Source organism: Xiphophorus couchianus, chromosome 10 (assembly GCF_001444195.1).
Source record: "Xiphophorus couchianus chromosome 10, X_couchianus-1.0, whole genome shotgun sequence".
Classification (NCBI taxonomy): domain Eukaryota; kingdom Metazoa; phylum Chordata; class Actinopteri; order Cyprinodontiformes; family Poeciliidae; genus Xiphophorus; species Xiphophorus couchianus.
This window is the reverse complement of record NC_040237.1, coordinates 15,186,419-15,427,429: the sequence shown is the minus strand read 5'-3', so window position 1 is coordinate 15,427,429 and position 241,011 is coordinate 15,186,419. Positions and strand designations below refer to the sequence as shown.

Genomic DNA, 241,011 nt, shown 5'->3' with positions numbered 1-241,011 from the left:
AACTTTAAAACAAAACCATATCAGCTGATACGAACACCTCTGTCCTAAAAGCAGTGCATCTCTTTTGATTAGGTTGCTAAGGAAACAGAAATGTGCTAAGCTAACTCAGTGGTTTTGAAATTCAAGTAATCTCTTTATTTTTCATATTTCTCCACCTTTAAGTAAGTCAATCATTCAAAGACAATCGGCATATTTGTTGCAGAGCTGAAAATTAGTTTCACAAACAAAAACGTCACCCGGCAGCAATATGATTTATGAAGGTACGAGTCAGGGCAAGGCATCATGTGGCATCCAAGGTAAGGTGTGACATCCTCACACGTCGTCATGCAGCAAAAGCAAATTTTTACGAGCTTTATTGCATCTAAACTTAGCATTATCGCTCCATTGGTTTTACAAAGGCTCTTAGAGCCAATCAGGACATTTAAACGTCAGAGAAAAATGCAAAACCAGTCACTTTACATAAACAGTAGAGTTAACCGCAACAAAATTCATGATTCAAATTTGTAAGCATTAAATTGCTTTCTAAAATGCTGTGTTAGTTTTATGCCAGCTGTAACAAGAGGCGAACATCTTTCAGGACGCTTCACCGATCAGTTGCGTTTACCTGGAGCTGCTCTATTATTCTCTCTGGCAGACATCACAGCGGAAACGAGGGCATACCAAAAGTTTCCACTGCAGGTTTCTACAGCGGAAACAGCTTGGTCATTCAGATGTACTTGGATTTAGTCAAAAGGAAAGCAAAAGCAAAGAGAAAGAAAAAAAACCCCAAAGCATGGCAGAATGAGGAAAAGAAACAGGCGAAACAACAATAATTATCATCAGCTGGCAATGAACAAATGAATACAAGCAGGTGGCAATTTGTAAACGAGGCCAGGCATGACAAGCCTGCATGAAGTCATCAAGGAAGACAAGTTTCACCAAAGCCTCTGCATTCTGAAGCAGGATGTGAAGCAGATAGAATAATCTGGAATGACAGATGATCATTTATGGTGACGCAACTCAGATACTACCAGTTAAACGTACACAAAGATGAAACAAACCAGAACATGACACCACAGATGTTGGCACGCGCTAACAGGCCGCTATGGTATAACAAGCTAATCTTTCAATATATAGTGAGATTTGATGCCAAAAGAAGACACATATAATTCATTATCTACAGGAAGGAAGTGCCATTCCCTTTTCAGAGCTAGAAGACACGTAGCCAACCCGAGAGCTGTTCTACTGGAGCTCTGTTCAGGTCAAAGGTCATCTTCACTTTAGGCCCAAAAGTGCTGAGGGAATCACCTGGAAATGAACATTCTGTGCAATCTTCTGTTGTTATAGACAGTTTACTTATTAACAGCACAGTAAAACATAATTAGCGTCATTTATTTTTACTCTAAGATGTATTGATATTTTCTGGTCTGATGTATGGGGTTTACAACAAAATATGACTCAATGCAGTCTTTCTTGGCTCTGATTGGTTTATCAGTCCCTGATGATGATTCCTCTTCCTGAACTACTGAGGGCTGTGATTGGTTCCGAGGAATTCAGGGAGAAATATCAAATATGATTTAAAAGACATTTGACTTGGTAATTGAACACCCTGAAGTTGGAAATTGGGCCTCCGTTATTTGTGACATTACAAGCGGAAGGCTTTTGTGACAGGTTTTTCAGACACCAATAAACATTGAACTTATTGCCAAAATCAAGCTGGGTGTTTTTTTTAAGTGCTTGGGATGTTTTTGAAGCACTACAAACCAAAATGGGATACGAAAACATGCAAAATCTCAATTCTGCATAATAGGTCCCCTTTAAATAGTTTTGGATGTTAAATTCTAGACTCATAAACATTCCCATTTTAACCTGTAGTACCAGTTGTAGAGTGTAATGTCATTTAAATTTGACTAAACAAAGCTTAGTTGGATTACTCGAAAATTCAGCGTTTGATTATGTTAAAGACCAGCACAAGTTGTTGGGATGTAACGACACAAAACTACCACTGCACCTGACCCACAAGAGGGCAACCACATCCCCAATGTGCATCATGTGTTAGAGATGCACAAACCTAACCCACACAAACATGATGCGCATGGCCCACAAAAACAGCAAATCTTGGAGGAGAATGGTGGAAATTCCCAGGATCAGGTGATGTGTCTGAGACTTCCAGAGGAGAAGGAGGTGAAGCAACAAAGCTTCCTTCGTGTCTATTCTGTTTGGCAAATGCTTCGACTAGATTTAACTGTTTAAACCTCCTGCAATCTTGCGGCAGGTGTCACAGTCGTTCAACGGAGAAGCAATGTGATGCGGGTGTCGGCTCTTTAGTTCCCGAAACCATGAAAAAAAACATTAGAAACTCATAAAAGCGCACACGGGGGCAGAGCAACCTGGCTAAGACTGCAGATGGGCTAAAAAGCTCCAGCGGGGTCGACTCGACCTCAGGTAGGGCTAAAAGTGCGCTTATTCGTTTTCAGCTAGCCTCACTGACAGCGACATTTAGCTTGCAGAGGGAGTGACAAGTAAACAAAAGCAAACTGATCAATAATATTTAGGTTTAGGACATACATGTGCCCAGCCTCACAGATGCACACAGATGTGGGCTACATAGTTCTGACACAATAGACCTTTTTTTCTCCACAATTTTGTTAATAATTCAGGGGGAAAATGACTGAAAATCCAATAGCTTTAAGAATTTTTTTTTTTTTTACTCAAAAGAAAATTCTAAATTTGGTTTTGGGGTCCTCTGTTTCAGCTAATAATGTTAATTACTGCAATCAACAGTCAGACGACAAGACCACAGCACACCGGCTATGAACTCATTGCATCTCCGACAAGGCTGTTTATGTTATAGCCTATATGTACAGAACCGACCAAAAGTTTGGACACACCTTTCTAGTTCAATGGGTTTTCTTTATTTTCATGACTATTTATAAGGCAATAAATCCCACTTATTAACCTGACAGGGCAGGTTGACCTATGAAGTGAAAACCATTTCAGGTGACGACCTCTTGAAGCTCATCAAGAAAATGCAGAGTGTGTGCAAAGCAGTAATCACAGCAAAAGGTTGCTACTTTGAAGAAACTAGAATATAAGGGCTATTTTCAGTTGTTTTACACTTTTTTGTTTAGTGCATATTTCCACATGTGTTATTAATAGTTTTGATGCCTTCAGTGTGAATCTACAATGTCAATAGTCATGAAAATAAAGGAAACTCATTGAATTAAAAGGTGTGCCCAAACTTTTGGTCTGTACTGTATGTATCATCTAGCGGTACTAAAAGTAACACAGTAAAATAGCATGCAATGTATTATCAGCAAAAATATCACCTGGTTTATTATCTTTGGTTCCAAAGAACTGCTTACAGCAATGTTCAAAAACGATGCTTAGTGATAGAACATCAACATATAAAATAACAAGGATTAATGAAAATAAAATTGCGCAAAAACAGAAAAAATTAAAACAATAAAATATCAAGAAAATACCTGATGTAAAACAAACAATTGCAGTTACTGTAACTCTTTCAGCAGTGCCCCCATGTTGACCTAATCCCATTGTCAACTGGTTGCAAATTTTGATTTGCTCATTTTGAGAGTTAGCGTGAAAATAATTGGTAGAAAAAGCAATGAACTGCATCTATAATTCTTGAATAAGTCAGTGAGCTCCACTTGACTTTTGCCCTGCAGACAAAAGCGATACATGGTGTCTGGTGATAGCGAAAACTTCAACAGTCATGTCTTTCGGAGAAGGAAAAGTTTTCCTTAAGAGGCAGTGGTCCTCTGATTTTCTTTTAACTTACCAGTTAGATAAGTATGAGTTGCAGATGCAGAGGAAACAGCGGGGACAGAGGATGGGAGTGCCAGACGTAGCTCTGTGGAGGATGGAGATGGACATAAGATGGAATACATACACACATATTCATGACATACTTAGATTAAATTAATATCTCTTAAGTGCAATTCTTATAGCTAAAAATTAAATATATAATAGGTGAGTGTTTCTCTCATATGATGCATTAGTTGAGCCTAAGAATGTTCTGACTCCAAACGACTTTGTCAGTGCTCCTAGAGAAGTTTCACATAACTTATAAGTTGATGTAAAAAAAATAATGTTTGTAAATTATCATGTTCACAGCAAACAATATAGCTGTAACCATTGCATAGCTAGTAGCTCATCGATATGTCAAGATAGTTAGCCTGATGGAAAATAAAAACAACATTTAGCTAACAAATGCCATATATTGAGAAGTTTTAATTAGCAAAAACGCCTCCTTGAAGACAAAAAAGAAAAAAAATGTGTGAGGCCAACCACGAGAAGCAACTTATTTAAAATTAAACTCCGTTTCACGGAAATGCAAAGAGGCTAGCATAAATTGTTGGCTGGTTAAATGGACCGTACACTATCGCTATCAAGCTAGTTTTCCATTAGCACCTCTTTTTTGATAAACATTACATTACCAAGAGACTTATACCTTTATTTTGTTTTCTCCTCTTTTTCTTTTCTCTGCCTCTGAAGGATAAGTCTTTTTTTTGTTACATTTATTTTGCTGACTTGTCTTCCAATGATGCTTTGGAGGTTTGGACGGGTGAAGCCTGACCTACCACCAGGGGGCCCCCAAGAGCAATGTCTTCTTTCTTTTTGCACGTCTGAAGATGTATAGAGATTTTAGATGCAAGCTGTTATAATCTGACACTGGAACATTGGACCAATTTCCGATATCAACCCTAACAAACTGTTTTGCTTTGTATAATATTACTGCTTCAATTAGTGTAGCTCTTTACCATTCTATCATTTATGTTGGAACATTGCACAATCTTACAAATAATGCAAAAATCTCCTAGTCATTCTTCAAATCTGGATAATTTAATGGGAGAGAAACAATCCATCATTCAAACTGACTTGTTGGATTATGAGACTAATTTATTTGCAGATACTTACATTTCTTTTAACTCTACTCCCGTCTTAAAAGACGGGGTCTATATTTTTTTATTTACGCTAGCGGAACAAGTCAGTGTTGGGCCGGGGCCGGGCTATTGACCGGGCCCTTGTATGCATTATTTTCACCAGGTTCTTTTTAGAAGGGATACGGGAAATGGGAAGATTATGTTATGAATTACTGAATGGAAAAAAAATCTGATTATACAAGTTAAACTTCATCATACTCCTGTTCAGACTCACAGTCAACGAACAAGTGGTGTATTTACATGTATTTGAGCATGTATATTTGGTAACAAGGTATTGTATTTACACTAATAAAATATGAAAGTCTTTATTATTATGTTCTGTTGGCAAAATGCCTGCATGAAATAAATGATGATCATCATCATCATCATCACTACAATCAGTCGGTCTTGTAAAGTTTTTAGCAACTATAACTGGGTAACCTATATAACCCTACATTCCTACCGTGCTCTTCAGGAGAGGGTCTACTTTCTCCAGTTCTCGTCAGACGTGATAGAGGCTTGGGAACCTGAAATCCTATTCTGTCTCCCATCCGGGCCGGGGGCCCACCGCCCTCCCAGCCTCCATAAGATGCGCCATATTATGTAGTTTCGGAAACTGACGGTCTAACAGGACAGCCCTTCCCCTCCCCGCTGTCTGATATTTGAAATTTGTTCTTTGTTTAATTATTTCCAGTGTATGTCTGTAGTGCTCTTAGTGTTTCTTGACCTCTAAAGAACTTTGTTGTGTAACAGGCATTGATGCTATTGCCTTCAGCCGATTCACACGGCAAATTACAGTGAGTCAACTCCAACTCCAACTTTTTGTGTGTGTGTGTGTGTGTGTGTGTGTGTGTGTGTGTGTGTGTGTGTGCGTTTGTTTGTGGGGACCATTTTCCTGACATACTATATTGTTGGGACCCACTGCTCCTTGCGACGAAGCCTGGTCCCCACGAGGGGAAACCCTGTTTTTGGGTCAGGAATCAGATTTAGACTAAGGTGTGAATTGAGCTTTGGTTAGGTTAGGGTTAGGTATGTAATGGGTAGGGTTAGAATAAGGGTAAGGTTTAGGCTGCAGAAATGAATGGAAGTCAATGGAAAATCCCCACAACAATAGCCACGCAAACATGTGTGTGTGTATTTCTGCTGTGTTGTTTTTGTGCCAACATGCCATTAGGACCGTAAATCTCTGACTTCGCTCTGCCATCTTGCTATGTTAACCTCGGGGGAATTGGAAGCGGGCTCCGTCGAGGGTTTCAAAACATAATTATTCATCAGCTGTGAGGGATATTTTTAAAAATGTGTATAAAGGGAAATTATTATTATTTTTGGTTGTTGTTCTCAATACGGTTCCTTTTCCGGCCTCTTAAAGTTTCAGAAGCTTCTGACATTTTTTTAAAGCTCGGTCCCGTCAACATTCGTTTCCGAGAGCAGTGACTTTTTCTTTCAGGACATTTTAATATCTGCCCCAAATGATGAGTGATGGAACATGAAATAACAAAGCCGACAACAACAGCCCTAGGGCCCTTTGATCGACTGCAGCGCAGCACAAACACTCCCACACACCCCCAGTTTGCACCCAGAGTCATGAGTTTCCTTCGCCAGCCACAAAGGAGGCGTTCCTGTGACAGTCGTCCCCTTCAGCCTGAGAGGTTCCTCGCAGCGTCTCAGACGTCCTGTGCGTGTGGCGGCTTGCCTGCAGCCCCTGTTGCGGGATGAAAGCCAAGTGGTGGAGCTGCCTGTTGGCGCTGCTCTGCATGCCTGCCGTGGTGACGCTCAACACCTGGACAGGTGAGTTTGTTTACGCTGGAGTGAAAGTGGGAAGGTTTTGGTTGGGTTGGGAATCTGAAGAAAGTTAACGGCTCGGATTTATCTTTCGGTGTGGTGTTGCAGCTGCTGCACGCTTCACGGCTCGATGCTGAAACAGTTTTTTTTTTTTTTATCAACGTGCACCTGCAGGTTAAGCTGCTACTTTCTGTATTATGTTGCATTTGTACATTGTCTTGGAGTTTGCTGCAATATTTGATCTTATCTCAAACCATAATGTGTTTTAATTGAGATTCTCTGAACAACCCAAATTTATGCACGATTGTGAAGTGGAAGAAAATGATGCATGTTTGTTTTCAACAGGCATAAAATGGTAATATGCATTTGTATTCAGTTCGCCTTACTTTGATACCCATAAAAAAAAAATTAGAGCAATCACTTTGTCTTGAAAAGTTCCAAAACAATAAAGCACAATTTGAACATCTAACATCATCAGGGAAACAGTGAAAGTAACTCTGGAGGACCTGCACAGATCCACAACTCACTTAATAGAATCTGATGAGATGAAAACCGTTTTGTGGCTCACGCAACAAAGGTGGGCTTTATAAAAAAATATATATCTTTAAGATGTTTAATCTTTGCAACAAGTCTTTCAGGGGACATCAAAAACATTTGGAAATAGGTGTTCTGGGTCATAAAAGACCGGATTTGAACTTTTTCTCTTTTGTGGCAAAAAGAATCTGCGCATCACTTCTCAAGACGCGACACTGGCAGCAGAACCACAACCATTAAGGAACAACCGGAGCTACAAGACCAAGTTATATTCATGTGTTAAAAAATGTAGCCACGGCTCTCTGTTTAGCCACAACATAGGCTAGATGTCATTGCAAGACATGAATATTGAGGTTCATAGATGCTGTTTTTGCAAGAATGGTCAACAATTGCAGTTTCTATTCATGCAAAGCACTAGAGAGTCCAACCCCAAAAGGCTAAAATTAAAGTTGTTCTACAAGTACTGACCCAGAGGGACTGTATGCAAACGCACACCAGATTTTTCTTTGTCATTTTTTTAAAGATCATTTCTAAAATATTTTGCGAGGCAGTGTATTTGGTCCTCCCTTTTATTTTATTTTTTTTTTACAGATCCAAAGAGTTCAGATGTAAAGCAGAAGGTCTGTAATGGCTAAAATTGCACATGTGCATGAAATGTTATAAAATATCATTACATTGAGTGGGCCTGTCACAATAATCAATTAATCACATGATAAATGAAAACAAGCTCAATAATTTCAATTGGCATGATTTATCATTTTCCTCTTTTCTTCTCTTTCGACCAAAAACAGGATGATAAAAGCTTTCAGTTTGGTGTTTTGGTTTCATCTAGCCCCTTTTTGCGAAGGACAATTTTGTTGTTTTGTTTACTTATCTTTGGTATTTAAAATGTCTCCCAGTCCCAGTGTTAAATATTCATCACAATTTTAAGTGAATTGCTTTTTTTGGGAGTGTTTTCTTGCATTCTTTTGCCATTACCATTATGTTAGTTGACAATGTTCTCAAAGCAACAATATTATTGTTTCTCGCAATAACCTCTGGGACGATCTATCGTCCAACTAAATTTGTTATCGTGACAGGCCTACCGTTGAGCTGAGACTTTCGTATTTTTCTATAAGTATACAGAAAAAAACTCTTTAATACATCACTGTACACTTTAAAAAATAATTATTTAACCCTTTAACTGTCACTGCCAAAACGTCTCTAGATGTCAGTCAGTGGGTCCATGAGGTGTCCCCATGACACCCTTAATCCATTGATACCATCATGTTGACTTAGTCTCTAACAGTCCATCTCTTTCTCTCTGGCAGCTTCCCAAAGCCCCTTGTCCATTTCCAATGTGTGGATCAATTCGTCGCTTGAGATCAAATGCTCCACATCCCTAGAGAACCTTTCGGGCCTCTCTCTAAAAAGGCGCTTCCTTGGAGACGAGCAAATTCTGTACCTCAACTTTGACAAAGGAGTTGTTACCAAGAACACTACAGTTGATAAATTTCAAAACAGAATTAGCATAACCAAGGAGCAGCTGGACCCAGGAGCCAGGTATAAGTTTAAGCTACAGCTGTCCCTTCTGGGGCTGGAAGACACAGACTTGTATTACTGCAGCTGGGCCTACATTGACGAACAATACAATAACGTTAACTTGGAGAGCAATGGGACCGTCATCATTGTCAGAGGTGAGAGGGAATGTGCTGCTTACTCACATCAGACAAATTGCAAAGTTACACGTTTATTCTTTAAGCACTTTGAGCTGCCTTGTCGTTGAAATGCACAATGTAAAGAACCTTGACCTAAAATGTCCGACTTATTTCCTCACAGAGGGCGGACCCATGGAAGAATGCAGCAGCCGCACCGTGGATCTGACCCTGATCTACCTGAGCATCGTGGCGTTTACCGGCGTATTTCTGATGTCCATCGGCCTGATGATTGTGAAGTGCAGGAGGGTACGTGCGACCTGGACCGGATGAGAGTTTGAAACTGTGTTCAGATTAGTCAGACCATTTTCGTCCTCCCAACAGTTCAAGAAGAACTTCACGCCTTTCAGAGGTTACGCCCCTCCCTTGCCTCCGAGACCCTCGCGACCCCCCAAACCCAACCAGCCTCGGAACATCTACACGCAGCAGCAGCAGACCGTCGATCACTGCCCCTACATGATGACGTCCACACAAAACTACGGCATCTTTGGCAATCTGTGATGCTAAGCGCCGATGCAAACTGATGATAAAATCTAATATTTGCAGCAAGGGCATCTTAAAAGCACTCTGGCTGGAAATAGTTAGCGGAACTGGTTGGCTTTGTGCAGTGCCTTTCACTTCCTTGACATCTAATTTACCGTTTTTGTCTGCAGAAATGTGTCTCAGCTACCACATCCTGGATGAAGCGAGAGTGTACAGGTGTGTGTGAAAGAGCGAGGTTTGTTTGTGATGGAAAATTGCAAAGTTAGCTGTTTCCATTTGTGCTTGTTGTGCAGCTTTCCTTGACCCATTAAGGTTTCGAATGTACTTCAGAGTCTCACGCAAATATGTTTGTCCCTTGTATATAATGTGTACTTTTGCCTGTTTTAATAAGTTTAATAAATGAAAAATGTTCAAAATCATGCATTTGTCTCGAAGACGCCTGGAGTCCATGCTTTTTAAGTTTCACCACACATCTGGGCTCTGACCAGGTTTATTGTAAAAAAAATAATTCAACAATCTGCTTTGGGGAAACATTTTATTGATGCTGAAACTGATTTAGAGAGAAGCAAGCATCTACTGGAGGAGACTATGATCAAGAATGGAAATCATGCTTCACTTTAATAACAGAAATCTGAAAAGACATGGAGTTCCACCTTCGATGACGGAGAGCGTTAATAAGAGCAAAAAGGAAACTCATGTTCATATGTTAGGATGGCCCAGTCAAAGTCCAGGTCGAAATCCAATTGAGAATCTGTGGCAAGCTCTGAAAAATGAAACAAAGGGACAAACTTTCACTTTCTAGATGTAAAAAGATGGCAAGGGGAGTTTTTACAGTTAGCACAATTTTATGAAAAAAAAAATTACATTAAAACCATGAAATACATTTTAATTTAAATTATGACAGATACACTTAGGCATACCTGGAAGAAAACACACGGTTGTGATTACAGTGAAATGATAAAAGTATTGATGCCAAGGGGCCCATATGGCACATTTTAATAAACATGCATCGTTTTCCTCCCACTTCACAGTTCTGTACTCGTAGTCTGTCACATAAAATCTGAAATAAACACATTGAGGTTTGTGGTTGGGTTGTGACAAAAAAAAAGTGAGAAAAAGCTTAGAGATTTTAAAACTTTGGCACCACAGCGATGAATTAATCTTCCCTAAATCTGCTGAGCTTCACATCAAAACAGTCTGTGGCAGATAAAATCCTGTCTTTCTGAAACAAAAAGTGATCAAATTAGTAGGACTTCCATCTTTATTAGTGCATTCCATTCCTACAGGTGGGTTGGAATTTGACTCAGTAAAATCAACTAAAAGGTTTGCTGGAACTTATATTTAAATGGATATTTAGAAATGTTACTTTTAGTTTGAAAGTCGCAACCCACAACCTTAAAATCAAATATGGCTGCCATGCAGAGTTAGTGAAAGTACTGGTGAAAATACTGAGTGATTTGTACCCCATTAAATCACTGTACCACATGGAGTTGTGTTTACATGCAGAGTAATACACTGTCATTATCTCGTGTTGTGTAACAGTAATGAGCCAGGTCTCATTACTTTAAATGGGATACCAGGGAGGCTTCCTATGCTAATAATCTGAGCTAATACTTGTTTGCAGTTTTAACATTTGCCACCAGAAATTCAGCCAGCAAGGAGGTCAAGCAAATAAATTCTCTCCTTAAAAGGACAAGTTTTAATTAGTGTAATAATCGATTTGGACAGCTTAATTAGACATCCTGCGTCCTCACCGCAGGTCGCTCACTCAGGCGCTATTAGCTAAAAAACGTAGCTAATAAAAGCACGAGCTTCTTGTGCGGAACTTTAGCGGTAAAATGGTTTCCGAGAACATGCAAACTCCATACAGAAAGACTCCAGGCAAGGAATTGAAACCAACACCTTCTTGCTGCAAGGCAACAATGCCACCAACTGTGTCACTGGGCAGCAGATTTCTATTTATCTTTTAGAAGTTATTTGAACACAGTAAGTCTTCTATTACTATGAACCACAGTTTTGTTCGTTGATATTAACCAAAGGAAAATGGTTACTATCATTTCAACAACCAGTGAAAAGAAATATACTATAAATGTGTACTATAAATAATAAATTTTCTTTTGCAAGGCTAAATTTTGCAATTAATAAAATGTACGTTTGTAGATCAGCCTTTACAAAAGGGAGGTAGGTTTTGTAAAGAGGAAAATCCTTTGGCTTCCTTAGATAAAATATATGACATCATAGCTAGAATTAATCATGCACAGAATTCTGGATATAGGAGGAAATTTTGCCATTTTAACTATAAGACTATAGCAAAATTGATCTTCAAACTATTTGGAATGTAGATCAAAAGCACTTACAGCTTTTTGCAAATTCCTCAACAGGGCAAATGTAAAGCGTAATTCTTTGGTAAGGCTTTCCAATTGCCTCCTTGTACTTTTGCACTGTGAAAGGAATGTCTGTTCCTGGGATGTTCTTAACCTCCCTTGCATCAGGATACAACAAGACATGGGCACAATCTCTCAGGTCTATATTGACCTATATCCTTTTGCTTCTTTACAGCAGCAGCAAGCACTTGTTCCGATGCCCACGCAGGGTGAATCTCAACTGGAAGTAACTTCCCTCTCACTGTCTTAAGGGAATCTCCCTGCATCCTCATAAGCCCAACATTAATCTGCGGAGAGACAAAATTTAATCAATCAAATTAAATTATTTGATGAAGTATGTAATTTCCAGTTTGTGTTTGCACTAAATTAAAGGCATACCTTCAGTTTATTTCCCTTCTGTGTTTTGTTCTGATGCTTCTTGGTAAAAAATGTCTTTCTTTCCCTCTCTTTTATAGCTCTAAAGTTCATGAAACACTCTACACCTGAAATTCGTAATAAAAAAATACACGATTGGCACTTTAGTTATAATTTAAATGCATTAATTATTAATTGCAGGTACGATCAATACTGCAATGATCGTACCTGCATCTACAGATGGTTTAAAATGCTAACACTTAAGCATGCTGAAATAAATAACCCATGCTTCGGTTTACCTGCGCTGGTGCTTGGTTGAACATCGGGAGTTGCAGTGGTAGTGTTCCTCTCATCTTGGGCTTTGTTTGCATGATCTTGGACAAATTTTATGTTTCTGCCACATTGACAACAAAAGTCTGCAGAATTTATGGCGGCAGTTCCACAAAATGGACAGTACATCTGAAAGAAAATTTGTTTTTTAACTCTCCAAAATACGTCAGGAAATAAATACATTAAAAGTGGAGACATTGCCTACTAAAACGCTGAAATGAGTCATTCTCAAAAAAGATATTTAATTATACGAGTGTGTAATTTATCTATTTTTTCTTGCGGTATGATTAGCATAATTGCTTTGCTAATTCGGGCAAGCATCTACGAGACCGAGCCCGGAACGGTATGACTGACACAAAGTCTATCACGCTACCCATAAATTATTCTGTTATTCTATAATATTATAAAAGACGGCGTATCTGAAAAGAAATATAGTAATACGTACCATTACTTTCTTTCAAATTTCTTTCTCTGAATCTTGCATCTGGTCCCATAGAAATGAATACTATTTTCTTTGACTCCCCCTAGTGGTCTGGAGCACTTCCGTTTTCAACACTTTTTGTTTGCTGCATTTCATTCGGGGGTGTTTTCTTTTTTGTTTGCGTCTCTCTTTTTGTTTGCTGCATTTTATTCGCTTTTTGCTTGCCGCATTTAATTTGTGCGCGTGTTTTTTGTTTGTTTGCATGTTTTCTCTTTTGCTGCGCGTTTGCACCTGTCGGCCACCGTAGGAGGGGTAGGTTATTCCTGTAACACAACGTGGAGCCCCAGAAACAAACCGTATTTACAAATTGCTTTAAAGTTTAAAAGTGTGGAGGAAAATAAGAGCGAATGTGAAGCTGAGCACAAAGTCGGGTTAGCTGTCCGCTTTAGCTAAACCATCGAAGGACATGCAGCCTGTCACGGTGAAGACAGACGGTCTCCACCTTGGCTTTTGGTTCCCTGTGCCGCTGTCCAAAGCTCAGGAAGAACAGCCAGAGGCAGCTATGAGGGGCTGGTGAGCAGAAGCCGCAAAACACTCAGGATAAAACCCACTTTCAGGCTGGTCCGCACAGAGGAGCTAAACATGAGGAGCTGCAGGCGACTGCTGTCTGAGCTAAAGCTGTGGACTTCAGGAAGAAGGAAATGGACAAGGGGACTTAATGAAGGTGAGACACTGGTAACACCGCCTGCACACCGTCCAGTCTTGTTCAAATTGACAGCCGAAGTTGTGTGTTAAATTTTTTTTTTGTGCAACTCAATTCACTCATTATGACTCGTGGACACCGCATTATCAGTCATGAAACAGCTTCATAGTAAGCGGTGCAATGAGACTGAATTGTGGCTTCATTATTGAGATCCAACTGCGCCAGAATAAGAAAAAAAAAAATGTACCTAATTAATTTTCACATATATAGCTAATTTAGTAAATATGAAAGGAATAAATACTTATCTGTTTGCTAGCTATTTATTAAATGAACAATTACATAATTCAATGTTTAAATAATTAAATTTAAATTCCATTTATGCTAAAACCATACTTTTTATGTAGTCATCGAATATTTCATGTGCTACATACAGTCCATGTAAGCTTATTTGAACTGCAGTCAAAGTTATGAGAGAGACACTGACATTTGATTGGTTAACATGCACGGCAACTCGATTACAGACCAATCACATTCAGTATTGCAGTTAGTCCCACCCACTGACTTTAAAAGATAAAGTAATAAAAAAACAGAGTGCCATGTGTTAAAAAATACTGAAGAACTATAAAAATACATTTAGCATGTAATGAACTAATTTAATTTAGAATTATGTCGTTAAATATAATATTTAATATTCGTGCAAAAATATTTAAAGAAATATTGATAGTTACTTATTTTTATTTTAATTTATGAAAACTATTAATAATAAAATTGGAATTCAAAAACACATCATTAATCCCAAAGGCAAATTAAATACTTTTTTAAACTGAATTTAATTGTGTAATTTATCTAATGACTTTATTATGTATTGAATTGTGACACATTTGACCTTCAACACGTCCTTCGTTGATCCAGTCTTCTCATTTTTGCAGGCCTCGGTGGGAGTGGAAAGGCTTTTTTGTCTACTTCCCGCTGTCCAAAGGTGTGTATCATTGGGAGCGGTCCGGCAGGTTTCTACACGGCGCAGCATCTTATCAAGGTGTGTACTTCCTGTTCCGACAGCACACGGATAAACTTCTCTGATGCTTGTTCAAAGCGAGCAGAACGTGCCTGGCTTTCAATCTTCTGTCATGTCAAGTCATGGACACACTTGGCTATTTACACTACATTTAGCCAACATGTTCCTTTAGGGTTTGAGTTAATAAAAATGGAGAGAAATACCCTGTTGTCGGCTTGGACTAATGAACTGATGACTGAGCAGAAAATTTAAATCGGGGGAAAAAGTTACAAGTGTCCACAATTTGACGTTCACAAAAAAGGCAAGAGACAAAAAAAAAACAAAAACAAACAAATAGTGTTGGCAAATTATTGCAAACAGCATTTAAGCTCAAACAGGCTGTTAATGAACTATTTGAGGCTCTAGAAATGTCAAAGAGCAAGTGACCTTTTTCTTTTTTTACCCCAATCTTTTAACTGGAGGTGGTGTCACACCATTAATAGTATGATGGGGGGGGGAAAAAAGGGTTCTACATTCGAACTAGATCGCCAAGTTGACAAAAACCCAGTGTAGCGAAGCCAGGTGATTGCACCGTTTCTTTTCTGTCAGAAGACGCACAGAAGGCACTCTGGTGTTAACACTTGACTATGGATTAACACAACTCCAAAGAAGTGCAGTAATCCAAATGAGATGTGACTAAGAGATGGATTAGTGTCTTAGACTCCTGTAATTGAAAGAAGGCCTTTGATTTACTAAGTGCCCCAGGCTGGACAATTGCTCACCTTTACAGCTGAGCTGATCACATCAAATTTAAAAGCAAGAATTTTTCCCAAATAAGTGGTGACGGGAATGTGAGGGGCCAACAGCATTTCAGTGTCAATTAAGAAGATTAACTGATATCTCTTTTTTTTTTGTTGCTTAGTCCCATTTATGTTTTAGATGTTGTGTAAAACGCAGCCTTGTTGTGGACTGGAACAAGCAGGTAAATCTGGATATCGTCAGCAAACGGTGTGATCCGGCGGTACACTTCTTGAAACCGAATGTATGTTACTGGAAATACCGCATGATCTGGTTGATCGTAGAAGATTTGTGGCTGTCTAAACAATCATTTATCCTCCAACTGCCTGCCTAGCTTCCTCATGAACGCAAGTCTTAGGTAAACGACTCATGACAGGAAGCCGTGACTAAAGTAAGCCGTTTCAAACCGATCATAGATAACAGTGACCGGACTGGTAGTTTGTTTAAAAATATATATATATAATGAAATCACTTTGAGTCTGTGTTATGTTTGCAAACAGTAAGCGCAGCAGATATGTCACGCTGGAAACAACTGAATTTCTCTGCTTATCTTTTGAACAAATTCCTGGACTAGATAAAAATCTGTCAAACTAGAACAGGAAAGAGCCCGTCTGTTTTGTGCCGTTGTGTTTTTAGTCACAGGTGCAGGCTAACATTTCTAGAAGCTGTAATATACATGGGGGGAGAAAAAAATAAACTACTGTAAAACTACCGTAGTTCCTGTTGTTAAAACACAGCATTAATTTGGACAAATCAACTTTAAGAATCATTTAAAACAGCCATCGTATTTTCTTTAAGGTGATTTTCCTCCATTCTGACTTGTAAAACAGATCACACCGGTAGAAATGTACCCCAGGAAACAGCCCTGGCTGTCATCTGAGTTTCATCTGTGTTACAGTTCATGTTTGCTGTTGATGTTGCACTGAACAACAGAGACATTCAAACATTCATTCTGTTCTAATGTATTAGAGGAAAAACTCTCAAAGTCACTTTTCAACGTTTCATGAGACGCTATTATGAAAGCTGTATTTTGAACGTTGTGTTTGGCCGGTACATAAGGAAACCTTTGAGCATTGTGAAACTTCATTTATGAAGAGACAATATAGTGAGCGATTTCTCCTGTTTGCCTTTTCTTTTCTTTTCCGTCTCAGGCCTGTCAGGATGTCGAGGTGGACATTTACGAGCGACTGCCCGTCCCCTTTGGCCTGGTCAGGTTTGGAGTGGCCCCTGATCACCCTGAAGTCAAGGTGTCTGCTTCCACCGACATTTTTACCACACAGCAAAGTGTCTCTTCAAGTGTTTTGAAAATATCTTAATCAAAGAAGCAGCCCAGGGGATCATGGGAACTCTGGGGGGGTTGCAGGAATCCACCGCTCAGGCGGGCGAATTGCTGGAGATGAGTGGAGTGGCAAAAAGAAAACTGTTAAGATGCAAAAACATGAAGGGTATCTTAGACAAACGTGCTGACTTTTTTTTTTTTTTATTGGAAATGAATTTTGTTTACGGGTTAAGATTAGATTTAATTGTCCAAAAGCTCAGGAAAGATTTCTGAGCTAGACAACGTGCAGAGTGACGCTCCATACGAAACGCGCAATGGTGGAAAAATTGCTTGAGATCCACATCAAAGCCCTTCCAATTACTTTGTCTAAAAATGTCAAAGAAAGATTGCTGTACAATATTTGACTTAAAAAACCTTTTACATTTGGTAAGTTGCATCATTTATGGGGCTAGGATTATTTCATTGTAGGTTATGATAAGTGTTGAGTCAATTAGAAACATCAGAGATGCGTAGATCTGGGATGGAAGAACGTTTTGATGGTCAGTCCATTAAAAACTGCCACCTGACAAGACAAGTGAGCAAGTTAAATATATATATATATATACTGTATATATATGTATATATAAAAATGTTTTACTCACTTCTGCTTGGCTGAAACACAACAGTTGAACAAAAATAACAACAAAAAAAGGAGTTCAATATAATATCAAATAATAAATGCAAAGATTGTATGAGGAATTAATATCCAGAGTCAACATCTTTAGTCTTTGGCACAGTCTAGTTCCTGGAATTTGAACCTGATTGTTTTCCGCAACCTTCAAAGCTAATTTCAGATTTATTTTTATTTTCTTTTATCAGATCTTCTGTTACAATGTGCCAAACAGGAGCTGCAGATGGTTGCTTTACTGGAAGTTTGAGAGCATGTCGCCCCAGATAAAAGTTTTGACCGTGGCGCTAATGTTGTGTTTTTGCAGACAGCGTGGTTTGCAGAGTGATGTCTTAATTGCAAAGAGCTTTATTATCTTGTGGAAAACTTCCTTTATCACTATGATGTAATACAACTTTGCTTTATCACAGCATTGTGTGGTGTATTTTTGCCCTGACACAGCATAGGGTCATTTAAAATCACTCGTCATTAACTCATTATAAAACCAACTGGTTACAAATTTGCACTTATATAAATTATTGTTCCTGTACTTTAGGAAGTATCAATTGTTATTCTGTTTAATATATGTATCTTTCTTTTTCTTTTTTTTTTGTCCTCCAGAATGTCATCAATACTTTTACTCAAACAGCCAAACATTCCCGCTGTAGTTTCTATGGCAACGTCAACGTCGGGAAGGATGTGACCGTCGGCGAACTGCAGGGGGCGTACCACGCGGTCGTACTGGTGAGAACACGACGGCCGCGACAAAATCCTACAACGAGAATTCGTGCTTTGACCTTCTTTTTTTTTTTTTGTACGTATTTTCTGTCAGAGTTACGGGGCGGAGGGCAACAGGAGGATGGGGGTGCCGGGCGAAGACCTGCCCGGCGTCTACTCAGCCAAAGACTTTGTGGGCTGGTACAACGGCCTGCCCAGCTGCCGAGAGGTCCGTAGAGGGGAGGGGAAAAAAATCTCATCTGTTCTCCTGTAAATCAAAGCAAAATGGGTTGATTTCATGTTTTTTATCAATTGCTCCTCCAGCTCAAACCGGACCTGAGTTGCGAAACAGCCGTCATTCTGGGACAAGGCAACGTGGCCTTGGATGTAGCTAGGATACTGCTGTCTCCTTCAGACATTTTAAAGGTGAGAAGGATTTCTCTCTTGATGAGAAAAGTTTTAACTTTGCAGATAAAATATCTAGAGCACCTTGCAAAATCTTTGCAAACAAAAGAAAACACTATCGAGGACTTTGATGGGTATTGTAGTGGAGTTTTCTTCTGATGAAAAGAATACCTTTGCTTACCTCAAAACTGATTGTTGGTCTTTTTTCTTCCCCTAATAAGCTAGGCAACAATTGCCCCTTTGGGGGTATTATAGATGCATTATATTAGTACTTAAGGAATGCAGTACTATCTGATACCGAAGCTTCACCTCATGATTTATTGTCGTCCAGAAAACGGACATAGCCCAGCCGGCCCTGGAAGCCCTCGCCGAGAGTCGGGTTCGGAAGGTGCTGATCGTCGGCAGGAGGGGACCCATGCAGGTCGCGTGCACAATCAAGGTTCGTGTCACGGAACAGAGGAAAACAAGCTGAGCCTTTTATCAAGGAGACGCATCTGTCACATGGGAAAACCACACTAACCCAAGTGTTTGACCTACTCTGCAGACGCCTGCTTCAGTCTGTTGTAGACTTCCTGCTGTGTGGCATCACCGTCTTGTGGACGAGCCGGTTTCTGCCTACTTTTAGCTGGCGTGACTCCAGAGTACCTGGATGTAATGTTTGGCTGCTGACACTGCTAGCTGCCCAGGTTCTATTGGAGGACAGTGATTATGTGGTGACATGTTGGGTTTTTGTTTTGACCAAACGCCGCTGTTCATTATGACCAAAAGCTTCCGTCCTTTTCGTAACTCGTCTAAACGTTGTCGCCTGGTTTGTCGAGAAAAGTTTGGGTGGTTTGGACAAAACCCTGCAAATCGACGACATGCTGTAATAATTGTTTTGAAAAGAACAGGCTTTCAACTGCTAATCTTTCTGAAGTCATATCTTTCAATTCCTTTCTAATTCTACTTGATGAATTATAACATTTAACACACTAACTTAGGCCTACAGGATGTCTTGGCTTTTTTTTGTATTTTCTTACAGTCTGAGACAGTCTTTCTCTGAGATCTGTGGCAATCTGCTTAGTCATCCACATCTTCAAAGTTTGCAGTCAGTTTCCGCTTACAAATAAGATTTCCTATTGTAAAATGATGGACTTTTCCAAGTCCATCACTAGAGTTTATGGACTTGTAGCCGTCCACGAATAGTTGAAATCTGGGATTACTCAAGTAGCAAACACATCTAGCTGCCTATTTTAACTCCACCACCAATTACACCTTATTATGCATTAATACACACAGTGGAACCGGTCTTAACGCTACACTGAAAGCTAACGTATACGCTCTTTGTTGTTTCCGCTATTTGAGTTGCCACCAATCAACGTCAAGGAAATTGAATGGCGCTTCTTGCTTGGCCGCTTTACAGACAGACAGCCAATAGCGTGTCAAGTAGCATAGCGCCTAGCTAGTTCAACTTGACAAGCTGAAATACCAAGCTGTTTGTCATATGCTGTAAGGAAAAATCCAAAATGAGGTGGATTTTCTATGAATAGTATGGAGTTATGTTACACAGAAAACTCCAAATACTAAACCGTAAATAAACGGGGATCCGCTGCAATCCCTTCCAGATTGATGGGAAGGAGACATTTTGGTCATCTTCCCTACTTGGCATTGTGTTAACTTCCGTTTTTACACGCACAGGTGCCGATTAAGACTTTCTTTAAAGACTCCTTCCTGTTTGCATCATCTGGTTACTCCATTATGTGGAAGCTCTAAGTTTAAGAGTAGTTTCTATGCATTGTTTTTCCATTTCTGCTCAGTTTGAATTGAGTAAATGACATTGTGTGATATGTTGTGTTTTCATGTAGATTTTTACTCCACTGAGCCGTAGAAGTAAGGATGTGGCGCTGAAATTTTAGCACGTCAACTTTTCTTCATCTTAGCCAGGGATTCCAAATGTCATCAATTAGGTTTGAGTCACTTTTTTCCCAGCAGGTTATAAAAGAAGCTTATTTTAAAAAACGGAAACCTGAATCAGAAGAACCAGAAAAACCCAGAAAAAAGAAAACACAACCCCATCGTGGGAGACGTCTGGGTTTTGTTTGAAATCGTGTTGTTTTTGTTTGAAGCTGCCGGTGGAGCTTTGAAAACCCGAGTGTTGCGGCTATCAGATTTCTTCATGTCGTCTGCAGGAGCTCAGAGAAATGGTGAACCTGCCGGGAACCAGGCCCGAGATGGTGACAGCTGATTTCGAAGGCGTCTCAGAAGCCCTCAAAGGTCAGAGGCGAATCAAAGCCTTGCATGACGAGTTTCTTTTGTTTCTTGTTTTTCTTTGTCTTTTTAAAAATCATTTTCCGGTACCCACGACAGGTTGGTTTTTTTGTGTGTGTGTGTGTGTGTTTTTTTTTTTTTGTAGAAGTCTGACTCAAGATTTACGGATTTTGCTCTTAGTTCTCATCTCCGACTTGACGGAAAGCATGCGAGTTCACGAGAAAGCGAGGTGTGACTAATGCAGAACACTCGAGCTGTCACATGGCAGGAGGAAATGTATGTTGTGGTTAACAGCTGAGGCAGACCCATGGCTCGTACACGGAGCTGAACGGAAACTGTTCACAGGTTAAGGTCGCTTCTGACGTACGAGAGCTGGCGGCGCGCTGCAGGCGAGGAGAGCCGGCCTGCCGCTCTGCTGCTCGCATCATTCTGCTGACCTTCTGGCCAGCAGGCCGCGGCCTTGATGGAGACGTGGCATTGATTCGAAACCGATGCTCTTTTTCGCCTTGACCTTGTGAATATTTTAGGCGATAAGCAGCGAGGGACAAACGCAACATTTAATACAGCACTTCTGTGACAAATGAGAGTGTTACCACCTGCATGCACCTTCATGTGTGTTTTTTTACGCAATTCCGGTGCCTCGTCGGGTTTAATAAATCCTGCGTTTGATATCTGCAAGCCTTCAAAAAACACAGCTGCAACTTGTACCTGAGCCGGCGTCTCTACACTGACTTCCTGTTCTCTGTGGGAAGAGTAGTCGTCTTGTGATCGGAAGGTTGTAGGTTCGAATCCAGCTTCCTCCTGCCACATGGCACTTAACCCCTACAAATCTGGATATCGGTGTATGAATGGGTGAATGTAACTCTAGCGTAAAGTGGTCAAAATGATTTTAAAAGCATTAGACAAGTTCAGCCCACTTACCATTTTGCCATTCATTTTAGGACTGCAACGAAGCCTGACCCAGTAAACAATGAATAAATTAATTGCATGATAAGTTAAAATGAGTCGGATCATTTCCATGTGGACGAAAAGCCGGCATTTTGAGAAACGCTGCAAACATTTAGCACCCAGTACCAAGGATTTACTTTGCTCTACCTGCCACTTTTGCCTGTTCTCACTGTCTAAATTGAACTATTATTATTTGTTTAATGCAATTTTGGTTACAGAGGCTTCATAATCCATTTGAATTATTATCGTTTCAGTTATTGGGATTACTTATTTTGGATGTTTTAAGAGGTTTTCCAGTTCCGGTGTTAAAAATATTCTTTCCAAATTAAAGTTATTTGATCTGCGAGAGAGTGGACTTGCATTAAAACACAAATATTAATATTATTAGATTAGTGGAAAATGGTTTCAAATTGACAATGTTATCGTTTAATGCAATGATTTCTGGGACAGTTTATCGTCCAGCAAAATTTGCTGCCATGACCCGGCGAGTAGCTGCAACTAATGAGTTGCAGCTAACCCTAACCCAACTAACCCTAACCTTTACCCTAACCCTAACTTATTTTAGTAATCAATTGTTCTAACGATTAATCGATTAAATGGGTTTAAAAAACTACCACAAAAACTTTTCTTTCATGGTGAAAATGGACTTGCAAGCTTTGTTTCTTAATAACTTTGGTTGGCTTTTAGTAGTTGGCTAAAAATAATGGTGTGAAAATCAAACAGATGACATGCAGTTATCTGTTTGTTCACATCAGTCTATTGTCAGACCTGAGGTCTCATTGTGCTGATGAGAAACTGATCATGAACAAAAATAACTGATAACAGCGGCATGTACATCTAAACATGATGGGCTAGCCTTACAAACCTGGGGGACATCAGCAAACCCATGGTGTGAAACCGATTCAGGTGGAATAAAGTATTCAATTATTAACTTGTCAAACACACATTTGTTCCTCCATACGTTTGGTGAATAAGTCAAATTTAAAGCGCCGGTGTCTCTGCCGTCCCAGACGTCCCGCGGCCCAGGAAGCGTCTCACCGATCTGCTGCTGAAGACGGCCCTGGACGCACCTGGAGACAAGGAGCTGGAGAGGCGGAGAAACGCCGCCAAGGTCTGGGGGTTCCTCTTCTACCGGAGCCCCACGGAGATCTTAGCCGACCCCGGCTGCAGCCGAACCGCCGGCATCCGACTGGCGGTCAACAGGCTGGAGGTTGGAGCATCGTTTTGGATTTCAAAACCCAAAATGCGCCCGCTTCAGATTCTTATAGTCTGTGTTTATCCGGGGTCAGGGGTCAGGAGACGCGGCTCGGGCCGTTCTGACCGGAGAGGTGGAAGACGTTTCCTGCGGTCTGGTCATCAGCAGCATCGGCTACAAGAGCCTCCCCATTGATCCCGCCGTGCCGTTCGACTCCCGCAGAGCCGTCGTGCCAAACTCGGTGGGCCGGGTTCACCAAGCCGCAGGTTTCAAAACATTCTCCTGTAACAAGAACCCTTTAACTAGACCATTTTCCCTAAACTCGGCCTTTCTCTCTAGGCTTGTATTGCAGCGGTTGGCTGAAAACGGGCCCCACAGGTGTGATAGCCACCACTATGAACAACAGCTTCGACACGGCCCGGTCCCTGCTGGAGGACATGGACTCTGGAGCGTTGGACGTGTCGGCTGCCAAACCCGGATCGCAAGCAGTCAGCAGTCTGCTGGAGGAGCGAGGTACAGCGACGCCTCAGCGCTTATTGCAACATTTGTTGTCAACAGTCTTTATTTATCTTCAACCAGAAATGAACTGCAGCACAGAAACATCACAGCTATCTATTTTTTAAAAACTGTATCCAGGGTGTCCACCTATTCTTAAAACTAATTGAATTCATGTATATAAAATGAAGGCCTTAAAATGTCTTAAATTTGTGAAAAATGGAGACTATTTAGTCTCACATATTCTTTTTTTATTAACATTAGTTACGTGAGGCTGAGCTGCTGCTCCAGTCACTGAGGGCTCGTTTTGCGCCATTTGTAGGAGTGAAACCAGTCACCTTCTCAGACTGGGAGAAGATCGACAGCTTGGAGACGAGGAGGGGGGAAGCTCGCGGCAAACCCAGAGAGAAACTACTAAGCGTGGAAGAAATGCTGAAGGCAGCCCGGACGTAACGGACGAGCAGCAGGCGGAGTCCAGGAGACCGACGACACAATGACGGCGCTGGTTGCTGTATCCATGGGGACCAGATCCATACAGTACAAGCGTACTGTACGGCATCAACTTATTAAGTTGATGCTTGCAGCACAAAGATAAATATTCAAAGTGAATTTCAGCTGAAATATAATATGGAGCAGTGTGGCTCAGGGGGCCATTTCTGGCTCTTGAAATGATTTTTGTTTGGCCCTTGACCACAAGTAAAAAGTTGTAAAAAAAAAAAAAAAAAACAAATACAAATTTGGTCAACAAAATAAAAAGCAATAAATTAACCAAACAATTTAGAAATTAAATGTTTTTTCTTTTAATTAAACAACAGTCCAAAGCAGTTTTTATGTTTCAGATCTTTACCAATATCCAGATTTTATACATACAAATTGTGTATGTTCACATTTTATCTTTAGGTTTCTACTTGTAGAAACTCCACCAGTGGTGTGTTTACTAATTAGGGGACTTCTGGTAGCAATTTGATTGCAGGGATTTAAAAAAAATTTTTTTTGAGTGGCTGGGTGGAAGTTACCAAATCAAAGGATGAATAAAAATGCACAGCACACTTTTCACACACATTTAGGACAACATATTGATAGATTGTAAAGTAAGCTGTGTACTGCAGGTCAAACTTAGCAGTATTTCTTTTTCTTTTGAGTTATAAAATAAAGATTTTCCACCCCCTTTTACAATTATGTATTACTTTGTGTTTGGTCAGTCACAAAGTCCCGGCACCTTGTGACTACAATGTACAAACAGGTCAAAAAGGCAAGGCACTGTGTGTATAAAAAGTCAGTTGTTTCCTGGGTGTGGATAGAAAACTACACTTGGAAGTGGAACAACGGAAACCATCAGTTCTGGTCCCCAGCGATGTCGTCCTGCTGCACTCCAAGCTCAGCAGTCATTGACTCCAATACTAAAAAGACTTTTGTTCCATGCTAGCTAATATTTTTACATTTTGTAATCACAAATAATGAATTTAAATAAAATGATAAATCCTCTGGGTGGTGCTTTTGTAACTTGGAGGGGGGAAAAAAAGTGGAAACTAAATCATACGTGCACAAAATGAAATGGTTGCGCCGCCAACGAAACCACAGGTTACTATGTGAACATTACCGCAATATAATAATTACAATAATATGTAATGTTCACATATTAATCTGTGGTTTGTTAGCTTGGACCAGAATCAGCCAGTGTATTCTTCCAACGCAGGTGACTAATCACTGGAGTGACACTGCCCCCTGCTGGATGAGTCTAGATTACAGTCAATTCAAGTGAATGGGAGCAACTTAAGCGCTCAGTTTACCATATTGAGGTTAACTGTTTATTAGATACAGAAAAAATTGTAAAGAGGTTTTTGTCTTTGCATCCACATAATTTACTTTACTTGTGGTCAGACTCATTTTTATTGGTCAGCTTTTTTTTTTTTTTACCAGATTCGTTTGAATTCATTGTGTCCATTAAGCAATTAATTAAACTGAAAATAAGGCCGAATAGAACAAGTTTGAAAAGAAAACCGGAATAAGGTGCATTTTAAACTAAGTTAAAGATAGAAACCTGAGTTACACTGACCCATCTGCAGAAAATAAGGTAAATGCATCAAATTTGTACAAAATTTCAATAAAACATTTATTTTTACAATAGAATTGTTTTGGATTTTTTTTATATATATAAAAAGAGAGATGTAACTTTTGTGGCCCACGACTATTTTTTACTGTACAATTGTGGTTTACCAGTCGCACTGGTGGCACTGATTCTGTTCCTATTCCTCAGTAAGAGTTAAAAATCGACACTTTTAATAAACATTTTAAAAATATGCATCTGATTGAGGACAATGAGCTGTTGTCACAAGACTAAAGACCAGTCTCTGAAACGGTTAATAAATGGTTTATTTAGACGATTCCACACTTTTCCAGACTGGATTTCCGGTCGGACGCGTTTCTCCTGATCAGTAAATGCCGTAGGTGTGCTCCTTCCCATCTCTGTACCTGTCCAGGTAGCGTAGCGGCTGCCTGTGTGGATACTTGACTTGTGGAGGGTGGTACACTGGAGGCCTGATGAACTCGAACACCGGCTCCTTCATGTCTAGAGCGAGAAAGTGGCTTTAGTTTTTAAACAGACTTCAAAACAAACGTGGCAACATAAAGAAACTCGACTCACTGAGTGTGTTGTGGAAGGTGTTGGTAACCGATTGGTCCCACTGGCTCTGGAAGAAGGCCAGGCCTGCTGGCGTCATGTCGTCCTGGTGCTTTCTGTAGAAATCAACGGTCTTAAAGGTGCGGTCAACCAGCGAGTGGCTGAGGAGGGAAGACGGCATGGATTATTACACACACCAACACAAGTGGTAATGCTCCTCTCACATCCTGTTATGGTAAGAAAGTACATCTGGTTTAAAGTGCTTGAACTTCCTGATTCTCACATTCAGGTAAGATGCCAGGGCCGTTACTCACCATGGCGATGGGCGGAGATCTTCCCGGAAGCTGATGGGTTTTTCCTGCTTGAAGAGGACGTAGATGTAGCGGTGGAAGCCGGTTCCCCTGGCAGGGAAGGGCGGCAGGTAGTGACACAGCTCCTCTCCGGCCCGCACCGCCCCACCTGGAATGTTCCCGCTTTCCAGGGACACAAGACATTCCACATTTTTAATATTCACATGTTTTGGGGCTAACCAGACGAAGAAATGCACACTTTGGATTGGATCGAAAGTACTTACACAAGCCAATGGAGGTACTCTGCCTCGTTATCCAGAAGGTGCTCGTCTGCAAAGAAATGAAATAAAAATAAAGGTATGTTTTCTGAATTTAAATGTGAAAACTAGGGATGCAGGCCATCAGCTTGTGATTAAGTGTAAATTAATGGTTAATTAGATTAAAATTAATTCCAACCGATTAATAAGGTCCGCTAAGACCTCCTTTTATTGTTGTAGTTTGGCTGCTATCCAGCAGAGAGCGCCGCTGGTCATCCTCAAGCGGAGCCTAGTGATACAACATGGCGGCCATACCACAACGGGGAAGAGAAACGGTTCGAACACAGTCAGTTATGGGAGGTAAAATGCATTTTATGCGGTTCCGTTATGAAACACAAACAAGTTCTCGACAAGTTCTTCAAGTTTCACCTCGATAGTGCTCATTCAGCCGAGATGTTGCATAACAGAGCGGCGTCAAGTTCTCCACCAAAAATAACGAAGGCGAGGACGTGATGACGCAGAAAAATTGTAACATGATGCGGGGGGGGGGGGGGGGGAGTGTTTGCATTGTGCCAATACATTAGGTGTATTAAGTGAGTTAATACACCTAATGGACCGACGTTTTCAGTTTTTATTCAGCAACCCAACACGTTCCTGGTTTGCTCCGCTTTATATGTAAGTTTAAGAATGTGAGAAACACACAATTTTCTGTTTATTCAGTCGATATTTAGTGCAGCTGACTTTTTTTTTCAAATTCAGTATATTATATAAAACATTTATCCCTTTTTGTTAATAGAGTGACGGTCAGCCCTCTTGAAAAAACAGAAAATGTAAGTTTTTAAGAAAATGGCCGCTTATCAATTAACCGTTAGTCGATGGATGAGATCAATCAACCTTACATTAGCTCGATTGATAACTTGCATCCCCACTGAAAACAGACTGATTAATCTCACAGGCTAAAGGCGACGCTGACCTGGAGAGGTAAGCAGGAGGGTCCATAGGGAATTCTCCTCTGCGTCAAAGGCGATCCGGGGGGCCGACACTGCCTAGAGAGACAAGACGGAGTCGAAGATCAGCCAAGAGAAGAAACATAATATGGAAAAATTCATCCTCTGTTATTTTAAATATACTTCTGTAGGCGTCAGCTGATTCCCATAATGCACTTGTCCATCGGTGTCCTGACTGTAGCTGATGCGGAGGGTGACCTGTGGTAGAAAATACGCCATTGGAAAGAGGTCCCTGAAGACCCCGTAGTGGTCGGCCAGCTTCTTTATGTCGAACGGTCCGCCGGTCTTCTCCCAGGTTTCCTGCACTTGGTCCAAGGGGATCTTCACTGAGGGGGTGACAATTTTTTTAACTTCAACAGTTAAAAAAAAAAGTCACATTTTGACAAACGTTAAGGGGAAAAAAGCGTACAAGTACGAAGTCGGGAGGCCCTCTCCAGCTCGACGTTCCTCTTGTTTTCACTCATTGCCTGCCTCCTCTCTTTCACCACTTTGGTTCTGCTGGGACGACAGTACGGCAGTCCGATGTCCACGCGCTCTGCACCTTGACACACAACGATACTCAGTGACGCATTGGAACCCCATCAGCAGCAGATTCCAGAGTTTACTCCTCACCGTGCTCGGGATCTGCTTTTTCCACGTAGCTCCTGTAGGTCTTCCACCACACGCGCTTGTTCTTGGCCTCCTCGGCCTGTCGGAAGTAGCGGTTGTAGCTGCGGTAGGTCTCCAGAGACTCCAGGTTCGATGTGTCGATGTCATCATTGGGCATGGGACCCAGCGGACGCACCCGTTTGCTGAGGACCGCTGGGTCCAATGGTTGGAAATAACATCGTCAAAATGTTATGGGTTTAAATTATTATCTTGCATAACTGCGTTTTTAAATCAAATTTGAATTAAAACTAGAGCTAAAATGTTTCAGTCAGGCATGTTCACAGACAGACCTCTTTTAGTGACAAATTATTATTATTTACCCTGTTATGACTATTTCTGAGACCTCTAATAGAGCTGCTAGTTTCTACTTCCTGTTGTTTTCTGCCCTCTGTTGGAGGATCTATGTATTGCAGAAGGCAAAATCTCGTTTGATAATAAAAGGCCGAATACAACTTAATTAGAAACAAAGTTAAAATGGGATAGAAAGCTCTGTTTATTTTTCATTGTTGGTTACAAGACAAAAAAAAGACAGAATGTGTTTTAACACAATTATACAAAACATAACCTATCAAGCATTGTTTTACAGCAATAACGTAGTAAAAAATTATTAATTTAGACACAAATTCAAAGTATATACGAGCCACTTTTTCAAGAAAATAAAAAAAATAGCAAACATCATAGGGGAGTGAATGCTCGTTGCCAAGAACATTTGTCAAATTCTAATTCTGGTCAATCACATTTAAATCAGTGACTGTTTAGGCAAACGCTTTCATTGCAGTAACATTTAATTTAATTAGTTTTAGTTTGTGAAAATCTAGTTAATGTAAAAGAGGGCAAATTTGATTTATTTTCTAAAAAGGGAGTATAGTTACATGCCCAAATAAGTCTAATGTAACACTTCTGATACAAAGAAAACCAGGCAATGCTTCAAATAAGTATTGGTTTTGTCAAAGTGAGCCGTAAATATTTTTTACATTTCAATTTTAATACTTGAAATTGAATTATTTTTCTTACAGTTATTTCTTGTTAGCCTGTAAAGGGTCCATTGCTTTTTGATACATGATTCAATTGTAAAAGTTAAACTTGCGGATTCTCCTTCCGTTCTTAAACTAACCCAGTCGTGTTATCAATGAAATTAAGACTGTAAACAAAATGTTTGATTTTTCTGACTGCTGCTTAGTTTGTCAAGTCTGACTGCACAGTCAAGGCCAGCATGTTTGTGTTGTTCCCTTCAAACACCCTTTTACAAAGCAACACTCGAGCATTAAAGTTCGGGCAATAACTACCAAATAGAAAATATCTCAGAAAAACATAACAATACCTGTTGTAACAATAGTCCTCGCGTTATTGACCCCTAAATCTGTCCCAGTTCGCAGCGCAGCAGCACAAACTGTGCGCAGCGCCATCTTGGATAGTCTTCCCCTTAACTACGGTGGCCGTGTGGTCACCCAAATGATACAGGAGTACGATGTTGCGTTCAATGTATCAAACAACTCAGAAATCTACTTCAATCGCTTTTCCCCGTTGATAAGTAATATTCGCCAACAGGTGTTCTCGTAATATAACCCAAACAAGGATTAATACCTTAAAAAATGAAATAAAAATACAAAAAGATATTACAGGGAAAAATGTATGTAATAAAATGTAAAAATATTATCTTTTCTGTTTTAATGACTAGCTACTGTAGCATTCTGGGTTGTGCATTAAAACACTCTTTCTTTCAAATAGGATAATATAAGTTTTCGAGTTCAAAATGACCAAAAGATAGTCGAATTGATTTTACACTTAAGGAATTTCTCAATCTATTGTCTTAACGGTTAAGCTTCTTACTATATTTATTACCTGAAAACGCATAAATGCTAGTGTTAATTTCAATAAGCGGTCTAAATATAACTCCTAATTTAGTAAGAGGTAGGAATCTCTCAACACAGTCCGCATCACCCACCTTCATTTGTCCCGTTTAGAGTTGTGTTTATTATTTCCCAGTAGCCAGTGAAGGTATCGTTTTGCGTGTTTGCGTCATCAGCGAAGCTTCTCCCGTACCCTGCATGAAAAAAAGCTATTGTAGTGGTAAGACATGTCATGTTGTTGCATTTGTGTTACAACTCAGTAGTCAGAGAATGCGTGCTGTTTAATTTGGAATTAAATAGCTTATTTCTCTTAATATTTTTGACTGAGTGTTTGTCACGTAGAGTCGTGGCGAAAATAAAAGGAGCCAAACGTAATGCTAACGGGAGCTAGCGCTAGCTGTGCTCTCTACTGAGTTCAGGTCAGGCTGTTGACTCTGGGCTCCACCTGGATATAGCGTAGTATAACGCTGTGACTTTTATTTCTTTGCTGTTGCTTTGTGTCACAGTTCAATGCAGAAAAAAAAAGAATTTTATTCAGAATTAGCCGGGGGTTTTTTAAAGTCTTGTAACACATCACCGTGACAACCTTTCTCTGTGTTTTCTTTCTTCTAGATGTTTGTTGTTTCCCTGCAAATATGGACTCTCAGAATTCATATCTCAACTGCGCCATATGCCTGGAGCGTTTCAGCTACCCCGTGACCATCCCCTGCGGCCACACCTTCTGCAAAGACTGCATCAGCACACACTGGGACACCAGCAGCAAGTCTAACAAAAGCCCCCATTGCCCCTTCTGCAATCAGGAGTTCGCGTCCAGACCGGTTCTGAAGCGAAACGTGTCGCTGTCGGTGCTGGCCGAGTCTGCCAACAGCACCGGCCCATCCTGCAGGGAGCCTCTGCTGAGGTCAGGGGATGGGGCGAGGACTTTGCTGCTCTGCGATCGCCACAAGAAGCCCCTGGTTTATTACTGCAGGCAGGACAAAATGCCCGTGTGCTGCGAATGTGGCATCACTGAATGTGCCAATCACGACAAAGTCATGCTGGAGGCAGAGAAGGAAAGTCAAGAGGTATGAAACAAGTCGGGATACTTTTGACTTTAGTCCAGACTAAACTTTTAATAGTAAGGTAAAAACCTTTTCCCCTAATTGTGTTTTTCCTTGCAGCTGTTGCTTGAAAGAAAGAGTAAGGAAGTGGAGAAACGGCTTGAGGACACAGAAAAGAGTATAAATGATTTGGTGGAGAACATCAGTCATGCTAAGGTGATTCCACAGTTATATATATATATATATATATATATATATATATATATATATATATATAAACACAGAGACTAGATGGTTAAAAAGAGGAAAATGTATCTTGAAAAAGTACTCCCACTCTGTATGCTTTTCTACTTACTTTATTGGGGTTAGATAAACACAAAATATTCAAAATTCTGATGTGAATGTCACTGGTGTTACTGGTGTATTAAAAAAAACAACCCCTATTTAAAATAAACAAACGATGCTTAGCCTGGTGATGGGGCAAATAAAGCCTGGTGGCCCGCCAGGCTTATAGTACACTGGGGGAAACCCTAAGCTAAATAGTGGGCAATGTTGAAAGAAAACCTTTCATAGTCCATGAACTGTGATAGGTTTTAACTGTGAACGACTGAAATGGAAGTTCAAAATGGTTTGTTTTCTCTTCAATCTGAACGAGTTCTCGATATGTAGCAAAGAAAAACGGGTGGATACATACGCAGAGTTGATAGGTGACTTCCTCACAAGGTGGCAGCCACTCATTCATTCGTTGTCTTAACACTGTCTGAACACAAACGCATTACATGTTTCAGGTTTTTATTGGTGAAATAATGTTGACAACGATGTTGGTCGGTACGTCGCATAAAATCCGGTGGAGTTTGTGGTTGTAGCGCGACAAAGAAAAGAACAAAGAGGGGTATAAATACTTTTTCAAGGCACTATAGGAGATTATTCTAACCTAACCTATCAGATGTAGTTTGAAATTGGAATCCAATCTGTTCATATTTGCTTGTGTATGGTGAAAGATTGTCTGAAATTTCACCAAGCAGACCTGCAACTGAGGTTCTTCCATCAACAGGTGACTCTAGAGCAGACTTCGTCTTGGATGAGGGCCAAGTTCTCGTCTCTGATCAAGATTCTGACCGAGAAGCAGGAGGCCACGGAGCTGTTCATCGAGCAGCAGAAGCAGGAGGCCATCACGGAGGCGCAGACGCGGCTGGCCTGCCTCCAGCAGCGCTTGCAGATCCTCCAAGTGAGCCAAGCCCAAATAGCAGCTCTGCACGATCTCTCAGACGCCGACCTCATTAGGGTTTGTACTCCATATCATCAGCGGACCGCGGTGATCTCGTATTTCGTTGGATCGGGCTGGAGCAGATGTGTTTTCCTCTCAGGAGTCGACGCGGGTGGAAGTGCCACGTTTCAGCGACGTTCCCACAGAGGTGTCGCCAAGCCTTCTGGATCGGCTGAACGGCGTCACAGACGTTCTGACCCGAGTCTCCAAGCTGGTTTCTGAGGACCTGGAGAGAGCCGTGTGCACCACGGTGCTTCAGGACAACGACGGTAACCTTGATTTTAAGAGCGTCTTTCTGCTGGACCGGCCAGAACTTTTATCCTAACCCGTGTTCTCATCGGCTCATGGCTCTCCAGGGTCTCCTCAGGATAAGAGGCCAGTACTTGCTGTGGTTCCCAGTCCGGCCACTCCGTGCCTCCCTGGTGGGAAGGAAGGCCTCGGTGCCTGTGAGTCCTGCTTTTTATACACTGCATGATTGAAACCTTAGCTTGACAGATCTTAACTCTTGTCTCAATCCTTGTCTTCGTAGATCGGTGCTCTCTGACGTTTGACCCTCGAACGGCCAACGAACACCTGTCTCTGTCTCATGAGAATCAGAGGGCGGAGCACCTGACGTCCGGACCGCGCCCGGTCCCAACTCACGAGGCTCGCTTCGACCATACCTGGCAGGTGCTCTGCTTCCAGGGCTTTAAAAAGGGACAGCACTACTGGGAGCTGGAAGTGTCCAAGCCTTGGGCCTACCTCGGGGTAAAGGCACTTCTGATTCTGTTGTCGTACATCACAGCAGTCTGTTGGTCATTAGAGATTTCATCTGTTAGAGTAGTTCCAGAATCTTTCCAACTCTCCTTTCAGCTCAGCCCCAGGCTTTAGGGGTTTTTTTGTATACAAGGTTCAGGTCAGAAGACTCAGACAGCAATGAATGGAGGATGAGTGTGTGTCACGTAAATTATTTTTGCGTTTGAGTTGGTTGCTTTATTATTTTGCCCAAAGACCCAAACATGAGTCACTTTCTGTTTGCATTTTTAATGCTTTTATATCAAACATCATAACATTATTCACAAGAACACGGGTCTTTGCAACAAAGATATGTCTGTGGCATCATGGATTCAGTACCATACATACAGTGGGCATAAGGCTCTTTTCCACACATTCATCCCTGGTTGCCATGGAAACTTTGTGATCACCCCAAGATGGCTCTTTTTTTTTCTGCTTTTATTTTCTTTTTTCAGATTTTTGTTAACTCCTACCCACTGTGTGGTGACAAAATAAAAAACTATCTAGTGGCTTAATGGCCAGTGGCAAACAGGAAATGACCTCTGATATGCCCAGGCAAAACAGGATATCAAGGATTAGTAATTACAATTTCCTAAAAATAAAAAGTTACATTTATGTTAGAAGGACAACTGCTACTGGTCATGGTGTTAAAACGGTTATTTCTTAATGTGGGCTCTTCTGCCACTGAATTAATGTGGTCAAATTAAAGGGCGCTAGCTAAATTATTAGCATCCATGTTTGAACTGTCGTATATATATTTATGGTCACCCAAAAAAAAAGAAAAAAGGATATGTTTCTTCACTTGTTTTATTCTAAAAAAATTTTTGTTTGACATTAGAGGCATTTATTTGACAGTAATCCCACAGAAAGTAGAGCCGGGTAAAGCATGTGGCTAAGGAACCGGGGCCGGGGGTCGAACTCGGTACAGCAGCCTCGAGGCCAATCGACGTCAGTAGTCAGAGTGGTGCATCACGTGGGTCTAATTACTGCGCCATGCGATGCACGGAACGCCCGTTTTTTGTTTTTAATGCATGTCCATTTTTTTTTACCTCTCCCTTTTCCAGGTAACTTATGAAACCATCCCCAGGAAGGAGAAGGGGAAGCGGTGCATGGTGGGTATGAATGAACTGTCGTGGAGCCTCCAGCTGGACGAGCACCAGCTCTCCGCCTGGCACAACGGCCGGCGGGAGACGCTGGTCGGCCCCTCCCACCACAGCCGCATCGGCATGCTGCTGGACTACGAGGCGGGGACGCTCACCTACTACGGCGACGGGCAAACGAGGCTCCACGCCTTCCACTGTGCCTTCACCCAGGAGCTGTTCCCCGCCTGCTGGATAGGGGAGGGAGTCAGCATCACTCTCTGCTCCCCGTGAGCCTCCGGCTGATTCGGCACAGAGAAACTCGTTTTACCTATTTAAAAAACCTTTTCTCCCCTTGTATTACTCTCCTCTCACCACATGGTGGCGACAAACTCTGAGTCCTTACAGCTTTCACTCCATTTCATCTAAACGGTTTTATGTTTCAAAGAAATCAACTTCGAGGTGTCTCCAGATCAACTCATATGATGCTTTCACTGCACCCAGTTGATCCCCGTCTTCAGCAACACGATGAGCTTTTAACGCAGGCAGAGAAGACTGAAGAAAATGATTCCAATGTCTCCAAACAAGGGGGTTGCCAACACTTTACACAATTCTTATTTGAACTTTCTTAAAAATATGTTTACCGAGATGAAGAGGAGTGCAGTGACAATTATCACTGTTGGTGTTTTGCATTGACGGGACAATTGTGATGTTATTCAAGATACAGCTGTAGTGTATGTACAGAACAGACCGGCTGCTAATTTGTGTTACAGAGAGTTTCAGTGAGTCTGTTTTGAATTAATCAGCTTGAAAGGAACACTATTTGCCTTTCTGCTCTGAAGTTGAATACAATCATCCTGGGCACGAATGTGATGCTTACCAACCTACCTTTATCCAAACGTCTCAGTTTTCGTCTCTGGCCATAAAACGTTTGTGCAGGAGACATTTAGGTTGTCCATGTGCACAGCTGGAGATTTTGTTTGATTGGTTTGGGTTATTTATTTGTCAGAATTATTTCAGTTGGTGCTGATGTTAGGTTTGTAGTCCAGAAGCTTCGATGTTCAGCCAAGCAGGAGGACAATGATCCTAAACATGTCAAAACTGGAGCTCTGGAGTTTGAAATACTAGAACGTTTCCCCAAAGCAGGATCCCGGTCCTAATGAAAATTTGTTGACTGGAGAAAGTCGATCCTGTGGACTCGGTTGTTTTTAAAAATCACTGAAGTTGAATAATTCTACTGTGGAAAAAGATTGGTCAAGCCACACAACTCCATTCAGTGCCACTTGTTGAAGAATAACTTTTTCACCTGCTGCAAATAAAATCCATTTTTGTTAACAGATTTTTAAAAAGTACTACTGAGAAAAAAGCTCTTGGACTTTCAGCATGACAGCAGGAATCAGTTTCTGCTGTGATGTTGGAATCTACGGCACTTTCTAGATGTTTTCAGCACGTTTATGACAACCAGCCATGTTTTGGGTTTTTTTGTTAATTAAGCACTTTTACTGAGCTATGCTGTCAACCTTTGGCATGTTGAGGTACTTGAGGCTCAGGATTTTTGGGGAAACTGCTGTGGATATGCACAAAACGCTCCAAAAGAGCACTTTTCCTGACGTAGAAGCATCAATCTAGAATGAGTTCGTCTCTTTTGTGTTTAAAGTAGAAATTTAAAATGTGACAACAATCCCGACTGGAAATAAAAAAAAACAAAAACACTCCCTGTTTCATGAGTTAAGAGCCATTTATTAAACTTCAATCTAATGCGCACATGCTTCTGTTGAAATCATGCCGTTTGGTTTTTTTTCCCCCATAATTGAACCATTCTACAGTAACTGTTCAATAAATTAAGTTTGAAGTACATAAAGAGCTGAACGTTGTTGTACACCCAGCCATGACGAGAGCGAACCGTAGCCTGATGCATAGCATTCTGAAAGTGCAAAGAATCAGCCGCTGATGCGCCACAGATAAAATGACCACAGAGGAAGGAACAACCGAGGCGCTCGAGATCAGACCGAGCGAACGGAGTTTAACACAAACTGAGCCCGTCCTCCAGGCGATCGTGTTACTATCTGGGGAAAAAGACAACTACAAAAAAAACCAGGAAGACAGAGGAGTGAAAGGTGAAACCTGGGGTAAACAGGACGTGACATCATTAGGTGACCGGTCTGCTCCCGTGTTACATTGGAGGGAGAATCCACCCCTCTGCTCTAATCCCAGATTGTGGACTCTCTATTCCGCCTGGTCCCACCAAAGCATGTCAAAACACACAAAATCTGCTCGCTTTTACAAAAAAAGAAAGAAAAGGCTACTTTGTACTTCTGACGCTGAGTGTTCTCGAGAAAATACCTTCTTCTTGAAAATCTTGGTACACACAAAAATAATAGAAAAATAAGACTGCATTCGGTTTGCCTCCGGCCGTCTTTAGCGAAGCAAATGACTTCATTGTTAGAGTTTGGTTAGATAGAAAATTCTACGTGAGCTTCACATCATTCAACATCAGATCGCAGGAGGTTAAAGGGAACGGGGGGGGAGGATTAACGGGACACTTGGAAAGCAACAAACACTATACAACAGATGGCGACCATTCTGGTTGCCAGCGCTTGTTCTCTGCGACTTCCTGGGAAGTAAAGGTGCGTCTGATGAAGGGAGACGGGAAAACAACGAGGAGGAGGGTTGGGGGGAAAAAAGGAATGTTAGAAAGTGACAAGGAAGACCGAAAGGAGAAAATGTCCAGTCAATGAAATGAGAGAAGACAGGAACGAGGGCAGGGTTCACACAGGCTCTACTGGTTCTTCTTGTCCTCTGGAGGGGAGTAAGGTGGGGGCTTGTCCTGAGAAAAATGAGAGAGAGAGAGAAAGTGTCCATGTCATATCAATTATTGATCAGAAGTCGTTTTTCGGAGCTAGGATACGGGTTCTTACCTGCGGCAGGTAAACGTGCGTAGGAGGCAGAGTGGCACAGCTGGCGCTCGCCGCCGCTTCCGCTGCCTTGGCCTCCGCTGGGAACGGTAGGCAGATAACAGGAGAGGATATTCATTATTAAATATGCCTTTGGACGTGCCGTGGTGGCGTAGGGGTTAGCGCGTTTGGAGGCCTTGAGTCCTCGACGCAGCCGTCGTGGGTTCGATTCCCGGACCCGGCGACGTTTGCCGCATGTCTTCCCCCCCTCTCCTTCCCCGTTTCCTGTTAGCCTACCCTCATGTAAGTGACACTAGGGCCCACAAAAGACCCTCTGGAGGGGAGAAAAAAAATGCCTTTGACTATTAAAAGAAACAAAACTGGGCAAACATGAGAAGGGTAAGGGAGGGAGCTCATTTCAGTGATGGGAACGAAAGGAAAACGTTTGCCAAATTTTACATTAGTTAGCAGAGAGTGGTTTGAATGAAGGAGATTGCATTAAAAAGGCAAAATGTCCTGACTATTGTGAAAATGTTCACATTTCTTGAACATTTTTTTTTTGTTAATGTTGCTATTGACAAATTTGAGCAGTTCAGGAAGAGTTTATGTGATAAAACAAGAAATGAGTAAAAAGTTGTGACAGAAGCAAAATTATGTATTTTTCTTTGTAAATTCAAGATCAAAAATACTTTATTGATCCCAAAGGGCAATTAAATGTCGATTTAACTCATATCAACTCAAATTCGTCAGAGAGTTATTGCAGATGGTGACGGACAGATTTCCTGTAGATCAAGCTTTGAATTAAATTGAATGGAAAACACAACCATTTGTTTTCGAGGCATGTGAATTATTGTTATCGGTTGTAGAACTGGGCTTTTACTAGGCCATCCTAAGACATGAATCTGCTTTCCTCTGCCTGGTGCTTTCTCAGTCCATCTTCTCTAGCTCTGCCGAGGAAAAGTGTCATGACACAGCAGCATGGCGCTGCCACCACCGTGCTTTACTGTGGCGATGGAGTGCGAAGGCCTTGACTTTGCTCTCAAGACATTTGTTGATTTCTCACTAGAATATAAATGCGTTTTTTTTTTTTTTTTAAGTTTTTGATGTTCCTGAGACAAATATATATATATATATATATATATATGTATCTATGTGAGAAAAACAACAGAAAATCTAAGGTTTTTTTCATCTTCTGGTTGTTTTTCTTTGTCTGCTATGAGTTTGGCTCCAGCCTTTTACGTTGCTGTTGGTGCGGTCATAAAAATCTAAGAAGGCCAAAAATAAATAAATAAAATAACGATTCTTCTACTCAAAACTGCCTCTGTGCCTAAAGAGCAATAAGAACCATCAGGTTTATTTGTATGCGTTTATTTTGATTTTAGCTACCACTTGGAGACTCTCCGCCTGAGAGACTCACCTGCTGCTGAGGAGGGCAGGTCTGGGTCACGTGGTGGCTGCTGACCCAGGGGGGCAGAGTAAGGAGGGGGCGGTACGTAGCTGGCAGACGCATCGAAAGCTGGAGGACTTGGGTAGAATGTCCCTGGATCACAGAAGAAGAAGAAGAAGAGAGAAAAAAATGAAACTTTTTTTGAATCGCACTCTTATAACACAGCTGTCGGTATGATTTTATGGTACCTGGAGGTGGGGGGTTGGGGTAGGAGTAGCCAGGTGGCGGTCCCTGAGGGTACATTCCATTAGCGGGGGGAGGAGGGAAAGCATAGCCTCCGTTAGCCATGAAAGGGCAGCCACCGAAGCTAGGAGTTAATGGCTGGCCCTTAGACGCTGCAGCAACAAGAACAGCCACAAAAAATAATTGAGTAAAAAGTTGGGTTTTTTTTAAAACCACTGTTCAGACGTAGCGATTCATTATCTTACCCTGAGCTGCAGCCTGCAGCATGAACTGGCCAAACTCTATGGCTCCACCCGCGGCGAAGACTAGCTTGAACGTGGCGCTTCCTTCCCATCCACCTGGAAGACATTCATTTCATCCAAATTTGTAGAGAACCCGACTCAGTCGAACGACGGGGCCAAACGCGGCGTGCTTACCTACGGGCTCGGCGCTCACGGTGCCCTTGATGTAATTGGCGCCCAGAACCGGCTGTTTGATCTCGCAGCCCTTCATCAGGTAGAACGGCATCATGAAGGACTGCAGAGCGTCGCGTCCTTTAGCCAGGAAGATCACCTGGAAGGAGGAAGCAGCAGGTTTCGACTTTCAAGCTAGACTTAAGTTTTGCTGTTTTTTTGGTGTACTAAATATTGTTAGAAATATGTCTGTGAAAGTCATTTGCAAAAACAGCTTCATCATTTTTCCAATCATCCCTGCCCCTTTCTCAATTTAACAACAATTTAGCCATTTCTTGCACTAGTTTTGTCTTGTCTTTTGCAGCATTGTGCGTTTTTATTTTTTTCACTTGTGCATAGACAGGTTAAAAATGACCAAAATAAATAAATACGTACACGTGTCGTTTCTGGAATGTTAGAAAAAGTTAATCTTGCAGGATGTTCTGATCCTAACTCCGTCTTAAAGCAGAAGTAGGTTTTATCAGTGATAATAACCTCCATTGTCTGTCCTCATGCTTCCTGCAGAATTTAAATGTCTTCCTGTTGTTTTCTTGGACATAAAGAGCTTCTTTGTTGCTGTTTTTTTTTTGTTTGTCACAAAGACGTTGTCCAACTCTACTATATTCTGATGTACACACTTCCACCTGCTAACCAACCTATGCACTGGTGGCAGCAAGGTTTTGAAGCACACTTCCCAGTAGGTGACCACCTCCGAGCCCGTTTCCAGTTATCCCGGAAATAATGACTGCAATCTGTTATTTAATATGAAAACGACATATAAAGATACACCAGGCAGGTATTTGCTTGATTTCCAAGTCTAAAAAAAATGTAGAGTTGTACAATCTGGATTGGATTGTTCTACAATACATTAAAAAAAATTTAAGGCATGGTTTTGCTGAAGCTTTGGTTGCCTAAAAAAAATCCAAAAGTAGGAATTTCAATGCTCCGTTTGGTATCCAAAACAAAATCCTAAATTTGTTGGGTTTTTTTGTCGTCTTGATAAAAATCATATATATATACATATACACACATCAAAACTGAGGAGTATTGTTATTGTAATTTTTTTTCAAAGAAAGAAGCAATAACTAGTATTATCACAAAATATCGTGATAAAAATCGAAGTCCACATTGGACTTATCCCTAATGAGGAATACTGTTTATTGCAGAAAAGGAAACTTGTTCTTCAGTAAAACAACTGCCAGTAAAAAAAAAACAACTAGTTAGTCTGAAGCAAAATACACATTTTTAAAGAGCGAATATTCACTTTTGTTATTCATGCGCATTTCACTGCAATCTAAAATGTCTAATTAGAAGACAATTCTGACAGTATTTGCTTTTTGGTCGCAAGAGGCAGTGATTGCAAAAAGTCACTCACCCTGTACGGTGTCAAGTAGACGCTGCCCTTTTTGCTCTTTCTGAACGGCTCAGGCAGACGGTCCGCATCGCAGAAGACGAGCTCCACGTTATCATGGGACATCAACACGCTAGTGACGTAAACATACATTTACAATAATAATAAAAATTAAAAAAAACACTGTACATAATGCATGTCAAAAATGTTTATGGCTCGTTTACAAGCCTCCAAATTAAAGATGGCTCAAGCTTCAGTTTGATAACCCTGCACTTGGAATTTTAAAGTTGAGACAGCTGGGTTTTTCTGTAGCTGTCCAGTTACTAAACATGGCCCTGAAATAATAGGATTAGGCCCTGATGCCATCTAGTGACAGACTGTACGGCAGTTTCTCCTGATGGGTTAATTACTACATTCCTGTATGTTCCAGAAGCTCCTATAAATAAGGCAGAATTTACACCAACCCTGCTTTCTCTGCAAATGTTACGGCAGAAATTTCGTGTTATGGCCTAACAGCACAGCAGGCAGGTCAATCTTTTTCAAAAGCACTTTTAATAATCTGCTAGTTCATGTTTTTTTTAAATTACAAATATATCAAAGACCACTTGATACGTCACGTGCTTTCTAGTCTCCGTCCATAATTCTGAAATTCTAATACATTTCTAGCCGAGAAAACATTGACGCAATATGTGTTCATGCAGAGCCACAGTCCGCACAAGTAGCATTTAAACGCTAAACTACACGTATCCTGAAAGCAGGCTCGCGCTCCATGCTCTTTTTTTTCTCTCTTCTTGTTCGCACGTGAAGTCTGTTTTGATTGAAGGCCATGTTTTGGTCACGAGAGCCGACCCAGAGCTGTCGAACGCGCCTCGAATTTTCCATGGCGTTGCAACAAATAGCGGCGTATTTACGTGAAACTTCGTGTTTAAATAGAACAAAACAGCTTATTGAGCACTCTAAATCCACAGGAGCTACGTTTCTGCTTAGAATTTAAGGGTAAAAATAAGTCAGATTGGGAACGTGTTCATTTTATTACATTTTTTTTTTAAAGGAATTAATAAGATACTGCGAATAAGTACATGATGATGTTCGTTATTTACGAGGTCGACGCCGTGTTTCCACGAGTTTGCACTGTTCGCGTTTATACCGGGGGGGGGGAGAAGATAGACTAGGCCGAGTGTGGATAACGGTGACTAAAAGCTAACGTTACCTCTCGCTGTTGTTGATGATGACTCCACCAGACTCTGAGTGGTTCTGGTTCAAAGTCATGATGTCGACCCTCCAGCGTCTCTCACTGCGAAAACAGCTCAGCTGAAAAGGTATTCAGAGGTTTACCAAAGGGGGGAAACAGAGGGGGGCCTCGGTAGCTGTCACAGTACGTTGGTAACGGTTGTTATGAGGCTGATGCTACAGCTGCACCTGCTTTTCTTCCGCCGTACGCTCAGGTGACGTCACGCACGCACGCGCAAAGAAAAAAAAATGCGTACCGACAAACAAAAAAATATATATTTTTCTTAACGTAAGCCGAAAACTGTCATTTAATAGGACGCGCGAAAAACCAATTAATATTTCTTGATATTCTTGATATTTTTGAAATTATTTCTGAAGGGTTGTGAATTGACGTATGACGTAAGCGGTGAGCTAACGTTGTCGAAGTTTCTACGGAGTTATACAACAAACGTAAAAATGTAGGTTGTCAACGACAGTCACTGATAATTTTACCAACGTCAGAGGAAAATATATTTATTTATCTAGCACTGCTGTTAAACAAGATATGTTTTGAAATACACCCTGTGGTATTAAAATGTTATCCTGGATGTATTGATTAAGCATGAGCACTGAAAGTCCAATTGTCAAACATTATACATTCTGTTGTTTATTTAAGAGCTAGTGGGCTACACTAGACTACACTACCACACTACACTACACTACAAAATCGAGCTGAATTGTCTGAAACACGACATAATTTATATATCAGTAACACTTTTCAGAATAAGTCCATGAACAGTTGATTGAGGAAGTGTGAGGGTGCCAAGATTGAGTATGAAACAGCATCTGCCAACGACGAGCCTTAATTCACTGCTGCTGTCAATACTAAGTTGGAAAAGGACAATTTGTAAAAAAATAAAATAAAATAAATAAATTTTAAAAAACCGTCACAGTGCAAAACAGCTTATTTTCAAATATCCACAGCGTATATTATTGCATAAAAGCCAGGTATTCTGGGAAACGTCTCAGTGCATGAAGGCCAAAATTGGAAACCACCGCTGAATGTTCAAGGCAAACGTTTCTCAATGCAAAATTTCAAGGAACTTTCGTCTTTCGCCACTGATTCTGCACAATATCAAGGTGGGTTCAGTGACACTCTAGCAATAAGAATTAAAAAAAACAAAAAAAAAACACTTCTGGAAAATTCCAGAAGTGTGTAATTACATTAAATGAGGAAGTGGTTTTACACACCCTCCTCACTGAGCTATAAGCTGCGTTGTATTTATTTTTATGCCTTGAACTTTGTCCGATTTGATCCGGAAACATCAACAAATACAAGAAAAGCAATAATTAAAAAAAGAAGTTCAGCCTTTTTAACTCTGTTATCCCTAAATAATTTCCAACGCAACTAATTGCCTAATTGTTACATGGATAAGTAGAATCCATCTGTGTGAAATGTAATTTCATTATGAATCCTGCTGTTCTGTGTCAGCCTGAGAGGTTTGTTAGGGAATATTGGTGAACAAACAGCATCATAAATAACAAGGAACACGGCATATGTCAAGAAAGAGAGCTATGGCAAAGTCTAAAGAAGGTGGAGGTTACAGAACATAATCCCAAACTTTAAATATCTTCTAAAGTTCATCAGAGAAGTAGCCATTAGGTCCATGCGAACTTGGAAACTATTGCAGAGATCTGATGGGTGAATAAGTTATGATTTCCACAAACAAGATGGAGGACACATCAAACATGTGGAAGAAGGTGCTCTGGTTAGATGTGACCAAAATTTGACATTTTATTTCCCTACATGCAAGCACTACACCCTGAACACACCAGCTACGTGGCAAAACATGAAGGTGGCGGCATCATGCTGTGGGAAAACGTAACAGGGCGAAGGAAAAGGTAAGTTCATTTAATACATAAGATAATTTTTTTTAAAAATAAAGGAACACAAGTAAAGAAAGATGCAATAAAAATAGAAATATATGCAAACAAAAGTAGCTAAATTTAGACATCACATAAAAAGAAAGAAATTCTAAAACCGCAAATGGAGACGAATAAATAACTTGAATGGAATATAAATGACCAGACCTAATGACAGGTATTGTCTAAAGGAGTTAGACAATACACACTTAAACAATAATAATAATAAAACAAAATTATTTTATTCCACTTTAGAATTATGAACCACTTCTTAACACATTAAAATGCAAAAAAAGAAAAAAAACCTTAGCAAGTATTGGAAATCGACAGATCTTCTGTTTATTTTTGATAATTATCTGAAATTAGTCAACAAAAAGAGGAAGAAAATCATTAAGATAACTGACAAATTTCAATTCCTCACTGTCCTGTGGACCAACTGGTGTAACGGACAGCTCCTCCTTCAGCTTTATGTAATCTTGTGTGAGACAAGTTTTTCATCTGTGGTGGAGAGTCATCAGTTGAACCTTCCTACAATACGAGCAATTGCCAGCAGGTCAGTGGTGTGAATCTGCAAGTGCTGATTTCTTATGTGCAAGCAAAGCGAATCGAGCTCTGTAGTTTCCGATTTAGAGATGAAGGAGAGCGCTGGCTGAAGAAAACAAAACAAACAAAAAAAAAAAAAACCAAACTCCTAAGTCACAGCAGTCACTGACGTTACCAGCCTTAACAGGAAGTGATGACTTCCGGCTGCTGTGTGATAGTACATCGAAACGCGGCGCGCGCACACACACAGCTTCCCCATAACTCGCACACGGAGCACGCCAGCTCGCCAGGAAGGAGCCTGGTGATAAGATAGAAGCATCACCATGGCAGGTCAAAGTGGGCAGAACACCAGAAAAGGAGAGAACTTACTGCAAACACCTGAACAGGTAAAAAAAAAAACTCATTTTAACAAAGCCGAAATGTGTTTAACATGGTGTCTCAGTTTTGCAGCAGTGGGTCAGTTGCCAACTGGGTGGTTGGGGCTGAGAGCTGATGCTGATCAAAGCGATCAAGCCCTCTAACAACGTTGTTACCCAAAGATTTTCTTTTGGTTTTCAGTTTTAGTCACTTTTTTTCAGGTGATATTTCTGAGCAAATTGTACTCTTTGATAAAACTCGATGATAAAAACGTCCAAACACTGAGTCATCGCCTCCTGATGGCTATTTTAAGGTCTGATGACTATTATTCACCGGGCTATTAGATGTATATTTAAGTCAGACACTGTAAAACAAATCTCATTTGTGTCTCTTCAAACTTTCTGCTTTGTTCTGTTACTAACTCATCTGAAGGAGAACACCGTTTGATGAGTTAAAAGACCTTTTTGTTGTTTTGTGGAAAACACTCTGAGGCAGCTGTTTTTGCTACGGCATGTGCATGAAGAGGCTGCGTCCAAGCGTGTTTGCATATCTATACTTCCAATGTGAGATTTCCCGTTCAGTTCAGCTGTTTACTTTTCCCCCCCGATTTGAATGTTAAGGCCCCTCGCGGTCGCCTTCATGTCATTTTCATAATCAACCATAGAGGAAGTGCCTCTCTGACAGGGAGGCATTATTAGAAACATGAGAATAACTTGATTACTTTTTAAAGCAGGGACACGTGTAGCAACAAAATGTTGTGAACCTCAATTTCTTCTGATTTTAGCTGCTTCAGGAAATTTTTCTATGAGCATTGTTATTGTTTTTCAGGAAGATGGCGCATCAAGACACAGGCAGGTAAGTAAGATGAGAGGACATTTAAACAGTAGTTCATGAGTACTTTGATTGTGGATGGTCATACTAAGTTAAACAGACGTTTGATTGACTCCCACAGATGACAAACAACACTTTAAGGGACAAACAAAAATACACTGTAAAAAAACAACAACATACAGTCATCGTAGCTATAGTCTGTTTCTAAGAAATGGTTCACTGTGTACCAAGTAACTTTTGTCCTGCAATAAAATTACAAGAATATGCGAATAACGCACAGTGTCAAAGGTCATCGACACAGAAAGCTAAAGAACTAAATTGAGGCGGAACCGTTGCTATTGGCTAGAAAGAATCCCAACCCAGAAAACATCTATAGGAACGACTGTTGTCAAAATGGAAAAAGTACAGTTTTGCCTCTAAGTTTATATATCCTGAATTTTTGGCCCATTTTTCAGATATGAATGATGGTTTGATTAAAAAAAGAATCTGCCTGACACTCTTGGTTAGTGGTTGGGTGAAGCTATTTATTGTCAAACTAATGTGTTGGCTTTTTCTAAATCACAATGACAAGAGGAACCGCTCAAATGACCCTGATCAAAGGCTTACATACCCAAGTCCTTAATAACATAAATTCCACCTTTAACACCATGACAGCTTGAAAGTGTTTCGTGCTTGTCTGAGATAAGACATTTGTAAATTTCCCATGTGGTCTTGCATGAACTGCATGTTTGAGCGATTTAATGATACTGAGGCCAGAAGACTTTCCTACTGTAGCCAATGACAGCTTGGCTTGGTCCAGTGTTTTGGATCATTGGTATGCTTCTGCGAATTTCTCCTTTGGTATTGTGTGATAACTTGCATTCATCAATTTTCTCCAAAATTCCAGTGCTTCCTGCGCTAACACATACCCCCACCATCAGTTATCCACTTTGGTGTTTTATGGTTTGAATCCTGTACTTTTATTGGGCATCTTGAATCTGCTACACCACTTTTTAAAAAAGTTTTTTTTAAAGTGTGTTAGCTGATAAATATTTATTGTTTTTTTTCCCTGCATCCAGACCAATTTTCCAACCAGTTGTGGCTGAAATTGTTGACAATTCTGCGACTCAGTTTCAACAGACTCCCACATTTTCCCCTCGTGTATCAAATAGTTTATAAATGCGATGCATCAGACCACTTCTACAAGGTTATGCAAATATTTGGTTTGAGTCAGTTGGGTGGTTTCTCTTGTCATTACGATTTAAAAAAGAGCAAACACAACGATAAAGGTCTTCAACACTAAGTTGCATTGAAAAGAAGCAGTAGCCATTGAAACCAATACTCTGCCTGGGTATGTAAACATTTGAGGAGAACTGTATGAGTCAGCTCAGTAGATGTCAGATTTATTAGATATGTAAAGACACAACTATAGAGACATCTATACTCAATGTAAGAATTAAGGTGGACAGGTACCAGATGTTGGTGGTTTCGTCCCATCCATGTCTGTCCGTCCGTCCATCCATCATCTAATGGATCATATCCGTGTAGGGTTGTGTGGGGGCTAGTCCCTGTTATGGGCCACTGTGGTTCAATCAGTAGAGCAGATATCTTACAAACTGATTGTGGGTTTGATTCCAGCTTCTTCCTGTCATGCGTTGATGTGCACTTGAGTATGGTACACCGTTCTGCATATGTATGACTGGGTGTATGTGGCTCTAGAGTGGGGGTAGGCAATCCCCATCCTCGAGGGTCGGTGTTCTGCAACTTTTAGATGTGTCTCTGCTTCAACACACCTAAGTCAAATAACTCTAGAGCACTGAGGAGGTAATTCATCCGTTTGGTTGAAGTGTGCTAGACCAGGGACACATCTACGAGTTGCAGGACACCGGCCCTTGAGGACTGGGATCACCCACTCCTGCTATAGAGTGAAGAGCTTCGTGAAGAGCCACATATACATTCAGTCCATCTATCTCTAGAAGTCTTTGGTGAAGAGGAGGTGGATAAGCTGCACACGTGGTGTGAACATAACCACTTTCTCAATGTCTACAAAACCAAACACTTGATTTGTGACACATAGAAGTGTAGGAGACTTTAACCGTAACTATAGATGAAGTGGAGACTACCAAGAATTTTAAATTGCATTGAAGATGTAGTTATCGCTTCTGTCTTAGCCTTGCTGTGGAGGAGGAGCCATAGTTAGTAGCTGGATCAGTTTAGGGCAAAAGAAGGTTGTTTTGTCCAGAGCGTCTGTATGGTTCCATTCCTGTAGATTGGCTTGAGACCAGCGTGGCCAGAGCTTTGAATTTTCTGATAACCAATCCAAACGAGCAGAAAAGCAGTGCTTTACAGTGGGCTACGTCGCTAGGGAAGTGTTAGCATGGGTACAAATTACGAGCATTGTTTGTCACAGACAGCAGATTCTGCCGGTGTGCTTGTTATCTGTCAGCCATCCTCAGAAAGAAAGACTGAATTGGTGAGGAGACTTGGCCATCAAAAGGCAAGATAGTGGAACCTGCCACTGTGTTGATATCAACCAATCACAGACAGCTTTGTAGAAAACCGTGTTGCTGCATTGAACAACCATTCTTCTTGAGTGGAGTGACATTTTTATCATTTCTATTTTTAAATGGTATGTAAATACAGTGATAATGTGAGACTGTGGTATCGTTCATCAATAAACCATCTCATTCCAAAAAAACCCAGACTCTCTATTACAAAATATACCTAAAACTTAGGATTACAATTTTAAGTTACGGAGTAGGATTAAAAGTTTGACAGAAACTGTTTTTCTGTCTCAACAGTTTTCCCCAGTCCATACACGTAAACTCGGCTTTACAAGGAGACAGAGAGACAGGAGGGTGAGTGACACAATGTCTTAAGACTAGCCTTGGCCTCTATAGGCAGCAAACCGCTCTTTTTGTCGTTTCAGGATTTAAAAGAAGATGAAAATCCGGAGGCCAAAGCCAGACGACACAAGGAGATGGAGGTACTCTCGTCTCTTTGTTTTATCTGGAGGAAAACTGTATTGTCACCACCTGAACCGTCGCTAAGTTTGACTTCTGTCCATAGCTGAAGCCGCTGTATAAGGAGCTGCTGTACACCATCGCCCATAAGATGGGTAAACCAGCGTCAGCGGAGGTCTTCACAAACAGCCAGCTCCACCAGTACCTAAAGGAGGTAATCTCCCTTTAGCACGTAGCACAGGGCATGGTACGCTGATGACTGATGGTTCTTTCCTTTCCATCTACCAGGCTTTCACTATGACAGATGAGGAGCACATCGCTCTGATGGAGAAAGTACAGAACACAGAGGTGAGAAAAGGAAATCACCATGCTTTTGTTTTCCATTCAACAAACCGTTTGAGAACCAAACATCTATTTATAGATTTTGTATGAAATATCTTAACTTGATGTTAGCAGGAAACCGAGTCATTGGCATTGTTTCTAAGTGTCTGACATAACATGAAATCCCCAACAGCCGCCGGTATACTGCCTGATGGTCACCGTGAAGGAAGCTAAAGAAATTCTAGGAAAAGACGTCAGTGGTGAGTTCTGCTCTACAATGATCTTTGCATCTCTTAGAATGGTCTCATAAAAGAAAACAGTTACTGCAAGTGAGTTTATGAATGGAAGGATGGACGAATGACAGACTGCTTTATGGGCTGGAACAGGTTAGTTTGCTAATTTCAGCTTTATTGCCATTTGAGATCCACTTCCTGTGGTCTCATTAAAAGATGTAAGGAAACCTGTAGGAAAAGTAGGACAAACAAATGTATCACTTGAAACTTTCTATGACCTTGGTATACCTTCATTACTGGCCCACGTCAAGTCGGGAATGGAGACCTCCCCCTGAAGTACTGAAGGACTCCTTCTTCTTTGTGTGACTAAAGTTCAATCTTTAGGAGTTTGGCTTGTATGTTTGTATTTTTTTATTTTTTAGAAAATCTTTTTTTATGGTTTATGGTTCCGTGTGCCTGACGAGATATTAGAGAAATAATTATCTAAAAAAATAATCTTTCAAAACTATATTCATTATTTCAATGCAATCAGGACATTTATATGATACGACCAAATGGCCTCAAACAAACCCAAAATGTAAACTCTAGTAAACTGATTAAAGTGATGGTTTATAGATTTACCGGCTTCTTACAAATGAAGTCTTAGCCATCTGGTCTGCTTGTAGGTCCACGTCAGAAGCTTTCTTCTTAGTGCTCAAATGTTTTTTCTCAGCGAATGTATACTTTAGCTTAATTTTCTATAACATCTCAATGAATCCAAGAGTTTCCAAGTGTCACTATTCTAGCAGACATTTTTAATGAGTCGCATAATAAAATCAGGATTTTCTTTTTATGTAGCACAGCATATTTGATAGAAACGTGAAGAAATGTCTAGTCAGACGTTGAAACTTCTACGTTCCAAGATAAAAAAAAATAAACCAAAAGCTTCTTGCTAACTCAAGAGTTTATAGAAATCCAATATGGCCGCTGTATGTTTAAGTAATAAAGTTTATTTGCTTTGTACCTCATAAAATTATTAACCCAAAAGTGGCTGTACAACCTTTAGTGTTTGAATACATAAAATGCAAATAAAAACACTGTTAGCTTGCCTTGCACAGGTTAATTAGCTTTAGTTAATTAGCACAATGTTTAGCATATTCCACTGTTTTTTCTTTTAATACTAACTCAGAATCACAATTAATTAACGTGGTACTTACCTTGTAAATAGTTGATGCCAACTGTTATTACTTACTACTAAGCACTACACTATCATTGGTGGTGCTAAAGCTAGGTTTTATCTTGCTCAGTTTGCTAGCAAATTTGCACCTAGCTAGTGCCAGGCTAGATTCCCATTTGTACTCAGTGCTGCCTTAATTCTTAATGGTGTGAATTCAAAATATGTAGCTGACCACGTTATAGCTAAATTTTTACCCCAATACTTAAATGGTCATATTTAAGTTTCCTATTGGTAGCTAACAGGAATGCAGACTTCTGCTGCTGTAGCCCATCATCAAGTTTCACATTCAAAGTCACTTAAATCTTTAGGGTAAAATGGCAAACTTGTTGTTCATCTTAAAAGTAAGGATTTAAATGTGCTTCCTTCAGGTTTTAGTGACCCTTACTGCCTCCTGATGGTCCTGGAAGAGGAGGAGGAGAAAAAGAGCAGCAGCGCAAAAGCCAAACCCAGCAAATATGTCGTGAAGGGCACAGTATCACATGAGAAAATCTACCAAACCGATATCAAAAAGCAAACCTTGAACCCCATTTGGAACCAAACCTTCATACTGTGAGTTCACGTTTGTGGCACGTTTCTGATCAATTACAGAGAGTGGTTTTTTTTACACCTACCATTTCTTTCTTCTTTAGAGAGTTTGTACATTTGGCGAACACCACTTTCCACCTTGAAATGTGGTAAGAAGAGCAAGAAAAAAAGCGTCGCTTTGCTAGTTTTTATTAAACTTTCGCATATGTTCACTTTCTGCTCTTCCGCTGCAGGGATAAGGACGAAGAGGTGTCTCTCACTCAGAAACTGGAAGAGATCAAAACCAACTTAAATAGTTTAAGAAGGTATTAAACTGTTCTGTTTTTAATTGACATATTTTAAATGACTAAAAACATAATACCTAGCAAGTATTACTGTTTTCTAATCAATGCTCTGCTTAGGATGATCAAGGAGGCCAAAAAGGAGAAAGGCACAGATGACTTTTTGGGAAATATTGTGTTAAGACTACAGGTAATAAAAACGCTTAATTTACTCCCTCATTTTACTGTGGATGTCGGTTCAGTCTTAAAAACCAAACTGTCATAACATTTAGGATCTCCACTGCACTGAGGATAACTGGTACAAACTGGAGCCCAGAACGGAGACGTATCCTAATCGCGGCCAGTGTCACCTCTTCCTCCAGTTCATCCACAAAGCTGTAAACGGATTCCCTCAAATCTTAGCTGTTATCCCACATACAGTAGGATTTGGCACAACTGCGACTAGATTTTTTTGCAAAAGTGTTTATACCCCATGAACTTTTTCACATTTGATCAAATGACCTATTCTGCAAACTTTAAACTAGGCTAATTAATTATTCTCATCTGACCCTTCAGAAGTTATGAATACTTTTTTTTTTTTTTACCAGGTACTGGTAAAAAAAAAAAAGGTAATTTGCTCAGGTCCCTCTTGAAAATGAGATCTAGATCTCAACGGGGTTTACCTGATTAAATGAAATAAAAAAAATACATACTGTAAACCTGTGTGTGTTTTTGTGTCATTGGCAGAGAGACGGGACTCTGAGCGCCGGTCGCAGTGCCTACACCAACTACTGTGGGATTCTGCAGCAGTTTGTCCAAGCTTACATTTCAAAACAACAGGTGCAACACACTTTCTCCCTGTGCTGTTTTGAGTTCTGGCTTTCTTTCTTCTTTTTTAACTCCATTCTGATGTTTTCTCACGCAGAGCTCTGCTCCGTGGAAAGGTGCGCTGTGTGGCGAGGCTCAGACTCTGCTTGAACTCTACGCTACGCAAAACGACCTCTCTCCTTTTCTGCAAGACCTGGCGTAAGCACCACGTTTTCCTCTAATAGAGTTTAGTGATTAGGCAAAATGTCAAGCCAGTACTGAATTTTCACGAAGTCAGCCAAGACCAATTGGGATATATTTGATTTATTTGAGATGTATGCAATCGCCTTTTGCCGTGCAATCGTACGGTTTGGGTTCGAGGACCGCCGAAAGACGAACTTCTCTTGAAGCCACTTTGGCCTTTCACAAATCAATCACTTGATTTGACCTTGTACTGTTGTGACACATGCCTTCATCAGAGATGTCCAAAAAAAAAAAAGTTTTAAAAAATGACTTTTTTATGCTCTGATGTAAGGTCTGTCTAACAAGATGTAGATACATTAAAATCTTTTTAAACCGGTAAATGCACAATATAACAAAGGCACATGTCTTTAATGCACCATGTTTCTTTGCTGTCATTTCGAAACATCCTCACCGCGACCCAACCAGCCACTAATCTCTGCCCCGCTATGACATGTCTCAATATCAGCCCTGCAGTAGCGCTCCCAGAACTTTTTCATAGAGGTAGCCAGGCCATAAAACATTTTAAGAGGGCACAGCTAAAAGAATATTTTAAATGAATTAACTAATTTATTTTTGGGGGTCTTGCATGTATGTCTTTCTATGACATATACATGATTCTCTGAGGTGGTCAGCATGTTGTAATGGGGGCCACAGCCTCCTCTGTGCCCCCTCTCGGGGGCACCACTGCAGTCATGATGAATTGGGTTAAATTCCACTTGACTGTCGTTTTATGCTCCTACCCTCGTCTGTGTTCCCTAAATGGTTTGAGTAAATACAGAAAAAGTGTGAGTGATACTGTACGTTGTCTCCACTCTTCTAGCCACAAAAAATTAGAACTGATCCTTGTTTCGATCGCAATTTCTGTACAAATAGAGAACTGGTAAATCATATGATCTTGCAGGTAAGCAAGCACACTCATGCCAACTTGGCTGCTGTTTCTTTCAATGCTCTTTTATTCCTACGCTACGTGGAGTTCATGTGTGAGTTAGCAACATTTTGTTAGGACAGGTCACACCAAAGAAGTGGCCGTTCTTGAATGAATGGAGCCGCAGGTTGTGAAAGCTCACTTCAAAAATTCACCTCTATCGCTTTACTATAACATTAACTGGACTGGTTTTGGTTTGAGCTGTTTAAATCGAGCCTGTTCTGAAAAAACGGTTAGCTTGTCTCCCTTCACGGGAACTGCTCCCTGAAAAGATACTTTATAAAAGATCATATCCTTATTTTAAGATCACAGATTTTAAAATTGGAATGTTTTTTTCCCCCCTGCTATACATCTTGTGCTGGGAATATTTCACACAAAATGTTATGAAATAATGTTGATGTCAAATTTATTTTTATAGCGCTTTAAAAACAGGATTCAAACTGCACCAAAGTGGTGTACAAAAATGATAATAAAATAAGTTGATGAAAATAAAAATAAGACAAAAATATATGTATAACGTTAAAATAATAAGAGTAATAATAAGTAAAGAAAGAAAAACTTCACTAGCAGCAGTTAGTGAAATAATTCTAAGTAACCTGTCAACAACAGAGCTTAGCTATAATAAAATGTGTTGCGTTTCTGTCATATTCCTGCTCTTAACAAGTGTGATTGTGCTTACCCCTGCCAGGAAGTGGGTGGCTTACAGTAAACTGTACCAGACCTTGGAGGTGGACTCGTCTGTGCTGTTCCATCAGCTCACCAGCATAGAGTACCACTGGCATCAGCAGGAGCTTCCCTACCAGCAGGTAGGTACACACGCACGACATAACAAGAAAAGATTTTAAACATTTAGCGCACATTTGTAACTGATTTCACATTTCCAAGTTACAAAGAAACTAATTGCACGAGTAGTTTGCTTGAGTTATCACTTGCAGACGTGTGTTTGGTGTCGGAGCTCAGGGGAAACTAGAAGTTAAGATTTCAGCACAGATGAGGGTTGTGTAAGGCGCCTCTTTCTGTTGACAGAAACAGGAACTTGGGGATTCTCTTCACGGCTTCCTGCAGTACGGACTCTGTTTGGTTTCCAAATACAGAGACATCTTCCCCCCGACTCCCAGTGCCACTCCGAAACTACACACACTCCTCAGGTATGTCTCCCTGACATCCGTCAGGTATGCCTGGAAAACACACACACTCGTATGTTTTAATTATGAGCCCCATTTAATGAAATAAATGATTTCTTCTTTTTTTATATATATAATTAATGCAGGATCTTGGTCCAGATCTGTAAGACTCAAGCTTTCCAGAAACAGAACCCGGCCAACTTTGAGCTTCACGAAGGCGTCCACGATGCCATAGAGGTGAAGCATATTTCCAATTACATTTTATGGTTCACTTTTACTTTTATGGAAATTTGTCAAATCAAATTAGTGATTTTTATACCAGACAGGCACAGAGGAGTGGTTTACCATCAAAAAGGGGTTGCATCAGCCGATGACCAAGGTAAAAAAAAAAGACACATCACTTTACCGAAGCTCAAATACACACAATAAAAATGTGTTGGTATCATTCTCTTTTTAAGGGGGATTTTTAATGTACTAAAGCTGTACGGCAAGCTGATTTATATCACAATAATGTCTCGTTAAAATGACCTTTTGTCTGATAGCTGAAACATCCGTCATGCAGAGCAGGAGGGATGACGAATGGGCCTTGCTAAAGTCTCCACACCCCTTTGATTTCTCTTTGCCTATTTCATCACGTAGCAGTTTTCTGTGATAAACCAGCACAAGGTTCATCACACACTGCAAAACCACAAAACCTTGCCGAGTATTTTTAATCTAGTTTCTAGTGCAGATGTCTTTGGACACTGACAAATAACATTTCATTATTGTTTTAAGTCAATAATTGCTCCAATATTGATGAAAAAGCTTCCAGTTCCATTGGCAGATTATTTCACTTATGACATGAGGAAAATGTCTTGATATAAGTGAAATAATCTTAATCAATATTAAGGAATTATTGTCTCAAAACAAATTTGTATATCTAACTTGTAAGTTACTTGAAAGTTAGTTTTGAGTTATTTAAAGTGCACAAAGACATTTGCACTAAATACTTGGTAAGATTTTGTGTTTTTGCAGCGTCACTGTGAAGCAGCGGTGAAGTGATGGTTCTCCATTCTTTTACAAATGAAAAGCAGTATGTTTTACTATATTTTGGAATTACTTTTGCATAGAACTGATCTCTATTCTGAATAACAAGCACACATTTGCATCTGCGGAATCTGACGAGAGCAGTGTGGCAGTGAAGCTTGACTATGTGTTGCCGCGCAAACGCAATTTCTGCACTCTGCTGAAACGCAGGACCTGACAGAGATCGGGAGCGCCCTCTCTAGGCTGATTGCGGAAGTTCGGGAAGACATAAGACACAACAAGGACGTGTGGAACCGAGTTTTCTTCAGGTGAGACAAAAGATTTTGTTTTTTGTTGTTGAAAAAACTGTCTGTAAATCTGCCAAACGTTTTTGATAAAACACGCGTGAAGTGTTTCGCTCCGATATTGATCAGTTGTTCTCTTCACCGCAGCGCTGTGCAAGTCGATGTCTTCACTGTTGTCTATCAGAAGTTTGACTCCTTGGTAAGCTGCAAATGGAAACGTGCTAAAGTTCACGTGACTCGCCGCGTTTCCTCACTTTTCACGGTTCTTGTTCTCCATAGCTCGCAAAGGAAGTGAAAGCAACCCTCTCCATAATGGAGGACCAAATGGATCAGAACCTCTCCAAAAGCCTGTTTCCTGTTTACCTGAGCTTGCAGGCCATCCACAAAGACAAGGCCTTCCTGCAGAAAAGGTCTGAAATCATCACAGATTCTATTATGATGTGTTATTTTTTTTTAAAATCTAACCTAACAACTGGTGTTAGATGAATTTCTTCAGAGTTTTTTTTAAAATTATTCTTATGCTGTCATTGAATTTGTTCACAATTATCTATTACTATTTAATAATCGCGTGACGCAATGGAGGAAACTGGTTGCAATGGATTGCATTGGGGGAATCAGAGTAAAGGGGGTTGAAAACAAAGTAAAAGTGCGTCACATGATTTGTGACGTACTGATTTTTCATTTATGTTTTCATACATGTAAACGGCCAATTTATTATCATGTGCTCTTTGTGTTGAAAGAAAGGCCATCATGGTGTCTAGAAACACAAGAGTTAAAAGAGAAAATGCTATGCAAGAAGACTGAGCCACAGAATAAAAGATAAATGAAACAAATATTTATGTTGTTTTGTTGTTGTTGTTTTTCAGGGGATTACTCCAGCTGACAGACTTTCATGAAGGTTTCCGGGACGCCCTGCCGTACTGGCTGAACCAGGCGTTCAGCACCACTCAGGACCGGGTGGTCAGGGCGGTGCAGGTTGACCAGGTAACACGTCTTTGATGGTGGGCGATATATGGCTCACCGGTCGGTGAGTGGCCGGTGCTAACGGCCGCTCACCGACCGCCGTTAGCACCGGCTAACATTAACGTGCTAACATTAACGTGCTAACGTTAATGTTAGCACGTTAACATTGCTAACGTTAATGTTTTTAAAAGGAGCAGAAGGAGGCGCACGCGAGAGCCGCCGCTGCTAGCGGAAGTAGCTTAGTTCTACTTCCGCAGAACTACAGTATATCCCAGTTCTGAACTAAACCCAGCTTGTTGTGCTCTCAGCTGCAGCCGCTGCAGGTCGGCGCGGTCCCCATAAAGCACAGCTCCTCAGCCGTGGACCTGGTGGCCTGCATCCAGCCAATCTGCCACTTATGGGAGCAGCTGTCGTGGCCTGACCCCGAGGAGGCCTTCATGCTCATGGTCAAACTCACCGAGGTACAACGCTCAGCTGTTATTAAAGCACCAGGATGCAACCTTTATAGAAAGAGAAATATGTTTGCTTTTTAAAAAAAATAAAATTTTTAAAAACATATTTGTTAAAACCATCACAAACGACCAATTGGAGCCAGCTATGAATGCTAAAGCTAGTCGGCCACCAATGACTAAGCCAGCTACATCATGAGTCGTTTTATTTATGGTTCCAGTTGTGTGTGGTTTTATTTCCGTTTTATTTCTTGTTTTTGCTTGTGTTTTTATTTTGGATATTTAAAGTATCTTCCAGTTCCAGTGTGGAGTGGTTCTGCCAAAAAAAATTTAAGAGGGTAAACGTACATTATTAAGCCATTATCAATATATTAATTGAAAATGGTCTCAAAACAACTATATTATTGTCCAACGGAATAATTACTGGGACAAATTATCGTCCAATAAAATTCATTATTGACGACAACGGTTTTTGTGTAACATTAAGTTGTTTCGCTGGCCGTTAGCACATTTAGCAGTACGCACATGATACTGATTGTCAGCGCTGAGACACCCCCTCCTGGCTCTGATTGGTCGCTTCTGATCGCATTTCTTCAGACAGCAATAGTAGATTATTTGTCTCATACCAGATTCATTTGTGACATTTACCAGTGACATACCAGTGACATTTTTAATAAATATGTAATAAAAAAAGAAAAGAAAATTGTTTTTGTAAAAGTTACATGCTGCAGCTTTACAGCTGTTTTATGCAACTGATTAAATTAAGTACATTTCTACTTATGTTTCCAGGATGTTTGTAAGATTGTAGTGAACTACTGTCACCTCCTAAAGGAGCGAGTCCGGGTGCTGTCTGAGAACTCGGACCACAGCATTGCCATCAACATGGTAGCCGAGCACATCTTCACTCGTGTTCGTTTAGAAACCTTTCTGCACATTTTCCTCCGTGTGTCTCAGGTGGTTTTTTTTTCTTCTTCTCCTTCCCCTTCCCTTGCAGCTGTGCGTCGTAGTGAACGACCTGGAGCACCTGCGCTCGGTGCTGACCCGCCTTCCCGCTCAGCTCAACTGGGAGGTCCTTCGCGTCCGCACCGAGAGCGTCATAGGGCAGAGCCAGTTTGAAAACACGCTGCATTCCCAGCTTCAGCAAGCCAAGAGCGTCCTCTGCAAGGAGATCCGGTCAGCGCTCGACACTCTGGGGAGACAGGTACGCCGCAGGTCACGCGCTTTAGTGTGTTCCATTGGGACTTCATGTGACGAACCCACACGATGAAGTCCTTCATGATTCGGACGTGTGACGAAAACGAATCGCGGCTGTAGAAGGTTTACAAGTACGAATCTGAAAGCGTGGCGTGGATTTGCGTTTGAACCCCTTTTCTCTGATATTCAGAAATAAAACAAAGTAGAAATTTATGACTCAGGTGTGAGAACTTACCGACAAACCAGTTAATTGTTGCGCACTCGCGGAAGAGTGTCTTGACACAAGCGATATTTAATCTTGTTTTGCCAAAAGAAAGAAAAAGAACAACTGTTCAGTGGAAACTGGACATCATCCTAAATACATCGTCTCAGGACAACATCCACTGGAAAAACACATCTTACCAAGTACTTTTGGTCAAGTTTCTAATGCAAATATCTTAGTACACTTGAAATAAGGCAAAACTAACTTGCAAGTAACTTTTCAGTAACAATTAAGAGTTTGTTTTTAGTCAATAATTCCCTAATATTAATGATAAAGTGCTAGTTATATATCGGGATGGGAAGTGAAAATAAGTGGATCGGTGCGTCCCAAATGCTTTTCGTCGACAGAAATCTGAAGACCTGAGACTGGGGTGGAGGTTCACCTTTTATCAAGACAAGTCAGAATGGCCTAGTCAAAGTCCCTTGACTTGAAAGATATGTGTCGCACCGTTCTGATGAAAATTATTATTATTATTATTATTTTTAAAAAAAGGAAAGCTATGCATCATTAGCTTCACTTCACACTCTTGTGCTGCTTCTTGTCGGTTTTTCGCTGACCATCCCTACAGTTCAGACTGAGGTTTGTGGTTCTAATGTGAGAAAACGGGGAAAATCTGCAAAGGCTTTCAAAGGCAGTGTTTGTGAAAGAAACGTGCTTGTTTTTAACCTTCCTGAGCTGAATGAAATCAAAAGTAAACCCAGCTCCGTCTGCGCTCTCAGTTAAACACAGACATCGAGACTCACGTCAGGAGCATGTCCACCAGGCGGAGGATTCCCTCCAAGTCCACGGAGGACGTGAGTCTGCTCCTCGTTACGATACTTTCTTTCTTATTTCTCTCTCTAACAGTCAGCTGCTCTTCTCCCTTCATGTCGCTCCTCTCCTCCTAGGCTGCAGCCCCTCTAATGCGCTACCTCGAACAGGAGCTTAAGTACATGAATGAAAACCTGGTTCAAGAGAACTTCAACAGGTGCTCCGCTGACTCGTCTCCGTCAAACATTGCCAAACCGCCTCCTTTTCGTCCGTTGATCCATTTCTTTAAACATCGATTTGTGTTTTTTGTTGTGTTTTTTTTCCCCCTCTCCCGTGACCAGCCTCCTGACTCCGTTGTGGCAAAACTCTGTGAAAATTCTTTATCAGGTTTCCAACCAGCATTTGCAGCAAGAAGGGCTCATGGTGTTCTGCCAGAGGCTGCTGTACACGCTGCAGGTTGGCTTTTGCCGTCAGAGCTCACTCCCCTCTTGGTAGTCGTCTACCGCAGCCTCACGGCGTGTGTCCTCTGTTTTTAGTGTCTCGAGCAGTGTTTCCACGCCGACGGAAACGGACTTCCTGAGAAGGCGTTGCACTCCGACGAATACAAGGTGAGTTCCCGTGGACGCCGGCAGCTGAATTCTCTAGTATTTCATTGAAATGTTATCAATCCAGGTCCGTTGCCTGTCTGTTGAAAAAAATAATAATTAGGTAGAGCAGTGAAAAGGCTTGATTTCTGTGATTTCCTAATGCTTGAACAGAAGCTGAAGGCTCACCTCACTCACCACTCGCTGACCAGCCACCAGCTCATAGAGAAGTTCTTTAAAAGGAAAATATCAGAGCAGGTGAGTTATTTATTTAAAAATATGAAATGTTTGATATTCCAAATAACTCCTGTGAGAGTTTTTTTTTTCACGCTTTATTCTGCTTCAACCGTCTCGCAGAGAGATTACCAAGGGGAAAAATATGGAGCGGTCACCCTCCTCACATCCTACAGGAGGTCTGACCAGAGGCTGCACATCGAGGTGCTCAATGCAGTCAGCCTCCTGCCAATGGACTCCAATGGTACACCACAACAATCACAGCTGTGCACTGGCTTCCTTAAAGTATTCAAACACCTTATTATTGATTTGTAAACTAGCTCTAGCTCAGGGAGTTTGTACGGGGGGAAAGCCTGTCAACGGCAATTCCGGGTCAAATGTTCAGATTTAAAGGGGACCTATTATGCAAAATTCACATTTTGTATGGTTTTGTACTTCAGTTTGGATTTCTACTGCTGCTAAGAACAGCTCAAGCCGTTGTTTTGTTTGTTTTTTTGCAATGAGTTAATGTTTTTTTTTGGTGACTGAAAAATGAGCCGTTTCAAAAACTAATTGAGCCAGAGTTGTTACCTAGCAACCCAAGCCGAGCTCCGCCATGTTTGGTGCGCTGAGCAATGGCTACTGGAAAAGACAAATGTTTTGTTGTTGACTTTACCATCCAGAATCCACTTGCTGCATTCTTGTCGGTTGCGCAGGAGGCTCCACCTTTGCTTTTCAAAAATGCACGGTTGTATGATTGCGCATCCGTTTGCAGCCATTTTCACGTGCTAGTGTAAACGTTGGGTTGCGGGGGGCGTGGCTAGCAGCAGTTTATTTGAATTTAAAGTGACAAGAGGCCCTCAAACAACTCAAGATAGACAGAACTGAGCAGACTAAGATCTCATTTTCTAAAAATAATTTTGTCCAAGAAATGTTATGAACTTGTTTTGTATAGTCCATCGATCTATCCTAATGTGTTCAAGGAAGAGGTCACCTTTACACTATCAAGTGCGTGTTTAGGGTTGTCCTCATGAATGGTTTTTCACAATAATGTTTAAATTCAAAACAGAAAAAGTTGGAGCGGAGTGTGAATACTTTTCCACGGTCGATACATAAATAAAGAAAAATGCTTGAGACCCCTGCCTACATGACCTGGTGCTTTGATGCTTGCCAGGCCTCAGTGACCCGTTTGTGCGGCTGTGCCTGGAACCCAACCACGTCTTCCCCGAGATAGAGCCGCGCTGCACCCAGTACAAAAGCTGCGATCTCAACCCCCTCTTCGACGAGGCCTTCGATTTGTACGTCTCTCTCTGCACAAACATAAAATCTCACAAAGTATTCCGGTCTAGTTTCTACTGCAAATATCTTGGTATAGTTGAAATAAGACAAAACTAACGTACAAGTAACTTTTTATTCAGATATAGGAACTTGCTTTCAGTCAATAATTCCTTAATATTGATGGAAAAATTACCAGCTCCACTGGCAGATTACATTTCGCTACTTCTTTAATGCTTTAATGATTGGTTTAGAGGTCAATTCCCCCGCTGACTTGTTCTCTGTATCGCAGCCTGGTTTCGCTGGATCAGTGCCGGACTCCAGGAGCGTGCTTGGTCATCACGGTTCTGGACCACGACACCTTGAGGCCAGATGACTTTGAGGGCGAGGCGTTCCTGGCCCTCGAGGTCGTACCTGGAGTTTCAGAACAAGAAGGAGAGAAAGTCAACTCGCAGATGGACTCAGCACCTGAGAAGATACGCCTGCCTTTGACGCACCCTAAACCTAATGGTAAAACCTTTTTTTTTTTACCATTTAATAAAGGAGTGGGATTAAAAAACATGGCAGGATACCTTGCTATACACAGCTCTTCCTCAATGCTGAAGTTTCCAAGCTTCACAGCTTCCCCCACTCAGCTCCTTCAGACTAGCCAGCAGCAATTAGCAAACACCTGGTGGAACTGAGCGTCTGCTGAGCTCATCGTACATGTTACTTCTCAGTGAAACTGGTAAAAACATTGTTGAAGGGTTATTAGAGGAGCCATGTTGGAATGACTTACAGAAAGTAGAGTTTCAGGAAGAACAGGAGTTTGTTTTTTTTAAAGCGACAGAGGCCCAATTTTAGGGCGTTAAATGACAGTCAAATTTCTTTTAAGTCATATTGGATAAATACAGCATTTCTATAACAACTGAAGGTAACATAGTTACTTGATTACGCTATGAAATTGCACTGTGCGTCTGGAAAACACTGCCCCTTTAAAGATATTTTTGATCTATTGCTTTTCGAAGACTAGAATCTGAGGGAAATTAGACATTTAGTTTCATTTCATCGGCTAACGTTTCCCTCCGCCTGACTGCGTGTTCACAGAGGACAGCATCTTGAAGCTGCTGGAGTCCCGGAGAGGAGAGCGAGAGGCTCAGGCTTTCGTCAAGAAGCGACGCCAACGGGAGAAACAATCCCAGGAGGCGGTCCAGCAATGACAAACGCACGGAGACGCGTTCTTCCTCCAAAAATATACAATTTGTTTTTAATGATCAGTACCAAAAGACACGAAAAAGAATGCACTCAGAAAGAAAACACTGGTGGTGCATGAGTTGTGTGTGGACAACATGACCATCACAGTGATCCGAAAAACACTTCCGCGCCTGCATTTCAACATTTACATGTCCGCATGCTTCCCGATGGTTCGTCCAATCAGTGCAAGAGAAAGATATAACATCACTTATGTATATGTATACATTTATATATAATATATATGAGATATATATATTATACACTGTTGAAAGACTGAAATGTCAAGAGTACTACAAATGTAGAAATTTGGCAGAGAAAGCTGTCACATATATTTTTTTTAAAATAGCTAAAAAGCCTTATTTTATTTTGTTTTTTACTTTTTTTGAGTGTTCTGAGCTTGATTCATATTGAACATAAAGGGTGTTAAAATAAATAATATCTGAAACTGGACCTGTTGGCCTCATTTGTTACACCTTCCTATAATTTCTGCAGAGACAAAAAAAACCTGAGTATAAAAAAAATTTAAAAACTCAAGGCCATTAATTAGACATTTGAGCAAACTATTTTTCAAAAAAAAAAAAAAAAAATTCACTATTTGAATTTCTTAATTACTAATAAACAAGACACTCTGCTTGCAGCACTGTGATGAGCTGTAGCAATGAAGAATCATTGGAGGTATGCCCTTTAAGTGTTTCCAGAGTGACCTTTTTTTTCTCTAAAGATGTTCTTACTCCCTGAAATATAATAAAAAAAACTTGATTATCTACGGTGTCATCCATCCATCGAGGCAGTTTTCAGACTGATGATACGATCACAACACCAGGACGAACACTGCACAATTTATTTCCCTGTTTTGTGGAGGAGGGGGGGGAAACATGCCAAACTCTGTTGGAGTTTTAAGTGCCAAAAATACAAAAAGCGGACGTCTTTATGTTCCCCCGCCCCCGGCGAATCACAAAACTCTCCGGATGGATGCACGACACTCTGGGGAAATATTGTCACTAAAGTGAGATTATACTTTTTGAATTATATCATTTAAAACTAGCTATGTAAATGCTTCATAGTTAGGGGTCAGAGTAAAATATAACAGCAGGTATTTTTAAGTTATTTTCACAAGTGAATCGGGGGGGGGGGGGGACGTACAGTGTTGCTGGTCGAGAGCATTAACTAGCGGAACGTATTGTTTTCCTTGGGTAACACTGGTGACAATAATGACGTCCAATTCCGCGGCGAGAGCACTTCCTTAGCGACTCTCGCGTTCAAAGTACGCGATCCAATCGGCGTTCGTGCCGCTGCGGCGACGTGGTTTTGGTCTCTTTTAGTCGTGCCGAAACGGTGGTCGGGATCCGAGGCTGGTAAGGTGTGGAATCAGGACTGACTGGTGTGGAATCTGGAGCGGTCCCACGGCGCGGCGAGGTCAGGAGAGCTGCTGCTCGGCGGTCTGTTCGGGGCAGAGCAGGCACTCGGTGCAGCTCTCACACTGGAGTCCGTGGCCGCAGGGCAGCGAGGCCGAGCCCTGCTCCCCGCACGTCACGCAGCACTGCCTCTGCTTCCTGTACACCACCTGGCAGACACGAGGGCGGGACGCAGTGTTACCATGGAGACTGCAAAGGGAAGATGTACTTCTTTACAGAGTAAGATAAACCTTAAGACTTTTGTCACATTTCAGCTAGGGATGCACTGATCGGTATGCATCAGTAGCAACCTGTCCAGTCTAATACTATGCTTTGTTACTTATTTTACATTATATTTAGGATTACTAATTACACTTTCTAAACAATTTGAACGTTTTTCTCCAGTTTGTTTTTGTCAGTTTCTTTATTATTTATTTGCACTCTACTGTTGTACTCTTAATTGCACTGACTGAGCAAATTAAAGTTGTGTTGTTTTTACAAGTTTCACCAAGCTTGTGAAGCTACTGGTGTAGTTTAGTGTGCTGTACTGGTGCAAAGTTATCAAATACATTTGTACTTCAGTACATTTATGTCTGCGTTTGAAAAAAGAAATGTTTCAAGTCAATTCAGCCGCTTTTCTGCATCGGATCAGTATCGGTCGATACAAAACTTCAGATATCGGAATCAGAAGTGGAAATAAAGTCCATAATCAAAATCCAACTGAGAATCTGTGGTAATGTTCTCCATCCAATCTGACTGAAACTATTTCTAAAGAACAATTTCAGTCTCTAAATGTTACTTTTATGTTATGGTCACACAGCAGTCAAATGCGAAGCAAACCTGAAAATATATGTTTGCTTATATTTGGCCCGCGCTGCATTTCTTTTTTCCATTTTTTTTTTTTAGTTCTACTGGGGTTTATAGATGATGCCAAATATGATAATGGCTTGACATCTGAAGGATCACCTGTTCCACAGCATGTAAGCAGCTGCAGAGTTGAGCCTGTAGGCTCAGGACCGACTCCAGCGGCAGGCGGTGCAGCAGCTGGAGCTGATGCAGTGCAAGGTGGGGATTGTCTCCGCTCCGCAAGCTCTCCAGCGCCTCCTGCAGGAGAGAGATCTGCCTCTGCGCCTCCTCCTCAGCCTCCCGGGCCCGCTCGGCCTCCACGGCAAGCCGGGCTGCGGTCGTGCGAGACTCCTCCGCGTCCGCTTTGACGGCGGCCCACGACTGGGAAAAAACAAACGAGCGCGTCGCTGAGTCACTCCGGCTTTGTGTCACGGCTGTGCTTGCGCTACGGAAACGCAGCCGTTGCCGCTCCTCTACCTACCTACCTGAGCCGTGTGCCTCCAGCTGTGACCCCACTGCTTCAGAGCCCTGTGAGCATCCTCCAGCTCCTGCTTGAGCCTGGCAGTCTCTGCACAGGGGCCGGAGGGCAGCAGGGCGGGAGGGGTGCCAGGAGAACCCTGACCCGACGGGAAGTGCTCCCAGATGTTTGTGCTCATGCCGTTCAGGCCTACAAAAAAACAAAGTAGTATAAATAGAGGTGTAATAAGTATTAATTTAAGGTTTCTGCAGGTTTTAACAAGTCAGATGTAAGACTTTTTAAAACCTTGATGACACGTTGAATTAAATTTAAGACTGAAAAAAATATAAATGTAAAGACTGGTTGGGGGAAACTGCTGCATTACAATCAAACTTAATAAAAACAGTAGCTTTATATACTGCATATGACTCGTTTTAAGCTAGGCAGTTAGCTTAAAAGTGCCTAGCTGGTGTGTGCCATGGAGGCGTAGGGGATAGTGCAACCCATATTTGGAGGCCTTGAGTCCTCGACGCGGCCGTCGCAGGTTCAACTCCCGGACCCGACGATATTTGCCGCATGTTTTCCCCTCTCTCCTGTCAGCTTACTTTCATATAAGGGACACTAGAGCCCACAAAAAGACCCCTTGGAGGGGTAAAAAAAAAAGATCAAGGCTGCTAAAAAGATTCAATAAAAAGTTTATTTTCCCAATTGCCTCATACTTTCCAACTCTTTAGCTTTAGTAGCTAAATTGAACATTTTTAGAATGTACAAATTATTTATCCAATTAATCGTCTGATATCCTGGACTAAAACAAGCGAGGCTAAGTGCCTATCTCATTTTAAGCTACGCACTAGCAAGCAAGGGTATATTAGCTAGCAGTAGCCTCAAATGCTTCGAATCACAGCACGCAATGAAGATATTTGCATGTGACTCAAACTTTTGCTTGACAGAAAAGTCCCACAAGAAAAAACACATAAAAAATAAAATTTCCTATCACGACAAAATTTAAGACCTGTGATTAACATATTTGAGGCCAACTTGCATTTTTGAATGGATTTAAGACTTTTCAAAGCCTTATTTTAGACACATGAATTCACATGAAGTTTAAAATTGCATCTTGAATCTGATCTTCGTACCTAAAGTGCTGTGAGATGGTCCGAGGAAGGGGCTCTCTGATAAGCTCGGCTGTGACGGGTGAGAAGAGAAGAAAGGTGAGGCTTGTGGCCTGACTGGGGGCGACGGAGACGGAGAGCTGAAAGGGGCGGAGCTGCTGAACGATCCTGGAATGTTGACCGGAGCCGAACTCTGAATCTGGTTGCCTCCTGCAAAACCGGAGAAAACAGGAAAATGTCTTAAAAATGATTCCTTCTGTGTGGTTTTGGGTTTATTTTACCTTCATGTTTTGAAATACCTAGCATCACCCCAACACTGGGCAGGGCCGAACTGCTCTCCATGCTCCTCTCCAGCGCAGAAACTCCAAAGTCATTCAGATCTAGATCGTCCAGAGCCGACTCTGTCACACAACAACACCGGGGTGTTTGCTTTTAATCAGATCTCATGTCAGCTGCAGCAGAAATATGAATTCTAGTATTGTTTTATTACGTACCAACGACTGATTCAACCGTCTCACTGGTGGGGTAAAAAGGCAGGGCGTTAGCGTTCATTCCCGAGGAGACGCCGGACCCCGGTGGTCCGAGAGCGGCGGGGCTAGGGGGCGTGGCGGCTAGACTGGAGGGGATGCTGGAGGACAGACTCAACGGGCTGCCGACAGGGAGGAACACTAACAAGTCCTGAAGAAGAAATAACAGAATTTAATCTTTCGGCAGTTTCAAAACAGACACAAAAATGCACAGAGTTTATAGGCAAAGCTTTGGCGGTTCAATTTTTAAGGGATTTGTACCTGTTTGCTCTGCGCCGAAGCAAATTCTCTGCTGCGATGTTCGAGAGCGAACCCTCTGTGTTTGGCCTGAAATTGTGAGCAAATGTTGTAAAAAGATGCTAAAAAGATTCAATAAAAAGTTTATTTTCCCAATTGCCTCATACTTTCCAACTCTTTAGCTTTAGTAGCTAAATTGAACATTTTTAGAATGTCCAAATTATTTATCCAATTAATCGCCTGATTTGCAGTCCTCCTGAGTTTTCCAAAGCCCACATCCTCACCTGATCTTCCCGTTCAAATCCTGGCGCCCTGCCGTACCCTCTCTCCCCAGCCCAAGGAGACAGCGGGTCTCCTCCCCCGCTGGCACCCTCACATAGCGACAAAACGCTACCCAGCAGCCCTTGCTCTGCCACGCAGGACACTGCAGAGGGGGAGAAGTGGTCTGATGCTGAGCCGAGCCCCATGCCGTGACCACCGGGGCTCTGGGAAACGTCGTGGCCAGGAAGGGGATCCAGGAGCCTCAGGGGAGGAGGGGAGCCGGGGCTGGGGAAAATCGACTCCTCCGCAGCAAAAGGCTCTGGGGGAGGATTCAAACCAGAGACATGGAACTACAACAAAAAAACTAATCAACAGACGTTAAAATGCAGAGCCGTTCCCTGGGATCTTACTTTCAACATGAGCGAAGGCACAAAATGGTCCTCTGGGACAGCTGCCACATTGCTGCATGTCATTACACTTGGTGGATTTATAAATCTGTAATGAAGGAAACAGTTCCCAATCAGCTCCTGTGGTTTCTATGTTACACTCCGGCAGAACAACAGGAAGCTAATCCAACCTCCGGGTGGAACTGCTGCTCTGTTCTCGTGTGGCAGTACTGACATCCCTCTGTTCCCTCGCATTTGCTGGGATCCCCCCACTCTTCGCCCTGTTTCACCGCCGGACATGGCAGCGCTCTGCGGTGGCAAGAAAAAAAACAACAAAAAAACAGGGTTCTCTCTTTAACAAAACACGAACCAACTAAAAATGATTCGAGTATTCAAGAACTGAAACAGAAAGTCACCTGTATTTGTGCTTGTGCGGGCTGCGCCGCCTGTCTTTGCTGTTGTGGTAATACGGACAGGCGTATCCTTGACGACACAGGCGGGGGGGCTTTTTACAGAGCTCCGTCTTGTAGTGGGACAGCACATAATTGTTATCTGGAATAAAAAAGGAGAGCAATCTGTCAGGCGGGTGACTGGAACACATCCAATGGCACCTTATCTGAAAAGAAAACGTTTAAACTGCTCTTGCTGGAGATCTGGGCACATTTAGGTGACAAGTTGTTTCTCTCTGCCGTTTCCTGATTTATGCACAAATCGGTCCCGTTTGCATGCCGTGTTCTGTTGTGTTTCCCATTTTTAAAAGTGGTAACGAGAAACGGTCGCATCATATTTATAGCCCGGAATAACACAGAAATTCAACAATTCCCAATTATGGTTCCTCGGAAGCAGCAACTAGCAATTATCTTAGTAATTGATTATTCTACTGATTAATCAGATGAAAAAAATCTACAGAATTTCAATAAAACAAATAAGCAATTCAATTCCTTTTTGGAATAAGAAAATAAGCATTTATTACCTAAAATGCAACATTTTAGTGATCTCTCAATCGTCTATAGCACAGAATGCATCTGCAGCTAAAAAAAATGCCTCTAACATCAACATTCAATTTCATGGCATTGATATCCTCTCCATGTGGCTGGCAAAGAGCAATCCAAGCAGTAGCCTCAAAACAACCCTGTAGAGCTTCTTAGGCTTCCTTAGGTCACATGTGAAAAGGTCAGGCCTGTAAACTGGCCTTCACATCAACACAGCGCAGGACTGACTTGTTCATTAATTTTTGGATTAACCAATTAATACGTAGATAGCAAACAATGCTAATGAGATGTTTTTTGGTTTTTTTTTTTTACAGAATATGAACCAACTGAAGCTAAAACTGCCACTTGGGGAGTCGTGGATAGAACAGAAATACTTTTTTTTTTAATCTTACATGTGGAATTAATATTTTTTGTGCAGCTTTGGCCATTACTGCTATGAAGGTGATTATTAGATAAGATAAGATAAGATAAGATAAGATAAGATTTATTTGTCATTGTGATCAACAGATTACAACGAAATTGAGATAAAAGCACAACAACTGAATCATAAAAGTTATTCTTAAGTTAGCTTGCATGTTTTACTGGTATCTCATACAAAATTTCCGTGAAAACATTTGTTAGCAGAAGAAAAAAGCTGTTCCCTGCTGGGACACCTGGTTCCATATTTCAGATTTACCTTGCCAGCGCGGTTCTTCGCTCAAGATCTTCTCTATAAGAGCCGTGCTCGCCGCTTGGCCCGACTGTGCGTCTCCGCCGCCTCCTTCCGCCGGCCCCGACCCTCCTTGAGAGTCCAGCACCTGCACTTCCCTGTGGAGCGCAGAACACAGGGAGAACATCAGCAACGACAAACCCGGAGGCGAAAAACTAGACGGGAGATAGGTTCTAATGCTGCACACCTGATATCAAAAACGGGACTGCGCAGGTCATGCGATCCGTGAGCAAAGGCACAGTGGGAGCCGTTCTTACTGCAGTGGCCTTTCGCATCCGTTTCGTGGATACACGATCCGGTCTTATAATAGCGAAGGTGGTATCTCCGCTCGGTGTCGCCCGCAGTTCGATGCAGGAAGGGACATCTGGAGTGAAACGTACACACAAAAAAAGGAAAAGTCTTGTAGAACGTCTGTGCCAGAGAATATGAATTTCTACCAATTCCAGGTTCCTCGAGGAGGATCTGAAAACTGGCTATTAGCACAAATTAAAACACATTTAAAGATTTGTATTTGTATAAATATGCAGGAACAAGCTAAAAACAACCATTTGGTTGAAAATCTGAACATTTCAGCAGGATGTCTTCTTGCTGTTTGGGTTCACAAACAGCAATAAGACATTGGGTCCACTTGAAATCCCTGCAGGTAAATTTAAATAAAGAATGTTTGAATATTCTGGTACAGTGAATGCTAGAAACTGCCAGATTAGCATAGTGAAAACTCCACGGTTACACCCTGAAGTTTCTTTTCAGTCTATTCTTTTCACAGTTTCTGTGTGTAAATGTCAACATCAATTCCCCACTAGGGACAAAAAAGGTGCTAAAGCTACTTGGGAAGATTATGCATGACGCAGTAAGTTGAAAGAAAGCAGCAATAGTCGAATGAAAATAGGCTTTTTGTGTAGTTACGACCCACGTTTGTCGGAGATGCACGAATGAAGTTCCACATAAATAATGATAAAGTGTTTTGAGAGGATGTGATGATGTCCTGCAAATGTTTCAGACTCCCGGAGCTGTAAAGTAAATTCTACAAAAAAGGGCCACTGGGTAGTAGAAAACAAAACGATGCAAAAAGAGTTACTCGTTAAATGACCTGAACTGAATTTTCTATGATAAACAACGCAAAAACACAGATGAAGTTTGTCAACTCCGGGTTACTTTGTTGCCGTTCTTTACTTTTTTGTCCTCATGAATTGGAAAAAAACCCCCCTACAATCTGGAGAGTATTTTAGGAAGATGAAAAGCCTTAGCAGCACTCACTCATCTCCTTCTGGACATGTGCCTGTTCCCTCATCGTATTTGGTACAGTAGACGTCTGGACTGTAGTTGAACGTCCCGTCCCGTCTGCGGATGGGCCTGCGACGCCGCTGGTTCAAGAAATGCCAATGGAAGCAGGAAAAAGGCCGGTGCTGTGTACATTTGTGCTGCACAAACAGGGGACACTGCTCCGTTCTGAACTCTTTGAGATATCTGGAAAGTAAGAAGACAACAGGAAAGAATGTGACTAATGTCTGTGCAACATTATTTATTTTTTTTAAATCAAAACCTGGTATTTTTAAATATGCAAATAGTTTGTCTACATAAAGCTAGAATATCCACATCCCTTGCAGAGTTCTTCCTATGTTATCACATTAAAATTATAAACAATGTTTTTTTTATCGCAGTTTTGAGCACAAAGTAGAAAATAATTGTGTAGTGGAAGAAAAATTATGTTTCGTGCACATGTCTATGTCCAGTTTATGAGAAAGATAAGGCAGGAATAAAAATGTGGAGGAGAATAAAAAAACCACAAGGTCCCATCTTCAAATTTGCTACAAGCAACAAATATTTGGAAAGAGGTGCTCTGGCCAAATGATAGAAAAATGTAAACTTTTGGCCAACATGCAAAATGCTACATATGAAATCTACATGCTACATGGTGGCAGCAACATCATGCTGTGGGGATTTTCAACAGGGACAGAAATGTTGGTCAGAATTGATGCTTGAGGTTAAACAAACATTGATGAAGATTTTGCACAAACACTAACCAAAATCGCCAAACTAATGGCTAAACTAATAGACATACTAGATTGTGGGTAAATAGATACGATATTCTACCAACGCTTTGGAAATTTTAGTTGTAATATCTAGTGCTCGTGTACCGTTTTCTTCCCATTTCACAGTGAAATCTCTACGAAATAAGTTGGAAGTTCTAGGTCACAGGTGTCAAACTCCAGTCCTCGAGGGCCGCTGTCCTGCAGTTTTTAGATGTGCCACAAGTACAAAACACTGGAATGAAATTGCTTAATTACCTCCTCCTTGTGTAGATCAGTTCTCCAGAGCCTTAATGACCTAATTATTCTATTCAGGTGTGGTGCAGCAGAGGCACATCTAAAAGTTGCAGGACAGCGGCCCTTGAGGACTGGAGTTCGACACCCCTGTTCTAGGTGATAATGCGACTAGAATTGAAAACTTCCAAGGCATTCTACCAGCAATAGCCAAAACTAATACTAGCATAAGCTTCTACAAATAATTATCATAAAATACATCACTATGGAATTTACTAAACAGCGAACAAACCTAAATTGATGCAACAGTGTCACACAGGGGCACCGTTAAAATGCTGCATTAAACAACTTTTAAGAAATGGTTACTGGGTGACATTAGGCCTCCTCATCAGGACCAGAAAACACTGGGTTACCAGCCTCTTTACTTCATTCCAAACATTTGAAAGTTTTATTACGCAACCACGGTCCGTAGTAAAATGTATGCATTTTTGTGTGTGTGGCAGTGCACGTGAGGTTGTGTACACCCAGCCAGCTAACCAGCTACGTACGTGTAATGTTGAGGTTTCTCGGGCTGTACGTTCAACACGGTTGCGGGCGATGTCGAGCCCCCCGCGGGCGAAGACGACGAGGACGAAGATGGCCCCCCTGTAGCGGTCGTCGCTGCCGAAGACGACGCGGGCTGTGAATTTGTTTTAGACATTTAACCAGTCTGAAGCCCAACAACAAGAAGCTTGTTTTTAGCTTAACGGCTAGCTATGCTTTTTAGCTTCGAAATCCGCATTCTCCTACGATGTGAGCTTGCGCAAGGCGAGAGGAAGTAGTAGGAAAGGGGATGCAGCGCGGAACTATGGGACGTGAAGTTCAAATATAGCTTGCTCAGCTCAAAGGATATTTGATATTTATTTTATTGTATAAATTAAAACAACATAAATAGATTTTAATGAAGTGAAATTCAAACCTATTTGAATTGCGAATTACCGTAAATTTTTATATCAAGCTTGCCTGCTGTAATCTGATTGGCTGCGCCACATCCCGTATGGAGGACAAGCCAATCGTGCTCAGTATGCTAAAAACATGACGTCACGTTGAAGTATTAATAAACGGCTTCGTTCACGCTCTTGTCTATAGTCGTTTTCAGCGGTGTAAAACAGCGGAGGCACGTCTGACGCAACAACTTCTTAGTACAACTTCAACTTAAAAGGTAACGCTGCCGTTTAACCGTGCCGTCTAAGTTTGGCGTAAATTATCTGCCTTTGCTTTGAATTTTCCGAGGCTCTCCGGTCGTCCACAGTTGTTGGCCTAACATGTCTACTCGTTAATGAACGCTAAAAATAGAACAATGGAGGCTCTTAGGGTGACGTTTTTCGGCACTTCTCTACATGTAGCGGTTTAAAACTAAACGGGGTAAACAAACCAGCTTCCGGTGCCGTTCCTTTACTTTGCCAGGACACCAGTCTAAAATGTGAACACTTTCAGCTAATGGCGCTTGTATTGAGTCGGCACTGTTTTTTTTTTTTTTGTGTGTGTTTTGTTTTGTTTTTTTCAGGACGAAACTGAAAATGGCGAGGTCGAGGCAGAGCCGCGCAACTTCGGGCGCCATTTGTTTTGATCTGTTGAGCTTTTTAGTTCACCAACAGACATTAGGTGTGTTTATACAACGTCGGCGTAACTGGTTTAAACTGCCGTATAATTCTTTATTTACACTCATAAAAGGAAGCGGGATAACCGGTGTCTGTAAACGTGTGTTTATGAACGTCGGCTGTTGTAGGCCGACGCCTCCCATGGCCGCGACGTTGGGGGAGGGGAGCGGCGTTAGCTCGGCTAGTTTTAGCATTGTGTTTACAAATGCGACAGCTTCCCTTCTCCCTCCACCCCCCGACTGTCTAGTCTGGGTTTAAAAAATTATCCGCTTTCTGAATTAATGCGCTTTTATTGCAATTTTCAGGTAATACGATATGGCTCGTACCAAGCAGACCGCCCGTAAGTCCACTGGAGGTAAAGCGCCAAGGAAGCAGCTTGCTACCAAGGCTGCTAGGAAGAGCGCCCCCTCCACAGGAGGCGTGAAGAAACCACATCGCTACAGGTACTTCATATGTTTAAGTTAGTATAACCTACTAAACCGGTTGTTGCAACAAGTTGAAGGAATTTTGAAACCGCTTTTTTTTTTTTCTTTCATTCTTGCAGGCCCGGTACTGTGGCTTTGAGGGAGATCCGTCGCTACCAGAAGTCCACGGAGCTGCTTATCCGTAAGCTGCCCTTCCAGCGCCTGGTGAGGGAGATCGCACAGGACTTCAAGACCGATCTTCGTTTCCAGAGCGCAGCTATTGGAGCTCTCCAGGTAAGAAACTTAAAGCTAACCTAATGTGAAATGTTGTAAATGGTACAATTGTTGGTTTATTTTCTCCTCCTCCTTTTGTCCTTTCCTATAGGAGGCAAGCGAGGCCTACCTGGTGGGTCTCTTTGAGGATACCAACCTGTGCGCCATCCACGCTAAACGTGTCACCATCATGCCCAAGGACATCCAGCTGGCTCGCAGGATAAGGGGAGAACGGGCCTAACGGCCCTGCTTCGTTTTAACAAATTGTCCTATTTATCATACTTATCCATTTTGTGGACATTTTTATTTCTTGATTTTATATATATATATATATATATATATATATATAAGTTCTTCTTGAATTTTTTGTATTTTTAGTGATGCAGCATACCAACCATTCCACAAGCCCAACTGCACCATGGACATGATTTGACCTTTTTTGGGTTGTCAGGCTAAATGTAATGACGTTTGGGGGAGGGCTCCTTTTATTAACGGAGCCGTCTAAAATCTTTTGACAAGAATCAAATGCTTCACAACCTAACGGGAGCAGCGTTTCTTTCGTTTCTCTTTGCTATTGATCAGAAAATGCCAGCATGCCATCCTGGGTGCGCCTCGCCGCAGCGTCAGAGTGTTGGCTGTCCCAGTTGATCCTCTGCACAGTGTGAGGGAGCACTGCAGATCCCGAAACCCTGTGATTTCTCTGGGCTGCTTTTTATCTCAAAACACAAAATCTTGGCAGCTACATTTAATACTATTTATGAGATGTTGTCACATGTCTTTCTATTAAAGGTCTTTATGAATACAAAGTCATGTCTTGTGGTGATATACAGACAATAATAGTTTTTTTTATTTTTTTATTATTGAATTTATTTACATGGGTGAGTTGATCGGTGGCTATACAAACCATTCTGTATGCTTGAACCCAGCAGCTGTAAAAACACAGAAAGGAAAATGTTTTAACGTCGAGGTGATACTAAAATGGGATCGAATTGCCAAGCCTGCTAATGTGGTCAGGAACACTCTGTTGGGATTTACCTAACCGCTGCATCAACATGGCACATGGGTAAACCTGATTTGTAATGGAAGCCTGGGCTAACACTGGTCTTAAGCTTGTAGGGCTGATTAACATCTTACCAATAGTCTATAAAGTGTGGTCTGTGGGCCGTTTGTATATATACATATATCCTGCCACCCCTGAAGAATCCTTGCCTCTCGTCTTGCCACCCCATAGATATTTTTCTAGATCTGCTCCTGCACTCAGTCATTAAGTGAGTCATTACCTTTCTGGGTTGTAAACCCTTATTAGCCAAATATTTCAATTTTCTGAAAAAGTGAATTATTGGCTTAGCATTAGCTTCAAACCATAAGAATCAAAGTTGCATAACCACAGCAAACATCTCCGTGTAATGAATCCGTATAATGCGACGGCATATTAGGGCAATTGTAGACAGAAAAAAAAAGAGTAGTTTTCTACCAAAAAACTCAAAAATTTGCTAGAAACCTCCCCCCTTCAAATTTTCAGATTAATCTCAGAGATTTTCTAGAAAATCTTCCAACTTTTAAAACTCCAAATTTCCCATTTTTTTCTAGACTTTTTTGGGGGGGATTAATTTAAACTTTTCTGAGTTTCTTAGTGGAAATGTTCTCCTTTTTCCTACCTACAACGCCTCTCACTTTTCGCGTTGCATCGTTTGATGACCGTATCGGCAGCAGGCCTCACCAATGCGGCAGACTATATCCTCGCACTCCTTCGTGTTGCCGGCTTTGAGCACAACACAACAAAACCCAGAGGACCGAGGGGTTTCTGGAGAATCTCTGAAAGAAACAAAAAAAAAAAAAATTGCATTACAGAAACAACCTTCTGGGACTGTTTCACCTCAACTTAAAGTGCCGACGCCTCGGTTGTGTTGGGCGTGTCGGTACTTACGCCACGCAGAAGGCAAATATTGTGTATCCGGGCTGAGCAAACCTCCCCACGCAAGAAACCTCTGGGTAGTGATGCTCAAACAGCTTCTGAGGAGACATGGATACTATAAACATATTGCAGAGGGGAATTTAACGTTATTGTGCTGATATTTTCTTCTTACCATCGTACTATTTCTGTCTGTACATGTCAAGTGTGTTTCCTTTAGGTCTAAGAGCACCTCCTAAGGGATATGTTACACTCAGGCCATAATAATTCAACAGCATATTTTACAATGTGCCTGCAGGCATTCGAGTCATTTCTCACCTTGCTTGGCTGGTTTTTATGCAACACTTTAGGAATTGCATGCTGCAAGACTTCCTTTCCTCCAAACTAAACGGGGGGAAAACCAGAAATTGCATCAGTTTTAACAAACGTTAGCAGCATTTTCAAGCAGAAAAGATTACCATTCCGATGTTTGCTTTCCCCAAGTACTTCACAATGTAGACGATTCTGTCGAGAAATTGACGAGTTAAGTGAGTTGAGGTCAAATCTACAAGCTCTGGATAGGCCGTGTGAACACCTGCCTTCCCTCTTTGAGGCACTGGGAGGCGCCAGGAGGCTTTTGCCCGATGTTGGCTTGCTTTTGCTGGGGAGTGAGGCCGAGCTGCGCGTTGGGGTTCTCCATCCTCAGGGCCCTCAAGATTTTGACGAGGGGACGATATATGGTTCCGTCCTGGGCCCTGCATCGCAGAATACGGATGGACAGAGGGCAGCCCTTGAGACGCGACAGAACAACGCCTGCCTGGAAGCAAGAATAAATGGCAGAACGCATCAGACCGCAAGATAAAAGGTCAAGGTTCGCCTTTATGCAGGTGACACTTTTCTATCCGCAGCTAATGAAGACAAAGGAAAGGCAGCGATTTCCTCACTTGTCCGTTTTTGCAGTTTCTCAGGGAAGACCCGTTGATCTCATCGATGATGTCACCAGAGGAGACAAACATGTCGACATGAGCCTGGCTGCCAGGCACCAAGTCCAGGACGAAGACACGTCCGCTTAGATACCTGGGGGGAGGGGAAACATGGAGGTGACGTTGCATGACCGGAGCAAATTGTTGTTTCTTTGTACGGGGTTAAGCTACAAACCTTAAAACCATCCCAACTTCCCGACATGGCACGACTTCATAGATGTCACACACCTAGAAACAAACAATCTTCTTCAAACAAACGTTCTTCTGCCCATCGTTACGTCAGTTTTCCCACAATGCATTCCTGACTTTGGATTCTGCAAACCTTTTGCAAAGTTTTCCTCACTGTAACCTCAAATTCAGTAAATTTAGTGAGACTTTATGTAAAGGACCAATGAATAATAGTGCATTATTGCATATTTATTGTTCAATAACAGTCACTAGTGCCAAAAAACACAATAATAATAACAAACCAGCTAATTTTTAAAAAGGTTTTAGCAGTGTTTTTCATGTAATAATTGTATCAAATTTCCACAACAGAATGTCACTAAAAGTACCAGCAACATGTTTTTAACTCAACTTTTCTTGTTAAGTTGTGCCTGCGTGTCTTTAATGCATTTTCCGTACAAATTAACATCCCACAGAAGAAAATGTGTTCGTCCTTTGCAAAAAATAAAATATTGGTTATTTAAGAAGGACACATTTTCTGCAGTGGATGTTCGAACTGACATCTGACATTTGCGTCTCTAAACGGATCTTATTGAGCTGGACTGAGGGCAAAAATGACTCTTTGGATTGTAAAAGTCACAGACCCCTGGTCTAAAACATGACATATAAATTAAGTATATGTGATCTTGCAGTTCTAACAGGACAAAATACAGAAAAGTAAACTCCAAATAAAAAGACAGTGCTAGTTTCCAGACTTTATTCAATAAAGTTTTGTCGTGGTGCTCCTACCGGTAGCAGCCAGCTCTCATCTAGAAAACTACAGTTCTGTTTAAAGAGAAGCAAAAAAAAAAAAACAACAAATAAATACTGGAACAAGTCAGAGTATCACCGCGTTACATGTTGCAGTTTTTCACTAACCTCCGTGTCCAGCTTGAGCTCCATGTGAGAGAGCACCAGCAGCAGCGACATGAACGGCTCTGGGGGACACAAAAAACAAACAAAAGCAGAGCTCAAACTGAAATGGCTACAAACGTGCCCTCGGCTTTGACTAGGCCTCTCCATTTACTAAACGTCTCACCGACAAATTCCTCATTCCTGAGGATCGATAACGTGGGACTGTACCACTGTAATCAGAGGATGAATAGACGTGTCAGTGAGGCGTGACGGATCGGTGAAAGCAAAGTGTTGGCAGCGTGTCTGACCTCCAGAACTCTGGGCGTGTGCAGCAGGTGGGTGAAGAACTGCGACAGAGTCTTGCGGCCGAGGGCCAGCCGCAGCAGGTAGCGGCCCCGGCCTTGGGCTGAGATGAGCTTCCTGCAAACTCTGGTCTGCTCGACGGCCAGGGAAAGAGCAGAGAGCCTGAACCAGGAGGGGGGGAGATGGATGTTAATAAAAAATATGGGTAATACCAAGTCGGTATCGGATCGGTGCTAGCACGGTTAAGATCGATGCTATAGTTTCAGATTCCATATTGAAATTCTGTTTTATTTTTGCATTGCAACTCCATGTATATTTTGTAGATGCCTAAAGATTTTGATTTGAACAAAATAACTGAGAGGAAAAAAGAAATACATAAAATCACCTAAAGGTCAGAAGTTTGATGATAGTAAAAATTGTCGGTATCAGTACTGGTATTGGTGATACTTGGTATCGGTTTGATACCAAAATATCGCACACTTCTACAGGCTAAGGGTTCTTGTCTGTATCTTTTTGTTTACATTTCTCTCCTCCATTTAGGTTGAAATCTAAGTTATTTACACATTTCAGCATTTATTTGCACTGAATTATCATTACTGCAGTATTTTCTTTTTACTTATAAGTTCTTTGTCACTTTCGTCATGCGCCGCCAGCTCCGTCCGATGGACTTCCTGTGTGTGTGATTAATAATATTTGTTCTGTTTTTTGAGAAGCATTTGTCTGTGAAACTGTGGTTTTTCTCTTCTAAATCAAACAATTTTTTGTGGTGCAAAATTTGTTATTTTGTATTAACTGAACAGGAGTAATTAAATACCAACTAAACACGTTCTTAAATTAAAAACACGTGCATGTGTCCCATATCTCAAGAGTCACTGACTACTATTTATTTAATACATTTTATATCCCTTATGGTTATATTGTATTTATTAATACGTAACAGTTTGGACGGAGTAGCTTGTGAGCAAATAAGCAATTTCCCGTTGGGAATCGATAAAGTATATTCCATATCAATCTCAGCAGAAAAGCAACAACAACAAACTGTAGGGAGCTCCCTCTACCTGCCACAGGTGTCTTGATGAGGAAGTTGCTCAAAGCACTGCCAGTAATCTCTCTGGGCCAGACTGAGGACTGGCTCTGAGAAGAAATATTCAAAAACATTTAGAGGTCAAACATCTTCACAGGAAGCCATGGGAGGAGGGTTAAATATGGAGTAAGGTGCTCACGCTGCAGCCCCTTTCTGAGGACCAGCTCCAGCAGCTCGCAGCAGGAGGGGAGGTGAGGACTGGAGTCCGTCACTACGCCTCCGTCTGACTGCATGTTCAGGACACACACTGACACACACACGCCCACATTAGAGATTAAAACACGGATAACATTGGATAATGTGATGAATGGTAACATTCAGTAGGTTGATGTGGCTGTAGGGGGGATCTGGTTATTATAATGGCAGGAAGAACAGGTTCTTGTTTACAAGAAACAGGAAAAACCCCGAAACAGCCGACGTGAAGCTGAAATGTTGATGAAATAACGTCACACCAATCCCAAGCCCGCTGCTGTGGATGCTTACCTCTGAGGGAGGCGAGCAGAGGGTCTCTGGGTGCCATGTTGGCACGGAGGGAGCAGCAGCAGCAGCAGCAGCAGAAGCAGCAGCCGGTGTTCTGGTGTTTATCAGGAACCGGCGGCTTCTTATCGTTCAGCCGCAGGGACACGCGCTGCGTTCGCACTTCCGCGTGGCGAATAATGCACGGAGAATATCCTGCCCTTTCCACGGCACCTGTCTGAGAGCCGCTCCGTGATAACATGTAAATGGCAGTGACCCGCAGCCTACAGCTGGGGGGCGCTGTTGCTGCAAGAGAGAAAAGGAAAACAGCTGTTTTATTTTTTGATTAAACTTCGTTCTAGTTTGGTTACATTTCCTTTTATCACCGTTCATACGTAATATCATTAAGAGTTTTCCAACCCATGGTCGTGTTAGCATGATTTTTGGCGGTCAAATAGTTCGTTTTGATCATGTCTATGGTTTTGATTATCTTAAAGGTGAGGTCCTGTTAAGTCATTATCAGTTGTAGGTAAACTGTCACATGACCTCGAGCTTTTTGGAAGGTAAACAAATCCTCAGACATTGGCGCCCCCTGCTGGCCTGCTTTTCTTAAGCAGCAGCTAGCTAGTTTGCTTATGTATTGCGCCAGCTCTGGCTAACTTAAAAGAGAGAAGAAAACAACATATAAATAAATATATTCAAAGAATGTAAACAAGGAAAACTTTATATTGTACATTTTAAATAAATGCTGCTTCCAAAATGTATTTATTTCTTTTCTGTATTAAGTTTTCTTTGGTGTATGTAGTCAGTGTGACTCATCCACTCACTGAAAATACACACACAGTGACTCACTGTAATGGACTTTGATCATGTGGTGACAAATATAAAGTTGTGTGGCATCATTATATGAAGAGTAATAAATGTTGCACTACTCTATAATCTAAGGAACCTGCAAATATTAAACAAAAGAGGACCAAGGATAAAACTGTGATCTTAGTTTGCTAACTGCCAAATGGTGTAGATGGTTTTATTATGTAAAACAAATCAGTTTAGCACAATTGCAAACAATTACAAAATAAATGAAATGTTTCTTGACATCCAGTAATACCAACCAATAGGATTTAGATTTACTGTTGCTGTAAGATATTAATATGGAAGAGTGAGAATCCCCTAGGCATGATGCTGCCACCATTGTGCTTAATTCAACCTAAAGGTATTAATTGATTTTCTGCTAAAGCACACGTGTCAAACTCAAGGCCCGTGGGCCAAATCCGCCCACCATAGCTTTTTTATGTGGCCCCCTGTGGACTACACATTTGACTGATAACATTACATTTGATGTTATCAATCAAATCAATGCAGTTTTTATCCATTTACTTCCAAATTATATCAACCAGTCTCTCCAGTTTCTTGTGAATTATCGTGGAAATTCATGCAAAGTCAACAAATCTCTGCACATAATTGGGAGTTTGCTGCAGACGTTTCTCAAAAATTGTCAAAAACTTTCTTACTTGTACCGAACAGCTGCCTCGGCCTGAATTAATGTCAAATTATATTCCATGATCTATATACATTACAGTCATAAATAAGCGCAAATATTTAAAAATTAGTACCACGAACGCTTTGATTCTTGTTGCAAAAAAAAAAAAAAAATCACAAAAACAATCACGAAATTCTGGAGGGACTGAAAAGATGTTCAGTATTATTTAATTTGAAGAATTTATTAATATTTTTTTAACAGTTTAACATGTTTTATCAATACATTACAGCACAACCGGCCCTTTGGGAGCATTTATGAATTTGACTTGGCCCAAAACGGAAACGCGTCTGTGCAAACCCACTAACTGTGCAACAAGTTTGCATAGAGAAGAAGAAGAAAGCTAATAAATATATAGCGGGAAACCTGCTCTTGATCTCAGACTAACGTGATGATTTTTCTTCCTAACTGACAGCGAGATGAAGCATTAGCATTAAGACAACAAAGCATTAGCAGTAGAAGCAGCCCGAGAATGTCCTTAAGTGATTAGGTGATCCACAGAGCTTGGACTTAAATCCAACAGAAAATCTCTGGAGGGACTTGAACCTGTTCTGCCTCGCCAAAAAGTTGTATTTGCTTATTTAAGAACATGAAACAGCTCTCCCATGTGTGTCTGTATCGAATTCTACAGACTAAAAGAGGTGATACATGGGTCCATTTGGTCTGCTTTGGGCTTTGAATGAGGCTAAAAGCGGTGTTTTCCGGGCTACAGCTCCCCCCGGCGGCGCCTCGCTGGAACTGCAGCCCACTGGAGGCGGCGTCAGATGAGGGCGCGCGCTCTGCTGTCTGGCTGCGTGGATGTGAAGGATGGCGGAGCTCTGATTCAATCACTCTGGGTGAAAACAAGTGAGCAGGCGAGCCGCGCAGAATTCACCGAGGACAACCATTTATCATAGAGAAAAGGTGAGAATTTGTATATGTTTCTCTTGAATTAAACGTCAAAGCTAAAATGAGAAAAACGGCGTTATTGTTCCAGGGGAAATGGCAGAATTTCGCAAGTAACTCATTTTTACCCTCCTTTTCGACGCCGTATGTATCGCCGTGTTCGCTGAAGAAGGGCTTATTTATTTATTTCACCATTATATAAATATTCCCCGCACATTTATTATTTTTATTTTTTATTTTACCGTCTATTTAGACATGGAGTTGTAGGCAGAGGTTCACTCCTAAAATAGAAAGTCACTACATGTGTTTGTACTGCAGTGGTAATCCCGGATTTCCTTTAATCTTCCAGCTCCTCTGCCACCTAAACACGCTCAGGTCCCGATAACCAACCACACTGTTTCCGTCAGACAATGAGTGATATAGTGGCGGCCGCCTGCCGTACCTGCAGCGTGCGTACGCAGCCACGCATCCTCTCTTAGTAACACTGCTATGTATTTATTTTTATATATTGAGGAGTTATTACCGATTTTTAAAAGTATAAATAGACTTCCATTTGTTTCTCCTCAACCAGGTGGTGTTTTCTGAGTTGCACATTTTCTCGGGCGGATTTTCTTTCATATTATTTATTTATTTTTAGTCTCCAGTAAAATGTCCACAGCAGCATCTTTTCTTTTCTTTTTTTTTTTTGGCCCAGCTTCCTTCTCTACATCACAGAACGAACTGCAAAAATCCCCATCAGCGCAACAAACTGGCATGCAGGGGGGGCGGACTGACTGCTGAATCAACAGCAAGCTGGTCCAAACTCCCCCACCCTATACTACCCACCCACCACCACCACCACCCCATTTATAATAAATAAATAAAACTCTCCACTGCTGCCTCACAACTCCAGGGAAATAAAGTTGCAGTTTTCAAGCTCTGGATCAAGCTCCATCGACCCATGCGTGTCAGGAAAATCTGTGACTGTGCATTATTTTTTAGGGGGGGGGGGGGGGATGGAGTCTGTTTCTGTGGTGTTGTGGTGAGCGGAGTGTGGGGTCGGTCCTCCTCTCCCTCCTCCTCTCTGGTGTAACGATGACAGCTCAGGGTGCCTGATAATGAGCCCCTCTGTGGGCTCTGAGCGCAGAGCCGTGCTCCGAGCTCTACAGTGCTCCTCTGTTCCCTCTCTTTTGCCATCGCAAATAAATCTGCGTTTTTGTGCTCTCTCATCACTTTTTTTTTTTTTGCAGTTGTTGAGAGTGGTGGGAGGGGGCAGGGGCCCCCCGCTGCACCTCCCTTCCTCCTCCCCCCGCTCAAGCTCTTGACAGAATGAGAGCCAGTGCACTAAAGCTGTTTTATTATCGCAGCAGAGGGCATCGGCCTCGCTCTCCGGCCGCCAGCATGATGAAAGGCTGCCTGCAGTTCCTTATCGAGCCGGCCAAGAAGCTCAAGATCAGACTCAAGGTATTGGCACCGAACTGAGAGTACATTAACACATATATGTGTGTTATTGACAGGTGATGTGAGCTTCACATATTTCATTCACGCAGTCAGAGTTTGCCGGAATGATCACTTCAGTACTTAAAGCAGCGCAGCTATGCACTGCTTTAAGTAGTGCATAGCACTGCAAATCAAAAATTCACAATAATTGATTTGTATTCAATAAATATTTTTAGATTTGCTCTTTTTTTTATTAAATGCTAGTAATAGTTGGAGTAGTGCTACTCTTTCGCAGCCATACTTTGGCATATGTTTACTCAAGTAAAAGTAATAAGTAGCAGTACAATAAGTGAGGCGAGAGTTTTATAAAAAAGAAGAAAGAAGTATTTGGCAATAAGGCGACTGACTGATGAAAACGTCAATCATTTCATATTTAAAAATGACGTCTTCAGACGGACCGGGATGTAGAGGTGGTTGGAAATGTTGGTGTTTTAAAGATCAAAATGAAAATAATTCATACAAGCGGAATAATTCATTGTAAACAGCGCAGCTGGAAAACAATAAAATCAGGTAAATTGGGAGGAGAATCCAGAAGTTTTACTCGAGTAAGAGCAGCGATGCTTCATCACAAAGTTACTGAAGTAAAATTTAAAAAGTACAGCTTAGTAAAAATACTCCTTAAAGTAACTCCCTCCCCCCCCCCAAAAAAGTTGCTAAAGTAAATATAACTGAGTAAATTAGTTACTTTCAAACTCCAAGTGGAAAAAAGTGGTTCAAACTTCCTGTTAGTTTTTTTTTTTTTTTTTTACAAACATAGTTAAAGTGATAAATGAAAGGTTTTGTCAGGATTTTAAAATGTGTCAAACGGCACAATAATTGCCCACAAAACTCTCGTCGTCGTAATCTGGCGTTTCTCCTCCAGGAGTCTCGCAAGAGAGTGAAGCAGGAGAAGAAGGAGCCGCTGGTGGAGAGCCAGCTGTTCATCATGGAGCTGGGCCGGGAGCTGAACAGAATCTGTCAGGTGAGACGGAGTCGCAGAACAATAAAACCAAAACCATCGCACGTTTTAAATTCACAAAAGCAGCAATTATTCCCACTGCCACCAGCGCATTGGTTATTGTTGTTACATTGACGTCATATATAACATTTATTTATTTCTTTATTTTATTTTTTAGGGACTTTTATGAGTAAAGATGAGCTAAGTATAGATTATACAAACTGTATTTTGTTGTAATTTGCTTTTTGATGAGTTGCTGGTATTTACTGAACTCAGGACTGTCCAGGATGAGCCTGCCCCACTAATGATGCCAAGTCCTTATTGTGTTGAGATTTATACGTTTTCCGGCTGTTTTTATACAGCTTCAAAAATAATAAGTGGATATTAAAGGATTAGTCAGGCTATCTGCTCAGGCAGCCAGCCCACCGAAGGCCTTGTAACATGCATATACCGTAGTTTCATAATCAAAAATTAAAACTTTTGTTTGTCGCTGAAACGATTTCCAATCAAGTTTTGTTTTTGGAAGCCAACGAGAAGTACAACAGCCGTCATTCACAGCAGCTGTTGTTAAAGGTGTAGCGCTACATTACTTCGTAAAGTTTGACAAAGCCAGAGAAAATTCTAGCCAGTCAACTCCTCAACTTTGGTGAGGAGTTGAGGGGTTTTGAAACCGTAACTTTTTTTTAAGACGCTGGTAATTTGCCAACTGTGGCTTTGAAACATGGCGGCTCAGTCTCGTGTCCTGGTTTCCCAGAGATCCAACATCCTGAGCCACATCTGGACCGGCGAGGACATCTGGCCCGCCAGCGTTTGCAGAGACTTCCTCGTGGACTGGGCTGCCATTTTGGAAAAGAGAGTGCAGGTGCCAAAGAGGCGTCAGACAAAACGAAAGAACAAAAGTCTCCTGCTCTTTCTCGAAACGTTTCCGTCTCTCATTTAGCACAAGATCATGCCGTCCGAGTTCCAGTACGAGAAGCCGGAGAAGAGGGACTGGAAGGGCCACCTGCTGTGCATGCTGGAGTCGGAGGGCGAGTACGACATGGGCCCCTACAGGAGGGTCATCTTGGACTGGACCCGGGAGATTAAAAGCAGGGCCCAGGTGAATGTACACAAAGATAACCAGTATATGATTACAGTCTGACCCAGTTCCCTGCTCATGTCTGATGAGGATGATAAGCCTGGATAATCCCAATATCATATCTAGTTTGGAGCTGTCAGCAGCCTCACTGTGGTGTTTGTTTGTGTCCAGACTCCTGTCTGGCCAGGCGAGCCGGTCCTCATGATGCTGGACGATCTGGAGTTCCAGTGGAAGAGGGGCCGCCTCCCCAACCTGCTGCCGGCCGTGGAGCTCATCATGCTGGCCGTGCTGAACGCTGACAGCCCAGTAAAGGTCTGAACTGGTGTCGGTTCCCTGCTAACATTTACTGCTGCTAACAGAGACGAGCTCATAGCCAAATAGAGTAAAAACACAGCAGATCTGTTTTCAGGTCAGTAGTAATCGGCTCATAAGTGGATGAAACGCTGTATGTGAGCCGCTGTATGATGTCCAGTCATGCTAATCCTGTTACCTGGCTGTCCAGTTTCTCCTTGGCCTGCTTTAGCTTTGTATTTCTGTGTGTGTGTGTGTGTGTAGGAGGATGTGACCAAGCAGTGGCTGGTGAAGAAGCAGAGGAGCCAGAGGATTGGTGAGTGGAACGGAGATGAACTCCCACATATCAAAAATGTAAGTTTTTCTCATTTAAATGATTCTTTATTCTTTCAGATGCGGTCCGCTACATCCCACACGGCGGTAAGTTCACATGTTCAGGTATCGTGGGAGCAAGTCCCAGTTTATCAAAACGTACAGAAGACTGTCTGCAGTCAATACTACTTTAAAAAGGCGATAGCGTACCTCTGTATGGAGTCTATAAAAACAGATAAATAAAACAACCAAGGGGTACTTCTAAGTCTTTTTTCCAGTTGCGTAATGATCCTGCACAATACAATCACAACGTCAACATGCAGCAACATAATATAAGAGGGATCAGGGAGGGAATGTTAAAAAAACAGAACGGAAAGAAATCCTCCATTTGTGTCTAGGTTGGTCCTCATTTGTCCACGCTAAAAGTTTAAAAAGTGTTTCATGAAAAGACCCCAAATCTTCACAAATGACTTTGATTCTGAATGGAGAAGTGGGTGATTTCATGATTAGGAAATGTTTTTATATCTCTTATTTAAAAATATTTCAAAATGTTAAAATTGTACAGAATATAAGCAATGCCAGTTGTCCAGAGAATAAATAGTAAAAGATACGTAAAGTACAGATTATCATTGGTTTACTACTTCATATTTATGTGTGGTAATAATTCATCCATCTACTGTATTATAAAATATAAGGCATTACTTCATGGTTTGTTATGGGGCGTAAGCCTTACGTCAGAGGAAAGTAAAGCAGGTGTTTGGATTGCTGCAGCAAAATAGTGTGAGGCAGCAGAAACACCAAAGCTCTGGCTGGGAGGTTATAGTTCATAACTATTGGGGATTATACATCACTAAGTGATTCTCAGCCCTCGATGCACATATACTGTAGATTTAGTAAATCCCTGTCTTCTGCAGCTGTGAAGCCAAGAGTATATAGCTCAGGCAAACACAGAAACAAAATCCACCTGGGAAAAAAGTTGATCCATGTTAGCTGTTGCTGTTTTATTGGGATATATTATATATTTATGTAAGGTATGGCTCATTTGTTTAAAGTGCTGCTTGTGGCTGGATCAGGTGTTCCTGACCTGTTGTCAAGGTGTTTCATTAGGTTAAGTTATAATGGACCAAGTGGGAGCAACAATGGTTTACAACCTGAATGTCTTCATTAAGGCACAATGTTTCACATGATAGATATTGCTAGGTTACTAGGACAATATGTTGCTAATTTACCTAGGTGATGTATTGCTTAATTAGTGCGTAGTATTGCTTTTTTTTTATCCAAGGCAGTCATTGTTTTGTTATTTGGGTAAGGTATTGCTAATCTAGCAAGACACTATTGTTGGCTGTTTTATGTGTTTGGTTCAGAACTGGATAACCTGCAGGTCCTTAAATTTTATTTTTTAAATTTGTGGTCCAGTATCGAATGAAAATTATAAGTTAAAAGTCTGAAAAATGCGAGAAACAGTTCATAAACCAATTAAAATTTGTTGGGCTGAGCAGGTTAAACATGAATATCACATTGATAGACATGGTTGTGGACTCCAATATTTACTGTTGGTCATCAGAACGGTTGTTGTTTTTTTTACTCTGCGATTTAAGAATACAAAATCAGCATTAGCAAAACTTTAAAATATATTTTTCTTCCTTACAGTCTGGAATTGGATTTGCGATGCATCAGGTATGAAAAATCTTTTTATTGTTCATCACAGGTGCAGCTTAAATCTCTCATATAATGGTTTCTGTCGGCTGCGTGTCTCCAGAGGATGTGATCCTGGACTCAGAGTCCGCCAACCCGAACCTGCTCATCTCCACTGACGAGAAACGGCTGAGGTGCGGCCTGGAGCGCCGCGTCGTCCCGCCCTGCCCGGGGCGCTTCGACGGCTGGTGGTGCGCCGTGGGCAAGGAGGCCTACTCCTCCGGACGCCACTACTGGGAGGTGGAGGTGGGCGAGAGGGACTGGCGTCTGGGCGTGGCTAAAGCCTCCGCCGTGAGGCAGGGCTTCCGCTCCCTGAACACGGACACAGGATACCTGACCATCCGGCTGGAGAGGGGCACGGATCTGAAAGCCCTGACCGTGCCCGCCACCCTTTTACCCCAAAACGCGACGCCCAGAAAAGTCGGGGTGTATCTGGACTACGAGCTGGGCCAGCTGTCCTTCTACGATGTGGAGAAGCGATCGCACCTGTACACCTACAATGAGAACTTCACAGAGGAACTGTACCCCGTGTTCGGGACGGTGGAGGTGGTCAAAGACCTGGTGGTCCGGCCCGCGGGCGTGCGGCAGCCGTGCCTCTGCCCCGGGCCGTGCTTGTGGACCTGAGTCGCTCGGCGCGCGTTGGTCTCTTCACACCTGATTCTCCGCAACCCACCGAGTCTGCGCCAGAGGCGTGACTCTCGCTGTGAGGTGCCTTGTGAGATCAGGATCCAGAACTGCCCTCCATCCACATTACACTTTGTGTTTCTCTGCCATCATGGAGACATAGTGAATTGGACTCTTTGTATTTTACTGATAAATGTTTTAAGCATCAGGTAAAAACAGCCATTTTTTTTGGGTGATTTTTCACTCTGAGCTTTTTGAGAAACATCTAGAACATAAAAAAAAAACATTCGATTTTCATACTATGCATTTTTATCATACATTTTTCATGACTTTAAAGTTTATAGTGGGAGCATAAAGGCTCTTGGTGCAGTCACGCTGTCCCTGTGTGTGTTAGTAAGCGCTCCTCTGCAGATAATCAGACTGGACTGACGCATGTGAGCTCTTAATCTCTGCGTGATTCTTCTTCTAAAGCTTCCTGCAAACATTTCCAGGCATGAGCTTGTTTACGCATCCGTGCTGTTGTTTTTGTGCTAAATATAACGATGGTAAACATGAATACGGTAAATTAGAAATGTCCCATTTTGTCTGTGATCTCACACATAAGTAATGCAAAGTCAGTCATTAGAAGAAGTCATTGTTTTTAATATAAATCTTTATTAAGTGCAATATAACTGATGTACAAAAAATGCTTAAAAGTGGACCTGCTTAAATGGGAATGACACATGCTGAGTAAAAATTGTATGAACTGCTCAACTTATATCGATATATTTATGAAAGAAAATCTGAAAATGTTTCCAAAGAAGAATTTCTCATGAACACCAAAGTACAGTAGAACCTGCAGCAAGCAAATACAATCTTTGTCTTTAAACATACTTTCTCTGGTATCATGTCTTCCATTAATCTACTGAACCAAAAAATGCTGAATTAGCCACAGAAAGAAAATGCATAAAACTACAGCTGTAATGAAGTACAGACAACATGTTTAATTTCTGATTCCTTGTTAAACTCATGCGTGCCCTGGGCTTGCGACCAGCTAGTGTGGATGTAAACAACCAGAACTGTAAAACAATGAATATTTATGAGTATATCTTGAGTGAAAAAAAAACACACTTTAATACAATAATTTATAAACAAAAGCCCTTTAAAATTCCACAGTGACAGTAAAGGTAAACCTCTCAAACATTTAATTTTAAGATGAAACTTGGATGACAGAATAGGGATGTTATTTTGGATTATTGAGCCATTGCCTGATTGTTGGGATTATGTTAACTTCTTTAAAAGCCTGGTGGGTTAGCGGATGTTGGCCAACAGAGGGACTAATGAGGTTACAAACTCTAGGGAAAGAAGTCAGGAACTATAGTGGGAAACTGAGGGGAAAATAAGGTGGCCACAGTTTGTATAAAGTGGCCTTTACTTTCAATTGTATTTATTTGGTTGCACAGTCTTACCCTATACACACGTACATGTACAAACTCTGAAACACTTTTTTACGCTTTGGCTTTGCGATTAATTCTCAGGCTGGATGCTATCATGAGCATCGCTCACACGAGTTCCTAAGACTCATAAAACATTCTCTTTGTGACGGTGGATGCTCCCGTGACGCTCCTCTGGACCACTTCCCGAGTGACCTGACGGCTCACCATGCCGCCCGTCTCCGTGAGCTGAGTCATCATCATCCCGTCTGTTAACAGAGAGCAGCTCCAGTTTAAAACATGAACACACTGGATTATAAGAGACGGGGTCAACTTTTTTTGTGTGTGTCTTACCCGAGAAGTAGGGATCGTTGATCATGGTGTGGGAGACGTTTGTTCTTGTGGTCATTTCTGTAGGCATTTGGAAAACTTCCCTCCTTGACACTGATTGGCTGTTGTACTGAGACAAGGCACCTACAGGAAGCAGTGAGGGCCAAGTTAAATGAAACTTTGGTTTTTAGATGGCAAAGGATTCATTTGATATCAAACTGTTAAAATAAATTTTCTTTAAATTAATTCTTAAAACATATTGCTGCAAAACCTGAACAGAGAGAAAAAGAGCCGCTGAGTCAAAAGAGAAAATCAAGTGCAGAAGTACAAACTTTAAACTTCACCATCTTTGCACATCTAGAAACTTTTTTTTTTTAACCAATTCCTCTTTACAAAATGCCTCCTGCTCAATCTGAATGGAGAACAACTGTGGTCATAAGTTTTTAGGTTTTTGTCACAGAGTCTGTTGAGTTCAGCCTGGACTTTGACTAGGCCATCCTATCCCATGAACATGATTTGATCTAAACCATTCAATTGCAGCTCAGGCTAAATGTTTAGGCTTTATGTCTTTGCAGTTTCCGACAGGCTTTATTCTAGAATTGTCCTGTATTTAGCTTGGTGAAGAACCAACATTGCTACAGCATGATGCTGCCACCACCGTATGTCATGGTGAAGATGGAGTGTTCAGTTCAGTAATGATCAGTTTTAACTTTCTCCAAAAATGACATGTGGCTATCATGACAAATATGGAAAAGTTTAAGAGCGATAAACATGTTCAAAATCAAATCAAATTTTATTTGTATAACACATTTCAGGAGCAATGTTACATCATAACAAACACAAAAAAAAGTCATGCAACATAGAATCAACAATCAAAACATTATATTAAGTCAAGTGCCATCATTAAATTCGTAATTGATTACGTTTCAAATACAATTCCTTCACAATCTCCTACCTCCGTCCTGAGATTCGATGGTGATGATGCCCTCTCTCTCGGGACCAAAACCCTGCGTGGTTTGAGCCTGAACCTTGAACTTGTACGGGACGTTCTCGGTCAGGTTCTGGACAGTCAGACTGGTCTCAGCGTTGTTACCGCCTACATTGAAGGACCGCATGTCGCCTAGACAGAACAGAATCATGATTAAACACTGAGATACTGGCAAGGCGCACAGCAACAATATGAGTCGTTTTGTTTATTTTGCCTCACCTCCACCATGTAGCTGTTCGCAGGTGACCCTGTAGCTCAAGATGTCCCCGATGGGCTTCCGTGGTTTTTCCCAGGTGAGCTGCAGTGAGTCGGGGCTCAGAGCTGTGAACACCAGCGGGCCCGGAGCGCTGGGGGTACTCAGGGTGAACGGCGAGCCTGGACAGAGGTTACAACTCAGGTAACGCAATAAAAACAAACTTTTCTCTGAGTTAGGAGTGCAAAGCAGCAGATCCGGTACCTGGCATGGGACTGAGGGGACTCTTGGGGTCCACAGCTGACTCGATGGTGATGACTCCCTCCCGTTCTGGACCCCAGCCCTCCTGACTCTGAGCCTTCACCTTAAACAGGTAGGAGTGGTTGGGCAGCAGGTCGTGGATGACCACAGAGTTCTCGGCCGGATTTGTCACATTGAGGCGCTTCGTCTCTCCTGGGGGAGACAACATGGTGAACACGCAGCAGGGTGGTTACAGTGAGAATATCAAACTGATCTGAGAGCAGTCCCAAAGGCCACGACACTAAACGGACCTCCGCTGAGCAGCTGGTAGAGAACGCAGTATCCCAGGATGTCTTTCTCACAGCGTGGCTCCTGCCAGCTGACTTTAAGTGCGGTCGGTGCCAAGGCGGAAAACACCAGCCTGCTGGGCGTTTCTGGGACGCCAGGAGAGAGGCGGGCATCTGAACGGACACAGAAAGGGTCATGTGAGAAAACCTCAGAAGTAGGTCATTTGTTTCTGTGTTTCAACCCAAAGAAAGAATAAAAATAATTTAAAAAAACAATAAATTGTCCCACTAATTATTGCGATAAACAATACTGTTGCTCTGAGGGCATTTCCAAGTAATATATTGATAATTGTATAATATGAATATTTGCTAATGCAAGACAGACTGCCCAGAAGTACAAAAACAGCACCTGCAAAAATTGACTGAAGCGAAACATTTGCTGAAAAGGTCAAAAGACCAGAAACAACTTTTATTTACTTTTTATCAATGCAATTTTAACTGACACAAGGTCACTGTATGTAGTAAACTGTAGAAAATGTATGATTGATTGCACAGTTAATCTAGATTCAAACTTCATAATCTTATCAATTAATTATTTTTTCTTTGACAGATCATTTTAGCCACTTAAACCAACAGTGGTTTAAGTGTTGGTTTAACTTATGTGACTGACACAGTGCTGGTTTTCACATGAATTTAGACAATTTTCAGGAAATTGTCGGAATTCTGAAGTGGCATAAAATATTCCTCCGTCAGCAGTAAGCATTTAAAATACTCATCCTGTTCTCAGCAGCAGGGGGCGCCGACTCTCCATTGACTGGACACAATGCTTGTGCTTTCTCCTTGCTAATGCCTCCCGGGGCAACTGCCCATATCAAAAACCGCCACTGACAAAGATGGTTGCATTTTGGAAACATGGCAAATGCATCCGCTGCCTTCATGCATGAATGTGGAGGACTTACCATGGAGCACTCTGTCCAGGCTGTATAGGGCTTCATTGACCTCTGGCGACTGAGTCCTGGCTCTGGAGCCCTGAGACAGGCTGTAGCTGTACTGGGTCTGAGAGCTGCTCTGCAAGCCAGCGTAGCCAAACCCACCTGATGGCGCTTTTAGCAGAGGGAGGAGGAAGAAGGTGCCGGGAGGACGAAGAACACGGAACAGCAGAAAGGGAGGGAAGTAAACAGAAAGCAGAGCGATAGTCAGCATAGCGGCCCCAACCCTGCTGACAGATGTCCAAGCCATCAGTTTCATGCGCTCACACAGTTTACCCGCCATGTCCGAACAATTATTACACGCCAAGATAAACGTCTGTCTTCTGCAGAGACAGGAGGAACTAAACACTGTAATAATTAGTGAAATCAGCGCAGAGGCTTGATGGAAACTCACTCAGATCTGGGAACTTATCGTCTCCTATGACGATGGAGTCCCGAATATTTTCATCTGTGTATCCTCTGTTCTCTGAGCGCTTCCTCATCAGGACTTCGGTTGTGTGGGTCCCCCCTCGAATCATGTCCTGTCTGCGGGGGCTTCCTGAGTAAGGACAGAAAGAGAGAACGAATTAGAGGCGGGCTGATTGATCCAAAAATATCGATAATATCGACACTAATTGCATATCAGTATTGGACTGATACTGCCGTGATAAGATTGAGACTTCAATTTCAGATTCCCATTTGAAATTTATTTTATCCATATGAGTATAGGCATTGATACCCAATTATATAGTACGACACACACATATATAAGGTCCTGAAGCTTGGTCAAGCTCAGCACAGCACCTGGTGTCCATCTTCCTTACCTGGCCCAGTCATGTAGGTGGTGTGAGTCTCTGTGGTGAAGGAGCCGCCAGCTCCACCTTTGTAGTTGGAGCTCAGAGTGGACATGGGAGAGGATGATGTTGAAAGGTTGCGGGTTGTTGAGCCTCCTGGGAAAAGGAAGCTCTGCTCCCACCTGCCGTTCGACATGTAATCTGAAAGACACATCCGTTCGGTTTTAACAGCTTCCACTTCTGTTGATGGAAAGCACCTAAAAAAATGGCATTTTACACCCAGATGAAATTATACACAATTTTTTTTTACTAATTAGGTGATTTCTGATGCCAATTGGTTTTAGTGGATTTCATTTGGGGAGGAGGGATCAGAGAAAAGAGGTCTGAATATGAATGTACATCACACTGTAAATTTTCTATCTGCAAAATCCGTGTATGATTTTTCTATTCTTCATAATCATGCACAGCGTTGCATCGGTCTTTCTCATAAAATCCTAATAAAGTGGAATAAGGTAGGTGCGTTCATTTATTTTGGGGCCATGTTGAGATCATGAATATTCTCTAAAGGCTGGTTGAGCCAGAATGTATCAATAAAGCTCCTTAAAAAACTGTTAAGATATTAATAAATAGCTGTGTCTGCATTTGGTAAGTACTTATTAAAATAAAAGAATACTGACATTTTCACATTGATCAGCCACACCAGGATTTCACCATTGTTTTTGTGATTTCTTTTGCAATCAAAATCACAGATCTCGTGGTGCTAATTTAGAAATAGTTGCAAGAAACTTTGCAATATTTATGTATCACTGTAAATGTGAGTTTTAGTTACTCGCTGTATTAACTATAGCTTGACATCAAGTAAGGCTGAGTATGAAATACTGCCACCTGCAGGTGGGAGTTAGCAGTCATTAAGATTGTTTTTGACCATTCTTGCATTAAATTCACAACGAATCTACAATTATGCAGTAGTGTGAAAAAAGGTGGGGCTCTATTGATTTTGTGGGGATTTCAAAAAAGTGGAGGGATTGATTAATATAATTTGGAAGTGAACCAATAAAACTGCTTTAAGTTGATTGATGAAATGACATTTAAGCACACAACTGTTTTCTTGAAGTCAGGCCTTGAGTTTGACACGCGCGTTAGTGAAAAACTGGAGGATGAACACACAAAAGAAGTCTATAAGGCAGCGTAAATGCTTCATGAGGTTTCATAGTGCTTCCCATCAAAATGCGCCTGAAGAACCTGAAGAAGAAGAAACCAAGTGCAGTAAAGTTCTCGTCTTTGCAACAAGGAACGCAGTTTCCCCCCCTGCTCCCTCCCATGTACTGCGACACACAGCAAAAAGCTTCCTCTAGATCACCACCCACTCCAGTGGGACGCAGAGAGGACAGACAGGGGCGGGCATCTGGAAAAGCCCCTCCCCTTTGTATCATCAACTGGACGTGGGGCAGTTGATGCCAACGCTCAACGCTGGTGGGAGAACAGGTGGGAAAGGTGCAAAAAAAAAAAAAAAGGACGAGGACTGGCCGTGCAATAACCGACAGCTGGCATGCTCGCTGTCTGTCTGACTCTTTCGGTCGATCTGGTGGAGCGGTCTTCACCTGGCAGGGGCGTGTGGGAGGAGCTGGGGTGGGGCTTCTCGTCTGAGCTCATCTCTGTGTCTGTGCTGAGGCGACTGGGGATGACCTCCACTCGCTGTTTCCATGACACCTGACGGAGTTCCAGGTTGGACCCCACCAGCTGGATATGTTGCCAGCCTTGATTTGGTGGTCACAGAAGCAGCAGCAGCAGCAGCAGCAGCAGCGAGGGCAGGACAGATTGGCAGGGAAGAAGGGCTTGTTTAACTACACAGTGAATAACAAACGACTTTTATCTCAGGTTAGAGAATGAAAGTCCAGATGAGGGCGGCAGCCAACGATTATTTTAGCAATCGGTTAATCAGATACAATATGGGCACATTTTATTTAACCACCAATGCCTTTTTTATACAACATTATAAACACATTAAAAGACGCAAATAAACAAATAATTTAATCAGCTCTTTTAGAGTCTGTATTCTATCGTTAACGATTAAAAGATTACTAAATTAGTTGACGACTATTTCAATAATTGATTCATTATGATCAATCGTTTCAGCCCTATTCCAAATTGGTTGGTGAGGAACTTTAGCAGTCCCTTCTAGAACAACAATCAGGAGCAACAGCAGGCTGACTGGATAGAGAGCTTGAGGGTAGTTACTGTAGATCATGTGTGGGTATAGACAGGGATTAATCTGGGGCGTTGCCTACAGGTGAAATGCCTGCCAGATGGAGGTGATGAATAATGAAGAACCATGAGCAGAAAGATTTCACCTTTGTTGTTGTTTCTGTCTTTAGCATTTCCTGTCTGTCTAAGGAGCAATGAAACTACTGCATGATTCATGCCACGAAGCACAGCAAATACTTACTATTATTGCCTTAGTTCAATATGCATCAGTGTGCATAGGCACAAGAGTCAGTACACTCGGCCTCAGTGTGTGCAGATTTATTAATTAGTTGAGCTTTTCCACATTTTTGTAACATTGTAACCACACTGGTTACTGTATTTCATCAGGAATCTGTGTGACAGATTACCATGAATTTGTGCAGGATTCTGAAAGTGGAAAATAATACATTTTTTTCACAATTCTGAAAAGTGCAGCATATGTTTGTCATTGTAACTATCCGGCAAATTTGACTAATTCCAATATTTCCTTCTTTTCTGACTAACTGCTGCAACTTGGCTGAATTTTGACCAATTCCTGAGTCTCCCTTCTAATTTAAGTTCCTGTTTGACTTGAATTAATTAATTAAAATGTCTCTCAAAAGTCAAACCTGCAAGATGAAAGCATGTGTGACCTAAACAGAAACATTTGTCTTTTTCAAATTCAGTCCTTTTTTGGGAAGGTTATGTGCAGAAATGTCAACTTTTCTTGTAAGACCATATTATGGCAAATAATAAAGCCCAGAAATGTTTTTTCCACAACCTCTGTTCATCTGTAATTTTAGGCCACAGCAATCACAAAAACATTGCAACATCCTGGAAGGACTGTCTAATATACCTTTATAAAACCCATTGTGACAAATTGCTTTGTGTGAATTTTGTTTACATGTAGGTCAAAAAATAAAAATTATTTGGCATACAACAGAAATACATTAACATTTGTGGTTATGACATCACAAAAAGTGAACAAGTTCAAGGGGCATCAATATTTGTGTGCGGCTTTGGTTCTCAGTACCCACCATCACCAGAAACGCTTGGCGTCTTGGAGCTTGTTGGCGATTTCAGCACATCGTTGCTGTACATCAGGTAGCTGTCATATTCCTCTCCTGCCTCAGCGTCCACAATAGGAACATCTGGAATGATGGGAACTACAGACGGAAACACAGAGGAGTTAATCTCTTTCAGGGGGAGTGAGGCTGAAGAACCAGATGTGTTTGGTACAAACTCACTGGACATAGGTCTGCTGGGCTGTGATGCCAAGTTGATGGTAGCGTCTCTGAAGGGGCCCCAGCCTACGCTGTTTTGGGCACGGACTTTGTACTGATAAGTCTGGGCGCTCTGGAGGTTTTCTATCAACAGCATTCGTTTCTTTGGGTTGTCAATCTTTACTTTTTTGGCTGCTCCGACTGGTTCTGTTTAAGGAGAAGACAGTATTACACTGGAACTGGATAGTCTAGGTATAGCTTGAGCATTTTGAGGAGAATCTCTTACTCATTTCATCATCGATGGGCGTGTAGATGACCTCGTAAGCTGTGATGTCGCCGTTGGTCTCTGCAGGCTCCGCCCAGCTGACCTGAGTGACGGTTGGACTGATGACGTTGAAGGCCAGACGACCAGGCTCACCGGGTGCTGCAGGGAAACAGACGAGGGACTTTCAACTCCACTTAAAGGACACACAAACAACTTTCTCCATACAAATCGTAGTGCAGTGAACATCCTGCATGTACAGTTTAATCTGCACCAGACTCTCTTCTCCAGAGTTTCGAGAGATTACCATCTTCCAGTGTTTGACAGCTAATGATGTCGGTATCAGGGCCTTCTCCCATTGAGTTGTAGGCACAAACTCGTGTCTCGTAGTCGCAGAAGGGTAACAGATTAGTCAGCTCAGCTTGAGGCTTCCTCACGTCAAGGACCTGGGCGTCTTTCTCAGGGTCGCCGAAGATCCAATACTTCACCTAAAACACACATCAGGAATCACACTTATAATGATACAGTCGATTCGAACTGGAATGAGTCAACTGGTCAGCTCGGCGTACCTTGTATCCCACCGGGTTGCCCGGTGGCGGATCCCAGTTCAGATGGATGTTTCTGGGACCCGTTGCCTTGGCCTTGAGGTTTCCCGGGGAGAGGAGGCGACCGCCAGGGGCGGTGCTTCTTGGGCTTATGTAGCCCTTCGACTGCATCTGAGCAACTTCTGGAGATCTTGGTTCTTGAGGAACAAAATAATATCCAGAGAAACAAAATAAACACGGATTACTGTACAGTATCTAAAAAGGAAGGGACATCAGTTAAATTCAGTGAATTGTAAAAGTTTTTACACTCCTTGACGTTTTCCAGATTATTGGGATTTTATGTGACAGACTGACATACATTTGAGAATAACTGAAATAGAAGGAAATTATACATTGTTTTATATTTTTCAGAAAAAAATTAAGTGTGGCCTGCATTTGTTTAAAAAAACAAACAAAAAAAACCTTGTCTTTTCCAGCAGCCATTGTACAGTGCATACAGTGGTAGAACCAGCTGACCAAATGTGCTGGAGATCAGCTTGGGTTGCTAGGTAACTGTGTGGAGCCCTTTGATCGTGAGTCAATAATTGGGAGATTTTTGAAATGGTTCATTTTCCAGACACCAAAAAAACATTAACTTATTGCCAAAAACCACCTGGATGTTTTTAAGCTCTTTGACTTTTTTTAGAAGGACTTTACTTCCCAAATGGAAGTAGAAAAATGTCCAAAACGCAAATTTTGCATAAGAACTCCTCTTTAAAAAGAAAGTAAAAACTATATATTTTCTTTTTTGCTGTTCTATCAAGTATAAACCAAATAAAATACATTTGAAATGTGAAACAATGTCTTTTAAGGGGTATGAATACTTTTGAGAAGAACAGGAACTGATGCTATGTTGTTATGGAATAAAGATTATCTGAAAGGTCTTCTCATATCACCTTCTGTGATATTCACAACGGTGTTCTTCCTTTCACCAACAACACCATTGGTGCTGGGATCGTACAGCTCCACCTGGAAGGTTTCTGGCTGGGCCGAGCCGGGGACGGGTTTGATTACTATGTGCTTCTCCGTTTCTCCCGGAGCAAACTTCAGAGAACCGGACAGATCAAAGCCTTGGGACTTTGGTGCCTTGGTGCGCCATTTGACCGTGGCGGGGCTGTCTTCGTTGTGGGAGCGCACCACTGGGATGGGGTAGGTCTGATCTAAGGTGCTGAAGTTCTGGTTACCTTTCTTGAACATCATCACACTCGGTTCTTAAGCAGACAAAGAAAAAGATATAAAACAATTGGAATCAATAACAATGGCAGAGCTGTCAGACGTAGTCCAAACACCGCTCCTTTCATTCACCTAGTACGTCTGCAATGGTGACCGTGGTTCTTGGGTATCGTCCCAGCTTGGCACCCTGGCGTGGGTTACTGAGGTCCATAACAAACTGCTTGATGGGTTTGTCTTCCAAGAAGCCATCTTTCTCACTCAGCTCGAGCAAACGGACAGGAACGATCTTTTGAGTCTCACCCGGAGCGTAGGACAAGTCTCCTTGTACACTCATGTAGTCCTAAAACCCAAGAAGGAAGAACTCTTAGTGGTGGTTCGTACGACCAGGCTGTACTCTACGTGCCAGTCCTGCGTAGGGTTTCATACATTATGCCAACACAAAACAGGCAACACACATCTTCTTACCTTCTTATTCTTGGCAGTGAGATCTTGAGTATTGTAGGTGACCTGTGTGCGTCCATCCTCGATGATCTCTCTGCTGATGGGGATTTGTGCCACACCATCCTTTCTGCTGTACGTGTATTTCGGTTGGAGGAAGGAGAAGACGCTTGTAGCTACGGTGACAGAGGTGGAGATTCAATAAAAGCCATCCAACAAAATTCAAAGTTTTCATTCCATTACAAATAATTTTCAGATGGAAACCTATGACATGGTTTCTCACCGTGCTCTTTGATGATGGTTATGTTAACAAAAGGCTTCACAATCTTTGCAATGCCCAGCGGCACATCCCTGGCCTCCACTTTTAACTGCTTCTTGTCATCGTCGTCGTCCTTGACAAACAGCGGCACGTGAACGTCCACCAACTCCACGCCCTCCTGGAACTCCACGGCTCCCGCAGCCTCTGCAGGGGAGTAATGGATTCACTAAAGATGAACTGCACTTTCCTATTGGACTGAACCAGCAGACATTCAGTTGCACTGGCAAGGAGCAGGATGGCTTTCTGAGAAGCAGATGCTAGAAGCCTATATTTTATTTCTTAATATAGTGTAAATTGTATAGTAGGATCTAGTTTTGTTTTGTTTTGCTTCTCAGTTGGTGGTGGTAATACCTCCTTTAGTTGTTTGCCAACCGCCAGTAAGACAAAGAGGAGGAAGAAGGATGGCTTTCTGATCATGGATGGATTTTATTTGGTGTCTTGGCTTTCCATCACCTCCCAATACTTTTTCCCTGAGTCATTTCACATCACTACACATAACGTATTTGTTTTTGTTTCTTTCTATACACAGATTACTTGAGTTGTTACCAACACCTAGTGACAATTTCATGTCAATAGCACCTTTAGAAATATGTTTACTATGAAGTAATACTTATTTTTACCCACTGTATAAGATAGACTAATACAAAACAACTTCAAACAACAGCTTCAAAAAACAGCCATAAAACTCAAAGTACAGCTACATTAAACACTTGGTGCTCTTTGATAGATTAAATATTTAATCTGAGATTGCACATTAAATAATAAAAAGCTTTTAGCTTTTATCAGTTGTATTACTAACCAACAGAATTTTATCTATCATAAAACCTGATAATTGTTTTCTCCATTGAATTTTGTGGTTGCAACTTGACAAAGCAGGGGAAATATGAATACTTTTTCAAGGCTGCAGGCCACTAGCTCCCTGATAGTGTCACACGCAGACACAGGTACGAATGCTGGCCACACACCTCTGTCTGTGGCTACAGTGTAGTAGCCTGGGACCACTTTGAGGTCCCCAAAGTTTCCGGACTGGACGTTCTTCTCGGTAAGTTTCACTATGTCTGGGTAGGCTCTCCGGGGAGCTGACAGCACAGTGTCCATGATGGTGTAGTCCCCCCTGAGGAGATTAGATGACTCAGAGATATCAGAATAAAAAACACCTAAAAATCATGACAAAATTTAAAGTAAGCTTAAATTTTTTTTACCTTTTTCCAGCATTTTTCTGCAGTCTGTTAAAAAAGCACATATATGTCAATTTATGACTAGAGATACTTTATTTGAATGTAGATAGGACTGGGCAATAAACCCATAACAATATATATAATGGCTGACACGTGATCAGTATTAATAGAAAATACGTCCAATAGAATATTAAATAATTTAGCTGAACTCTGATCCAGAACCACACTGCATTCTGGGGAATGTAGGCAGAGGAAAAGCTTTAGCTTCTCAATCTCTCACGGCTAGCTAAGTAAAGTTGGTGGCATCAACTAACTCACTTCCTATTTGGTTACCTAGCAACTCACTCACTCTTTGGTTACCTAGCAACAACCTGTTGAGTGACTTGTGCAGCAGCAGTATCAGGTTTTTATCACCATGCCTCATAACTGCTTTAGAATAAAAAAACAGCAGGGAGTGAAGACAAAAAATCAGAACAACATCTTGAGAGGAAACTGTAAGTGGGCAGTTTGTTTCATATATATATATATTAAAAAAAATCTATAATTATCAATATCGACTGATATGAAACGCTTATATTGTGATACGTTTTTCAGCCGTATCGCCCAGCCTACATATTCTTTAATACAATTAGAAAAATATTTTTTTCAAAGTCCCAGCATCTTTTTGACTTCATAAATATGTCACCTGAATAAAGTTTGTTGCACTTTCTGAGCCTCAGGAATCTGCTTGTACACCTCGTTCAACTGCAACAAAGAACAAGGAAGTAATCACTGACAGTCAGAACATGAGCCCACCCACATCCAAAACCCAACTCACGTTATCAGCCACTTCTTGACGGAGTTGCTCAGCGTCTTTTGATTCGGGGCGAGACAGGTTCTCAGAGAACAACCTGTTTAGTCGGAGGGAGATCGGGAACTGGGCTGCAAAAAAGTAAAGAATAAAAAAAAACGAAAATAGCTGAAGGTCCTCATGTTATATACACTATACAATTTTCCCTTTGAAATCCATCGTGGACTTACTCATTTCATCCAGGCTTGGTTGCATCAGCTCCCGCGGGTGATTGGGCGCACGGTGCACGTTATCTTTGACCTTCCAGCGAACCACGTCGGTTCCTTTCGGTGGACCGGTCCTCACCATCGGCGTGTTCAAGTGGTTTGAGGTCAGCTGAGACTGACGGAGCAAATACTCATCTTCCTTAAAGCCAACCATGCGACCTAAATCAAGAAGAGAACAGGAAAGGTTCATTATATAGGATGGTAAAAGCAATACTACTGCATATATTGCTAAATATTTACCTCCCCCGCAGCACGGCAACAAGGCAAGACAGCTCTGCATCGGGAAAAATGACAAAGCTCTTCAGTTTAACCATAATTCGAGAAGGTCGGGCTTTGATATGTGCAGGTGTGAGTGCTTTTACCTGCCAGCAGGATTTGCAGCAGGCACAGTACTTCCAGCAGCAGAGCAGCAGCAGCGCCAGCAGCAACAGGAGGAAAAGGATGAGCGGCAGCAGCCACAGCAGACTAGCTGCTGGACAGTCTGAAAGGGTGGTGCAGAAAAGACAGAGTTTAATACACGTTTATATCAAATCACTTTCTGGAGCAGAGATATCTTTTCACAACAGAAGATATTATGAGGTGGCTTTTGGTGACAGAGCGATGAAATTATGAAAGGTACGACAACTACGACCAAAAAGAATAATTGATAACTGTGGAGAATTAGCATGTAGCAAGAGTGCACTCTACCTGAGAGCTGTTATTCATTTCTACATAAACACGGCTGGAAACTATTTTACAAAATTTAACTTTCTAAATCATTTGATCTACAACATTTATGACGGCACAGAAAGCGTCTGAAATTGAAGAAACTCTTTAGCAAGAGTTTAACAGTAGGTGAGTTTCCATTGACCATAAAATTGTGCAAAATTTCAAGGAAACTCTAATTTCTGATAAACAATTTCTGCACTAGGATGAAGTGATTTTTTTGGTTGTAACAAAACTGGTGTATTCCTACAGAAGCCGAGAACAGATGTTTTCCGCATATACTTTTTGCACTTGGTTTTATCGAAATAATGAGTTGGTCTCCCATTGGTCGTCTCGAGATAACAAGATTTTTTCGTTTTCCAGACATGAACTCATTATCTTGAGACAACCATCAGGAAAAAGGACACATGGAAAGCATCTGCTCTAGGCTTCCGTATATTTCACAAAACTGCAATGGAAGGACTTTTTTTTCGCATTTCCCAAGTCATGTGACCAGCAACTAGACGTTACTATTGGCAGAATAAATGAAAAGGACAGGAAGTAGTAGGAGGACGATGGCAAATCATGGTTTTTAATAACTTATGGGAACAGAGTTATTCAACTGTGATTTTAATTACATTTTCTTATTTTCTTGTTTAAAGGAAACACCGCCGTTGCACAATTGTCTTCTTTCATAATTAGTGGAATGCTGTCAATGTTTTGTGCACATTTGTCATGGAAGCGCAGCTCGTGAAAGATTCAGCTCCATGTGTGTGTTTTGCATGCGCGCAGCCTGCAGCTCACCTCTCTTTTTGAGCACCTCAACCAGCAGCTCAGTATTTGTTGGATCTTTACTGGTGTCAACCGTGTACTCGTATGTGCAGTCGTTGTCCTCATCGAGGAAACTGCAATAGTCGAGCACTTTCCCCCCTGAAAACAAAACCAAAAACACATGACAATAAACAGTTAGGACTTTTTACATTCACAACAATCACATTGCTTTTCTCGCATAAGCTTACGTTCTTTCAGCTCATCCACCATGATAACTTTAAAGGGACACTTGTCGCACTCTGCTTTGTCCTTCTTTTCGCCCGTCTCCCATGCTTTACATTGGACGCACCTCCTCGTCTCCTCACATCCACCCAGTAAGAACTAGATGCACAGTTCAAACGATGATCAGAGAAGAAAGGCTTGAAACCTCAACACATATGGAGTTGGAGCAGCTGCGACTTTAGTTTGAACAATTAACTCACCTCGAAGTTTGGCTCACAGGTCGCAGTCAACGGAATCCCGGAGTTTGGGCACTGACAGCTGCCGCAGACGCATTTGCCTCGGCCACCGCAAATATTCTGAAATGCATAAAGACGGGATCAGGCATCGTCCACAAGTCAGACAGCCCGATAGGAACGTAAACCGCTGGCTCTGCTCACCCCTTTGTTGTCCAGGCAGGTGTCGTTGCTTTTGGAGCACTCGCAGGCAGCTCCCTCCCAGCCCTCTGAACAAGCACAGCGACCCATCACGCAAGAGCCGCGATCTGACCGGAGGGAAGCAAGACAGCTTTTACAATTCTGTAGCTGTGTGTTTTTTGTAAAAGCTTAAACCCATATCACTTCCAAGTTTATTGGGCAAACAGATCTGAGTACAGAAGACAATGCAGCCAGGATCATTTCTAGAAACTCAAATACTTTAAAACTTAAATAAGGTAGGAGTGATTTTTTTTTTTAGAACAGTACTTCTGGAAGGTCAGAATAACATGTTGATTTGATGCGTCCCTTCAACAAAACGTACCGTTGCAAAGGATGCCTGCGACTCGTTGACACTGGGTCTTGTCGTACTGGCAGTAGGGTCCTTCGTACTGGTCCGGATTGTAGCACACGCAGGTCCCACATGCCTGACAGTCTCCACGGCCAGAGCAGGACTCTGTCACGCCAGGCCCAATGCACTGGTCCTTGCTCAAGCCGGAGTTTTTTGAGCAGTTGCAGAAGGCGCCCGCCCTGGCACAAATAGCAAAGACGTCGCTGAGTAGATGTGGCTCATTTGACAGAAGTTTTACAATACCAAAGAGAGGGAAAAAAATGAATGTTGCAAAACATAATCCCCCAAAGTCTCACCAGCCATCGTCACAGAGACACTTTCCACACACCAGCTTTCCGTTGCCGTGGCACCTACTAGCTTTTAGAGTGGGTATCTGAAGAAGAGACAGGAAAAGACAAAAACTTATGAGTCTGTTGTATAGAACAGGCAGGAAAATAACCTTGAAGGAACGTTTTGGTGCTTCAGTTTAGATGGGTTCAACAAACCTTCTCACAGTCACAGGTTTCACACAGAATGGAGGCTTTCACATTGACAGCGGCACTGAAGGTCGTCGGTTTTACTTTGATTGTGCCTTCCTTGTCTTCTGGATCCACTTTGCAGACAGGTTGTTCTTCAAGCATTTGTTGGGCTGTGAGTTTTACCTTGAACTTGCCCTAGTGAGCACACACAAACACACAGAAAGAGAATCTTATTAGCATCTTCCTTACAATAGATTTCTCTGAATCTTAGAATCTAACCACATCATTAGTAGAGCTATGCATTTTGGCCAAATTTGCTCCACCAAATTTAGAACAAGTCATGTAGGGGACACAGCAAAACCTGTTCAGGTGAAATCAAAACTGAACTGTTTGGTCTAAATGTATAAAGCTGTGTGAGTGTGTGTGGGGGCGTGTGGTGGTGTGTGTGTGTGTGTTGAGAAACTAACAGTGACCCTGAACTCAGACATGGCTGACCCTTTATTATCCTGCAGACAAACTGTAAATACAGCAAAAATGTGGCTCTACTTTACTTCAGGGGGCCAAGACATGCATCGTTTTTCTCCCACTTAACAGTTTTGTCTTTTGTTTCAGACATTTATGTGTTTCAGTTTAACACTTACAATTTCTCCAGGCTTGACGTTAAAGGCTCCATAATTGACTACTTTATTACTTGTGTCCAGAAACTGAGCTGCAAAAGCCTTAGGTCTGTTTTCCGCACGGATGCTCATCTTAGACTGGATACTCTAGAAAACAAAACAAAACGATAAGATCAACCTTGAGATATTTGCTGCTGACATTTTTTCCTTACATTTTTCACAGTTGTAAACATTTACCACAAAGGCATCCCGCATGATGTCCAAGATGTTGGATGAATCCTCTTGAAGCACACCGATCTCAGCAATGGGGAAATATTCTTTCAATTTCTGCAAACGGAACAAAAGAACATATTGGATCCTCTAAACCTAAAAGCAGAGGGGAAGAGATGAACAGCTGTGGCGTACTTACACTGTAGTACATGTAGGAGTGGTTGGTGACGGCGAATATGGGGATGATGTTGTGTTTTCCCAGCAGACGGACCAGCGTGGGTATCGAAGGGTAATCCTGCTTTGTAGCCTGAATATAATCGCCGTTTTCGTCCAGGTGACAAAGCTCGTCATTGCGCGGCAGGATTCCCGCCAGCACGTTGGCGCCGTCAGCCTCGTAGTGAAAGGCTGACTCGGTGGAGAAAACCAAGAGGTGAGTGCTGCCATCGCGCCAGCCGATCTCCTTTTGGAAAAGGAATACGAAACAAAAACAGTGAGAATACGTGGCAGGGAAACAGAACATGAAGGAACTTCCACTGAATCACAGAAAGGGAAAACTTTTGCACTGGTGAATTTACCATAGGAAGGACTAAGATACAGAGGTCCACTAATGGGCATCCATTTTGGTGTTATGGGTGACTTTTTTATTATTATTTTCTCAGTTTTCTGGCTGTTTTATTTGTTCAGATCAATATTTACTATAAAAACCAACATCAGAACTTGTTTCCTGATGTTCTCAGAGTTCAGTGATCCACCATTTAGTAAGAATGTATGAATTCTCTAAAGTAAATATTATATTTATTTTTTAAACATCACCATCCATTTTCTATACAGTGGGGTCGGGAGGGTTGCTGGTGTCTATCTCCAGCTAACGTTCTGGGCAAGAGGCGGGGTCACCTGGACAGGTCGGCAGTCTGTCGCACGGCAACACAGAGACAGACAGGACACACAACCATACATACACACACACACACCTAGGAAAAATTTAGAGAGACCAATTAACCTGACAGTCATGTTTTTGGACTGTGGGAGGAAGCCGGAGTACCCGGAGAGAACCCACGCATGCACAGGGAGAACATGCAAACTCCATGCAGAAAGACCTCGGGCTGGGAATCGTACCCAGGACCTTCTTCCTGCTGCCAACTGTGTCACTGTGCAGCCCTTAAATGACATTTTTGTGACTTGTAATTTAAAACTTAGGACTTGGAACTCGACTCATGTCACGCTTGATTGTGACTTGCCAAGCAATCACCTGGTCTAACTAACCTTACACACTGCTGCCTGCAGAATGGCATCAAATCCTCCTTCGGGGGCGTCCAGGTTGCCAGATATTCTCTCCTTTTGGAGCTCCGTTGTGAAGTTGTCTACATTGTTGATCAGAGGGATGACATTTTTGAAAGAGAACGGAGAGTCGCTGTCGGGCCACGGCTGTTTGAGTCTGAGAACCGGAGGAGGAAGCAAAGTTACAATGAAGCACGCACATTCAATGGTTCTGCATCCATCAGCGTTTTTTTTTTCTTTCTTACTTGTCAGGTCTCATGTCAGTCTGGGGCTCAATTACTTTGTCCACAAATTTTCCAAATCCAATGGTGTAATCACTTGAAATTTCTTGCACCACCGTGGCTACAGGTAAAACACACACCATCAGTTTTCTTTTCTTTCTTTCTTCCTTTTTTTTTTGCAGATTACCTCACAGGAATTGCAACACGTCACCACAATCCGAATGTGCTTACCCAGCTTGTTGCCCATTTTCTTCAAGTTGTCCAAATCGTCCTTCATGGAGTTTGAGAAGTCCATGAGAATGTAAAGATCCAAAGGGCCTTTAGTTGGAGCAAACACATTCACGTCCAGCACTTTGGTCTCTCCAGGCAGGAAGGTCATGCTCACTTGCTGTGGCGACACCTGAGACCGCTGAAGGTTCATGTTAATGGCTTCGTTCTGCACAGTAGCACAAATGGAGAGAGAGAGAGAGAGAGAGAGAGAAAAAGGAGTCAACAATTGGACACAAAATTATTACGGAAACAAAATTTGAAAGAATGACGGAACAATTAGATGAGAATCATGACAGGGGAAAAACGTACTCGCTCTATGGTATATTTGCTGGTAGCTTTGATGACATATGCAGCGTTGCAGCCATGAGCGAGGATTTTCTCATGCAGGTCACAGCGAGGAAAGCCAAAGTCCTGAAATGTGAAGCCAAAGTTTGAAGTTTAAGTGCATTGCGGACTTTGTTTTAAAAATCATACACTAAGACTAGTCCAAGAAAGTTCAGATCTCAAAAAAAAGAAAATGTTGAGCTTTTTATGGATTTAAAACAGAGTAGCACACATTTATGAGTTCTACTCATCAGTAGATAAATCTAGGGCCCAGTAAAATCCATTTTATGGTTTCGTCATCTGCTGACTAACATTGTTTTAAGCAAATATGTCTGCTTGCTAAAACATTAGAATTTGAAGAAAACAAAATGATTTATGATCATCCTAATCAAACAAAAAGAAAATGATTTAATACAGCAAAAAAGATTAAGGACAAATAAAATGTAAATTAATGTCAGAAGCACTTTATTTTTTTATGCTATTTCTACTTTTTCCATTTTTCATTTCTGAGTTTTGTTTTCCCTTACCTCTCTTAGCATGAAAAAAAGATCACCTCTAGTTCTAATGTAACATTTCTAATGCAGAAACGATGAATAGTGAAACGTTTTGAAGTCTTTCCATCTCATTTTAGTTTGTAAATGCTGCAAAAGACGTCTTTTCTTCTGACGTCTCATTAAGGGAGGAGAAGAAGATGTGAAATGAGCTTCCTGGTGTTCTCTGCTCTCACCTCTTCGCTGCAGTATGCACATCCCACCCCGGCCTGCAGACAGTCTGAGCAGGAACCGGACCGGGCGTCGAGGCAGGAGTTCACTGTTTGGGACAGAGTGAGTTCATCTCATGAAGCATCGTTAGAGTATCTGTGGTAACACTGACAATATTGCAGTGAGTGCTAACTTAGAACAAATGCTAAAAAAAAAATCTAAAAAAAACAAGTAGAAAGATTCTCAGAGATCAACTCTTTTGGGATTTACTTTTACAGATCTCAATAACATTTTGCATGACCTGTAGTTCATTTTCATGGATATGTGTGCTAAATCTGTCAAATGTTTGAAGGATTTCGATTGAATGATGTGTGTTGCTGATTGTTTTGCATTGCTACATGCTGAACTTTAATGTTACTGCATGTTTTGGGGACTGCAGGTGGAAATTAGCATTTGTAGCTATAACCTGGTGCAGTACATCTCTCCTTCAGTGGTTAATGTATGTTGTATATTGTCCCATTTTAAACAAATGCATCCATTTATTTATTGAAGCCCAGCTAATGGGGATTCAAACAATGAACAACTAGATAACTCAGGACCTTTTAAAACATCCATTACACATTAATTAGATTCTTACAAGCACATCAAAAGTATTCTTAGCATTTTCTTGGATCGAGTCATTCATGTCATGCATATAATGCAGACCGGAGTCATCAGGGTAAACTTATTCTACAGTGATGAGTTTGATTTTTGCATGAGCCAAAATCAAAGTGAAAAAATATACTCCTTGGTTTTGCCCAAAATACTGTTGAATTAATCAGTCGATGCATCCAACTAGATCACCTATTACTAGATCCAATACTTTTAAGTTTAGCTTATTTAAAAAGTCAAAATCATGTCATAAACAAGTTGGGTCAGTAATTAATGTCACAATTAATTCTGATTTTCACCTTCAGCAGAGCAGCAGGTCAGCAGGACGGCCAGCAGGCCGAGTCCAGCTAAGCAACGTAACGACCAGCTCCCCATCTCGCCCCTGCAACAGAAAACAAACACAAACCTCAACACAAGCTGCAGCCGTCTCACCTGTTTCATCAGCTGTACAAAACTGTGCCAACACGTTCACATTTTCCTGCCTGAACCGCCACACTCTTCTGAACTCAAGCTGTATGTAAAATGTAAAATTTTCCATTATTTTTGATAACATTCTTAATATTTGAATACCAAGTTTCTACTTGGGGCGTGGCCACGTCATGAAACATCACAATGTTAAAGACGTCTTCCAATTCGCCAAACTGATAAAGGATTATTTCATTGTTTATTTTCCCATTGTTGCATGTGGACTAACTCAGACCAATATTAGGCTTTTACTGCATTATTTTATCCTAGATTTAAAAAAAATCTAATTGTGACTTTTTCGATATCTATATCCTTTGATTCTTTTTACTCAAACTGAGCTGGTGGTGAATGATGTGATATTACTCTGAAATAAATGTCGTTTTTTTTATTTAGTACATACATTTGGATTAGTAATTTTCTAAATTATTGAATAGAATATCCTATCCCCACACTCAATTTTCTTTTACTCAACACTAATCCAAGCCTGGAAAATTATGCAGACAAATTCAATCGACAATAAGATTTGCTCAAAGGCTCAGAATAAAGCTGTTTTGCTGTGTAGTCAAAGATTATTAAAAAAACTGTGATTTTTAATCACAGTCTGATGAGTGCAGTCTTATCTAACAGGTTTCGTGCTTGAAAATTAAAGCACTGCAAAGACACAAAACCTTATTTTTGCCCTAGTCTCTTGTTCAAACACATTAGTACACTTGAAATAAGACAAAAATAACTTATGAGCAAGATATACCAGGCAAATATTGATGCAAACGTCCTGGTTCCCTTGGCTGCTTAGTTCACTTATAACATGTGAAAAATGTTTTGTTAAACGTGAAATAATCAGTCAGTCGAACCAGTGGTTTTTATTATTTGTTTAAAACAAGCTCCTATATCTTGCGGAAACGTTCCTTGTAAGTTAGTGTTGTCTTATTTCAAGTGTAGTAAGATATTTGAACTAGAAACTGGACCAAAGAAGTTTGTAATTTTTGCAGTGTGATGGTTTTGGTGTTTCAGCTTTCTGTTCTGCGTCTCATCTTGGTTCAAAGTAGTCAAACAGAAGCTTGAAGTTCAAAATAAGACTGACGGATAAAGTGATGCTTCCATAGTCAGAGTTAATTTCAGCTCCACTATAAAAGTGCATAATGAGAAGCTCTAGAATTTCAGGAAATCATCCACATCCAGTTGGCATGTTACATGAGTTGATAATGTAGACTATGGATGCCTCTCATCCAGTTTTAACCTGCAGTCCTGTTTGGTATTGTCGTATAATTTCAGAGCCAGTTGGGACACGATGCGGTGCGGTCAGGACGGGAAACAACCGATGCAGGGCGGGATCTGGAAATGTTCCACACAGCGCTGCAGTGTGTGCTATGAAACCGCATTATAATTTCCTGCAGGAATCTTGGATGCAGGACAATCTGACAAACAGAGGCAAACGCAGGAGTTGTAGAGTGAACAAAGACTGCTGTGTGGTACGGAAAGGTCTGTAATTGTCTCAGTGGGCAGCGGGAAAACAAATGGATGATTTGTGTCAACTCGGGGGGGAAAGAATTTCCCCACGAGGCGAGAGAATGACCTGTTGGAGTTAAAAACACAGCCTGGGAGCACATGGGAAAGCCGGGTTTGCGCCTCTCTGTGAAGGAGAGCAGCCTTCAGGTGTGTGCGTGAGAGGAGTGGGAGAGAAGGTGTCGCATAAATCACAGAGCAGCAGAGACGGGTCAGGACAACAAACCGCCTCTTCTTCTGCAGTAAATACGAGCAAACCAGCGCTTTATGTTTCGCTCCCACTCGGAGGACAATCACAGATGAGCGGGCGCTTCTGACCCAAATTACAGCCGCCAGCGGCTCGTGCTGCTTCTCTTTGTTCTGAAAGCTTTTCTGGCACCAAAAGAGGAGACGTTTCACTGAGCTCAAAGCTGGGGCTGCTTCTCTTCAGACAAAAACATGCCTGCCAGGTGGACATACCACCAGTGGGTGTGGGTCGGACCCCCCCATGACTTCAGCTTAAATAGGAAGGGAAAGGGGAGCGACAGGAGGGCGTCGACCTTTAAAAGAGGTGGCAGGGTCAAACTGTGGCAACAACAAATAAAAATCCCAGTGGTCTTAGAGATTAATATTATCTTGTATACAAAATAAGCAAAAGAAAAACAACAACAAGAACAACCAACAGGATTAAATTACTTCTAATTATTCTGCCTTAAAGGCCCAGCCTAGTGTTTCAAGTAACGATTAATTTAGAAATCAATTATTTGATTCATCAGATAAAAAAGAATTGGCACAGTCTACAGATTTAACCACTTAAGCCATTTCATGTAATATTAGAAATATATTAAATGATGCAAATATTGTAAAGCCTTTGTTTAAGAGAAACATTTTATTGCCTAAAAATGTAATAACATTCCTTTAGTGTATTTGAACCGGGTGAAGCTAACCCTATGTGAGGAGTTTTGGCTAAAATATATTGACAGACACAAGTGTTTTATCATAAATTAAAGTTTGTATGGCTTTCGCTTAATTCCTGGTTGTTTTGGCAGTTTTTCTGAGTATGTGTAATTTCCATAATCGATTTATCGCAATTAATCCGATTAATCGTTTCAGCCCTGGTCCGGTCGCTGCTTTAAGTGATCCAAACAAATTAAAAGTGCAAAGAAAAGTCATTACAAAAAATAAAATAGCCAGCCCAAGGCATAAGCAAACCAAGGTGCTAATGGTCAGCAGGGATCCCCAAAAACAATTCACTTCTTACACAGAATATAGACTCAAATATTTTAGATTCGGGGATTTTTCATGTAAATTCTACGACTCGAGATTTAAAAGAATCGACACATATACTAATTTCAGTGATACATTAAAAAGATGAGTAGCTCTCTGAGCATTGATCATTTAATGATGCTAGTTGAATCAATTCTGCTGGAGGCACATTTCATGCACATTGTGACTGCAAATATTGTTGCATAATGCATAAGTGAAAACCTAGTAGACGTGACTGCGCTTCTTTCAAGAGTAAAACGAGTTTTTACTAAAAAAAAGATGCACATCGCATATCACCGACAAATCAAATGAGCAAGTTTCAGAAGCAAAGCAAGTCTTTATCAGTTTTTTAAAAAAGTGCTATGAAGTGATTAATGTGGCCGGCTTGACTGTTAAATTATACGGAATTATACGGGCTAGCTAAACGCCCGAAAAGATAATGTTACACTGCAAAAATACAAAATATGAAAGTAATTTTGGCCTAGTTTATGGTGGAAATATTTTAGTTCACTTCAAATAAGACAAAACTAACTTGCAAGTAACTTTTCAGCAAGAAACAGGAGCTTGTTTAAAGTTTTTTTTCCATATTACAAGTTAAAATGTGCTGTTCCACCAGCAGATTATTTCACTTATAACTACAGTAATACTTTTTCTTCAATATTAAGAAATTATTGACTTAAAACAAGCTCCTGCATCTTGCTAAAAAGTTACTTGTAAGTTAGTTTTTTCTTATTTCAAAGGCACTAAGATTTCTGCCAAAATTACTTGGTAAGATTTTGTGTTTTTGCAGAATAGTAGTGCTGAGAAGTTTGAGTTTATCTGAAAGTGGGGCCCCTCCAAAAAACCCTCCCTGGGGCCACATACAATCTTGGGCTGTCTTTGTTTTTTAGCTTGCATGTTATTGAAGTGTTTAGTGCTGTTTAGTGCTAAGTTACACAAAGCAGTCACTTTATAGCCATTCACCTCGCCCAAAACGTTGCACCACACAGACAAGTCACTTTTGTGACACTCAGAAGTGAAAACAATGAAGTTATTAAGAAGGTTATGGGTGAAAACAAAGAGATCGCTGATCAAACAAACCTCCCAGCAGCGTCGGCTCACAGTCCAAGTCCAAAAGTCTGACGGTGTGGAAGAAAGAAAAGTATTTCCTCTTTTGCTAAGTATCCACCTGGGTTAAATAAAATCTCTGCCCCAGTGTCCAAGTTCAAAGTCGCATCCAAAAAGAAAAAGAAACAAAAGTTGCGGTTCTTCTCTTTGTGTTTTGTTCTGTCTCTCCTTGTAAGGTGCAGCAAGGTCAATTATTTACTTGCTTGCTCTTGCACTCAGCGAAGAGTGTGCGTCTGCAGGAGAGATACGAGCGACTCTGAGACTCCGGCTGAATGTCAGTGGGAGTGCTGGGACTTGATCCTTTTTGCTTCAGCGTACACACCCACACGCCAGTCCCTGTCCAGGTACGCTGACGTTAGGAAGAGCGTTAACTCACATCCGCTGACCTGTCTGTGTCTGCTCCCCACCCTGCTGCAGCTTAAAGCTCCATGTGTCAAGCCCCCACGCCTCCCTCCTTCACTGCATTCCTCCCCAACAGGAGTTCACCTGTGTGGGCTTGAGGTTCTGGAAGCAGGCCCCTCCTTCAGGCCGCCTCCCAATCTCTAGGGAGTGGCGCACATTGAAGAACACTGCCTGCAGGCTATGGGAAACTGTTTTGTGACTTGTGTTTACTCAACCATGTTCTCGTGCTAACGGGTACATTTTCTTCTTGGCAAATATTTAACACTAGCAGAAGGATTATCACATTTTCTTTGTTTTTTTTGCACTTATTTCATGATGCAACTTATTTCTTTTAGTAACAGAGTTGCGAGTGAGCAGAGGGCTCTGCGTTCCTGTGCAGGCAAGCCCACACGGTGCCGTGGCCATGACACTGAATCCTTCTGTGAGCCGTGTTGAATTGTGCTCCAACAGCCTCACACAATGGAGCTCAACGACCTTTTCTATTCACACAGTTTAAGTGTTGGACAAGATTTTAACAACCTAAGGTTCACGCAGCTAAACGTGCTTACCAAACCGACCTGTGTCAGTATTTAAAACTAACAAAGATTTGTTTTTTTATATATTTAAGTTTTATACTTAAATATTAATTTAGTTTGCAGGTGGTAACTAAATGTATACATTGCATGAAATATTTCTGCCAGAAAAGACGTGGGCACCTCGCGCAAACACACGGGTTAACTCGGAGATGTTGCTCCTTTGACAAAATCCTTCAAGGCAAGACTGATGCTGCGTTCAAGTTGTCAGAGTTTTCCGACTTCCCAGTTGAAAAAAATCAACTGGAAGGCCCTTCGAAGTCGGATTTCCCACTGGGAAACTGGGAGCAGCTCAGACTACCCCCAGTTACGACCAGTTACAGTTACAATATGGCCGCTCCTCCCATCAACAGTAGTAAGCTGTGGTGGAAACATGTTTGTTTTACAAAGCACATAAGTAAGAGTGTGTCATAAATCAATGCTTAATGTAGCGCCTGCAACTCTAAACTGAACAAATTGAAAGTGGTGTTTGCTTATAGAAAGTAAAACTTAAAATGACGTTTATAAGGCATATTGCGAACAATATTCCTGGGCGTCGCCATGATGAAATTCAGACTTCTTAACTGGAACGCTGTTACCTCTGATCTGACGTCACATCCAGCTCAGAGTTCCTACTTCCCAGGTTACTGGAACACAGCAGTAGGCACCTTTTGGATTATTCCAGGTGTTTTATACAAGACTAGAGTGTTCCAAAAACTTTCGTTATGCCCCCGACTGGCCACGCATGCAGCCACCATCGCCCACGCGGGCTGAACTGTAAAACATCGAGCTGGTTTCAGGATGATGATTCACCTTTTCGCACATTTTTCTGTGGAACGTAACAAAATTGTTCCTATTTGAGGACTTTTTTTCATAGACTATATCTAAGATATTTGAAAGAACATGCAGTTTGGGAAGCCAAAGTTCCCCAGAAGAAATGCTACTTGACACTCTATTGGCCGACATTTGCAAACCAGTCAATTCAGGAACACCATTAATTATCCTTAGCTCTGATTGGCTGAGCACCCAAGAGTGGAGATAAGGAAGACTATAAACTACCATCTTCTGTAGTACCAAGATGGTTTCAACTCTAATTAATGCATATTTAGGTAAATTCTGTGTTTGAAATAAAAGCAATAAAAATTTAAGTGATTCTGAATGACAGAGTAAATTGTGAATTGCAGGCGTAGCGGCAGCTGCATTCCTAAACAGTGAGAATGAGAATCCCGTTTGTACGGTGAACACACAAAAATCGTCCAGCAAGTCTCTCACTTGCACGATATTGTTGGCGAGTGGTTTAAATGACTCAGAGGTAAAAGGAGCTCTGTTCCTCTGTACTGTACATACCACACAGGACGTCCGCGCTCCCAGCAACTGGAGCTGGTTGGACGTACAATGGAGGACTCTCACTACAGGGGAACAAAACTTCTTTAGTAGCGACGCCTCCCTTCTGTCTGAAGGTCTCGGCTGACACTTAAACAGCAGAACAGTTCAAAAAACACACTTTCACATCTACTAAAAGACAATCTGTGGCTCCCCCAGCTTAGGATGGACTTGGTAAGTAAGTATATTTTTATCCCACCAATAATACAACTCACATTTATGCTAAAAAAAAACAAGCAGAAATAGATAAACACCATTCAGTGTAACATTTTCTGAATAAATCAAAGATCTATGTATATGTAGCTGATATATGCCTACAACTGTCAAATTATTGTAATTTACATGCATGAGAGAAACGTTTTTGGAAAGGACACCAAACCGGGTCAAGCCCAAGGGCCAAGATCCTCTTAAATCCGGCCCTGCGCCCGCTCCATCGGTTTGTAATTCAGCTATAAACTCGTGATTCCAAAAATTACACAAACAAATACACAACATATATTTGTCTGAGCATTAGGTGGACTAATAACAGAAGGTTTACCACACCTGTCATTGCTAAGAATCTTTAGAAACCTCAAATTAGCCTGCACAAAAAAAGTTAAAAAAAAAAAGAAGAAGACCGGATTAGTGTCCAAAGATTTAAAAAAAAAAAAAAAAGCTTAATTAGGGAAGTAATTGATAGGAAGTGTAAACATACTTCAAAAACAGCGTGGCTGGAGATCAACATTTGAATAAAACCGCCTGAATTCATAGCAAACAAAAAACACTTACAGTAAATCAGATGCTGAGGTGATGGACTGGCCTCATCAGCTGAAGAAACGCAGGGAGCTGGGAGAGCAAAACTAAAGAAGAAGAGAAAAACAGTAGGGCAGTATTAGCTTTGAGACATGAAGCCCCCTCCCGACAATGACTCCACCTCCCATTTCTTTCTGAACATTTGAGTCAAGTCTGTGTCCAACTCCTCGCCATTTACAGGACAAAAAGACGGCTTTGTGCTTCACAAAGGAAGCTAATGAGGACTGTAAACAAATGATGACAACAAGCCAGAACAGAACAGTTATCTGACTGAATCCAAAATATTGTTTTGGGGAAAAGTAGCCATAGTATGGCAAGCCGTTTTAACATAAATTCGGTTTTGCCGCCCTTACATTCCAGATATCTCAAATTGTTTTATGACTAGACGTTTTAGCGATTTAAGATATCTCTAATTATATTTTGACTAGACAAAATACCTATTTCAGATATCTCTAATTACATTCAGACCAGTCGACATGACGTCAGGTTTACAGATATCTTAAATCACCATTCCGGATAGTCAAAATGTAATTTTGTCTAGTCAAAATGCATTTTTAGATATCTAGAATGTAATTACGGATAGTCAGACGAAACCGAAGTTATGTTAAAACGGCTTGCCCTAATTACTGCTATCTGGAATATGTATTGTGTACAGTCAAAACGTCCCTGACTTACGTGGCAATTTGAAAGTTTAATAAAACAATGACAAATAGAAAAAAAACGAAAAAAGATGTTTGAAAATGCACAACGTTCATGTTGAAAATGCTTTGACAATAGCAATTTTTGCTTTTCAAATCTGTTTTTAAGTGCATTCGGTTTGTCGGAAATTAATAAACAGGAAATTCTTTGCAGATTTCAGAAGCAGTTTTAAAGTCCATAAAGTTTTGCGTTCTCCAAATATCCAACATTGCGGAGCTCTTTCTACGTTGTGCATTTACTGATAACTTTATGCAGGAAACATAAAATTCTGCAGGCAACTGTTTGGCCAGCACAAAGGGGCTTCCGCGCATTTCTTAATTCAGATATCTAAAATTGTCATTTTGACTTGTCATAATTAAGTTCAAGATATCTTAAATTGTAATTGCGGATGTGTCCCGTCAAATGACGGATCCGGTGTCGTAATTTGAGATATCTTGAAAGGAATTTTGACTCGTCAAAATGTAATTGAGGATATCTGGAATTATTATTCTTACTAGTCAGAATGTAAATGCAGATATCTTAAATTACCGTTCCGGATAGTCAAAATGTAATTTTGTCTAGTCAAAATGCATTTTTAGATATCTAGAATGTAATTGCGAAACCGAATTTATGTTAAAACGGCTTGCCATACACGAGGGATAAAGGAGCGCTCATTAAGCTACATCTCCTTGTGACGTAGTTTGTATTTTCTGTATATTTCTGTAAAAAACAATAAGTAAAACTAGTAGAAAACTCCCCCTACCTGTTCATTCAACATTATGCTGTCGTTACTTGACAACAGGAACGTGCTCCTGTAACTCAGAAAGGGAATGAATGTCTTTGCTGGTTCTGACCAGTTTGACAGTGAAAGTTGTGAACGGCTCAGTACGGACAGGTTCGGCTCGAGCCGTAATCTGGGTGTGGGCTCGTGGGCTCACGCGGCCTGTTGATTGAAGCACCTGCGGTGAGGAGGATCAAAGCCTGTGAATCATCGCTCCGACGTTCATACCCGGCAGGAAAACGTCTCAGACGGACTTTAGAGTCGTTTCTAACACGCTCTTCACTCTGCGGCTGTTAATCCCGTTCATGGCGTTCAAACAAACCTTTTGCCCCAGGATTTCAACAACGTAAAGAGGGAACGTTACATATGTGTTACATAAACATTCATATATTACATACAGTGAGTGCCTTGCAAAAATCATTTATTCCCTTTGAACTTTGCTCTTTCTAACCTTCAAACACTGTGTTTATAGCCGTCACAAGACTTCTGCAGCCCCTTCCTCTGACAGCTCTGAGCATCATTTCTGGATCACCACAGCATGATGCTGCCACTACGTTTCACAAGGTCTACCTTCTTCCATAGCTTCTTATGAAAAGAACATCAGCTGTAACCACAAAAGCTTGACAACTCCAGCCTGTGTTTAATTAATCTTTAACGAATTTACAGAAAGATTCACTCTTCAATAACATTCTAATGTATTGAATATGATTGTATCGCAGTGGAATCCATTTATATATATATATATATATATATATATTCATTTTACTTTGCTTTTCTTTTTTAAAAATAAAGTTTTACCCATATTAACTTTTTAAACAGTATTATTTGTTATTGTTATTGAAGTCAAAATAATCAGAACCTGACGTGAGCTACTTGTTTATATTTAATGCATTTGGCTACTAGATAAGCTTCCACGTTAAATCAATAAAGTTAAAAGTTTTCATTGTAAAACAATCTCACAAGGCAGATATTTATCCAGTTGCGAGTGTGTGTGTGTGTGTGCATCTATGTAAATACGCAAGAGCTCCACCTGAGCAAAATGTACCCGGCTGGTGTGAGATGGAGGTTCAGTATGTTTTTTTTAAATTTTTCTTTTTTTTTTTTTCCTGTCAGTTCTGCATTCCGGACTCTGCAAAAACACGTTGCGGTACAAGCAGAACGCAAACATTTGCTCATGCGCTTGAACCAAATGGATGGCTTCTGTCACAGCTAGTAGCCAGAGGCATGTGTGATTCAGCTGACTGTCATTAATGATTCAGCTCCAAGCCTTCAGCTGGGCATGAACCTCACAGCCCGGTGCCAAAATCTCACCAGGGATTTTAGTTACCTAAAGCTAAAACATTTCTTCCATCTTCAAAAACACCTTAAAGGTCTATAAACTTTAGTGAAGTGTAAGGAGATTTCCTGAGTTTCAATAATCCAGTTCTTAGGGCGGAAAAACCCCCGAAAAACTATTTAGGAAATGAACTGAGAGGTAAACAAAAATTCAAATTGAAAAGGCAACATTTGCTTCTTTTATTCCTGGTACAATCAAGACACATGTAGAAGTGTAAAAATGAACTTGTCTGAAAGGTGTTCACTATGTCACAAACAAAAACGCAAAAAAAAAAAAAGGTTTGCACACAACCGAGAGAAACGGACTACATTTCACTGCAACTACAGATATAAAAATAAACAGCTTTCCATTCGCTTTATCCAGTCCGCTTAGGAACGCGCTCCGTCGAAATCGCATTAAGTTTTCAGGCGTTGCCGACGTATAAAAACATCCTCGTGAATCAGACACCACAGAAGTGTAATTTTGGCTTTAGGATGCAGTGGTGCAGATACAGCCCCGGCTCCAGAAGGCAGTCCAGTGCTTTGATTCGTCCAAGTTCAGCATTGCTGGTTCTTAGCATCAACACTTCAATCCAACGGGATCCGTCTGGATCTGGTCGCTCCTATGATCCAACACGTGGCCCTTTCTGCTCGCCGTTGTCTGCTCACTGCTTTGCTTTCTTTAAGATGGTGCCCACCGCAGAGATGACCGTGGTCTTTGTGCCGCTAGCCGTGGTGGTTACCGACACGACGGCGGGAAGGGTGGCCGTGGTGGTGATGAGGGTGGGCTGGGCCAGGGTGACGGGGATCGCCGAGTCCCACTTGCTTTTCCTCTTCTGGGCGTCTGCTGGCGGGAGCAAAACACAAAGCAGAATCACAACTATTGCTGCATTAAGAGTTGATTAATCGCCATTTTGTTCATTAGAGAGGCTGGCAGAAAGGCGTAGCTGTGAGGCGCTAGATGTGTTTCCATTACAAACATGCGCAAAACTTTGTCCATGTTCCACTAATTTCGAAAAACATATTTTCGCAATTTTGGTGTTTCCATTAAATAAGAAATGACGTGAAAAACTTTATTCACGCAGTAAGTCATTAAAAACATGCAGAGCCATCACCCTCCTACCACTTCCTGTTGTCTTCTTTGTCATTTCTGCCAGTAGTAACATCCGGTTGTTGATCATGCGACTCGTGATGTGTATTTTGCAAACCGTTCGCAAAAACCGTTGCAGGTTTGTGAAATACACTAATTTTGATACGGTCGAGAAAATAAGCCCTCATCCTGGCGCAAAACCTTTAATGGAAAAAACATGAGTTTAATCAAAATTGGTGCGTTTCCATTAAGCAAATTCATTTTGTGCAAATGTATGGTCAACACAAACTCGGCTTTTGCTGCACATCAGGAAGTGGCTCTCCAGATTATAAAGAAGGGAACAACAACTAAGAGGACTGCAGATGAAAGTAAAGCGTGTATGTTTGTAGATTCAGTGGCCTGCAAAAGTATTCAACATTTCCACATTTTACCACAAACGTCGAAGTATTTTAGACTATTACAGACAAATTAGTGTATGAGAGTGAAGCAGATTGTATGTATAAAAATAAACCTAACAGCTCTAAATTAAATCCAGAATTCACCTAATTAGTAAAATACATCCATTTACAAATGAACAACAGAAGGGAAAGCAAAGTGTGCTGGAAAACCTGAAAACACCATCCACAAGATGCAGCATGGTGGTGGCAGCACTATGCTGTGGAGATGGTTTTGCTCAGAGTAGATGTCTCTGTTTGCAACACCAAACATACAAACAGAGCTAGAACTGAACGGTTCAGATTCAAGCATTTCCATGCCTTAGAATGGCCCAGTCAAAGTCCAGATCTGACTCCAATAGAGAATCAGAAGAAAGAGTTTCTGTTCACAGAGGCTTATCAGACAATATGGCTGACACCGAGTTATCCGCAGATGGTTCTGTCTCAGGCGGGAAAATGCTCTTCTACAATTTAAGTAAATGCACGCCACACTTTTCAGAGTTTTATTTATTAAAAACACACAAAACCACCAGACACCTTAAAACCATGGATCATTTCCATCTACTTCACACAGGTTTCCACTGCTTTTCATTGATCTACCACATCACAGCCCAATCTGCTGCCGTTTACCTTCGAAACAAAGTGCAGACAAATTTTGTGGGGTATGAATACTTGTGTAAATTTCTTGTATCTGGAATATATTGGTCTCTTTTGCTTGAAAAAACAACAATCAAGAGTAAAACAGTCAATTCCACTGAAAATCTGGGGAGAAAAAATTATTGTCTTATCATCAAAAGTTTGCCTAAGAGCGGTTTAATTTTCCCAAGCTCAGGTGGAGTTTTGTGCAGCGAGTGTTACCTGTGGAGGTGGTGGTGCTGCTGCTGCTGGTGGTGGAGGCCGCTGTGCTGGAAGGGTTGGTGCCTTTCTTGGTTCCCGTGACGAACTCGATCTGAAGAAAGCACATTGAGACATCGTTGAGGAGCTGTTCAGAGTCTCGTGACTCTGTTCCACCTTAAGCGCACCATAAACTCACTTCAAATCCAATATTTCCTAAACTGCATTTCCGATGATTGTGCAAACTGGAATAAACCCGCCAAGTTTGAAAAATCGTCCTTTGCGCTAGGACGATGTGATATTTTCCACCGTGTAGAAATTCGGATATTCTGCGAAACCGCAATAGAAACACTTTTTTTTTCGCGACCGGACGTCGCCACCGGCGAAAAATCCGAAGAAAACGACAGGAGGTGGTAAGCAAGAGAACGATGGATAATAACCCTAGCCCTATCAAACCTGTTCGCATGTAATTTTAATTGCGTTATTTATTTAATGGAAAAACAACAACTGCGAAATTGTTAGCCAAACATCGACAGATGGAAATGCGCCGCAGCATGTCATTTGATGCTGCGGCGCATCACGGCGGCATGTGGCACTTTTCTAACCACGGCAACTCTTATCCACCTACATTCTCGCTCTCATTAGTCACAGACAATTTGACGCCAACAATATCACTAAGAGAGAAGAAGAAAAATAAATGAATAAATCTGAAGAGCTCAGTTCCACCGGAGAAAAAAAAGCTGACGTACGAGATCCGAGCGGGCACAGCCAACCTGCAAACCTGCACTGGGTTGGGCCGTTATGAGAGCTGAACTTGGCAAAGGCGACTTTTGCCTCAGATGAAGATCGTTAAGTAAAAATGAAGCGCAGCTGGTGGAGACTTGCCTCTGAGAGAAAGAAAAAAACAAAAAACTGACAGCATATTTATCCTGCTTTTTCTTTGTTCGGCTCACCTTGGTCCGCTCCTTCTTGGCCTTCTCCAGCTTGTCCATCTCCACTTTCTGGGCTTTGGCTGGAAGGAGAATAATTATGATAATAATAATAATAATAACGACGGGTTCTCAGCTGGAATCGTGACGAAGGAGGACGTACCGAGAGCTTCGTAGTAGGAGTCTTCAGACCAGCCGTGAGAATCAAACATGTCTTTTGGGTAGTTCGTCCCCAGTTCATCGATTCCACAAAACTGAATAAGCTTCTCGTAAATGCTGAAAGGAAACCAATGAAGTTGGGTCAGCGATAAGCTGCTCAAACACGACCGGATCGTCAGATTGTCTCAGAAAGGATGAGGCTGGATAGTGTTAATGCACTTGTGTGGTCTTTTCACTCAAAACGGACAAAAAAAAAAGAAAAGAAAAAAGTGTATCTGATAGAAAGTGACTGTGGGAGTGTGTGCATCACTGGCATGTGTTCCTCAGCTGAGCTGCATACCTCGGGTTTCTAAATTCCTTTTTCTTCTGGATGTGGCTGTTTGTGTCAAAGTCTCCGTGGATTTTTCTCTCGTACAGTTTGTAGATCTTCTCCTGTCACCACACGAGTGAGTCAGTGAACGGAAACAGACTGAACGTGTCAAAATCACTGATTATTTCTTCAATATTTTTCTGAATCAGAATATGTTTCTGATGCCTCAGAGGAACATTCAGCCGAGCTCCAAAAGAAATACAAAATCACTACTCTTGGACGACGTTCAGTTTTACGTAGTAGTAAAAAGAAAAAATAAGAGAAAAAAAAAAAAATCAGGTAATGCTATTCCAACAGCTGGACATTTATGTTAAAATATACCTCAAAAAAAATTACATGTTGTAAATAACAATGCATTTTTCCCCTAGTAAGAAAAACAGTTGGAATCTTAGAGTGAAAAACCTTTTCTCTCGATATTATGAATATTAATGTAAAAATAATATTAATCTTCAGTCGCATCCCAACGTCCTCATATAACAGCGGAGATATTTGCAGCTTGGAGCCTCGTCAGCATCCATTTCCTTCGAAATCCACGCCTGAATTCTTTCGCTAAATTAGGATCTGAGCGAAATGGACTTGAAATTCTTTTAATCCCAATATTTTGTGGCCTTTAAATTTAAATAATTAAATCTGGCTGGTTACAGTCAGAGCTTCAAAAACACAAAACTTGCTCTCAGAGTAAAGGTTGGGTGGCCCTAGATAAGCTAAATTATCTAAATCATGACCAGTAATGGGTTTCTGTTGTATTTTGAAATGTAAATGTTTCATTCAGTGATGATCCTATGCAACCAAATATGTGAGAAGGCAAACAATCTCAGTCATCCTGCATATCTTTGGGGTTTGCAAACATTTTCAATTAGAGTTGATTAGTCATTTTTCATCAGTCATGTCATTCCCTAAAGAAAAGCTGGAAGAACTCTAAGAAGAACGGCTTCTGGCTATTAAAACGAGGAAGCAATGGTCACATCCAGACCAATACCATCAAAATCCAGGAAAATATGCTGCCTTTCTCCAGGCAGCCATCTTTAAATCTTTTTTTTTCCCCACCCCCCAGGTAGATCCAGAATCTCCAAACCAGATTGCCACTCTCTCCAGTTAATTTGTGTTTTCTGAACTTGAATACGGCTGAAACCAAGTTTACGAAATCAAATCAAACTAGAAACTGAAAAGGCACACGACCTCCTGCTGCCGCGACCTGAAGGCAGGGACGTGCAGGGCGCTCAGGTGAATCATCAGATGTTCATCAGACAGGTGGGGGAGTGCCGGCCCTGGGGGCGACCGTGTTTGCTGGGCGCTTTCAGAGTCAGCTGTGTGTCCTGACCTGCCTTAGCTTCTCGCCAGGAAGCAAACTCGAGCGGCACTCTGAACGCCGCGGCATCAAGAAGCCAGAAAGAGGGCAGAGGTGACTGAGAGGAAGACGCTGCTCTAATTAAAGGGGAGACTCCGAATTTATGTAGCCACCAAAATATATTTCTGTTTCCAGACATCCTAACCTATTCATTGGGTGTGTGGAGAAGAGCACACACACACACCGGGCTTTTGTAAATACTCACAGCTTTTATCATCCCATTAGGTCTGGGCCATAAACCAAAAATTATCCGACAACGAAATTTATGACAATAGCCGATGTCATTTTGCTCGTGTCGGTATTTTCTGTATTTTTGTCTCTGGCTGTGTGAAGCTGTGCGCTCGTGTCCCTTTAAAACGTTACACGCGCAGTCTGTTTTCACGTGACTCTACACCATCCGGTCTGTAACGAGTGAGGGAGACGGTGAGGTTGAGAAAAATGGAGAAAATGTCAGATTTGGAAGCAATGGCTGAAACGATTAATCAAATTAATTGTGACAAGTCGATTAATCGTCAGCTAATTTACTCATCAATTAATCGTTACCTAAAAATAAGTCAATTTGCTGGGGAAAAAAAAAAACATACTTGGAGAATTTTAGCAAAAAATGTACAAAATAAATATACATGTAAGATAAAAACACTTTTGTCTGTATATATGTTTAAGCTAAAACTCCTTAAGTGGCACAGTTTTAGCTTCATGAGGTTCAAACTGACTTACAGAGTGAGATGCTGTGGTACGTTAGGTAATAGAATGTTTTCTTATTTAAAAATTAGATAAAATATTTGTCTATTTGCATATTTCAATGTATTTCTAATGTATAAAAAGTCATAAGTGGTTAAATATAAAATCTGTAGAATTTGCCCATTTTGTAAAATCCAATTAATCGATTAATCGTCAGAATAACTGATTGAATAATTGATGGAGCAATCAATCAAATAGGTGAGTGCTAAAATAATTTCTAGTTGCAGTCCTAGTTGAAGAGAAAGAAAAGCTTCTTCCCAGAAAAAAAAAGAAAAAGAATAATTTGACAACATTTTGGTTCAGCAAGGACATGTGGAAGTTATTTTTATTCTTCTAAACATGTTTAGTTGTGCTTATTTGTTCAATAACTTAACTAAAAGTACATATTTTCTTCATATATTTGCAGATTCTGTAGTCTTAAAAGTCCCATCACATCCACACTTCTGATCTTTGGGAGTTTGGTGTTATCGTCCATTTGTCCTTACCGAAGTGAAGTGCTCTATAATTCATAATAATTCACTTTATGCCATTTCGCCCAGCCCCAACTCCCACTTTTAAATGTCAAGCTTTGATATACGTCTACTGAAGGAAATAGTTTGCCAATGTTTCCATGGGAACCAGGCTTAGGTTCTTATTATTTCACAGGAAGCACTGAGTGCGTAAGTGTTTATTTGACGCTCCAAGTAGCCTACAGAAAATACGGCCTCTTAAACGAAGCCCAGACAACCACACCCTTACTGCCCTACCCTGATAACTTTGGTATGTTAAACCTACTCAATCCCGACTACAGCAGCAATAATTACATTTTTACTTTTTATTTATTCATTTTTATCATGGGTATTGTTGATGTACGGGGTTTGACGTTAGGGCCGGGTACCTGTAGTTGACTGGAGCAGCGTCCCGCGGGTTCGGGAGGGATTCGGATCTCATCGGGTGACATGTTCCTCACCTTCTCTGAGAAGAGCGCTGACGAGACAAAAAAAACAAAAAAAACAAAAACAAACATGACTCCTTCTATAATTCAACCTGTCCTCACATGAAGAGGCATTAACTGAGTAAACACTCTTAAAGAAAGGTGGTGAACGTGGATTTTTTTTTAACTTGCTTTCTGAAACATGGGGTGTTTGTGTGTATGCGTGTGTGTGTGTGTTATGCTAATCTAGCAGTGGGGAATTTCTGTGCACCCTGGTTCTAAGTGTAGGTTTTACAGTGCGCACATTGCAGCCAGGGAGTGGCTGCTGTCAGGGCTTGTACGGAGAAGGGAGGCTCCTTTCCCTCCTTTTGGACCTGTCGCTTGTTTTGCTCTGCTTCCCCTGACTCCGGGCCAGGCATTCTTCACTGTCACCGCTATATCTCAATCAAACACGCGCGCGCGCTCCTCGCCTTCACTCGCTGCTGTCAAGACACACTGCAAAAACGTGCTGTAGGTGTGTGCGCGTCTGTAACAGCAGTGCTGATTTTTAGTGAGGAACAGAGACGGGTTAAAACTTGACTCGACAAGATCATATTCTGAACCGCTGACTTGGTCTCTGGCGAACATTTTATCTAAAAAAAAACATTGGAGGAAAATTCCACTAACACACAAGGCTTTCAATTAAATCAAGAATTTGCAGTAGAAGCAGTAATTCTTCCTGCTCCCTTTCCTTTAATCTTTTGTCATGACCAGCCAGATTATAAAACCGTAGAGACCAATATGCGACCTGGAAAGTGAGCCGGCCTGTATTTAGTGTCTGGACTGGTCACGAGTCAGAACCAAGTTCACGTTTTTAAATTGTTAAAACATTACAGCATAACCTTCCTAAATTATAAAGTTGTCTTGAAAAGAAAGTGACCCGTCGCTATGAAACTTCACACACAAGTTTTCCTGGCACGGAGAACGTTTTGTCGCACTATTTTGTCGCCCTGTACGCCATTTTTAAATTTTTAAATATATAATTTGAAAAAAATCAATAAAATACTGTTACAGTTCTAAAAATGTCAGCTGTAACTAGGGCCGCACCGATTCCTCGAATGATTCGACATTATATTTATTCATTAAATTATGTTTTATTATTTAGCGCACCGAACGAGAGAGTGAGACAGAGAAAGAGCGAGATTGAAAGAGAGAGACGGATAAAGAGAAAGAGAAAGAGAGAGGCAAACTTCGGAGTAATCGTAAAAATAATCGATGGAGTGCTCGATTACTAAAATATTCTTTTACAACAGCCCTATTTGTAACATTTCGTCAGTCAAGTTGTTACCTACTTAATTTGTCAGGCTACCTGCTCAGATAGCTAGCCTGCAGCCTGCTGCTTTACAGACATGCTAACCTTAGCTAGCCATCTGCAGTTTTAATTAAGAGTGATAGGTGGCACTCTTTTAGTTTCATCATAACTAAAGAACAAAATAACCCGTCAACCTTTACAGCCTTTCCTATTAAAAATTGATTTATTTTATTAAGAATGTTAAAATATGCTATTTTTATTTAGATTTTTTGTTTGTTTTAAATCAGTTATATCAAATTTTTGGATATGATTAAGAGGACTAGTACTAAATGTAGCCTGTGATTATTCTGCCTGAGTCGTTTCTGTAAACGTTTCTGTTCTGTTTCTGCTCCAGCTTGTTTTAAATCTGAGTAAAAAACTGCTATTTTCTCTTCAAGGCTACACTTTGAGAATCTCACACGACGACTCCTCCAGACACATCCGTCACTCTGTCCTTTTGTCATCTAACAACGTGCGTTGCTCGATTGCATCCTACCGAACATTAGAAGAAATTCTTGAAATCAATTTTCCGCCACTCTGACCTCCACACATCGGAGCACGACCTCCCTCTGGGGCCTATTCTTCAGCTGACATATTATCAATCACCCTCCTCTGGGTCAAAGGGTTGTTTTTGCTGACCAGGCAGAAACACAATGCCTACACATGCATATACAGGTTGTAATCAAACAATTTTTCAGTGAAACAGAAGCATGGGAACATGGGTAGCGATGCTCATGTGTAGGTACATCTGAAAATAAAAACTGTTGCCTCTAGCCATGACAAATGCCTGACACAACAAGTCTGATGACTCAAGCATTAGGCGGCGGCCTGGCATTTTATTACAACACAGATAAGAGCTTTCTCGGTGCATCTGAAACGGGGCTTATACCGCGGTAAAAAAAAAAAAAGGCCACTAATCCGCTAAAGACAATCTGAGATTTACTGGAAAACTGCAGCTTTCGCCAAACTCTCATCGAAGCATCAAAATAAAACTCCGTTGCTTCACTTTGGCTGGGCGGCAATCAATAAATCACAGCATGCGCAATAAATAACCATGCTTATAAGTCGGCGCCGACTGGGGAAAAAATACTGGTACACATTAAGAAGACTGTAACATACAGAGAAAAGACTGTAGTTTGTTTCCAAATGACCATCTGTCTTCCAGAGAGAAAGGCGCGATCTGTGCCCTGAGGGTCTTTTTTAGGACAGTGTCTGTCTCTTCAGCAGACGGACAAAGAACAGAGACTTCAGGCCTGGTGACGGGGCTTTTGGCCAGAAACGCTCTTGACATTTACTGACGGAAAAGACTGCGGAGGAAGAGCTCCACCGCTGGAATATCAAAGACGTAAAAGCCTCGACACTGATGCTGATCTGTGGTTCAGAAACACAAAAACATCTAAGAATGCGTTTCATTTGTTTTATTTTTACGTCACATAGCGTCTTCAGCCGTATCCAGCTCGTGGATTGCAACGGCAAACAGTAAGAAGAGGTTTTCAGTCAGGCTGGTGAATGAAACCGCTCCCTGTATCAGTCACATCCTGTCTGATCTGATGCATACATGCCCACTTGTGCAGGTAAACAATTATTCATCAAACACTAGCTGCTTCTTGTCGACTCCTGATAGTCCGATCTGCTTGGCAGCTGGCAAACGGTCCAACTAAGCCTGGTCTAGTTAATGGATCATGTATTAAATGCAACTTACAACCTGCAAACATGAAAAATCATAACATCAGATTCACACACTGTAATATTCAGGGTTTATACACTTTTCCCACAGTAAAGTTCAAGGACTTTTCAAGCATTTTCAAGGTACGTTTTTCGACTCTTCCAGCCCCACATTTTGGAGATAAAAAAAAAAAAATGCTAATAAAATAAATGTAGGATAGAACTTATTAATGTTATTAATAAAGTCTTGGGATGGTACTCTGCATTCTACAGTAGGGACAACCAAAACTAAAATATAGCAAAATTTTTATATTTTGAAATGTCTCCAACTAACTCAACAAAAAAAATCCCCCAATTTCAATAATGTTTGACTTATAAAATAAAAGCTAACCTTTATTCCAAATTCACAGATCAATAAGTCATTGAATAAATATTCATTACATTGAACCGTGCTGAGCTACATGGCCTTCCTGCCTGAATTAAATGAGGCGCTCATTTAATTCAGGCGCTCGTTGGGGTCCGACATCAGCCTCTGACCTCACAAATGAGCTTCTGGAAGAATGGTTTGAAATTCTCACAAAATCCCCAGAGGAGTTGAAGTTGAATAATTGTTGTCAGGAGATAAAACTGTGTTTTTCACTCTTAAAAAGTATAAAGATTATTTGCTAAATATGCGATGACGTTTGATTTTTTTAAAATGAGTTTGTGTCCTGATTTTGCTGGAACTCCATGATATATATATTCAAAAAATATGCAGGAAATATTTGACTACTTTGACATTGATGATGCTTTATGTTTAAAAGAGTGAATGTATAATAAGCTTGTGCTTCCTTTACTTTTATTGCTTATCCATTTCTGTACTATTTTCGTCTTGTTTTTTGTTTGTTTTGGGGTTTTTCTGTCCTTTATTTTTGACTTGTGTATGGAAAATTTTAAAAAATGACCCAAAAAATAACCTTGGCTGGCATCTTATTGCGAGTTGGGGTGTAACGCAAGTCTGTGAAGGCAAACTAGTGAATATGTTTAGCAATAAAGTGCATGATATCCCATCCCAGTTTATGAGAAATATACTATATATCCTTTGGGAAGCTGTCACTATTACATATTACTCACCAACGAGCTCATTGGGGTCCTTCTTCTCTGCTTCTGATGCCTGTAATAAAAAAAACAACAGGGAGGGAGGAAAAGGAGAGAGACATTGTAGCACATTTAGATTTTAATTTGGTCAGAAAACAAATCTGGCCCATAATAGTTACACTCTGTGTTAGGAAATGTGAAAAGCAGAAGAGAGGAAATGATGAATCTATGAGTCAGCTAGAACAGTTAATTTCAGTGCAACAGATTAAGGCTAATTTTCCACCCAACATAAGATGGTAAAAAAAGAAGAAGTTTGGCATAGAAGCTAATTGTACAAAACAAATCCCAGAACAGTCCTGAGAAGTAGAGAAGGATTGTAAATGTATTCGGTTTCCAGAGAATGCCTCGGCTCAGCCAGAGGAGGATCTACAAAATATGCCCGGTGCGGTGCCAGCACCCTGAAGGTAATCCAGGTCCAACACAACAGTGCTGTTATTCACAGGACATGAAGCATCGCCTAGAAACCACACAGGCACATCAAAGGATTTGCCCTCGCCAGGAGAAGAAGGGAGGAGGACAAAGTTCAGGGGAGCTCTGACAAACGGAGTGTGTGTGCCCGGCAAACACAATCTGCACTACGGTTGGGAAGAAATCGGTCGCGATTCATTGATCGCCTCCTCAACGATCGGTTCTCATTTAGCCGATGTAACACATTCTCATTTTCAAATCTGAGAAAAACTTAAAAGTTTAATGAAGTCGCCTTAAAGTTCAGCCTAAAAAGCAGGTGAACGCACTTTTGTAAGAGGTAGAAGAGTGATCTAAAGATGGCAGAATACTGACAGTTTGTTCCTGTTATGTTTTCCGTCTCACCAACAAGCTAACTGTTATGTTTTGTAAACCAATGCCAAGTTTCTGTAACAACACTCTTCAGTGTGAGGGTTGTTACTGAAAGAAACTCAGATCAACCGTTTTGAGTAACAGTAAGGAGATTAAAAATGAAGTCAGAGGAAGAAAAGGAAGTTATTATCTGCAAATTGCAGAGAAGTGTCTGCTTTTCTTCCAGGCTGAGAAAGAGAGAGAGACTTTTTGCAGATAACAGGAAGGCTAAACGGAGAAAAACAAAGTTGCTCCGTTTTATCTTTTGGAGATTTTCGCCACAGCTTCTTAGCGAACATGTTGGACCGGAAACGATTGTGGCTCATTGAAAATCTCAGCGTTAAGTTAAAGCTCAACTTACTCTCCAGGGAGACAGGTGTTTTAGCAATGCTAGCTGCTCTAATTAGTCACACTCCGTCACAGGCAAATAACTGAAAATGTATTGTATTTTTGTACAATATGCAGTTAATACCAAAAGTATTCACACTCCTGGCAGATTTGGGTTTACAGCAGGGCTGGATAAAAAAGGAAAAAAGAAATCAATAAATATATTCCGATAGACATGTGAACAATATAAATGGAGAGATAAATCTTCACAGAACCACTAGAAATATCAGGAAATATCTCTTTGATGTATTGGACAGTATATATACATATATACATATTTTTTTCTTTTATTTATTTATTTATTTTTTGACACTACTTCTATATCATCTTTTAAGACTACATCATCATTTCATTCTAGAATCAAAATTTAATTTCTGGTTCAACTGTAGCTCTGTAAAAAAAAAAATCTGAATAAATTAAAATCGATACTTGCCACTATTGGTCCATTTCTAGTCCTGTAGGTTTGAAATCAACATTTACATACAAACTATAACATGTTGGTAAAAACATCTGTCAAAGTTTGCCTCTAAAACCTAAAGAAATTCTGGAGACGCAAAGCAGTAAAACTCGGCTTTTCCATAAACGTAAATATATTTGACAGGAATATGGTGGGAAAAAATTATTATTTTTTTTTTACTCTGGTTTCCCACCTACTCATGAGATATTGCATCACCTCAGCATTCCTCTCTATGCTGCACATGCTACCAATAAAAACCAGCCGCACAGACATGCTGTGTTTCCAGGAGCTCCCACCTTAAAGAAAATAAGAAACATTCACATCTCACGTATTATCTAAATTATTAACAGATCATTTTCATAAGATTTTATATTAAACCCATTTTCCGCTGACTATGACTCTCATTCCCAACTGGGATTCTTATGAAATATGACCAAATCGTCTGTAAGCCGCCTCCTGCTGGCAGATGGTATCTTTTGGAGTCACATAATCGCATTTCCTTGCAGTGGACAATGACTTGATAATATTAAACTCTACTATACGTCATTGGTTGTCAAAGCGAGTACCAAACAACCTGAAGGGGGAAATGAATCAAAAGATGATCCATATGAGATGCCGTGCAGCAGACAGCTGCTTTTTGTCAAAACATAACAGACAAAAAATGGCAGAGAGGTAAACTCACTAGCATCTGTAATGTGTTTGCATCTTTAAAAAAGCACTTTCTTATCGTTTCTGTTGCTAAAAAAGATATATTTTTAACTTCAATAGACAAATTCACTGATTTTGCTTATAAAACAGACTGAAACATACTTTTAGTGCTTTATTTTGATTTAAAACACTATCCTAAGAAGGTTTAAGAGTTTTAAGAAAAACATGTAGCACAATTAATTAGCAAAAACTCCCCGTGTACCAACAGTTTATTCTGGAGGCTAGATATTCCGCCTCTTTCCGAGACCCGCGAGCCTCCAGCCTGCCCACAAATGTCCAAACCGAGCGTAAAACAAATCAATGTCATAAAAAAAAGAGAGAGAGAGAAAATAACAACCAAGCAGTAAATTGTGAAACAGAAAAGCAGAAAAGTTTCACAACAGCAAGTTGCAGTGAGCGAACACTGACAGCCATCAGATAATGCGAGCAAGCAGAGCCAACAAGCATCTATTCTGCTCCTGTCAGCTAATGAGCATTAATAAGCAGCACAAAAACATTTCTACAGCGAGACAGCAGCGTACATCACACCAGATCAGATAAAAACATGTCAACATTAATGCATCGACTTGTCTTCCCCTGAACATGACTTTCTGCTCTCTGCGTACAATCTCAAGCGTGTCGGCACACGAGTGCTGAAAAAAAACCTTTTTCGATTACCACAATGTTTACACTGACAGTGCTGTTATCTGTCTTATTGCACGGCGAATTTAGCAGACAAAGCTGATCAGACTACAGGGCGTGTTATAAAGCGAAGCCTCAGAGGTGCGCCACCCTCCTGGTGTTTGCACTCTTGACAGCCTCCGCTTCACAGCCCGACATGTTGAAGGCGCAGAAATGTGGCGCGACTCAAATCATTTTAAGCGAGTCACGCCGCTGGAAGGTTTAAGACACAACAAATCAGTTGTTAAGTTTAACATCCAGGCATACATGATCCGACAGCACCATCTAGCGAGCAACATTGACTTCCAAATCTAATCCGCCCCAACCACAGGTCGTCGTTCAAATACCTCCACATCATCTGCGTCCCTCCCCTCGTCTGATTCGTCCATATCCTATAAACACAAAAACGCAGAGGGTTAACACTGTAGGGCCGGGGGGTCAGAGGGCAGAAGACCAGGACAGGGGCCAGGCAGGCAACACAAAGGACTCCAACATTGTTAAACATTATTCAGCTAACTTTATAAAAAAAAAACAGACTGAACGGACAGACTGAAATTGTTTGAACTAGACTAAAGATTCATCAGTAGATGTGACATTATGACTGTTAGTGTTAATGTTAACTTGCTTTTAGGCCTGCAACTAATGATTATTTTAGTGATAAATTAATTTAGTAATGCATTTTAAAAAACTTTATATGTCAGATGCCTTATTATTCCGATGATTAATCGATTGTTCTGACAATTAATCACGTTTAAAACAAAAAAAAAAAAACTTGGCACATTCTCCAGATTTTTCATTTAACTATTTAAGTCATTTTTACACAGAAAAGAAAATAAGAAAATGAAAACGGAACACTTTTTTTCACGTTAAATGCAAAATGTATACAACGTTTTCCCCAGAAAACTTACAAAGTCTGGTGGTTGGGCGCAAGAGCAGTGATTCAGCCAGCAGACCGTCGTGTTTTTGTCCAGTTAACAATTAATCGCTTACTAAAATTGTTGTTCATTATTTCAGTAATAAATTAATCACAATTAATCATTTCAGCTCTTCTCTCTTTAGCTGCTGAATGATTCAAACATCAGCTGTCAATAGTTAAATTGGCCGAAATACAATTTAAAAGCAATCCAGGACCATGACACTGGTTATTAAACTGTACAATGTTCAAAGCACTAAGAAATTCAATACAGTTTTTTTTTATGCACACGATTAACTGAAGCCACACTAAACTGTAACAAATTATCAACAAGTCATATCAAATCCAAAAGGAAGACATGCTAGAGTTAGCCTAGCCTTTTAGCTAACGCCAACACTTTGAACAGTTAGCAACAACAAGATGCAAACCTACTGAAGGCTTTACCTGTATGTTGAGTCAAACTTCTCTTTAGAAACTATGTTTGTCCATTTAGGGCAACATGTTCTCAAACCATAGCCAGTTTTGTATTTGCTTTTTTTGTGGTGCCACATTTGAACATGGTTGGCAAATACCTATTCTGAAATGACTTGGGTAAAAAATATTGAAAGATTCCCAGAGAAATGCGGCTACTCCAACAAAACACAGCTCATACTAACCACTGCTATAGACCAAAATGTAGATCTATGTAAAGTTGGTCTGACAAGTCTAAAATATATCCCCTGCTTCAGGTTTGAGACACTAAAAATCATATAGGAGGAGAAATTTAATTAAATTTTTTTTTTTTGTAAAAACTTCCTTATAAGGTTATTATTCTATTGACATGCATAGTTTGTTTAATTATACAAAATTTAAAACAATACTGATATGAACCAAAAAGTGTATGTGCTGCTCTATCCTGATTGGTTTATTTTCCAAAGGTTTTCCAATAATAAAAGCTTTTATTTGTGATCACGGCAAGGTGAACTACATTTTTTTCAAGCTATTAAAGTACAATCTGTTACTTTAGTGAACAAACATGGAAAAACACACACACACCCGCACACACACACGTGGCTATATTTATGGGGACTTTCCATTGACTTCCACTCATTTCCACAGCCTAAACCTTACCCTATCCCTTACATACCTAATCCTATTCCTAACAAAAACTCAATTCACACCTTAGTCCTAAATCTGACCCCCGACCCATAAAAAGCATTTCCCCTTGAGGGGACCACGCTTCGGGCCCCACAAGGAGCAGCGGGTCCCCACAGCGGAGTATGTGTCAGGGAAATGGTCCCCACAAGATATTGCAAACAAACAAAAACACACACAAACTTTATTGACATTAGAGACTCCAATGTGATCAGTTTATATGGAAGTTATAAAATCTACTGAAGTATAAAATTTTGCTACACAAAATAGACTAAAAACAATAAAAGGCACAAACATATTTTTTTTTAACAATCTGGCTTCACAACAAAACTGCTGCCTTGTGTTGTTAAAACTTCCACCCGATTCATTTCATAATTTCTCACATTATTATAAAACTACGTAAGCTATTGTTTTCTTATTACCAATGATTCCAACATGGTCTGCAACCAAATAAAAAGACAAAATAAAGTCTTAATGCTCGCAGAAAGAAAATGCAACTTATCCACAAAATAAGCATGACACCACAGGTTTTATGTTTCTATAACTGCCTGTAAATACCCACACATGGCAGAAATAGAGTAAAAAAAAAAAAAGTGGGGTTCAGTTTAGACCTGACTGTAAATCTTAACCTAGCCTAGGTTTCTTTTTTATCATTGAAAAAAAGAAATGCTCTTGACTAATTTATTAGCTCATTTTTTCGCTCTTAAAAGATAAAACAGCTGCCAGAATACTAATAAGTTAACTCTTTTAGAAAATTTACAGGAAATTAGGAAATATCTTTTTTGTAGTATGACTCACGATCCAACAATCACTTAATCAGCCATCTAAATTAGACAACTGTTCAAGAAATCTTTTTAAAACTCAAACTTCTTGAAGTTCCTAAGACAATTTTTGTTCTTTTATTACTTTTGTTTGAAGTTGTCTGAAAATCAGAAGGTTAAGCTCATTTGGTCTGTTGGATAAATAGGCAAAATTATTTCATTCCTTTATTTCCTAATGGATTCAGAACAACTACCCATAATAACGCACCTGCAGAATGATTTTCTCTCTGTTACAGTCAATGTTTGTTACATTTAATTGTGAAAGTAAATGTATTTACAAATATTTTGACATTTCAGACCAATGGGTGGACATTACAATCCTGGGGAAGAAAGAAAAATGAGGAAAGTGTTGGGTTAATCACAACTGCATTGCCATATTTGAAAAAAAAAGAATTAATATCAACGCACCAATTAACGGTTCAATTTTCTCTTGATCACCGCTGGCTGCTGATCGACAACAGCATCAAAACTGAGATCTCCCAGAAATATTCGGTCTATAAATGCATCAACCAAGATCGTCTGCTTTTGGTTAACCTTATATGAGTTTAAGAAAAATCCGATAAAGTTTATTAGGAAAACATCCTTTGATACGAAAAGAGCAAAAATGTATTTTCTTCATTTTCCGTTTGATCCAAAACTACTCAATCAATAAAGACGAACCTTTTTCTTTTTAGCTCTTTAATGTGTTACAGTTGAAACTGGACTCAACAGGTCAGATCTGAAAACGAACCAAAACTGTTGGTCGTCCTTGTAGGACTGAGCATCTCCATTTATATTACAAGGTCACGTTTTTCTTTAGTTTTTATGATTTCAGTGAAACAGCTGTACATTTTGCTGAGCATTACTGGATGTTTATTTCTTCTTTTTTTTTTCCCCCACTTGGGACTGATTTTAACGGCAGTCAAATTTAGCCTGTGAAGACGTGTTCATAGGTCCGACACTGACCGAGTTGCTGTCGCGGCTGTCCTCGTTTCCAGATACTTTATCTTGAACATCCTCTGTCCGGTTCAGGTCGTCGTCCCCGTAGCCGTAGACCAGGCCCCCTCCGTGCCCCCCTGCACACAAACACACAGAAAACGCAGAGGTCCAACACCGCCTTAGGGAAGTTACAAACAAGCTCCAGCTGCCGTTTTGTTCAAGTTGATAACTGCCCAGCTTCCCATTTTAAAAACTATTTTCTTTATTTGCTGTCGTGGCTTGGAGTTAATAAATTAACACAGAAACGAATGATTTGTTTATTTGCTTAAGCACTATTAGGAACGCAGCCGGGAGAGGACATCAAATTTTTCAATCCGTCAAAACCAAATTTGATTCATCTGTGACTCACATTATTTAAATCAAACTAAAACACCAGAGGTCGAGCCAACAGGCCGACTACATTAGCAGAAGTGGTTTGCCTGATATTTGAAATGCCAAAATATCACATTCCACAAGTCTTTTGTGATTGCAACATAGCACACATTGATACTGAAATAGTAACTGTAACCGGATACATGGTGCAGCTATCGCCATATCAAAGGTCAGCCGACTCAATATGCGATGTGCTACTTTTGTAAAGGAAAGGACACGAGTGATAAAAGAAGAAAAGGGAAAAGTGGAGTTTATGCACTACATTTAGACCCTTAAAATACACAATTTTTAAACTTTTTTTTAAAAATGTGTTGCTTTGAAATGACCACAAATGCATTTTAAAATACAGCTTTTCGATGGGATAAACATCTGTACGTTTACAATGTTCTGTTTTACGGACGTTTGGAGATTTTTTTTGTGTGTGTGTCAGTACAAGCAGAGATTCAGAGTTTGTCTTGTTTTTATTGATCGATTCTTACATTAGTACTAGGTTTTTAGATCATGTATTCCTACTAATAAAGTTTTACTTCCTTCCCGAGTCTTTTAGAGCTATGTTTGATGGACATATTGAGAAAAATAAATTAAAGCAAGCATTTCTGTAATGATTACTCCGTTAATGCCATAACGTTTTGTGTAATGCTAAGAATTGAAGGATACAAATTACCCCAGATTTTTGTATTTTAATTTTAAAATGCTCTCAACTCTGTTTTCAATGTGGAATAATCCTGTCCAGGTTTAATCTAGATGGTGGTGTTTTAAAGTTGGACCCCTGCTGAGGTGATAGAAATGTTTTTTAAAAGTCCTACTTTGAGTTTCACAAACTGAATAACGGCTTCACATTTAGTGTTTCATAGAGTATGTAACTGGTGTAACACAAGTTAGGCATATTTTTTACATCCCTTCTAATTCGTACATTTATTTAACCCTAATAAACATCCAAACAAATCATCAAGTAAACTTGAGCTAACGATATAAAATACATAACCTGGAATAATGTACTGAAAAACTAAAATACACGGACAGTTTGTCTGCAAAACTACAGTTTAACTACAATAATACCAGATATAACATAAACTAAGGTTTCTAAACAACTAAAACCAACAAAAAGTATAAAGTAGGTTAAGCTAACTGTTAGCTCACACTCATGGTAGTCTCACAGACAAAATTAACAAATGAATATTGTGTTTTATTGTGATTAAAGCTGCGGTAATAATTTTTTTTTTTTTTTAATCACCTGAATCTTCTGGTTCTGGGTCGGAGTCGGGCTCCGAATCATCTCCATAATCTGCTAAAGATGAGAGCAGAGCGCTTTTTTTGCCACTCGCCATAACTATTTCAGTCGCATAAACGCAGCGGGGCTGTGAGCGCACACTAAATACGTCACCGGACGAGAAGCTTCAGCTGCGCAGTGAAGCAATGCGCAGAAACACCACCGGAGCTACACTGGGAAATGTAGTTCTTTGTCGTCTATCGCTACGTCGTGCTGTGAAAACTATGGAATATTTATGTATTTATGTTGCTATTTACAGAAAATTTATAATATTGAAATGTGTAACACATATTATGCGTCTATATCTGCATTAACATTAATTTTAAGGTTTAGCATCCACGCTACATAGTAACAATGCAACATTAGAACATAAAGTAGTGTTAGCTAAAGTTTTGACTTCTTAAAGCAAACAGGGCAAATTTATGAATCATAAAACGTCTTTACTGTAATGGCTCTTAAAATACAGTGCCTTGGAAAACAACTCTTAGCCCTTGATTTATTTTTCATTAGGCCACATACAGTCATAAACTTTAATGTATTTTAATAAGACTGATTGGGATAGATTAACACAAAGCATCATGTGTTACAAGGTGAATATCCATGATTGCCCTGTGTTTATCTACATCTTTCTACTTCCCAGTCCCAGGTGAGGGGAAGTATCACCACAGCATGATGCTGCCACCACCATGTTTCATAGTCAGGATGGTGTTTTTAAGGTGACTTGCAGAATCCATTTGGAAAGATTCAAGGAACTTGCTTTTGGTGATCTCACTATTTTTGTAATAAGATCAGTGCAAATAAAACACAAATATTTTAGCTACATATTTTGAACTTATATTTGACAGACTGTTTTAAACAAAACGCTGTGACTCAGACTTAAAATTAAAAATTTCCCACATGTACAAAAATGCCTCAACAGTGGGAAAAGTGACACCGGAATCCGTTTAAAGTGTGTTTAAATATGTGCAAGCGTCTAAATCACTGCATTCTTTGAGTTCTTCTTCAGTTTCCTCTTCTTTTGCTTTGGTGCTTTTGAGCTTCTGCAGCATCCGTACAGGAGAGCGATGAGCAGCAGAGACAGAACTCCCAGTGCGAACAACCCGATGACCACAAAGCCGCCCACCATCCATGGGTCCAGCTGCAGATGATCCAGGAACCAGTCCACCCACTCGTTGGGTGAGCCAGTGGGCTTCTGGTTCTCAGCCAGACTGCAGGGGGGACGAATAAACCACACAAGAGATCAGAGTGAGAGATAGTCAGCTTAACAGTTTTATTGGGCTTTTATTTATTTTGCTCCAACACACATGAAGTTCCCTTCCCTCTGATATCCCTAAATGAAATCCAGTTTTTGTAAATGTCAGAAGTTGCCCAATTTTAGTAACTGCTAGCCTGCTAAAATGTTACATATTCAATGGTCCAGTCAAAGTCTGGACTTAAATCCACCAAAGAATCTGTTGCTTGATTTGGACATCGATGTTCGCAGATACTATTCATCCAGTCTGAGATTAAACTGTTTAATCTCAGTCTGGATATTAAACAGTTTGACCATTCACTGTAAAACATTTGAGCCACATTTAATTGTGTCTACTATCTTCTTTAAGTCAAATTTAGCGAGTTTTAGATTTTTGGACCTAAATATGTGAGTTTTTGAAAGACAAACTTACAGCATTAAGTTGTTAACTTTTTATTAATTTTGTCAAACCTCCAAAAGTTGAATAAACTAGATTTTTTAGGTTAGCACTTAAAAATACTGAAAGACGAAAAAGACAGGAGTGGAAACTATTTCCCAGATTGCTTAGTGGCATGTTTTTGTATCCTGTATTGCACCATGAGTGAGATGGAAGTGCGTTACATTGATTTCACTTTTGAGTGTTTCTTAGACAAATGGTTTTTCAAAAGAGTAATGTCCTGTTCACACTATTTATTTTTGAGCAACATTCATTATCAGATCATGGATTTTGTTTATACAGTTTGCAACAAGAATTTCAATTTTTCGAAAGTGAAATAAATAGCTATAACTTGATAACGTGAGTGAAAATAACAGAGAAATATGTGCTTTTTAGCGAGATCAGGGCAGTTTTTCCTTGCATATGAAATAATTATTTGGTTTAAATTGCTGCGTTAAGTGGAAAAATCAACATTCAAGATTAATGAACTTAAAACACACTGTTTAGATAACTAATCTCTTGTTGTTAAATCAACTTCATGAACTTTAATTTCTGAGTTAAAATCAAAACAATTTTCTTGTTGACTTGAATTGCATTTTTAAGGCAGCAGGTGAACTTTCACTTTCACGTTCAACCACTTTCAAATATTTTACAGTGTTGTTGAATGGTCAAACTGATAAGGACATGCTCCAAAAGACCGGCATGTTGTCATTGCACCGAAAGCAAATTTCGCAATATTACAATTCATTCTTATATATTCATTCATGTTCTTCTATCACATAAAATCCCATCAAACTACATTAACATTTGCGATTGTAATGTGACAGAGTGAAAAACTTCATGGGGTGTAAATACATTTACATGTCTTTAATATGTTGCGTCTACCTAAAGGGTTCATAATCATATATTGTAAGGTTAGAAAGATGTTTCCAGAAGAGATAATACAAATATTCACGTTAAAATAATCATAACTCGTCACCTTCCTCTTTTAAACTCACCTCACCGTCGCCATTTCCTGTTAAAAGGATCCTGTCACGGCTCAGTTGCTCCCAACAAACTGTATATACAGGAGAATAAATTCTTCTGGGCCACACAAAGCAGCTAAACCTTTCACAGAAACTCTATCGTACCAATCCGCTTTGACTTTGATGAGGCATTCTGTAGACCCAAACAGCCCCTGCTCTTTGTGCGACGTAGTAGAAACAACTGCTTCTGGGTAATGTTTAAACAAAGGAGGAATGTCATGATAAGGTACGCACGCAGCAGCCGGAGAACACGTCTCTGATGGCAACATGGTCGTTCCCTTACGTATTAAAATTAGAACGCATGACATTCAGTTGCTCTAATATTATCATCATTTAAAAACTTATTTTTACATGCTGCTATATGACAAATCAAGAGTTTACATCGTTGAAACATACACATTTATTGCAATTACTTCTAGGAGAATCGCCACGTGTGACAGGCATCTTTGTTACCTCTATCTATGCAAAAATGTGATAGGTTAAACAATTAACAGCTCAGGTTTTCCTTTTTTTGTGGCACAATTTGTACAAAAAAAAAAAAACACCCTTAAAAAGCCAGCAGAGGGCGCTCCGTCTTTTTCATGTATAAAAAAATTGGCTCCCTTTGACATTAACTTCCAATTTATGCTAAAATGCAACCTTTCTATATTTCTCACAGTCAGAGTACAATGAATGAATGTCGACTGGGCACAAAAGAACTCCACTTGTACCACATCGGTATCTGTTTAACTGGAGCACAAAGAAGCTTTTATTGAGTCTTTTCATGCCCAAACACTACCACACATTGTTTTACTGTCCTGCTCTGTAATGCTTTTTCATGAGGCGTGCCACTCTGCGGATCTGTGTGGATTCTGACGTCTCCCCGTCCAGGGATGCTGATGCAGTTTGTCGCTCAGAACTGGAAATGTCCCAAACCTAAGTCTCATCGTTCCTCTGGTCCCCATGTTAACGCCCACTTGATCAGTCCAAACAAACCAGTGACACTCAAAAAATATATCCCCCTCTTCTGTAGCCTTGATTCAAGAGCTTCCGTCATGGTGGTGGTGTAACAGACCAAAAGGGTACAGGGTGTGATAGGCTTTGGATTCTGCAGACAAGTCCCGCTTTCTTTCACCAGATCAGATGGATTCCAAAGGCTGAACTCTCGAGCCCTGGTATTTTGGTTTGCCGCAGCAGCAGTGAAAGCAGGAGAGCAGCATCAAGAAAAGGACTGTGGCTGCAATGACAAACAGGAGGCAGAGAGCACAAATCAGGCTGGCACAAGTCATTGGAGAAACTCAAATTTAAAGCTGTCGGCATGTCTGTTTTATGCAAAGATTGGATAGGACATGCATCAGTCAGTCAGTCAAGTTTATTTGTGTAGCACATTTCAGGAGTAGTGGAGTTCATAGTGCTTTACATCATGAAAACATAAAAACATCATGCAGTCAACAATTGTGATAACCAGTAGCAGACATTGTATTTTGTCAAGTGCCAAGTCATCAATGTACATCAAATGTATTGGTCAATGCTCCATCTATTATGGTTCAAAAGCAACTCTAAACATGTCGTGGTTTTAGCTTTTAATCCTGGAAATGTTCTTCAGGTGGTAAAAGGCTGAATTTGTAACTGTCTCTATGTGGATCTGAAGGTTCAGGTCCATGACTTCACCCAAATGTCTGGTCTGGTCACTAGTTCCTAGCTGTAATAATTGAAGCAGTGTGTTGACTCTAGATTGTTCCTCTTTAGGTCCAAAAATTATAACTTCAGTTTTGTGGGCATGTGGGCAACCCGGACCTATGTGGTAAAGGAATTGCCCCTAAACCCAACACCTGGCTGTGCCACCCTGAAGATAGATAGATTGTAATATAGTGACATTAACCAAAGTGTTGTGCTAAGAAGTATAACCTGTCGCACAGATGACAGACATAACTTACCAATAAAGAGTATGAGGATGGAAAAGGCTCCACTTTCCAGCGGAGCTGCTTGTGGAAGACCCTGGAGCTTGGACCACACCCGTTGCAGGATGCTTGCAAACTCCTGTTTGGCCTCCATGATAGCCTCTGGATCCAGGCGACGTCAGTCAAAACAGAAATAGCTTGGCTTAAGGGTTCAAAGAAGACGGCCTCTGTAGAAAGTTTAACTCCTAAAAAAAGAAGACAGGATGATGTTGAGGATAAATGTTTCACTGAGGAAACACCCTGGAGTTACCAATCCTGCTTTTGGAAGATCTCTAAATACCTCGAGTTCCCTCTCATTATATACACCCCCCTCTGCTAACTCACTTCCTTTTCGAGTGGGAGTAGGTTCACAAGATCCACATGTTCACACAGTAACTTATGTCCTCACTTGCTACACGTACAGCAGAGGCTGGATGTTCAGTTCAGCTATAAACAGACCTAACTATTCCAGGCCTGGCATTTCACGTGTGAGGCCTTTCATCATCACTGCAGCAGCTGCGTGTGGGTTAGACCTCACCGTCTGATACGAGACAGGCTGCATGGGAGATTAGGGCACAGAGCTGTGAAATCGTAACAGAACAGGACACTGGAGACAGGCGTCACCACGGACAGATTCTGAATGGGCAAGTGTGTGCGGTGATCAATGATGACATTACGGTATTTATAGGATTCACCAGATTTCAAAGTTGGCATGTCTCCAATTAGTGAGCAGAACGTCAGATACTGGAAAATATGGCAATATTGGACCGTTCTTCACATAGAGAGCATAATTTAAACACGTTGATTGTCTGTTTATGTATTTGGCAAACACTTTTATCCCATACGTTCACTTTAAAAGCGGGAGTTTTGATGGTTTGCTTTTTTTGGACTGAACCAACAATCCACTGGTTGCAGGGCGAACTCCTACAGCTGTCACCACCTTCACCCCCAATGACACTGTCAGGCACAGCGGTGGAAGAGTGATGATCAGGGCTTGTTTTGCAGCCAGAAAACCAGGCCAATAGAAGCTTAGGCACTAACTGGGTCATACAACATCAGAATGAGTGCAAACATGGCGGTCGCAAATCTACAAAAAAAAAAAAAAGAAAAGTATATAGAAGAAAGATAAGTAATGCCTTGTCATGTATTTTTTTTACCCCTAAAAAGGCAAAAAATAAATAAATAAAGCAACTTAGTTTTTGTGTTTCTGTATAGACTAAATTCAGAGTCATCAGCTTTGGAGTATAGTTGGGCTATATATTTTTTTTGTCAATTTCAGAAAGTGAAATATAATTATTTATTAATCTTCCGTCATATTTCTTATTTTTAAATTAAGTTATAGGTAAATTAATTTAAAAAAATGTATTCAGCCAACGCTCCCAGTAGCAAACATTTAACTTGCTTCGCGGTTTTGTTTTTCTGCTGCTCCAAACAAGTAGCTACCTACTGCTCTACCGTTAATACGTATAAAGGGAAAACTTTAACGCTAATTCAAGAGGCCCACGTCACCTTTTATATCACAAATTCATGTCGTTTACTTAAAAAGTAGGAAAAATAGTCACTGTACCCGAAAATCCATGCGCAGTACTTCCGTTGCTATGGAAACAGTTCCTTAAGCGACGACGCACCTTATTTCAGCGCAAACTGCGGAGTGCTCACACTCTCACTCACCACACTTTTATTTTTGATGATTTAAAGTAAAAGTGTTTCGTGTTTCTTCTTTATACGCCGGAACAAAAGCTTTTCGGACACAACCAGCTAGGAACCTTGGGAACCTGGAGAAAGGGAGCGGCTGAACACTCGAGGAAAAGAGAGGACAACACAAACCGCGCAAATATTTTTGATTGTTTGTTTTTTTTGGTTTTTTTTGCTTAAAATTTTCTTTGACATTGTTTTCAGCAAGCTATTGAACAGTTGTTCATTTGCATTTCTTCTAATCGCGTCACATTGAACTTTGTCGCGCGTACTCACGCCCACAAATTGCAGCGTATCTTATGGAGCTCTTTACGTGCTTAAATTAGTGCAAGTGGACACAAAATTTGAACCGTTTTTGCCTGCCGGACAGTTTAGTGGAAAACTAATGCTGCACAACATCCTCATCGCATCTCCATGATGGAAATTGGTGGTGGTAGCATCATGCTGTGGGGATGCTCCTCCTCTGAAGTGGAAAGAAAAAAATTCCTTGTTTTTAACAGGTTTTTGTTGTTGTTGTTTTTTTTATCTGTACGTTGTAAGATTGGAGGCAGAGCATCAGCAAACATGTCATGCCACTAATGTTCAGTTTGATTTAGACCTGGACTTTGACCGGACCATTCTACAACAATGCATTTTGATCCATGAAAACGCAGCCAAGTGCTGCCATCACCGTTTTTCACCACAAGCACAATGTGCTCGGGATAATGTGCAGCATTTTTCAGGTACCTTACAAAGTTCTAATTTTCCTTCTCCTTTTGCTACTTTAGTCACATGAATCCCAACAAAGTGTGTTGAATTGGACATGCGTTCTAACAAATGCAAAGTTTAAAATATATAGTAGACAAACAAAATGTGCTTTATCTAGGCTTGTCTCACTGATGTGCAATGCTTTCACGCTTTTTGTCACCGCAGGAAGTGACACCAGACTTTCATATCAGATGTTAGATTTCTTTTTTCTTTTTTTTTTTACTTTAACCACAGTGCCTCTTTCATAATGGCCTGGTTTAGGACTGCTGGCAAGCCAGTCTGCACACTAAGAATGTTTTTAACGGCTGTGTGACTTCAACCTTTAACTCTGTCCAACTAGTTTGCAGCATTTCCCTAAATAACGGATAACCAGAATAGAATGTCCTTTATTGATCCCCAAGGGGAAATTGCTTTCTATCTTTCACCACATTTCTGCGTTTACATTCACCTACGCTGAGAGTAGATGTTGTTGTGGATCTTTTCAGAAGGCTGTCCAGCTGATTGAGCTCTCCGCCACCTGTCAGAGGGAGGCTGAAGAACGCACAACATTCCTTGTCCCTCCGCTTCTCCCCCCCCTACGTTACATTTCACGAGCAGCAGAGACCCAAAACATCACCTTCTTTGGAGCGACTGCTCCACATGTTACTCCCAACAGCTAACGACACCCGTATAACGAATCCCCTTGTTCTTCTGGGGGGGGCGTGTGAGCATGTGTGTGGAAATAGTTCTGGGCAGTTTCAAGTTGACACAAGAGAGAAAGAGAGAAAATGAAGAAGGAAAACTTTTCTCACCTGTGCTGTGAACGTCTCCAAATCTGAGACAGGATCCTTTTTTTTTCTTCTTTTTTTTTAAAGGATAAGTGAACTCATCACACCTTCCAACCTGTCAGCTTCGTCGTCGTCGTCGTTTTTGTTATTTCAGAAGATTGTTGTTGCTGGTCTGGAGCCCCTCATCTGTTTGACTGCCTGAGCTCTGGATGTTTGGAGGTAATGTGACTCTTTCAGAGGACCAGGAGTTGTTTGCTCCTCCCGCAGCAGCTCACCACGTTTACTTTCTCCTCCTCTCTTCAGAGTTTTTTTGTGTAACTCCTCCTTTTTTTTTTTTCTTTGTTGCCCCTCCAGACTCCTCTCCCTCTCTGGTGTTTATGTCGTCTCTCACTCACTCCTCCTCATCCTCTGTCAGTGTGTACATCTAAACTCTCATTCACAGTTTTTCTCCCCCCGTCTGTCTCCAAAGACCAGCTGTGGCGAGGGCCCCATTTTTTTATTTTTTGTCTTCAGTTGCTGTAGAGACGGGAACCTGGTAAAAGGAACAGGCCTCTGTGTGTGTGTGTGTGTGTGTGTGTGTGTGTGTGTGTTCCATCTGGTGTCACGCCAGCTGACTCCCACATTTCTTGGCCTTAACATTTGCATGTTGATTCACCCAGGCTTCCTGTGTCGTTCAGCAGAACTGTTGACGACTGGAGTCATGCAGCATGTTGCTGCTGCAGTATGGAACTTTTATTTTTTTTTAAAATATGCTTTTTTTTCTCTGTGAAAGTTATCATTATGTTGTGACAGTATAACATAAGATAAGACTGTGAAAAAATTGCGTTCCTCTGCCTTCTCTCAGTGCTCCCAGTATAAACTGCAGCTTTTACGCTGAACATTTGTCATTTTTGTAATTTTTGGGCAAAATTACACAAAATGTGCAGAAATGCTACCTTGGATCACACACAATACACTGTAAAAATTTTTTTTTAAAAGATTGCAAAATGGCACTATTTTTCTCCTGAGGAAGAATAGCTGATACTCTAGCGCCACCTATCGTCTATCTGTGCATGTCCCTGATTGTGATGGAGGTTTAGCTAATAGCATTGGGACAAAAAAAGAATATCCTAGTCAAAGTCCAGACCTAAATCCAATTGAGAAACTGTGATGAGACTTTTAAAAAAATGTCTTTCCTCTAAATATAAATGAGCTTCTGTCATTTGTGCAAAAGAAGCCACTGAGGTAAAGAGCGGATACAATATTTGCACGCCACACTGTTCAGATTTTTATTGGTAAGAACAGTTGAGAGCATTTTGTTTTCCTCCTACGTCACAATGTGCTGGCCTATCACATAAAATATTAATAAAATACATAATGTAATGTGACAAAACGTGAAAAGTTTATTAACAGGAGTCAGAATACAAAAAAACAACGTGACTTTTTTTTTTCTTTTCTTTCTGCTGCTTCGCTGTTGTTTATTTTGTAAAACTTCAGCTCCGGTCTGTTTCGACAAAAAACCGGCCAGCGTCTCTGATGAGAATCAGTTGAGTGGGTGTGTGGAAAATGATTCGAACATTCCTGGCTAAATTGATTCATCCACAAATAGCTATTACTCATTTCCCATGGCGTTATTATCGGGACAAAGCAAAGGAAGTGTGCTAACGTCGAATACTTGTGAGAAGTGAGAGAATGTGCTCGGAAATGCGATTACAGAATACAGCAAAGGCACAAATGGAGCAACATGTTTTGTTTCCACTTCAAAAACTAGAATGACCCCCGGGCGTGCCGTGGTGGCGTAGGGGTTCGCTCGACCCGTATTTGGAGGCCTTGAGTCCTAGTTGCGGGTTCGACTCCCGGACCCGACGATATTTGCCGCATGTCTTCCCCCCTCTCCTTCCCCGTTTCCTGTGAGCCTACTGTCGTATAAGGGACACTAGAGCCCACAAAAGACCCCCTGCAGGGGTAAAAAAAAACAACAACAAAAAAAACAAACTAGAATGACCCTGAAGTGGCTGAAGTATTCCAGAGGCTGGGTTCATAAGGATGTTTGCTTCAATTCAGAACTGTTAGGTAATCAGTAGTGAAAAAAACAACAACAAAACCCCATCAATCGCAAAATCTTTAGGAATTTCCCAGCCAGAAACACAAACCACCAAAGCGCCTATGAAGTCATCTCTGATCCCTCAGAAAGCTCAGCGTCAAGAATGATTATCAATCACGACTGATTGATAATCCATGCCTGATGGAGTCACATGGACCAAAGATCACTTTGCGAAACCTTTGGCAAACACAGCGAAGCAGAGTTAAATTCACAAACAGCAACTTGCTTCGTAGAGGCGTCACCTTCTGATGGTTTTGGAGGTAACTGGGATGAATTCAGGCACAATATAATAAATAAAAGCTGAATTGACTAAATGAATCAATGAGTTTTTATTCAAACTTAGTCATGCCGTGAGCTCTGATGCTTTAAGTCATATTCATTCGTTTTCTCATATTTCCGATTTTACAAGTCAACCACAGATTAGCTTTGTTTTGGTAAATTTACAGCATTACCATTAAGTAGGCAAAATAAAACACTATTTTACAAACCAATAATTTACCCCCCACCCCAAAAAAGAAAAAAAGAAACAGGCTGAACCCAAATTAAAAAAAACAACTTTAAAACGGTAACTAGAACCAGAGTCAGCAGCAGAGTGGATGGAAGTGACAGCAAGGGGAAACATAACGCAGAGTGAAATGTATAGTTATTTCCTCCAACACCGATGGGTTCTGCGTGATCGCTCCCTCCTTGGTGGGTGGAGTTCTGTTTGTGCGTGTTAAAGTTCAGTCGCAAGTCAAAATATTGTTCATAAAAACCCTTGGAGGAAAATTATGTTGATTCCTGTCACATTTTCACGAGTAAACATCTGAAAGGTGTGGCGCGTGTTCAACCTCCCTGACTCGATGCTTTGTAAAAAAATGAATTAAAATATTTATATTATAGCTGCAGTGATTTTAAGATACGGCTCGTATGTGCCACAGATTCTCAGTTGAATTTAGGCGCGCGGACGTTGGCTAGGCCACTGTGACTCTTGATCAAGCTCAAATCTAAATCACTGCGACGTAGCTCAGGCTGTATGTTTAGCTGCGTTGACAGACTGAATTATTTTGTACAACCTGGTAGACTTTCGCTATTTACCTCTGTTCACACAGCATAGTGCTGCCACTACCATTTTTCTCTGTGGGAATAATCTGTTGTGTTGGACATGCGGTCTTCAAAGGGGAATTGTTCGCACTGGACTTTATTTGTGGGTATTAGAGTAAAATGGGCTGAATAAAATGCACCTTTCAGATTTTGATTTGTGGTTGTAGTGTGAAAAACGTGAACAAATTCAAGCGCAGGACAACCTCTAAAAGGCTTTTTTTAATTTTTGTGCCACACATACATCTGTTTGTGGGTCACAGCTGTATGCAATAGGCAGGTGATGAAATAAAAACACTTTCTGATTTCACTTTAGGAATTTAAGATGGTAATCATTTCCTCTTTTTGGTAAAACGAAGCTGTGTGGAATTCTGAACAGATGACCCTTTTTGAAACTTTTCCATCATCTTCTTTATCGGTCAAACCTCCCCTCTCTGATGAAACCGGAGGTGGTGACTGCTCGTGCAGCCAAGCGATTGTCTGCGACAGAATGGCTTGCGAACAGCCAAAGTCCTGAAAAGAAGACAACAAAGTGGATAAAGTAACAAATTGCTCATTTGTAAAATGGAGAAATCTGCGGATTCACTGATTGGCAATAAATGAATCCCTCATTTACATGGTTTATACCTTTCACTTTTATTGTGATTTGCAGGCGCAGGACACTGGAAACCACCATGGAGGGGCAGGATGGTACGGAAGAGGATTGGGCCACCAAAAATAATTCAATAAAATTTTGACTTTAGTCAGAATTCTCATTCTGTGTCTGTGTGTATCAAGATACATATAAACATCCAAACATTATTGTGTGTGAAATGTGTTGTTAGTATATGTTTTTTCCTTGCTATTGGATTTGTAAACCTGCACTTTATCCACACTGAAAGCCTGTCTAAATGCACTTGGTAGATTTGAGTTTGATGACTGTATTTTTTTTTCTTTTTTAAAGGTCAAAATTCTGAGATTAAAGTCAAAATTTTACATTTTGTAATTTGTATTTATTATTTATTTATTTATTAAAACAGGTCTCTCTTGTAAATGAGATCTTGGTAAAAAAAATTTGAGAAAAAAAAATCTGATTCTTTGGTTTTTGTTGTTGTTCAGTGGCCCTAATCGTCTTCCGTAGAAAGAAGACCTATTGAGATAAACAGGAAATGCAAGTTGTGTTGTTCTAAACTGCCCGACAATCTGAATCAGGAAGTCGCCCTCTAGTGGTATAATATGTAAACACTTTAGACCAGACCATAATCTGACACGCATAATCAATTAAACAATAATTAATATTAAAAATAATTACGTGGAGGAGATGTAAAACCACTTTTCCCCCTACAGGTAGATATAGAAGTCAAAATATGTAAGCAATGAGTTCAAAACTACAGGTATACTCATTTTTCTGCTTTTATTCAGTTTTATCAAAGTTAGCAAGAAAGCTGCAGTGGAGTTAGCTCAGTTTGCAGGAAATTAGCATCTAGCAATGAGAAACTTGGACTACTTTCGCATTGAGGAGTGTAAAAATAAATTTCTATTTATTTCTTAGTAAAACTCCTAGCACCAGTAAAGCATAAAAAGGCATTAAAATCATGTGTAATTAATCCGTTGTACTGAGGTTGCCCACACTTTTAAGTGAGGGCAATTAATTTGTTTTTGTAAATGCTTGCTGGATCACCAGATATCAGCCTGCCTCCTCCACCACATAAACAAAAATCAAACAAAATTGATCGAAATGACTTGTGCTACGTTGAGGCACAGCTAAAAATATTCGTTGCTCTATTGATTGTTTGAGTTCTTAAACGTGGACTCTCCGCTTGACCTCTGATGACCAATGGAAACATTTATTGATATCTTTTAAAATGATAGAGGCGCAAACAAAACTTTTTTTTTTTATATACTGATTCTGTTTAATTTGAAGTATGTGGTGGGGTACCATCTTATCTCAGACACCCTCCACTGTTGTGAGCAGGTTAAGCTTCAGGTGGTTCTGGACCAACCTGCTTGCATTCGGACTCCATCATTGTTCTGGGTCAAACTAATAGCACTGGTTTCATCTGTAAACTTCGTTATAGCGTAGATCATTTTGTCCTCTGGTTTAGATTTAGTTCTATTATATATATATATATATATATATATATATATATTGTTTGGTCAGATGTCAGCTTTAAATACAAAATCCGTTGTAGTAAATTAATTTTACACTAATAGGATCACGGGGACAATATGATCTCTGTCTTCGTGTCCGTTTTGCACGCTTGAGTGGAGACAAAAGTGCGGCCTATACGAGCTGCACGTGAAGGCATCGCGAGTGTGTAGCAGATCAGAAAACAGGGAGAAAGGAAGTGGCGGCTGTCGCAACATCCCTGCCACGTCTCTGCAGCAACAGCAGCAGCAGCTGCTGCAGCTGTGTCGGCTGGCCGGGGCTCCGGGATGGGCCGGTGCTGCTGGGTTCATCTGCAGAGGGGATGCGACTGAAGGGAGCAGCAGAGAAGCGGAAGGAGAGAGGAAACACGTAAAGCCCACACTCCCTCATTGACAGAGACAGAGAGAGAAAGAGGGAGAGGGAGGGAGAAAGAGAGGCTGGCGGGGAGCAGCTCCAGGGAGAGGACCGCTGCTCTGCTCCGAGTCTCCTTCCTGCCGCCGCCTCCTCCTCCGCCGTTGGAGTGGGTTATTGTTCCAGGAGAAGAGAGGCGTCGACGGACTCATTTCTGTGGGTTTTATTATTCGTTGACTGTTCGGACGGAGCGGGACACCCAATGCTCAGCTTGGGGAGAATGGAGGAATTCGTCACCGAAGAAGAAGAGCCGTGGTACGACCAGCAAGACCTGGAGCAGGGTAAGAAATGACACCGACCGCAGCATCCCCTCCTTCAGCCGCTGCTTGGCACCGCCGGCCGGCAGCTGAACAAAGGCCCTCTGTGAAGCTCCCCAGGCCGAGGCAGAGACGTCACTTGGAGCTTTAATGCCAACAGGGAATTCACGTTGCAGAAGCTTCTTCTTCTTTAACAACAATGCATTGACAGCATGCCAAGTAAGGAAGGGCCTTCACATGGTCAGCATCTATTCAAGTGACAAAACTACAGGGTTAAGTCAGCTGACATCTATTCAAATATTGACTCCTAACAGCTTCTTTATATTTTGGAAAACATTTATTTTGCAGCCTCATTTTAATCTAAGCGATTTATGTTTATTGGAATCAATAACATGGGGACATCCTTATAGGCAGACCTTAAATAGTCCAAGTATAGCAGTGCGGTGAAGGATTTGTTTTTAAATGCTTTATTATTATTATTATTATTATTAAGGACACAATAATTGTGAAGGATAAACATTTTCAAATGTTTTACATAGACTGCTAGACGGTAGCCACATTTACTGCCGCTTCTTGTAAGGATAAAAGAAGTATTAAAATAATTGAATGTTTTATTCCGGTTGCAGAAGTTCTTTAAAAACTTTAATATAATTACATTTATCTAGTGGCAAGAGAATTCTCAAGTTTAGAAATGATTTTTTTTTTACCAGAATCTCCTTTAGCATAAGTATTGTCAACCCTATTATACTACTAACTAACTTTTTCTTATAACATTTCACAGGCATCCCATCGCCACATTTGATTGGAGTATCTTCTTAAAATAATGGCATATGTCTTTTCTTTTCTTTTTTTTATTTGCCCAAATCAGCTTTTGTGCAGAAAGAGGTGATAGAATTTTTATAAAATGTTTTCCAAATCATGTTTGTCAAAAAATTACTTGGCTCATTATTTTAAGGCGGTGACTATATGGTGGAGAGAAAAAAAAACACCAAAAAAACAAAACAAACTACTTCCTGTCGTCTTCTTCTTCGTGGTTTTTGCCAGTAGATAATCACGTGACTGATGTGACGCGAAAGAACGTTTCCATTGCGTGTTTTTTGTTGTTGTTTTTTAATCGGCGTGTTTCCAGTAAGCGAATTTATTTCCGTAATTTCAATTTACTCAATTCAGTGGTGAATTCAAATGCAGCTAGTGGGAGGTTTTCCTTTAAGTCCTGTTGTTGGAACCTAACTTAAAATCGTTCAAACCTCTTTCCATTCAAGGCCCCATCTGCTCCTTCCATCCCACGACTTTCTATCGGCTGTATTGTTTCGATTCCATTACTTTAATCGAATTATATCGACGTATTTTGTACTCTAAAGCTTACCGGTCATTCAGTTTGCTGTACGCTCGGACCGACCGCGCGCTCAGATGTTTTGTAGGACCTAATTGAAGTGATTGGTGAGTCATCAAGTTCTCCTCACCACTCACTTCGTTTCCTGTCTTCCTCCTCCTCTCCGTCTCCCTGTTGTAGTGCCAGCTAATTATATTGGAGCGTTTTCTGTGGCTCGGCTGAAATGGCGCTGATGTCGGGAGTTTGCACGTGCACACACATGAGCACGCGCCAGCTCGTGCGTGGACTTTCAAACCCACTGTGGCCGACAACAAAAATAGATACTCGAGAGCTAAAGCTGAGCCTTTATTTATTTACAGGCGCGTAAAAAAAAAAAAGAAAGAAAAAAAAGAACCAAATGGAACTGGATAAATAAATAGATCTATTTATTTATTTATGTTTTGTTAACTAATTTGAAATATTGGGTAAAAATCATTAAAGTGACCAAACTCAAGAGTTTTTCTCACTGTTTTCTTGCTTAGCAACTGTAATCTGATTAGGATGAAAACAGATGTCATGAGCTTCTGGATAACAACTAAACTAATCAAATAGCATTGCCTGAGGTTAATTAAGGCCTGTTGCGATAATAAGCTCTGTTGGACGATAAATCGGCCCAGAAGTTATCGCAGTAAACGATAATATTGTCGTTTTGAGATCATTTTCAAGTAATATAATTGTAATAGCAGAATAATGCAAGAACACGTTCTCAAAGGTCGATAGACTTTAAATACTAATGAACATTTAACACTACTGTAAATCTGGAAGACGTTTTTATACAAAATAAACAACACAACTGAAACAACGGATAAAATAAAGGATTTTTCGAGGTTACGGAGACGGTCTCTGCTCATCTCAGGGAGGGTCCCAGATCTTCACACATGGTGTGAAAACGAAAAGGTCTCTGCCCTGTGTGACATCATCCTGTGTGGGTCACTTTCAGGTCTGCGCTGAGTGACAAAGATTGATTTGCAACCTTGTTTTCTTGCCTAGTTGGTTCTCTTTCTTTTCTTTTCTCTTCTCCTCCAGACCCACCTGTTGACTGTTTTTGTTACAAAGTGTTTTGTTAATTTCGTCTCTATAGCAACTCGGGGCAATTGAACACACAACAACAAATTTAGTACCTGTTGTTTCTTTTGTTCCAGTTGGTGGAGTTGGTACAGGATGTGAAGTTCCTAAATGTAACATTTAGTAACTTTATTCCTGCTGAAAAGAAATTGATCATAGTTGAAGACTTTTTTTTTTTCCTCACAACATCAAGTAAACATGAAATTGTGAAACTGTTGCCAAATATTGCAATGAGGATTTTCTGAGTGGTTTTCTTCCGTTTCTTTCATTATCTGGACAATAATAATGCATTCTGGGCACATCATAAATGTGATATATTTCGATATATCAGGCAGACTAATTATTGGAGAAGTTAGTGTGGTTACTGCTACTCCTGGTTACTAATAAACAACCAAAGTAGAAACATCCATGGCGTCTGTGTCATTCCCTCATGAAAAGTATTAGACAAGTACTAGCCGATGTTCACCACTCCTTATTAGCATCAGGAGCAGGAACGTATAAGGCATGTCCTCTGGCGCTCTTTTTTTTCCTTCTTCTTCTCCTTCCAGAGAGGCTGCAGTCCGCATCTTGCCACCAGGTCCGCTGAGTCACACCGCAGCTAGAACAGAGAACGACGACAGTGACTCATCTTACTTTGGATGGACATTAGCTCGGTGTGCGCCTTAACGGAAACGCTGCCAAAAGAACACTTTTATTTTAAACTTTCATCACAGAGTCTCCAGCATCTCGCTGCGCTGCATCTCGGCAGAGAGAGAAATTATTTTGGCACCGGTGCCTGACCTTCATGTGTTAGTCGCCGGGGAGAGAAGAGGTCTGGCTCTCTGCCTTTCTTCTATAACTGAGCCGCGGCGCTGTGGAACGAAGGTGGCGTGACGACCCGTTTGATCATCCCCAACTCTATTACTCCCTCGCCTAAAATGGAGCAATGTGCACCATTAACTCTGGCAGTGACAATATAAATTATTCTGCTATATTTAGTATTTTACTTCCAGAATAGTCCACAATCTATCTTCCTCTGCCTTTCATTTGGTGGCATAAATATTTATTCATTCATTCATCATTCACTTTTCTTTTTTTTTTTCCAGATTTCTTTGAATCTGGCTCCCTTTATTCAGTCATTCCCTTTGTTTCTCAGATCTCCACCTGGCAGCAGAGCTGGGGAAGACTTTGCTGGAGAGGAACAAAGAGTTGGAGGACTCTTTGCAGCAGATGTACATCACTAATGAGGAACAAGTGCAAGAGATTGAGGTACAAACCTTGGGTTTCTCTCCAAGGATTGGTCAAAAACTCAACAAATATCGCATCACCCTACTCAGTAATCATGCGTGTGAAATCAACACGTCGGCCCCTTTTTGTTTTTGTTTGTTTTCTACTTGCGTCTAATGGCAGGAACGGGATATCGACCCAACTGAATTCAGCACAATAAAACTGCCAAAATATGCAAGTAATAAAGCCTGCACTACAACCACTGATGGGAAAAAAAAAGCAAGGTTCCTAGAAGGAGTGGTTTGATTTCCAATCAATCAAATTTTATTTGTATAGCACATTTCAGCAGCAAGGCATTTCAAAGTGCTTTACATCATATCAAACACAGAAACACAAAGCAACATAGAATCAACAATCAAAACACAGCATTAAGTCAAGTTCCATCAATAAATTTGTAATTGATTACATTTCAAATACAATCCTAAACAGGTGGGTTTTTAGTCGAGATTTAAAAGAAGTCAGTGTTTCAGCTGTTTTTACAGTTTTCTGCATTTTGATGCAGTTTCGTCTGCCTGTAACCCCCCACAGATGAAATTACAAAAAGCTAGAGGGCGCTCACCTTGAAAGGAATGTGGCGCCACAGCCTTGAATTTCAGTGTATTTTATTAGGATAAACCGACACAAAGTTGCGCAGAATTGTGAAAGTTAAGTTAAGTTTCTTTTATGATTCATTTTGTACTAATAAAAATGTTGCATACATTTGTAATCAGTCACTTTTAGTATGAAACTCCTAACATCCAGTTCGACCGACTACCAGCACAAGTTTGCTCATTTTAAGCTCATTGTAAATCCAGCTGGTTTGTGAAGGAAATGTTAGAAAATTAGTGACCAAACTGCATCAGCAGACGGAGTAGAAGTTTAAAGCAGGGTTAGGTTATGACTCAATATCCTAACCATGTCAAAATGGGACATGGGAACTATAAGTATATTTTTTTCTTTTTTGTAGGTACAACAGTTTATTCATTTATTGCACTGATTGAATGAGGCCAAAATGTAACTTTTTGACACGCATCCAAACGAAAAAAACACTGTATATGATCCGCGTCAAGGTGTTCAGAATGGATCGATCAAAATGCAATCCACACTTTTTAGATTTTTATTAGTTAAAAAAAATGTTGGTCTGCCACATGAAACCACTTCACCAAGAAGAGGTACTTGTATATTAGCAAGGCCCTCTAAGTGTTAGCATCACGAACTTAGCGACAATTTTTTTCTGCTCCCACATCACTCCTCTCACATCCTGGGTTTTCCTCCCATATGAGCAGCCATGTTGCTGCCTGAGTTGTGTTTTTGAAATGTTCAAGTTGACGGTGTAGAAATGAAAAAATGTGCCCAAGTCAAATCGTTGCCGTTATTTCTGTCACGTCGGCATTTGTTTTTGGCTCCCTAGTACCTGACCAAGCAGCTGGAGGTCCTTCGGGACATGAACGAGCAACACGCCAAAGTGTACGAGCAGCTGGACGGCAAGGCCAGAGAACTGGAGCGCACCAACCACACGCTGGTCAGGGACAGCAGAGCCTCGCAGCAAAAGATCGAGAGGTGTGAAGGACGGAGCTGCTTTAATCACTTGGCCCTCATTCATTCCTTTTTGTTAGCGATTAAATGTAAAGCAGGGTTTCCCCGGCTCCCCCACAGAAAGCTTGCTATGCTGGGCAGTCATCCAGTTAAAATACATAGAAAGTTTTTGCACTTCCGTTGTTTCATCCTAATTAAAGTGTCCAATAATGATTTCATTTCAATAACGATTCATCTGATTAGGCGTTTCAGCCCTAAGTTGTGTGCCCCTCTTGTTTTTCCTTCTGCTCCAGCTTGACGGGCACTATTGAGACTCTGCAGAACCAGGTGGAGTCTCTGTCGGCGCAGGTGGAGCAGCTCCGCTCGATGGAGCAGCTCCGAGTCAGGAGGGAGAAGAGGGAGCGACGCAAGACCATCCACTCGTTCCCGTGCCTGCGGGAGCTCTGCACCGCGCCCAGGTGGGTGGTTTCTCTGCAATCAATAAACATAAACCCCAGCGGAAACTAGAGCAAAACTCCAATGGTTTTCCTGTCAGGTACGAGGACGAGTTTGTGGTGGGCCGGGCCGAGAGCTTCACGTTGGACGCCAAGAGTCAGCCGTGTGAGGAGGACAATCAGCACCTGAGGGAGGCGGTGTCGGCGCTGAGAGCCGCCGTCCGGACTGAGAGGGGTCGGAGGGAGGGGGTGGAGAAGGAGTGCAGCCTCCTGATCGCAGAGTTCTCCCGGCTGCAAACGCGGGTGCAGGTAGAGAAGGAAAAACGATTTTCTTTTTCTTTTTTTTTTTTTTTATCGAGCTGCTTTGCTCCACAAGCTAGCACAGCTAGCAAGAACTATAAACGTTTCTGACGAGAAAAAGACCAAAGAAACATCTGCTTTTTTTCTTCTTTTTTTAGCCAGAGCTAAGCGGTGAGCTGATCAGGGTTTCTCTCTCTCTCGCTCTTTTGTTTGTTTGTTTTGCTTCCTGACAGGACGCTGAGAGCTGCCAGGCTCGCGTGCGGGAGCTGGAGGTGGAACTGCAGGAGCTGCAGCAGCTTCGCCGCGCGCGGACTTTCCTCCTGAGCGGCGAGGACGACGGCGTCGCCCTAACCCAGACCGTCCTCAGCATCACCCCGGAGACCGACACGTTCCTGGAAGCGGAGGAGGCCGACGCGGGCGGCGGCATGCGGGAGGAGACCGAGGGCGGAGGCGGCGTCGGAGGCGAGCAGCTGCCGGAGTCCAGCCCCGTGAGGAAAAGCTGCAGCGACACGGCGCTCAACGCCATCGTGGCGCGGGACGCGTCCGGCCGCAGGAGAGGCAGCTACGCCCTCCACGCCAACAGCGTGAGGAAGAGGGGGATGTCCATCCTCAGGGAGGTGGACGAGCAGTACCACGCCCTACTGGAGAAATACGAGGAGCTGCTGGGGAAGTGCAGGCGACACGAGGAGAGCCTGTGCCACGCCGGCGTCCAGACTTCCCGTCCCGTCTCCCGCGACCCGTCCATGAAAGACTGCGCCGTGGGCCCCCTCCCGGCACCTCCCCCGACGCCCACCCAGTCCCCCTCCACTCCCGAAGCCATGGAGAGCATCGGCAAGCAGGTGGAGGCGGTGGATAAGCGGCTGGGGCAGAACGCTCCGGAGTACAAGGCTCTTTTTAAGGAGATCTTCTCGCGCATCCAAAAGACCAAAATGGACATCAAAGCTACCAAAGCCGCCAAAACGAGCAAATCGGGCAAATCAGGCAAATCAAGTAAACACTAAAGTCAACATCGACTGTACAGATGAGGATGTTGGTGCGCTTTGTGAACAAGGGGCTAGCCTAGTGTACGCAATCTTATAGAGGGCGCTGCTACTACAACTAACGTATTAATTTCTTCCAGAGCTAAGCTAAGCTAAGCTAATCCCAGCAGAAAATCAACCAAATCTGAAGTGCATGCCTTCCAACCTAGTGCACCTTCTAGAAAATGAATTTAATCTGTTACATTTTATTCTTCTCCATTGTACTGTTTAATTTAAAGTACAGAAAAAAAAGATTTGTAGGCTAATTTGACTGCCTTACTTACTCTACAATATTACAATTATAATACCATAGCTGGCAAAATGTTTCAGTTTTGCACTTTAGGTTCAGGTTTAAATCAAATAAGACAAATTGCCTCTTAGAGGGGTGGAAAGCAAATGTAACATTAACTGAAGCCAAATCTGCTTACTACTAAACAAGCTTGACTCATATTTATGTACTTCCTTGATCTTACAGGAAGATCAACCTGTAAGATGCTTTATATGGTTTTGTCTTTAAATGGCAAAACCTTAAAGCGTTTCAACCATAATTGTATTTTATTGGGATTTTATGCAATGTAGTTTATTATTGTGAAAATGATGGCTTTCCTTCTACGGTTTTTAAAGATAAAATCTGACTGCTAATCTCACATCTGTTCGGAGAATCAGCTTCAAGATTCAGTTTTGGTTTTTTTTAATTGTAAATTGAAAAATATTTCTTTTTCCTTTTTTTTTTTTTTGGTCCGCTTCCCAATCATATGTGTCTTGCTCTTGATTTATCCTACGAAATCCCAATTAAATGGAGCGACATTTGATGTGGTTGTGTGATCTAATGTGAAACAGATCAAGGGGAGTGAATACTTTTGCAAGCTGGGGCATTTCAAACCACTGTGCTGCCTGAGATGGAGGTGCTCGTCATAACATGCTACGCTAATTCTGTCAGTTTTTTAGCTAAGTCTAGAAAAGGATGTGATAGGTCTATTTGGTCCTGAGCTTTCTGCAGGTATACCAAGTGGCTACATTGACCTTAATAAAAGTGAATCCATTTTCCAAAGTGAACCGGACTTTTGGGCCACTTTTGGGCAAAATCACACCTGCCTTTGTACCTGTGTCTTCACTCCTGCTTATGTCTTTGTCTTAATTACAGTGAAGATGAGCTATTTTATGTTTTGTTTTTAAGTTCTTGGGGGATTCTCTTCAGCTGCTTCATTTTGTCAATATAAAACTACATTTGAGTTAACATGAAGGAAAGGACTGTTTGGCTACAATATACAGTTTTCGTGACATGGGTGTTTTATATTCCACGGTGGACATGAACCGATTCCTACTCTCTGCACTGTGCTCAGGGATAGACGGCTGCAAAACGTTCTCAACTCAATCATGTTCCATTTGCAGTTCTATGCTCGTTTTCGTTCCCTCAGTAAATATTTCCATTTGCCCCTGAAATCAGAACTTTTATTCAGGTCAGGATAAGAATTCAGTTCGTGAATAATGTCCCACCTGATGTACTTAAATTCCAGTTCCTAGCCAGAAAACAAGTTGGGCTTGCTAGTTTTTGAGCTCCATGACCAGGATACTTACTATAATATTGATGACGATAATAATTCTTATTGATGGATGTTAATTACAATATATTTATAGCCTTTTGTGAATTGAAATACTAAAGAAATATGTACAGTACTGTATGTGCACAAGGTTAAAAGAGATCCAAACCATTAAAACGCAGGAAGCTGTTTGTGGCTTCAACTTACTCTATGTTTATACCTGTGGCAGCCATTTTGGATTGGTGGGATATCTCTCACTTACCAAGTGTAAGCTTCACACAGCATTCCAATTAATCTCCCTAAATCAGAGACAGGATGGTTTTACCTTTTTGATAAGGATTACAAGCTAAAGTTAGCCTAGCTTGTTTTTATGTTAGCGGTAGCTAAACGGATTCGTAAAGTTCATTTTCCACCATTCTGAGCAAAGGTGAGTTCTAACATCCGTATCACATTAATGATCACTATAACGCAGCATAATTCATTAAAACCTATGCCTTGAGCTCTCTGTCTCTTTTCCTTTCACAGCTGACGGATTACGCTGGTGTTCATCTATGAATGCACAACCAGTCTTCCCAAATGTTCCTTGTTTGCTCCCAACATTAGCATGCTACTTCATAGGATCCTCACACAATAATGGGAACGCTAATGGAAAATGCGTTTAGCTTTACAGATGTACATTTTTTTTAAGCTAACATTTGTTTAAAGGCTTCTTTCACAAGCCATAGGAAATTGAACAAAGATCAAGTTCTGACAGCGTCTTATGCTGCATTCAAGTCAATTGTCAAGTCAGAACTTGGATCTTTGAACCGTTTAACTGTGGTTCAGTTTCAAATTGGGAAAACGGTGAGATTGATAAAGTGGGTTGCTTAGTGACCATGCCAGCTGCTGTTAGCAATACAAGCTAATAGTTACGTACTTCACCACATTTTGGACTTTCTGGATTTATTTGTGTTAGATAAAGGTATAATAGGACACTCTTGGTCAAAAGAGCAAGTGAAGAGTTTGTTGTTTTTTTTCAATTGAGAGCAGCCATATTGGATTTTTAAGGTCACAGTTGGTGAATGTTTTTTTTTCTCCCTTGGATAATTCTTACTTCTATGGAGCTTTGTGCTATATTTTTAACAGCTTCAAATTTGTAAAATCAAATTTCTCAGAATAAATGTCACACCTAACTGAAGTACATACTTCAAACAATCATACAGTGCTAAGAAATAAACCTTTTTTTTTTTGCGTCAACTGAAAAGGCATAGGCTTGTTGAACAACACTTAAAATGTCTGTCAACATGGTGGTGCTTGGGAAAACCTGGTTTTTATTACAAATTCTAAGTAGAGTTATTTCACAGTCTTGAAAATGTTGGAAAACTTAGGGTATGGAACTTTTTTGTTTTTCAATATTTTCTGAAATGGCATGGGTAAAACAGGATCAAAATATGTTTGATTTTTTTGGGTGTTATTATTTCCTCCTCTTCCCCCCCCCCCCAAAAAAATCAAGTTGTGATTAATGAATGCAATCCAACTAGATTCTATATACAAAAAGGTTGCTCTTGACGATGACTCCATCCCGTCTCAGTGAGATATACTTCTATTAATAAAGGTGAAATAAAAATAGTGAAGTAATAAAACAATCTGTCTTTGACTTGCTACATCACATTGACATTTTAGCATTTTATCCACCAGTGTTTTGATTCTCAACCTACTCACTGAATACACGCGCTATTTCACTCACTGGTCTTTTGGCAAATTTGAATTCGGGTTGAACAGGGCCTTTTGTCTTTTAATTAGATCATATTAAATGCCAAGCAAAGAGATCAAAGTGCTATTTTGGGACTTTATTTCTAAGTGAAATATCGCTTACTAATTATCTAATTTTCATGTGTTATATGATATTTCTGTCATATGGCAAATAGAAGAATAAAAGATTTTGAAATAAATCTGGTCTAAGATAATCCAGATGTTAAAGGCCCTCTGAAACAGAAAACCCAAATTTGTTTCACCAGTCAAGACTATTTTAAGATGTTTTAAGCTGAATATTTTGTTCTCAAATGTCCAGAATGTTATAACAGGAAAAAAAAATCTAGTTAAAGAGTTTAGGATAATCTGTAATTGTAAGATAAAAATGTGGGGGGGACAAACAGACAAAAAAATAGAGTAATCTTGCATGACTGGCATTACAAGGCCTTTTCTCACTACTCTTTCACACTACTAATGTAGAACCATGTAAAATCACAGTAAATTAGATGGAAAGTTTAATGTTGAACCACAGTTTTCTTTAAATCTTTAAGTTCCTCAATGCTACCTGCTGGCTGTGCTCTACAGTAACTCTCATGTTTAGTGTATAAACCGTATTTCTGAAAACGCTCTGGAGTGTTTGGGAGGAGCGTGCTGAAAGTCTCTGAGATTGTGTAGAAATAGTCTACCAGGCCATTTAAATACCGAACACGTTTTTTGATAGGAACATGTGTAGGCACAGGCAGTCGTTGGATTCAATATATATATATATATATATATATATATATATATATATATAAATAAATATATATCTATATATAACTTTATTTGCCTATGTGTAACTGTCTATAACATCAAACTATTTATTTACTTTTGCCTTTATATTTTACTACCTTGTAGACATTATATGTGGGGTTACAATAAGTGGTTATTTAAAATGTTAAGAAACGAAGACAGGAGTCTGTTTTTCAAGAAAAAAAATTAAGGCATTTCAATGCTATGTGAATTGACACAACTCAAAATATCTTCAAAATTATGCTTTCAGCACCGAAATACTAGCAAAAGCATATTATGTGGGCCAGTTTTATTTTTTAGGACTCGGCGAGTTTGAATGACGTTTTTGGCTCAGATGTAATCATAAAACAAGAATCCATCGTAAATATAGTCTCCGTATTCACGTATCTCTAGTGAAACCCAAGACCAAATGAACACACGGACCGCGTGGCCTAATGGATAAGGCGTCTGACTTCGGATCAGAAGATTGAGGGTTCGAGTCCCTTCGTGGTCGTCTTTTTTACGAATATAAACATTCTCTGCTCCAGTCTTGTTATCCGCTTCATTAATGGACCATAGCTAACGACTCCGTAAGACTAAAGGTGAAGAGTCAATACTGCTAGTTTTCAACAAGTAAAGTGTGTTTTCTGGTTTGCCATGTTAGTCAGGCGTTTATAACAAAACCGTACAAACAATATGGATATACACTAATCTGAATAAACAAAAGCATCACATGCGCATACATTTTATATACAATATAACGAAATATATCTGATAATACACAAAACCACTCAACACAACAATGTCCGCCTTCAACCGTTTAAGTAAAGTCACAAGGCTTTTATTTTCATATTCTAGCAGAGTGGCGCAGCGGAAGCGTGCTGGGCCCATAACCCAGAGGTCGATGGATCGAAACCATCCTCTGCTATGGGATTCTTTTGTTTTTCGTTTACTCTGCTTTTATGCAAGGAAATGAATACTTATATGCGCTATACATTTTTCACAAAGTTTCCTCATATACGTGGACAACATTCACCGTCTCTAATATACATTATCGAATAGACTAAGCATCTATATGCAGCTTTAATTGATGACACTTACAAAACTTGTCTTCCTGTCATTGAATACGTACATTTGAAAACATACGCGAACAGAAGAATCATAATGATAAACTATACGGTAACAAGAACAAAAAAAAAAACAACAAAACGCTGATATGTGTAGCATTATCATTTAATGAGAAAAACTATTACTATTTACCTAACGGTAAAATCTGGCATCTCAACAAAACCTCATAAAATGATTTCTAGCAAGGATGGTCGTTTTTGGCTTCAGTAATTAAAATACGATGGCAACTGGAAAAATAAAAACCCCCCACATATTATGTAATGAAGTTCTACTGGACATGCATGATTTGCAATGTGAGTAAAATTTTCATAAACATCTGACTGTTTGTTCATTTTCATTGCAGCAACTGATCTATATCAATATACAGAATCATGTACTCTACAATATTACAATCAAAGAAGCTACAGAGAATATGTATTTTTGTCAGAATTAGGGTTTATTCTTTCAATCAAATTAAGATTTAATCAAGAGTAAGGGAATGTTACAAGCCATCGGGAAGTAATACATATGAAAAATCAGATATGATGCTTTCATCATCATTCTCTGTTGGTTATTTTAGTAGAGTAAGGAGCCAATAAACGGCCAATACCTGCTCAACTTCTTATCACCAGTGGCAAAAATGAAAAGCCTTCAAATACATAAATATTTTATTACAGTAGCACAATCCCACATTAAACAATGAAAAAAATAAATCAAAGTTTTATTTCAAATGGTTATTCAGAAAATCATTGGTAGCGCATTTCTTTGTACAACCGGAAAACACAAGATGCCAGTCTTGGCTGCAACATTCTATTTTACTTGTAGCACCTTGCTAGTACCTAGTTGGACCCCCGTTCGCTTTCAGAACCGCGTCAATCCTCTGTGTCATAGACTCAACAGCATGTCTGAAACATTCTTCGGAGATTTTGCTCCACGCGTGCGTGAGGGCGTCACTCAGCTGCTGCAGATTTGTCGGCTGAGCATCCATAATGCGAATCTCTCGCTCCACCGCATCCCACAGGTGCTCTATCGGATTGATATCCGTCGACTGCGGGGGCAACTGGAGTACGCCGAACTCGCTTTTATGCTCAAGAAACCAGCTTGAGATGACTTCAGCGTTATGATGGGGCGCATTCCCCTGCTGGAAGTAGCCGTCGGCAGACGGGTGCACCGCGGTCATGAAGGGACGGACGTGGTCTGCAACAAGACGGAGGTAGTCTGCTGTGTTTAAACTGTGCTCAATTGGCACTAAAGGACCCAATTTGTGCCAAGAAAACATCGCCCACACCATTACACCACCACCAGCAGTCTGAACCAGTGATCCCACGGAGGACGGATCTAGGCTTTCTTGTCGCTCATGCCAAATTTGGATCCGACCGTCCGACTGCTGCAGCTGAAATCGGGTCTCGCTGGACCAGGCAACGTTTTTCCAATCTGCTACTGTCCACTTCTGGTGAGCCTGTGCGAACTGCAGCCGTAGCTTCCTGTTCTTTACCGTCAGGACTGGCCCCCGGTGCGGTCTCCTGTTGCTGTAGCCCATTTGCTTCAAAGTACGGCGTGCCGTGCGTTCAGAGATGGTATTCTGCACGCCTTCGTTGTAGCGGGTCGTTATCTGAGCTACCGTCGCCTTTCTATCGTCTCGAATGAGTCGGTCCATTTTCATCTGGCCCCTGACGTCGACGAGGGATTTCCGCCCGCAAGACTGTCGCGTGCTAGACCTCTTCTTCTTCTCGGACCATTCTCTGTAGACCCGGGAGATGGTTGTGCGTGAAAAGCCCAGCAACTTGGCGGTTTCTGAAATACTGAGACCGGTGCGTCTGACGCCAACAATCCTGCCACGGTCAAAGTCACTTAAATCCCCATTCTTGCCCATTCTGATGCCTAGTGTAAACTTCTATACGTTTCCTTTTCACATCTACCGTAGATGCTTTATATGCACAAAACAAAGTGGCCAATGAGTGTGGATTACAAAACGATCACTCAATACTGCATCGTCAGTCGAAATCCACCCGTCGGCTGTTCTTGACTGATGAAAGGATTTTCTTCTGTCTGAGTCGCTCTTTGTGCCTCTTCTCGATCCTGCGCAACATATGAAATGACAAACTTGCAGTTTAAACATATACAGAAGCCCAAATCAATTCATTTCACTGGGTATCACCTGGCTGCTCTTACGACTGCGTCTTCGTCTGATGGTTCACGAGGTCTCTCGCTAGCCTCAGCTACGATGGCGGAGATCTTCTGTAGACAGTCCAAGAGGTTTCTCTGCTGACTCCTGCTCACCTCCGAGGTCACCAGGAGCTCCCCGGCCTTATTGATGCGGTTTTTGTTCTGTGGAGTTTTTCGAAGTGAAAATTAAATGTAAAAAAAAAAAAAAACAGGATCTAAAAAGTAGACCAGCTGTAATGTGTGTGATTCTCTAGATGTACAAAAAGATACGCGCGCCACATAACGAACCTTTCCTACAATTTTCTGTCGAACGTCTTCAGGGATCCAGTCGGCTGTATGCACGTGAAATCGGACCTCTGCTTTAGTGCTGACTGTGGATTAAGGTCATAACTTTAGAAAACACTCAAACAACACTTTTAGATTAACTGTAGGCTTAATAGCGGAGTCTTGCGGAAGTACGTATGGCCCTAAAATAGTAAATTCAAGAAGTATACATATTTTGGCAAAGCTCTGCACAACAATCTCTTTAAAACTAGCATTTGTTTACCTTTATTAACGTGCTGACCTCCAGGGCCGCTGCTCTTGCTGTAGGACACAGTCAGACGCTCTATGACCCAATAAGGGAGAGGACATAAATAAATAAAAATAAAAAAGTCAATCAGACTTTTCCTTTTCTTGTTTGATTCATCGGTTCATTTACCTACTGGAATGTGCACGTGCGTGTCCTGTTGAAGACAAAACAGTCAATGCATACATATATATATCTATATATATACAAAATATGAGCATAATATAACACAACAATAGGTTCCAGTTGAAGGGAATCGCTTTGTACTCATTTTATTTTCCTTATGAACAAATTAAACTAGTACAGTCATAACAAATTTTTTTTTTTCATATAAACGAAGGCTGTTCTTTATTTTACGTACCTCCGAAGAGTCTGACCCTCTAGTCCCATAATAAAGTTTCGACAAAGTGCTGTTGGTTAATTTGAAGCTAATACAGCTGAGGTTACCGAGCGGAGGACTCGCATTTACACTGCTACTACTGCAAAGTGAATATAAGCGTCGAATAATGCAGGTCGCCATGTTGGTTATGAAAGTCTAGCTTCTTCTTCTTTTCTTTTTTATGGCGGTTGGCAAACAACTTACAGGCGCATTACCGCCACCTTCCAGATTGGAGGATGAAAGTCTATGCTCTTCCTCTGGGGTTTTATGGCACCGGTAAAGTGTAATACCGCCCCCTGCTGAATGAGAGTATTTATAAAAGAGGTGGTCACTTTTTAATATATTAACTATCCAATATATATAACTTGGTGCAGCTTCGGGTTGTTTTGTATTTTTTCCCCCATAAAACTGCTGTCAATTAAAAAAACATGCTGGTTCTTTCGTTTCTTAATTTACTGGGAAACTGTAATTGAAGGAGTATACCGCCACCTACTGTACAGAAGTTCATGTTGACTTGATTTTAACAGTCTCATTGTTTTCTATATCCACATCTGTATTTACTGCAGTGCAGTCACAATTGCATGCCTGTATTAAGCAAGCATATTTTTTACATGCAACAAATAAGATTTCTAAATGGATATACCGTAGTATAGTAAAATTTGACAACTTCTTAAAATAGTGTAACATATTTTCCTCAAGGAAAAATTAACAAAATGCAATACTGCAGGTCTGGTTTCAACATTTTTCATGCTCCACTGAAATAATAATCACTGTGTTGAATATTCAGCTTTTTTTAACACTGGCATTAGTCTCTTTGGTATCATTATAGACACATTTTTCTTCAACCCAACATTAATTTCACTACGGTCTACTTACCGTCTTGGGCGTCCTCGTTATTACTTCTATTTCTAATTGTCTTTGCTAGTGCTCTCTCAAAAGCATTCCCTCTATTTTCTCAAATCTTCCTGTCTAATTTTCCGAATCTCCCATTTCTGACCCGATGCACCGATCCGCCACCGTTAATAACAACAACAGTCTGGAATATTCTCCCATTCTCTTCCGACTTCTGTTCATCCCACACGCCATTTTCGACGCCTTGTTTTGGGTGCAGTCCAGAATGTTTTTGTTGCAACCCTTTTACCACAAGCCAGCTCGACCTGCAAGAGACTTTCTTACCTAGACAATCAAACCGCTACTCCAGCTCACGCAGAGGACATATTCCGGGCCGCTGGCAGCTGACTGACGGTGTGTTTACTCTGTGCGGTAGCCAGGCCGCTGTACACAATGGAGAAACGCTACCGGAAACACGTGCCCTCCACCTCCACTGTAGGAAATACGCAATCTTCACCTAGCAAAGTTTTGATTTGTGTTTTATTTTTACTACCCTAGTATGCACTGAGACAGCTTTTGCAGCCAGTGAAGTTGTTACATACGGGCGACAATCATAGTTACAAATCAATCAGCTTGATGACAAAAGTCAGGTTCCACCGAGATTTGAACTCGGATCGCTGGATTCAGAGTCCAGAGTGCTAACCATTACACCATGGAACCATGTGACGCAAACGACAGAAAGATACATTTATCAACAACTGTATTTCTGACATATTTCATTGTTATACCTTAAACATTGACACTCTGGTCAAACAGCTTCTGTTTCTATTATATTAAACGGTTGTTACCGGCTGGTTAATATGTTTAACGACGCTCCCCTGCTCAAATTTTTGTCTACCTAAAAAAAAAAAGCTTCTAAATTTTTATTATAAATTAAAACGAGTGGCTATTCCTTTACAGAAGTACTCATTTTGGCAATGCATCGGAATCATTGTTCTATGGTTCGATTGCGGTCGGAAAACAACTAGGGATGGAAACACAGGGTGCGTTCCTTGGCAGTCAGCCGGCGAATGACCTGGGCATTAATGCTAAATAAAGGGAGTGGGCGGATTTTTTGTCTTAGATAGCAAAATGTTTTTGTTGTAGAAGTACGGGGTGTATTTAATGGCCTTTCTGTCCTTTTATGTTCATAACCAAGAGCTACTTCTCCATTCTCGGCACAACTTGTTTCCAACGCAGGCAGGTTGGGAGTGTCCTTTCCGAGTCCAACAGTCAAGCATATTAATTAAGGTGACTAATTACAAAGTATTTTTCTCTTATATTTCCACCAGTCAACCGGTTGAAAAGGCCCGCCTCTTTCACGTGTGGATCTTTTAAAAGGCAAGCCTCATTCTGACTGGTACACCCAATTCCTTACCTGTTGACAAAATTGCACCCTCACATTGACTTTACTGATGATTCGAAAAAAGACATTTATATTTGCTACCAAAACATCTGCTTTATTTAGCAACATATCATGTAGAAGAGGGCGCGCGCCTCCCCTCACCGATGCGATGATTGAAACGCTATTCAAACCACGCCCAGCCGGCGCACACAGCATAGCGGGTGACAAATGGGGCGGACCCAGTAAGTGTTTGAGGGAAGGAAAACAAAACAGAAGATCTGCGCATTTTATATGGACATAAATACATTTCGTAACATACACATAGCTGTAAAAATAGCTGTAACATGCACATAGCTTTTGAGTATTATTCTGGTATAACTAGCTAAGGAGTAATTTTGTTAGTTTCTAGCCTTTTTTTCCCCCCGGAATACCTCTAAGGTATTTTTAGCAAGGTAGCTCTAAGGTTAGCAGCTAAAAATGACCGCAGCTTCATCCGTTTTAGACGGGTTGCTTTTGTTGGCTCCACCTACGCGTTGAAGCGTTGTGCTCTCCGGAGTAAAACCACACATATCAGTTGTCACAGCCTTGTTTTTTTTTTTTTTTGTTTGTTTTGCTAGCTCTGAACTCTGGTAAGTGAGAGTTTTCAGCGTTAGCTAGCGGCTAACCCATGTGAGGCAGAAATGAAGTGGGGGCGAATTTTGCAATCGAGGAAGTCTGATGTGACAGCAAAAGGGCGAAGATCAGATCATTGCCAGAGCAGATGAAGTCATGCCTGACGTGCCAGCGTGTGTTGCTCAAGAGACTCGTGGTCCTGGTATAACAGCGGCTAGCAGTTTCGGTTAGCAGTTAGCAGTAGTAGTGAGGGATTTCAGCTTGTTTACAAAATGCCTGGAATGGTGGCGTTCGGGAGGCGCTGGGGGATCGCCAGCGATGATCTCGTCTTCCCCGGCTCTTTTGAGCTGCTACTCCGTGTGCTCTGGTATGTTGCTGCACCTCGTACACATTTTCCGTGTCTCACACATAGTTTACAAGAGTTCTGATGTTCGGTGCTGTTCCTCCTCAGGTGGATCGGCACCTTGATCTTGTTCACCTATCATAAGGGTCACTTTGATTGTAACGGCGGAGGGGTTCTGCATACCTACCTGGTTGGACTCTTGGTCGTGCTGGGGCTCATCATCCTGTCACTGTGGGCTATTGTCTATGTCAGTGCCCAAGGCAAGTAAACAAAAGAACACATCTCGCTGGACACAGAGGTTATTGCGATAAACGATAGTGTCGTTAATGCCGTTTATTGGAGACTGACAATGGAAGATTTTAAATATCCAAAATAAACAAACAAAACCACAGAACAAAGAGTTATCACTCAATCAATAAAGTTGATTTGCATAGCATATTTCAGCAACCAGGCAGTTTAAAGTACTTTGCATCATAAAAGAACAAAAATACAAAGTCATAGAACGCACAGTCAACATTTGTAGTGAACAATTATAAAGTCCCTGTAAACAAAATGGTCCTTCAGAAAAATGGCTGTTTGAGACGAAAGCACCAGACTCAAGACTTTTGTCATTTAGATTTTGGTAGAAACAGAGAAAAGCGAGACAAAACATAAATCACGCAGATGGAAATGATTGAGTTTGTTTGAGTCTACAATGCGATTAATTGCCTTATTCCTACAGGCCTATTTAAGGTAGACGCTGTTGGTCCGTGTATTTCTCGGCTACAAATTTTGGGGAGTCACTTGGTGCATCCAGATCTTCATCGCTATAATCTTGTCATTATGATTTTTATCGTTAAGCATCAACTTAAGGTTGCGCTGCAACGGTCATGTTGCGTAATCACGCGACGCAGGAAGGAAGCGGCGAACATTGTGTCCTTTTCTGTGATGAAACGCTGGCAATTTTGAAGAGATTTTGTAATAATTGTAGCGCCCGCCTTGCACTGCAGCTAATGAAACATCCACCAGTCAACGCTGTCGTAATCATGTGTCATGAATGCCTTGTTCAAGATGTCTGTTGTGGATATTAGTGATATCTGCGGATTATTCCCTCAGGCACTATCACCAACCCTGGCGCGCGGCGCTCCATGCCGGCCCTGGTGTACCTGCGAGCGTTGCTCTACATCCCAGAGTTCGTGTGGGCCTGCCTGGGAGCCGTCTGGGTGTCCGACGACAGCCGAGGCTGCGCACCAGCCACTGTGGGTGCGGTTATCACTGCTGTTATTACCAGGTAGGAGCCTTTACATTTCGTTTTTTTTAAAAAAAAATTTTTATATGTGTATATATAGTGTGTATACTAGTCAGAGACTTGGTGTTTTATGGAATGAGATGTGATGATGTACTTTGTGGTCACACTTCATATTTTAAACCGTTTCCAGCCCGTCCCCATCAGAGACGTGCTTTAAATAAATGTTTTGTTTCGTTTCCCCTCCGCCCCCAGCTGGGTCATCCTGCTGTTCACGGGTCTGGGTGTGGTTTTCGTCTTCGATCCGATGGGCAGGCGCCGCCTTCAGCCGGGCCCCGCCGAGCCGCTGGGGGTGCGGGACATGGAGAGCAGCGGGGGCACCCAGTTCCTGTCCACGGCTCGCTCTCTGGCCACCAAGGTGTGGGAGTGCCGACTGCGGCTGCTGTGCTGCTGCCTGCCGCAGGACGAGAGCCACCGGGCGGCTTTCTCCAGCATCTCGCAGCTACTCAGTGACTTCTTCTCCGTAAGAGACAACTTATATATAATATATATATATATGTATCATCTGGATTGCAGTGTGAGATTTTGTCTTGTGTGGAATAATGCTGCAGGACACAGACCTGGTGCCCAGTGACATAGCAGCTGGTTTGGCTCTGCTGCACCAGGAGCAGGATAAGATGGAGCGCAGCAGAGACCCAGAGGACATCGTTACCCACAGCCCCTCCTCCCCTATCGTAAGTAACACGGTTACAGTAAAACCCGGACTAGATACCAGTAGGGCTGAAACGATTAATCACGTTAATAATGATTAATTGATTATTGAAATAACTGTCAACTAATGTAGTAGTAGATCAATTGTATTAATTGTGATTAATCTATTATTGAAAGAATCGTCAACTAACTTGGTAATCAATTATTCAGATTAATTGTGATTGATTATCAACTAGTTTGTCGACTAGTTTTGTAATCAATTAATTGAATTGATTATTCACGTAATCATCAATTAATTAAGTCATTGATTAATTGTGGTTAATTGATTATTGAAACAATTGTCGACTAATTTAATAACAGATTAATTGGGATCAATCAATTGCTGAAAGAAACGTCAATTAATTTAGTTATTGATTAATCAGATTAACCGTGATTAATCGATTATTGAAATAATCATCAACAAATTTAGTAATCGATTAATCGTTAAGTGGAGTGTACAGACTCACGTCACTTGGTGAAAACCCCCCCAACATATTCAGAGCAGTAATTAAACCAAAACTGTACAGAAATGTATACATTTTGCTTTTACGATAAAAACAATGTATGTCTGTAAATATGTTTTAGGCAAAACTCATGGAGTGGTGTAGTATTAGCTTCACCCAGTTAAGATTTACTAAAGGAATGCTATGGTATTGCATTTTAGGCAGTAACATGTTTATTTTCTTACCTCAAAAATGAATTAAATTAGTTTATTTGCATCCTTTGACGTATTTCTAATATTACACAAAAAACACATTAGTGGTTAAGTGAAAAATCTGTACAATATGCTATTTTATTTATCCAATTAATCAAATAAACTTCAGAATAACTGATGAATTAATCTGTTTTTAAATCGATGGCCAGTTGCGGCCATAAACACGAATCCCTGTGCGCGCTTTTTAAAGTTGACCGCCTCTTCCTGTCCTCAGGACCAGGATCTGCAGACGGAGCTGGAGAAAGCGGCTCACTGCATGCAGTTCGCGGCGGCGGCTTACGGCTGGCCTCTGTACGTCTACTCCAACCCCTTCACTGCGCCCTGCAAGCTCAGCGGAGACTGGTGAGGCGCTCTTTGAATATAAGTCCGGCGTCGGGTCGGCTCCGCCTCGATCCGACCCGAAATCTAACGTGCGTCTGCGCGCTGCAGCTGCAGAACCAGCGCCGCGGCGTACGACGTCGTGGGAGGCGACCACCTCGGCTGCCACTTCTCCTCCATCCTCCAAGCCACCGGACTGCAGTACAGAGACTTTATATACGTTAGCTTCCACAACCAGGTTACAGTTCTGTTTATTTACAGTGCGTTCACTCCCGACCGGTCACGTTTAAGTTCTGAGCAAACCCGATGTGCCCCACAGATCTACGAGATCCCGTTTTTTGTGGCGTTGGATCACAAGAGGGAAGCGGTCCTCGTAGCGGTCAGAGGAACACTGTCGCTAAAGGTGAGTTAAATCGGACATCGTGAAAGATTTTCCTACTCACAGCACTTTTCGTTTTGTACAGTTTGACACATTATGTTATGTATTTTAGCATTTTATGATAGACCAAGGGTCTGTGACCTGCTTGTTCTGTTTGTTTGTTTCTTCTCTACCACCTTTAGAAATCTGTCCAGCATTTGAAGCAAAGACCAACTAATCCTTAAAGAGTGACTTTTCTTGAAAAAAAAAAACACTAAATGGTAAAACTTGGTCCAATAAATTGCGTTTGTTACAATCTTTATAAATTAAAATGAAATAATAATTTTAACAGCGAGAAATGCATATATTTTTTCTCTTTTTAAACATTTTGCTAATGCCAATAAATCAGCCTCTAAACGCCATCCACTGTTGCTCTTAATGACTTTGGCTAAAATTAAAAAATATATATATATTGAGCAATGCTTTAAAGTTGTGTCATAATTAGAAAAATGTCAGTTTTATTGGGTTTGTTTCTTTTATGATTGTGTGAACAATCTTATTTATTAAGTAATTTTTTTGTCAAGTTGCACACTTGGTGTTTTTTTCTTAGCATAATAAACTTTGAAAAAAACTATACAAAACCGAAAAACAAAACGAATGAAATATGGAAAACGAATACATGATCTTCCATTTATTTTCCAAATTAAAAGGTAGAAAATGTGGCCTGCATTCATATGCAGACCCCTTTAGTTCGGTGCCCTGAAATAATAATACTAAATTGCCTATTTTCCCCTTTCTCAGCCTCATAAGTAATGTTTTGAAGAGCAGTTTTGTACACAGAGACTTCATAATGCTTATTATAGTTTTAGTTATGCGCGGTTTTTATTTCCAATTTATTGATTTTGGATATTTAAAATGTCTTCCAGTTCCTGCGTTAGGCGTTCTTGAGAAATGAAAGTTTGTTCGTCTTTGTGACGGCGTACTTCCATCATCACACCATTGTCACTATATTACTTGGAAAATAGTCTCAATACTTCAGTGTTGTCGTTTATCGCGATAACTTCTGGGGACAATTTACCGTCCAACAAAACTCGTCACCGTGACAGGCCGAGTCGGTTGTTTACATTCATCTGAGCTGTGTTGGCGAGGAAAGAGGTCAAATATTCCATCCTCGCTTTCAGAATCACTTCCTTGTTTTTCTGAAAGACGGACTGCCTCGAACCGAAACATCTCTCTCTCTCTGAAATATTAGCACTTGCTACAAAGAGGAAAAAAGACGAAAACGGGAAGTGAGACTCGTTTGTGGCCTGACATGTATCTGTGTGTGCCTATGATTAGATGCAGAAGGTTAAATCTTGTTTTGACTTTGGTCATCCACAAAAAAAAAATTAAACGCTAAAAGAAAATACAAAAAAAAAAAACGTATACGTTTCATGTTTGTTTTTCCCTGCAGGATGTCCTGACAGACCTGTCTGCTGAATGTGAGAACCTGCCAGTCGAAGGCGTGTCTGGAGCTTGCTACGCTCACAAGGTGAGGCACATTCCAACTGAACCTTTAGCCGTTAGCATAATCACAACTAGTCTTTTCTAAAGAACAAGTAAATAACCAAATAATAATGATGAGTAAGTAAACCTGTCTGCTGCAGGGCATGTGCCAGGCGGCGGGCTACATCTACAAGAAGCTCGTCAACGACGGCATCCTGAACCAGGCCTTCTCCGTCGTCCCGGTAACGAGTGTAAACAAACAACATGATTTAGTGGAGTGTATGACCAGTGGTGATGTGGGACAGTTTATTGTCCAAAAGCCCTGGAAACATAAAAAAAAAAAAAAATACGAGGAGACTTTGAGTCTGCATCTGAAAACGGGTTGTCATGGCTACCTTTTTGCAGTTGCACACTTGCAATCAACTCAGGGGGGGACAAAATAAATCTGATTTTTTTTCACAGGCTTCTCAGTAAAAACGTAAATATACATATATATAAATATTTTTTTTTAAACTTTATTTTTGTTATTTTAGCAGTTTTATAGATACACATACATACATTGAACAGTTAGACCCCCTTCTAACAAAAATTACAGAGCACCTAGTTTTAAATATATATTTTTAACGTGAACCATAAACAGTTCATATGTTCCCATTCTTATAGCTGTGAAGCCCGCAGCATCACAGGTCCTCCCACTTGCTTAACAAAAGTGTTTTTCTACATTTTCATCGCTTGTTTTTACAAAAAAAAAAAACACATAGACATATTTCCCCCCATTTTCCTAATTAATGTTATGAGACTGCTACTTGCAGTGAAAGATGAATGTATATCAAGGCTCTGAACGCATCGAGCCAATATAATTGTATCTGTTCGTCAAACCGGACGGATTTGTGTAAACGGTGTGTTTGTGTGTCGCTGTAATGGTAGGAGTATAAACTGGTGGTCACGGGTCACAGTCTGGGGGCCGGCACAGCCGCCCTGCTGGCCATCCTGCTGCGCACTTCCTTCCCCACCCTGCAGTGTTACTCGTTCTCACCACCAGGGGGCCTCCTGAGGTAAAGCAGGACTTCACAGGACTCAGTCTCCCCCTTTAGTCTTCACTTTCTTTAACTTTTGGGGGAAAAAACATTGATTTTTGCTGGCGTTGATGTTCTTCCTGACATGCGTTTTATTTTCTGTGTGCAGTAAAGCCTTAGCTGAATACTCCAAGGACTTTGTGGTGTCTGTGGTGTTGGGGAAGGATCTGGTTCCTAGGTAAGATATTCCTATCGTCAGGGTTCGTACAGGTGCTTGAAATCCTTGACGATGCTTGAATTTCATTTAGGCGTTTTCAAGGCTTGGTCTCTGTATAAAGTGCTTGATATTCAAAGTGCACAGTTTTGTTATAAAGTGCAATTTGACGTTGGATTAAAATCCTAAATTTGGAAAATGTGATTTACAGTTGAAACCAGATATTTTCATACACTTAGTAAAATAAAAATTTTTTTCCCTCAGTCTGAAATTCAATCAGACCAAACTTTTCTAGTTTTAGGTTAGTTAAGAGTTACTAAAATTATTTCTACTCACTGAATGTCAGAAAACTTGACAAGAACTTGTAACTTTCTTTACAGATTGTGTTTAAGGATTTAATCTGAGCAGGAAAGTAATTTACCTTAACACGATTTGTTTGCATTGTTCCAACATTATGAATATTTATTATTCTTAATGGCTCATAGATATTATTGATCTGTGTAGTTTATATCTTACACTTTAACCAAAGTTATTGAAATTGGGGGAGTTTTGTTTAAATTAGTGTTTTGTTCAGTCATGCCTGTGAGAGAGAAAATTTCTAAAAAATAACTTTTTGCTATATTTCCCTTGTCCCTACAGAATACTAGCTGATACAGTTTCTGATAATATCATTTATAATCAGAAACTGTAATAAATGATATGCGAGAGTGAATTGAAACTGCCTGTTTTGTTCATTTGTATATATTTTTTTAATCTCCCAAGTGTGGAAAAGTTTGAAAACTTACTTTGAAAATGCTTCTGAAGTGCTCTTGAACTTTGCTGTGGGAAACGTGTACAAATCTTGTATTGTCTGCTGTCGTGTTCTGCTGGACTTCATGTCGGATTCAATAGCTACTGTATTCCCGTTTCACAGACTGAGCATCCCCAACATGGAGGACCTGAAGAGACGGATCCTGAAAATAGTCACAAACTGCAATAAGCCCAAAGTGAGTCTAGACTCGGAGCGTTGCAGTCGCACGTTTCTGTGCCCCGAGTCCAACCTGGCCGTGTCTGACGCCGCTGTCTTGTGTGTTGCAGTACCGCATCCTGCTGCAGGGGTGTTGGTACGAGCTGTTTGGAGGGGACCCGGACGACTTCCCCACCGAGATGGACAGCAGGAGGGAGGAGCAGCTCAGCCAGCCGCTGCTGGGGGAGGAGTCGCTGGTGATCCGCCACTCGTCGTCCTATCAGAGCCTGGCGTCGGACGACTCCCCCGCCCACGCGGCCGCGCACTTGCCGCTCTTCCCACCGGGGCGCATACTGTTCATCACGGAGGACGGGCCGTCGCGGAGGTCGGTCTCTGCACGCCGCGACTAACGATTATTTTAGTTATTGATTAATCGTTTACTCAGACGATTAATCGGGTAAAAAGAAATTGCCGTATTCTGCAATTTTTTTCTTTTAAGCTTTTTTACGCAACACTAAAAACACCTTAAATGCAAAGAAACAATTCAATTCCTTTATTAGGTAAGAAAATAACTGTTTTAACAGCTTTCCTGCAGTGAACACTTGATCATTTGTAGCAAAGGATTCATCTGCAGCTATGAAAATACTTTTGTCATCAAATTATTAAAAGCTCTGCTTGACTTATCAATATAGTGTAGTAGTAGTTATTAAGAATTAGACAGCAAGAGATGCTTAACAGCAATTTTTTTATTTTTAGTCATTTGAACCAGGAGAAGCTTTAAATATGCTACCTGAGGAGTTGTGGGTATAAAATATTTACAGAAAAAGTTTCTTTTTCTATCTTAAGTGCAAACTCTATACATTTTTTGGTACAGTTTTGGCTTAATTACTGCTCTGACAATGTGTTGTTCTTTTAGCAAAACGGCTTAAAAAAAAAATCCATATACGTAAATTAACGATTAATTGAGTATGAGCACTTATTATTTTGATATGTGATATAATACCCTGCTAAACACTCAAGTCCTGGCACCAAAAATGTAAATTAATCTGAAACTACAGTAGTTCTATTGTTTATATTTTGATACGCTCACATATCAGGACGTACTGTACACATCAGCTGACGCCTCAAATGACATCATTTCCTTCGCAGCTGACACCTTTGTTCCATCTTTCCTCTTGATGGAATCTGCTCCGGCTAATTTAATTTGAACTGCTTTCGGCGCTTGAAATTAAGACAACACAAGCTAATGTGGTTGAAATGCACTGTGGCCTTCATTTAGGAAGCATAACTCGACTTGTCAGTAACCTCTGGTGTTGCATCCCAATTCTGGTTAGCGAATGAGTTCAAAAAGTAATCGCCCCCTCCGGATGTGCAGTTTTTCGAACAGTTGACGATTATGATGTACTTTATTTTGGTCTAACTCATAAAACTTTCCCACAAAATACATGAAAGTTTAAAAAAATTTTTTTAATGAAACTTAACCACATGTGATAATGGTGGGAATGCATGGTTGTATCACAGGGAAAATTTTAATTCTGTAAAGTTTGACTGTTGATTGTTTATATTCCTACAAGACTTTAATCTCTTTTTGTCTTTTTAATAAAACAATTTATTTATAGAATAGTCAGAATGACAGGGCTGCGTCGGGTTACATCAGGGTGCCTTGCATCATTAAAAAGTTGCAAATTCTTCTATCTCAAATTAAGACCGTAAAATGTCTTAAATTAAAAAAAACACGTTAATCAAATATCTTAAATTTTGCCTCGGCAGGACTACTTAATTTTCTCGCGAGATTTTTTGTCAGGCAAAAGTTTGAGGCACCTCCTTTGCGTTGTGAGGCTAACGGTAAATAGCTGGTAATATTCCTTTCCAAGCTAGTTCGCTTTTTTTTTTTTTTTTTTTTTTAACGTCCATCATGGGTAAGTGCAAATTTATCGCCGCGACGTGGCTGGACGACGTTTGTACGTTTCCGTGGAGATAAAGGGCTTACATTCCATTCACAGTTGTCTTAAAAAGTCTTCCATTTTAACTGGTGAAACCCCGTATATTGAATGCTCCGCTTTGTCCAAATCTTTGCTTATCAAAGCCCCAGTTTATCTTTTGCCTCTTTGTTGTCTCCAGAGGAGCTTCCAGCCTCGGATGATTAGAGATGCTGACAGTCATATGAACACTTCTTGTTCCTGCGTCACAGCACAGCTTAAAAAAAAGAAAAGCAAAAAAAAGCTCCACCATTTACACCAACTTGTTCTTCTTTTGTTTTTGTTTCCACAGGTCCTGCTTCTCCCAGGTTCGGTACCGTGCCGACTGGTCCAGCGAAACAGCGTTCCGGAGCATCTTGATCAGCCCCAGGATGCTGGTGGATCACATGCCCGACGCCGTGCTCCGAGCCCTGAACAGCCTGTGCAGCGACGGCCCCTTCTCCCTCTGCCCGTCATCGCTAAGCATGACGGGCAGAAACCCGCACATTTCTATGTGAGGTGCACTAAAATAAATAAATAACAATAAAAAAAAGAAGGGGGGGAGGCTCCCTCTTCACGTCCGCGCTACAAGACGACTTTTACTCGCGTGTTTACATCCGATCCAGGTTCCCACTACTTCCCAACCTGCGATCCCCGTCTACTACTTCATATCGTTTGGTCAAGTTCCTGTTTTATTGCGCTTCTAAATTGTTCAATCATTAGATTTAAATTTTGATGGGAGATTTGAATCTGTGGAGCTTTGCCTGATTTGTAAAAAAAAAAGGAAAACCCATCGAAACACAGAGTCATGCACTTTTTTTTTTTAATGATTTAATGCAAGAATTGCTCTTTTGTTTTTTTTTCTTTGCTTTATTTGAAGTTGCTCCATGAGCGACTGTATATCATATTTGAATGTTATGTATACAATGTGACAGTGTGGAGTATTTTAACTGTAATGTCAGTGATTTTGGTTTTTTGTGTCGTTTGAATGGCTCAGATGAAGATTGACTTGTTACCAAGGGTGACTTTGGAGCGTTCTGATTGGATGGTGCGGTGAAGAAAAAAAATGAGGGTATTCATATTGTTGTGTTTGTGAACTGTAGATAGGAATGTCCTGTGATTTTATTTTATTTTTAATGTTTTGAAACATCAGGATGAACAGTGCCTATGCATTATATGAAAAAAATGAAACCCAAAAACACTAAGTAAAGTTCAGAACTGCAGTTGCTTAAAATTCGAACATGACTGAAAGTAAAAAGTCGAAAGATTGTGCTTTTCTTTGTGGAATTTACCTGCTTGCTATGGATGTTGCCATTCTTTTTCCAAGAAAAAATTTCGTACCCTCTTAGGAATGCATTTGAAAGCTGAAAGCAAATAAAAGCATTTGTGAAGTGTACACAGTTTGCTTGTTCCAGGTCTCAGTATTCACTGTCCTTGAAGTCTTGGAAGAAGAAAAATTGTATAGAGGCTCCACAGTGCTGAGAGTGGGGGTGAATGCAAATGCACTCCATACTTTTTCAGATTTCTATATTTTTTTTATTATTTAGAAAAGGTTAAAGTATAATTTTAACGTGTCACAATATTTAAAAAAAAAAGATCATGAGGTTTGAATACACTTGCAGCTCACTAATTATTTAGGGAGGCTAATCTCGACGGTTTTCCGGAATAAAAAAATAACGCACCCTGTGCACTTCATCACGTGACGTCATGACAAGAGTTCAGTCACCAGCATATATGTTCAAGGGATGCTGGGAAATCCCTATTTCAAAACAGACGATGTAAACAGCAGTCCTCGAAAGTTATGCAGTTAAAAATACACCCACTCTTGTGTTGATATAGGCTATAACTAAGCTAGGACATTACCTGAAATATATAGCATAGTTGTACTGGAACTTACATTTTATGTAAAAATCAGCAGACTATATTCCAAAGACCATCGAGGTACAGCTGATATTTTTGAAAATATCTTCTTAATCCCATGGCTTTGAGTAATTTATTTATTTTTTTACGCACTTTTCTCCCCGCCTTCCAAACGTCACTTCAGCATCACCAGGCTATATATATGAACATTAAAAAAAGAAAATAATTTTAGTTGTATCCGTGACGGTTGGATTAGGTAGTTTAGCATTTTGTGCCCTTTTTTTCTGCTTTGTTGATAGTTTGGCTCTGTGGGTTCCCACATATCCCGAGAGCACGTGAACGCTGCAGCAGGGAGCTCATCTGTTGGACGGGGAAACTAATCAGGAGCCAAGTAAAGACTTTTCAACACTGCGAGCTAATAGGCTAGCACTGCTCCAAAGTCAGCCGCCACTACGGAAACGGGGTAGGGACTTTGTTTGTGACCGACAACATCTCCTCTAGGCAGGAAACAACTTTGAAGCCATGTTATATTGGGGGGGGAGGAACACTTGAATCGTTTAAAGTATAAAAGCGAGCTGCCTCCGGTCAGCTAGCTCCATAACGTTAGCTGGGAAAGAAGTGGAGGCTTAAAAACAAACAAACAAACAAACATGGAGCTGGACGACGTAGTCCTCTACCAGGACGACTCGGGCGACTCGGACGTGATGTCCGAGCGGGTCGCCGGTCTGGCCAGCTCCATCTACCGGGAGTTCGAGCGGCTCATCGAGAGGTACGACGAGGAGGTGGTGAAGGACCTGATGCCGCTGGTGGTCGGGCTGCTGGAGAACCTGGACTCGGTGTTCGCCGCCAACAAGGAGCACGTCGTGGAGCTGGAGCTGCTGAAGGAGGACAACGAGCAACTTGTCACTCAGTACGAGCGGGAGAAAGCGCTGAGGAAACACGCAGAGGAGGTGGGTTTGCGCCGCGAACACCGCCAAACTAATTTGCCACCGGGATTATAGATTCAAAGGCTGCGATTATGCACTTTAGCGTGGAAGGATTATTCAGTCTTCCTCAGTTTCTCCCCTCTCACATAAAACTCGCATTGTGATTGTTTTAACTGTTTGTGAACCATCGTTTTAACTTGCGCACACACGAAAGTACAAATCTGAAGGGGAATTTATAAAGCCTTATAAAATCTGTAGCACTGTCACAGTCTGGTGCGGAATGAGGCAAACAGAAACATTTGACTCTGATTGGAGAGTCTTGTTTACACAATTACAGCTCAGCAGGTTGAAGGTCTCCTCAATGACAGGTGTGAGTGAAACGATGCTACTTTAAACTGCTGCAAATCAGTCGGAAATTAGTTTATTTTTGAATCTCACTACGTTTGATGCCAAGTCGATTTATACACAGTTGCCACCATAATAATAATATAAAATAAACTTTTGAAGGGGGGAAATAAATACATCATTCTCTTGCGAAAATGATATGCAGCTGTTTCTTAAAAGCTCCTAGGTTGCTAAACGCCATCCTGTTTTATTACGGTCATGTTAGAGCTTCACAACATATCAGATCATAGGTGTGCGTCCTGTGGTGTTGTGGTAGTTCATTGCTATCAATAAAGGCCACTAGCGGCCCAAACTCAAATAACCAAACCAAAAACACCCCACTTGAAATCACAGATTTCCTGCTGCTGCTGCTACAGCAAAGTCCAGAATGTGGTTTAAAAAGTCACAGGAAAACAGCCGTAATCTCAGATTATAGCGGCTCTGGTTTTGGAGAACAGGACTCGCTCGCTGTTGGATAAAGCAGAGAAATGTAGCTGTAATTCACTCCTTCTTAATTACAAAAATAACGTAACACTTTTTAGCTTACTTAGATAGTTTTCTACCTCTTAGTAACAGCTTCCTCACAGAAGAGTGTTATTGTCACGACCTTTTAAAAAGATCAGATTCACACGATTAGATGTCTGATTAGACGTCTTGTTGTATCAACTGGTGTAATTTTAGTTTGTGCTGCCTTTCACTCTAAAGTGAAAGTCGCGCTTTCACTTTGTGATCATGAAACAAAATTTGAGCTGTCAGACGCTGAAAATTTTATTTTGTGACGGAGGGTGAAAAAAAGCTATTGAAACCCACCTTGCCCTGTAAAAATGTTTGAATTCAGCCACATTGGATGGTTTTCAAACAGAAACTGCATGTCAACTCAGGTTATCATTATTAGACATTATGCATCACATGTGTCAAACCCAAGGCCCGGCGGCCAAATCTGGCCCTCGCAAAAGCTTCTTGTGCGACTCTCAAGAGTCCAGGTGCCAAATTACATCAACCAGTCCTCGCAGTTTCACGTGGTCGTGGAAATTCACGTCAAAATCACCAGATTCCCACATTTTTTCTCACTAATGCCCTAACTGCACGTTTTTCGTAAAAGTGGCCAAAAACATTGGGTTTTAACCGACCACTGACTCCCACCTGTGGGTGGCAGTGTTTTGTACTTTTACCACACCCCTGCCTCAGTCTCATTTGACGCCAAGTCATTAGTCTGTGATCGACGTGACGATTAGCAAAGTCAAAATTAACGTCGCACATAAACGTAAATATTGCAAAATTTCTTTCAAATATTTCTGATTTAGCTCCACAAAATTTGTGATTTTATTGCCCCCCCCAAAAAAATCACAAAATCAAGGAGTGACTGAACAATGTGAAAAGATGTGTAATTTTAGGAGCTACTTAAACTGTTAAGACATTTGTTCATATTTTCACAGTTGAACGTGTTTTATCGACACATTCTGGCCCCTTAAGAACATCCAGGATCTTGATTTGACCCAAAACGAAAATGAGTTTGACACCCCCCGTCATACACGGATTGATGCTCTGACATATTTAAGAGTGACACAGCACTGTTTGGTTGATATGTTCCACAAATAAAGACATCTGACGGCCAGAATTCAACACCAATTAATTTGATGTCATCTGGTTGACCTGCAGTCAGAAATGTAGCATGTGTCATCGGGGAAAGAAACATGGCTGACATAGTGAACTGAAATTAGCGTTCTAAAACTGTGGCAGGCGCTTGTGTGTCTCCGAGCGTCCTGTGGACTCGCCTGTGGCCGTTTGACAGACACGAGGCCGTATTGTCACATGTTTCGCTGCTCAGGCAGCCTCCAGCACGCCTCTTTGGGCGTCGGCTGAGAACGCTAAAACCAGGTGGATGACTAACATTTAGGGTTATTGCGATTTTCTTTTCAAATGTATTGACATCTGCTGCTGTCCCGTGAACCAAACGTAACATTTTCAGACAGCGATAAGAGTCACAGTTTGGTCCACAGCGGAGTGGAATTACTCGCCTTAAACCATGTCAGCCAGAACGTAAAACATCACCGGTTATTCAGAGAAGAGTCCAAATCCGACCGGCTGTTTTCCAACAAGATGTGCTTCTGCAGTGCATTGGACCGTCCATCTTCACAGGATGTTTGATATCTGTTTTTACAAACAAATGTCTGAGCAGCGTATGTAAATATTTCTGAAGAACTCTGACTCATTTCAAGTGGTTTTATTGCTGTGCAACCCTGATGTTCGTTTATTATCAGTGATTTTGTCATTTTACAAAATCAAGCCAAATCTGCAGTGACTTCTGTAGTAGTCGCTTTTTGAAAGCATCAATTTATTCTTCTATTTATTGTTCGTTGTTGCATAAAGTGAGAACAACATGCATATTTTTTTGTTTATCCTGGTTGAGATGAATCAAACCTTGCCTTAAAATCAGAACTCTAAACCTTATTATGCACCGTAAGCTGCATTTCCATTGCAAATGTGTGCAAAACCTTGTCAATATTCCACTAATGTAAAAAAACAACATAATTTCGCAATTGTGGTGTTTCCATTAAATAAGAAATCCAATTAAAACCACGCGGGAACAGGTTTGTTCACGCGATGAGTCTTGGAAAAACACGCTGCGCCATAATCCTCCAACTACTTCCTGTCATCTTCTTCTTCATGGTTTGCGCCAGCGACGACGTCCAATTGTTGATCATGTGACTTGTGTGACGCTAAAAACGTGTTTCCATTCCAGTTTCGAGAAATAAACCAATTTTGACACGGCCAAGAACACCGCCTCGTCCTAGCACCAAAGCGTTTAAAATGTGAGTGTTTCCATTAAGCTATTTTATTTGCGATATTTCTAATTGGTAGTCAATGGAAACGCAGCTACTTGGGGTGTTCCATTTAACTTCTTTGGTGATGTAAACGAATCGAAAGTTTCAGTTTGTTCTCCTGCCTTTTTCATAGATGGTGTTTTTATCTTAGAGTTAATGGGAGAAACCACCAAGAAATTGGACCCAATTAGCAAAGTTATGATTATATTGGATACAGAGACTCTTTATGGCTGCACGGAGACACACTCTCAGACTTGAGCTCTGTTCTTTACCACAAGGAACTACAGGTCGCATGGTTCCAGCTCTATAAAAATCGCCCCAGCTTTAATTTGGTAAACTGTAAAAGGGATTCGCCGCAAATTCCCTTGGCAACAGACTCACAGAGTTTTAAAATCTGAAACGCACGAGCAGTTCATTTCTGCCTGAACTCGTTTGGACCGCCTGACTACCTCTTGGCCGCGGCTCAGCAGGTTTAAGGGTTTCACCGACATCAGATTACTAATTGACAGATGCTCAGCTGCTCCTCCATGTTGTCCACACAGTGACTTTGTAATGACGATACAGGGTGATATAGTTGTCGGAGAGATCGGGTTGCAAGACATCTGCAGCATCAAGCGGGGATCTTTCCAAAGTTTTTGAGCTGCAGCCAACGATTATTTTAGTAATCGATTTTCCTGACGATTAATCGACTATTTGAATAATAAAAAAAAAAGGTCACATTCTTTAGATTGTTCATTTAATCACTCAGACTTATTTGATACAATATTAGAAATACATTAAAAATGAAAATATTTCAATTCCCTTTTTAAAATAATAATAAAACACAAATTTATTGCCTAAAATGCATTCCTTTCCTGTATGCTAACCAGGTGACGCTAACACTAAGCCACTTGAGGGATTCTAGAAACTTTTTACAGACAAAAGCTTTAACATTTTTATCTTAAGTTCACGATGTAAATATTGTTTTTGGTTCAATTTTGGCATAGTTGCTGCTCAAAATATGTTGTTCTTCCAGAAAATGTCTTTTGTTAGCTGAACAATTAATTGATTACTAAATTGATGATTTAAAATATTGATTCATCACTATTAATGTGATAGTCCGATTATCTCGTAACCTTGAGCAAAAATATCCACAATATTGCAGTATTTAAGTCAACTTTTTAAAATTGGACCGCATTATTTATTTGTTTTTGAAACGAAAGAATAATTTCTAAAGTTGCCAAAAGATGGAATATTTTAATCGTTGCAACTGTAATGTGTTTATTTTGGATTTGTGGACAAACATCTGCGTCAATTGACAATATTTCAGCTTTTCATTCGTTCCATTGGAATGAAAGTATTAACAGAATGTGACCCCTTCAACCAGCCGACTGAACAGAGTGACAGGTGGAGCAGGTGGAGCACAACCCTTCGATATTTACAGTCGGGGAAAAACCCAGCACTGTCTGGGGCATCACATTATGAAGAATTCACTCTGTAGAAACTACGATGGAAAGTTGATTTTTTTGTTGTTTTTTTGTTTTCAAACCACAGATGTTGCAAACCGTGACACATCTTGATCCTGGAAACTGGACTTCATTGTGTTTGAACTCAATCAGATGGCTTTCTTCTACACTCTTCCCATCCAATTGCATGCAAATACTTTGGAGTAACCTCGTCCACCCTTTGTGCTGAAGCTTTGAGTCTGTTTCTTTCAGTAACAACATCCATCCTGAAGATTGTGTCTTGTACAAACTGTTAGCATTAGCGTGTGGTGTGTTCGCGGACTGGAAAAGGATAGGATTTTTGAGTTTCTGACTGGCCTGCGACCGCTCAGGACTGGTCAGGCTGAAAATTGTCTGATTCCGGACAGCGGTCAATTTCTCAGCTCCCCTGTAACATACCACATATCATGTTGAGACATAAAATCTCAAATTCTGGACGATCTGAATGCAGAAGATGAGTTGGAGACAACCGGGAACTTCATCTTTTACTTTAATTCACCAGCATAAAATGTTAGAATATGAAAGTTAGCAAAGATCAGATCTACAGCACTAATTGTTCTTCTCCATATTGAACTAAGGGTAGACCTGGCATTACAGTGACTCATTATTAAATATGGGATTATAAGAAAATTAAGAGGGCAGGGCCGCTGGTCATCTTACCAACTTTATTTCTAATGGGACTGAAAATACTTTTGTGTAGTTAATGTTTTTAAAATGAAATCATCCCAAGCTACCGCCCACATAAAACCCACATGTAGTTTTTAAAAAAAATGTATTTATTTTTAGCCGATTACGCTATTATGACTGTATATCAGGGAAGAAGTTCCCATTTCATAGTACTTCCTCATGAGCTTCACTTTCAGCGCTGCCGACAGAAATGGAGCGCTCGCTAAACTTCTGCTTTGTTAAGCCTCTGATCATCTCTGCACACAGGCTGCAGCCTGAGAGGTTACAACCTAAATAGTGCACAAAAATGTTTAATACCTTGACACAAGGACGACGTATAGTGTTGCCAGCAGTTTGAGGATGTCTTCATGAGGCATGATTTTAGTTACCTTAACAAATAAAACATAGAAACACGTTTCATGCTTTTTGCATTCAGCATCCCAGAATCAGGATGTACGTAAAACTAGCTTTAAACTCAGTAACGACTTCAAGGGTTTTACTAATTGATCCCCTTGGCAACTCGGACCAGCGTTTTTCGTCCCTGCTAAAGAAGCCGATTAATCCTACTGACCAAACAGTTTATCGGCTAAAAGCTGCTGCTGCTCGCTGCTCCCTGCCAGAGGACTGCGTCTCCTGACCGATTTTGCTTCAGTGGAGGAGAGGAAAAGGCTCGGCAGGAAATTCTTAAGGAAAAACAGAACTTCCCTGAGGCCTTTTGCCGGCTCGCAAAAGACGACATTCTTCTCTGTGTAATGTCATCTGATTGATAACCGTTCATCGCAGGCTGCTTAAACTTTAGACAGGCGGATTAATGTGGTTAGGGGCCTGAGACGAGCACAACGTCGCAGTAACTGAGGTTTTTATGCACTGTATCTTTTTATGAAGGGCGGATTGAACCAAATTAAAAATATTTATCTTGGTGTAGCACTCAACTTTACCCTGGCTGTTAGTTTCTGTCGCTATTTGGCAGAAATTTCAGTTAGACTTTATCGAAACAGATTAGCCAAAATCTCTGCTGCGACGACCTGAACTGAAACAGCATCTTAGCATGTAGTAAAGGTTGGACATACAGATTTACCACACTGCATGATTTGACCTGTAATATCACTGACAATTGCTTATATGCAGTTTAATGTTTAACAGCAAACGTTTAACGTAGAATGAACGAAACGTTAACGAGTTATTTTGTGATTATTTGACTCTATAGAGTCACTCGTTTGACCCTAATATTGTATATAGTGTCAATTATATTGACACCCACTAATGCATCTGTCCATGCTCTCTTCTTTCTATGAATATGTAAAAAACAGCAACATTGAAGCTCAGAAATCCTGCATGCTATCAGTTCCACCCGGGCTCGTCGCTTTAATTTAGGCAGCCAGTAAATATCAATTGAATATAATGTAATTCTCTAGTTTGAGAACCACAAGCAATCTCATCTTGTAGTCCTTTTTAGAAAATTATTGGATTATCACAACAGTTTCCGATGTTTGTTTTTAAAGCAATAAGGTTATGTTCTAGTCGAAACTAGAACATGACCGTGGATAAATGGATATTGGATGTGACCGACTAACCGGTCACCCCAACGCCGCTTGGTGCCGCAGCTTTAATTTGCACAATAGGTTCTTATCAAAGCTGGATAAGTTCTGCAGCATACAGCTGATGGAGAAGTCTAAAATCGCCCAATTTTACTAATGTTGGATTAAAAACTGTGTTATTTTTCATATAAGTCGAGTTAATATGTACTCTCTCACGTTGACCAGACAAGATTCAGAGGCTCTAGAAAACAAAAATGAAGTTATGTTTTTGTCTGATGCGATCTGGTTGAAGCAGTAGCTTCTTTGCCTTCTGTAACTCATCTAAAGATGTGGTGGCTGGGTTTCCCCCTGTGTGTTATAAGCCTGGCGGGCCACCAGGCTTTACTTCTGCCCCCACCAGGCTTAGCATTGCTTATTTATTAAAGTCTTTTTAAAGTGTTTGTCATTTTTTAAGACTTTATAGTTGGTGTTCAGGTATTAATCTTCTAATCTTTCAGTAACACATAATTATGGAGTGATATCTTCAAATTTCCTGTCACCTTTAAACATTTTTTAACTCAAAAACGCGACGGGCCGCTGGACAAATGGCACCTCTAGCGCCCCACCCACCGGGCTTAGCCAGTTTTCTGGGGGAAACCTTGTGTGGCTTTTATTCTTCTGTGATGGTGCGCCACCATCAATTCCACGAAGACACCCTGCTACATGTTTTCCCTCAGAATGCTGGATCACTTTCTAGCATCTTTCCTTTAGACCAGGTGGTGTTCACCTCTTTTTTTTTTCCATGTCTCACTTCTGCATCCTGCAACAGTGAAACTAGTAAAGAGGCGTGCAGTGTTGTCAGTTTATTGGTTCAGATGTCAGAGACCTCCCACTCCAAGCTACCGCGAATGTCCCAGCAGCAATCTGCAGCCAAACTCACTGAAAGAAGCTGATTTCACTCTCTGTCAATTGAGTGCCGATACAGTGGAGCCCTGTCTGTGCGGGAGTGCACACACTTGTTCTGGAAGGGCGTGTGTGTGTGCGTGTGTGTTTGTGAGTGTGTGGTGGCGCTGGGGGACAAAGAGAGCATTATACATGCAGTGTTGGGGGGGAAGAGAGGATGCTAAAATGCTGGAACACTTATTCTCTGGAGCGCAGTCACGTATACACACAGATACACACACACCAGCCGTTTTCTTGGGTCATATGAGGAGCAGCGTGGTCAGAGAGCAGCAAGTCAGAGCTGGCCTGATGAATGTGCCGATGCTCGGAGTGTGGCAATAATAAACCATATTTAATGCTTATGGTGTCACTGTTGCATTTATATTTTCCTCGTCAAGTCATTGGGGTTTGTTCAAGCTAAGGCTGGATGATGTGGCTTAAAGAAATATGATTTTATTTTCTTATTTTTAATCCAATATTCAATTTCCAGTTTGAATTATCCCCCTCCCCCCCCTACTTTTTCCTTAAAAAATACAAATGACATAAAATATCTTAAAATCTGGTTTTATTTCAATCATTCCTTCTGTGGTTTGTCAAAGTCAGAATAAACAGCTGTAAAACGCTTTTGTCAGAAAGAGATGGTCGTTCTTGGGTAGGCTAACATCACTTTGAACTTTGGGGGTAAAAAAAGTGAAATCTTGATTTTTCCACAATTAATCGATAAAATCGATTCATCGCCAAACCCTAGTTAGAACTTTAACCATCAAAAACTCTTCTTATGATTAGTAATTTTTAAAATTTTATTATAATGCTCTTAGTAGATTTAAGTGGTCATGTAATGTTAAAAATATAGAATTGTTTTTAGTGTATATTATTGGTATTTTATGTGACAAGGCAATGTGAAGTAGCACCTAATTGTGAAGAAAATGTTTTACTGATAAAAGCGTGGCATGCATTTATTTCCAGCCCCTTTCACTCCGATGCCCCTAAATGAAATCTATACATATTTACTAGAATGGTCTAACCAAAGTCCACAGCTAAATCCAATTAAGAAGCCGCTGTTACAGATGCTCTCCATGCAGTCTGGCTGAATTTGAGTGTCGATGGAACTACATTGACGTCAGTCGTTACAAAGTGACAAATTTTGATTTGGCAAGTGTGAATACTTTTGCATAATGCCTCATGTCTGAAGTTTACACCGTAACTGTCCCTTCAAAAACTCTTTTAGGCCTAAAGTCGAACTTTTCAAGACTTCAAACTCTAAGTCACTCCACAGAAAATAGTTTGTGCCCTTGGCCAGAGTCATGCTTTCTAGACATTTCCTAAAATAAAACAATTCACAAAACACGTCCATGTGAAACCTCCGTGTGTGTGTGTGTGTGTGTGTGTTGGGCACATAAAGAAGGATCTGCTTTGTTATCTGATGCCCAGGTGATAACTGCTGACTCGGCGCACAGACTGCAGGGCTTCTTGTCCGCAGAGACCACCCGCATCACAAGACTCCGTTTACAGGCGAAGCTACAGACACCTGACTCGGCTTACCAGATGATCCATCAATGCAAACTCGCCAAACAAAAGTCAGATTTAACCCGTACAACACCAGTTAAAAATGTCATTTCATCTCCTTTTTGCTCAGCACTTCTGTCAAAAAAAACAACAACCGATAACTAAATGGCCACAAAAACAACAATGATGAAAACCGACATTCTGTCAGTAAGTTCTCCTGCGAACAGAAAAGTTCCAAAAGTTCTCGACATTGTTGATTTGCGAACCTAAAACCAATCGCTTTGTAACGCTGTCATCAAAAAAAGAAGTTGACCTAAACCAGTCACAGTAAAAGGAAAACTGAGTTTTATGTGTCGCAACACATTAAAAATGATTTCACAATTCTGAAATTTGAATCTAACTTGAAGCGTGAAACACAGTCGTTTAACAGGATTACCGCAGAAGGCATTTGGACGGAGCACGTTCTTCTTCCACCTCAAAAACATTTAGCTTGGACGAGATCCATGTAAAAAAAACAACATTTTTTTCCCTATTAACCACTCAACTGAATCCAAGGAGCGTCTTTCTCTAAAGGTTGTGACCTCTTCAAAATGCTATTATGGCTGTACAAGAAAGCAACATTTCTAAATTAAGTTGGTTTTTCTTTTTTGGAATGGGTGCCGAGCTTCCTCCTTATTGCTTTTCACCTTATTACCACAATAAATATATTGTTATACTGTGTAATTATATATTTTGGTTATTGGAAAGAATTGTGTGCCTTTTAAAAAAAAAAAAATTCCCGCTGTAACAAAAATGGAATCAAATATATATATATATATTTTTTAGAATTTGCTTCAAATTAGAATTAAGGGTGCATTCACACCAGCCCTGCTAAATCCGCTTTGGATTAACTCTGTTTGTCTAGAAAGTTCAGTTCGTTTGGGGAAGTGTGAACGCGCAATCAAAACTCTTATGTAGACCAAAATAGCAAACTCTGGTCCACTTAATGTCTCAGAAAAATCCTGCAGCCGCTAAAATTTCACGCTACTCCATTTTTGTCTATATTTTGTGAAGAAGGAAGTTAGGAAGTTGTGCTCAGTGTCTTCTTCAGAGGTTTCTGTGTTGTTTCCGTTAGTAGTTCTTGGTTCAGCGCCAGAGTTTGAGTTGTTTGACACAACACAATTTGAAAGAGAACCGGCCCCAATCGAACAGAGCCTACGGGACTATCAGGTGTGAAAACACTCCGAATATCGCGACAGCCCCGCTAAACACAAATGATACACGTACTTCGATGCATCTTCAAAAGATGAAGGTACCTTCAATATCCCTCAAAGCTTAGCTTACACCAGACCGTCAAAGAGATACTGAAAGCTCCCAACTTTGTGTGACAGTTGTGCCTCTTCATGCCCTCTTCAGCTAATCACTCAGTCTGCCAGTGGAAGGTCAGAGGGTCACATTACTCCTGTCAGTACCTCGCTGTGCGTTAAATGCTAAATGTCTGCCTCTGCTGTGTTGTTTTTCTCCTGCAGAGATACATTGCCTTAGAAGACTCCCAAGACGGAGAGAAAAAGGACCTCCAGTCTCGACTGGTAACTTCGGAGTCCCACGTGCGGCAGCTAGAGCTAAAGACAAAGAACTATGCAGATCAGAGTAAGTCCACTGCTTCTCTAACTGGTTTAGGCACGTTCCCAGTCCACAGCAATCAAGTGGAGGTAAGCTTAACTGTGAAAATACAAACTATCTGGTCTCTAGTTCTAGTAAAGCAGGGGTTTCCAATGCTAGTCCTTGACATCTAGCATCCTGCAGGTTTTAGATGCGGCCCTGGTAGCTTTGACTCAAAGCAGCGTCTATCCCAGAGCGCTGTTGCCAGACGACCTGAAACGTTCATCAAGGTGCCATCACTGCTCGGAAACAACTGGTTTCTGACTCCTTTTACTTCCTGATGACAGCTTGACTCCTTAGATAATGGCTGCTGTCATATGACCGATTCTTATACAAGCAGTGTTTATCAGTGGCTATTTGTGTACTGTTTCTGAAGCAGAAAATGGTATAAGTTGAAGATAAAGCATAATGTAGTCATGGTGTTTTCACCAAAAACACCATGAAAAAAACAAAAACGACCCTCATGATGCATGACCGCACCGCTGACGACGTTTGCTTGACCGCATTTGGCTGGCAGTGTTTTGCTAAAGGGGAAATTTAGCTTCTCATTTCTTCTGATGTGATACTTCCTTTATTTTTCAATAAGATCTATTTAAATCTCTAGTTAATGTTTGCATGTTCTGAGCAGATAAATACACCGCTTCTCTACCTAACATGGATTCATTTTGACTACTCTGAGCTGCTCTGTCTGTGTTGCTGAACAGTGTCCAGCCTAAATGCAGATTGACGCAAAGCGTGACAAACAGATTAAGTTCGACTGTTTTGCCTCTGATTCATCGCCTGACACCTACTTGTTTACCTCAGGATACTCCTTGAAAAGGCTTGAGCCACTGCTTCCACAGTCTGCTGTCTTCTTTAACACCGACTATTAATCATTCAGCTGGAGATGTTGAGTCTTTGCTTTAATCATGGAAAAATACCAGGGTTGAAAGGGATGGAGGGTTTTTGTCAGCGTATGACTGACTAAACTGTGAACTATTGCTAAAAGTCTTAATTTGAGGTGCAAAAGGAAGTAGTTGGTGAGTTTTTGCTTGTATATTGACAGAGTTGACTAAGTAGTAGAAATGCTGCTTGTCGTTTTCAACTCCACTGCTCTGAAATTGTTTGTTGGACAGCTTTATGGGGTACTAGGTGCTAAAAAATAAATAAATCTGGTTTCAATGAATCTGTCAGTCAGTCATTTCTAGTTCAAAATCTAAAATATTTTGACTAATCAAATCTGAACTGGATAAATCTGGAAAAAAACAAGGAGAGGACTAGCAGTTGGCAAACAACCGATGGAACCGCGCATCAGCTGAGTTCATTATGCGAGCTACTTGTCAGTGCAGCGCTGGTAAAAATGCTATTGAAGAGTTAATGGAGAAACGTTGTTGTGATGACGTTCTGAAGGCGGAGCGTCGGAAAGAGCAGAAGCTTCTTAAAGTGACAGAGGCCCAATTTCAAGGCGTCAAATTTCTTTCCAAGTCATTTTTTTTGGTATGCAGCCTTTCTATAACAACTGAAAGCAACTTTTGATTGTGCTATAAAATTGAACTATGTGTCTGGAAAATATATAATAGTGCCCCTGGTGGAACATTTTAACTTAATCAAAAAAAACAAAGGGTGTTTTTTTTTTTTGTTGCTTTTTCCCCCAAACAAAAATCAGCTAAACTAAACACCACTTTCGAGTTCGCTGTAATGTGTCAGCTGTCTCGCCTGCTTTGCATGTGGGGGCTTTCCTGGGGTCACCTTTTCTTGTTTTTATACACACCTTTATATTTAGGTTAAAAGTTTGTTTTGTTTTTTTCCTCAACGCTGCTATTTTCCACCCACTTCCTCAAAACCACGCAGAATTTCAGTTTCTGTAGCTCCAGCTGATGCTTTCAGAGCCAAACATCTGCTTTGTTCAACCTGAACTCCGCTCTGCTCAAGACGCTGCGAATTAGCCATAACGCAGTAAAACTGCATCTGAATAATAATAACTGTTCCCCTTAAAATAAGCAAGATCACCAGAGGAATCTGAAAGCTTTCCACTGGCTAGAAGTAAGTCAGTTTTCTAACATCTGTTTTTGATCTATTTCTACTATTCATGAGGTTTTTACTTATTTTTTGTTGTTGTACATTGTGAATTTTTCTTTTTATAATTAAAAAACAATCAAAAATACTTTTGTGAGTTATTTTGAAATTTTAAGATAAAAATCTAATTAAAATTGAAAATGTGACACCGGTGTTCTCAGTTGAAGGGTTTTCACAAGAAAATTAAGAAGCTGAAGAGTCTATGATACAAACTCGGATGTAAAATGTAAATGCAATTAAATCTGAATCTTGTGAAGGATGATGAAAGGACATGATTCATGTTAACTCTTACTCCATTCAGAAAAGATGCTGCTCATGTTCTCATAATAAAGTTCAAGGACGTTTGTGGTCCGTTGTTGCCCTCTGCTGGAAACGCGTTGCTATTACAGCGAATCACACAATTGTCGCACTGAATCCTGCATGTAAAAACTACGGGCCTCACTGAGAACAAATAATAACAAATATTTATTTTTCATATCAACAGTAAATCTGGTTTATAATTACTATAATCACTATTTTTATTTTCTTTTTTTTTTTCTTGTTCTCTTAGTAAGCAGATTTGAAGAGAGAGAAGCAGAACAGAAGAGGGAGTACAATGCTCTTCATCAAAGACACACTGAGGTAAGCTAACGTGGAAAAATTGTCAACTTTTGTTTTTAAGAAATTTGTACATTTTACCAACATTTTTCTTTTGACTTAAAGTAATAACGATTTAAATCGACAGAGCCCGAGTCCTGACTAATCTAATAATCAAGATTTGATCGACAGTGCAATTTTAATACTGCCAAGGGTACAATGAAGTGATCTAGATCAAGGAAACGGAAAACTGTGCCGACTCGTCACCCCCAAACCACTACTCCTGCTCTTGTTTCAGTAAACGTTTTGTTGTAGTTACACTTGATGATGTACTCGTCCTTAAAATGGCTGTTGCACACTTCTGTTTCTACTTTAATAGATTTTAAACATTGTACTTTTCAAAAAGCTTTGTCAAAGTTTCGTTAGCTAGCACCCTTTGGCGGACGACACACTGTGGTAGTAGAGCATTTCCAGATCCAGACTACCAAAATCCAAACTTTAAATAATCATATAGCCTTCTTTTTTAAAATTGTATTTATTTTATTTTTATTTTTTATTTTATTTATTATTATTTTGTTGGCTCAGACTTTGTCTCCTCACTCACCGTAGCTCTAGGTACTAAAAACCCATCCATGTTGTCTCTGGCTTAGTTGATATTGATATCTGGTTGATATTGTCTGCAGTTACTTTTTCTGTTGTTTTTGTTTCCTCTCATGTTGCACCCTCCCTGTGGAACTCTGGCGCCCCCTGTGGGGTAAAAACCCTGGTCTAAATCAAAGCTTATTGAAGTCCTTCTGTGTCTGTTACGCACAACTTAGTTTTGACTCCCTCGCATAAAATCCTCGTTAAGGTACATTGTCTAATCAAGGAGAATGAACACTTTTGAAAAGTAATCCTTCGAGGTTCAAAATGATATTCTCGGTATAGAAGTAAAACATATTTCAATCGTAATGAAGTCGTTGTCTGAGACGTGTTGCAGAGAAGGTGGAGAAGGTGAGGATGAAATAAACACGAAGGGTCTGAACAGGACTGATGGTGCCGCGGAGCCTTTGATCGCTCTGGCAGTTCTCCATTATTTATAACCAGCAGGCGTCCGAGTCTCCACAGCTCTCAGGTTTCAGCTGCCGCCTGCCGCCGATCTGAATAATGTTCCAAAAAGATAAAAGCTGTCACCTGCACACTTCTAGCACACATGCCTCATTTATTATTCACTTCTTTCTTTTTTTTTTGCCAAAGCTGTGCCTGAACGATTTAACGTTTCATGTGGCAGGAGATCGTTTGCTGACGCATTCCTATTCTTATATTTTTTGAAGACACTCTGTTTCTGCCGGATTGTCTTAACGTGGCTAACTCTCGTTTGCTTTTTGTAGATGATCCACAGCTACATGGAGCACCTGGAGCGAGCCAAACACCAGCACCCGACCACACCAGCAGAGCCGTCAGATACAGGATCGTCAGCTAAGAGACGGTTAGACCGAAGCACGCAGTTTTTCCTACTAATACTGTTAATTAACTTTCTTTTTACATGAACTTAACTCGTCTGTTGACTCTTCAAAAGAAACACGTGGATGGATTGTGGTTGCAATCAAGACACATAAGGTTCTTCTAGCTTCATAGAAACACCTCGGTAAGACTTTATTTGAAGGGGTGTGCATAAGACTGACATGAAACTGTCATAAACGTGACATAAGACGTGTCATGAACATGAAAGAGTCTTCATGAATGATTAGGACTGTGGTCATAAAGTGTCTTTTGGTAAATAATGACACTTTTAATGCAAATAAGCATTACAAGTTGCATTAAAAGTGTCCACTTAGCATTATTTAGTAAATAATTACATTTTTAAAATTGACGTTACTTTGAATCTCACTGAATGCAGTTGGAGTACTGACTGTAATAATTATTTTTGTGTGGGTCTGTGTGTTTCAGATTGAATAAAACTATCTTTACCTCTATCGACATCTATATTTTTCCTCTACCTTCATAGAATAAAAGAACAATGTTCGATTTACTCGAACATATACCTGTAAAGAGTAAAATCGGAGAAACTGATCATTTTAAATGGTCTCTTGATTTTTATTTTATTTTATTTTCCAGAGCTGCGTATGTATTTCTATCCACCCGAGGCTCTAGATTTGTTAATTCACCAATATGTTGTGAACGGCCTGCTGTGCAGTTTAACAAGCCATGTCCACGTCAAAACCTGAAGCCATTTCACGTACTGCGATCTCAAGGACGCCGGGTAAATCTGCACAGCAGTGCGGTTGTTGGGCTAAATATTTTCTATAGTAATAAATCAAATGGTCAAAGGCTGAATTAGGGGTGAGTGATATTAACTTAGAATTGTATCTTGATATTTTGTGGTATTAGTTTGAAAATGATAAAATATGTTATAGATGAGAAAGTATTTACTACTTCTTTTTTTAGGTAACATTCATTGCTCCACAGACACAAACGCTGCTGTTGAAAAACATTCCCCTTGGAAATGGCTTCTTTGTAAATCTCACTTACTTAATCTGCACGCAGTAGCTGCGTTTTTATTAGATTATTTTTTTTAAATTTACTAATATTTATTGACACTCTTGTGGAACAAAATGTGGAGAAGATAATACAAAATTAAAATGTCAATAATAATTCATGTTTGCTTTTATTTATTTAGACATTATTTTACCAAGAAGTCCCTTGAGATTAAATTTGTTTGTTTTTGAAAGAGACCTGCCCAGGCGGCTCACTAGTGTTCAGTATAGAAAGCAATAATTAAAAGGCACAGACAATTTTAAAAATAGCATTTAAATACACACAAATTATAAACTACCAAAAATAGAAGTTAAGACTTCATAAAATAAAGTTAAAAATAATTATTTAACATCATTAATTAAAATTTATTGATACAATAAATCAAAATTGTTGCAAAAACGTTTTCACGATATGTCTGTGTGCACGATTTCTTCTTCAAAACTCAATTATTTCCTGAGCATTTAGTTGCAATGTAGCGTGCAGTTTTTGTTGATGCTAAAAACGTAAAAGCTTAAAAGTAGTTCCCTTTCAAACAGCCTCACACAGACACAAACTTTCCCCTTCCGGCTCCCTGGTCTGAAGCCAATCGGCTGCAGGCAGAGCAGAGACATATGGAACAAGCTGCCTCAGCAACCTACAACCAGAGGGAGCAATGGAGAGAGAGAGAGAGACCCAGAGGGAGGGGTGCTGGGTGCCATGACGGTGAGGAGGGGGGCGAGCACGTCAGAGCGTTCTAGACCGCACCGCAGTAGCCGCGTTGCATCTCAGCACATGATAGGAAGAGTGAAGCAGGGAACTAGCTGCCAGAAGAGTAAAGTGGAGGAAAGCCGCTGCTGGTACCAGCTTTGCCTGGCTCTCTGCGGATGATTCGCTGCTGCTGCTGCTCCAGTCCATCAGGAATCCTGCTGACACATTGTTGATCTGCTCCAACTCTGACTGCCTCGCCTTTGAGCTGCTGCATCCAAAGCTGTGGATTGACTCCCAGCCAGAGGGGGGAGGATGCGCCGTCTCTTGGAGCTGCTGCAGACGTAGCTCCACCGGGAAACGTCGGAGCGCTTCAGGGACCCCTCGCCACCTTGCTTTCCAACCGTCCCCTCCCACCTTTGGGTCCTGGGTGGGGGCCATGAGCCCCGGGTGTATGCTGCTGTTTGTTTTCGGCTTTGTCGGAGGAGCGGTGGTCATCAACTCCGCTGTACTGGTCTCTTTGTCGGTCCTGCTGCTGGTTCACTACTCGGCCTCTACCGGAGGCTTACCTGCCCTGCCTTGGTCGCCCTCCCTACCCAGACCAAGCAGGTACAACCTCTGCAACTCATCGTGTGAAAGTGGCGTGCTGTTGTTTATGTTCCTCACTCTCCTGGTAGTCACAGTGACGTGGTAGCCATGCAGTCGCTTCATTCCAGCCATGTGGGTGAGGTACCAGCAGACGGTGTGAGACGGTGTAGTGAAAGTAGGTGAAGAGAGACGGGGTACCAATTTCACTAGTTATTTCTCAATATCAAAGAGATCTTTTACTGAACATCTCTTTGAGGTAAAATGTGCCCCAGTGATGAGTTCAAAAGGCAGCGGCAGTGTTTGTCACCGTCAGTGGCTCTGGTGTGAACTGTTTGAAGTCAACATGGGAGTGTGTTTATTGTTTCAGGCTCCTGCTTGTCATCACTGCTTCCCTGGTGGTGTGTTCCCCATGGAAGCCTTTGCTCTACCCACTGTGTGTGTAGAGTTTCCCTCCCTCTATAAACTGGAAAGCCTCGTAAACGTTTTCAGATTTCTTGAACGTTTTCATCGTAGTATCACAAACTTGAATGTCTTGAGGTATATTGCTGCCGGGTGTGGTGTGCGTAGAGTGACCTGATCCTCTTGGAAGGAAATTGGGATCGGTAGGATCTAAAATCAGAGATATTCACCGTGTTGGATTGTCTTGGTTCGATATTGCAGTGTTAGTGTTGTTTTTCTGAGGACAACAACGCAGCCTGTTGATTTGTTTAGAAAACGAGGTGACAGAAACATGGAGGGTGAATTTAAAATACAGAAGCCAAAACAACTGAAAGTCCAGTGGACGTTGTAAACGTTTTTGTATTGTTTTCCTCTGTCCACAAACTCTCACTATTGCTTCTTCCCAGTCGGCCATATTTGTTGACTCTGAACTCGGATTTGGTCTTGGTCTAGAGAGGTTTAGCGGGATTTCCCAGCTGACATCTGAATGTTGGTGAGTGAAGTCAGTTTGTGTGTGGCGTGTTGCTCGACACCATGCACTGTACGACCAAACCTTTTATACCTAAGATTTTAATCATCAAGTGAGTGGTCGCTCAGGCTCTTAAAATTGGACGGTATTTTTTAAATCCTGCCATGTGAACCAGACATTACCGCTTTTCTTCCAGTAGTTTGTTGTTCTCGGCTCCCATCGTCTTCCCATCAACCTCTCTGTCCCAGCTGCGTAAAAGCATCGTCAACTTTTGCCATTGACATGGTTTGTGCTATAATCATTTTCAAACACATACAGTTTTGTATGCATGAGTTCAGTTTTGCTTTTCCAGAATTAGTTCTCCCACTTGTTTCTTGTCCTTCCTTGACGACTTGTGTCAAAACTACCAATGAATCTCTTTATGGCAGCGTCTCACCACTCTTTTGTTACGGCCAGATTTTTTCACTACAGATTCACCTGTTGGTCCTCCAGAGTTACAGCAGGCCCCTTGACTGCTTCCCTCATTAAAGGGCTCTAAAGGTCCAGGACGATTTGCCAATGTCGGCTGTCATTGTTGCAGTTCGGTGACAAAAACCACGTAATTTTGTTCTCCGCCTCATGTTGTTCATCGCTTTTTGACTCAACCCCCTTTGTGAACTTTTCACCCGACCTATATGCCAAACTATTTTATGATTGGTCAGAATTGTGTCCTTTTCTTTCCGCTTCAAATTTAGGAGGCACTATGCTTGTAGAGCTTGATATGATTTAGTTTCAGAGATTAGAGTTGTCAGATTAGCATCTCCCAAATGTAAACTGCTTTTCTATGATCTTCATGGCTGTGATTCCCAGCGTTATTTTTCTTCCCACCATTATCAGCCTCAAGGGAGGCCTTACTGCACCACAGGAGTTTTTTATTTCATTATTATATTATGCAGCTTCGATTCCACCATACTGAGAAGACAGGCACTCTCTAATGCGCGTTTAATTTAGCAGATTAAGTGAGCCATTATGAGAGTGACCTGAGGCTTTGTTGATTACTAGAGCTCCGTGTTTTAGCTGCCGTCACCTTTTCTGCAGCATCAGCGCAACAGCATGTCCTGTTCACCATCCTCTGCTCTCACTGCTCGCCATAAATCGCACTGAGCGGTCCCGTTCATTTTTACTCGTTTGGCACACTTGTTAATCTGTCGGACTTTACAAAGTCGCAAAGTTGACAACGTTGGGCTGGCTGCTGTTAACCACGCACATGCAGACGAGTCTGTCGGTCAATCCTCTTTCATGGCGGAGCAAAAGGAATAGAACTGAGATCATTTTAGTTATTGATTAACTACAGATGAATCGATTATTCTGACGATTAATCGGCTAAAATTTGGCAGATTTTTACAGATATTTCATTTGTTTTTTTTATACAATATTAGAAACACATTAAAAGAGGCAAATTAGTAATTCAATTCATTTTTAGGCAAAAATTTTAAAATGGCTTAAATTGCCATAATAGAACTTTCCTTTAGTAAATGCTTTATCAGTTGCAGCAAAGGATCCATCTACAACTACAAACATGCTTTTAATGTTAACATGTGACAAGTTCAGCCATTTCTGTTTGACTCAACATTAATACAATGTAGGGCTAATCTGTTGATTGATTTTTGGATGAACTAATTAATAATTAGATAGCAAAAGGAGATTTAATAGGAGATTTTCTTTGCAGAATATAAGAGTTTTGAGTGGAACATATTTACAGACAGTTTTTAAAATTTTTATCTTAAATTCAAAATGAATATATTTTCGGTACGAAATTCAACAACCTCAGCTTAATTACAGCTCTGGGGTGTGGTGTTCTTTCAACAAATGGCCTTTTTTTTAAAATAAATCAAGTTAGCAATTAATCGCTGACTAAATTAGTTGACGATTACTTCAATAATCGATTCATCACGAATAATCCAATTCATCGTTTAACCCCTAACAAGGAGACGGTTGTGGTTTTTCAGATCTTTTGTAAAGCTAGATAAGATCGGTGGGTAAGATCGGTTTTTCTTGTAGCTATCGCCCGATGTCCCAAACTTAAGGAAATCTGGACTGATTTAACTGTGCACTCCTAATTATTGGTTGGGTTGGAGAGACACAGAGATAAATATGAAAGGTCTGTGTGATGAATCAGATTATACTTTATCCAGTTTTCTGTGGGTTGGTGAAACTTTTAGACTTTGTTGTTTTTCTTCTAGCCAGAGCGACGGATCTTGATCACTGGAAGTCACTGAGTGTAACGTGTCGAGCTCCAACCGACCGTTTCCTTTTGTCTGTAGGAAAGAGCGCCCCATCTCCATGGTTTTCCAACTTCCCGGGCCCGATGGCATGACCTCTGAATTCCAGCGGGACCCTGTCGATACCCCGTCTGAACCATGGAGATTCAACAACCTCAGCCAGCCGCAGTCCAACACCAGCATCAAGGTACCGCCCACAATTAAACTCCTGATTAAAATCACAAATGTCTCCCCCGTTTCAGTCAGGTGTACACCGCGAGCTTCCCATGAACCCAAAGCGGTGACATCACCCCCAGGTTTGCCGAAAAGGCTGCAGTAACCAAATGGAAACATCCTCTGCCAGTAAACTCTGAAGGACTACATTTCTATGCAGAGAGAATGGATTGTTCAGTGTGTCCTGAATTTTTAGCAGCTTGTGTGTTTGTGTGTGACGGGGATGGCTTGGCGCCCAGGAAGAAGGGAAGTGGTACCATTCTGAGGCCTGCCTTAGCCCTCCTGGGAGGGTGGAGGAGACACAGTCTCTTTCACATCGTTGCCGTTGAGGATCATACTTCCAGGAAGGCTCCGTCATGAATATTAATGGGCCTTATAGGGCTCCGTTTGTGTTTTACACTAACTCTGGTTCAATGAACGTGATTGGAATTGGTAGAGTGGGATGACTCTTAGTAGCCTCTAAACTTTCCTTGTTCTTCAGCCTTTAAAATTTTTTCGTTTTGACAAGTTTCAGTCTCCTTAGTGCCTTTTTATCCGTTTTTAAAGATTTGACCCCTTTTCCCTCACCATGTTTGGTGTGATATAAAAGTATTCTTGCCCTTTGAATTGTATTCTCTGGGGTTTTATGTTGTAGACGTACAACATGAACATATTTATAGCAGGCTTTTAATTAGACAGGTGCTTTCTATTTGTTGATGTCGATGTGTTTGTGGGCCTTTTATTATTATTCCTTGTTGTAAAGCACTTTCTAATTCAATTATTTGTGAAAAGTGGTGTATAAATACATTTTAGTTACTTTTTTTTGTAATGATAGTAACACAAAGTAGAGCTAAACTGTGAAGATGACGGAAAATAATCCGCAGTAAGTGTGCTGAGCATTTGTAGTCAGCCCTTTTACTATTGTACCTCTATGTAAAATCTAATGTCTGTGTAATTTAAGAGAGGTTTGTGGTTTGTTAGAGTGAATTAGTGAACAAACTGACCAAGGAAGAAGTTCTCTGGTCACAACAGGGAACGTTTTGGCCTCCATCGCCCAAAGTTAAACATGGTGACGGCAGCATCATGCAGTAAGGAAGCTCATCAAACTTGATGGCAAGATGAATGCAGTAAAACACAGCGATATTCTCTACAGAGAAAAACTGCTTTGATTTGATTGATTAAAAATAATTATTACGCACAGTTTTGTTCTCTTGAAAGTTTGGGTCTTCAGTTTTACACATGGGCTTTAAGGAATGACAAAAAAAACATTTTCAGCAAAAAAGCAGGTATTTTTTCTGTTCTCTTTAGTTTTAAGACTTTGAGTGGCTTCTTACAATTTTTTTGTGCCACTTGTCCGCAAAGTAATGGTGTTTGATTTAACATGTTTACTCCGTCATGTGTCCTTAACTCACAAGTAATTCTGGAAGGATGCACTTTTCACATCTTTAAAATGTAGCTACTATGCTGCGAGCAGCAACCGCCACACACAAACAGCTACTTCTTTTAGCTCTTTGTTTTTTTAGTCTTGTCTTACTATTAAACTACTCACAATCAAGACCGTTTTAAAGGATTATATGAAGGTTTGAAGTAGAGCAAATTGAAATTAGGAATTTCCTGGACTTTTCTATTCTTCTGCGTATTTTGTTGGATGTTTTGGGTAGAGCCACTTTAGACAGAGGGCCACTTCACCCTAATTGGCCACTCGGTGCTGCCACAGCAACAACATGGCGACGCCAGCATGTAATGTTCAAGGTCTTTCTCCTCACAGAGAGAGTGTGGAAAAGGTAGGAAGAGCAAACAATAAGAAATGAGGAACAGTAAAAAGAAAAAAAATGTCGTCTAGTATTGACCTGTTCGGTGTGTGAGAAATCTTTAAATAGTGTCTGCTTGTATTGCAACATCTGTTGTTTTCAAGGTGACCGGGATCCGAACAGATCCTTAGTTATTGTCCTGATTGATTATTTTCCGTGTGCTCTGAGCTATTTATGGGAGAGGCGCAGAGGATCAACAGGAAGAGAACAATGCAGGGTTAGAGTATCAGGGTGGCACAGAGTTAAAATGGTTCAGCTTTTATTTACACACTGAGCCCTCACCAAGTAGGTCACACACTGAGGAAGAGGAACGGTATTACAATCTCATAGTTAAAAAAAGAAATGGTAGCATAAGTGTCAGCTTAGTAACTTGGCCACTTAAAATTTGAATCTTTTAGAAAATAAATAACATTTGTCAGTAAGCTGCTGTGGAACTTGATCTGTAAAAAAATGTTTTTACATCTTTTTAGTTAATCTTCTTTACTTTTACATTGTTATAGTTCTTCTTAACTCTCGTAACAGGTCGATTACTCATAAAGCTACTTTTTTCCCTCCCCACCCTGACAATCTGTACAGTAACCGATTATAATCTTCCTCAGTATGAAGAGATTTTTTCCCAAGTCAGAGATGTTGGAGGAATATCACCAGAGAATTTCTCCAACCAGGTAGACTTTCACGGAGAGATCTGAGTGATGGCATCCATAAGACTAACCATTTTATTGGCTGTATTTTCTGTGGTAGCGATGCAGGATTTGTTGTGTAAATATAAATAGTGACGCTAACACTTCAGAACAGTCAGAAGTGCATGATGTCCGCCGGCTGCATTTGGATTTTCAGCTAAAAATTGTGGAATAATGTACAAAATACAAAAGAAAACTTAAATGTCAAACATTTGATATGTCAAACTTAAATAGAAAGTATCTGCATGAAGATTGGTATCAGCGATACAGGTCCTTTATTTACTTTGTATCAGATCAATATCGCACAACTCTACTTTTTTTTTACATTAAGTTTCTGTTTTAGCTCCATTTTTGTTCACTTATTTGTCTCTTTCTGCTTCCTTTTATATTTAAACAATCCTTAAACCCAATAGAGTCAATTGTTAAGATATAAAGAGAACCTGGATGTACCTTTAACACCATCTTTCTGTACAGTTGGTAGTGGTTGCGTCAGTAGCTTTGGTTTAATTCTGTGGATTGTTAGAGTAAAGCTCTGTCGCATCTGTTTTGAGCCCAGATGTAGGGGAAACAGCTGCCATTGTGCTCGTTTTCCAGGTATGATGTTGCACGTTGTGTAATTTACTTGCCTAAAGTTTTCAAGTCTGGTGGTACGTGCAAAGTCCAATCACATCAGCAACATTTCTGAAAAGCTCTAATTGTTGCTCTGGATTAAAATAATTGTTTGGTTTTGCTTTTTCTTTAAATTAGCTCCGGTTCACCAGACTTGACAACGTTTGCTGCTTTCAGAGTTTGGTTTTGTGGACATTAGTTTATTTGGTCACAACTGCTCATTTGGGTCTAATTTGTCCTTCACGTACCATTCTTTCATAGCTATAAATGTAGAAAATGCCTTCCGTCTCTCATCCACGTTCCTTTCCCTCCATGTCAGGATGAGTTGGCCAATGCAAACCGTGGAAACTCCAAGTCCAGCACAGCAGCCAACCAGGGAAACGCCTCTAAGCCTTTAGCTGCAGCGTCCTTAAACAATGGATCGTCCAAAGCCAACACTCCAGCGTCGTCTCAGGGCGGTTCTGTCACGCCGCTGTCTCCTCACGAAGTGGCCAACGGTGAACTCGCGCTCACCTCTTCTTCACCACTGTCTACGGCTTCTTCTGATGTCACCATGGAGTCCGTGGAGCAGGAAACTTCAGGAGGACTCGACAGGAAAAGCGGAAAATCCGAAAACGGAGAGAACAAGGAAACGTCGAGGGAAGAACAGAAGGGCTGGCGCGGAGACGACGCCCAGAAGTCTGCCTCTGCGCCCGTCACAAGTGAAGGTGACCGTCGCAGTTTCTGTCACATCTACACCGTGCCATGAGAAAGTCTTTTAGTTTAATTCACATTATAACCATGACCAATTAAATTTGGGTCCATATTTTGACTTGACCATGTATCACATGAGAATACTTTGATGTAACCCTTCCATAGTGCTTCTGACTGTGTGTTTACGGTTGCTGTCCTGCCTGAAAGGTGAACCTCCACTCCACTCTGATGTCTTTTCTAGCCTTTCACATTTTATTTTTCAATAATTAGTGTCCACACCATTCTCCCTGAGCTTTCTGAGCTTTGTCAAGAAGATGCATGTCAGTTATGAAGTAGAAATCCAGGAACGTGGTCAAATATATTATTTTAAAGCAGAATTTTAATGCATGAAGCTAAGCCAGCCGTAAACGTATCCACAGCTTCATCCCTGATCTGCTTGCTGTGCTCCTTCATAGTCATTAAGATTCAGTTTATTCACAGATTAAATTACAGACAGGTGGACTGAAAACTCTACCCATGGGGCCAAGAAATGGTCGTGATGTGAAAAAACAAAATCTATGTTTTACTTTCATTTGAGCAGACCGTCTTGGTTTCTCTCTGTGTTTGTAACATTGACACAAACTAATTAAATAACATGGTCAGTCTCCTGAAAGCTACAGCTGAACTCTGTTTTTTTTTTTTTTCCCCAGATGGAGACAAGAGCCCAGAGAAGTCTGAGGTACAGGCTATCATAGAGTCCACTCCTGAGCTGGACATGGACTTTGACGGCTGCCAAGGGACAAGGTACATATTTAGAATTACTGCTACATTATTCCTTAATGCTGCAGTATGTAGCTTTTATAAAAGATATGTTATATTTGTCAAAACTGTGACTATGTCCTCATGTACATGAGGATGATCGACAGCGCTAAGACCCTCCCCCTCTCTCTGATTGGTTGTTTCTGACCGGGAGCTGTGGGTTTCTTCAGATGGTAATAGTAGCACTGGGAGGAGCTCAATTATTTATCCACAGATTATCTGTCATACTATATTATCACAACATAGTGACAGTTTGAACAAATGTGTAAATAAACTATTTTGTAAAAGTTACATACCGCAGCTTTAATGACTAATTTATACAATCAATAAGTTGACCGGTAAGCAGTGAGAATATAGTGAAGAATAAAACTGAAGCTAGTAAAAAATACACTAAGAAAGCTAAGATGAAAACAAATACTGCAATGGTGGAAATGGGTGATAATTATTGGACACAACTGTGTCTTCCTCCAGTCTGTTCAGATTTTAGTACCACCGAGTTCTGAATTATGCTTCATATATCTGTGATGTGATTTTTGTCCAGCACACCGACCAAAGGTGGCATCGAGAATCCAGCCTTCGACCGCAACAACGACTCTCTGTTCGACGAGCTGGCGTCTGCAGGAAACGACATGATCGGCGACGTGGACGAGGGAGCCGACCTCCTGGGTAAAACGCCCAGCGCTCTCTCTCTGTCTCTCTCGTTACTTTTCGGCTTTTGCTTTCACAAACACAGTTTTCCTCGACTCGACATCTGAATTGTTTTTTGCTTTGGCTTGCGGCGTTAAACATCCTCACAGACGAGTTCTCTGGTGTGTATCGGAGATTTGCTCCTTGTTGTCTTCACTGGTCGTCTCCCGCTGTTGTAGCTCCTTATATATTTGTGGTGTTTTTATGTCGGAGGTAGTGATATTCTAGAGTAGAAATGTTTAAAAGGGGCGTAATTATGAATAAACCTTTCTCATCATCCTTTTTGTATGTCACGGCCAGTCTGCAACCTTTTAGGTAAGACTGAAAATGCGTAGGTGGGTAGTGTAGGCAGAGACATACACACTGGTTAGCACTGGTAAATGATAACTTGCTGCCTTATTAACCCAGATGTTCATTTCCAGGTATGGGTCGGGAGGTCGAACATCTAATCCATGAGAACACCCAGCTGCTGGAGACCAAGTTAGTGCTCACTACTTAAACCACATGTGTCAAACTCGAGGCCCGTGGGCCAAATATGGCCTGCCACAGCTTTTTATGAGGCTCTCTAGATTCTAGCCTAAACACTAAATGTGCTTAAATATTATGCTATCAATCAGATCAATGCAGTTTTTATCTGTTTACTGCCAAATTACATCAATCAGTCCCTCCAGTTTGAGAACTATCGTGGAAATTTATGCAAAATCAGCAAATCTCTGCACTTTCTTGTGCTAATACATAATTGGGAGTTTATTGCAGATTTTTCTCAAAAATTGTCAAAAACATTACTTGTGCTAAACATCTGCCTCAGCCTTAATTGATGTCGGATTATAGACCATGATCTATATAAAAAGTTGCATTTACGGTCATAAATAAGCGCAGATATTTCCAAATTAATACCACAAACACTTTAATGTTTATTGCAAAAGAATCACAAAAACAATCTCAAAATCCTGGAGGGACTGAAAAGATGTTCAATTACATTATTTAATTTTAAGAATTTATTGGTGTTTTAACGGTTTCAATACATTCTGGTACAACCGGCCCTTTAAGAGCATTCACCGTTGACTTAAACGTTTTTGTCATCTTTCTCTCTAGAATGGTAAAAGACAAAATATTAAAAGTATAAAACACATTTGTTGAGCTCCACAATCTTCCACTGTACTGCATGTCAAGCTTTAAATTCATGCTGCAGAGTGACGTAACTTGTTTACAGGCACACAATTGAACCCGCAGCGGAAATTCCTGTTGGTGTGTCTGGAATAGAATGCTAAGTCTGAACTTTGAGCGTGACTTTTTTATGAAACGCATCGTGTTGAACGTAGCTTAATGAATGTGTTTCCAGAAACGCTCTGAATGTGGTGAAAAACGACCTCATTGCTCAAGTGGACGACCTGTCCTGTGAGAAGGAGGTTCTGCGAGGCGAGCTGGAGGCCGTCGCACAGGCCAAGACCAAACTGGAGGAGAAAAACAAAGAATTAGAAGAGGAGCTAAGGAAGTATGTTGCTCAGAGGTTTTAAAATGTCCTCGGTTGCCTACTTAGTGCATAATTAACGCTGATGGATCCCGCATTTCAGAGTTAAAGCCGAACTGGATGAGGCCAAACAGAAGGTCAAGACTGAAAACGAGGACGATGTAAGCATCTGTTCATCGAAATCATGGAACGAGTTGAAACGTGCTCGTGGTTTTGTCTCATGGTTACGTTGTGCCTGCAGAGCGACGTGCCCACAGCCCAGAGGAAACGTTTCACCAGAGTGGAGATGGCCAGAGTCCTGATGGAGAGGAACCAGTATAAAGAGAGGCTGATGGAGCTGCAGGAAGCCGTCAGATGGACAGAGATGATCCGGTAAGATAACGACAATCCCTAAAAACACGTTCATTACATGTGCTAACCATTGAGAACCATAAAGTTCAATGGAGTTTTTTTTTGGTACTTTGTGAAGTGGAAAGAAAAAGGTGAATGGCTGCAAAAAAAAGGCATTTATGGAATCTGAAAAGTTTGCTGTGCTCATCCGAGTTAACATTTTTGCTACAGTTAAAAACTGCAAGTCTTTTGGGGTAACTCTCCACCAGCTTTGGATTCTGTACAGGGTCTCCTTAAATGAATCTATCTAAAATGAAGGCCTTAAAACAGAGGTGCCCAAAGTGGGTCCTCCAGGTCCGGCATCCTGCGTGTTTTAGTCTCTCCCTGGTTTAACGCACCTGGATCAAATGATGGCTCATTAGAAGGCCTAAGAAGAACATTGACATGCTGAAAAGGTTGTTACTACCACCAGGGAGAGAACTAAAACGTGCAGGATGCCGGCCCTCCAGGACCGACTTTAGGCATCACTGCCTTAAAATGTCTTTATGAAAATAATGTTAGCCTCAGCCCTTCCAAACTGAAAGAAGTGCAGGCGATCCAGCCAAATTCGCAGTACCGTAACTCCACCACACGTTGCGCTGTCTGAAATATTGCAACGGTTTTTGAAAGGGGGAGACATTGCGCTTTCTAGCCAATATCGGGTTATTATGGGCATCCCTCCCTCCTGCTGAGCAGAGAGTGAAATTAATCCGAAGGGCACTCCTTTAATAAACGGTTAATTGCGAAAATGACTTGCTAGATATTTAAAGTCCCAGTTATGGATAAATGGGCAAATATATTTACTCACAGGACACTTGGAGAACTGCGTACAATTAAAATAAGCAAAAATATCCAGGTGGAGATTTGAAATTTAGAGTTAAAAACATTTAACACAGGTCTTACATGTTGTGGAAATACTATTTAATCTCGTATTTTTATAGCTTTTTTCCTCATGGGATTTTTCTGTCAGGCTCTGGCTACTAATATAGCCTTGTTAGCTAGCTAGTTAGCCAAAATAAAATGCACTAAATTTGATGGTTTTAGCATGAGGAAATGTTGAACCGCTGAAACCCTTTTCCAAGGCACTGTGCAGAGAGAAAACGAAGGAGGTTCCCTGTAGTGCAGTAGAGACTTTAAGTAGAAATTCAGGTACTGTCTTTATAATAGAAACAGCTTCAGACGTTTATTTACTTATTTTTTTTCCTTTCAGCGCTTCAAAGGAGAATCCCGCTCTTCCAGAGAAGAAGAAATCCAGCCTCTGGCAGTTGTAAGCGTCTCTTTTTATTCACCTGAAACGTTACCTACTATGTGATCCGTATGTCATTTTGATCCTTCTTTTGCATTTTCTCTGGGTGTTTCCTCCAGGATGTAGGTAAATCTCTGGTGGCTTGTGATATTCATGTTCTAATAACAAACTCTTAACAGAGGAGAGCAAACCAGGAAGTGTTGCGCTCGATGCCAACCCTCAGATTTTTGGCAATGCTCTCCTTTGCTAAGTTTTCTAAGGAAACAGTTTGGTTTGGTTTGATGATGGACGCTTTTTTGGGGCAACATCTGACAAATGTACCGTCTCCACCCTGTTCCTGTGTGTCCCTTTATATTCTGCCTGATGTTGTGATGTCTCTGTGCAGGAGGTGTGTTGGGACGAGGGTTGTTCAAATTTAGTGGGAATATAGTAGCAATTTGTTCACAGGCGTAGACTTGACAGTTCTTTTTGTGTTTCTTGCTGCAAAAAGCTTGGCGGTAAACCAGGTTTACCTCATAGAAAATGCTGAATGCTTGACATATTCGGTGTAGAGCCAATGGGAGCTGAGCAGAGATGCACCGATCAGAATTCGGTCCAAATTCACTGAAAATCAGTACGATTTATTCCAGGAATCCAACTAACTTAGGTACTGAGTATTTTGATGATTATTAGAATAAAAAAATCGGCTGATTGATTGATTTTAAAAAATTGGCACATTCTGCAGACTTTTATTCAAGCCCTTTTGATTCAATGTTAGAAATATACTAAAAGATGCAGTTAAAAATAGTTCAGTTCCTTTTTAGAATAAGAAAATTTACATTTTATTACATAAAATGCATTAATAGCATTTCTTTAGTTGTCGCTTGTATTAAAGGATGCATCTCCATTGGGTAGCACATGTTTATAGACAGGTTGTTTTTTTTTTTTTTTTAAATCTTGAATCAAATTTAAATATATTTTTGTACAATTTTGGCTTAATTGCAGCTCTTAATGTCTTGTTCTCTCAGCAGATGGCTTTCTTTGAGTCTGCATACTCCAGTTAACGATTAGTTGTTCACTAAATTATTTGAGGATTATTTCAATAATTGATTCGTAACGATGAATCACAATTGAATGGTGATCTCATTATTTTAAAACAAATACGAATTTTAAACTAGCTTACCATCTTTTACTGATTAGGAAAATTAGGATAATTAAAGTGGCAGTTTCTGTGTGCGTTCTCTAGAGCGGGGCTGTGAAGCTCATTTTCAATCAGGCCAGATCAGAATCATGAATGTTCCTCAAAGGACCGGTTGTGGCAGAATGTATCGATAAAACGACCCATTAACAAACTTAAAAAATTCTCTTTATTCAGTTAGTACTTCTTAAAACGTAACAACTTTTAACATATTTTCACGTTGATGTAATTTGCTCCTTTACAAATGAAAACTGATTTGATTTCACTGATGAGATAAAAATGTAACTTTTTCTCTCATAAAGTTTAATCTATGTGGTCCTCTGTTGTAGAGGGCCACAGAGATAATTAAGGCGGGCTGGATTTGGCCCGCGGGCCTTGAGTTTGACACCTGTGGTCTAGAGAATCCAGTATGTGAGAGATGGTGATTTGAAATCTCAAAAAGGATGAAACCCAACAAATTGGCTGCACTCTGCTCATTCTTCCTGTTATCTGCTAAAGCTTTGCTCTCTCTCGCCTTCTCGCAGCCTGAATTACCTGCAGACATGTTTTGTCGTGCTGTGAGAAATAGGTTCTTAATTCTTTTTCTAAATTCTTTTAAAGTTAAAGGGAATTTTATTTATATAGCAGATTTTCAGCAACAAGGCGATACAAAGTGCTTTACAGGAATCAAAAGGAAATACAAACAAAATAACAAACCAAAAGAAAGAGCAAAAGAAGAAAAGGCTAATAATGTTGATCCAAAGTAAATAAACTATATACTCCTATCCAGGGTTGGTAGATAAGTATAAGTAAATATCCTCTGGTCTAATTCCTTTTCTGGATTGGGAGAGTAGGGGTCTAAAAAGTATTGCTAAGGTAGTTTTTTCTGGGTTCTAAGTTTGTTCGAATCCCTGTTCTGGGTTGCTAAATAAGTATAAGTAACTCTGGAACCAACCTAAAGATACCTCATATGGTTAACTTAGTCCTCTTCCTGTAGTAACGCCATCCACACCGAAGAGTGTTGTGCTTAGTACGGTGCTGATCAGATTTTTGAGTTTCCAACCTGCTCGTGTCAGATTGAGCCGATTTCTGGGTGCATCTCTGAAACGGGGGTGTTTTCTGGACAGACGTGTTCTGCTCTGTGTCGTTTACTAACTTCCTAGTGTTTGCTCTTTAACAACCCGCAATCCCTGCACTCCAGCTCTCTGAAAGGACGGGCGTATCTACCTGCAAGAGAGATTTATAAAGTGAGGAGACATTTAGGCTGTTTTATTTTTTTTAATTTTTTGCCTGGATGAAAGCTAGCATGGTGTACCGGCATGGAGAAGGACTTCTGTTTTCCCCCTTACGTGTTAAACCCCCTCTTACTGCTGGAGCTACTGCTTGTGTCCACCCTGCTATACGTTTGTCTCTGTGTGCTTCCTCCCCTCCTCCTCCTCTCTTTCTCTTTCCTTTTCTCCCTTCCCCACTTCCCCGCCCTTACACCTCCAGTTTCAGCCGTCTGTTTAGCTCGTCGGGCGGAGCGGGGAAGAAGCCGGCGGGGGAGGCGCCGGTCAACGTCAAGTACAACGCGCCCACCTCGCAGATTCAGCCGTCCGTCAAGAAGAAGAGCAGCGCCCTGCAGCAGCTGCCCAGCGACAAGAGCAAAGCGTTTGACTTCCTCAATGAGGAGTAAGTCGGTACAAGAACACAGAGAGGTCGTCTTCAGAACGCAAAAACGCAAAACCTTACTAAGTTTTGTTTTCTCTCTAGTTTCTAGTGCGAATATCTTGGTGTACTTGAAATAATTCAAAACCACAAATAACTTTTCAGCAAGAAACAGGAGCTTGTTTAAGTCAATAATTGCTTAATATTGATGAAAAAGTACTACTTATAAGTGAAATGACATCATAGCTAGTACCTTTTAATCAATATTAAAGAATTATTGACTTAAAACAAGATTTTGTCTTAATTCAAGTGCACTAAGATGTCTGCACTAGAAATTAGTAAATTTTGTGTTTTTGCAGGCCACATTGTTAGGTTAGCCGCAGCAAGTTTAAATAAACAACAACAACAAAAACACAATTTGGAGAATTACATGGGGTTTCAAACAGAGCAGCTCTATTTGTTTATTTTAATTCTTTAGTTTTTCCATGGTTTTTCTTTGAGATGTTTCAAAGATACTGGGTCTTGATAACGAGCCTGTTCTGGGCCTGAGAGCAAACCAAACACTTTCTAATGTAAGACACTCAAGAATTTCTCATAGCCTACCCATTTTTCTTAAAAATGTTTTTTGTTTAAATGTTTTAGGAAGGTATTACATATATTTATATATATATTTTTTTTAATTTAATGATAGCCTTGTAGCCTAGGAAATTTACAATTTACTCAGCAAAACTCCTGAGCTTCGTTGTTGTTTTCTGTTGTTTTTGCATTGCTTTGGCGTGGAGAACTTTTGATACTTTTGTCTTTTGTTTTTTTGTGGTGCTTCTAAAAGAAAAAAATCAAAAGTAGTAAAACATTAATTTTTTGGGAAAAACGTGACATTGTTTCCATAAGATTTGATATAAATATGACCTCCATTACACCCCTACACTTTAATTTTGCATGTTTTTATATCCAAATTGTAAATAAAAACCACATATATCCAGTAGGTGTAGTAAGCCTGCTTTTGGAAATATTAGGATATTTGCTGAAATATTTTCAGATTTTTTTTGAATGCTACATACAGAAACAAAAGCGTATATTTGGATATTTAGTTTTGTTGAAAATAATCAGAAACGTGGTTGGAAAAACAACTCTTTTGGCCGCTACTCCAAAAGAAAATACCGAAGCAGAACCAAAAAAAGTGTTTATCTTTCCTAGTATACATGTTGAGGTATTGAGCTTCACAAACTCAGGCCAAAATGTAGAACTTCATTAAAGGAGAACCAACAATATTTACACCGGGGATCATAGTTTTTCTAGAAGCATATGATTTTTTTCTTTACATTAGATTAAACTCTCTTTGGTCTTCTGTGGAAAAGCCGAGTTGTGAGTGCGCCGTTGTTCTTCCCTTACAGTCCGCCACCTGAGAGTTCAGTGTCACGGCGAGAGCAGAAGAGAGCTCAGTACAAACAGGTCAAAGCTCACGTCCAGAAGGAGGACGGCAGAGTGCAGGCCTACGGCTGGAGCCTGCCTAAGAAATACAAAGTAATCAGACGGCTACTAAAACATTTCAGACGCATCCGTTCTGGATTCTCACTGAACTGTTAGGTGATTTTATTCATCCTGAATGCAAGCTTGTTTGTTTGACTTTTCAGGCTAATGGAGGTCAGGCAGACGGCAAGATGAAGAATCTGCCTGTTCCCGTCTTCCTCAGGCCGCTGGATGAGAAAGATCCCACTATGAAGGTGTCTGCTGCTGCTGCTTACAGTGCTGTCCACAATAATTCAGAGCTTCATTTCTTACCCCGTGGATAGAAGAGCTGAAACGATTAATCGGATTAATTCTGATTAATCGATTTTGGAAATAGTTGTCAAGCAGTTTAGGGACAGATTAATCGTTAACTGGAGTATACCGACTCAGAAAAGGCCATTTGCTGGAAAATAATCCCCCGCCATTTCAGAGCATTAATTAAGCTGAAACTGTACAAAAAATAAATGCATTTTGCATTTAAGATAAAAAAATAAAAAAAATCTGTCTGTAAATATATTTTAACCAAAACCCCTCAAGTGGCAGTTTTAGCTTCACCCGGTTCATATTTACTGAATGAATGCTGCATAATTGCATTTTAGGTAATGAAATGTTTATTTTCATATTTATAAAAGGAATATAAATATTTATTTGCATCTAATATTGCATTAAAAAGGCTTAATTGGGTAAATGAAAAATCTGTAAAATGTGCCATTTAAAAAAAATCCAATTTATTGTCAGAATAATTGATTAATTAGTTAGTTGGAAAATGTACTAATCTCATTAAAAACAAAACAATCGTATACAACAGGAAAAATATACAAATCCATAAAATGAAAAACAGCAGAAAGAAAAACAAAACATTTTATATTTGCCCCTTTTATCCCAAAATGTAAAAAAAGTGGGGATCTCTAAAAAAACAAAACAAAAAACAACTTGTATGGATTCACAATATTTTATTTAATATTTCTTCATTATTAAGAACTATATATGCACATATTCTCTTAAATATGTACATTGATCTGGCATTTTTAGTAGTCAGTTGCTAAAATAATGCGGATAGTGTTTGTCGCACTCTTTTTCTCTCTCTCTTTTACTTTTAAGAAAGACGCGTGGTACGGATGCAACATTATTAATGGGCTGTTTGTTGTGTTTGACCTCTCCGTGTCCGTACTCCAGCTGTGGTGTGCTGCAGGTGTCAACCTGTCTGGAGGGAAAACCAGAGACGGAGGCTCAATCGTGGGAGCCAGCGTGTTTTACAGCGACGTGTCCGGTGCAGAAAGTCCCAGAAAGAAGAGAGGCTCGCAGAGCAGCATCGATGAACTGGATCAGGAACTGAAGGTGCGCCACTTCCCCGGTTTAAAAGTAACAAACAATACAAGGATGCGTAGGAGAGTGGTATGAAAAAAGTTCAAGTTCAGCATGAGTTTACACTGCAACAACAAAAAATCTTCCCCTTTTCGGTATGGTTTCTGGTTGAAATATCATGGTACCCTTAAAATAAGATAAAACTGACTTACAAGTGACTTTTCAGCCAGATATGAGAGCTTGTTTTAAGTCAATAGTTTCTTAATTTTGATGAAAAAGTACTTGTTCCACTGGCAGATTTTCACTTATAACTAGACATTTTTCTGCCATTACAACTGGAAAAAAAGTTCATTGTAAGTTAGTTTTGTCTTATTTCAAGTGTACCAAGATGTTTGCTCTAACTAACTAGAAAGTTTGTAGATATTTGGTAAGATTTAGTCTTTTTACTGTGTATTTTGTTTTTCTCTGTGTTTTCTTTGCAGGAGCAGCAGAAAGAGTTGCGGCACCAGGACGAGTTTTCCTCTCTGGTGTGGATCTCCACCAGCACCCAGTCCAATTCAAACGTCGTCGTCGTCGACGCCAACCAGCCCGGGAACATCCTGGAGAGCTTCTTCGTTTGCAACTCGCACGTCTTCTGCATCTCTAGTGTACCCGGTCAGTGGTTTAAGAGAAAAAAGAAGAAAAGAAAAAAACAACAGTGCGTCCGAGACTTACTTTCAATGGAGTGGAGCTCACTTTGATCGAACTACTACTTCCTCTTACCGTCAAGGTGCGAGAGAGACCGACTATCCAGCCGGAGAGGAAGTGTCCTCAGGCACTGACGCAGGCCAGGTGGGAGACGGCGGCTTGTCGACGGCCAACGGCGGCTCAGAGGGCGGCGACAGCATCCTCGGAGGCATCACAGTGGTGGGCTGTGACAGCGAAGGAGCGACAGCTGTTCCTCAGACAGCAGACAGTTCAGGTAAAGCGCAAGAAACCAGCCAGAGCAGTCAGGATCACATACCGTCTTCACACAACCCATCAGACCCACCGACTGTCACCACAGACTCCAGACCAGCAGAAGAGGCCATGGAGGCCATGGAGACCAGCGCAGGGCCTGTTGACCACAGCGAGAGCCTGAGAGGCATCTACACCGAACACGTCTTCACAGATCCACTGGGAGCGCAGCAGACCAGGGAGACGCCAGCTAACTATTCTCAGAGGTAAACGGCGACATGCAGAAAATACTAGTTGCGCTCAGATTTCCATTAACTTTAGCTCTTGCGTCGCATAAATCTAAGAATGTAATGTTTCCGATCTCTGAAGTCCATTTATTTACATGCAAAATCAATCCATTCAGGTGAGAGTAGCAATAGTTCATAAGGTTTTTCAAGCAAAAGTAAAATGAACAGTGCAATAAAACGTCATATAAGTAACTTTTTTCCCCCAAAAAGAAAAAGAAAGAGTCAGTAACCAGTATTACTCACCTCTGGACATAGATCGTAACAAAATTAGTAGCTTATTCTTGTTAACAAGCTTACCAAAATACATTGACACAAATTAATTAATTATAACTTGACAAAACTCCTCCATGGGCTGCCACCTTATCGTGGTGGAGGGGTTTGAGTGCCCCAATGATCCTAGGAGCTATGCTGTCTGGGGCTTCATGCCCCTGGTAGGGTCACCCAAGGCAGACAGGTCCTAGGTGAGGGACCAGACAAAGTGCAGCCCGAAGACCCCAATGATGAAGGAAAACCTTGGACTTGGTGTTCCCTCGCCCGGACGCGGGTCACCGGGGCCCCACTCTGGAGCCAGGCCTGGAGGGGGGGCACGATGGCGAGCGTCTGGTGGCCGGGCTTTTACCCATGGAGCCCGGCCGGGCTCAGCCCGAAGAGGAAACATGGGCCCCCCCTCCCATGGGCCCACCACCCGTGGGAGGGGCCAAAGGGGTCGGGTGCACTGTGTGATGGGTGGCGGCCAAGGGAGGGGACCCTGGCGGTCCGATCCTCGGTTGCAGAAACTGGCTCTTGGGACGTGGAATGTCACCTCTCTGGTGGGGAAGGAGCCGGAGCTAGTGCGTGAGGTCGAGAGGTTCCGGCTAGAAATAGTCGGTCTCACCTCGACGCATGGCTCTGGTTCTGGAACCAGTCTCCTTGAGAGGGGCTGGACATACTTCCACTCTGGAGTTGCCCAGGGAGAGAGACGTCGGGCAGGAGTGGGCATACTTGTTGCTCCCCATCTCGGCGCCTGTACGTTGGGGTTTACCCCGGTGAACGAGAGGGTAGCATCCCTCCGCCTACGGGTGGGGGGACGGGTTCTGACTGTCGTTTGTGCTTACGGGCCGAACGACAGTTCAGATTACCCACCCTTTTTGGAGTCCTTAGAGGGGGTACTGGAGAGTGCTCCTCCTGGGGACTCCCTTGTTCTGCTGGGGGACTTCAACGCTCACGTGGGCAACGACAGTGAGACCTGGAGGGGCGTGGTTGGGAGGAACGGCCCACCCGACCTGAACTCGAGCGGTGTTCTGTTGCTGGACTTCTGTGCTCGCCATGGATTGTCCATAACGAACACCATGTTCAAGCATAAGGGTGTCCATATGTGCACTTGGCACCAGGACACCCTAGGCCGCAGTTCGATGATCGACTTTGTCATCGTTTCATCGGATCTGCGGCCGTATGTCTTGGACACTCGGGTGAAGAGAGGTGCGGAGCTGTCCACTGACCACTACCTGGTGGTGAGTTGGCTCCGGTGGCGGGGGCGAAAGCCGGTCAGACCTGGCAGGCCCAAACGTGTTGTGAGGGTCTGCTGGGAACGTCTGACGGAATCCCCTGTGAGACGGAGCTTTAACTCCCATCTCCGGCAAAACTTCGAACACGTCCCGGGGGAGGTGGGGGACATGGAGTCTGAGTGGACCGTGTTCCGTGCCTCCATTGTCGAGGCGGCCGATCGGAGCTGTGGCCGCAAGGTTGTCGGTGCCTGTCGCGGCGGCAACCCTCGAACCCGTTGGTGGACACCTTCGGTGAGGGATGCCGTCAGGCTGAAGAAGGAGTCCTATCGAGCCTTTTTGGCCTGTGGGACTCCGGAAGCAGCTGATGGGTACCGGCGGGCGAAGCGGCATGCGGCTCGGGCGGTTGCTGAGGCAAAAACTCGGGTGTGGGAGGAGTTTGGAGAGGCCATGGAGAAAGACTTCCGCACGGCTTCGAGGCGATTCTGGTCCACCATCCGGCGTCTCAGGGGGGGGAAGCGGTGCAGCACCAACACTGTTTATAGTGGGGATGGTGTGCTGCTGACCTCTACTCGGGACGTTGTGGGCCGGTGGGCAGAGTACTTCGAAGACCTCCTCAATCCCACCAACATGCCTTCCACTGAGGAAGCGGAGCCTGGGGACTCTGGGTTGGGCTCTCCAATCTCTGGGGGCGAGGTCGCCGAGGTGGTTAAAAAGCTCCTCGGTGGCAAGGCCCCGGGGGTGGATGAGATCCGCCCGGAGTTCCTTAAGGCTCTGGATGTTGTAGGGTTGTGTTGGTTGACGCGACTCTGCAATATCGCATGGACATCGGGGGCAGTTCCCCTGGATTGGCAGACTGGGGTGGTGGTCCCCCTGTTCAAAAAGGGGGACCGGAGGGTGTGCTCCAATTATAGAGGGGTCACACTCTTAAGCCTCCCTGGCAAGGTCTATTCAGGGGTCCTGGAGAGGAGGGTCCGTCGGATAGTCGAACCTCGGATTCAGGAAGAGCAGTGTGGTTTTCGTCCTGGTCGTGGAACACTGGACCAGCTCTACACCCTCAGCAGGGTCCTGGAGGGTGCATGGGAGTTCGCCCAACCAGTCTACATGTGTTTTGTGGACTTGGAGAAGGCGTTCGACCGTGTCCCTCGGGGAGCCCTGTGGGGGGTTCTCCGGGAGTATGGGGTACCGGGCCCTTTGATACGGGCTGTCAGGTCCCTGTATGACCGGTGTCAGAGTCTGGTCCGCATTGCCGGCAGTAAGTCGGGCTCGTTTCCGGTGAGAGTTGTACTCCGCCAGGGCTGCCCTTTTTCACCGATTCTGTTAATCACTTTCCTGGACAGAATTTCTAGGCGCAGCCAAGGTGTTGAGGGGATCCGATTTGGCGGCCTCAGGATCTCATCTCTGCTTTTCGCAGACGATGTGGTCCTTTTGGCTTCATCAGATCGTGATCTGCAGCTCTCGCTGGATCGGTTCGCAGCCGAGTGTGGAGCGGCCGGGATGGGGATCAGTGCCTCCAAATCCGAGGCCATGGTCTTGAGCCGGAAAAGGGTAGAGTGCCTTCTCCGGGTCAGGGGGGGTGTCCTGCCCCAAGTGGAGGAGTTTAAGTATCTCGGGATCTTGTTCACGAATGGGGGAAGAAGGGAGCGGGAGATCGACAGGCGGATTGGCGCAGCGTCTGCTGTCAAGCGGGCGCTGTACCGGTCCGTCGTGGTGAAGAGAGAGCTGAGCCAAAAAGCGAAGCTCTCGATTTACCGGTCGATCTACGTTCCCACCCTCATCTGTGGTCATGAGCTTTGGGTCATGACCGAAAGAACGAGATCGCGGATACAAGCGGCCGAAATGGGTTTTCTCCGTAGGGTGGCTGGGCTGTCCCTTAGAGATAGGGTGAGAAGCTCAGTCATCCGGGAGGGACTCAGAGTAGAGCCGCTGCTCCTTCACATCGAGAGGAGCCAGTTGAGGTGGCTTGGGCATCTGGTCAGGATGCCTCCTGGACGCCTCCCTGGTGAGGTGGTCCGGGCACGTCCCACCGGGAGGAGGCCCCGGGGAAGACCCAGGACACGCTGGAGGGACTATGTCTCTCGGCTGGCCTGGGAACGCCTCGGGATTCCCCCGGAGGAGCTGGAAGAAGTGGCTGGGGAGAGGGAAGTCTGGGCCTCCCTTCTGAAGCTGCTACCCCCGCGACCCGACCTCGGATAAGCGGAAGAAGATGGATGGATGGATGGATAACTTGACAAACATTATCTGCTTCCAACAGCTTTTTTCAACTTACTTGTTTTGTTCAGGACAAAAACGGTGAAACTTTATTTGCCTTTTTCTGGTTTGCTGCCATGATTCCAACACTCTGCACTGCGAGAAATCTTCATAGTATGATATAACATTTTAGGGATTTTGAATCTTTAAAAACCTTTTAAAACCTTCGTATACCTTGAAGCGGGTAACGATTGTCAAATCATGCTACTCCAATGTGGACACATTGCATGTCCTCTGTTAACTGTGGTCCTTTGTGTTTCTGGTTGTCTCTGGTGAGCAGAGAGAGCGATCTGCTGAAAGACGGAGTGAGTTCAAACCCTGACGCAGAGGAGCAGGACCTGATGATAGAAGAAGCTCAGAAAATGAGCAGCGTTCTGCCCACCATGTGGCTGGGGGCCCAAAATGGATGGTAAGTTTGTGTTTCTTTAGTGACTTTCACTTACCGCTCTCCACCTGAGAACGTATTTGAGTGAAATTCAGTCTTGCTAACGAATTTCACTGTTGGTCCTAGCGTGTACGTCCACTCGTCTGTTGCTCACTGGAAGAAGTGTCTCCACTCTATAAAGCTGAAGAAGCCTGTAATCGGCATAGTGTAAGTTTATTAAAAACAAGCAGCTCTTATAGGTTTTTTCTTTTTTCCTCCTATTGTGTTGATTTAATGTCATGTCCTCCTCAGACACGTAAAGGGACGGGTCCTGGTTAGCCTCTCTGATAGCACGTTAGCCATTTTCCACAGAGGAACGGGTGAGACCAATACTCCTTAGTGTTGAATATTGACCACATAATTGCGCAATTTGACATTTCAAAACCCAATTCCCTTAATGAAAACACGGCAATTTTGAAAAAACTTGTTTTTCGATAAAAAAAGATTTGGCGCTAAGATGAGATTTTTCAACCGTAGCGTCGACAGGAAGTAGGTAGGAAGTAGGATGATGGCGAGACATGTTTTTTTAATGACTTATCGCGTGAACAAGCTTTTTCTTATGTGATTTTAATAGTGTTTCTTATTTAATAGAAGCACTTCAATTGGAAAATTGTGGTAGTTTTTTTTTTTACATTAGCTGAACATCGACAAAGTTTTGCGCACATTTGCATTGGAAACGCAGATAGTGTCCGTTTTTGAGGAAGCGTTTTGACTTTCCGTCGCCAGATGGACAGTGGGACCTGACCAACTACCATCTGCTGGACCTGGGGAAGCAGCACCACTCCATCCGCTGCATGACCGTGGTGCATGACCGTGTGTGGTGCGGCTACAGGAACAAGATCCATGTGGTGCATCCCAGAGCCATGAAGGTTGAGGTGAAGGAAAACTTTTAGCCAGCTCGGCGATCCAATCCCAAACAGCCGGTAAGATCAGCCCGTTGGCTCACGTTTCCGTTTCTCTCGCTCTCGCAGAAAACCTTCGACGCCCACCCTCGTAAGGACAGCCAGGTCCGTCAGCTGGCCTGGCACGGGGACGGGATCTGGGTGTCCATCAAGCTGGACTCCACTCTCAGACTGTTCCACGCACGCACCCACCAGCACCTGCAGGACATCGACATCGAACCCTACGTCAGCAAGATGCTCGGTCAGAACGAGGTCGCAGTCGGCTGTACAAACTGGAGTTGGGTTTCAGAGTAAAACAGAGCGAGTGTCTTACTGTCCCGCAGGTACGGGCAAGCTGGGCTTCTCGTTTGTAAGGATCACGGCTTTAATGGTTTCATGTAGCCGCTTGTGGATTGGGACTGGAAATGGAGTCATCATCTCTATTCCCGTTACGGAGAGTAAGTTCAGGAACTAAAGCCTTCAACTTAACAGCTCCTAAGGGAATACAAGCTGAAACCTTGAATTGTACCTTTTATGTTCTTGAATCCACCGACTCACTGCTTTTGGTTATGATCCGTTAATCTAAATGCAGTTGGAAGCTCTGCTGAAGACATTTAGTGTTTAAAGTTAACCATGAACGTCCTCTTAAAAGCGACCTATTATGCAAAATTCACATTTTGTACCTTTGTGAACTTCCATTTGAGTTTCTACTGCTTCTAAAAACAGCTGAATCACTTAAAGAAAAGAAGAAAAAAAACACCACTACCCAGCCAGTTTCTGACAATAAGTTAAAGTTTTTTGGTGTCTGGAAAATGAACCTCAAGAATCTTTTGAATGTTACGTCACAAATCAGCAAGCACTGCCCCTCGCCTACCAACCCCAACTATTTAAAGTGACAAGAGGCCCTAAAACAACTCATTCGGAAAGAAGCTCAAATTAGGCAGAACTGACTAAAATCTCATTATCTAAGAATGATGGTGTGAAAAAGAATCCAGTGAACGTGTTTTGTATTGCCCAGAAGCATATCCTAACCTATTCAAGAAAGTATAGTAGGTCATCTTTGAAGCTTTGTGATTTCTACGTCTCCTCTACATTTTTGCTGTTCTGTTAGCAGCCAACAATGTAGCCAAGTCATCAGGTAACAATCCTGGAGGCGTGGTTCGCGTCTACGGAGACGACAGCGGGGACAAGGTGACGGCCGGGACCGTCGTTCCCTACTGCTCCATGGCTCACGCTCAGCTCAGTTTCCATGGTCACAGGAATGCGGTCCAGTTCTTCGCCGCAGTTCCAGGTAATTCAGCAGGAGTTTCGGTTTGCAGGCGGTCCTACGGATCCTGGAAACGAGCGTACCCGCTGTGATTAAGACTTTCTTACGATTTTTATCTCAAGATCATGTCAAGAAATAAAGAAAACTTTTGAGAGAAAACAGTGAATCTTGGACATAAATAGGACTTTTTTTTTTTTTTTGGATGCCCAGTTTTATTGTTTGCTATCCCCATGACGATGCAGGGACAATCTGTAGCTGCAACGCTTTTAGTCTTTTATGGAGGTTTGAACCAGCTGACAGTCACTGCCGTGATTTATGAGTTGAAACAAATATTTTCCCATTATTTCATTTATTCGAAATGATGATCTAATCAAATCTAACAAAATCTTGGAATCACATTGGGTTCTTATTTTTAACTTTTACTACGTCAACTAATGATAAAAGAAACTCATCCTAAGAAAACAGACTCACGATACCAGAGACTAAATGTTATTGAGTTGACCAAACGATGAAATTGCAATAATAACTTATTTTTTATATAAGGGGAATATTGACAATGTTTTGCACACTTTTGTAAAAGAAACGCAGCTATTGAAGGTTTTTATTTACTTTTGTTTGTTTGTTTTGCTGCCAGGTCACGCAGATCCGTCGGCATCCGGCGGAGGAGAGTCAGCGGGAGACAAGTCCGCCGATGTCTCCGCTCAGGAAGGAAGCAGGTCCATGTTGGTGATGAGTGGAGGAGAAGGCTACATCGACTTCAGGATGGGTGAGTCTCGGTGCCGCAGCGGAAACAAGAGGTGCAGTCAGCGACACCGGGGGTGAACACGTTCCCGTCTCTCCGCAGGCGATGAGGACGGGGAGGCAGACGAGCTAGACGACCCCACCTTAAAACTGCAGCCCTTCCTCGCGAAAGCCGAGCGCAGCCACCTCATCGTCTGGCAGGTCATGGTCGGCGAAGACTGAACTCAGCATCACTGAAACCCTGATTTGCCCCCTTTTTTTATTTTAAGACCACAGAAACAGAGGAGAAAGCACAAGATTAATCAGCACTTATGTTTTTATTTTGCTCCCTCGGTCTCAAACAATGGAAGCAAGACAAGCAAAAACTGCTCTGCGAGCATTTTCTCTGTTAACCTTGAACGCATGGAACTGCTTTGTCCTTTTTTTTTTTTTCTTCTATGTCATGAATTTCAAGCATTACATCTTATCGCCTCGCGGATTTAAATTTTATTTGAGGTAAGACGGATGTTTGCCGGCTTTCCGGTTGAATCCCTTCACCTGCGCTGAGCCCGGGGCGCTGCTGATGTTCCGTCAGCTGGTCAGAGGGAGGAAAACGGCTTCCTGTTTGTCCTCTGACGAATGTAAGACGTAGCGAGCGACGTGGGAGTCAATCATGGCGGGATCGTTTTTCTCTATCAAATTTCGGTTCTGTTTTTTTACGTGGAGAGCTTCTTTGAAAGCCAATAGCTGGCTCGTATTTCAATTGTGTTTGGCTCTAATACTCATATTCATCCCATGTGCAGAGGCTTAACGGGAATGTTTTTCATCGTGTATTTCAAATGGCCCGGTTTGTTCCTCAAATATCAGCACAGGTCCCTATTCATTTAACAAAAAAAACACACACAACAGTGTTTATGAAGCATAAAACGCTACTCTCAGTTGCTTTTCTTTTGCCCACAATACAGATGTGGGTTGTTGCCATGTGGATTTAATAAAATGACATGATGTATTCTGTCGGTATTACAAGTGGGAGCGGGTGAGTCACTATCAGATACTGTTTGGAAAATTATACATCTGGATCCAAACAGATGTCCTCATAAAAGAACCAACACATTTTAATCTGTTTATTTTGTAGTAGTTTCCAAACCCTGGGGATCCTAGTGGTGAACATACACGTATTTTATCACGATGGCTAAGAGCATACTAGGTTTAGCTGTTTTATAGGAAGCGCGTTAGGAGAAATTGTCAGGTGTGTATAGTCCTTGAAAATGACATTAAACTTTCCCTAAAGTGCCTCCACCAGGCCAAAGATTTTATTTTCACTGTAGGTCTCAATGAGTGACATTCCCCATTTTTCAGATAAAAGTACAAAAAAACTTAAACATAAATTTGAGCTTCGGCTCCATTTCTGCCTAGGACTGACGAGTTGGTTCTCAGCTTCAGTTCTACATGGAGTCATACCATTAGCATTGACACTGTATTTATACCAGTTATATATATTTTCCAGGCTTTCCGCTGAGGATTGGCCGCTCTACTGAAGCTGGGAAGACACACAATAACACTAGAGGTAATAAGAAGGTGTCACTGTTTGCAAATGACATACTGACATCATGTTCTCTGGTCTAATCACAAACCCATGCTGTTGTCTCCAATCTTTCTGAATACCACAGCTTTACCGCCATGACAACATGTGATGCTTTTCCTTTATTTCATAGATCTGACTTGTGTTGAACGTGCCGCATCACTTTGTCTGTTTTCTGCTCCCAGCACACACTTTTAAGAGTTGCCTTAGACATCAGAGTTGGAACAGTCTGACGGAGTTCTTCTATTTTTCTCTAAAGAATTTTGTTCGCTACCAAAGACTGCTAGCTAGCTACGACGTCACGCTGTAATAAAGTCTCCCCTAGCTTTCACAGCAGCATGTTTGGAACAGGAAGCCAAGTTTTGGGGGGTTTTTCTAACAGAAATCCAAGTGTGCTGATATATTCAGATAGAGATATATAAATATATTTTTTAACTTTTCCTATTTGTAAATGGAAATATTTTCGAGGCGTGCGAGTCGTGAATGTGGATGCGCCCCTGGATGCTCGTTCTGTTCCCAGATGAGAAACCGAACCCTAACCTGTTTGGTTTTGCAGCGCTGATCTGCTTGCTTTCAACCAAACCCGTTAATTAATTCAAATGTCTTTTTTTTTTTGTTTTTATCAGATTTTTATTTCTTCTTTGAGTGTGGCTAAAAGGTTTTATTCGGTGAATTTCAGCCTCCTTCTGTCCTCTGTGAACACTGCAGTCATGCTTTTTGTTTTTTTGTTGTGTATTTCTTTATGCAACTGTGTGTATTTGCGTCTTCTCTCCACGAGAGAAGATTTATATATATCTATACATAAATATTTCAATTTCGCCATTTCAGTATTTATTTTTGATGGATGAACCTTTGCGATTGAGAATGTATCTTTGTACATTGAATATATATGATTATATATGTATGAAACTTAAAAGATGGTTTGGATTTTATTGAGTTGTAACCTGAGGATTTCCTCAGCTATGCACCACGTCTCTGAGGAGAGACATGGAGGTAAATTAGGGGTCTGAAAACTGCACACACCTGCTCTGTTCTTTTGCAATCAGTTGTCCTATAAATTTGAACTTCTACTCAACGACGGGGCAGTCGACTCCTTTCGCAGATTCCTTCCATATATTTGTCATCACTGCAGCCTCCTTTTAGGTAACTCTGACAGGAGCGCAGTTTTTTCCGAATCTGCAGTAAATGCATCATCTTAAGCCCTTGCAGCATCTCTAGCGTCACCTATTTTTAACAATTAATTAAAGCAACTTTTGTGGGCAACATCTTTGGTTTGCATCTTGTCATTTTTTTGTCTAGTGTTTTTTGTGTGTGTGTGTGTGTGTGTGTGTGTTAATGCGCATGCCATGTATGGGCTGGCAAACTTAAGCCCCGGGCCCCGAAGCTGATTTTGCCGCAGGTGGAAGAGATTTTATTTATTTATATTTAGTAATTTAATTACAAAACTGCGCCTTTATTTCACATTAATATATCTTTAATCGTGTAGAAATCAATCAACAAGGGCTAAAAGAAAAATAACGTGCTCTTGGGTTCCCCCTGGTGGCCGCGGTAGGTAATGTTTCACCGCTGATTTGAGCTGCCGTTCAATGTGTATTCAAACCTCCGAAGCACCGGTGGAAGATAAGCAAGCAACCAAAGTAGCAAAAAACAACTTATTCTTCAGAGAGAGAGGAAAAGAGGAATAGAAAAAAGCCAAGATAAAGGTATGTTTGCATGTCTCTCTGTAGAAGAGACAAGAAAATTAGGTAAAAGAAAATTAGCGTGATAGCTACTTTGTAGCATAAATGTTTCGACAGCCAAACATTTATGCTAGCGTCCTTGTATTTGTGTGAAACTCGGTTTGAGTTGATTCTCGAGCTTGGCCCTGTATAGTTATGAGGTGGTTTTGTTTTGGCTTCTTAATGTTTGATAACAAAAATTTTAACTTCTCAATGTTTGATATTGTCTAGCAAACTGTTTTTTTTACGTGAGGCTACATTAGAATATTCAGTTCCATTGGTAACAATGACATCAGCAGTGATATAACTATGATATCACAAAGGAATCTCTCTCTTGACTGTAGCTCACAGACAGCGTTTTCTCAGACCTGTTCCACAGTTCTATCGCGACAGATCACTCTTCAGAGCACTTTCGAAATTAATCGAAACGAGCGGAATATCGATTCCAGATACTACGAGCCTTTCAGAGAAGCAAGGATTTACCAGAATATAGATATGAATCAACAACAGAATACTTGTGAACATGAAGCTTTTCCAGCTGAGCTTTCATGGATGGAAATGATGGAGCAAAACATCCAAGTCGACTACGACGCCATCCTTGTTTTTGAAGACGACAGCGAGCCGGAGGATGAATCAGCAGAGATCCAGGGGGAACCAAGTCCTTCCGGCGACTTTGAGAGTCCAAGATCATTGGAAGTCGAGCAGAAAACAACTCCTTCTGCTGACTTTGAGATCACTCCCTTAGTGGAAAATGTGGAACAGTCTAGCCAACATGTCATCAATCTCACAAAGCAGGTAGACGATCTTAAAAAAGAACTGCAGAGTAAGATTTTTGAACTCCATCAGGAAAGAGACCGAAGGATTGTGTGTCAGGCTGAAGTGAAATCACAGCAGGAGGAGATTCAAAAGCTGCAAAAATTGTTGGAAAGAGAACGTCATCTGCAAGTGAAACGTGAAGGTGAACCAAAGGTTTCTTGCTCTTCCAAAACTACAACAGACAAGAGTATTCTTCAACAGCTGGATTACTTCAAGAGGGAGGCAGAAAAATATGCATCTCGCAATAAAGGTCTGATAGAAGTAATGATTGAAGAATACAGAGTGAGACTTAAATATGAGGAGCAGCTCAAAAGCCACACTGAGCAAGCTTTGAAAATCAAAGAACAGGAGGGAACAGTGAAATCATTGCAGGGTCAGGTTGCAGACCTGAAGATAAAGTTGAAACTTGCTCTGGAAAACAACCATCCGAGAGTCTCCACCCAACCAGAGGTCCCCCTCCAAAAAGAAGGCTCCCTGCAAACAAAGGAAACCAAGGAAAGACAGACCTCCAGTCAATCAGGGAGGTCTGAGGAAAGGCAGACCTCCACTCAACCAGGGAGGTTCGAAGAAAGGCAGACCTCCAATCACCCAGGGAGGTCCGAGGAAAGGCAGACCTCAATTCAACCAGGGAGGTCCGAGGAAAGGCAGACCTCCAATCACCCAGGGAGGTCCGAGGAAAGGCAGACCTCCAATCACCCAGGGAGGTCCGAGGAAAGGCAGACCTCCAATCAAGCAGGGAGGTCCGAGGAAAGGCAGACCTCCAATCACCCAGGGAGGTCCGAGGAAAGGCAGACCTCCAATCACCCAGGGAGGTCAGAGGAAAGATGGACCTCCAATCACCCAGGGAGGTCAGAGGAAAGATGGACCTCCAGTCACCCAGGGAGGTCCGAGGAAAGATGGACCTCCAATCAAGCACGGAGGTCCGAGGAACGATGGACCTCCAATCAAGCACGGAGGTCCGAGGAAAGATGGACCTCCAATCACCCAGGGAGGTCCGAGGAAAGATGGACCTCCAATCACCCAGGGAGGTCCGATGACAGATGGACCTCCAATCAACCAGGGAGGTCCGAGGAACGGCAGACCTCCAGTCAACCAGGGAGGTCCGAGGAAAGATGGACCTCCAATCACCCAGGGAGGTCCGAGGAAAGATGGACTTCCAGTCACCCAGGGAGGTCCGAGGAAAGATGGACCTCCAATCAACCAGGGAGGTCCGAGGAACGGCAGACCTCCAGTCAACCAGGGAGGTCCAAGGAAAGATGGACCTCCAGTCAACCAGGGAGGTCCGAGGAACGATGGACCTCCAATCAACCAGGGAGGTCCATGCGACCAACCTCCACTGGTTGCATGGAGGGGCTTCGTGTTGGCGTTGGCCTGAAGGCCAGTCTAAGTCCGGCTCGGCCTTTACGCCGACCAACACCCAAGTGGTACTAACCTAGATAACTATCCAAACCCAGGTTTTTCCAACACTGGACATTATGAAAATTCAATGTTTTACACAAATTTAGGAAATCAAAACAGACACAGGCAAATAATATTCCTAACTCCAACATCAATGGACAAAACACAAGATCAATTTCAGAGTTAAAAACACCAAAATAAACATTATTAAAACTTTCCTATATATAAAAACTGCAGCAGGTAGAATTTCTTAAACATTAATTGGTCTCTCTAAATTGTCCTAAGGTGTGAATGTGTGTGCGCAAGGATAAGTGTGTTAGATGATGGATGGATGAATATTTGTTAAAAGTATCTGACAGTAAAACATAAAACTAAGAATCTGTGAAAATTCCTCTGACTCTGCTGCTGTCCAGAAACAACCAATCAGAACCAAAAGACAAACATTTGGTTCTGATTGGTTTCTAATGTGTTGAATGTGCTGAGGCACATTCAACACATTGGACTACTAATGTACTGCAGCTATGCAATTGGCAGAAATACAACCCAACATATCAGTATTTATAGAATGATTTAGAAAACAAATGCTATACAGGTTTGTCAAAACTGTTTCGACCCATATTAGAACTTTGCATTGATTTCCCTTCATTTTAGTAGCTGCGGTTTTGCCTAACCTTAACATTAACTAAAACTTAATTCACATCTTACCTCTAAACGTTACCTCTGACTCAAAGCAATGAGTCCATCATATTAGGACCAGGCTTTGGTCCTAATATGATGGAACTAATATGACACTGGACATATAATGGTGCGTTCACACCAAACATGATTTGAGAGTCAGGCGCATCTGGTTTACATTCAACGTCTATGTGGAGGCGCTTTGAGGGCCGATGTGGCGCGTTTGGAGCGTTTGGCACATCAAGCGAGTCCATGGCGTCCAACACTCCACATAGACTTTGAATGTAAACCAGACTCGCCTGACGTGCAAAACGAGTTTGATGTGAATGCGTCATTAGAATATTCAGTTCCATTGGTAACAATGACATCCGCAGTGATGTCATAACTCTATGATATCACAAAGGAATCTCTCTCTTGGCTGTAGCTCACAGACAGCGTTTTCTCAGACCTGTTCCACAGTTCTATCGCGACAGATCACTCTTCAGAGCACTTTCGAAATTAATCGAAACGAGCGGAATATCGATTCCAGATACTACGAGCCTTTCAGAGAAGCAAGGATTTACCAGAATATAGATATGAATCAACAACAGAATACTTGTGAACATGAAGCTTTTCCAGCTGAGCTTTCATGGATCGAAATGATGGCGCAAAACATCCAAGTCGACTACGACGCCATCCTTGTTTTTGAAGACGACAGCGAGCCGGAAGATGAATCAGCAGAGATCCAGGGGGAACCAAGTCCTTCCGGCGACTTTGAGAGTCCAAGATCATTGGAAGTCGAGCAGAAAACAACTCCTTCTGCTGGCTTCCAGATCACCCCCTTAGTGGAAGACGTAGAACAGTCTAGCCAACACGTCATCAATCTCACAAAGCAGGTAGATGATCTTAAAGAAGAACTGCAGAGTAAGATTTTTGAACTCCATCAGGAAAGAGACCGAAGGATTGTGTGTCAGGCTGAAGTGAAATCACAGCAGGAGGAGATTCAAAAGCTGCAAAAAATGTTGGAAAGAGAACGTCATCTGCAAGTGAAACGTGAAGGTGAACCAAAGGTTTCTTGCTCTTCCAAAACTACAACAGACAAGAGTATTCTTCAACAGCTGGATTACTTCAAGAGGGAGGCAGAAAAATATGCATCTCGCAATAAAGGTCTGATAGAAGTAATGATTGAAGAATACAGAGTGAGACTTAAATATGAGGAGCAGCTCAAAAGCCACACTGAGCAAGCTTTGAAAATCAAAGAACAGGAGAGAACAGTGAAATCATTGCAGGGTCAGGTTGCAGACCTGAAGATAAAGTTGAAACTTGCTCTGGAAAACAACCATCCGAGAGTCTCCACCCAACCAGAGGTCCCCCTCCAAAAAGAAGGCTCCCTGCAAACAAAGGAAACCAAGGAAAGACAGACCTCCAGTCAATCAGGGAGGTCTGAGGAAAGGCAGACCTCCACTCAACCAGGGAGGTTCGAAGAAAGGCAGACCTCCAATCACCCAGGGAGGTCCGAGGAAAGGCAGACCTCAATTCAACCAGGGAGGTCCGAGGAAAGGCAGACCTCCAATCACCCAGGGAGGTCCGAGGAAAGGCAGACCTCCAATCACCCAGGGAGGTCCGAGGAAAGGCAGACCTCCAATCAAGCAGGGAGGTCCGAGGAAAGGCAGACCTCAATTCAACCAGGGAGGTCCGAGGAAAGGCAGACCTCCAATCACCCAGGGAGGTCCGAGGAAAGGCAGACCTCCAATCAAGCAGGGAGGTCCGAGGAAAGGCAGACCTCCAATCACCCAGGGAGGTCCGAGGAAAGGCAGACCTCCAATCACCCAGGGAGGTCAGAGGAAAGATGGACCTCCAGTCACCCAGGGAGGTCCGAGGAAAGATGGACCTCCAATCAAGCACGGAGGTCCGAGGAAAGATGGACCTCCAATCACCCAGGGAGGTCCGAGGAAAGATGGACCTCCAATCACCCAGGGAGGTCCGATGACAGATGGACCTCCAATCAACCAGGGAGGTCCGAGGAACGGCAGACCTCCAGTCAACCAGGGAGGTCCGAGGAAAGATGGACCTCCAATCACCCAGGGAGGTCCGAGGAAAGATGGACCTCCAATCACCCAGGGAGGTCCGAGGAAAGATGGACTTCCAGTCACCCAGGGACGTCCGAGGAAAGATGGACCTCCAATCACCCAGGGAGGTCCGAGGAAAGATGGACCTCCAATCACCCAGGGAGGTCCGAGGAAAGATGGACCTCCAATCACCCAGGGAGGTCCGAGGAAAGATGGACCTCCAGTCAACCAGGGAGGTCCGAGGAAAGATGGACCTCCAGTCAACCAGGGAGGTCCGAGGAACGATGGACCTCCAATCAACCAGGGAGGTCCATGCGACCAACCTCCACTGGTTGCATGGAGGGGCTTCGTGTTGGCGTTGGCCTGAAGGCCAGTCTAAGTCCGGCTCGGCCTTTACGCCGACCAACACCCAAGTGGTACTAACCTAGATAACTATCCAAACCCAGGTTTTTCCAACACTGGACATTATGAAAATTCAATGTTTTACACAAATTTAGGAAATCAAAACAGACACAGGCAAATAATATTCCTAACTCCAACATCAATGGACAAAACACAAGATCAATTTCAGAGTTAAAAACCCCAAAATAAACATTATTAAAACTTTCCTATATATAAAAACTGCAGCAGGTAGAATTTCTTAAACATTAATTGGTCTCTCTAAATTGTCCTAAGGTGTGAATGTGTGCGCGCAAGGATAAGTGTGTTAGATGATGGATGGATGAATATTTGTTAAAAGTGTCTGACAGTAAAACATAAAACTAAGAATCTGTGAAAATTCCTCTGACTCTGCTGCTGTCCAGAAACAACCAATCAGAACCAAAAGACAAACATTTGGTTCTGATTGGTTTCTAATGTGTTGAATGTGCTGAGGCACATTCAACACATTGGACTACTAATGTACTGCAGCTATGCAATTGGCAGAAATACAACCTAACATTATATCATCATTATTTATAGAATGATTTAGAAAACAAATGCTATACAGATTTGTCAAAACTATTTCGACCCATATTAGAATTTTGCATTCATTTCCCTTCATTTTAGTAGCTGCGGTTTTCCCTAACCTTAACATTAACTAAAACTTAATTCACATCTTACCTCTAAATGTTACCCCTGACTCAAAGCAATGAGTCCATCATATTAGGACCAGGCTTTGGTCCTAATATGATGGAACTAATATGACACTGGACATATAATGGTGCGTTCACACCAAACATGATTTGACCGTCAGGCGCATCTGGTTTACATTCAAAGTCTATGTGGAGGCGAGCTGAGGGCCAATGTGGCTCGTTTCAAGCGCCATTTGAACCGTTTGACGCATCGAGCGCGTCCAACATTGCACATAGAGTTTGAATGTAAACCAGACTCGCCTGACGCTCAAATCATGTTTGGGGTGAATGCGTCATTAGAATGTTCAGTTCCATTGGTAACAATGACATCGGCAGTGATGTCATCACTCTTTGATGCGTCAAATGAATCTCTCTCTGTGTTTTCAGACCTGTTCCTGTTTCAGACTTATAAGTTATGAATCTTCTACGGGAGCATTGTTAAAAGTCACAGAATCAGCCCAGTACAGGTTCGCATTCTCAGGTGAGAGACTCACCTGGTATAAAGTTAATTTTTAGGTACTGGAATTACACCGAAGATAAATTAGTTTAATCAAAGCACGTCATGATTATGCGTTTATGTACTCCGTCTTAAGTCAAGAGCATACTAGTTTTTTTTTTACTTTTCCACTAGATGATATGCCTGTAGGATATAACATAAACAACATTATTCAGAGGTGCTATAAACTCACACAGAGTTTATAGCAGCTGTGCGAATGATGTAATCGTCTGTTGATTTGCAGCAATCCACATTAGTAGCAGATATAGAGGGCCCCAAAATGATATTTTGCTTAGTGTGAAGTCTTTTGCAATCTTTAAAATATTGCCATGGAGGTTTGGGCCAGCAGCCCTGATGCCGACATCTCCAGAAAACCTATTAAAGATTGTTGTAGTAGCATGACAAGACATGGGAAACGATTAAGGCTGTGAACACTTTTGCACAACACTAGTATAGTGCGAGGAGTTGGCAGATAATCGGGTAAATTGGGGGGAAGGCAGTAAATCCACAGAATGTGAGGCATCGCGTGGCGCAGTGGATAGAGTAGGCAGACGGTCGTCCCAAGTTTGCCTCTGGTCCTCAGTTCTTTTGCCGCATGTCTTTCCCGTAGCCCCCCTTCCTGTCAGATTACTGTTAAAATAAAGGACAGTAATGCTGGAAAAGCCTTAAAAACAAATACAACAAAAATATTTTTTTTAAATTAATGTGAAATATGAGTAGTTCATTCAGTTTTTTTACACTACACATGCATTAACCAGGATGCAGATGCCTTTATTTTAAAGTGAAGTGAAATTGAAGTCTAATTTCTATTTTTTTTTTTTCTTTAAGCACAAACTTGTTGAAAGAAGCCCAGTACATTCCTGAACTGAGGAAGCATGCAGTTCTCTCTCTCAACACCAGATGGCAGCCTCGGTCCGGAGTTGTCCTGGTTTATTTGTGACTTTATTAGAAGGACAAAGGCACCCCTCCCCTGGTTGTGATTGGTCCAGCACTGTTCTATTCAGGGCCTCAGTGACACAGGGCTCCTGCTTAGCAGGGTGAGGCTTTAATCTCACCCTAACATCTGTCTTCGTGGACCACAGAAGCTGCTGGGGTCGGACATTAAGTTGCCCATCTGCAGCTGTTTCCTTTAGTGTTATTAATCAGTGCTTGGGTTTGATTTCGATGTCCATAGTAACTTTTGTCAAGCTGTTTCATATAAGAGAAAAGCTTGTCCAGCAGGAAGGAAGTCCCCGTCTCTGAAAGTGATAATGTTGACAGACGGGACAGAAAAGAGCTTCTAAACCTAACAGGACTTAAAGAGAGCTGACAGTTTGTTCCCACGTGGCTTACTATGCAGTAATCCTGTTATGTCAGTAATCCTGACTTAACTTTGACGATTCATAACAAATTTCTGCACACTTGCGTCCGGCGTTTATGCATTTCAGCTTAGAAAGTTGCAAAAGCCTCTGGAACATGAGCCTTAGTTGACCCCAATGCCAAGTTAGCCAACAGACAACTGGAAGACTGTGGGATCGGGTTGCACCATGAACTGTACAGCTCATCTTTAACGCTCTAGGCTGCGCTGAGTGATTTGAACAGCTTTGGATCATAGAAGACTCCTAGCAATTTGTAGGAGTTCTGCAGCTAAACACGTCCGATGTGTTTATTTCTTTCCTGTGCTCTGGTAAAATTTTTGAACTTAGCACGTAGCAAGTTAGTGTTCTACAACCGGAATGGGAGTGGAAGTTGTAGAAATATTATGTTTCCATATGGTTTTCTATCTGATGACACAGATGCTTCTCTTGACCCCAGAGTCAAAATCCAATTACAGCAAGTCTTTTGAGTTATGTAGCCACCATTTTTTGCACATGTGGAAATGTTGTCTTGTTGTTCTTTGCGAGATAATTCAAGATCAGTCAGACTGGATGGAGAGCCTTCGCATTTTGCCATAGATTCAGATGAGTTTAGCTCTGGACTTTGATTGTGCCATTCTAGTACTAGTTTTATGCTTAGTGTTGTCCTGCTGGCAGGTGATCATCAGTGGGAAGTCTTTTGCTGCCTCTAAAATTTCCTAAGTTCAAAATACTTGCAAGCCACAAAAATGCATTTTTTTGTTGTTTCTATTTTTTTTAAAAACCAAAAATAAATGTATCATGATTTTTTTTTCATTATTTGAACCTACTTAACACAAACAAAAGATGCAATACTTAAATTAAACTGGTAAAGGGGCCAGAATTATTTTTTTTAAATATTCCACATCAGGATTTATTTATTTTTTTACCATTGCCTTATTAAAGGAAGTTCAGTTTAGTTGTTTTATATTTTGTTGGTCTACAAAAATGTTTCAGATCATTCTCAGCAATAGAAATGAAAGCATGTCACTCTTTCGCTGAAAATGCTTGCTGTTACTTTGCCAACTGTATCGACTGCATGCAGCCAGATCTGCTTTTCAGTAAAGATCATGGTACTTTGAAATGAAAATGAACACAAGATGTCAGAATATTAGACAAACACTTTGTAACACCTAACATTTAAAGATTTAAGACTTATTTGGGAACATTTTGTCCTAAAATATATTTTAAAAATGTCCGCCACTGGTGCTGGCACACCAACCAAGTGTGACCAGTTTACATTTGCCGTTAGATTTATTGTAGATACGCCAATATTTAGCAGTAGTGGCATTACAGAAGGAGGCCATTTCATTAATAAATGGATGAATAATGAACCATTTTTAAGCTACTAAGTTCCATTCTCTCACTTTCCTCCTCCTGCTTAAAACTTTGATTCTTTTTAGGACCAAACTGCCTGAACCTGAAGAAGTCCAATCAGTCACATGCATCTCTCACTCACTGAATCCCCCCCTTTTTTTTTTAACAACGCACGTCCAGCTATGCCTCTGTATTGACAATAAAGGTCAAAGCCGTTTTCCTGCCAGCCCTTGTAACACGAGGGCTTGTCAGCTTGCATTACCTAACAGAACCAGTTTACAGTCTTAGCAGTTATGCAAGCTAGCCAGATGGAGGCTGCGGGCTCATGAGTGCATGCTAGCCACGTCCCTCCGCAGGCCGTGACCTCCGAGACCTCTCGTGCTAACCGCTGCCCTTGATGCTGTGGGTCAAGCAACCTGTTAATACCGCCGCACATGTCTGTTTATAGCAACACAGATAAACCGAGAGGTAAAAAAAATGCTGCTACAGCACGCTACAAAATGATAATTTAAAGTTCTTTGTGTCGTTTCCAGACGGTTACAATGGATTTTTTGTGGTTTGTTCTGTTTTTTGTTTATTTTTTTTGCACTGCTCTGTTTAGTCATACTCCATTTAGTCTGTCACCATTTCCTTATATGATCCCCAGGCATAAAAAGAAAGGGAAAAAAAAACAGCATATATTTTTCCTCTCCTGCTTATGGTTTGGGACTGTCAGATTGTTTAAAAGCGAATCAACATCGCCCCCCACCAGGTTCACACACTCTGGTTCTTTTCGTCGTGACGCTTTAATCGGCTTTGTCGGCACCACGTTCACCGAGCCCGCACGTCTCAAACACATTCAATGCACTGGAAAAAATAAAATAACATGAAATAAGCGTGTCCTGATTAGAAGCGCTCATCTTTTTCACTCCAGCCAGGAGCCTGAGGGAAATAGGAAGAAGAAGAAGAAAATCTCCCGAACGTTTTTCTGTTTCATTCAGGCAGCTGGGAAACTGCGGATCCGTGACGACGTGAAAAATAAAATTAGGGGTGGTGAAAATCCATTGCCTTAGTTTAAGAAACAATATGCAGTGATTGGCTCAAGATCTTTGTGATATTGAAACGCCGTGGTATTAGTTGCCAGAGGGAACGCTGACGACATGGTGTTTGTCCTGATAACGGTCTTATAATGGCTCTCAGAACTTGGCACCCTGTATCCAAGACTCTTGTTTTGAAGTAGAAAGGAATACAATTCTTGACCTACGTTGACAGAGTCAAAACACAGAAATCTGTGTTTTATGCGTAACAGATCTCTTACTTCTGACTTGTCATCTGCTCATCAGAGCGAAGCTAAAGCTAAGCTAATTCAGTTTTCCATAAAGTCTCCCATTCAGAACTTTAGCTTAGAACTAAACCAATATTCTCAAAAACTTAATTTTAGATTAATCAACTTTTATTCTTTATTTGAAAATCCAAATAGGACTGCTAAAACCCCTCTCATTCCATAATTATAATATAATTAAATGATCATAACAACAGTAATAGTTTTATGCCATAATATTAAAAAATGTGAGCCTTTAACAATGTCCTCACATTCTTAAAGGCTAAAATTTATGTATTTAGTATAAAAAGCTTAAAATTGATTACATTAATAAAAAAAAAAAAAGCAGGTTGGTCTTGAATACGTTAATCACAGGTCTTGAATTTAGTTTTTACAGGACTATTTAATCTATGTTTTGATTTTTTTTTTCTCTTTCTGTCAGGCGAAACTTTGAGTCGCACTCGGACATCTTCACTTCGTTCTGTGACTCCAGACGGTTGAGGCTGCCGCTAACTAGCCGCTGATAGCTTTCTGAGTCTATCATAGGTAAGTGCCAATTTATCGCCAGTTGGCTGGACGACGTTCGTTCATTCCATTCATAATGGCCTTAAAAAGTCTATGACTTCTTGTGAAGGTGTTGAGAGTCAATAATTATAGAACTGTATCAGACAGATCTGAAAAGTTTCAGTTTGAGGTGTTGAAAACAGTAGTCCGCTTAGCTTTTAGCCTTCCAAACAATCTGACAATTTCAACGCCTTCCAATGAAATTGATACATCTTTTTACTACTTGTAAGAAAGGAAACTCTATAATGACTCCTCAGGAGCCTAACTTCAAAACTTCACATCTACAGCATCTCTTTGTTATGTTGCTACATCTTAAGTCAGGGATTTAAAGCCGTTGCTAATGAAAAAACAGGTTACACTGAATATTTTTGTTGGACAAAGGAACGTCTTGTTCCACAACAAGCGGGACCAGATTAGATCCATCCTATTTGACATTTTTATGCGTAACACAGATTTCTTAGTTCTGTATTTTTATTATGGGGTCATAATAAGGTATTTGTGCGTAGAAATCGCAGGAATGAGACTAAGAATTTAACACAACTTAAAATAAAGCTGTAACATTAACAAAATGTGGAAAAAGTGAATGCTATCTAGATGTTTTGCCAGCTATATTGAATATGGTCAATGTAGCTAGCTTGGCTTCTTCAAAGGTCTCAAAATTAGCTTTGACTATTTCTGAGAGTAGATTCCTGAAATAATATCTATTCTTTTTTTAAATCTCAAAAGTGAGTTGCAAGGTTGTAATAGATTTGGGTTTTTCATTATAGTCTAGTTTTAGTTTGTTGTGACTGTCTAATTCAGTTCGTTTTAATTGTGCTTACTAAT

General features: G+C 41.2%; 16 protein-coding genes, 1 long non-coding RNA gene and 3 other non-coding genes across 38 annotated transcripts; 11 read left to right on the top strand and 9 right to left on the bottom strand.

Moving 5' to 3' along the window:
* The first annotated feature begins 6,548 nt into the window (after positions 1–6,548).
* On the top strand, positions 6,549–9,834 carry LOC114152368 (uncharacterized). The gene is made up of 4 exons (XM_028030254.1): positions 6,549–6,710; positions 8,549–8,914; positions 9,057–9,181; positions 9,257–9,834. Exons 1-4 carry the CDS (start codon positions 6,635–6,637, stop codon positions 9,431–9,433), a joined length of 744 nt encoding a protein of 247 aa, XP_027886055.1. The 5' UTR covers positions 6,549–6,634; the 3' UTR covers positions 9,434–9,834.
* Positions 9,835–13,191: 3,357 nt separating this feature from the next.
* Positions 13,192–24,816, top strand: fdxr (ferredoxin reductase). The gene is made up of 12 exons (XM_028029959.1): positions 13,192–13,628; positions 14,537–14,643; positions 16,551–16,646; positions 17,946–18,068; positions 18,157–18,270; positions 18,366–18,467; positions 18,778–18,885; positions 20,615–20,699; positions 22,652–22,851; positions 22,931–23,102; positions 23,176–23,349; positions 23,654–24,816. Exons 1-12 carry the CDS (start codon positions 13,547–13,549, stop codon positions 23,782–23,784), a joined length of 1,494 nt encoding a protein of 497 aa, XP_027885760.1. The 5' UTR covers positions 13,192–13,546; the 3' UTR covers positions 23,785–24,816.
* A 416-nt stretch (positions 24,817–25,232) lies between these two features.
* On the bottom strand, positions 25,233–29,617 carry mrpl38 (mitochondrial ribosomal protein L38). Of its 2 annotated transcripts, none has more exons than XM_028029961.1 (9): positions 29,475–29,617; positions 28,118–28,306; positions 27,915–28,046; positions 27,629–27,831; positions 27,472–27,544; positions 26,526–26,571; positions 26,266–26,424; positions 25,976–26,112; positions 25,233–25,900 (listed from the first exon to the last, which is right to left on the bottom strand). In XM_028029961.1, the coding sequence occupies exons 1-9, from the start codon at positions 29,557–29,559 to the stop codon at positions 25,764–25,766; spliced, it is 1,161 nt and encodes a 386-aa protein (XP_027885762.1). In that variant the 5' UTR covers positions 29,560–29,617; the 3' UTR covers positions 25,233–25,763. The 2 variants fall into 2 exon arrangements, with proteins under 2 accessions (XP_027885762.1, XP_027885763.1); XM_028029962.1 differs by having other exon boundaries at positions 27,915–28,040.
* A 474-nt stretch (positions 29,618–30,091) lies between these two features.
* Positions 30,092–36,246, top strand: trim65 (tripartite motif containing 65). The gene is made up of 8 exons (XM_028029183.1): positions 30,092–30,223; positions 30,616–31,067; positions 31,164–31,259; positions 32,098–32,328; positions 32,411–32,579; positions 32,667–32,756; positions 32,840–33,057; positions 34,149–36,246. Exons 1-8 carry the CDS (start codon positions 30,202–30,204, stop codon positions 34,455–34,457), a joined length of 1,587 nt encoding a protein of 528 aa, XP_027884984.1. The 5' UTR covers positions 30,092–30,201; the 3' UTR covers positions 34,458–36,246.
* wbp2 (WW domain binding protein 2) lies at positions 35,883–41,920 on the bottom strand. Its single transcript, XM_028029190.1, has 8 exons — positions 41,680–41,920; positions 40,494–40,602; positions 39,104–39,239; positions 38,933–39,025; positions 38,693–38,839; positions 38,475–38,597; positions 37,082–37,158; positions 35,883–36,990 (listed from the first exon to the last, which is right to left on the bottom strand). Exons 1-8 carry the CDS (start codon positions 41,736–41,738, stop codon positions 36,943–36,945), a joined length of 792 nt encoding a protein of 263 aa, XP_027884991.1. The 5' UTR covers positions 41,739–41,920; the 3' UTR covers positions 35,883–36,942.
* A 2,039-nt stretch (positions 41,921–43,959) lies between these two features.
* unc13d (unc-13 homolog D (C. elegans)) lies at positions 43,960–62,197 on the top strand. Its single transcript, XM_028029180.1, has 34 exons — positions 43,960–44,530; positions 45,330–45,356; positions 48,113–48,169; positions 48,241–48,297; positions 48,381–48,488; positions 48,563–48,622; positions 48,789–48,855; positions 50,413–50,593; positions 50,674–50,718; positions 50,803–50,874; positions 50,971–51,040; positions 51,123–51,227; positions 51,577–51,669; positions 51,755–51,855; positions 53,493–53,610; positions 53,831–53,952; positions 54,075–54,165; positions 54,251–54,307; positions 55,165–55,262; positions 55,386–55,437; positions 55,518–55,648; positions 56,105–56,222; positions 56,510–56,662; positions 57,440–57,535; positions 57,645–57,851; positions 58,826–58,900; positions 58,994–59,073; positions 59,198–59,312; positions 59,393–59,464; positions 59,615–59,698; positions 59,798–59,918; positions 60,828–60,951; positions 61,221–61,438; positions 62,015–62,197. The coding sequence occupies exons 1-34, from the start codon at positions 44,468–44,470 to the stop codon at positions 62,125–62,127; spliced, it is 3,351 nt and encodes a 1,116-aa protein (XP_027884981.1). The 5' UTR covers positions 43,960–44,467; the 3' UTR covers positions 62,128–62,197.
* Positions 62,198–62,732: 535 nt separating this feature from the next.
* Positions 62,733–72,268, bottom strand: unk (unk zinc finger). Of its 2 annotated transcripts, XM_028029181.1 has the most exons (15): positions 71,895–72,268; positions 70,340–70,549; positions 69,270–69,446; positions 69,050–69,180; positions 67,798–67,933; positions 67,573–67,690; positions 67,406–67,490; positions 67,019–67,314; positions 66,759–66,824; positions 66,465–66,648; positions 66,270–66,371; positions 65,995–66,180; positions 64,887–65,068; positions 64,522–64,782; positions 62,733–63,725 (listed from the first exon to the last, which is right to left on the bottom strand). In XM_028029181.1, the coding sequence occupies exons 1-15, from the start codon at positions 72,044–72,046 to the stop codon at positions 63,579–63,581; spliced, it is 2,433 nt and encodes an 810-aa protein (XP_027884982.1). In that variant the 5' UTR covers positions 72,047–72,268; the 3' UTR covers positions 62,733–63,578. The 2 variants fall into 2 exon arrangements, with proteins under 2 accessions (XP_027884982.1, XP_027884983.1); XM_028029182.1 differs by lacking the exon at positions 62,733–63,725 and having other exon boundaries at positions 64,542–64,782; positions 64,883–65,068.
* Positions 72,269–72,407: 139 nt separating this feature from the next.
* On the top strand, positions 72,408–74,469 carry LOC114151785 (histone H3.3). The gene is made up of 4 exons (XM_028029191.1): positions 72,408–72,547; positions 73,292–73,429; positions 73,531–73,684; positions 73,776–74,469. The coding sequence occupies exons 2-4, from the start codon at positions 73,302–73,304 to the stop codon at positions 73,902–73,904; spliced, it is 411 nt and encodes a 136-aa protein (XP_027884992.1). The 5' UTR covers positions 72,408–72,547; positions 73,292–73,301; the 3' UTR covers positions 73,905–74,469.
* Positions 74,470–74,477: 8 nt separating this feature from the next.
* Positions 74,478–79,863, bottom strand: LOC114152427 (uncharacterized). The gene is made up of 17 exons (XM_028030333.1): positions 79,860–79,863; positions 79,467–79,745; positions 79,123–79,230; positions 78,958–79,033; positions 77,905–78,061; positions 77,781–77,826; positions 77,621–77,679; positions 77,492–77,527; positions 76,713–76,765; positions 76,499–76,631; positions 76,154–76,371; positions 76,034–76,079; positions 75,894–75,959; positions 75,751–75,810; positions 75,591–75,676; positions 75,384–75,478; positions 74,478–74,592 (listed from the first exon to the last, which is right to left on the bottom strand). Exons 1-17 carry the CDS (start codon positions 79,861–79,863, stop codon positions 74,558–74,560), a joined length of 1,557 nt encoding a protein of 518 aa, XP_027886134.1. The 3' UTR covers positions 74,478–74,557.
* A 1,861-nt stretch (positions 79,864–81,724) lies between these two features.
* LOC114151782 (butyrophilin subfamily 1 member A1) lies at positions 81,725–89,197 on the top strand. Of its 4 annotated transcripts, none has more exons than XM_028029186.1 (10): positions 81,725–81,876; positions 83,206–83,304; positions 84,203–84,301; positions 85,032–85,139; positions 85,218–85,376; positions 85,527–85,667; positions 85,911–85,962; positions 86,040–86,066; positions 87,609–87,635; positions 87,718–89,197. In XM_028029186.1, the coding sequence occupies exons 2-10, from the start codon at positions 83,242–83,244 to the stop codon at positions 88,275–88,277; spliced, it is 1,236 nt and encodes a 411-aa protein (XP_027884987.1). In that variant the 5' UTR covers positions 81,725–81,876; positions 83,206–83,241; the 3' UTR covers positions 88,278–89,197. The 4 variants fall into 4 exon arrangements, with proteins under 4 accessions (XP_027884987.1, XP_027884988.1, XP_027884986.1 ...); XM_028029187.1 differs by having other exon boundaries at positions 81,725–81,879; positions 83,211–83,304; XM_028029185.1 differs by having other exon boundaries at positions 81,726–81,879; positions 83,208–83,304.
* On the bottom strand, positions 88,912–116,671 carry itgb4 (integrin, beta 4). Of its 7 annotated transcripts, none has more exons than XM_028029174.1 (43): positions 113,468–113,902; positions 109,474–109,556; positions 108,550–108,632; positions 107,808–107,909; positions 107,460–107,664; positions 107,253–107,349; positions 106,993–107,164; positions 105,929–106,189; positions 105,757–105,846; positions 105,544–105,666; positions 104,930–105,097; positions 104,741–104,817; positions 104,418–104,623; positions 104,060–104,163; positions 103,883–103,978; positions 103,649–103,781; positions 103,434–103,559; positions 102,308–102,426; positions 102,186–102,219; positions 101,910–102,104; positions 101,707–101,810; positions 101,575–101,633; positions 100,914–100,937; positions 100,677–100,825; positions 99,676–99,855; positions 99,420–99,568; positions 99,087–99,294; positions 98,678–98,992; positions 97,767–97,939; positions 97,505–97,685; positions 97,222–97,359; positions 96,960–97,142; positions 96,750–96,878; positions 95,091–95,246; positions 93,520–93,690; positions 93,111–93,254; positions 92,687–92,830; positions 91,752–91,901; positions 91,465–91,653; positions 91,227–91,382; positions 90,975–91,139; positions 90,044–90,163; positions 88,912–89,958 (listed from the first exon to the last, which is right to left on the bottom strand). In XM_028029174.1, the coding sequence occupies exons 2-43, from the start codon at positions 109,547–109,549 to the stop codon at positions 89,831–89,833; spliced, it is 5,982 nt and encodes a 1,993-aa protein (XP_027884975.1). In that variant the 5' UTR covers positions 109,550–109,556; positions 113,468–113,902; the 3' UTR covers positions 88,912–89,830. The 7 variants fall into 7 exon arrangements, with proteins under 7 accessions (XP_027884975.1, XP_027884974.1, XP_027884980.1 ...); XM_028029173.1 differs by lacking the exon at positions 113,468–113,902 and adding an exon at positions 116,599–116,671 and having other exon boundaries at positions 89,796–89,958; XM_028029179.1 differs by lacking the exon at positions 113,468–113,902 and adding an exon at positions 115,795–115,850 and having other exon boundaries at positions 89,796–89,958.
* A 2,895-nt stretch (positions 116,672–119,566) lies between these two features.
* sap30bp (SAP30 binding protein) lies at positions 119,567–138,973 on the bottom strand. Of its 2 annotated transcripts, none has more exons than XM_028029188.1 (10): positions 138,826–138,973; positions 137,187–137,296; positions 133,721–133,765; positions 130,322–130,361; positions 126,178–126,266; positions 123,182–123,273; positions 122,846–122,958; positions 122,707–122,765; positions 121,778–121,868; positions 119,567–120,242 (listed from the first exon to the last, which is right to left on the bottom strand). In XM_028029188.1, exons 1-10 carry the CDS (start codon positions 138,917–138,919, stop codon positions 120,061–120,063), a joined length of 915 nt encoding a protein of 304 aa, XP_027884989.1. In that variant the 5' UTR covers positions 138,920–138,973; the 3' UTR covers positions 119,567–120,060. The 2 variants fall into 2 exon arrangements, with proteins under 2 accessions (XP_027884989.1, XP_027884990.1); XM_028029189.1 differs by having other exon boundaries at positions 119,567–120,239.
* Positions 122,086–122,700, bottom strand: LOC114151786 (uncharacterized). The gene is made up of 2 exons (XR_003597007.1): positions 122,503–122,700; positions 122,086–122,427 (listed from the first exon to the last, which is right to left on the bottom strand). It is a non-coding gene; the product is annotated as an uncharacterized LOC114151786 (long non-coding RNA).
* A 13,173-nt stretch (positions 138,974–152,146) lies between the features above and the next one.
* LOC114152124 (cerebellar degeneration-related protein 2-like) lies at positions 152,147–161,651 on the top strand. The gene is made up of 6 exons (XM_028029865.1): positions 152,147–152,664; positions 156,213–156,325; positions 157,734–157,882; positions 158,152–158,316; positions 158,394–158,601; positions 158,826–161,651. Exons 1-6 carry the CDS (start codon positions 152,586–152,588, stop codon positions 159,591–159,593), a joined length of 1,482 nt encoding a protein of 493 aa, XP_027885666.1. The 5' UTR covers positions 152,147–152,585; the 3' UTR covers positions 159,594–161,651.
* A 2,444-nt stretch (positions 161,652–164,095) lies between these two features.
* Positions 164,096–164,168, top strand: trnar-ucg (transfer RNA arginine (anticodon UCG)). Its single transcript has one exon. It is a non-coding gene; the product is annotated as a tRNA-Arg (tRNA).
* A 342-nt stretch (positions 164,169–164,510) lies between these two features.
* On the top strand, positions 164,511–164,582 carry trnam-cau (transfer RNA methionine (anticodon CAU)). Its single transcript has one exon. It is a non-coding gene; the product is annotated as a tRNA-Met (tRNA).
* A 2,118-nt stretch (positions 164,583–166,700) lies between these two features.
* Positions 166,701–169,044, bottom strand: mrpl58 (mitochondrial ribosomal protein L58). The gene is made up of 6 exons (XM_028029848.1): positions 167,857–169,044; positions 167,628–167,652; positions 167,475–167,534; positions 167,216–167,298; positions 166,920–167,089; positions 166,701–166,840 (listed from the first exon to the last, which is right to left on the bottom strand). The coding sequence occupies exons 1-6, from the start codon at positions 168,013–168,015 to the stop codon at positions 166,756–166,758; spliced, it is 582 nt and encodes a 193-aa protein (XP_027885649.1). The 5' UTR covers positions 168,016–169,044; the 3' UTR covers positions 166,701–166,755.
* A 309-nt stretch (positions 169,045–169,353) lies between these two features.
* trnaq-cug (transfer RNA glutamine (anticodon CUG)) lies at positions 169,354–169,425 on the bottom strand. Its single transcript has one exon. It is a non-coding gene; the product is annotated as a tRNA-Gln (tRNA).
* Positions 169,426–170,306: 881 nt separating this feature from the next.
* On the top strand, positions 170,307–181,430 carry daglb (diacylglycerol lipase, beta). The gene is made up of 15 exons (XM_028029847.1): positions 170,307–171,068; positions 171,153–171,304; positions 172,140–172,314; positions 172,525–172,792; positions 172,881–173,003; positions 173,949–174,076; positions 174,164–174,290; positions 174,372–174,455; positions 175,864–175,941; positions 176,057–176,137; positions 176,823–176,950; positions 177,081–177,149; positions 178,039–178,111; positions 178,203–178,456; positions 180,343–181,430. The coding sequence occupies exons 1-15, from the start codon at positions 170,974–170,976 to the stop codon at positions 180,545–180,547; spliced, it is 2,040 nt and encodes a 679-aa protein (XP_027885648.1). The 5' UTR covers positions 170,307–170,973; the 3' UTR covers positions 180,548–181,430.
* Positions 181,431–182,116: 686 nt separating this feature from the next.
* Positions 182,117–228,636, top strand: spag9b (sperm associated antigen 9b). 7 transcript variants are annotated; one of them, XM_028029839.1, is made up of 30 exons: positions 182,117–182,839; positions 193,648–193,768; positions 196,386–196,456; positions 197,782–197,879; positions 203,411–203,555; positions 206,980–207,367; positions 208,043–208,136; positions 208,693–208,817; positions 209,261–209,318; positions 210,181–210,333; positions 210,413–210,470; positions 210,551–210,681; positions 211,889–211,945; positions 212,044–212,046; positions 214,572–214,751; positions 216,122–216,251; positions 216,362–216,451; positions 217,413–217,574; positions 218,024–218,195; positions 218,311–218,502; positions 218,587–218,743; positions 222,776–222,904; positions 223,007–223,087; positions 223,172–223,239; positions 223,646–223,794; positions 223,891–224,062; positions 224,145–224,258; positions 224,912–225,091; positions 225,702–225,833; positions 225,912–228,636. In XM_028029839.1, exons 1-30 carry the CDS (start codon positions 182,540–182,542, stop codon positions 226,028–226,030), a joined length of 4,029 nt encoding a protein of 1,342 aa, XP_027885640.1. In that variant the 5' UTR covers positions 182,117–182,539; the 3' UTR covers positions 226,031–228,636. The 7 variants fall into 7 exon arrangements, with proteins under 7 accessions (XP_027885640.1, XP_027885641.1, XP_027885642.1 ...); XM_028029840.1 differs by having other exon boundaries at positions 212,044–212,047; positions 214,570–214,751; positions 224,915–225,091; XM_028029841.1 differs by lacking the exon at positions 212,044–212,046.
* The last annotated feature ends 12,375 nt before the right edge of the window (positions 228,637–241,011 follow it).

Excerpts from the sequence above, each read along its gene's own strand:
- LOC114152368 (XM_028030254.1), top strand. The coding sequence starts at position 6,635 with ATGAAAGCCAAGTGGTGGAGCTGCCTGTTGGCGCTGCTCTGCATGCCT. Across the intron at positions 8,915-9,056 it reads GACCGTCATCATTGTCAGAG|AGGGCGGACCCATGGAAGAA; the intron begins GTGAGAGGGAAT and ends ATTTCCTCACAG. Across the intron at positions 9,182-9,256 it reads TGATTGTGAAGTGCAGGAGG|TTCAAGAAGAACTTCACGCC; the intron begins GTACGTGCGACC and ends TCCTCCCAACAG.
- fdxr (XM_028029959.1), top strand. The coding sequence starts at position 13,547 with ATGAGGAGCTGCAGGCGACTGCTGTCTGAGCTAAAGCTGTGGACTTCA. Across the intron at positions 18,271-18,365 it reads GCCTGCCCAGCTGCCGAGAG|CTCAAACCGGACCTGAGTTG; the intron begins GTCCGTAGAGGG and ends TTGCTCCTCCAG. Across the intron at positions 22,852-22,930 it reads TGGCGGTCAACAGGCTGGAG|GGGTCAGGAGACGCGGCTCG; the intron begins GTTGGAGCATCG and ends ATCCGGGGTCAG.
- mrpl38 (XM_028029961.1), bottom strand. The coding sequence starts at position 29,559 with ATGGCGCTGCGCACAGTTTGTGCTGCTGCGCTGCGAACTGGGACAGAT. Across the intron at positions 28,307-29,474 it reads GAGGACTATTGTTACAACAG|CGGTCCTCAGCAAACGGGTG; the intron begins GTATTGTTATGT and ends CATTGGACCCAG. Across the intron at positions 28,047-28,117 it reads AAAAGCAGATCCCGAGCACG|GTGCAGAGCGCGTGGACATC; the intron begins GTGAGGAGTAAA and ends TTGTGTGTCAAG.
- trim65 (XM_028029183.1), top strand. The coding sequence starts at position 30,202 with ATGAAAAAAAGCTATTGTAGTG. Across the intron at positions 32,580-32,666 it reads GGTGCTTCAGGACAACGACG|GGTCTCCTCAGGATAAGAGG; the intron begins GTAACCTTGATT and ends ATGGCTCTCCAG. Across the intron at positions 32,757-32,839 it reads GAAGGAAGGCCTCGGTGCCT|ATCGGTGCTCTCTGACGTTT; the intron begins GTGAGTCCTGCT and ends TTGTCTTCGTAG.
- wbp2 (XM_028029190.1), bottom strand. The coding sequence starts at position 41,738 with ATGACTTTGAACCAGAACCACTCAGAGTCTGGTGGAGTCATCATCAAC. Across the intron at positions 39,240-40,493 it reads TCTACTTGACACCGTACAGG|GTGATCTTCCTGGCTAAAGG; the intron begins GTGAGTGACTTT and ends TCCTCCTTCCAG. Across the intron at positions 36,991-37,081 it reads CGCACGTTTACCTGCCGCAG|GACAAGCCCCCACCTTACTC; the intron begins GTAAGAACCCGT and ends CATTTTTCTCAG.
- unc13d (XM_028029180.1), top strand. The coding sequence starts at position 44,468 with ATGGCAGGTCAAAGTGGGCAGAACACCAGAAAAGGAGAGAACTTACTG. Across the intron at positions 48,489-48,562 it reads TCCACCAGTACCTAAAGGAG|GCTTTCACTATGACAGATGA; the intron begins GTAATCTCCCTT and ends TCCATCTACCAG. Across the intron at positions 56,223-56,509 it reads GGGCGGTGCAGGTTGACCAG|CTGCAGCCGCTGCAGGTCGG; the intron begins GTAACACGTCTT and ends TTGTGCTCTCAG.
- unk (XM_028029181.1), bottom strand. The coding sequence starts at position 72,046 with ATGTCTAAAACAAATTCACAGCCCGCGTCGTCTTCGGCAGCGACGACC. Across the intron at positions 66,372-66,464 it reads GACGGTTGAATCAGTCGTTG|AGTCGGCTCTGGACGATCTA; the intron begins GTACGTAATAAA and ends GTTGTGTGACAG. Across the intron at positions 64,783-64,886 it reads GCTGGAGGCACACGGCTCAG|TCGTGGGCCGCCGTCAAAGC; the intron begins GTAGGTAGGTAG and ends GTTTTTTCCCAG.
- LOC114151785 (XM_028029191.1), top strand. The coding sequence starts at position 73,302 with ATGGCTCGTACCAAGCAGACCGCCCGTAAGTCCACTGGAGGTAAAGCG. Across the intron at positions 73,430-73,530 it reads AAGAAACCACATCGCTACAG|GCCCGGTACTGTGGCTTTGA; the intron begins GTACTTCATATG and ends TCATTCTTGCAG. Across the intron at positions 73,685-73,775 it reads CAGCTATTGGAGCTCTCCAG|GAGGCAAGCGAGGCCTACCT; the intron begins GTAAGAAACTTA and ends CCTTTCCTATAG.
- LOC114152427 (XM_028030333.1), bottom strand. Across the intron at positions 75,811-75,893 it reads ATAAAAACCAGCCAAGCAAG|GAGGTGCTCTTAGACCTAAA; the intron begins GTGAGAAATGAC and ends CATATCCCTTAG. Across the intron at positions 75,677-75,750 it reads CAGACAGAAATAGTACGATG|AAGCTGTTTGAGCATCACTA; the intron begins GTAAGAAGAAAA and ends ATGTCTCCTCAG.
- LOC114151782 (XM_028029184.1), top strand. The coding sequence starts at position 83,170 with ATGAGAGCCAGTGCACTAAAGCTGTTTTATTATCGCAGCAGAGGGCAT. Across the intron at positions 85,668-85,910 it reads ACGCTGACAGCCCAGTAAAG|GAGGATGTGACCAAGCAGTG; the intron begins GTCTGAACTGGT and ends GTGTGTGTGTAG. Across the intron at positions 87,636-87,717 it reads TTGGATTTGCGATGCATCAG|AGGATGTGATCCTGGACTCA; the intron begins GTATGAAAAATC and ends GCGTGTCTCCAG.
- itgb4 (XM_028029173.1), bottom strand. The coding sequence starts at position 109,549 with ATGGGGAGCTGGTCGTTACGTTGCTTAGCTGGACTCGGCCTGCTGGCC. Across the intron at positions 100,938-101,574 it reads GTGCAACAAACTTTATTCAG|ACTGCAGAAAAATGCTGGAA; the intron begins GTGACATATTTA and ends CTTTTTTAACAG. Across the intron at positions 97,940-98,677 it reads CGTTGTGAATATCACAGAAG|AACCAAGATCTCCAGAAGTT; the intron begins GTGATATGAGAA and ends TTGTTCCTCAAG.
- sap30bp (XM_028029188.1), bottom strand. The coding sequence starts at position 138,919 with ATGGCGAGTGGCAAAAAAAGCGCTCTGCTCTCATCTTTAGCAGATTAT. Across the intron at positions 123,274-126,177 it reads GCTGCTCCAGTCAACTACAG|GAGAAGATCTACAAACTGTA; the intron begins GTACCCGGCCCT and ends GTGTGGTGACAG. Across the intron at positions 122,766-122,845 it reads CTCCTACTACGAAGCTCTCG|CCAAAGCCCAGAAAGTGGAG; the intron begins GTACGTCCTCCT and ends TTCTCCTTCCAG.
- LOC114152124 (XM_028029865.1), top strand. The coding sequence starts at position 152,586 with ATGCTCAGCTTGGGGAGAATGGAGGAATTCGTCACCGAAGAAGAAGAG. Across the intron at positions 156,326-157,733 it reads AACAAGTGCAAGAGATTGAG|TACCTGACCAAGCAGCTGGA; the intron begins GTACAAACCTTG and ends TTGGCTCCCTAG. Across the intron at positions 157,883-158,151 it reads TCGCAGCAAAAGATCGAGAG|CTTGACGGGCACTATTGAGA; the intron begins GTGTGAAGGACG and ends CTTCTGCTCCAG.
- mrpl58 (XM_028029848.1), bottom strand. The coding sequence starts at position 168,015 with ATGGCGACCTGCATTATTCGACGCTTATATTCACTTTGCAGTAGTAGC. Across the intron at positions 167,653-167,856 it reads GAGGGTCAGACTCTTCGGAG|GACACGCACGTGCACATTCC; the intron begins GTACGTAAAATA and ends TGTCTTCAACAG. Across the intron at positions 167,299-167,474 it reads AGGTCAGCACGTTAATAAAG|TCAGCACTAAAGCAGAGGTC; the intron begins GTAAACAAATGC and ends CTTAATCCACAG.
- daglb (XM_028029847.1), top strand. The coding sequence starts at position 170,974 with ATGCCTGGAATGGTGGCGTTCGGGAGGCGCTGGGGGATCGCCAGCGAT. Across the intron at positions 176,138-176,822 it reads AGGCCTTCTCCGTCGTCCCG|GAGTATAAACTGGTGGTCAC; the intron begins GTAACGAGTGTA and ends CTGTAATGGTAG. Across the intron at positions 178,457-180,342 it reads GAGGACGGGCCGTCGCGGAG|GTCCTGCTTCTCCCAGGTTC; the intron begins GTCGGTCTCTGC and ends TTGTTTCCACAG.
- spag9b (XM_028029839.1), top strand. The coding sequence starts at position 182,540 with ATGGAGCTGGACGACGTAGTCCTCTACCAGGACGACTCGGGCGACTCG. Across the intron at positions 222,905-223,006 it reads CTGGGGGCCCAAAATGGATG|CGTGTACGTCCACTCGTCTG; the intron begins GTAAGTTTGTGT and ends TGTTGGTCCTAG. Across the intron at positions 223,240-223,645 it reads CATTTTCCACAGAGGAACGG|ATGGACAGTGGGACCTGACC; the intron begins GTGAGACCAATA and ends TTCCGTCGCCAG.